General features: G+C 37.3%; 4 protein-coding genes across 4 annotated transcripts; 2 read left to right on the top strand and 2 right to left on the bottom strand.

Annotated features, from left to right (window-relative positions):
- Positions 1 to 8155: 8155 nt before the first annotated feature.
- LOC140239470 (uncharacterized) lies at positions 8156 to 158456 on the top strand. The gene is made up of 15 exons (XM_072319307.1): positions 8156 to 8281; positions 95124 to 95306; positions 123921 to 125768; positions 136261 to 136488; positions 137930 to 138022; positions 140668 to 140790; positions 141412 to 141627; positions 147672 to 147794; positions 149504 to 149612; positions 150183 to 150318; positions 152941 to 152989; positions 153528 to 153640; positions 156022 to 156168; positions 157565 to 157664; positions 158310 to 158456. The coding sequence occupies exons 1-15, from the start codon at positions 8234 to 8236 to the stop codon at positions 158454 to 158456; spliced, it is 3663 nt and encodes a 1220-aa protein (XP_072175408.1). The 5' UTR covers positions 8156 to 8233.
- A 7490-nt stretch (positions 158457 to 165946) lies between these two features.
- Positions 165947 to 173355, bottom strand: LOC140239480 (mitochondrial substrate carrier family protein ucpB-like). Its single transcript, XM_072319317.1, has 6 exons — positions 173272 to 173355; positions 170204 to 170363; positions 168699 to 168838; positions 167796 to 168001; positions 166868 to 167033; positions 165947 to 166152 (listed from the first exon to the last, which is right to left on the bottom strand). The coding sequence occupies exons 1-6, from the start codon at positions 173345 to 173347 to the stop codon at positions 165947 to 165949; spliced, it is 954 nt and encodes a 317-aa protein (XP_072175418.1). The 5' UTR covers positions 173348 to 173355.
- An 11080-nt stretch (positions 173356 to 184435) lies between these two features.
- On the bottom strand, positions 184436 to 199834 carry LOC140238107 (mitochondrial substrate carrier family protein ucpB-like). Its single transcript, XM_072318044.1, has 6 exons — positions 199822 to 199834; positions 196933 to 197092; positions 190449 to 190588; positions 188767 to 188972; positions 187499 to 187664; positions 184436 to 184623 (listed from the first exon to the last, which is right to left on the bottom strand). Exons 1-6 carry the CDS (start codon positions 199832 to 199834, stop codon positions 184436 to 184438), a joined length of 873 nt encoding a protein of 290 aa, XP_072174145.1.
- Positions 199835 to 217142: 17308 nt separating this feature from the next.
- Positions 217143 to 236518, top strand: LOC140246144 (aminoacylase-1-like). Its single transcript, XM_072325582.1, has 15 exons — positions 217143 to 217483; positions 218543 to 218607; positions 220333 to 220437; positions 221105 to 221176; positions 223038 to 223060; positions 224103 to 224179; positions 224894 to 224983; positions 227602 to 227658; positions 229736 to 229809; positions 232078 to 232127; positions 232534 to 232591; positions 233101 to 233181; positions 233670 to 233738; positions 234606 to 234682; positions 235354 to 236518. Exons 1-15 carry the CDS (start codon positions 217210 to 217212, stop codon positions 235565 to 235567), a joined length of 1386 nt encoding a protein of 461 aa, XP_072181683.1. The 5' UTR covers positions 217143 to 217209; the 3' UTR covers positions 235568 to 236518.
- The last annotated feature ends 6881 nt before the right edge of the window (positions 236519 to 243399 follow it).

Here is a 243399-nt window from a genome sequence, read left to right on the forward strand (position 1 = left end):
TTTATGGAAGAGATATCATTACAGCTTACTTATTATTATTATCATTATTATTATTATTATTCTACCCCCGCCACACATAGTGTGAAGGGGGTATATAGGAATCACCGCGATGTTGGTCGGGCGGGCGGTCTGTCGGTCGGTCTGTTGCAAAATCTTGCGTCGCGAACTCCTCCTACAGTTTTGAAGCAATTTAAATGAAACTTAGGGCAAATGATCATATTGAGGTGTAGATGTGCAAGACATGTTTTTTTGTGTTTGTCGGACAATGCGTTGCCATGGTAACCATAATTTTACCAAAACCTTGTGGATTGAATGGACAAAGCATTGCCATGGTAACCATAATTTTACCAAAACCTTGTGGATTGAATAACTTCCACATCATTCAAGCAATTAAGGTCAAATTTAGTATGTATGATGATCGGGAGGTGTAGTTATGCAAGACACCAATGTGTTAATATAAGAAAAATGTGTTGCCATGGTAACCACTCATTTTTGTATCAAATTGAACCATTTAATCCATGAAGGTTAAATTTGGTGTGTATGATGCTCTTTAAGTGTATTTTTGCAAAATGTCCTTTGTATTTGTATCGGACAATGCGTTGCCATGGTAACTGCATTTTTTTTTTTTTTTTTTTTTTTAATCCTGTGGAGTGAACTTCTTCCACAGTTTTCAAGCAATTGAAACCAAATTTGGTAGGCATTATGGCCCTGAGGTATAGATGTGGAACACATAATTTTTGTGTTTGTCACACACCGTTGCCATGGTAACCAAAATTTTACCAAAACCTTGCAGATCGAATAACTTTTCCATCATTCAAGCAATTAAAGTCAAATTTAGTATATATCATGATCTAGAAGTGTAGTTTTGCAAGACACCAATGTGTTAGTTTAAGGAAAATGTGTTGCCATGGTAACCACTCATTTTTGTATCAAAATAAACCATTCAAGCTATGAAGATCAAATTTGGTGTGTATGATGGTCTTTACGTGTAGTGATGCTGGGGGAAAGCATGTTTCCATTTGCTGTAAGTTTTATACTCAGTGTCAACTCTGTAATTGTACAGTAAACTAAAATTATTCTGTTTCCAATTCGACAAATGCACAAACTTGGTATTAACGTCATTGCCCTCATTACATCACATACTATGAAGCAACACTAGGGGCGGGGGTATTAATCACCTTCAGTGATAATTCTAGTTATTATTATTATCATTATTCTTATTGATATTATCATTATCATCATCGTTATAATCATTGTTATTATAATTATTATTATCATCATTATCATTATCATTACTGTAATTATCACAATATATATGCTATTTACTGGAATATTAGTAGATAATGTTACAGTTGTTCAATACAAGAATATGGGGAGTAGAATTTGTCCGACAAAATTGCTTATGATTCTCTGCAGAGTAAAAAAAGATGCTTAAAGAACTCTGTACGATGCTGAACTTTATTAACTGCCACAGTGTTATTATCAGGCATGATATATTATTACTAATTGTCAATATATACATTTTGCCATTATAGTATTACAGTCATTAGATATGATAGTTCAAAAGTTGCAGAATATGGAGTAGAATTTTGCTCTACAAAATTGGAGATGAATCACTGTTCTATTTGAAATGAACGCACAAAATCTCAGTTTTATGTGCAAATCTATTTCTGAAAAGAGTTGGCAAAGCTGTGCCAAGTACTCAATGAATGAAAATGAGAGCCCACTTAGTAAATGCTGGCAAATAATCAAATCATAATGAATCACACTGTGAAATTGGCAGGAGCTAATTTTGTATGTAGATGTTCTTTGAACTTACCCCCTTCCCCCACTCTTTCTCCCCCGCCCCCATTCTCAATCTCTGCATCCTATTGGGCAAGTTTTGCCTCGTTGCAAATACTTCCCATTGGAGATGACAGTGGCCTTGGTGGACAACATTTGTAGCATGGATTTATGCATTCCTTCCCTAGTCAGCACTGGCATTTTCCTTTAAAAAAAGAAGTAAATGAATAAAAATAGCAGGGTGTTCTCCTAATCCCTTGACCCTGTTACACATAGGTGACCTGTCCACCATGTTGAAGTTGAACTGCTGTCAAGAAAATTGCAAATTTAGGTGATCTGGCCTAGAAATAAGAATTTGTTATTTGATTATCTCCAGGACAAATTCAAGAGGTTAAAATGTTTTAAAATTTGGGACCTTTCTCTCTTTTTTTTTTTAAATCAAAGCATATCATTACAGCATTTTGAATGGTCAAATATACTGCATACTTTTAAAGCAGCTAAACTTAAAAACGAATCTATTGATATTATCCTCTTCCACTGGTCTACATAGTATTCTTATTATGTCCTTAGGATAAAAGTGAAATATATTACATTTTAAAGGTATATTGTGTTTGACCTGTCTTTTGTGATTGGGATAGAAGGAAGAGTAAAGTAGGATTTTTGCAAGGACCAACATGCTCTGAAGATGAATGCACAAAGTTAGTGTCCGGCAAAAATTGTTCCAAAAGTTTTAGATAAAATAAGTGCTTTACTTCGATCATTCAATAAAGTTGAACAGACAAAGAAGAGCTGACAAGATAAATGCTTAATAAATGGTGTTGTATACCTTATTTTTCTTCATATGAAGATTGAATTAAAGTGCAGGTTCTACTCAGTGAAATTAGAGAAATAATGTGCATGCTTGAAAGTTAGGAGACACTTGTTGTTTATTTGTTTGTTTGTATACTTTGTGTGGACTTGTGGATTGCCTTCCAGACAATGAGGCTATACCAGTGGTAAAATTGTTTAACCTGTTGAAGATGGTTTGATTTTGCTACAACACGCATTACCCATAGACGCTTGCCCGAGTATACTCGGGACTCATCCTCAACGGGTTAAAAATGGAGTTGCTGGTTAAGTGAACTAAGTTTCTTATTTGAACTAGCATACATTCATGAAAGTTGTCTTCCCTTTGGATGCTTACGGAATATTTGTATTATATTGGATGGCTATGAATGGGATACAGGGAATATTGCACGAGTTAGGGCCAACATTGCACGAATCGAAGATGAGTGCAATATTGGCCCTAACGAGTGCAAGATTCCCTGGTATTCCATGAATTAATGCCATCCAATATAATTATTATCGTCTACAATCAAGTAGAGCAAGCATAAAATGCAGAATAATACCGGGCTTCTACTCGTCTTTGAAGTTACTCAGTAACTCGGACCGGCAGTCACATCCCAGTGCTGAAAAGGGGAAGCCCCTAAAACTGTGTGGTGCAAGCTGTTTGCGCGCTTGTGAATTGTAACAAAATGACACGCACTAGGAGCAAGTGTTTGCGCACTCAACAAGCGCTCGCGCAACAGACAAGAATATGGTGTGATCTTGAACGGCCAGTAACAACAATACCCTGTGGGGAATTAATACGTTGGCCTATGCGTTTCGATTAATAAGCTCTGATATTGAATGGTAAAAATTGCGCGGACAACAATACGAATTTTTAATGCGTGGCTCAAACTTCCTATATAGATGATAATACCCTTTGCTGTACAGTTTGTTTGTTTGCTTGTTTGTTTGTTGCCCTGGACAACCAGAAATGATATTCTAAGATTGATGAACAGGCACCAGCCTTACAAAGATAAGCAGATTAATTACTAATGGAAACTCTGACTTGAGGACAGCCATATAATTGTCACTGCACAATGACGACCTGAACGACAGCATTTACCCAGAGTTTTGTGCAGATTCTCTGCCAATCGTGTCATTTGTGGCTTCGTTCAGTCTGAAAGGAATCCCTTACTGTTTGCAGTTTTACGTAATATTTGGTGTACTGTAGATGTACGGACAAGGCCGTGTGGCATGAAAACTTAACAACTGTCATCCTGATATCATGTAGGAGTAGCAAGGAAAAATTGGCACGTCTTAGTCATCGAGCAAACGCTCTGTTGAATGTGTGATGACTTATATCACGGGATAAAAATAATTCACAAATGTATTGTTAAGTTTCCATGGAAACCTAAAATCACCCTGGCACATTGATGACAGTGAACCCAATTGTTTCTGACAAAATGTTGCTACAAAAATAATCACATTTTTATAAAGTCCTGATATAAATTCCTCACAATTAAGTAATTTCTGTAGCTGGATGGCATACCAAAATTATTTTCAGTCTTTTCTCTTCTTCGGCTGGCCAGAACTCAAAGTGAATTCAAAATCATAAGAATTAAACACAGTCAGACTGTAGTCACATTTTCTGAGTTATGTAGGCTTGAACTAGAGATGCTCTTGAACATTTAGAATTGTAGGTTTAACTTAAGCATTTTCCAAAGTGAAATTTACAATTGTACACAAATACAGTGTACCATCAGCCCATGTTGATAGGAAATAGTTACTTATATTCACAACGCTTTTGTTGCAGTTCCTGGCATTCACATAAATGACATAATTTCCATTCAAAATAGGGTTTCAGTAAATGTTGACAAAGGAGGACCTTTCAGGATGAAGTAAACAAAATCATTGATTCAGATTTTCATTTGATATTGGATCAAAGAATTGTGAAGTTATCGTAGTATTAAAAAGTATTGTTTACTTTTTGGGGCAGTGATTTAAAAAATGGTCGAGTAATCACATTTGATGCATAAATATATGTGTAGGTCAGATGTATAACAAAACATCTTACCATATAAAAATTTCTCAATAAAGTCATAAAATATAAGGCACTGTTTTTCTCAATAAACCATAACTGTATAAACAATTTTATTATAACTTGTGTTCACTTTTTGTTTATGTAACAATACTTAACATTGAGTATATTGAGCCTTTAAAGTAACACCTACAAAGACAAAAAGACAAGTTGAGGAAACCTTGACTAAGAAGGATTGGGCATTATATCAGACTGGCATTGTTTAGATTAAAGCATTGTAGTGTTCAGGAAAAGTCATGTGACTCAGTTTCAGACTACAGCAAACCCCTGTATTATTATTAGTGTATAATAGTTTTAAGAATGGATTTTAGCCAAAGAAGAACTGATGTCACAGGAAGCCAAGCAAGTGGCTAGGCTGTTGCAACTTTTCTTTTTTTCCAAATGAGCAAAGTGTTTTGACCTCCTCAGTACATGTCTAGACCATTTTGGAAGTGCAGGAGTTTTACTTTCGTCCAAGGACCTGGTCAGTGTTCAGACTTGAACAATGGTTATTCACTCGTCATTGATTGACCGAAGGGAGTTTTCTCCAGTAAGTCCATACTGCAAAACTTTCATGATTTAAATCTTCTTTTTTTTTAAATGAGGTTGAATTTTTCGTCATTGTGTCTTGACAATCTGTGATGCCTTAATATTAATGATATCAATTATATATCAATATTGATGACTATCAGCTATGTGTATATATATATGTGTGTGTGTGTGTGTGTGTGTGTGTGTGTGTGTGTGAATTACTAGTGGACATTTAGCAGAATTCTCAATTACAGAAATGAATTCCTGTACATTTTGATGGGTTATCTATGTCAGATCTTAACATATTAAGTTGCATTATTCTCTGTGACCCACCTTATATACATTGCCACATATTGCACACAGTGCATTTGAAGTAAAAAATCTTCAGCATGGATCTACATTTCAATGCCAACTTGATATTAAAGAACAAGTCCACCTTCATATTCATGTGGATTGAGTGAATGCAGCAATATTAGTAGAACACATCAGTGAGAGTTTAAGGAAAATCGGACAATCCGTTGAAAAGTTATGAATTTTTGAAGTGTCTGCTCAGTAACTGCTGGATGAGAAGACTACTACAGCTGATGATGTCACACGCGTACAACAATATAAGGAAAATATAAAGAGAATTTCACAAAATATTACTTTTCGAAAAAAGTGCACATTTCCTCAACTTGTCACTTACGTATGTTAAGGGTGATATTATTCCCCCTGCCTTCTGAAAGAGGGAAGCCAAGCATTCTCTTATTATGTGAGAAAAGTGAAAATATGTTGAATTTTCTTTATATTTTCTTTATATCGTTGTACGCATGTGACATCATCAGCTGGAGTAGTCTTCTCATCCAGTAGTGACTGAGCAGAAACTTCAAAAATTCATAACTTTTCAACGGATTGTCCGATTTTCCTCAAACTCTCAGTGATGTGTTCTACTAATATTGCTGCATTAACTCAATTCACATGTCTGTGAAGGTGAACTTGTCCTTTAAGTCTAGTTATATGGACTAACCTTTATTTGGCTTTCTGAAAATATCTAAATTTCAGAATAAAGTTCACTCACTGTATGAGTGAGAACTAATTAAAACAAGGAAATGGAACACAGATATCATTTATCAGTGAGATTGATATATTCGAAATTTAGTGTGTGCGAATATAGTGTAAAAGTGGATATTTTTGCGTGAGGAATTTTTCACGCTCGGCCGGATAAGGTAAATTTTATATGTTTTTAATTCCACGGAATCGAAAAATAGAATAGTGCTATATATAACAAGCAAAAGATCTGTGTGCTGGCTGTTTTTTTCATGCTAGTTTTTAATCGTAGAAATGTGTGACAATTTCCACAATGCAAAAATATCCACTTACTGTATACGCCGAATATTTCGCGAGGTTTTTATTTTCACAAATTTCGTGAGTCAGGTGCTATTCACGAAATTAAAGACACGCGAAAATAATGACTCTGATCCCGATATGAATGTGACGCACACGTATACATTTCATTGTTCAGTACAGTACTCCACGGTCGCGAATTTAACCACTCGCGAAATCGTTGGGAAGTCCCGATTCACGAAAATTTAGACTCGCTAAATATATGGCGTATACAGTATACAGTAGCATCAATTTATGGAATCAACCAAGAAAGTGGTATGAGAATGAAAGGGCCTGTAGGGGAGAGCTTCTAGCTTTAAGACTTTGACAACTTAATTAGCTTATTGGGCAGGAGGGTGTCCTATTTCTCCAGTGCCTTTGTGGCATGCGTATTGCAGTTTCATGTGGCATTACTCATTCTGAACGAAAGAGATCATGCTTTGCTTCACAAAGCCATCAAAATCTAGAGGTGCAGACCCCGCAGCACGTTTTCCTCGCGTGTCCAATCAGGTACAGCTTATTTCGAAATTGATATCATTTCTGAATATTGAGCAAAAACTGTAGACGGGGTAAAGTGTGTGAAAGAAGCACGTTGAATACATTGTGTTCAACATGTCTGTACATACTGCCATCATTTTGTATATTGTGTGTAAATAGCCTTATCAAAGGAGACATCAGTGTTGAGGATGCTTTGTACCATATTCTTGATTTGTTGGATGTCTTACTCTCTGCTTGGGCTACACTTGTATTTTCATGGCAGTTTTGCTGTATAGCTGCCATTCTTTGTTACGCAGATTTTAAGGATAAACAATCAACCAAATCTTCACCGTTGTCTTTAATGGAACGATACTGAGAAGTTTGCAGTCTGTGGATTCCCTAGGACAGATGAGTAACTTTCTACTTGGATATGCTGAAGAGTTTTGTTTGCTGCATTGTGCACTTATAACACCCCTCCGCCTTGCACCTGAGAAGAAGAAAGGGAAGAAACAAAAGCAACAATATCCTCAGTGAAAATTATATCAAAGCAGATCGCAACTGTGTAGACACAGAGTTCTGCACATCAGCGAACAACAGTTGCTAAAGCAGGTGCTTTACAACACATCGGTCCTACTGACGCACATACTAGACAGAATGCCACATTTTTTGGTTATATACACTGTAAGTGCTAGGTAAAGAAGATGTATGTCTGAAGTGAAAGTTTTTCATGCTGAGTAGGCCTATTGTTATGTTGTTATGAAAGTCAGAGTTTGTGTGTGTGTGTGCGTGAGGGGGAACAATTAAAAAAAAAATATGAGCATCAGTTACGAAAACAGAAAATTTTTCAAATCTAAGAACTGATAAATATTGCCTCCTGTGTACAGAAATGCAATGCACACCATCGCTGAAGTTGGAAATCACAAACTTTTCTCCTTAAAGGGTTAATGTTTGTTTCTCATTTTTGTGATTGTGATTCTTGATGGCAGTATTTGTATGTGTGGTACATATGATTCATTTAGTAATTCATATTGAGTTTTCTGTAGAGTGATATATTTGTCTAAAGATCTCAGTTTCTTCTCCCCGTTTCTCTCACTCCCTCCGCCTCCTCAAATGAAGATGTCCGCCCAGCTTGATGAATCGGTGGTCCTTGACATCTTTCAAGATGACTACATTCCGGCTCCGACCTTTGATATCTCCATGGGTGACGATGATTTCAACTCTGCCCTCAGTTGCCTTGGACCAGAGGTAATTACCAACTCATTAAATCAGCTCTTGATCAAAAGATATCTTCTCATATTAAGTTTACATGTGACTAGATCATTGCTATGTTTGTCAAACCAGTATTGAGAACAGAGCCAAAAACTTATTACTCATAAAGCACAGTAATAAAATATGAGGCACTTTGGTTGAAGTAATGTTTAGGAGTATGTTCTTACAATATCCCATGCCCAGCCATGTGATGAGTAATGTGTAAAGTATTCTGCACCCAGAGAAGATTAGATGATAATATGATATGTTGAGCTACCCACCCGTCTAATCAAGTACTCACTTTACACATTTAAAGGCAAAGGCATCAAAGTGTAGCATTACATTGCATTGTTCATAATAAGATTGGAACATGAATGCTTTTTTTTTTTTTTTTTGGTGGTAACTTCCATGAGGAGGTATTTAAGTTGAGGAGGTGTATTGATGGATCAGTGTGAAAAATGAACATCAAATATTATTCAATGTGAATACACAATTTCATGTGACTACATGTGGCAGAGACTTGATTAATAGAATGTAATAGCATGGTGATTTCAGCCATATGCAGACAGGATAGATTCCCCATGCTTTCAAGCCTATTTTTCTTGGGTTTGAATATAATCATAAGATTCTCCCTGTCTTGTTCAACTTGTAAATGTACCCTTTTAGGCAAGTTTTAAAGAGTCTTGCATTTTAATCTGTGGGTTAGTGTCATGAAGGAATATAGCATTGTAAACAGCACTAACCAAATAAAAGTGATATCTAAAAATTAACCAGATATAAGCCCTCTTTTACAAATGAAATGTTGAATATTTGGAAGACATTAATGAGAGAATTTGGGTGTTCCTGACCAGATTTCAAGGACATTTCTGACAGGAACCAGAATTGAACCCAACTGAACCTAGAATTTCATTTTCTTCCATCAAGTTTTGTTTGCATTTCTTTTTTTTTTTTAATTCAGTATAATAAAGAACTGAGTGATGATTGGTATTATGCTATGGTTGAATACCTTTAAAGATGATCTCACATTTGAAACAGAACAGTAGACGAGTAATCCGTGCAACCTTTAAAGATCTAAGCTTTTGGTGTTACTTTTCAAAGTCACACCGACCCATTCTCGCGAGAAGAGAAACCTGAGCTAGAAAACGAAATGTGATGCTGATCTCGTTTTAATCCATGCAGTACAGTCATGCCCACAGGTCTTGAATGAAGATGACAGCATTCTCAATTCATTTGATACTGTTCAGTCTGTCAGTCCAGATTTGAGTATCATATTTTTCACTTTCAAATGCAGAAATAAAAAAAAAAAAATGCAGTTTTCGGTGTGCAGCTTATTTACATCAACAATAAACCGTGTTCTCATCTAAATGCACATGCTTTGCAAATACATGTATATTGCCCAAACATTTATTGCACTGCTTTAAAAAATTTTTTCATAAAGTAGACCAAAACATAGTACATTTCAGACAGAGCAAAGAAAATGTTATGCTTGATAACTGATAAAAAAAATTATAATTACCATATTCAAATCAGTCAAACTACAAAATGATCCTTTGTGATAGGATTGTGATTAATTTTTGTTCAGCCTCACCTTTCATAAGGTTGAACATGTGTACATTTCAAACAAATATGATTTTTTTAAGCACATATCTGGATTTAACATTTTAAACTAATAGTTTGAATTGATTTCTATTCTTTTGCTTTCATGATCCACTATATTTTATGACTTCATAGAATTGCTAGCAGAATTTTCCAAATCTGTGTGCAAGTGATATAAAGTAGAAAAAGCCTAGGTTTAGTGTTTGTTACATACACACATACTGTGCTGCACCTACATTAATGTGGCACCAGTATACTTTTGTGAAACAGCGAGAAACGGGCCAGTATAAACATTCTTATAAAAGATTCTTGATAAAAGTTTAATTTGCGACTGTGTGGCATGGTGATTAAATGTTGCAAAAACAAGTGTGAGAAGCTATTGAAGACTGGTGTGGGCACCATGTTATTAACTATTAACTGGCAACTAATAAAGTGCCAATATGGTGTCAATGTGTATGAAAGTGATGTTTTTATATTATGTTCACTGTAAAGAAAATGAGTCGTGATGCTGTGGTAAAGTGATTGTCTTAATCCATTTCTGTCCCACTGATGTAGCAACATGCTTTTAAAGGCTCTAGTAATCTGTCTGTTTTGATATGTTACATGACATCATAATTGATGCTTGAATGGTACTCTGTTCTGGGACACACCCCTCCCCCTCCTGTCCCTTCTACCAGGTACAGTACGAGGTTGTTCCTCACTTTGATCCTCTGTCATCGACGGAGGACGAGTTTAATGCTACCATACAGTGCCTCGGTCCCCAGGTAATCTTGACTCCGGCTATCTTGGGAATGACTTCATCATCGGTCACAAAAAAAAGAAAGAAAAGGAATGAAAAAGACAAAATGCCAAATACCATACAGCTGCTGTTGTAGGCTAGAAAATTGCGTTCATCTGTAGAATAGCCGCGCTCCATTTTTTTTCAAATAGCTTTTTGCGAGATCATGCATTTTTCCCTTTTTTTTTTTTCTTTTTTAATTGGCTGGTCAGAATGGATGCTTCATTGCCCCTTTCAAGACATGCTCCTGTAATGGCCCCCATACTCGCTCTGCTTGTAAACCATGAACATTGCTTTATAGAAGGTAAAGTTGGAAGTGTGGTATTAAATTACATTCTCCTTTTGTCCCTTAATCTTGTGAATAATTGCTCTGCCTGCAAATCAAGATTCTTGATCTTGTCTTGAATGACAGCTTCTCAGTTATGTACCTTGTTGCTAAATAACATTAAGTTGTGCTAGGACATGTGTTCTTACTGTATTCTGTTGATATACTTTCAAGAGTAAGTAGAAAAATTATCATGGCAATGCGACATCACATTACTTGCTTTACAAGTTCCTAATTTCAAAGAGAATTTGCCATAATTTACAAGCAAGTGTCATACATGGGTAGTAATCTGACTTTTCAATACTCATTGACAAAATACTAAAAATGTGATTATGCCTTCTCTTTTAAAGATATACTTGTCTTTAATTCTATTTTTTTTGTTTTTGTCAAAGAATGGTTCAATAGACCTGGTCCATTTGACATAATATTACTGTGAGAAATAACCATCTTGATTGTCATATATTTATTTGTGTGACTCTGTATATGTTTACCTTCACAAAATGATGTGTTCTCTTTATGATCAGCACTTAAAATTACTATGTAGTAACCAGAGAATAATCTGAAGAAGATTTGATCATAGAAGATACACCTGCTACTGGATTTGCATTCCAAGTAATTAGACAAATACAAAGGATAGACAAAAGAAAGATACATAGTGTATTTTTATATCATTATCATTATATTATTATCATTATCTTATAAATTTATATCATGTGTGTGTGTGCACTGCTGCATGTGTGTATTTGTAAATAAATATATTTCTTTTTTAATTGTTTGATTGTATGTGTGTGATAAAGGATATACACTGTACTTCATTTTGCCCGAATATGCCTATTTTGTATGAAAGTGTCAACTGGCAGGTTGAAGCCACTATCGTAAGAACATCCTTCCAGCCACGTGACCTCTTACCCATAATGCATCTCTACATCCTTTTGCAAAAGGAGAACCAGGAATGGGTGTGGGGGAATATCAAGTGTTGAGGGAATTTTTCCCACAAACCTGTCAGCTGGCATCTGGCCATTAACTCTGCTATTACTAATTATGATATGCTGATAACTTGGGGCTGTGGGGGTTAATCCTAGATCCTTAGTGTTAGAAATTGGTTTGCAGAATATTAGCAACAGTGCAGGCTCAAGTAGATAGGGCACTTTATAAGCCAAGAACTATGTGTCATTTCACAGTTGTGCAACCCATTACTATAAATGTAGATTTCTAATTACACACTATTCATTGTCAGGGGCATTGTATACAATCATGAATGAGTAATACAACAACAATAGCTATTGCAAAACAGTAATGATAACTGATGGTATTAATGGTAAAACTATCATTACCAACATCATCAGTATGTAATATAAGCTTCAGTAGTTGAATTATTCAATTAATTGAATGAGTTAAATTATTCACTAGTTGATAATTCAATTTGTGAAGCTGACATTACAAATGCTAATAGCACCGGGAATGATTTAAGTTGCTATCATTGTTGATATTTTCATCTTTATTCTTGCCATTGGTTGTAATTTTAAAAGTAATGATAGTAGTGCATTGTAACATTGGAGACAGTCATTGACATTGTCAGTAATGATAGACAAAATGTAATTCATTATCTTATCATGTTTCTTTGAGAACCTACAGGGAGATCTATGAATTTCTGATTCTTACAGCAGTTTTTTCCCCTTAAGAACCTACCAAACGGCAGGATCTGTATAGAGTTGTGATTGTTATAGCAAGGGCGTATATGTGACCATCATCAGAAGTTACATATCACATACTGCACACAATTGCATCTGACTGTATCTCTCCAAAAGGTTTATAAATAGCAATTCTTTGCTCAACTGTTCATGCTGCGATTGCCTATACCCCCAACAAGTCTGAGATTGTTGCCAATTTCTGTAATTCTGCAATTTCCGTCGCTGCCTGCAGAGTTAAGCCCCTGTATCAAATTGTTACAATGCTGTCAAAATCTGATATGGTGGGTTAAGTTAGGTTGGGAAGAGCTAAAAAGGCTGCAGAGAAAAAAAAAAGACAAGAAAAAGAATAGGACAAAAAAAAGTTTGAAACACAGATTAAGCCATTGCAGGGGCAGAGTTCATGATTAACAGCAGTTATCTTCCTTTGTGGGAAAAAAAAATCGACTCCCTGCAAATTGAATTAAATGTTTTACCTTTGCCACAGTAAGCACAATGTCTGCTAGAATGGTTTTATAGGTATTGCTGTACTTCATTACCTTTACCCAGCTTTAGTATTTTTAAATTCCATTTCAAAATGTTACTGTGTTTCTTAGCAAAAATCTCTTATGGATATTTAGTTTTAGCCTTGTGTGTAGATATGTAGTAATTACCTGACATTGTCAGTTGTTGTTTTTTTTATTCTCATTAGCTGGTGTAGGAATGTTTTTCAAAACATTTTGATAGTGATTATTCCATTCAGAGGGGCTTCACAGTCACATCAAAAAGCCATAAAAATGACATTAAAAAAGAAGTGCTCAATTTTGTTATAATTGTTTCTTAGTCCTGTAAGGTGAAATTTGCATGTGAATAATTTTGCTGACTGTTAGCACATACTGTAAAAGCTGTAATTTTCAGAAGGGTTTGATTTTTGTGAATATTTTGCAAATCACAGTTGGGCCACAAATTTAACAAAAAGCAAATTCATTGCCATGTACAGTAAAGTGGTGTACACTTAAGATAGCCTCAGTGTCAACATCTTTGCAAAAATATCTGTGACCTAATTTGCAAAAATGTCTGTACACGAAAATAACAGCTTTTACAGTAAGCAACAATAGTATGATTTTATATGTATGAAATATATAGTAAGATATTTGGATGCTTATGGCTTTGCATTAAAATTGCATTGTGCAAAATGCATGAAAGTTCCTCACTGAGAATATGATACGTAATTTGATATGTGAAACTTGATACTCAAGTCTCAAGACAAGTAGAATAGCTTGGTTTTCATTTGGCTCTTTTTCAACATCCAATAAAAACATTGTGTTCATGATAGCTGATATGTTTGATGCAACTGTAAAATACTGGACTAAACAGATACCGTTAACTTGTTGCAGCAACAAGAAGGATATAGCATATATCTCACATATTTGCTGAGATGTGCGCTACTTCTTTGAGGAGTAACGTCATGCTGATGAATGATATATCTCACACTGAGGTTGTCTCCCGACCACTGGCTTACGTGAGCTGGGGATGAAGTGTCGCAGGTTCTTGGCGCTGTAACCCACACTGGCAGACAGATAATCTGTGGGTGAAGCCATTGAGTAAAGCCAAAGATTACTTTGGGATTATAAGAATGAGAGATATTGGTTACAGCAAACTTCATGTGGGTGGGCATTCTGTTACCAAAAAAAAGAAGAAAGAAAAAGAGAAACATATAGAGAGTGAAAGAGAAGAAAGAGTAAGAGGTAGATAGAGAGAGAGAGAGAGAGAGAGAGAGAGAGAGAGAGAGAGAGAATAAAGTCATAGCTTCTTAAGGTCAGTGAGCCACAATCGGGTTTTTGATAAAATCATGTGGCCAAAAATTTAAGCACATGAATTCCTGATTCAGGAAACATGAACTTAGACTAGGGTTCAAGCCATGTCAGCAACAGGGTCATACACTTGATGCCTGTCATCGTATGGTTTGGGGGTTTTATTCTGAATATAAAGCTTGTTATGTATAGTTTTCTGCCATTTTTTTCCCCCTTTCCAATATATATTCTGTATCTCTGTTTCACAATACTTTATGTGGCAGGTATTCCTTGTGTTACAAAAGGATTCCCCTTCATAGCCTGCTTTACTTCTAACTTTGTTTAGCTGTAATCAAATCCATTCACCACTTATTTCAAGTCAGAAATTGTTGATCTACAGACTTATTCTGATTAGAGGTGGTAAAACTGTGTCATTGCAGATCCTTAACCTAATATGATCTTACCAATATATGTTTGTGGGTTCTAAATTCTTGAGACCTACATATACATATCCTGATCAGGCTTAGCTCAATTTAGCATGACAGAATGATCAAATTTCGACAGAAATTGTGAATCAAACATTATTGGCTTATTCACTCATAACAAATGTTGTCCAATATCACACAAATTTCTTGTTTGGTTTTGCTCATGATTTACACATTTTATGTGAAGCCAAGATTTTTTTTCTTGTGCAAATTCTTCCTTGATGCACCTGCAGAGTGTTTTCATTCATCAAAAGACAACGATTTACTTTAAAAAGACATAATAATCCACACACATAATTTCTCTGTAGCCACAAAAAAAAAACATGTTTCTACAGTGATTGGACCCAGTTTAGTAATAAGAATGTCCACTCCCATGAGAAATGAACCAATCACAATGAAAGGGGGTGTGTGATTCTCACGCCTCTCTCTTCTATTGCATCCGATCATTGTTTAACAGCATTACTCACGTTTAGACATAGAATCTGCCAAGAATGAAATTGTCAAAATGAGAGGGGAGAATGAGAAGTACATGTCCATGAGAGGCCCTTCTGTAATTCTTGTAGGTCACACATTTTTCAACATCTCCACCTAGCAATGTCATTCTTAGCTGATTCAATTGTTACAACACAATGCCAGAAAAACAAAGAAAACAAGAAAGCCACTCAATGTATTGTTTGTGGAATGATAGCACATATATGGTAGAAAGTATGTGTTTGATATATTTGTATATTGTGAGCGTATAAAGCATACTATTTACATCAACATAATGCTGGTGCTAACACTGATATATATGGCAGTTGGATTGCATCAGTCATTTCATGTCTAAGATGTAAAGACGTTGATTAATCCTTTTTTTTTGCCCATACACTTCAATTCAAGTTCTCACATTAACATTAATTAGCATTTGCTTCTAAAATTCTATGTGTCTGTCACTGTTCTTGTGTGCAGAAGTCATGCCTGGACAATATATTAGCTACTGGTCATTTGACAGAAAAATAATCATAGATTTGTCATAAAATTAACACCGTAGCAAATCTTAATTGGCATTTTCTCAACATTTTCACTTAGTGCATGACCACGGTAACAAAAATCTATAAAAAGTTGCATGGATCTGAAAAACAGAATGTTTTCCCAAAGCTTGCCTACGTTGCAGTCTCAGAATAATGTGGCACACAAGGGGTTTACTCCATCATGGATGCATAAAGAATAAAAAAAAAAGGAGGGGGAGGAAAGCAGCTACCAGCTTCATTGAGGGGCTCTAGCTCTCTTCTTCCCTGTCCCACCCTCACACAAACTACATCTCTCCCATTCTCTCTGTCTCAACTATCACTGCTGACCTATCTCCCTCTCCCTTCCGCCTTACCCGACCCGGGTCCTCTTTGACCTTCAAGGCGCGTCTGGACCGCATCCTGGTGTGGGCCTAATCTCGTCTCATCATCATAGGAGCACCGGAGATGCTGCTGTCAGTGGTGGTGGCATGGCACTCCGTTATCAGTGGCATAGTACTGATCGCACGGCGAAGTGGTAAATAGCATGTCCATCTGCGCAACGTGAGGGGGTGTCATCCGCTTGTCGTGACAAAGTGGGAAGCGAGCAAGCGATCTAGGTCACCTTCGGTGTTTGTGGGTACACAAAATATTTCTATCCCCTCAACCCTTCATCCTCTCTACCACACCCCCCCCCCCCCCATTCCACCATATCAAAGAATAATCCATATTCTACAATGGACAAGGTCTTGCAATCTATTTCCTTATATGGTGTCAAATTAATATTGAAAGGAATACTGTAAAAGTGGAAATTTTCGCGGTGCTGAAATTTTCGCGCAACCAGAAACTAGCGCGAAAATAAAAACACGCGAATATTTTTGCTTGCCATACGTTCCTGTGCGTGATGTCTTGATTCCGCGGAATTAAAAACACGCAAAACTCTTCTGACCCGGCCTAGCGCGAAAAATTAGTCCCGCGAAAATATCCACTTTTACAGTATCGTATAGCTTGTATAGCATACTTGTTAATGCTAGGAGAGTTATTCTTAGCTCTATTTTTGTTCTCAATTCACATTTATAGAGGGTTAGTATACAGATCTGTAGAAGGTCTGTAATTCTGGGTTAATATCCCTCAACAGGCTCCTCCTAATAGTAGTACAGTAGTGATCAACTAACTTGTAAGATAGTTTAAAGAGATGGTACGGTATCAATTGAGATGAGGCTTCAGGTTTCCAGTGTTTTTTTATGATGATTGTTTCTGGGATGTTTTTTTTTTAGATAATGAGAAACTGCTTAGGAAATATGCAAAAGCATATAATTCTACAAGAAATTCGAAGTTTATTTGATGAAAAATTGATTTTGAAATGGCTGAGATATGATATCCAAGACATTGTGATCCAAAGAAAAAAAAAAAAAAGTGTGACCAAACTTTCATTAGGATCACTATATTTTACTTTGTTTTTGGATATCTCAGCCATTTCAAAATTGATTTTCAGCAAATACGAGCTTTGAATTCCCTTTGGAATTGTATGCTCTTTAACATTTCGTATTCAAAACTGATTTCTAATTAGTGTGTCACAAAAAGTTAAAGCCTGAGTCCTTATCTCCCATCCCTTTCACAGGTGGCAATTCAGTAATCTTAATTGTAAAAATTGCATTTGTTTGCCCGGTTAAAAACCTTTCACACCTTGTTGTAAATAAAATGAAATGAAACAAAATGGAAGATATCTCAATCATATCATAATTTTTTGTTGATCTGAGCACATTGTGTATGAAAGAAGTGTTCATTTCAAGTTGATTGCTCTGTACTCAGTCCTAGCATTCTTTGCAATTCTTCAATCAAAGCCTGGTTAACCATAATAGTATGGCTATACTCAAAACTGTCATTGACTTGTATTACAGTGAAGTTGTCAATGGTATGCACCGAGTTCAGTGTGCTACAGACTTGCTGGATTGTCAATGCATATCGAGTTCTCATTCAATGTGTATTGAGATAGTTTCGCTAGTGAGCCCTCTTTAGTCGTATGTGCATACACTGCTGTATCACGTTTATGCATATAATGTGCCAGTCTGCACTGCTTCTCGGTTTGTGTGACAAAGAGGACGGTGACCATTTTGAAATGAACTAAATCTTGGGGTGACATCACAGTTTTGCAGATATTGCAAATTTAGAATCATATGTGCTGAGTGCTTTCTTTATTTTCAATAATGAATATTAAATCTTAATCTTAATGTTCATACATTATCAATTGTATTCATTACACGTAGATTCACATTTGTAATTCTTAAGTTCAGAATGCTGTGAAATAGCAGGTTAAAGTCATATCACACTCATTGTGCAGCAAAGATTAAGCAAAAAATTTGCAGTGAAGGAAACACTTTTGGTATATCCAGTAGCAAATCATAGAAGATGCAAAATACAAGCATGGCATTTCAGTTATATTCTTATGATCATGGAACTAACAATACATTTAGTTTGTTTTGTTTGATGTAAGGAGTGTAGCATGGAAAGGAGAATTTAGTTGAGTAAAAAAAAAATAATATTTATAATAATGATGATAAAGATAACAAAAATAATAACAATAACAACATCAATAATAATAATAATAATAATGATAATAATAATAATAATAATAATAATAATAATAATAAAAGTAATAATAATAATAATAATAATAATAATAATAATAATAATAATAATAATAATGATAATAATAATGATAATAATAATAATAATAATAATATGATATGAAATGAGGAATTGAGGGTAGAGTGAGTAGTTAAGAAAATAATGAACATTGAAAGGAATTGCAGTGAAACTAGAGCAAATTTTTAATGCTACACAAACAGGAAGAACAGAGAAAAGATATTCTTTCCTTGGCATAAATGCTTTAACATTACATGGCACAAAACATTGCTAGGATTGACTCAGTTTGAGAAAGATAAACCTACATCAGTGGTTGCATGAGTTAACATTCTCAAAGTCTACAACTGACAACACTTGAATAGTGCCATCTATTGACAGGAATGTGTGAATCTCTTGTTATCTTACATACGAGAGATTGGTTTACTACATGTACAGCACTCAGAATGGACACATACCTTTATAACAGATGGTGTTCCTGACAGCCAAGCAGAAGCTTCCCCGGTTTTTTCCTCACATGGCAAAAAATATGTGTGCAAACTTAATTCCATAAATCAACATTTATGTAGTACAAATAGGTATGGAATAGCTTATTCCTACTATTACTTATCTATTCATACATACACTAGATGACACAAAACAATGCTAGAATTGACTCAGTTTGAGAAATATAATCCTATGCCAGTGGTATGTGGAGTTTCCTGGGCAGTGTCTCAAATTGGCATCAAATACAGTGTACCTGTGTGCCACAATACTTTGAGAGTAAGTATCATAAGTCAAAAAAAAAAAACAACACACACACTCACAAGTGATTGCACACTTAATTTCTCATGTATTTCACTGAGGTGTTTGATTAATGTCAATACATATCATTGTAATTGCAATATTTATAGATTTAAGACTCCTCCCCCACCAATAATAGATAAATAGATGAATAAGTAAGTAAATAAATAAATAATCAAATAAGTAAATAAACATAATCAATCAATCAATCAATCAATCAATCAATCAATCAATCAATCAATCAATCAATCAATCAATCAATCAATCAATCAATCAATCAATCAATCAATCAATCAATCAATCAATCATTCAATCAATCAATCAATCAATCAATCAATCAATCAATCAAAAAACAGAAATAACCCCCCCCCAAAAAAAAAAAAAGAAATCAAATCAGGCATTGATATTTATTCTAGATTCAAGTATAAAATGGTTGTAGTAACAGAAACAAAAGTAAAGAACATGTTAATGCTCTTCGATTTTATAACAAATGGTAATTTGATTTTATTTACGCTATGAATGAAGGTTTTTAAAGTGCATTACTCTTGTGAACTGAGATGTTGAAAATATGTTATATGATGATATAGATTTCTACCGAAGCTCCCTAGAGGAACCGTTCTTGTTCACCATGCAATATCAAAGCATTCTCTTTAAAAAAAAAAAAAAAAAATCATCAAACAAAATTCAGATTTTTGTATTCAAAAGAGCTGGAGCTGTGTCAAGAGCAAAGTTTTTTTTCCCCTTGTCCCCATTCTTCTTTATGACAAATAATGAAATGGCAAATAATAGCAGGATAGTCCATTCCCTACTGGAACCTGGTGGCCTGCATATTAAGTCTATACACATTTCAGAATTCAGTATGTAAGGGATTAAGGGTGTCACTGGAGCAAAAGAGGAGTATCACTCTTATCAGTCCATTATTAAGTCCATTTCATGTCCTTAATACTCTTAAACCCCCCCCCCCCCCCCCCCGTATCAAAATCAAGCAATTAAAACCAGTGGCCTAACTATGAGTGCCTTTCTGCCTCCCAGTTAGTCATTGGAACAGGTGTTCTTAGTGTCCACATGATAATACCCCTCCTCTCAGCCCCCCCCCCCTCCCAACCCTACTTGACTGGACAGAATTGGTTTAGGGACAGCTCTACATCAGAGATAGGGAAAGTGGGAAAGTGCTCTAGAAATCCTGTCATAGAGTAATGTGAACTTTGTTGTATGTAGGGCGACTGAAGTTATCGCGAAACAGGCAATTTTCTAAGGGTTCGCCCTTCAAGAGACTGTGTGCTTTATTTATTTTTGAACTATTGTTGTGAGCTAAAAGGATACCCTCTGATTTAACATGGCTGTATGATGATCACTTCTTGGATCCATTCATGGTCATTTGCGCTAGGGTTAGCAAAAGCAACAGCTCAAAAATAACACATTATAAAAATATGATATTGGCCAGTTCTCAATAACCCAGTGCCAAACTTGAACTTCCTTTTCCGTCTTTTACAACGGAACTGCCCTTTTTGTTCTAACTGATGTCTTCATTTGCTGATATCTTGAAGATTGCTCACTTAAAGAACTACCATCATTATTGTGCCGTGAAAACATCTCAAAACCTCAAATTTTCTTCATTAAACTGTGATTATCCCTCTATGGAATATGCAGTGAATTGCAGTTGGATATAATAGTTTTGAAGGTTTGTGTGATTGCAAAGAAAGAAGCACTTCAAGATATAATCAGCCATGCCACGGTTGCCCAGGAGAAAGGTATGTATTGCTATATCATTATTGACTGGTTTTCTACAGTACTGATTCAATACTGATTTTTTATGTTTTTTTAAATGTACAAGTAATTCATGCATGGAGACATCATGTGGCATGCAGATTATTCACAAAATATGCTGCAGACACTAAGGTGGTTGTGTGACTTTAGATGAGCTGTGGCTGTAAGTGACGTGCCATGCTGTGGGTCTGATGCAGAGAGATGTGTGATTAGTATGTGGTATCTGCATTATAAATGAATCAATATGCTTCCCAGAATTAGGCATTCCACTTAATGGGGTAAGAAATGCTCTGCCAGACACTACCCACTTAAGTGGTGAGTATTGTACAACAATTTCCTTTGAATATTGATAGCATTATACAATATTTTTCTGTTTGTTCTAGATATTCCATTATACTATAGAGTGGTCTAATATCTTAATGGATGTACATATCAATATTATTGAAGGATGTATGTAAAAAATCATAATACAGGTGACTCCCGTCAATATCATTGAAGGATGTGTGTCAAAAATCCGGACTCCCGTCATTATAAAGTCATCCAGGGTCCCATTTCATAAAAAGTTGATATGATAGCAACTCTTGCTGGAATCGCAATTGCCATGGTAATGGCAAGAATGCAGCTTCTTGATTGGCTGTTGCTACTGGAAGTTGCCATTCCAGCAAGAGTTGCCATCCTAACATCTTCTATGAAATGGGGTCCAGATCTGCATTTTTCCTTTTGTTTTATCAAATTGTCATTACTGGTGAACAAATAAAGTGTATAAAGATATGTACATCATAATTTGGGGGACCTGAATTCTTACTCCAATGTAACATAATTTGATATAATGGGACCGCACTGTTATAAGGCAATTTCAAATGCCAAACATGTTTTTTGATGATGCTCATATCAATATACATGTATATCAACATATAATTATTTTTCTTTTTATGATTATGCTCTAGGGGTGATCTCATGTCTCAGATTATTGCTCTTTGCTAAACAGTAAGCATTATAACTTAGGATGTATCCCTTTTTTTATGTGATTGTAAGGCTATACTATAGCTGTGACTGCAAAACCATAAGTGCACAATTTGCATCTTCTTCATGTACATCATACATAATTTGTCATTGCAGAATGTCATCATGACAACTTTCATTAGACATCAAAGCCAATGCTAGATTTCTTTGATTTATCACGTAAAAGAAAGATCACTCAGTGCATTGATTCTTGATTGCTGTTTGTTTTTTGTTCTTTTTTTTTGCTGATGCAAACAGAAACATACCTATAGCCTTCAATTATCATGACTACATAGAATGTTTGTCTTTTCTTTATAATAATACTTGATAGATGCCACCCAGAGTTGGCATGTATTACAAAACAATTGTTTTGTCAGAGACACACAACTGCTAGATCACCATAGCAACAGGAGGCTGCCAGTCCTTTATGGGACGTGGTTACATCAAATACTGAATTGGGAAACATTCCCCAAGGTTGTTTGCATTTTATTGAGTGACTTGCTATATTGTAAAGGGAGTCTTTATAAGGCACCGAATGAGGGGGATTAGTTGACAACCTGAAGTCTACCTCTGCTATTGTTCACGCTAAATGACCAGGGCCCTGTTTCATAAAGCTATTTGTAAAGATACGAACAATTTACGAGCGACTGGTGATCAGTTCTTGCGTTGAATTATTGAAATTCTGATAAGTATAGCACATCAGAACTGATCACCAGTCGCTCATAAGTTGTTTGTAACTTTACGAACAGCTTTATGAAACAGGGCCCAGTAGTATAATAGTTATGACTGCACTGTTTATGCTCGAGTGCATCCTCACTAGTGCATCCTCACTAGTATGTGCATACACAAGTACCACATGCATTGATTGATGTCATGGATGTTCACAATTTGCTCTGGTGTATTTCACCAAAACTTACGCATATCATTAGAATCATTCTCATGTTACACATATTTCCTATTTTATCCCTTTTTGATACTTCAGTGCCCTGCAAAATGAGTGAAAATAATATGTATATATCTTTGTAGAAGACATTTTTGTATAGTATTTTTTTTTTTTTTGGTTTTCAAAGCTTACTATAACTTAAGAACACATGAGGCCTTGCTGTCTATAGAAAAGTTTGAAGTCAGTAGGCACATGTGTTCATAAAATCAGGGATTTAACAACAGTGGCATTGGTTTGTTGGCACTTAAATACTAAACTTAGTACTGTATCAGTGACTGGTGGTCTATTCTTGTCGCAGCTTGACACCTGGCCAAAATGGAATTCATCAGGCAGTCTGTTTCTTTCTTCTTGTAAACATCTTTTGAAAGTATCCCATATATATCTTATCCCAATTAATTGATTCAGAAGAAAAGAGAGTGCAGCAAATCTTTGGGAGCAGTTTGTTTTGTTGCAGTATCCATCCATGGGTGCATGCACACATTTTCATCTTTTGTACTGGAGAAAATGGATTATGGTGTAAATGAAACTTAGCAATCATTTAGATGTACATTTTATTTGTTGGTTATATACTTTGTTTCCCTCTTGCTAAGCAGCAGGATGTGATCAATTTGGAAATAGGATGAGTTCACAAGGCAGGTGGGGAGAGGGGGCAGTCAAGGGCTGAGATGATTTTAATTCTCGGCTTTAACCCGTTGAGGGCGATCGAGTCCCGAGTATACTCGGGCAGGTGTCTATGGGAAATGCGTGTTGTAGCAAAAATCAGTCCGTACTCAACTGGTTAATCTTCTAGTGCTCCCGAACAATTCTTACAGAGTCAATGTGACTAGGCTCATTTGCGCCCATACATTTTCTTTTCGTGAATGTTTGTTTGTTTGACTTTTTTTTAAATTTTATCATTTGGCATTAATATGCTGTATTGTTGGTTTGGCTCATTGATGTGTTAATGTGCCTTTCTTGTTTGCCAAGTGAGGAAGCTTGAACATGCATCATATTGGTAACTCACTGAAACTATCTTCAGCACCACCTTAACTCGTTGAGGACGAGTCCCGAGTATACTCGCGCAGGTGTCTATGGGAACTGCATGTTTTAGCAAAATCAAAATGTCCTCAACAGGTTAAGGATGAGAAGGTGAGAAGGCTACCGCCTCCATCTCACTTAGTGGGTATTTTCAGATCAAAATCTTCTTATATCATGAATCTATTTCTGACAATGCAGGTTATTATTCTTTCTGTACTCATTTCATTCCCATATCCACCCATCCCATAATGTGTGATTATTATATTTATTATGTGATTATCATATTTAAGCAATTTTTTTTTTTTCTGAATGACTGGCAACTGTGCACAGCAACTACCCAGCAGTGCGCAGCACCTTGCTGATTAATACTTCTCTTCAACTGAGGCAACTGCCGATTGTTGGAAGGGGCTGTTGGATTTGCAGACACATATGACTCCATATGATAGATATGTATACATATATCTAGTAGTACAAGTGTATATAATAGGCAAGGAAAAATTAAATAATGGCTAACTGCATTGAACCTGTCTGGAATGACCATATTTTGTATTTCCTGTGAATGGTCACAGTGGACAAGTTGAATTACATGTGAATAAAGTCAACCTTGCCTAAATCAAATCTATTTGGACTGAAGAAATAGCTTCAACTTAGAGAAAATTTGACTTACGAGGGATTCAAAGCAATAGAATGTAAAGAGAAGAGGACTTGAAAAGACCTTTGACTTTATAGGCGATTATTCAACTTATGCGAGGTCGACTTAAGCAAGGTTCACTGTACTTACAGTATAGAACCTCCACAATACTCTTCCCCATTCTCATACCCCACCCATACCAATATGCACATGTGTTCACACACGTAAAGGTAGACAACCTCAAAAACGTTGTAGCACAGGCTGCTGCTCCATCCAATTCTTGACCTGGCATGAGCGCAATAAGGGAGCATGACGAGCCAGGGTATCATGTCAGTGAACGGCAAGCGGTAATCCCCTACCGGGATATTAATATGACCATGATACATGCTGTGGTCAGTCGGTGAGTGTTGACCGGAAGTTCTCTAATCAAGAGACCAAGGGAGGATAAACCATAGGACTGAGTAATTATGCCTCATGAACAGAGCAGTCTCATACTATATTACATGTCCGCAGAGATTACACTCTTATCAGTGAAAACTTAAAGAAAATCTGACCATCAATGCAAAAGTCAGGAATTTTAAAAGTTTTGGTGTTGAAACTGCTGGATAAGGAGACTACTTGAGTTTATGACATATTATTTTGACTACAATATAAAGAAAATATAAAGAAAATTCAACATGCCTTCACTTCTTTAGCGTAATGAAAGAGCACTTCACTAACCGTTGTCAGAAAGCAGGGGGAATGATTACTACCCTTTATATGTTAGTATCAAGCTGATGGAATGTGTAATTTTCATGAAAATGAATTTTTGTGAAATTCTTATTTTCTTTAATATATTGTTGTCCACACATGACATCGTGAAGTCTAGTAGTCTCCTTATCCAGTCATTACAACACCAGAACTTCAAAAATTAATAACTGTTGCATCGATTGTCCGATTTTCCTCAAACTTTCACTGATCATGTGTTCTACTAATGTTGCTGCTTTCACTCAATTCACATTGCTCTTTGGGTTTTGGTTTCATTTAATGTTATTGGTATAGAGTGCCAATATGCAGTGTTTGCAACTCTAACCTGTAATAAATGTTTAGTCTGTCATATTATAGGCTCAAATATAATGATGGAAGTGCTATGTAAAGTCTGAAACTAGCATGAAAATACTCCCAATGCATGTTTATATGTTTGTGTTTGTTTTGTTGTTGTTGTTGTTGAATTGAGCAATTATTAATAGTAAATGCACATTGCAGGATTCTAAACTGTTTTGGAAACTTCAAGTATGACATGACAAACTATTTTAGGGACAATGTGTACAACATTGTGGTGCTATTTTCATATCTAGTCTTGATAACATTGTACTAATTGTTAAAAAAATGAGATATTTGGATTGCATTCAACCTTTTAACCACTCAATTAATGGGTCAACAGAGTCAATCTTGAGTTTTTCATATCTCCTGAAAGAGTTATTCTTCTATAGATTTGGTGTGGTTTTGATGTTTTTATTGCTGTTGGCATGTTCATCATGATCGTAAGAGTACCTTCTAGAAATATATGGCCTGAAATATCTTTTGTGTGTCTGTAGTGTTTGTATATGACTGTGAGATTTTATACCAGCATATCACTGCCTGGGATCTGTATTGTTTTGGCCACATTTCAGCATCATTATCTTCCAGTATGACAAATACAACCAAAGCTGGTAGCTAGCCAAGATTGGTTCCCATACCTCCTCCCCCCCCCCCTTTCCCTCTACCTCATATCTATACATTAGGGAGCTTTAGATTTTAGACGCGCGGACGTTCAAAGGAAAAAAACAAGTTCTGAGCGTGCGCAGTAGCGCGCGTAAAGTCAATCTATTTTTAGCTTGCGTCGCCTGAGTTTTTCACTACGCGTACTGGGCTATTTTCACGTCCGCACAGTTTGCGACGTAGAGAGCTTCTTCATGCACTGATCATATGGGGGCGCGATTTCATTTTTTATACGTTGCGTCCCAGCGTAATCTAAAGCTACTTTTCCACACGACGCAGGGAGAGGAGAACGTCCAGCGCAAGCGTCGGCTCAAACGTCCGTGCGTCAAAATCTAAAGCTCCCTATTGATCAACTGTGACGTACACAATCATGATAGTCTGATATCTGTACTTTGAAGACACCGAAAGAAGTTTCAAATACAATGCTCCCTTGATAATCAGGAGCCTCTTTAACAGGAACCCAGCTTAATTAAGTGCAAAATAATTCAGTGTTACTTTTTATGTGCTGTTTTCACAGTTTAATCAGAACCATAGACCACTTTACCAGGACATATTTTGACTGAAGCACTTTCATTGCCCATCATTAATGTCTAAAAATGATTAGTACATCTTCAGAAATAATCACAAGGATTTAATTTCCTGTAGCAGTTGCAGTTAACATTAACCCCTTAACGTTTGCAGTTGGGTAGTAGGAGATACAGCCTTTTCGTTCTCTGTGTCATGGTGGGTTTATACTTGTTGCCGTGGATATTGGTTGTTTTTAACAACTGTGTATGGTTTAGTGATGCCCACATACCGCGCTTCATGTTGTGTGATTTACATGGGTTATTACCAGTCCATCACTTAAGTGGGAGCTCAGCTTAAATGGAAGAAGACCCTCCTCATTAAGCGGGGACCACTGTATCATAATCATTCACAATGGCTGCAGCCTGTCACGTCCACCTGTCATCTCTGTTGAATCTATGGTGACAGCTAAAGGGGCAAAGTTTTCTCAAATGTGCTAGCCCTGGAATTCAGGTGGTAACCCACATAAGCCCTCCATAGGTATTCACTAATTGGAGGTGAAAGAGAGTGTACGTTGCAGGAAATATTGGGAACGGATGATTTCCAAGTGTTCATGAGACCAACCCCCCTATCCACTGTGATCAACTGTGTCTGTATTTGTGTTTCACAAAGTGTGTGTTTGTTTCACAAATTTTTTTTTTGTTTCACTAAGTTTGTTTCACAAAGTTTTTTTTTGTTTCACTATGTTTGTTTCACAATTCTTTTTTGAAATTTCAAATGATCATAGATATATCAGATGTGATGTACTATTTTGGAAAAATATAGTCTATAAAGTGTGCAAATTATACTGTTTTGCAAAGGGTACATAATCACAGTCTATATCAATACTCTTGAAATATTATGGTTCTGTTAACCTGTTGAGGACAGTTTGATTTTGCTACAACATGAATTTCCCATAGATGCTTGCCCGAGTATACTCGCGACTCGTTCTCAACGGGTTAAAAAGACATAAATTAAAGTAATGAAGTTTGCGTATTGTAATTGATTCATACTGTAGCTTTGGTGATTGTGTTGGCATAGTACTTTGTATATGATTTACTGAATGAGTTTAACATTTGGACAAACTGAAAGTGTTGCATTTTGAAAGAAAACACAATGTATCTTGTGCTACTGTATGGCATGAATACGTGTAAGATTCTCAGCTTGCCTCCTTCTAACTTACATTATATCGTCGTCTTTCGACGACCAAAAATAGAATTGCCTTGTTCATGAACAGCTCTCAATTAATGGGCTCAAAAGCCTAAATAATCATTATTGGGGAGTTCCTTGAAATTAATGGCACTTAATTTAGGTGCTATTTCCAGGACCGGTTGAAGAGCTGTGCTAAAATTGGAGTGTTCTGTCACTAGGCATTATAGTTTAACAGAGTGTCCTTTATTTAGTCAGGAATCAATGCATTATTCTTTTCTTTTCTTTTTTTTTTTTTTTCCAATTGAGCATGCTAAATGGAAACCAAATAATAAACTCTGAGCTCATGGTAATAATTCAACTTACTGTGATTGGTAATCTCAGGTTAAGAATCTGTTCACCAATTCCATGTATTGGTCTTTACATTATTTGTGGTTTTCAATGTTGCTGCTGTATATTATCTAAACATTTTCTTTGCCAGTATATCAGACACAGAATTTAGGGAAGAACTGAAAATTCCTCCATCATGTGAGTTTTGGTTACATTTGTTTTATGGGTTTTTTTTCTATGTAAGGTAACCATAGCAGCATGTGAGTAAGAATGAGATTTCCTTTTCTAACTTTAGATGCTACATAGACAGTGAGATGTAACAACATCTTTTCTTTTTCTTCTTTAATCCAGGGGTTAATCCTGCATCAAATTGTTTGTACTGATGATGCAATTTTATTCTTGACTAACTGATAACCAGGAGAAGCTGGTCAGTAAAGGGTAAAAGATTGCCTGGAAGATAGGTTGCCCAGGTGATGCAGGAAACCCACAACCATGATCTCCCCATCAAATCCTATCTAATCAATACTTTTCATGATGTCACATTTTCTGTAATTTGTTAATCATGTATCTCTTTCTCTGATCTCTCTTCCTCCCATGTTCTTTGTATTATGTGTCTTTATGCTTCCAGTTTTCTTCTTCTCATTTTGCCTTCTGATATCCCCCTTTAAAATCAGTTTCTTCATTTTCATCATCTCCTTACTCTGTCGGTCTGTGTCTCTTTTGTTTTCATGTATTCCATTATTTCCTTCATTTTTTTTTTCTTCATCTGCTTCAGTCGATCTATTCAACATTCTATCCGTCTTCCTCCTGGCCCTTTCTTTCTATGTCAAAATATATTTTTTTTTTTAGTCTACATATTCATTTCACCTTCTGCCTGTATTCTTCTTTTTTCTCCCTCACTCTTCCTTTCTCTCGTTCATATATCTTTCTGCCTGTTACCTTCTGCCTCTTCTCTATATCTACCCTCTTACTCTGTCTGTCCTGTCTGTCTGTCTGTTTGTCTGTCTGTCTATTTATCTATACCCCCCTCCCTCCACTTTCCCTTCTCTTCACTTCCCTTTCAAATCATTTGCTTGGATTTGTTTGGTCGCCGTGCACTCTTGTATAGCCTGTTTCCATCCAGCCATCTCCCAGTGGTTAACTATAGCAGAGCGTGCTTGAGTCATATCCTACAGTCGTCCTCATGCCGCCCATGCCGGCATGCGTCACGGCGCCCTCGTCAAGTACCCACAATGCCCCTGGTCCTTCCTCCTCGGCTCCCATCAGACACATGTTGACCCTTGTACTCTTCCAACAACTTGCCATCATTCCTAGACAGTCTGACTTGCATTGTGAGCTATTCATGTTACAATGAGTTTAAGTCCAGAAGAGCATTAATATGCTTCAAAGTTATAGAGAAATAAAATGACAACAACGTTTACACTCTTTTACATTTGTGTGAACAGATTATGACCTGGTGCCAGTACCCTGTTATTGAAACACGTCAGCGCAGGTTGATGATTAATCCAGGTAGTATGGTCATAATAATGAGAACCACATTTTCTGATTTCGTGTGAGACATTATAGAGACCAACCGCTGTAATTCATTCATTTCCAAACAAAGCACATAATATTTGATTGGAGTAAGAGGGGGTAACACTAAATGGAACATAGTAAAGTTACAGGGGCGGATCCAGGAATTCCGAAAAGGGGGGGGGGGGTTGGCAAAAATATTTCTGGCGCCGCTTCCGGGTTTCATTGGCTGACAAGCAAAAAAAAAAAAACCCAAACAAACAAACAAAACGAAACAAAAAACGCTTCAGCACGCAATTTTTCCATTCCTCATTCCACTTCCAGGATTCATCAGCTGACAAGCCCCCCCCCCCCCCCAAAAAAAAAAAAGGCTTCAGTGCAATTTTCTGCTGCCACTACAATTCGGCTGACAAAGATGGTTTCTTCAAAAATTAAAAAGAGCGCCCAGGTCCTTTTCATATTTTCTTTTTATTTATTTTGTTTTAAAAAAAAATGGGGGACATGTGCCGGGGGCTGGGCCGCCCCCCTCTGGGTCCTTTTATGAGTTACATGCTCTTTGCCATCCTGTCCTTTTTTTTTAAATGCAGCAATATACCTCAAAGAAAAACACAACATAAATATACATTTATATTGACCAGGAAAATGAATGGAAGCAGCAATTTGGTTTTATAAGCATTTGCGCAGTAGGAATAGCAGTATGTTCCCAATAACAACTTACATGTTATTCATAGATTGATGACTTAAGATTCCCTTTCCCTCATTGCCCATAGATTAGGAACAGGATCTTTGGCATATCTTTGAATCGAGATGTATGTCAATGATTTACTTTATATACTCAAATCATTCAGGAGGAAAAAAATAGGCAATAAAAGCAATACTGTGCCTTGTATTTTAAGGAGTGCAGTTCACAATACAGGATCCACAATTACAATCTTGAGTATCTATCCCAGTGTATAAGCATGTGATCCCACCTTTAGATATGTTTCAACAAGTTGCCAGTTGCAACTGATTGACAAATTGCCCTACATCGACGTAAATAAGCACTGAATTGATCAGTGTTTTAGTAGTAGCCATGATAAAAAATCATGGGCGTACATACTCGAGCAGGATTCGAACCTACGACCTCCTGATCACCGGACAGGCGTCATCTCCACTAGACCACCGAGCTTTCGCCCGACAGCAAGTGTTGGTTCTAATCCTTATAGCATGCAGCGGGTACTGCTTTGTTATTCAAATTCATGAAATTCTTCCGTCGAGATGTTTTCATTGCAACTGATTGACAAATTGCCCTACATCGACGTAAATAAGCACTGAATTGATCAGTGTTTTAGTAGTAGCCATGATAAAAAATCATGGGCGTACATACTCGAGCAGGATTCGAACCTACGACCTCCTGATCACCGGACAGGCGTCATCTCCACTAGACCACCGAGCTTTCGCCCGACAGCAAGTGTTGGTTCTAATCCTTATAGCATGCAGCGGGTACTGCTTTGTTATTCAAATTCATGAAATTCTTCCGTCGAGATGTTTTCATTGCAACTGATTGACAAATTGCCCTACATCGACGTAAATAAGCACTGAATTGATCAGTGTTTTAGTAGTAGCCATGATAAAAAATCATGGGCGTACATACTCGAGCAGGATTCGAACCTACGACCTCCTGATCACCGGACAGGCGTCATCTCCACTAGACCACCGAGCTTTCGCCCGACAGCAAGTGTTGGTTCTAATCCTTATAGCATGCAGCGGGTACTGCTTTGTTATTCAAATTCATGAAATTCTTCCGTCGAGATGTTTTCATTGCAACTGATTGACAAATTGCCCTACATCGACGTAAATAAGCACTGAATTGATCAGTGTTTTAGTAGTAGCCATGATAAAAAATCATGGGCGTACATACTCGAGCAGGTAATGACAAATTGCCCTACATCGACGTAAATAAGCACTGAATTGATCAGTGTTTTAGTAGTAGCCATGATAAAAAATCATGGGCGTACATACTCGAGTATGTACGCCCATGATTTTTTATCATGGCTACTACTAAAACACTGATCAATTCAGTGCTTATTTACGTCGATGTAGGGCAATTTGTCAATCAGTTGCAATGAAAACATCTCGACGGAAGAATTTCATGAATTTGAATAACAAAGCAGTACCCGCTGCATGCTATAAGGATTAGAACCAACACTTGCTGTCGGGCGAAAGCTCGGTGGTCTAGTGGAGATGACGCCTGTCCGGTGATCAGGAGGTCGTAGGTTCGAATCCTGCTCGAGTATGTACGCCCATGATTTTTTATCATGGCTACTACTAAAACACTGATCAATTCAGTGCTTATTTACGTCGATGTAGGGCAATTTGTCAATCAGTTGCAATGAAAAACATCTCGACGGAAGAATTTCATGAATTTGAATAACAAAGCAGTACCCGCTGCATGCTATAAGGATTAGAACCAACACTTGCTGTCGGGCGAAAGCTCGGTGGTCTAGTGGAGATGACGCCTGTCCGGTGATCAGGAGGTCGTAGGTTCGAATCCTGCTCGAGTATGTACGCCCATGATTTTTTATCATGGCTACTACTAAAACACTGATCAATTCAGTGCTTATTTACGTCGATGTAGGGCAATTTGTCAATCAGTTGCAATGAAAACATCTCGACGGAAGAATTTCATGAATTTGAATAAGTTGCCAGTTGTTTACTCTTTACATTAAGAAACTGAAGGAAATAAACAGAAGGAAAATTAAATTCGAGTCTCTGTTGAATGTGTCACATGAAGCACCTGTAACAAGTACTCTTTCTATTTTTTGGTTTATTATACAACATGTGACTTCAGTGCAAAATTTGGGTCAGAAGGAATACTGCCTGAATCCTCACTGAAAATGTCTTACAATGCCCCAAAACTTGAGTAAACCCTTAAATAGCCCATTTTTCCCCAAGCATCAAAGATGCCTGCCTAAGGGTGCAAAAGAAAGACACAGATCTGTGTCATTACACACCTGCCTGACACCTGTCTTATCCTTGCTCTGCTCCTGTTCTGTATCATCTATGACTGATAAGAGGTGCAAATAGGGTCGTACACCACTCTTAATCCTGTCTTAGACCCTTGATTGAATGACAAAAAAAAGTTAATGAGTCCTTTGTTCTGTGATAACAACCCATATCTGACTAAGAATTTTCGCTAAACTGTTTCCTATGTGGTGTTGTTCTGAATGGTCATGTTTCTATTTTGCTTACCTTAGAAGTGTTTGAGCTATAACAATAATGAAACTGCACATGTCTACTCTTTTTTTCCAGACAACTCTTTGGAAAACCAGCAATTAGTGACTGTAGTTCGGGCCAATAGGAAGTGTTGTTTTGTAGATCAGGTCATTATGCAAGCAGTCATTTATAGCAGCATAGGGCAACCTCTTCATGGGGCTGTATTTAGTTTGTAATTCCTCATGGAATGGAGGAATCCACATTGCATTTCAGCAGGGTAGAAGGAAGCCCTCTGTTGGCAGGTGAAGTGAAGGCTACCGTGTCGACGAAGATTTCCTGCACTGCATAATGTTTCAGTCGTGCATGAACAGGGATTTCCTTTTATATATCCTGTTGATATTTCGCATGGATCCTTGGATGTTATAAAAGTTGTACGTGTGAAACATATCTGCTCCATACATACTTATCATGAAGTCAAGGGAAGTTCAGATATTATAGTGAAAATCTGTGACTAAACAGCCCTCATCACCATTCAGACATACATTATTGACTATGTGACAGTTGGTTTAAGGACTTAAACCTGTTCTTTTCTAATAAAATAGTTCCTGTGAGGAGTCTTCTGCTTCAACATCCCCTCCCCCACCCCCCCCCCAAAAAAAAAGAGAAAAAAAAAAATCATTCTGGAAACACAATCATGTATAAAACTTATGACCAAACCATGTACATGTAACTTGATGTAGTGGAGGTGACCCAAATTGGGTTTCTTTTCCTTTTTCAATTTCTCTATCTGATTTAGTGGGTTTCCAGTGTGCAGTTCAATTTTGATTACCAGGTGCTATTCCATGGGAAGATTATCATGTACCTTAAAATCTTAATGTTACATAATGTGGCAGCTTGTCAGTGGTCATCAAGACCCAACAATCAACTCCCAGATTTTATTTTAGATAAACTCTTTTTTCTTAATTTCATTTTAGTGGATTCCAGCATTTTTTCTTTTTTCCTTTTTTTTTTTGTCTTGAAGAACACTAATAAATTGAAAAATTATGGAAGCATTGTGTGTAACACATTTTACTTGAAGCCTGTTGATAAAGTCATATTAGTTCACTGAAGTAACAAACTGTTTTGAAAGGTGATACTGTAAAACATGATATATTCGCGGCATAAATTTTTCACGAATTGGAGCCGACGGCCTTTTTTGCGGCATGATATTTTCGCGAACTGCCACTGGCATTCAATGCATATAGCGTAGACAAGGACTTTCGCATGCATTTTAATTTCGAGAATCTTGGCGCTCGTGAAATTCATGAAATTAAAATGTACGCGAACATTCCTTGTTTTACAGTATATAGTTTGATATATTATGTGAGCATACCTGTCTACTTGGAGGACAAATACAGGTGACTATCACATTGAGAATATTACATTAACTGGATATCAGCCTCAACAAAAAGAAATATGTAGAGAAGTATGGGTGTATCATCTATTCACACAAAGTTAAAAATGCACAAATATTTCTGTATACATTTATGAAGACAAACTGTGCAGGACTGTGTGTGTGTGTGTTTTGTTTTGTTTTTATTCCTTGGATGAGGGCAATTTTAATTTTTGAACCCATCCATGGCCACCATCTGTATAGATGCTATTAGCTTTGTACACTTGCAGCCTGCTACAGGTAATGAATGGGTTAAAAGGATCGTATAGTTTTGGTTGAGACTTAACTTCAGATTTTTGTCATTTTTTGGTGAGATAGTGAGAAACCTCTTATGAAATTTGAAAGAGCATGTAATTCCATGAGGATTTCAACGTTTATTTGATGAAAATTGATTTTGAAATGGCTGAGATATCCAAAACAGAGCGATCCTTATAAAGTGTGGGACCCACATTTTATTACGATAGTTTTGTTTCACTTTGTTTTTGGATGTTTCTGCTATTCCAAACCTGATTTTCATCAAATAAACTTTGAATTCCTCTTAAAATGGTATGCTCTGTACTATTTCATAAGTGTTTTCTTGGTATCTCGCAAAAAAGTTAAAGCCCAATTTTCATCTCAACCAATACTGTACCATCCCTTTAAGATGTCATTATACCCAATAGCTCTTGTTTCGATTCCTGAATTGTGACATAAGCCGGAGGTGTATGCTGATTGGATTGTAACAGAGGGTGTGGTCTGCTACTGTCATCATTGTTTGAATGACCTGTTGTCAAATCATACCTGTCATCTTTCTAACCTAAGGCATACTAGAGGTACCGAATAATTCTGACATTCTTTCTGTAGACAAGAAATGCAGGAGAATCAGATATAAATGGAAAACTGGATTAATGCTTGCCCATTGCAGTTAGTGTATGGATGTGATAAAAAACAACAACCAATGTTTGCTTTTGTTATCGTATACACAGAATATCTAGGCAATGCAGGGGATATAAAGCACTATGAAGCACTGTGCATGCACATTTTCCATTCTGTCATTAAGCTTATCATTGTGTCGCTGCCTCTGAATATACAATTCTCCTTACTGTGACATCACAAACTGTTGCAGTCTTCCTAATGAACGATAATGGCACGTGGATTAAACCGAAGTATCAAAGATTCCTAACTGTTGAAAGCATTGTCTGATCTTTCTCAAACTTTACTGATGTGTACTACTAATTGTATTTTGTGCATTTACCAAATTCATGTAAAGTTTGAGATAAATCCTTCTTTTATGAAATTACATTTATAGTGGCTCTTCCAGTCTATGATTTGATGGTAGTGGGAAGGTACGTGAATGTATATGATAAGAAATATAAAGGGGGTTCTAATATTCTGATTGATATGTATGTATGTTACTTGCATTTGGTTCCTTTTCTATAGTTTAGTGACTAGGGATGTCAAAGGGAGTGATGAAATCAACTCTGAATGGTTTTTATGTAATTCCTATTTTTTCTGTCCTTATTCTTCACTTTACTTTCTTGCTTTGAAATGTTTTGCTTGTATCAGCTAGTTGCTTCTTATTGTTATTTCACATCAAGATAAGATCTTGTAGATAGGTCAAATTTTTGTTTGTTCTTTTTTACCAAAATCAACATCTGCTTAATTCAGTGTGAGAAATTCATCAGAAAGTGATACCAGCAATAATGTTAAATGTTAACTTTACAAATTCACCAACCTACAACAACACAAATACCGAGTAGGCCATGTGTTTGTGTGCCTGTGTGTTTGTCTGTTTGTGTGTACTGGGTAAGTGTATAGCACATGGCCATATAAGGAGGTAATGATGAAATTCTGTAAAGCTACTTTTATACCATCTCTTAATCTGTTGAGAAGTTATCCAGTCATTAAATTGGCACCTCTGAATTTCACTGCTTATTTTATGCTGAAGGTACATAGATAGAACTGGACAAGTTCTTTAAATCTGTTGATCTAAAACTCGTAGAGAAAGTTCCAGGGATTTGCCAATTTCAGACAGCAACACGATATTTAATCTTCTGAAATTTGTCATCAAGTAAAGTATTGGTTGTATATTGGGGTATATTAGGAGGGTTTTAAAACTTCTGCAATTAACAAAAGCAATTATTTATGAACAACAAAGGGCTCTGATTATAGATCATTTTTCACTCTTCCTAATCAAACAATAACAGTCATATACATGTAGTAATAAAAATTTGGAAAGATACACCACCATACTACAGAAAGTAGTAGTGGGATTTAACAGGTTAAAGCAGGCACATTACAGATTTATGTAGAATAAACAGTTTGTGCCCTTCATACAGTATATTGGGATGTCTGTGTCTGCATGTGTGTACATTGTTGTAGTTGTTGTTTAGTGTACATTATTCCTTTTGTATTCTTTGTTCGCTTTCTCCATCTCTGTACTGGTGATGAGTTTGTTTGAACTGTGAGAATTGGGCTAAGTTTAACTCAATTAGAGACTCCAATGATAGATGCCCATAACAGATGTTCAGTGGCAGTCCGCTATAAACCAACACTGGTATTTGTTGCGCTCTGTTTCTCATGTGAGTGAATCATGTGTCTTCCAAGGGGAAATCAAATAATACCAGCTCCGATGATGTAGAGGATAGAGCTTCAAATCACCTGAAAATAGAGACAGAAAGCAAGATAATTGTCTTGATTGCTCATCACCAAAGGATGCTCTGACCCATTAAACTTGATCTCACTCAAATTGCATGGTGTGTATAGACAGTGTGTGCTGTGTATGACATTTTTGTTTGACTACAAAACTGTCTATAAAGGTCAGTAATTTTGAGTGTAATTCTGTGATGAGCACTCATAATATGTAAGGGCTCTCTACATGAAAATCACCAATGGATATTTGTTTTCTAATTCCTTACTACAGAGTGTCTTGAAGCTTAATATTATTTGGAAACTTCGCTTTTAAATCATAAGTCGTAAGGATCAAATGTATCTTTGCTTTCAACCAAGTAGAAATTGGCATTCTGGACTTCCATTAAACTTAATTCTACTACCACTGATGTACAAATTAAAGTGCCGAGGCATTCTGTGTTTTCTAATTGTTTAGGACAAAGGATATTTTCTTAAAACTTTGTTACTGTATAAAATACATCAAAACTTACGTTTTCAAAGGTCGAAGAAGAAAACCCCAAATTCATGATCTGAGGGTCTCCAAATTTCTTTATTAAATCTATGATGTAAAGTTTGTTTTATAAGCTAATCACAATGATTGCTTGTCACATTACATACGTAAACTCCTGTCACCTTTCTTAGTGGTAGCTATATAGAGACCAGGCATTACTACAGATCATAGTATGAGTGAAAGAAGGGGGCGAGGGTCTCACGAAAGTTCAAGCGATGGGTAGAGATATGTAGCGTCGACTGGTTGACGTCACTGTCGTGTGTTTTTTTTTTTTTTTTTTACGTACAGACAGCTTGATTGGACTGGGCCAAGTAACTTCTTGTTGTCTTGTTGTTGTTTTTTTGTAAGAATTAGCAGAAAGTGTTTCTATTTTCTACTCAATGCCATGGTCTGACACTGTGTGTCGTCACAACTACAAAAATAAGGCAAATTAATTTTCCCATTGCGTGACAAGTGGCTATTCATACTCGAGGCCATTTCCATGTGATGTTTTTCACAAAGGTATTGATGAATCAGATCCTCCTGTTTGTTTTGTGTGCTAGAAGTCGAGTGGACAGCTATTTTTTGACAGGTTGATGGACATTCTAGAGCTGAAAAAAAATGCCATTTTAGATGTTTCCTGTTTTAGTCTTGACCAATCATTGTTTTGATGATTTGGTCAGCTGAACTTGACTGAGCTTACCAATGTGAGGATAATGTACATTCGTGGTGTTTTCATTTTTGTTTGTTGTTGTTGTTGTTGTTTGTGAATTGGCAAGTCAATCAACAGTAATGCAACTAAAAACTTGTAGAAATATTGTGGAGTTTGTATTGTGGAATTATGCACTGCGTCATGTCTCAAATCACTGATTTTTCTTCTAAAAATGAATAGTACTTATTTGTCATTCCATCACTCTAGATCTTGATCACAAATTCAACCACTTGTGAAATTGTCTGGCAAGTCCAACCTCATTAGATATTATACTTTTGAAATACATGTATACAGTATGGTTGCTGCAACAAGCACAACTACTACTGCCACTCTTACAGTTAGATACAACTATTGCGAACATCACTTGTACTATTCCTTCCGTGTGCCCCTGATATCTGTACGTTTACTACTACTACTACTACTACTACTACTACTACTACTACTACTACTACTTCTACTACTTCTTATACTACTACTTCTACTACTACTACTACTACTACTACTACTACTACTTCTACAAGAGCAGTTACAACCACCTTAACCTGTTGAGGACGAGTCCCGAGTATACTCAAAATCAGCCTGCCCTCAAAGGGTTAATCGAATGTAGCTAATAGAACTAGTCCTCTCCTTGATATTATTTCTACTAACATTTCTACAGCTGCGACACTGTATTTATGGCTACTATAATCATGTACAACTAATTCTGATACTCCTGATCCTTCTTAGGGCCTTTTCAACCATGAATGACTGTATTGGTATGACATGATGTTTTTATTTCTTTATTTGAGAGAAGTTTTTCAAATTATGCAAAATTTTAAGCTTTCCCCAGTAATCGGTAATCCCCCTTTGACGTAGATCCCAGTTTTCTCTTCATACCGAGCATCAGGCCCAAAGTTTCCTGGATGCCTTTTCGGAATTGGGTTGACAGACTAAATGGATTGTGTCGTGAATGGAAGATTCCCGAAATAGCAGCTCCGACAGGAAAGCCACATTTGACGAGAATGATGGCTCATAGAGGCAACATGAATTAGACACTTGTGCGCTTACAACCCTTGTTTCAATAAACCCCTTGGTGGTTTTTGTCTTCACCTGTCATCAGCATGTAATCATGCTATGCTCTCTCTATTGGGAAAGGGGTTAATACCGTAAACTCCATCCATTTTTGGACCGGGGTGGAAGGGGGGGGGAGGGAGGGGGGCTTAAAGATGCCAAATATTTGAGCCCGGATAATGATTCATGACTCTTTTAATATTGAATGTCAAAACTGCTTGGTTAGATTATGACAGTAGCTGGAAGTATTTTGCTTGAATTTGCAGAATGTTGGTTATGGAGCAGATTCAAGAGTAAAATGCTGCCTTGTACTAGTAACGTGTAATGGATGATCAGTTATGATGGACCATAGTAAAGTCAAACTACCAGGTGCAAGGCCAACAACTTCATATTTATAAAGTACTGATATGGATGGATGTGTTAAGAGGGACAATATATTAGGGAGATGTGAGTAATTCGTATCAGTTGTGTATCAGTATTGACTACTGATACTATAAAAAGGTTTTGATCTGAAAAAAACCTTTTGACTAAAACATGGTTTTAATCTTATGAATTGAATTAACATCATGCATAAGAGAGAAACTGCAATGTTTCTATTGCAGTTGTGCAACACTATTCACAGGCTTGTGTTCAACCTATACGCTGAAGAATCATGCAAATTTAGACAGTTTCAGCAGAATCTAAAAAGTTGTCAACCTTTATGGCTGTGGTCTGTACTAGTTGGTATGGGCCAATCAAGAATGAATTGAAGACCATCCAAATTATGCAGATATAATTGTCTCGTTCCCTAATCAGTAAACCAAACTGCTAAGGTTATTCAAAGATAGACCATGGCAAGAATTGATTCTTTCGGAGGCAAGCAGAGCTGAGGATTTTCAAACAATCTGATTTCAAAGTATTACTATATAATATATAGCCTATATTATGCAAGCATGATATTCTACCATCTTTCTACTTGCAAGGCTGAGAAACTGAAAAGGAAAAAGAGCTCATTAAAGTGATTATATCTGATGTGTGCATTGAATTTCAAATCACTTGTACCCACTGTCTGATTGTAAAGCTGTGGTCAAGGGAAATTGCTGCCACCAATTGTTTCCTGTCATCGTAGTAGAGCGTAGAGCGCCATCTCTTGGCGAAAGCTCACTCTACCTTGCCAAGGAAGTGCTAGTTGCAATATTATGTGCTTGCACGTTGTTCAATTGTACACTTTGTCAATCATTGTTTGTTTAAATGATATACATGTAACAAGCTGCATGTTGCAGGTTATTATACATTGCATGAGATGTATCATAGATCACAAACAGAACAAAATGAAACACATTAGTATTTGACAGTTTTTTAACCCAGATAATCTTCTTCTCTTTTTTTTTTTGGAAAAATTAATCATGCATGAAACTATTTATGTATTGTCCATCTTCCTTGTCACAAAGCTGTAATGATTAACATTGCCTATCCTGCAAGGAATCATTACAGGAAATGGTATCTAAAGCAGTTCACTTGGGAACCTCAGTCCTAAAGAGGTCCATGGTATAAGGCCCTTACTTGAAGAAGTTTGCAATCCCTACAACCAGTGCCTGAAATAAAACATTTATATGGTATTCATCTAATGTCTACATCAATTTATTTGATTACCTATTAATCCACTCTTCAAATATGAATTCATACATTTATAGATTTCTATTTCATTTATTTCCAGATATGCCAAACAAACATATAAACACTTTGATACTTAACATGACAAAGCATAAAAAACAAAAACCACAGCCTGATAATTACCTTTTCTCTGCTGAAGACTAGTTTGATTTGATTTGATTTGATTTATTTCTGCTTAATTCCGTTACATCAGATATGATTGTGTACAAGTCATTCATGACAAACAGTATATGAACACATAGTTTTTAGTACAAAATAAAACAAATACAACCAGCTAAAGGGAACTTAAACAGAAGGGTCTCCAAATAAGCCGAGGCTTGACGGTATGGAGACCCTATACTTTAATAACTACTCTGGATAGAATAAGTTCCAAGTATACTCTGGCAGGTGTCTGTATGGGAAATGCAAGATCTAGCCAAATCAGCTCATCCTCAATAGGTTAAAGGTAGGGGATACCTTTTACAGACCTCCCAAAATGCAGCAAAACATTAAATATGAACCTCAGGGGACTTGTTTAGGCAACTGTTGAGAAATTTGGAAATCAACAGTTATCTACAATTTGAATAATGCACAAAACTCAACTACTCAGTAGTTCTGTGTGTCAGCCACACTTAAGCCTTTTTGTTGCAGTCTTCTGTATTTTTTTAATCTATAAACACAAATCTAAAAGTATAAGAGCTGATGTAATAACATATAGAGTGTGTGGCAAGAATGTATATAGAAATGTTTGTAAGTTTTGATGAACTTTTTTCACAAAATATACATGATGGACACACATGCAGTGCATGGGTCTGCAAAGGTAGCCTAGCAATGTACTGGAATTTACGGTGAGCCCCGAAAAAAATTCAATTCAAAATCTAACGGTCAATAAAACAACTAAATGTTACCTTCCACTTTCAATACTTTATGGGAGTTTCTAAAATGATACTCTCTTCAACATACCACTGTATTTATACAACTCTTCATTTGAGGCATGCAAATGGGATTTCCTACCTTTAAAAGGAAGGTATAAGGGCAGTGTAGGAATCATCAGTCATAACACAGGAGCCATTTAAATGTAGGGCAATTACTAATCCCACACAAAGCGCCCTCAATGTTTGCTAAAAGGCTACCCGATGGAAAGTACGTCCTCGCATGCGGATCATCCATTGACTTTCCTGAGATTAAGACAAACATGAAACGAGTCTGGGCCCGATCCAAACTTTTATCAGGGGAGACCCCGGCAAGCGGAAACTGTAAACACTGTATAAACAAATTCTCAGACGCTTGCCATCATATAATGTTGAATTCTTTGGGCAGGGTTAAAATGGCAGTAATCCCTTTAGCATTGGAAATCTGTGCTTTGGTTTTGGGCTGGATGAAATTGAAACCTCAATTGATTGACTCGGCATGAACCACCACACATCATATTATTCCCCATCACGCTCACAAGCCATGCGGATTTCAACCTTTACACTCATTGAGTTATTGAACAACCGCTCACGGAAGAGCTATGACAGAGGGAATGTCTTCAATTAGACTTTCTTTGTTTTTCTATTTTCTGCAAATTTTGAATATGATTATCTCCTGTATGCAATATTTGCTTGTCATATATAACATATGGCACATGGCCTAATTTTTAATTTTAGACAGTAAGCTCCTGTAATAGTCTGGCAATTGACTTAAACTGTCTCACTCTCTCTAAAGAAAATTGACAGGCGGATATCAGTCTTTTTTTTTTTTTTAAGGATCATGGTCATGAAAAGAGCATTTCTCTGTTTTTGTTCTTGTTCTGATTGAAGATGAAAATTACAGTTTTACCAATGTCACTCTGGATTCATTCCATTATTGGTCATGTGACGAGGTGTCTGAAGCAAAAAGTCACAAAAGGTCATCTCAAGCCAACTTGAGAAGAATGAGGAAGATATAACCACTACCTAGTATACACATCTTATGTCACTGGTGTCATCCAAACTCACCTCACTGTCATCTCATGCAGTCCGTAGTTGTCAAAAAAAAGGTTGATAGCCTTTTGTGGCAGTGACTGGCATGTTAAAATGTCAAAGTGAACTAAGAGTAATTGTATAAAAACTTCATGCACATAATTTTTTGCCTGCCCAGCAGAAGGGCCCTAAGGCTAGCAGGAAGTAAACTTGCTAGGGCCCTTCTGCTGGGCGAGTGATAATATTAAAACTTTCCTGAAGAGCATTATGCACATTCATGTACCCACTGCAGAGATAAAACTATGCTGTGTGATTATATATACGTGGTCGTTTCAACAGAAAGGATTGAGGAATAGCACTTTTGTTAGTTAATATTGCCTCAAGTGTGTGAGTGTTTTTTTCCATTACTGTAATTAATAGGACAGTAATGATATGTATACTCAGTTTGTTATAATCGTCCCATATTTGCAGTCACTTACTATCACTTGATTGTGCTCATATGCAATTGACATGGTTTTTGTGAACATGAAGAATATAAGTTCTTCTTCAGATTTCATTACACATGGCAAAATAGAAAATGAAAATGGTACATTTCATACAGTATGTCCCCCAAAAAACTACAATCAGATTTTCGCATTGATAATCTATCAATGATGTTCTAACTGTCTAAATGCTAGTTCAGGGTCTTAGAATAAAACATCTTAGCTTTATTTTGCAGAAAACCCCATTCAATGTGGTTAAGTCATTACAGAGAAATGGGGATTGTTGTAAAGCACAGGTCACGGGTCTGATTCTTCCAAATTTAGCTCTTGGATGCTCTTGGAACTGCATAATGTGTGAACACAATGGACAGAACTTTGATGGAAGGGAATCCTGACATGCTCTACAAAAGTCCTCATTTCTCTTTGACCATTGAAGTAAATGGGATGGGGTTTTCTGTAAGATGTGGGTAATAAGTTATAGTTTCATACCCTGAAATTGTATTTGGATTGAGTTTCTGTTTTTAAAGTTATCATTGCAAAGGTTCCCATTGTAATTTTTTTTTTTTTTGTGGACATAATACGGTACAACACTGGCATGACCCCTTGGTAAAGGCCGAGTACTGTGTCTCAGTTTGTCATTATGCCAGTATCTCTGGGTAAATGTTATGTCCCCTAGCAGGAAATTGCCCTAGGGTCAGTTAGAGGAGGGACCTCAATGTTCTTTTCCCCAGCCGGGCTGGGTGGGGTATGCAGTCATGTGCAGATAACCATGACTTTGGAGTAATCTGAGATCATTTTAGCGCCGGGAAGTTAGAGAATGAGGGAAAGAAAGAGAGAGAGAGAGAGAGAGATTTTGGATGAAAGTGATGAAAGCATATTCTATTGGTGTTGAGTCATAATTTCATATAATTTTTAACATGTCAAGGGAAGTGGTTGGTCTGTACAGAGTATATAATGCCAACTTCAAAGGCAGCGTAAGATATTTCAGTGCTAACAGTATGATTATGGCGCTTATCATTTATGTGGCAATTCTATCGGATGTTGAGTCATAATTTCATATAATTTTTACATGTCAAGGGAAGTGGTTGGTCCGTGCAGTAACACCATACTTCCAAGTCAGTGTGCGATGTTTTGGTGCTCACTGTAAAATTGATTATGGCTCTGATCATTTTTAATGTGGCAGTGCTAACTCACATCAGCTGATGCACTATTAATAAACACCTCTCCCATGGGGAAATACCCTTCGATGTACTTCGGGAAAACATTGTCATCTGACATATTTGAGAACTTGTGTAAGCAATTCTCCGATTGGTCGAGAAGCAATCGAACATGAGTTTGCAATTTTACCTTCTTTTTTTTTCAGCAGGGTCATGTGCATTCTTTGCGGCTTTTCTGTCTGCTGCTTCAGAGTGGTGAACCCTTTTCGGTGAACTATTAGGCTAAGAGGTAATTATGTAGGTTAAAACTTGAACAAAAGGAAGATGATTTTTAAATGACTGAAAACTTAGATGTTTTGATGGAAGGACTTCATGCATTATCTGACAGCAGTTGTAATTAGGAGAGAAAAAGATAGCTGATAGTTATTGAGTAAATGACGGTAAACGTAATGCTAGGGTAGGAAACATAAGACATTCAAACCTCACTCTGAGAAAGGGGTCTCCCCCTCACTGCACTCTCTCGCTGTTTTGCACAGAGAGCCTGCCCTCGTCAATGCCACCTGTCAATCTGTGGACAGTCTGGAAAACCACCGTTGGGCCCAACGCACGCTGCTACTGTGACATGACACAGTGGTGGCTGTTTCGCCCCTCTGTGGCGCCTTGTTACATGTGCTGTTACCCCTCACTCGATCCGTTGCAGCACGATCGAGTTACACTACTGAAGAAGCGCACTTTGAATGCCTACGGAAATACGCCTTGTGCTCATCTCTTCAATCGCTGACATTTTCCATGTGTTGGCTTATTTGGTCTTTTCTCTGTGATCATTCATTAAAAACCAAGGTCATTTATCTTCAGTCCGGCGGCTTCCTGAAGCAGGGAATTCCTGTCTTATGTCTCATCAGCCAGCATCATCAACTTCGGGAGGCACAATAGTAAGAAATCTGAATAGCTCCCCCTGTTTATGGTGCGTCGCTTGCAAAGTAATATGAAAACCACTCTGGAAGGAAAAACAAAAGAAAATCCACTTCTGAGAGACATCGTTGCCTAAGGCATGACTTCAGTACGGATTCTGACTGACTCCTTCATAGTGTCGTCATTGGAGACGGATTTTTAGGGGGTTTTCCCTATCTTTCTACTGTAATATTACTCAGCTAATGATTGTTTTCGGTCAGGTAGTATAACCCCCCCCCAAAAAAAAAAAAAAAAAAACTCTGTCTGACCTTCTTGCCAATACATAGGCCTATGTGTGTACTCAGTAGTCGACTGCCCTCATCACCACGGTGATTGGGAGTTTCACAATGCACACGTTGTTGCCAAAGTTGTACCCATCTCTCTGACTCATGCTAGGGAAGAACTCATTTTTTTTTCCCTTCTCTCTCTCTCTTTCACTTGTGCAATGAAGTCTCTGTAAACTCCCTGTTCCATGTGAGGATCAATGTTACATGAACTATTTGCCCCGTTTCCCTGGAGTTGGGTATGCGTTGGAGGGAAGTGAGATATCTAGTGTGCGGGCTCATATTTGGCACTGCTCTCACATTCAGGTGAATAACTTCATTTTCCGCCCCGCACACATACGCTTTGCCGTTGTGAAATGTTTTGCTGTTGCAAGTTTCTTTCGAGGGATTCCCCACCATAGAAAAAAAGCCGAGTCGACAATCACGACAAGATTATAAAGCAGGGTAACACCAGGCTGTGATACGAGGAACTCTTATTCATGTTTTGCGGAAGAGATATACGATGTTTCCGTCGGTAACAAAGGATCTGAAGGATGCACAGGTGAACATGCTTCACTGATTGGTTGATGGATTAATAACGGATTACCCCAAAAAACCTTCATATGTATATCTCACAGAACCAGGTGAACGTTGTTAGAATGATCCCGAAACTGGGACTCATGATAAGGGTAAGTACAAACTGCCTCTTTATGTTTTTGTGCTGTGAACCTTTCATTGTCTGGTGGACTGCTAATATCAATTCAAGTGATTTTTTGATAGACTCCATAAAAAAAAAAAAAAAACTTTAATTGCCATGTGCTACAGGTGTAACTAACCCGTTGAGGACGAGTCGCGAGTATACTCGGGCAGGTGTCTATGGAAAATGCGTGTTGTAGCAAAATCAAACCGTCTTCAACGGGTTAAGACTTTTCATATTAGTGAGATATGAACAGCAATATATGAAAGTAAAAAGAGTTTGACTGAGTTTGAAACCTGACCCATAACTTATTGATACTTTTTTTTTTTTAGGGGTGGGGGATTCAAAGGTACCATCCCCTGCTTGACAGAAGGGGCCCCAGCATGAAATTTCAACCTCGAAGTCAAATTTGATGCTTGACATAATTTGACAGAATTTTGAAAGGTGTTTCACGAGGGTGTAACCATCTTTTGTGTGATTTTTTCACAAGTAGGCCTCATGGCCCTTCTGCTGGGCAGGTGACAAACTATGTTCTTTGTTTTAGTTATGTGTAGTCATCTGTGCAACCTTTGAAACTTTGCCAGGATTTGCAAATTGTTGAAATTTACAAAGATTTGTCTTCATCTACATCATGATAAGATATTAACCAATTTGATATTGGTCTTGTTATACATTTTGTAGATGTAGCTGACATGTTGCAATTGCATTTTCTTTTAAAGCCCTTTTTTAAGGGAGAAATGGTTACCAAAAATTAGAAGTAAGATAATTTTGGCTCTATCTCTTGCCTGATTCTTGCCATCACGAGTCACATGCAGCACTCTCTAGATGCTTTTTTTTTTTTTTAAGATTTACTGGCAACTATGGTAAAATAGCTGTCTTCCCTATTTTTAGTAAAAAGTAAACACGAAGTGAGTGATAACAAAACCACAGTCTAAACCCAGATCACAACCACACCTCCATGATGTAAAGTGATGCTGTCTTTCTTTTTTACTTTTTTTTTTCCTGTTTGAGCTTTACTCATCAACTAGGTGGTGAAAATGGAAGGGAGGGCGGGGAAGACATGACAAAGTTGATCAGTCAAGAAATCTTTTTCTTTCTATTTCATTGGATTTTTGTGGGATTTCTCTCATGAAGATTATCAATGCCTGCCATCAAAATGCTGCTTACCCCCACTGAGGGTATTCTCCCCCCCCCCCCCTCCCCCACCCAAGCAAGTCAATCCTGAAGAGTGATTTAAATTTGACAAAGTTTTCAAGGGAATTGGAAGTCTAGACTTAAAATCAAACATACGAGGGTGTAGATGATCTGCATGAGAGGATGTTTTTGCCGAATATCATACCGGTTTCATTCATTTTTCTGTGACTGTACCAGTGATCCCCCGTAAATGACAGATATCTTCAAGGATAAAAGGGAGGAGGCAAGTTATGTCAGGAGAGAGAAAAAAAAAAATCAAGGCTTTATGCTGGTTAAGCCCCTGCTTGCCAGAGTATCTGTAACTTCATTGGAGCGAGGTAAAGCAAGGGTAATGCTTGGGGACGGAAGGGTTAATCTGTGGTCAAGTAGGTGGATCCACCGAAGAGGTGGATGACTGAGTCAAGGAGATCATCCCAGCCTGCCCACTTGGAGGGATCTCGGTGATGAAAGATGTCCAGGAACACTTGCGGAGGAGTTAAAGCAAGCCATCATCCCTGTAATCAAATAGTGCAAGTGTTGTGGTATTAATTTCTCCAGATACAATTGGAGTGATTGCTGATGGGCTCATTTTGTTTGTTTGTTTGTTTGTTTTTTACCTCTCTTCATCATCTTTTCTGTTCATCTAATGCATTCATTTTTTTTTTCTTGAGGGGATGGGTCTTTTTTTCCTGTTTTTTTAGTCATGACCCTATCTTTTTAATGGCTTATTCAGAACTTGTATACATCTATATTTAGTTGAGCTGAGTTTATTTAACCATTAAAAAAAAAACACATGCATAAATACAGCAAAAACAACAATGCATAATCATGATGAGTACATGGTCAGGACTCCAGAAGAAGCAAATCTGCTATGAAGTAAATGTCACATTCTGTTTTAAAACTTCAATCTGTATCATTTTGTTGAAATGTGCATTTTACTTCGGTACCTTTATAGACACAAATTTCACACAATGTATTGTTATAAATCATTATTTCAAGCAGTACAACAAGAATTTTGCCAGCAGCTTCCTTCTCAATTGCTAGCATGAACTGTATGTACAATTCATTTGGGCAATTGATAAATAATTGAATTGTGATCGAAAACCACAGCAATGGAATAAATATACATACCCCTTTTTGGGAGAAAGGGCAGTATTTTCAGTTAACAGTTCGATATTCCGAAGGTTTGTTAATCCAGAAGTAAAATAATATTCACGATTCTGAAGGTTTGAAAGTGTGCCCCTTCATCTCATTTTCAGATTAATGAACTTCATTTCACTGTGGGTTTAACAAATCTTCAGAATAACAAATCTTATTTCACTTTGAGATTCATAACCCTTTGATATAATGAACGTTTGATATAATGAACATTTTCTGATCAACAAACCTACAGAACAACAAACCTTACTTCATTTTCATATTAACAAACCATTGCAATAGCAAACTTTCAGAAAAAATGAAACAAATGTTTGGATTAATGAACTCTATTTCATTTTTGGATTAATGCTCATGTAGGTACAGGGAATTTGTGTGTGTTGGATAAACAAAGCTTCGTAATAGTGAACCTATTTCATTTTTTAATTAATGAACTATGGATTAACGAACATCACCCATATTTTGAAGAGTTGTTTTCATATTGTGTATATCTGTAAACTTGCAAAATTCCTGTGAAATAAAAGCATAGCAAAATGGATTGCATATGCAGTACTTAAATGTTAAATACAGAGTAGTTTTATCTTGTTTATATATCAGCATCAACTTGTGACATACAATCAAACTGCCTTTAATGTACCATCAATGAATAATCCACTTTGGAGTTCCACGTTTGTACCAACAGACATGCATGTTTTTAGAGTCAATGAGATAAGCATCTGCGATGTAACGATTATTCATGTAATTCTGATAAATGGTGTATGCCAGAACATCCACCTGACATCATTCGTGGTATTTGGCGATATCAACATTCAATGCAAAATAATCAAATGAATGCATTGTCCCCAAATGTTAATCGACTGACCCTTTGGGTCACTTTTCCATGCAAGTTCACTCTAATTTGTGTGAACGTTATTGATGAATTCCATAAATTGTTACATCAGGCAAGATGGTGCATTATGTAGTTTTAGATATGAGGAAAGTACAGCTGTACCTAACCAACTGAGAAAAAAAAAGAAAGGTAATTTTTACTAATGTGCACATGAGCTAACTCCAAACTTGCTTATATATAAGGAATTAATCACAAGGAATTGGCAATATACACACTTTAGAATGAAAGTGTTAAATGTACAGCTGTGGTGAATTCACACATAAAGACTACAGTGGTACTTTCTTGTGGCTCTGAGAAGCCAAATGCATCATTTCCGCCTCAAGTCATTACATAATCTAATTGAGGCTGGCTTCAGTGAATGTAGTTTACATTTACATTGAATGGAAACAGGTGCATCAACTTGTGAGTACATTGTTAACATTACTTTGCAATGTCAGTAGTAGGAAGTATGCTCCGATTAAGGTTTTGGAATGTGTGTACTCAGTTAATTATCTTCGTAGACATGTTGGAAATCATAACCACAAAGTGTAAAGTACGCATAGGAGTTGTGTTGTACATGCTTGAAGTGGGTTATGTTCGTTATGCTGACGGTTCATTAATCTGAAAATGAAATAGGGATTGTTATTCCGAAACACAAAAATTCCATGTACCTAGATCTTCATTAATCAGAAAATGCAAAAGAGTTCTTCAATCTGAACATTTGTTGTGCTGTTGCAAAGGTAATTTCATATTAATAAAATGAGATAAGGTTTGTTATTCTGAAGTTTTATTCATCCAAAAATGAAAATGTGTTCATTATTCTGAAGGTTCATAATTCTAAAAATGGAAAAGGGCTTAATATTCAAAAGGTTTTTTACTCCAATAATGAAGTGCAGTTTGTTAATCTGACATAAAAATAAGATACTTATGGATAAACCTTTGGAATGATGAACATAATATTTCTTTTTCAGAATAATGAATCTTGAGAGTATAGAACTTTTTCCTTTTTATTTTCAGATTGACAAACCTTGGGAATGACAAACTTTATTATTTCACTTTTGGAATTATGAACCTTTGGGAGGATAAACCTTTGGAATAATGAACTTTATCCGCTGGAACAACATCCAAATCTCCCTGCCATGGAAACTTTGTAGCATGATCTGCCCAGCTTTTCTGAAGGTACATTTTCATGAAGGTTTCCCATCAAAATAAACTTATTTTAAAGAGCTAAAAATCAAGAACTTCCTTTGGTGAAAAATTTTGTGCAAACTTCAGCAAACCACTGACTTCAAGTATTAGATGTTTTAAGTAAAAGGCACTGTGACGCTAGGCGAACAAGTACAGTCAGTGGTTACACCACAGACCGCATGTGCATTACAAATTACTGCCACTGGTTACTGTGGTATAAGCTAGAATGTAATTATTAGGTACTTAGATACCACCCACATGTATTTTTTCCCTTTTATTCCATTCAGTGTAAGGATATCTTGAACAAAAAAGTGAACATATAGCCCAGGCATGTCATTACAAAATGGAGTCAGCAGTCAGTAAACTTTTTGCCCATAGCAGGTGAACTCTGTGACAAATATTCTATTGGCAAGTAGCCAGTGAGAATGGAACAAGAATGGGGCCTGGAATACATGTCACAGGGTTTGTTTTCACTCTCACGCTCTCCGATATTCATCAGAAAGTCCCCCATTCTGAAGGGAAAAGTGAACTCTTCAGCAAGAAAAAATTTTTAGGGGAAAGTTTTGAAAGTTGCAAGGCAAAGACTAACAAAGCCTGGACATTATAGAATGCACAAGTAACCCTGAAAATTTGACCCACCAGAAATAAGATTGGAAGAGCCCATTAGGTTGTTGCCAAAATTAGGAAGACTGTTCCATGTAATTCACACTTGATTTTTTTTTTTTATGAATTATAAACAGCACATGAAAGAGATGCATCATGTAGGAAAATTAAAGCAATCTTTACATTCTGTGACAAGGAAAATGGCTCAATGTGTATTAGGAATTTGAATGTAGTCACTAGTGGTTCTGAAATCTTGATTGAACTTTCTTATAATTGTGCTTGCTTTTCTTTTTGTGCCACAGTGTAAACCCCTGTGTGCCACATTACTCTGAGACTGCAAAGCATGACAAGCATTTTGGGAAAACAATCTGTTTTTCAAAGCCATGTAACTTTTTTTGTTGTTGTTGAATAGAAACATTTATGCTGGATATGCTATCAGCAAAATTGTAGGGAACTTGAAAGCTTTGATGTGATGTAAATTTTATCGAAAACCAATGGCTACTTGTATTTTTTTCTTGCAAATGGCCTGTACATTCAACACAAATAGGTTTCTATGTGGTTGTGCATTTGAGCCATGAAGTTGGCAAGCCGTCGTCTGAGTCGGGCATTTGAATGTGGCACACAAAGAATCGTATATCTGCTAATTTATTTACTTAATCTGATTAATAATCAAAACAACTAAATTAGGCAAGCATTGCCGGTTAAGGATGGAGAAAAAGACCTCCAAAAAAAAAAAATTACATACACCAGTTAGGGTGATGATGAGTCTGTGTACATGTGAGAAGGGAAAAAAAAATCTTTGAAACAAAGAAAACAATCATCTTATTTCTGTATGAATATGGAGGATGACTTTTCCTACTAGTTTTTTTCCGAACAGTTAACTTTAATGGATTGAGACACATATGCTTTACAGGGTCTAAAATCGTGGCTGTAATGTGATTTGAAGGGAGTCAAACTTGTTACTTCACATATATTTAGACAGCTTTGTCAACTTGAGTAAGTTTTGTAATGTCATTTTATCTCATCCTGCTTATCCTTTGTGATTTTGTTGTTCTTCATCGTGTTTTGGCAAATTTTGTTTTAGTGATAAAGTATATTTAGCTACAATTGATAGGCTATTTGAGAGAATTTGAAAAAGTCTTCAGTCAAGAATGCGTGGGTGATTTTGGTCTCCAAATTAGTTTGCCAATTTGCATACCACCCCCTACATCCAGACAAGGAGGGGGGTCACTTTGTCACAAAACTTTATTTGGGTCTTCCCCATCCATCAGCTAGACACCCCCCTAGACCAAATTACCGCGTCAGCCTCGACTTAGGGAAGGAGTTTCCTGCTCCTTCTCTCACCGTGTGTGCCAACAGGATGCTACTGTCACATAAACTCACCCCCTGACCTTAAGGAAAAATTCAGTTACTGTCTCATCAAAGAAAGTTTTTTTGTTTTTTTTCTAGAGGGTTTGCAAAGACCTCGGCCCCTCGCTCATTCCCCACCACCCCACCACTCCTTTCTGGTACCAAAGAGGTCCCAAGAAATATTTGTCAGAGTTTTTAAAGGGGCATTCCAGACGATTTTCATAATTTCATATCATGTAGTACATTATCAAGAGCTCCATGTATAGATTTGTGGAATTTATTGTGGTTCTTGAGCAGAGAAGCCATATTTTGAAAAACCTTAAACAAATTACACTGAACAAGGATGATGGCATAGTAGGCTCACGTATTTCAGAAATGTGGCAGTGTAATTCCATTACAATACTGCTTGCTTGCGAGTTCACCTGTGTATAGTCTATGCATGCCTTTTTCTTTTGTACTGCTTCCATGAGCCCCAACTCATGCGTTTTTATGGTGACCCTGCCCTGTCATCATCCTTGTTCATTGCGATTTCTTATAAATTTCAAAAATATTCTTATTCTTCATCCCAATTATCATAAATTCTGAAACTTTGTCCTCAGTATAACTAATTTATAGTTGTTCAAATGTAAAAATCTGAAAATCATTCGGAGGTCTCCTTTAAGTCTAAGATTTCACAAGCATGTGTTCTGTCCTTCATGTCGCTTTATAAATTTTGAAATGTTTGTCAGAATGATAATTCTGAGACAACCAGATCCTTATGTGTCTGCGTGTCGATGACGAAGTTTATTTATGTCACTTTTGTGAATCCCAGCAGTGACAGAGAAGTACAGTTGAATATGGGGTGGGTATGTTTTTGCTTGTTCTGTTTTGTTTTTTCTGGGGGTGTTCCCAAAAGGATACAATATCGTGACAGCTAAAACATTGCTTTGACATCTGTGGTACATGTTGTTTTTTCCTGTGTGTTAATGGATTCCATACTATACATGATAGTTATAAATGTCATTAAAGGATTTATGCAGTGACAATAAAGTGCTGTTTTCTGTTTCAAGATGTAGAAATGTTTTATTTTCTTAGTTCCAAGCCAGGGAAATACAAAGCAAGATGCAGTTTGGTGATGAAGCATTACGATGCCATCAACCTCACAAATATTGCTCTTCATTTGATACACTCTAGTTCTACTTTTGGTGGATGAAATATTCCTATTGTGGCATGAAAACATTACTGTAGTTTTGTTTTTGCAAGTTTTTGCTATGCTCTAATTATTTTATATGTGAAATTTAATCTCTCTTTGTGCTGAATGAGGCAGGGAGTTGAACCAAACCTGTTTTCTCTATCCAATCACTATGTTATGAATATCAGTATACTGTAATGACGTACAAATGCATTAAAGGCATTAATCATTAAGCATCAAGTTAATATCTGCTCTCCTTTCTTTGTAGTCCTTTACATATCACAGGCTCGCCTCATCATAACCCCTTTTTGAGTCCCAGGAACATTGAATTTAACTGTTGGTGGCCATCTATATTCTGCTTGCCTCCCCCCCCCCCAAAAAAAAAAAAAAACAAAAACAAAACAAAAAACAACAGCAACAACAAACAAACAAACAAAACAAAACAAAATTCTGGAATCATCTTCCAGCAAAGTTATTTCACCCAGATAAGTTATTTCACCCAAATATCATCAGTTCACCCAAATATCATCAGCTGAGAACTAAAAGGATGCTATCCCATTCTAAGATTTGAGCGTAGGCCCTAAATAAAAACGGACAATTAATTTTCATAAAATAAATAGTTTAATCAAAAGTGGGAAATTTCAAAAGCATTGTTCCAAATTTAGGGTAAAATACCACTGCCATGGTTTTCATTTTTAACACTTTACTGAAATGAAAATAATTTGAAATTGACACCATGATGTAGAGGAGATCAAGCTCTTCCACGCGATACCAATAACTCAATACCAGCCAAAATTGTGATAAAGCCCTTCTGGTTCTTAATAGACAATAGACAATATTCCACAATTTCAAGAAGCTCCTGAAAAAGCACCTGTTTCAGAAAGTGTAGCCATTGCCTTTAGTTCTGTAATTGTATGTCACTCACATCTTGGTGAGTTAGTAATGAAGTTTAACATCAGCTTTGAGCAGGTCTATCATCCTGGAGAAGGATACGATTAGGATTTGTTCTGTGGCAAAAGAGATGCAAAACAATCACGTAGCACCTTCCCAGGGCAGGGAAACCTGTACTGTAATCCCCCTCTGGTTTTGTCAGCTCAGCGACTCATTATATTCCTTCCTACTGGTGTGCAAAATGGGCGGGGCTCGCCTCTCAGGTTGAGATTTCGTGACAGAGTGTCCTTTGGAAATTCTGGATTCCTTGTGCATGACATGGACTGCCAAAACATGTCATTACTAGAGTGCATAAGAAGCGCAATATGAGCCATCATTTTAGTTTTGAAATCACTTTAAGAGATATATTACCCCCCTCCCACCCCCCCCCCCAAAAAAAATGAACAAGTCATGTGACCATTGCAATTGGAATATTGGTTAAATTTCCCTCTCAAGACCAAAAGCTTCCAATGTGGTATGAATTTTAAGACTTAATTAAAAAATGTACAAGAAACACAGGAAGAAATGGAACCAACAGTTATTATCAATTACATTAGTAAATGTAATAATGTCAAATAATGTCAATTATAATATTGGTAATTATACATAGATTTTACAAGATTAGCATTTAAGTTTCAATAAGGCCACAACCCAGGGACGTAGTGTCATAGAGACAATGGGTCAGAGTTTGGAGTGTCATGTAATACACACTTCAAAAACCAAAAACTCCAAATTTCAAAACATAAATTCTAGATCAAATATGACTTTTTTTTTTGCAGATATAATGGAAACAATATTACCAGTTGATATTCTGACCTTTAGTGATTATAAATAAATTTTTGATGAATTTTATCTCAGTGAACAATATACTCAACAGTTTGTATTGTGCTACCGTCTTCTTTAATAGCAAAATTAAAGAATGTGGATGTGTAATAAAGAGGCAGTAAATTAATATTAAAGGGACTGTACAGTTCTGGTTCAGGTGAGGATTTAGCTTTTAACGTTTTGTGAGATATTTAGAAACCACTCTATGGGATGTCAAAGAGAATGCAATTCTACGGGGAATCAAAAGTTTATTTGATTAAAATTGGTTTTGAAATGGCCGAGATATCCAAAAACAAGGTGAAACAAAGAGATCCTAATAAAAGGCGTGGCCTGTCGCCGTTTGTTATTATCACTTTTTTTGATATCTCAGCCATTTGAAAACCGATTTTCATCAAATAATCGTTGAATCCTTCTTAAAATTACATGCTCTTTCGTATTTCATAAGAGGTTTCTCATAAATTAATATTTGTGAGATACAACCCTGCTTTTAAAGAAAACATGAATAAATAAATAACTGATAAATTGTGTCACTTAGGAATGTTATAAACCTGAATCCCCACCTCAACCAGTACTGTACAGTCTTTTTAATCTCTTTGCATTCCATCTAGCTACAAGAAAAAAGCTGCAACCATCCAAGTCTTGAAACCTTGGAAGTTTTAAAGAGAGGAACAGGGAAAAGTGTTCACCATTGTCAGCCATGCTTGCCTTTTATAGTTGTTGTTATTTGTATTTGTTCTCTAAAAATCCCTCATGTTCACGTTCACAATCACGTTCAGGGAAAGGACATGAAGTCACCGAGTTGTGGCTTTGGGGACTTTGCATAACATTTAGGAGGTGTTAGACTAATGCTGTCAATGTAGAGTTGTGTTGTTATCCAGAAAATCCTTTGATATTACCGCTACCCAGTCATCCACAGGTGGTGTGTGTGCGTGGGGGGGGGGGGGGGAACTCGTATGATTTTATTGGGTTTTTGGTACTTGCAAGTTATGTACCATGCTGACAGGAACTGCTGTACATTAAGATGTCATGGTCGTTGGTGTTAGCGGGACTCTAATAGTCTGCTTCTGGAGCTGACTCTTGTAAGATTTCATTAAGAACTCAAATGCCATGACTTTTACAGCAAGCTCTTTGTCTGAACAAGTGGTGTGTCAGTGCACTTTAGAAACATCTTGGGCATGAAATCAAAGCATGATTACAATCTATAGATTATAATTACATAATGGAAAGATTAGGAAGTTTAAACTTTCATAGTTATCTTTATTAAGGTTCAATTTTTCATGAAACTTGAAGCTTGAAAATGACGTGGAGTGGCACTAATAGTTTCAAAAGTTGCATTAAATGCAAGGAATGATGCAAATGTCATGCAAATAGGTGGGTACCTTGTTCACACATGTGTGTGCCATGCCTTTAATGAGCAGGTGTATTCTAATCCCACCTTTCCCTCTTCTTTAATATCTGGCTAGCAGTGTCGAAGAGAAGAATAGGGCGTAGCTCCAATACACAGCCTGGTTAAGGTTTGTTCTATTAGGGGGCTTATCTTCAGAAAGGTGTGCCACCAATTTGAGTTCGTACCTGTTTGATGGATGACCAATGTATCCCCCAAAAAAGAATGAAGTGACAAAGATATCAAAGATTATTTTGAAGTATGACTGTCTGTCACAGGATATGGAGTATAAAATGATATCAGCATCATTTCCTTTAGATTTACTTCGGGTAGGAATCAGCTTTTGTGGTCAGATGGCTTGACAACGCTTGTCCACTGACGCTGGCCTTTGTCCAGGGTTCTCATTCATACCATTCTTAATGAGAATTAGGGGCCAGCCAGAGAGAAATTTCCTGTCGGGGTATTATAGTAGATTCGCTTATGATATCTATCTACATAGAGAGTGATGAAGGGTATGCAAAAATTGTCACTACCTGTGGGCAAAGACAGTGTTTGATGCTAGAACTGTTTTCTACTGTAAATTCAGTTGTCAGACAATGTTATGAAGACAGTTAAATCTCATTGTGTGTCAGGCTTTAACATATCATTTTCATACCAAATGATGTACAAGTTTTCTCTAGAAATGGTATTATGATGTGAAACAAATGAAGATCTTTTTAACAGGAATGATTACAGCAAATGAGAGTTACATAAGATATACCTGTATGCTCACTTCAAACCCACATATTTCAATGCCTTTCTGCATTCAGCAAAAGCTGTCAGATCTGTTTTCTTACGCAAAATGTTTACAGAGGAAAATTGTACTTTTTTAATCAAATGAATTATCAGAAGATCAGACAATACAATTGGCATTCGTAGCTCAATACTCCCAGAAATATTTGTTACTTTATGTATTGCACACTTTACTAGGTAATGAAGAGCCATATCAGTCCTTTTTTGTAGTTTATATGAATTGTAAGTAATTAATATGGCTTTCTGTCAAACTTTTTTTTTCCCCTGTAAACCTTAAACTGTGAAGATAGTGTTGTTACCAGTAGATTAAAAAAAAAAAAAAAGTCAAATGTGCCCTGTTGCTCTATGACAAGCCTGAGGGGTCAACATCTTTCTGTAACTTTCCTCGATCTTGTCATCCTTGTCGTGTTGGTGATGTAACAGGTCAGGAAGTTCTTGTAATTCAAATATCAATGACCGCAGACCAAGGACTACGTAGGAACTAAGGTCTGTAGGAGAGGCAGAGGGATCAGCATGCAGTGAGGACAGATGCATCAAGCAGTTGGCATAATAAGCTAGCTTCTAAAACTTGTAACTTGTAGCTTTGGGAAGAAAGAGAATGATTGTGAGATCATTATCAGTGATGTGAACTAGAGAGAGATGGGGGGGGGGGGAGGAGGAGATGGGGAAAGGCGAGATTAGGTTCGGACAGAGGAAGGTGACTTTTGGATCGAGAGTGAGAGCGAAACGATGACTTTAAGGGAAGGATGAAGCTTAAACTTTGATGAGATGACCGCATGATGTAAGATGCAATCTTTACATGAATTTATACAAACAGGAGAAAGATTTTTTCCTTACTTTTAAAAAGGCTTATTGATGAATCCACGCAGCAAGAAGAGAGCTTAAGTGCTGAATGTTTGTTGTTGTTATACTGAGAGTAAAGAGCTTTATAGGTCTTTAGTTTCATTTTCCTTCTGTGAATCATCTTCATTACTAGTATTCTCTGCCAAATCAAAACCCTTCGTAACTCTTTACAATAGGTTGTCTTATCATTTAGATGCAAAACTTACCTCTTTTGCTTGCTATGTACAGCTAGCTTTCAATGTGAGCAGATATGAGAGTGATGTCACTGCTAATCTATGAAGTATCAAGGACCCGAAGGAGATCTCAAGCAGAACTGTTCCAAGTCAATTTTGCTTGCATGGAACAAAGATGGGCTGATAATGAGGATGACACATTTCTGGGGCAAAAGTTGATGTTGTCGGTTTTTGGGGTGGGTTTTTTTTTTTTTTTCTTGCTCTATCTGTTTTTGTTTTGTTTTTTGTTTTTGTTTTATTTTGTGTTCTTTTTTTTTTCTTTATGGGGGAGATCACAAGCTCTTTTCTTTATGGGGGAGATCACAAGCTCCCCTTTTGTAGGCCAGGTACAGCGAGGAAAGAGGGAGGAGGAAGATAAGGAATGGGAGCAAGGATGTGGAGGAAGAGGGGCTAATTGATGGAACATGGTTTGGTGAAGAGAGCGCAGGCAGTGCTGAATTGTGAACCTGTCAGGTGGTTTGCTGGGACCAAAGACAGTGCAGGGGGAGAGGGTGTCTTATGGAGATAGAGAAAATATGTTCCAAAACTTTGTAATTCTACAAAATACCAGCATAGATGGGTCAGTAAGAAGGGAAGTTAAAAAAAGAGCATATCAACATCAATAGTAACTCTACACAAGCAATGTTTCAATGTGATAATTTCTTCCTAGAAATATATAAGTATAAAAAGAACACTCCCATTACAACAAAAAGGATAATAATGACATTTCATTACAAGAAAATAAAGATTTTGGTCCTAAAATCATTATCAGTAAGGACAGTGGTGCAAAATTCCCTTCACTTATAAGAGTACAAGAGAAAGATTAATAGTTTTTTATAGATGGACAGATACATGTGTATATATGGAATGCTTGAGTAATTATGTAGTGTTGTATACTTAGTGTGATGTAAAGCATCAGGCATATTTAAGCCAGTGGCTACAGTGCATGTGCAGATCATGCATAATATCAAAGAAAGAACCAATGTGAGCACTGCGGTGACCTTCACATGCGAGCAAAAAAGGTCTTTTACAAATTCTGAATGAATGCCTGTCTTCAAACAAACTTTTGTGTTTGCATGCAGTGACACATGTCAATGTCACAGTATAGAGGTACCAAAACACATTCACATCTAGATGAGACAACTTTAAAATACCTCCCAGAAAGCATATCAAAAAAAAATTAAAATCTCCTCGTATGCTGGATGAAAAGGAAATTAGGAGACTAGGTGAGTTTTATGTAGTCCTGAAAGAATAATTTTGTAATCTCCATAAATGAGTTTTCAACACTTGAAAATTTGATTACAAACAAACACACACACACACACACTGACAGATTTCATGATTCACAGGATGCCATCGATGATGTGAATGTAGTGGTGTGGGAAAATGGTACTGAATGACTTCGTTAATGCAAAATAGGATGTTGCTGTATGCTATAGGTGTAGAAGTATGTTTTACATGCCACATTCACAAGTAAATTCCGGATGGCCAAATTGTTTCCAAGGACAGGAATATCATGCATGGATTGCCTTTTCCGCCATCTGACCCAGTTTCCAGTGAACTCTTTGTGGATTCTGCTTCCTCCATGCATTGAAATGTGCAGCATACTGCAGTCCTTTATAGAGGGTGTAATGTATCAGGGCAATCACCCCTCCCCCCCCCCCCCCCCTGCTAAATACTGGTTAGTCATAAGGTTAGAGTAAAGATTAGGGGTTAGGGTTAGAGTTTGGGTTAGGGTTAGGATTAGGTTCAGGATTAGGATTAGGGTTAGGGTCAGGGGAAGGGTCTGGGGTAATATTCCAGGGGGTAATTGCCATAGAATCATGGTGTATAATTATGACCAGCACTGCAGATTGTGTCCGATATGGACAATCACTCTCATAAAGAAACTTCAAGAATGTAAGAATTTGCTGTAGTGTTAGAAATTCATGCATGTAAATTGTGGATTTTTTATCCTCTCATCCATTTATGTACCCAAGCACATAACACTAACTTGTCATGCTCTTTCATGGGCATGCAGTTGATCCATCCAACCTTGACCTAGTTGTAAAACATAGGTTAGCCAGCCCACTGGGTAGGAACAGTTCGCCTCAGTCTGTAAAACAGGAAGGCAGGGTGTACGTAAGCACTTGCCGATTGCTTGGGGCGAGTGAAAATCAAAGTCGGGCAAGTGTTTTGAAACAGTGAGAATAAATGCTTGCCCGAATCAAGCAAGCAAAAATTTTTGAAACCACCTTTACTTTCCAACACTTACGTGAAGAAGTCCCAATGCAATGCAACACCAACATTTGATCGAACCAAGTTTGTTACTCCGATGTGAACCAACATGTGCTGTTTATTCACATGATTGTGTTTTATCAAGCCCTTGACTTACAGGTGATTTTTTTCTGTATATCATTTTCTTATCTTTGGACTTTCTTTTCGGGCAAGTAAAATTCATGTTCGGGCAAGTGTTTTGCAATAATGTTAAAATCTGCCAGCCTGACTGGGCAAGTGAAGAGATACAGTGTTAGTTAGTTTCCAGACATATCTGCTAATAAAACATCTAAGGGCATACCAATTAGCAAACATAGCACTGTAAGGGTTAAAGGGTGTGTACAGTTCTGGTCGAGGTGAGGATTTAGCTTTCAACGTTTTGCGAGATATTCAGAAACTACTCTATGAGATGTCAAAGAGCATGCAATTCTAAGGGGTATCAAAAGTTTATTTCATGAAAATCGGTTTTCAAATGGCTGAGATATCCAAAAACAAGGTAAAACAAAGAGATCCTTATAAAAGGCATGGCCTGTTGCCTTTTATTATTATCACTTTTTTGGATATCTCAGCCATTTAAAACCAATTTTCATCAAATAAATGTTGAATCCTTGAAATTACATGCTCTTTCCTATTTCATAAGAGGTTTCTCATTATTTCACTTAGGAATGTTGAAAACATGAATCCCTACCTCAACCAGTACTGTACAGTCCCTTTAAGGAGAAATGGAGATGGCATGGAAATGAACTAGAATAGTGTACAAGATTGAAGCCTCCAGCCTGTAAGAGGGGCTAAGTAAGAATGTAAAGGATTTTGAGACTTTTATGGCTTCTTGTAAATATACTTGTTTTGCTAATATATAGGAGAAAATTTGAGTTTATTTCTGCCCTTTTGTCCAGATGCATAATACACATGAGTAGTGATATAAAACATAATAATTAGATACTGTAAAATCAGAAACACAGAATTAAACTTTCAAGAATTGGAGGTAACATCATTTTTCATGGGATTGAAACTTTCACAAATTACCACTGGGATTAGATGTAATGTGTAGACAAAAACTTGTTATTTGCATTTTACTTCAAGGAATCTTGACTCCTCGTGAAAATTGCTAGTTTCATGCACATGAAAATTTATGGTTTTACAGTGCAGGAGAGGATGTAATAAATCATTGTTTTGAAATTCAGGTGCAATATTTCAAGCTCTAAACCACTAGTGAGGCAATCTTGATGACATTGCCATTTACAGTCCATCACAGACATTTCCTATCAACCTTCACTGAGGATTAGGCAGTCTGTTTACAAGAACTATCCTCTTTTGGTGTGGCTCTAAGATGGGTAGGAAATTGAAAAACTAGATCACAACACCCACAATGACATCAGCATGTATAAACTTTGTCAGACACGCCTAATACACCTGTGTGAAGATGAGTTTTGGATGTCATGCTTGGAGATAATCCTGTCTGAGTGTGAGTCTCTGGCCACAAACATTAATTAGGTCAGTCTCTCCTTTTCTCATTTTTTTTTCTTTCTCTCTTCTTCTGTATCTCCCTCTTATCTCTTTCCCTCTCATCTCTCCCCCTCTCTCTCCCTCTCTTTATATTCTTATCTTCTCTTTCCCTCTCATCTCTCTCTCTCTCTCTCTCTTATCTTCTCTTTCCCTCCATCTCTCTCCCTCTCTTTCTATCTCTGTCAATATGTGACCCGCTACAACAAAAGGATCCTAAAGTTGCTGACGGGCGAGCCAAGCATGGCCCAGAAAAATTGCTATTTTCTGGCCTTTCCTTTGATCATTTAGCTTCGAAATTTTGGCAGATGATAGAAGATACATTAGACTACAAAATTATGTAAAAACAGAAATCCAAACGTTTTGACAGATTTAGGATCCTTTTGTTGTAGCGAGTCACATATATTCTCTTTACACAGTGTAAAGCTCTTGTTACATTAGTTTTTTTTTTTCAATTTTAATTTCAATTCAATTTTGCAACTTTTTTTCAAGAATATTCAATGTACAAACTATTGTCCAACAGTGACATCTGACAGATACTTTTGTAGCATAAGATTTTGTACAAAAAATTGAGTTTTACAAACAATTTCAATTAATCATTTAGGTACAAAAAATACAGTAAATTGTTGCATTTTTCTCTGTCATGATACATCCCATGCTTGATAAGATGGCTTTAAAGAGAAGAGAAGGACAGATAACGGGAGATATATGTTGTTTAAAGAGAAGAGAAGGACAGATAACGGAAGATATATAGTGTTTAAAGTGAAGAGAAGGACAGATAACGGGAGATATGTATTGTTTATAGAGAAGAGAAGGACAGATAACGGAAGATATATTATATTGTTTAAAGAGAGGAGATGGATAGACAGAAAGAGAGAACAGGTTTTTTTGTCTATCCATCTCCTCTCTTTAAACAATATAATATATCTCCCGTTATCTGTCCTTCTCTTCTCTTTAAACTATAAATATCTCCCATTATCTGTCCTTCTCTTCTCTTTAAACAATATATATCTCCTTGTTATCTCTTCCTCCTTTCTCTCTCTCCTTATCTATCCCTTCTCCCTCCTCCCTCTCTTCCTCATATCTCTCCCTCTCTCTCTCTCTCTCTGTATGTTTTCTTTACAAGACAGCATTATATCTCATGCTATCTTTCCCTCCCTCTCCATCTATATATCCATTCCTTCTCTCTCTATCTCTCTCCCCTTTTTACCTCATCTTTCTTTTTGTCCATCTCTTTTCTTTGTCTATCATATATTAACTCTGTCTGTCTATGTCTTCATTCGCCATGTGTCTGTTATGGTGCATTTTTTACGCATCCTCATTGTATCGGATTACGTCTAGGCATGACTCAAGCATGACTTCACAGCTGCCGTCAATGCCTGGTGGCTCCAAAAGGATAGAGGGCTCACTTTTGTTACTACTGAGTGTTCTTAATCAGATATGATACAGAGTGTAGTTCTGGAGACCACATCCTATTTTTGATTGTCAGTATCGATGACATGATGACGAACCACAACTAGACATCGTCGTATAAGGGCTGAAATAATCTTATAATTAAATGTTTCTTGAAACTGTTCAACTCATTCTGACTGTAAGCATATGTTATTTTTTGGGGGGGTTTGTATTTTTGCTTTTGCAGCCACTGTAATCATCACTTATGATTATCATGATGATTATCTCTAATTATCTTTGATCCTTATTTTCATTGTATCATTATAATCTTCATCTTCATTGTCTTTATTATCTTCATTATCAGCACTATTCAAAGTGAGCAAAAATGGAAAAGATTATTGAGTAAGTGCTCTCACGTAGCCTTTGCGATAAGAAATTTTGTATGCCAAGAAACAGTGTGGGAAAAGAAAATGAACATCTGGTCAATGCCAGGCTTTCCCTCTTGTCTATGAATAGAGATTAACCTGTCTTGTTGGGGCAAACTTGTGTTGCGGTATATAATTAGGCATGCAGGTTACGGAAGTGAAAGAGGTCATATCCATTTCCCCAACCCCCCCCCCTTTTTTTTGTTTTTTTCTTTCACACACCATTTCAATCACTCAATCCAGAATGGGGTTAAGCGTGACTCAAGCGTGACATCACAATCCCGAAAATTAGCCGTTCAGTCTGCAAGGTCAACCTTCCACCCCAACCCACCCCTCCCGCATTGGTGATGGCAGTCACTAGAGTGCTGTAGGATGCGGAGTTGAGCAAGATGCAGAAGCATAGATAGATGCTGTCATATTTGAGATATTTGGCACATCGTAACCTGGAATGCTGTCATACCCTTGGGTAACGGCTTTGTTGCGCACCAGATTGTATTCTTACAATGTACAGTTAGACACCGCTATCATGGTAGCCAAATTCAACCAATTGGCGATGATGACCCCTTTGACAATTTATCCATGTTATGATGTGTTGAACATAATTACAATGATAACAGTACATTTATGTTTTTTTTTCTCTAAATTTAGTTATACTCCAGACAGTAATTGAGAAAGAGATGGTTTTAATGATTACTTATTTTCATCTGTGAACTGATTTTAACACATTGCGCAGTGGTACTGATGCGATGACCACTGCTGCTGAGCTGCCCATGCATACACTGCCTGTACTGGCACTACAGCAGGTAGAGCACTAGCTTTATACTTTTTTTTTTGCATCATAATCAGAGAGAGAGAGAAATAAGTAATATTAAATGATGAGATTTATTGGCATCCTTCACTTTGCCTTTCACGCCCTTGCCACATGGGTTTCAGAGCCTCATTTGTTATCTATTGAAGTACTGTCTCTACCTCTAGATCTGATTATTACCTTCAACAAGAAAGGTATGTTTTCTTTGGCATTTGTTTGTCTGTGTACAAAATAACTCAAAAAGTTGTGAACGGATTTGAACGAAACTTACACAAAAATGATAATGACATAAGGAACAGGTGATTAAATTTTGGTACTTATCTGGGATTTTTTAATGAATTTTTGAAGGATTTTTTAATCTTTTGGCAGACAGGGTCAATGAACTTGGGAGTTTAAACTGTGCGTATTTGAGGTTTACATACGTGCTGTAAAGTGCGTGCTTTGCTCAGGAGAGGTGCTGCGTAGCTGGAAGCTGATAATGTAAACATAAGACTTCTATATTGGGAAATTGGACAATTTTCAACATGCATGTATGGGTGGAAATGAGCTGCTTAGTGGAGGTCTGCACTCTTCTCATGACATATGAAGAGACAGAAAAGTATGTACTTAGAAATCTCATAAATTATTGCCTCTAAAATTTACATTCAATGACCTGCCCAAAGGATATTAACTGATTTAATAGCAGATGGTATATGATAAAGGTGGAAGGTTCATTTTATTAGGAGCTGAAGGGATACCCATTCATTTGTTCCAGCGATGTATAGATGGCATATTGATATATTGATATCAAATCTGCAGTAACTCTGTCCCTAGGTACCGAAATGTGCAAAAAGCAAGGGAGGATGTACAACTCAACACTTCGTTTAATCGCTGCACTAACTTTACTCCCATTGCAACTGTCACAGGAGCAAATATCATGGAACCCCTTCTCACACAGCAAGTTTTGCCAACTTGCACGCATTGAAACACACAAATCAGTTCTTCTGACAGTGGGCTGTAGGAAGTGCATATTTGGCAGACGGGATATTCAGTGTTTTAGTAGCCGGTTATATGGCATGTACTGTTGAGCACATCAAGGCCAAAACCGGCACATTTGTCTGGACTGGAGACTGTGTTACGTACGTGACTTGATGTCTGTCAAAGCCCTTGTTTTCACTCTTTTACAACACTTCTTGCCAGACATAGGATTTTTTTTTTTTTAAAGAAGGAGAGGAACATACAGTCAACCTCAGAGCTCAAGATTGTGTAGCAAATTTGACCTCAGTTAGAAATGCCTGTGGCTGTATCATTATAAAAGTATCAGGTCATGTCTTTTGAGTGTATGTTGCAGTCTATAAGTATGCTACCTCTCCATGACAATCTATCTATTCATACTCTATGTTCTGGATGGCCATAAGACTATTTTGGGTGTCAAAAGCAAACATCAGGTCGAATACCTTCAATAAGAACTAAGAGAGATGCATGTGAGAAGCAAGAATATTTTTATATAGATCTCAAAGGAGAGAATAAAGATATTAACATAGTTTGTTTGGTGCTGTTAAGGCTTGTAAATTGACTGTTTTCTCTTCAGCTCAAAAAAGGTGCCCCAAAACAAAAGAGTATAGACAAACAGAAAGTGAGGTAAAATAAGTGATACTGTTTTACAGAGACATATAACTAAGATATGATATATCTTCTCTTCTCGTCTTGCAACTTCAAAGTCCACCACATGTTCAAATCTGTGAGTCAAGATTAGGATATCCACCTCCATTCAGAGAGGCATAACAATACAACTATTGCAGTAAATGTTTTGTATAGAAAGCATGGCATGTAGAGAGGTGCCTGTGTGAAGTGAGGTTAGTCGTGATACAGACACTAGAGGGACTCCTCACGATATCACACTCTGCGTCACATTGAGGTTAGTGACATCCACATCTATGAGTCACAGATATAAATAAGAAGTGTATTCAGAGATAGACTGGTGGAGAATAGATGGATAGATTGGGAGATATATAGGTATAGGTAGATAGATGGATAGATATGTAGATAGTATAGAAAGCATGGTATGCAGAGAGGTGCCTATGTGAAGTGAGGTTAGTCTTGACACGGACACTAGAGGGACTCCTCATGATATCACACTCTGCCTCACATTGAGGTTAGTGACATCCACATCTATGAGTCACAGGTATAAATAAGAAATATTCAGAGATAGACTGAGTGGAGATAGATAGAAAGATTGGGAGATATATAGATAGGTTGATAGATGGATAGATATATAGATAGTATACAGGGGTTGATCCAGGAATTCTGTAGAGGGGGGGGGCGTGACTAATTTCTGGTGTCACTTCCGGGTTTCATTTATTTTTTTTCTTTTTATTTCTTTTGTTTTTAACGAAAAATAAAGGGGGGCGTGCGCCGGTTGCACCCCCCTCTGGATCCGCCACTGGTATAGAAAGCATGGCATTCAGAGAGGTGCCTGTGTGAAGTGAGGTTGGCCATGACACGGACACTAGAGGGACTCCTCACGATATCACACCCTGCCTCACATTGAGGTTAGTGACATCTATGCCTGTGAGTCATAGGTATGAATAAAAAGTATTCAGAGATAGACTGAGTGGAGGTTAGATGGATTGATAGGTTAGGGGATAGATATATAGACTGGGAACTAGATAGATGGATAGATTGGGGGATAGATGGACAAATAGATTGGGAAATAGATTGCTAGAAAAACAGAATGGGGATTAGATGGATATGTAGATTGGGAAATAGAGAGATGGATAGGAAAATAGATTGTGGATTAGATGGATAGATTTGGAAGTAGATGGATGGATAGATGGATTGGGAGTCAAATAGATTAAGAAATAGATGGATTAGTATGTTAGGATAGATGGATAGATAGATTGAAAGTAAATAGATTGATTGATTGATTTGGGGATAGATAGATAGATACAGAGGTGTAGATAGATAGATAGATAGAAAGATAGATAGATAGATAGATAGGGAGATAAACTAATAGATAAATAGATTTGGGATTAGATGGATATGTTGGGAGATGGATAGATTGGGGGGATATGTATAGGAAACAGTGATAGATGCGCAAAGTAAGAGGAATCTGATCTTGATATACTCATTTGTAAAAATCATGCTAAAAGACAATAGTTCTGCTTGCTTACACACATTTTATGTTTTGAGTTAATGCACAGTGCAGTTCCACAGTCAAGTCCCTCAGATTTCATTGTGTCCAGCATGGAATACCGCCTTGAAGACTAGTTTGAGTATACTGGGACAGGTGTCTATGGGAAATGTGTGTTACAGCAAAATCAGCTCATCCTCAATGGGTTGAAATAGCACTGTACAGTTGAACCTCTATTATCCGGCCTCCCTTTATCCGGATCTCTCTATTATCCGGATGCAATCTCGCCGTGATTTTTTGGTTTTTTTTTTTTAATAATTACGGGAAGAAAGGGGGATTCCCAACTCCTTGAGAACTCCTACCCAAACACACATGAATTACATATTACTTCCAATATGATTAACATACATTGCATCAAATTTCCTTTCAAAGTGCTTACCTTCAGACATTTCAACATCCCGAAACATCCCCAAATGTAACAATGAAAAGGTTGCATTATACATATTACTACATGTGGCACTACAATGGGCTACATCAGTACATGTGTATGTATATGTACATGTATAAAGCATTGAGTCTCCAGTATCCGGTCAAATCCCTTATCCGGATGAGCTCCGGTCCCGACTTGTCCGGATACGAGAGGTTCAACTGTATTTGTTTTGTTTACTTTTTTGGTACTTCAGCACGAGTTACATGATATATACAGAAGTTTAACCAAATACAACTTTATCATTTTCATAGGTAACTGCCAGCCAAATAAAGTCACCCAGCTATTTGTTTTTTAGGCTTAATCAGTCTCCTATTTTATAAAGACACCTACAGCAACAAGTTTGTTGTCACAAGAGCGTGAGGAAATAAAGTGTTCAAAACCAGCGTGATTGTCTAATTAGAGGCAATCTCCAGAATCAGCATCATCATCACGTACAGTCTAGAAAGGGGAAATATGTAGATCAGTGAATAAGTGAAAAGACGGCTGCATCAGTTCCTTTACCTATGCTATGTTAGAATGTGCAAAAAATGCCAACAACCAACTTACAGCAGAAGATGAGTTGGGGGAGGGGGGTGCTTCAATCTTGGAAAACCACAACTGAATCTGAGTAAAGGGATTATCGATGTATCCCATTGTGAAGAAAGCAATTCACGTCACCCCTTGGCTGCTCTGCCCACCTGTTCCTATCCCAAGGGTCGAATGCTGCAAAGTCATTCCAAAGGCGCTGTTGCTACCAGTCATCTGCAGGCATCCAAGAGTACACTCGATCCCCAGGAACTACTAATGGTCACACTGGCCCATTTGGTGTTTGCCGCTTCAAGAGATTACCCGGTACCCTAGACAACCACCGTCCTTGCTCTAGTTTCACCCATTAATCCATAAACTACCAGAGGTCTTGAGGTTTTAAGTCTTATTTTTTATGGGTTTTTTTTTTTTGGGGGGGGGGAGGGGGAAGGGGGTTTTGCTGTTAGGAATCAATGTCCATATCTTTCATAAATGAAAGAAAGAATGCTTCTTCTCACGTGCAAAGGGATACAACAGCCAGTAACCACTTCCATATGACCCAACAGCTGACTGTTTGGAGAATGGCATGATCTGTGGCTGTAACAAAAGTAATTGCTTTCTATTTGATATTAACCTTTTCTGTGCTTGGGACTTTGTACAGTGTGTATAGTGCTACGGGGTTTTCCTTTTAACAATCAGCACTAAACGCACACAAAGGGTTAATCACAAGCAAACAGATTTTAGGCCTTTATGTATATCCTTCTTGAATATTGTGTTTTTTCTCAATTTCAAAATAGTTTAACTTCGGATGTATGCTTGATTTATTTATTGTTTTTATCATGTAACGAAGAATATCATCCATGGCAAGAATTCAGAGGCACAATATCTTTCTACTCTATCTTTTAAAGGCATAATTTACCATTTGCAGATGAAACAAAAACCTAGCATTAGTGCTTCAAAATAGTTCTAAAATATGAGTTAGGGATAGAAACAACCACTGTAAAAATTTGAATTCCTATGATCGATGTTAAGTTTGTTAAATACACAAAATGTGAACAATAGTTATAATAAGAATGTTTCCAGACTAAACCGTCTACAGTTACGGTTTATTGAGAAAAACACTGATATCTCCTTATATTTTAGGCTTTATTGCGAAAATTTTATTTGATAGGATGTTTTGTGATGCAACAGACCTACACATATGCATAAAATGTGATATCTTGAACATTTTTGAAATCACTGCTCCCAAAGGTAAACTGGACCTTTAAGCCATTGAGGACAGACATGCATTTCCCATAGATACTTGTCCGAGTATACTTGGGACTCGTCCTCAATGGGGTAATACCTCATTCAATTTTAATCATCCAGTCATGCATTTGTTGAAATTTGTTACCCTGATGGTCCATGCAATGTTAGGTTTTTGTTTTGTATTCTTTACTAAAGATATCAGGTGGTAACATGTTTGTTATGATCATTGCAAAGTTTTTTGAAGAAAATATGAAAGTAGGAAAATTTTTGGAATAAAATCATTAAAATCTCAACCACTATCAGATCATTTCTATAAGGTCTACAGTTGTCTCACATGTATCAAACAAAATAGTTGTATGCTACAGAACTCTTTACAGTAAGTGTTCATGTTCTGTCGCAAAACTTGACACTAGAGACTGGTAATTGCCTTGCCTGTAATGTTTCAAACAAGAGAGGGCAGTATTTAAAGCTGGGCTATAGTTGGAAGCCAGCAGACTGTGTAAAGACACAATAACTCATCACCAGTCCACGATTTCCTTCCTATGTCCACTTAATTCTGCAGTGCCGGTAATTTCCTCTTTGTAATTTAATTGATACTGGCAACATTTCCATCCATTGTGAGCAACAATCCCTCAGGGTAATTCTCACAGGATATTTCAATCGTGACCCCATTGTAGTAGTACCGGTCCTGCACAAGGAAAGATATGACACGGTGTGTATCTTTCCAAATTCAGCACCATGATTAATTTCTTTGATAATGTCTCCCAGCACATTGCTGAAATATCTATTTAATGTATACCCTTGAGATGGGGTAGACAAATATATTACTCATTCGACTTCAATTATATTTTCGTAGGAGCATTAAATTTCTAAATGAACACTTTTTATGTGGATGATTATCAGACTCCTGAGCATGATATCATTATGGATATATTTCAGTCCGATCACTTTCTTCCTTAAAGGTAGGGAATCCCATTTGCATGCCTTAAATGAAGAGTTGTATAAACACAGTGGTATGTTGAAGAGAGTATCATTTTAGAAACTTCCATAAAGTATTGAAAGTGGAATTAAAGGTAACATTTAGTACATTTTTATTGACCGTTAGATTTTGAATTGAATTTTTTTCGGGGCTCACCGTAAATTCCAGTACATTACTAGGCTACCTTTGCAGACCCATGCACTGCATGTGTGTCCATCATGTATATTTTGTGAATAAAGTTCATCAAAACTTACAAACATTACATTCTTGCCACACACTCGATATGATATTACATCAGCTCTTATACTTTTAGATTTGTGTTTATAAATAAATAGTACAGAAGACTGCAACAAAAAGACTTAAGTGTGGCTGACACACAGAACTACTGAGTAGTTGAGTTTTGTGCATTATTCAAATTGTAGATAACTGTTGACTTCCAAATTTGTAAGCAGTGGCCTAAACAAGTCCCCTGAGGTTCATATCTAATGTTTTGCTGCATTTTGGGAGTTCTGTAAAAGGTATCCCCTACCTTTAATGCAGATACTGCATACAAAACATAATGATTCATGCCAGAATTGATCAGGGAATCACTTTATAATGAAAGCAGAGAGATGTTTTCCTTTGCCACACTTTTTCTCACTTGTCTCATAAAAGCTTGCACATCCTTTCTATTGTCTAATGATACCTTAATATCTGCATCTTGTCATCTCATACCTTATATATATTACTTCTCATATGTAGTCTATGTCCAGTTGTTCAAATGATGTTGATTACACCTGAAATGGTGAGAGTACATGAATAGTAATGTACTTTAAGTGATTTGTACAATACAAAAGTATTGTAACTATCTGATTAAATTGCAAAATATGTAAAAATGAAAGAAAGAAATGAGATGACATAAATGCTACTCCGTTAATGATGATAACAACCCATCAAATGAAATAACTCCACTAATTGAGTGTTTGGTGATGATACCTTGAACTGGTGCTTTGATGAAAAACCAGAGACCAATCCGACCTGGCAGCAAAATCTGCCATTACTGAGGTGTCCCGTGCAGGCACGCATATGTGAATGCATGATATATATATATATTGCGACTGGCTCGCATTTGCCAAAATACATATCATGCATTCAGCACACACATGTGCACTTGCGACACCATAGTAATGGCAAATTTTCTGGGAGCACAGATCGGTCTGTACTCTCTGACAAGATTGTTGTCTTTTTACAAACTTTGATTGAAAAAAGGAACAAATGCAACCTCAAAAACGTGCGAAGGAAATTGATTCCTACAGATGCAAGTAAGAAGAAATGATCTGTAACTCAGTCTTTCTGTCTGTCTGTCTGTCTATCTATTTCTCTCTCTTTCTCTCTCTACTAGTGTAGGTCTTTTATTAGGTCCCTGTCAATATGGGCCATGTGAAATCATTTAGAAATAATGAAAGCCTAGTGTTAACGATGATGTTAACGTGCAGATCAGCACTGGTCTAGACGCTCAGTATTTGCTTTGGAGAGGAGAAGGAAATGGTACTAATCAGCTGATATCACATTCCCATCAATGGGGACATGCCAGCACCAATTTCCTGAGGTGATGACGTGCAACGTTAATCACTGCTAGGAAAGATTCTGTCATTTGCTGTGGAATCTGGACAAAATCCGCAAAATTTGAGGAGAGAAGCATGAAGGGGCAGAGTTTGAGTTTTGGGAGGGGAGGGGGTGGGGGTCACAGCTTGGAAGAGAGAGAGGAAAAAGTGGAATCTGTGTTTAGAAACCATGGATGTCATTGCATGAATGAGTCAGAGACATGTTTTTCAAGGAGTACTTTGGTAGCCCTTAGAGCCTTCAAACTATGACATTCATAAATTCCATTACTTTAAGGCAAGATACTTTCGTGGGCATAAATTTTTTTTGTGAATTGCCAGTGGCATTAAATGCATATAGATATGTGCATTGTAATTTTGCAAATATTGGCTCTCGTGAAATTCATGAAATAAAAATGCTCGGGAACATTTCTGGTTTTACAGTACTTGGCAGGTGTTCATAATTTCAGGGGGAAATATTACATCCATTACCATATCTTTCTTTAATTGCCTTGCCTAGCTATGGCATTGGAAAGCAAGATTGTGTACAAGAACAATACAATTCTGGCTTGAATTCTTTTGAATGCTGGTGATAATTAAATAGATTATAGTCAGAGTAATTAATGATCAGGATTGTTGTTGATACATTAAAAAAATCCCCTATTTTCATTAAGCTTAAAAGTGATGTCAAATTTGATCAGATAGGTTGTGATTATTTTTATGTCATTTGTCAAATTTGTAGGTAAAGGCTTATGAAAGAACAATCCAATAACTTCCTTTAATGCCTCAAAATGCTGGCATTAGTCAGTCTGTTTATATAGAATGATACATTTTTTTTTATTATAAGAGTGTGTGATTGCAAATTTGATTAGATTTGTGAAATTAAGTTCATTTATCAGTATGACTTCTCTAATTTAGAAAAACAATGTCATATTTTGAAGTTTGTTCCCTCTTGCAAATTGATAAACAATCATGTTGGAGGTGGGCTGTGTGTTTTTACAAATTGCATTAACAAGGTTTGCGCAGCCTCTATCCAAATTCCAGCATTATACACTACAGAATGATGCACACCTAATTAGGGTTTATGAAATGATAGCGTGTACACCATTTTTATCTTTTGTGACCACCCTTTGAAGGGTGCAGTGAAATTATGCCACTATACCTTTACCAAAAACTATTTAACATCTATTTTACAAACTAGATTCCTGGAGAACACAGATTGTTAGGCAGCAATTTGCTATGGAATAAAAGTGATGTGGTTTGTGTGAGACAGCAATGTAATGTATCATGGAATCACTGTTCCTTACTTCTTCTGATGGAGGGTAAGAGGGAGACGGGATCGGGGGGAGCCCTCCATCATGGAGATCCCCCAAAACTGGTTGGAATCATTGTCACATGTTGACACTGACACCCTTCCTTTTAATGCCCTCTGACAATGACGAGGAGAAAGTGCCGAGCTCTCGCCGCTTCATTCCCGACACAGTAGCCACCCCCTTGCTCTCTATTTGTCACGTTCGCCTTTCTTGCTATCTATAGTGGCTGTAGGCCCACGGAGCCAGCATGACTCACACGGAGATAACAGATAACATTTAGAGAGACCCAGGGTGAAGAAATTGGCATACCATTAGAAAAGAGAAGGAGAAAAAGAAAGGAAAAAAATCAAACTTGGAACATACCCATGGACCTTCTTTTTAAATTCTTTGTATGATACCTTCCTGCTCGGGCTAGCAACGGATGTTGAATGATGTACAAGGCTATTTTTGAGGTAGTGAGTAGTGCGCTGTGAGCTCATGTTCGCGGTGACATGCTCTCCTGGTCCACAGATTCGTGAAATGATTTGTAAATGAAAAAGGAGACAAAAATCAGCAGTTCATTTCGACTATTTGCTTTATGCTGAAGTAACTTCAGATTACAGTCACCGATTACTCTCAAAGAGCAATTACTAAACTGTTGAGAACATTTTGTAAAGTTATGACATGAATGACTTTTGTATATGGTATGATGAAGAGATAAGTCTATTCATAATGCAACTGACTAACAAATTGCCCTACATCGACGTAAATAAGCACTGAATTGATCAGTGTTTTAGTAGTAGCCATGATAAAAAAAAAAGTCATGGGCGTACAAACTTGAGCAAGATTCAATTCTATTCATAATGTTTAGTATTTTATCATAAGATGATTACATTAAAGATGGATGGGAAAATTTTTAGTGAGAGTGGTAAGGAGATATGTATATAAATTTCTGTCTGTGACTCTCACAATAAAGTTCAAAATTCTCTCTCCCCTGCTTTTCCCCAGTGAAAGTCTTCAAATAAATCAAGTCCCATTGTTTCAAATAATGAGTCACTCCACAAGGAAACCTTTCAGAGACAGTTACCCCCTCCCCCACGTCCACCCACCAGGGGCAATGGTCTCTGTAGAGAAAGAATGAAGAAAAGCTTGTGTGAGATGAGTGGTTCGAGATACCATATCCAAGCTATAATGGTTGTCAAGGTAACAAGGAGTCTTTGACTTACTGGCATAATATAGAGCAGACTCGAATGAGTTGAGCACCTTGCCAGTGCGATATTGGGGTGAATATATGTGTATCATTACATGGAAAGAGATGACAGAGCATTATTACAAAAGACTCCATATCACCCCCCCCCCCCACACACACACACACACACACCCATACATTAAAGGGATGATACATACAATGTAGTATTGGTTGAGGTGAGGATTCAGCTCTTAACTTTTTGCAAGATACTTGGAAACCACTTTATGATATGTTAAAAAGCATGCAACTTTAAGAGGAACTCAAAGTTTACTTGATGAAAATCGGTTTTGAAATGGCCGAGATATCCAAAAACATAGTAAAACAAAGCAATCCTAATAAAAAGTGGGACCTATTTTTAGGATCGCTTTGTTTTGGATATCTCAGTCATTTCAAAACAGATTTTCATCTAATAAAACTTTGAATTCCTCTTAGAATTCTATGCTCTTTAACATTTCATAAGGGGTTTCTCATTATCTGAAACCTGAAGCCCTATCTCAACAAAAACTGTACCACCCTTTTAAACCCATGCCCTTTGTTATTAAACTATATTCATCATGGATATCAATCTTTGATTGGCAGATTTGAACAAGATATTTTGTTTAAACAGCTATTTTGTATTCATATAGGAGGAATGCAAGTTTTTGTACGATCTGAAACTGCAGTACTTATTCCTTTTCATGCCATTTTTTTTTCTGATGTATTGCTGTACATGATCACTGACATTTCTCAAAATCATTTTCTCTGTGAGATTAATTTCCAATGATACTCAAGGTTATTAAATCCTCCAATAACACCCAAAACAAGTCTAGGAGTGTATATTGATATGTTGCAGTCAATATGTTAAGGGACAGTACGACAGTTGATTAAATATTACACAAGACCATGCTGTCCGAGCTTTTGTTGTTACTTTTGTTCAGTGTTAGTAAGACAGAAATTGGCATCATTCAAGAATGCTGGTGATTTTTTTTTCCTTTTCATATTGCTCCAGTAAGAGATTAAAAAAGTAAGTGATTGCCTAATATATTTGAACTGATAGTATTGAAGAAGCTGTTTAAATGACAACAGTATTTACTGTAAGATAGATGACTTTCATATTGTAGAGAAATAGCCTGCTCCTTTATATCATCATCTACCTTGAAAGCTTTGGTCAAAAGTTTCTCTTGACAGTGTAAATGAATTTCTTGAAATATTTGAAATGTAAACAAAAAAAGAGCAAAAGAATTAACCAACTTTGTTGGAAAGTTTGAAATCAAATGTGAGTTTCCTTCTTGTGACTTTTGATATTAAGCAGCACAGCGTGGAGGTGATTTGACAGACGGGCGTCATTTGCCCATCCTTTTTAACCTTGATCCAGACAACCTAGGTGAAAGGGGGATGTTACGATGGGGATAGAGAAAGATCATGCCCTTCTGAATATCACTGCGGTAGGCTATAATTAGAGTGGGGGCATATTCTCACCTTCCTTATGCATTGCTAAAGAACCTAAGGTCATCCTTACAGTGTGCCCTCCCCCCCCCCCCTAGATTCGTAACCACTAAGGGGATGTTACTGCTTGTGGTAGTTGTGCTGTGCTATTTGATACGCTCTGCACGTAATAAGTAAGTCTTGATCTTGAGCATAAATTATAATTTCCTGTTGTATCCATCCTGAATGTTTAAAGGGGAAATATATTAATGAATCATGATGTGAAAAATAAATACATTCCTATGATTGTGGGGATGCAAGGGTGACGGGAAATCTTTCATAAGTTTGTACTCTTGCAGCTAATTGAGATCGTGCTACTAGAAAGTGATCACGTACTGTTTTCTTCATAAGCATACATGTAGAACATTATTAGAATATCATTTGACAGTTATCTGTAAAATCTTATATTTTTTTTTTTCTCAAACACTACTCTCTGAATATGAACAGTATACATGCTAATATGAACTGTGCATGAAGCCTCTCAGTCTGACTATTAATCTTCCTGTCTGTAGAAGTTGGTCACATGCCAGTTATGTTATCGTAATACTCCCCTGTACTTTCATAATGTAGCCTCAGTACACAAATGCTAGATTGATCTGATGCTGTTTTCTTCTGCCTTCTTTCATGTATGCTGTCAGATTGCATTCTGGTCATATTTCTATGACTATTTCGGTACGTCTCACTAGCCGTGGTCACACTATGCAAAACTTGCACATGTAGTTTCACCAGTTAGGGCAACGTGACCGCAAACTTCTCAAGAAGTTAACAGCGAAACCTCCCTCAAAACTTCCTGCATATACTTGGAAAGTTTCTCACTCTCACAAAAGTTTTGTGAAGTGTGACTGTGCACGGCTGAAACTTTGAAAAGTTCGTCATGTGATTAGATCCATTAAATGTTGTTTGCGGACATTGTGCATTCTTTTTCACGCTGTTGCATATTTGCATCTTTTATATACAAAGGCCGCATGGTTTTTGCCATGTGGAGCATACGTATTAGAAATTAAAACCATGGGCAGTTTCACATCACTGAAACTATGCATGGTTTTGTTTCGTTGGTAGTGTGACTGCATGCTTAACCCGTTGAGGACGGACTGATTTTGCTACAACACGCATTTCCCATAGACACCTGCCCGAGTATACTCGGGACTCGTCCTCAACGGGTTTTAAACTTCTGGAAGTTATTGGGAAGCCTCTATACTGCGTCACATTGTTTCTGTGTATTTCTTTTTTCAGTATATCTCACCTTTTTCTCTTCGATCATCTCTCTCTTCCTCACTCATCCCTTTCTCTGTTTCCATGCCACTTTATATTTCTCTATCTTTGCTTCCTCTTCCCCCCCCCCCCTTCTCTTTCTCCCCTAGCTATTTCCCCTATACAAGCATGAACAACATACTGTTTCTGGCCATTTTGTCTGCTAATAATTGTTTAATGTGATTCTAAGCAAGCTCTTCAATGAGTTCCAAAGTAATGACCAACATATGAAGAGTTTGTTCGCAAAAACCGCTAAGTCCATATTTGCCAAATGGAGATATGTGAGATTAAAGGTCATGAAAAATAAAGAAAATAATAAGAAAATATTTGCTTCTTTTGACCATAACTTCAAAAATGTACCTTTATATGTAGTGACCAATATATCAATTAAAAGGTATTATTTTGTACTTTATGACAGAGACCGTACTTCAAAATCTTCAAAAATGGACTTATCGGTTTTTGCGAACAAGCTCTCCATATGCTACCATTAGTACCAAGGTGCTTGCCAGAGCGTCAATGTGGGCAGACCTTGTATTCTTTAAGCCCGCTGCATACTATATGAGTCATGACTATACAACTTACAGACTTTGGATTTGAAATAAACAAGCATGTTTATTCTGAGGCTATAGTGATTTACTTTGGATCCAAAGTCTGTCAGTCGTATAGTCGCAAGCTGTATAGTTTGCGGCAGGCTTTAGGATAAAACAGGGCTGATTGTCATCTCCTATTCCTTATTACATAATGGGCTTACACCTTCAGATTGGAGAGAGCAGGCTGTTGGGTGGAAAACAAAAAGTGATGATGACTCATTATATGTTTGTCTAGGCAAACATATAATGAAACCTTAATGGTAAGATGGTCAGCATCTGTTGTATCAGTTATGAAAGATTCTGTAGCAGCAATAACAACATAAAGATGGAAATTTCTAATCAAATGTGGAAAGTTTTCATCAAATACTAAGTTGTGTGTAGCAGTGAGTCAAGATAAAGTGATGCCAAGGCTAGAAGATTGTCCTGTGTGTCAAGCGTTGTTAGGTACACATTCCTGTTTTGCTAAAAAAAAGAAAAAACTTAACATAAAGATATGTTTACAAAGGTGGAAACACCTGACTGTTCATGACAGTACTTTGTTCACACAAAATGTTATATTTATTTCAGGTGTGAATAGGTTAAGATTGCTTGGATTTTAATAGGCTTTTAAACATCTATAGCTTGTAAATAGACTTTAGTGGATGAATGCAATATAGACATTGTGACTGACTGAAGGGTTTCTGGTAAGGAATGCAGATAAGGAAATTTATATTGTTCAGTAAATAAGGTTTTGCTGGTGTACAGGATATCATCTTTTTTTAAGTTTTCTTGGAATGATCCTTTAATATCTTAACCCGTTGAGGACGGACTGATTTTGCTACAACACGCATTTCCCATAGAACCCTGCCCGAGTATACTCGGGACTCGTCCTCAACGGGTTAAAGACTTCATGCTGCACATTTCTAACAAATTCTCCTTGTTCTATCAATTTTTGCATAGAGCATGTACCAGATAGACGAGAGCAAATACTAAGATTTAGCAAATTGTCTTCAGGAAAGAAGATAATGAAATGAGTTGGAATATTTCCTGCCTCTTGGAGGGGAGTTTGCCTCAGAACTCTCATATTGTTCCTACACACAGCTAGCAGCTTATGTTTTGGTTACGGGGGAAAGGGGGGAGTGGGGGCCGGGTGGAGCACAATGGGAATGGGATGGATCAGAACAATCAGGGAAAGACCTGGGGCTAGAATGTAGTAACTCCGGCAGCCATCTCCTTTCCTGTGAACATCCTCTCATTATAATAGATATGATGAAAAGCCCTTTATCCTGGGATATGACACATCCTTAGTATGTAGAAATGGTTTCCTCTTAGATCCTATCCATGTACATCTGCCATAGCCTTTCTTTCTCTTCTCTCTGCTCCATCACCCTTGTGCAACTTGTATAATGATATTCATTATTCATATATTTGTTTGCAATTTACATTTCCAAGATTTCAGTTTTTATCATGACACGTTGGTCTTATCCTCACTCCCCCCCCCCCCCCCCCCCACACTCATCAGGGAATAATTTTTCCTGGTATCCCATAGCAATTTGCTATGCGTTTTAGTATGACTTGCTATATAAAATGCCATTTGCTTAGCAATTTCATTACATACATTTGTACACCATTTTGTTCAAAATGTGTGTCCATCCAGTAAAATTGCTATTCAATTTCGAGCAGAGAAATTATTCCCTTAGAGTCGATAATGTTGCAGCCTGAATTCTTATTTTGTTGTAACCGGAATTTCGTTATAACCATGTTTGTTATAACAGGAGTGCACTGTATTACTCATGCGTGTTCACATATATCTAAAATCAGCCTTTTTGAAGTTTTACCAATTTCTCTGTCCTATGATTTTCCTCACAGTGTCGTATTGTGTATCTCCGTCTTTCTCAATATATAAATGATATATCACTCTCTCTCACTTTCTTTTCTTTCCTGAAGAGATAGTAGCACCCCAGTCCCAGCCTCCCTGACACTCTGCATGGCATTAGGGAGAGCCCCACTTCTCACTCACATCAGAAGAGAGTCCTCAGTATTAGAACTCACTTCTCTCCCCCTTCCCCTCTCGCTCTTTTCTTCCTTTCTCTCTCTCTTTCCGTTCTCTCAGACCTAGCCCGTGGAGCATTGTTCCACACATGAGTAACCAATCAGGGCTGGCTTTTCTCTGTATGTATCTTCTCTATCCCTGTCTCTCACTCACACACACACACACACACACACACACACTCTCTCTCTCTCAATCTCTGTTCCTCTGTCGCCCTCTATATCTCCCTCCCTCGCCCTGATGCGTCGGTCGGGTTTTAGGGGACTAGATGTGTGGATGGATGCCTATTACTTAGCAGTTTGTGGTCTCACCTGCTGCTCATATGGAGCAAATGTGATTTACCATGTGGGAAAGGAGGAGTTTTATGTTTGCGTTCGTGGAAAGTCGTTACTGCTGTGGCAATAGGCGCATTCTCATATGACTGTATATGCATTTTTGCAACATTTGTGGGAGCCGCATGATTGAATCCTGTTGAGGAATTTCTTAAGTGTTCGCTTGGGTGCCAATGCGGCGACATGGTCCTTAGGACGCGTTTTTCGTGGGAGAGGCGGGAAAGGACCAGTCGACGATGCAAGGTATGGAGGAAGATGTGTATGAGAGGGGCTCTCATAGGCACGGGGGTGTTCTCTGTAGCGCAAGAAGATATTACGTTTCAGGACAGCAAGGCCATTTGGGATTCTATATCGCAATCAGTCATCATCGGATTGTTATTGAGTACGGTATGATGTCTCACAGTGGCTGGAATACTAGGCCATAACAGAGAAGTAATCTCTGCTGCTCTACTGAAGACTACTAGAGCATTCACCCACTTCAGAAATTATCATTTTTGAAAGCTTTGTGCATCTAATTTTTCCTGAACTGTACTATTGTTGTAGTGCATACAACTTCTACTAGCCATTGAAACCATTGGGCAATATTTTTTAATCATTGTGTGTGTGTGTGTATGTGTGTGTGTGCATTTGTTTGTATTATGAGCGAAGAAGTTTTGAAAGGATTGCTTCAGCAAATTCTTGGTATATTTATACATGAATAGAGAAATTTAACATTCATGTATACCTTTAATGCATTTAGTTGCTTTGATAAAACGGTTGTATGTGCTAAATGTGCAAAGTGTGAACATATTCTGATTGTCTTTTTGGTAATGAAAACAACAAATTTACCTGCGTCTTAATATAATTGCCCCAAATAATATTACAATAAGTCATGCATGTGTGTGCACTTCTTAGAAATATTTGAACACTGAAATATGTACACATCGATACTAATTCAGCAGAATGTCATTATAGATTCACTGTCACACGAGAAGGCATAATGTGTGTTTGTCTTTAACCTCTACCACTGGGTACTAGTTCCTAGTCAATCCTAAATGATGAGACATTTTATGAGAACAGCCACTATGCTGCCAAACCCTGGGAAAGAAAAACAACAACAAAAGTTTAGCAATGTAACATGTCACATTCTACCCCATTGACACTTTGCATTGTGGGATTGCGAGTGGAATGACAGATACATTGTGGTTTTAACCCACCATCATCTCAATAATTGAAAGTTAAGTGATGTCACCACCTTGGCAAAACCACACCTCTCCCTCACGACCACCTACCCTGGTGTATTGCTTGTAATAATTCACAACTCAAGTCTATGTGTATTAAAGTGCATCTCAGTGCATGTGTGTGTGTCTGTGTGTGTGTGTGTGTGTGTGTGTATTGAAATCTTCATGTTTTGCAGTGTGGACATTTTTTTTTTTAATGAATATCGTGCTTGACTGACCATCGACCAAAAATGATGATCACTGCCTAAATATTTGGTAACATATTTATTCTTTTGCAAAAATGTGTTCAAGAGCGAAGTACTAAATGAGTAAGGTTTATTGAATATTGGCTCAAGACACACACAAACCATGTACTGTAAAAGTGGAAATTTCACGGTGTTGAAATTTTCGTGCTTTTCGTGTAACCACAAACAAGCCTGAAAATAAAAGAACACAAATATTTTTGCTTGCCATATGTTCCAGTAGTGTGTATCTTGATTCTGTGGAATTAAAGACATGCGAAACTCTACTTACCCGGCCGAGCGCGAAAAATCAGTCGCACGAATATATATCCACTTTTACAGTTGTCAGAAGTTTTACTCTTACAGATCTATAGAATTGTGTCTAGTTTATTATGTGGTTGTGTATTTGTGTGTGACTTAATGTACGACATATGTTAACACCTGCTAGTTTTTGAACACACACAAATTGATGATGCACTTTTGGACGCTTAACTCGTTTTTTGTGAGGTAGCACCATTGTATTTAGACACTGGTCACCACAGACAGCTGATTAACATATCCAAGATGCTGTTTAATGTTAAAACAGAAAGTGAAAATGAAAATCATTTGGAATTGGTGAAATTTAATGGAGGTAAAAGTTCAGTAGTGAGTCAATGATATCAAGGTTCATATAGAATATGTGACCTTTGCTTTTTCCATGATGTTAAGGTCATATAGAATATGTGACCTTTGCCTTTTGAGCTTCAAAATGTGAAAACTTTACTATTATTGTGGAAAAGACCTTAAATTGGTTGTGTGTGCTTTTGTGCATGTTTGTGTATATGTGATTGGTCTATACCCCACACAGTAGGCCTATACAGGAAATTCATTGGAATTCAGGCAAACAGTACATAGGCAATTCATTGGAATTCAAGCAGGCAGTATATAGGAATTTCATTGGAATTCAAGCAGAAGCATCTGTTTAATGCATTTTCATATGATATGTATTTTGTTGTTTTTTTTTTTCTGTTAATCATAATAGTTGTTGGATATTGGTGTTTACAAGATTCTTAATCATTTACAGCAATCACTTGCTTCCCATCATTAGAACCAGGTATACCATGATTAAATCTTTAGACAAGGTTTAACAGTAGCTGTGGCCAATGACCACCAGAAATAGATGTCGGGGCACCATTATTTTAAAAATTGATACGTTTTCGTAGCCATATCGAACAACCTAATAATCTATGAGTATGTGCAATGCTTTTATGTGTTTTCTCATCCAGAAAATGGGAAACTTATTTGTAGCTCAGTGCTTGATAAAGTTTTGCAACACATTTTAGCTAGGTGCCTTGACAAAGGTTGCCAAATCGGCACTAGTCTTTGTGGCCAAACTCAGTCTGTTTTACAGTCAAATTTAACCAGACTATCTTTTGTCATCAGCCAAAGTTCATGGTCAGATTTTATCTATCTAAAAATAGAAATAGGTATACCCCTGTGTTAAATGTAATCACTCCATAAATATATGGTGTCATTAGAAATCATGTTTTTGCCTTGATTCAATATTGAATAATATGTTAGACATACAGTATTGAAGTACCTGATGTTTGAAGCCATCCACTATACCTTTCAATGCTTGCATAATTATCACCGGTTATGATTAATTTAATGTTTTATATTATTTGATTTTTTAGTTTCTTTCTTTCTTACTTTTAAGTCACACTTCATGGTATTTGAAACAATTTTCATGCTTCCCAGTGTTTCCATATTTTTCATGGTTTATTGTATTATTTTGATTTATCAAATGATTTTCAGATGGTTTTCTTTATTTTTTTTTTTCAGTCCACCCAATCCTGCTGTCACTGTCATGGCATCAAAATATAAAATTTGATGATTTTAGTTAACTGGCCACTGAAAAAAAGGGAAAAAGTTTAGTGTGGAGAAGTGCTTTAGGGAAATGCTAAATGATGGAAGCAAAGGGTTATTTTGTTTATTTAGCCATGACACTATAATTTACCTATTTTGTTGTTCTTGACTGATGACTTCTTGCTTTGGATTTCAAATTACTGTGAAGTATTAAAAAAAAAATCGCTCATCAGAACTGAGAGTGCCATGTAGTAAACATATGGAGAATTGTAATATCTTGAGCATTAAAGGGTTAAAGATCTGACTTTGACTGTACCAGAGTGATATCTTTAGGCACCTGTCAAGGACAGGTGCCTGCTATACACAGAAGGTTTATTTTCGACCATCTTTGCATATTAACACAACACTCCCCCAACTATATGGTGAAGTTGAGATGTAAACCTAGACTATTTCTAGAAACCCAATTACCCGTTACTCAGCTATAGGAAGATCTAACTGCTTAAACAGCTGTCTACATTGGGATCAAAAATATAGAGCTTAAAATTAGACCTTCTTTTCCCTTTTATTCAGTAAAGCATTAGGCCTGCTTTACATGATATGCATTGCATGTCATCTGAACTCTGGTGTTCAGTAACAATGTTATAAATGTTTACAAGGTGGTTCTGTGTATAGAAAGGACATTTTCAGACTGTTGATGATGCACTAGTTCAATGTACATTACCCAAAAGTGAAACAGAATGCTGTTCTAAGAGACACTTTTTTTTTATATCTTACTGATACAATATTATGTTACTCTTTTGGTTTCTATGCAAACAAACATGATACTTAAAGAGATGATAATTTTTGGTTAGTGCTGAAAAAGAATTTCTGATGCAAGCACAATTGATTTTTTTTTAATTGCTTTTGTTTGAAGAAGACTGGAATATGCTGAATTGCAATAGTGACTACCTGTTCCCCTCTAGGGCATAAATCATATTTTCATCCTTTATACTTCTTCTGGAAAAAGTATTTTGAAAGTTGAAAAGTTTAAATCTTTATGTGCCAAGACACTTGGCACAAAGGTTTGACTTGCCAAACTTTTTCATCAACATTCAGTAACCCCTCCAAACTTAAGTGTTAAAGGTAGGGAATCCCATTTGTATGCCTTAAATGAAGAGTTGTGTAAACACAGTGGTATGTTGAAGAGAGTATCATTTTAGAAACTCCCATAAAGTATTGCAAGTGGAAGGTAACATTAGGCGTGTCTTCATCAGCCCGAAGTTTCAAGATAGCGCGCTATCTTGCGGTTACCAAACTAGTCCGATGTCAAAATAGCGCGCTATCTGTGTAGTGAAGACGCAGATAGCGCGCTATTTGATCGGGAAAATTTCCCCCAAAATCTTGGTCTAGTTCGTCAACTAGAGCGCTAATTCGTGAAATAGCGCGCTATCTTGGGTGCGTCTCCATCAGCCCGAAATTTTCTCGATCCCTCCACGCTTCTGGTTAGCCAGCTGGCAATGGAAAGCGCATGTACAAGCAGCTAGTGATTGTGTATAGTACATTACACGCACGGTGTATTCAAGGATCACATGTGTGTACTATAGGCCTACTGTTGTTGTCATCTTTAAAACCAGGGAGGTTATTTCTCTCACCTCCCTATTAAAACTCAGTGCCGTGCATGGTAGCTGTTTTTTTTTATTTTTATTTTTGTAAACTTCTTCTTCTGGTCCACTCTATTCATACCTTAGCTGAAGATTCTTGCAGATTGTGTGCATTTTGGATTTGTTTAAACATTGCAATTCGTTAATTTCATATAAGATGCCTCACTGGACAGAAGAAACAGTAGCATTATTAATATCCCTTTGGAGAGAATTTGCTGTACTGCTCACCTCCCTGGTTGTAGAATCGTACATACGGTGATATAGGAGATTTTGAGCGGGGAAATCCACTTTCGAACCGCGAGCCAGGCAGAGTAATATTGCAAAGTGCGCATGCGTCAATTTTCGGACTAATTTCCCGAAGCAGGCTGTTCGAGCTGATGAAGACGCACATTCGCTGTATCGGGCTATTTTCTAAGACCGCAAAATGTCCCGCTAGTTTGAACTTCGGGCTGATGAAGACACGCCTATTTAGTACATTTTTATTGACTGTTAGATTTTGAATTGAATTTTTTTCGGGGCTCACCGTAAATTCCAGTACATTACTAGGCTACCTTTGCAGACCCATGCGCTGCATGTGTGTCCATCATGTATATTTTGTGAATAAAGTTCATCAAAACTTACAAACATTTCTATAAACATTCTTGCCACACACTCTATATGTTATTACATCAGCTCTTATACTTTTAGATTTGTGTTTATAGATAAAAAATACAAAAGACTGCAACAAAAAGGCTTAAGTGTGGCTGACACACAGAACTACTGAGTAGTTGAGTTTTGTGCATTTTTCAAATTGTAGATAACTGTTGACTGCCAAATTTCTAAGCAGTGACCTAAACAAGTCCCCTGAGGTTCATATTTAATGTTTTGCTGCATTTTGGGAGTTCTGTAAAAGGTATCCCCTACCTTTAAGGTAGCAAGCCCACTCAGGCATAACAATGTGCCTCAGTCTATATGGGAAGGTTATGCTGACACAGATGGGATCAGGGGATTAGGTAATCTCTATCAATTTTTTACAATTATTTTTCAGAAATTTGTGCCCATTGGCAAACAAAGTACAGGAAGGATTGTGGAGAATCTCCCTCCATATGTGACTGCATTTAATTACTGCCAAAGATCTATATGCAGAAATGATTTGTTGTATGACATTAATACAGCATTAATTCTGTAATTTTTGTTTTCATCGTAAATCAGACCACCAATTCATTCGGATTGTGCTGAACAAATGTGTTTTGGTTCGAGGACCTCTTGCACTGTGGTAGAAGGGTACTATGTGTATACAGCGATTGGGAATACGATAGTCGACTCACTTACAGCCATATTGTTGCGTGTTTCTAGATAAAAACCGCTCTCTCTTTCTCCTGCTGACACATAACATAGGGGAAATCATTGAGCCTAGCATGTATCTACCTAGGTGAGCTGGGGCCTGCTGGGGGACAGCACACCTGAACCCCGAGGGGTAAATTTGCTGGTTGCTCTCCTACGGGGATTACCTGTGAGACCCAATTTCCACCGATGATGGGAGATTTAGGCATAATCATGTGTCCTCATTCTGGCAAATGGGAACAATTATGACGAATCAAACACATCCAGAATTCATTTAATGGGGAAATCCGTAGTAGATGTCGCATACTACAACAGACAGTCAAGCTAGGTCATGTTGTGGGCTAGGTTAGATGTGGCATTAGTCATATTGCTTTAGGGCAATACATGTGTAGTCTTGACAGAATGGAATTTTATGTTTTGTTTTGGTTTTTTGTGTGTATTATTTGGGTGAGAACATGTCATGTGTGCAGACATCCAATTACATAATAATGATATTCATAAAAATGTTTGATCTGGTTTATTGTTATAAAAGTTATGTCTGGATTTTAAAAAAAAAATCAATAACAACAATAGAAACAAACTAAGTATAAAGTTTGTTTGTTTGTTTTTTGTCTCTCACTCACATGTTCTGCATATTCAAAGTTATGCCCACAGCAGTGTAACATAAATCTATATACCCAATTCAAAAATAGAAATAACCCAATCCATTATGATGAAGAATGGGACAGTAGGCTTTAAGTGTGATGCACCTAACTAGGTTAATCCTTGTAAATACAGCTTCTTCAGTGTAGTACTGCTTGCGTGGAATCCAGCAAAATCACAAGGAATTTGTTTCACTTCCACCCAGAATGCTGAGTTGTAGGAGTCAATCTCTCGTGGGCATCTCACCCATTGATAAACCTCCCTTTTCTCAAATGTTATGAAACATGTCTTCAATTTCCTCATGTGCACTTTAAAAAAAAAAAGGATCTTTGAATATTAAAAAAAATAATTTCATACTTTTGTCAAAGATTATATTTTACGAGTACTAAGAGCCTCCAACTCAAACTTGTGTTAATGGTTTTAAAGGAGTCTTGTAATGAAACATAACAATTTTAAACAGAAAAAACTGCAGCGTATGCCAGGTCAGAACAGAATCAACCACTTATAGGATTAAAGGCAGACAAAATGGAAAAATTAAAACCATCTGAAATAAAGAAGTAAAAATTATGATTATAAAGTGAGGATAGAGTGAAGATGATAAAGAAGCAAAGTATATGAATTATGAATGAACATTTATGTGAAAAATTAAGAAAATAGCTGTAAACTAATTATCAACAACAATGTTGGCATAATCATACATCTATTCTAAATGAAAACCACTTCTACTCAAGCAAAGCAACATCATTGTAGAAAGGAGAAGTATATCAGGGGAAGAAATTTAATCAAATTGCATAACTGTATGATTCACAAACAGCTGCAAATCGATAAACTGCAGTAACAATGGAAATCATATATAATTTTTTTTTTATTGAAAATGCAACAAATTTAACAAATGTCAACTTTCAGATCTTCACATTCCATATACACTTTTAAGCCAGGTTTCACATGATATATAACTTTGCCCCTGATGGAGTAGAATCAAACCACTGCAGTATTGTCTATGGAGTGACGTCAACATTGATCATCAAGTAAGCAAAACCAAACTTTAATATTCAGTTTCTGATCATCGACACCAAGTCACGTTGAGTATGTCTGTGGAATGACAATACCCCCGGGCTAATGTTTTAGGATGAACAGGTGCAAAACCTGCTCAGTATGAGAAGTTTTTAAAGTGAAACTCTGCTCCATGTTCAGAACCTGGTTGACTTTGAGAAAAAAAATAAAAATCAAACCAACAAAGTAGAAAAGTTTAATCATTATCACATAACATATCAAAGTTATTGAATTTTAACAGTAATAGTGACTGTGTCATGCATACTTGTGAGATTAGATTTTTGATGAGTACCAAAGTGATGATATCAATAGTCCTCTGTTACAGCTTAGTGCTGGTTCTAAACAAGATGTTTGAACCAGACTCAGGCATTGTTAGTAACCATTGTTCACAGATATTCAGGCTACATGAGATTGTTAAGAACCAGTTTCCTTGGTGATGAATTGCTATGATGTCACACTTTGGTACTCTTTATCATTGCCTTACAATTCTTCCTTTGGTTTTTGATATATGAAAGGGATTGTATAGTTTTGGTTGAGATGGGGGATTCAGATTTTAACTTTTTTGTGAAAAGTTATAAACCATTTATGAAACATTAAAGAGCATGCTATTCTAAGAGGAATTCAGAGTTTATTTATTTGAAAAATCAAGCCACAATTTAGTGGCTTCAGTTTATTTGAAAAATAAACCCACAATCTCATCTTTCCATATCATCCATGCATGAAATATTACAATGGGAAATTTTGTAATCTTGTCAAATTCGTCACGTACAAATTATGATGTTTAAAGTTTTGAATAATTTAACACCCAGTTATTTGCAAGAAAATATATCATATATTGATAAACCCTATCATTTTTGATAAAATAATCTTCCTTTACCAAAACCTCGAACAGATAGTTGTAAACGCACATTTTTTTATAGAGGTATAAAGTTGCATAATAGTCTCCCTTTTTGTATTCGCAACTGCCCAACAATTGTTATATTTAAGTGATCATTGTTAGATAATTAGAATGAATAAGACTCATTGGTGTTTTTTTTTTGTTCATGAATAATTCAAAGATTTTTATGTATGATGTTTGCTAAAAGATGAGTCCCACCTTTTCAGTAGGACCTCTTTGTTTTACTTTGTTTTTTGATATCTCAGCCATTTCAAAACCAAATTTTCATCCAATAATCTTTCAATTCCTCTTTGAATAATATGCTCTTTAATATTTCATGTAGTAGTTTCTAACTTTCTTGCAGAACGGTTAAATCTGAATCCCTCATCTTATCCAAAACTATACAATCTCTTTAATATCCTACAAACTATAAACTACAACCCCCTCCCCCTGAAAACTTATTGCGCAACAAGAATTTGAAGCAAAGTATGTAATTCATTCATTGTTATTTACTTGACAGCAACAACAAAAAAGGAATTAAGTGATGCGAGAAGAAGTCTGGGGCAATGACATCATTACCCTATCTCAATTAGTGCATGTGATTGCTACCGCAATCAATGCAGCATACACTTCCACACTGTGTTACTGCACTGGTAATGTGTAAAATATGGATGAAACTAATAAATTATCATCATATTGATTATTTGATTCTACATTCTATATTAAAGTCAACCTAAACAACAACTAGAGTTTAACTTTTAATATAAGAATGCAGCATACACTGCCACACTGTGTAACCACACACTAACTCCGTAGCCAAACTTTCACCTTCCCTGTGGCATCCAACGACAGAGAAACTTCTGATAATAATTGATGATTGTGCATGTCAGCTGTACCAAATTCCACGTATACATTCTGTCGGCTTGGCAACCATAAAAGCCATAAGTGCTCTCAATAGATCCAAGGAGGACAGTCAACTTGATCTTATCAGCTCAGTGGTCAGTTGCGGTCACTTTTATGGTCTAATGGAGACAAAAGTGACATTCAACCCCCCACCCCCTCCCCAAACAGATTTGCTGCTATACCTTATTTCCTCCAGTCTCGCCAAACTTGACGAGAGGTGTCGGACGAAGACAGGGATGAGATGAGGACGGGGGAAGCCAGACCCAGACCCAGACAAATTTTACGGGCTTCCCGCTCACGGCTGGATTTACACCTTGGGTCCTGTTGTGACTCAGAGTGATTCCACTCTGCGGGATGACCTGCCCCCCTATGTTACGCTCTAAAGATTCACATGTAGGACTCTGCAAGGTGGTCTTTATTCTCAGGATTTCAATGTGTCACAGACATTCTGTCCCCTCAGTTATTTTCTCTTGCTTCAATTGCCTTTGTTGTTTGGAAGAGGTATCCCACAGCACAGCCAGAAATATACCTCAACAGTATGATTATTCCACAATCCAAATATTCTTTTTTTCTCTCTCTCATTTGTGTACGTGTGATACTGACTAAACTTTGTGAAAGGAATTGCTCTCTTCCAGTGAAATTTTCTCTCAAAGTCAAAAGTGAAATTCTCATTCCCTTTTCCGTTTTTTCTAAACAAATTTACATCATGTGGAAAAGCACTAAAAGGCAATAGCAGTTATTTTGAAAGTATCAAAATTATGCTAAATGAGAAAAACTTTAAAATACTGGATGATCATGCATGATCTGTTATTGAACACTGACCTATTACATTAGTTGATAGATGTCTTCAGAAACAACCAGAAAGTGTATTTTGATGGTAGCATTGACTGGTTCTGACATAGATTTCTACTGGCTGCTTGTGAGATATTGCAACCCCCTCAGTTTTGAGCATGGTACACTGAGTTTTCATAAGCAATGGGTGCAAGGAAGAGTTTATGGAAAGTCTAATTATGAGCAGATAAATGCCAAATTTAGCTCTGTTTATCTGAAATTACACATCCAATCATGATACCAAAGTTCTTTTTCATTAATAGTTGTTGTTTTCTTTGAAGGATTTTATTTTTTAGACAGTTTGAGATAAAATTATGAGCAGTGAGTGATTCTAACATCCCTTGGGTATAGATTGATGATTGGGTATTTATATCTTGTTTGTTTCAGTCTTTAGATAGGTTTGACCTTTGCTAATTGTCTAGATTAGTGGTAAACATTTTGTGGCAGCTTCTCCTAAGATTAGCTTGCATATTTTCAGCGTTTCTGACAGATTTATGATCATGGTCCTGCTCTAATTTCTCCTGGATTGGCAGCAAAACTGCAATTATGTGGACATGGATACAGTACATAGGATAGTGCTGCTTTATGATGAATTAACTAAGAACATTAGGGAGAATTCAAGGGGGATTTCTTTTCTCTCTCTGTATTAGCAATTACTTCATTTCATTGTTGTCTCTGTTGAGACATAGTAGCCAACAATGTTTCTGTGGTGGGGCAAGGGATTGTCAAGATGAGATTAATGAGTTGATTAATGGTTTAAAATGCTCCATTGTGTCATGTCTTGCTAGTTCTTCTCTTTTGACCAAAGAGCTTTGGACTGGGCTTGTAGCCAGGCACAATGTTGGAGGGGGAGGGTAGGGGGAGAGGGAGGGATTGGTCGGCATGGCGACGAAATAGATGCATACACGCAAGATTCTTTCTCATCGATACCTTCCGCCCTGTCCGGAGGGGGGATTGGATTTCCTAAAAATAGGATCATAACTTGAATTTCCTGGGGAGTTAATTCTAATGAAGTGCGGAGAGATTTGGACAAGGGAGTCGTCACACAGTTTGCTATGGGCAGCAGAATGTGCGTATGACCAAAAAACAATGTATAGGCTAACATTGTATGAATGCATCGCAAGACGCTTCAGGGCAAATATACACGGGTGTGTTTATGTTTTGGGTGTGCATATGTGTATATAGTCTGCAAAGAGTAGATAGTTGCTAGGGCCTGCCTGCCGCTCACTTGTGTGCATGTATGCATGCATGACATTTTAAACGATCCATATCTCTGACCATGCTGCCTTGTCTCCAGTCTTCAGTAAGGAAATTCAAGATCTTTACAGCACAATGGCTAGAGTCTGTCCCCAAAGATCTACTGCCAACATACCAGTCCTTCCGTTACAAGTTCCTTCCCCCGTCTCTTTGTTCCCCCATATTAAAACAAGTTTTAAAGGTCAGGTATCCAAATCTCTTTTTACTTCGCCACATGGTACTCTGTGTTGTGCTAAAATATGTCATTCCATCTCTGCTTATATTGCATCTATTGTTGGCTTCCTGATTTCAGGAAGGGTTTTGTTTCTGCACTTTTAGTGAATTATGATTTATATTTCATAACGTTTTATAATGTAAAGTTAACTACAAAAGGAGACAGACATAGTAAGATACAGCAACAACAGACAATAACACAAAACAAAATATATAAGTAGACTTGAGCTGATATTGAATTGTGAAGAAACAGAGATATTGGTAATAACAGCTATAGAAACAGTTAACTGCATCCCCTGTAGAATGATATGCACTGGTCACCATCATCACAGAAAAATACCTCAGCTTGGTAAATGAATCCATGTGAATGTATCCTTAAATAAAAATGTTTGATCAATTTTGAATGAAAATAAGACATACGCATTAGCAGGAAGCATAAGCTGTTATCTGTATATGATGTGAAAATAGCTGCCTAACCCATTTGGGATGGGCTGATTTGGCTATAACACATATTTCCCATTTACACCAGCCCAAGTATACTCGGGACTAGTCTTCAGTGGGTGGAATCTTACATTCAGCAGACTTGACTTCTTGCAAGGGAGTGACTGAGATGCATTTTTAAACTTGACAAGATGTCAGTGTTGGTTATACTAGCATGCAAGACCATAATATATACTTCATACTTCCTCTTAAGCCATGAAAGACAACCCTATTTGTGATGAATTTTGCAAAACCTGCACTATAAAACACTCATATGGGTCAAGCTTGTGTGATCTAGACTGTCTATTTAGCATGCCCCCCAAAAAAGCAAAAATTTGCAATAAAGACATCGGTATCAAATGGATGATGTCTCAATGCATAGCAAAGTTTTTTAAACAGCTTTATGTTCTAGATTACTTTTTGTTTTATGCAATTTTTTTCCTGGAATGAAAAAGCACTTAATATACCTCAGATCTATGACACAGGAGAAATTCTATTGTCCTATTACATATGTCATAATGAAGTTGAGAGAATGTGTAGTTTTCATTGAAAAATGAACATTTTTAATTTTTTTTTTAATATTGTTCCACTGCTGTGACATCACCCTTAGCCTTTTGATCTAGCAGTGATGACATGTGGATTTAGCCAAAAATTACAGAGTTGATAGTTTTTTAATGGATTCTTGTATTTTCCTGTAACTTCACTGATGCATTCTTTTCATATTCCTGCATTACATGAAATTGCTTACTGTAAAACCAGATATTTTTGAGTGCATTTTAATTCTTGCGAATTTCATGTGTGCCAAGATTTTGAAATTAAAATGCAAGCAAAAGTGCTTATCTACACTACATGCATTGAATGCCAGTGGTTATTCACAAAAATCTCTTGCTTTACAATACTTATTTTGGGTAAACTTCCCTTTCATACATCATTGACAAGAATATAAATCTTAATAGATTTGTTAATGCATCCCTCTTCCTCTACCTTCACCAGGAGCTGAAGGCTACAGCACAGGCCTTACAGGAAGCTATCAACAAGCTCCAGCATGAATACAAGCGTCTCAGCCAGATCACCATCGGGTCCGCCGACGATGAGGACCAGGACCCAAACAAGCTCTCCACCTCCGAGCAGAAGCTGGTCCGGCTCTGTTCCAGGAACAGACGCTGTCTGTCCAGAGTGAGTTGCCCAACTCTCTTTCTCAACTCTTTGAAATTCCCCCTCCCCCTTTTTTTTTTTTTGGACTTGGAGTGCCGATTGATACAGAAAACCCCCAGCAATGTACATAATCCTTGCCTTAGGAAGGGTCTAGAAGTTTATGAATCTATCTTTTCAGAAGAAGATTCAATGAAATGTATGTTTGTATTTCTTTTCTTTTTCAGATTTCTTTTCTATCTATTTTCATCTCCCAGTTTGGCAGGAGATTCTGATATCGTATCTCTTCATGGAGATGGCTTGATGCAGAGAAACTGTTCGCCACTTTTGCTAATAAAATCATTATGGCAAATCAGCTACATTCTTATCTGAAAGTAAATGAAAGTACTACTTGAGAAATAAATTTGTTTATGTCTACACACGAACTTGAATTATATCATATCTTTCAGATGGTGGAGACCATCATAAATAAGTAATTTGCTTAACTGGGATGATGGAATTTGGGGGATATGGTGTATTACTGCTCTTTTCATTTAACTAAAGGAACAAAACACACAGACGCAGAATACAGAATAACAGCCGATTGCTGAGCAAGTTTCCTTTTTATTACCGTGTTGAAATAAAATGAAAATGAAAAGACACACACAGACAGACACATGAATAATATTTTGAGTTCTTTCACTCAATTCTAATCCTGTTGGGAATTTTCACCACTTTAGGGATAAAGATTTACACACAGACACACATGCACAACACCTGGTATGTATATTACTTAAATCATCATTACTAAGTGTTTCAGTAGGTTATGAAATCATATCTCTTCTGGTAGAACTATGCTTTCAGGAATGTCCTTGAATTAATTTTTATTTGCATTATTTGAAATTCGTGCCAATGGTATGATGAATGAGGTCATATTCTGTTTGACATCAGATTTGATATTGCTATCACCTAGTGTCCATAAATACTAAAACCTCTTCTACATGAGAAGAGTGTACCTTGCAAGGATATGTTTTTCTTTTAAGTTTATCATTTTTGCTACAATTATTGTTGCATTGATAAGGTGTAGGGAAATGACAGTGACAGTTTTTTTATCTACTGGCATCATTTCTCTTATCTTTATTACCATTATTTTATGGACACCATTTTAATTATATACATTATGATTACAGCCCATGTTGTCACAGACAATGGCTACAGACTTTCCACATTGTGCGAGTTATTTTCTTATGATATTCCTGATGTAAATGTAATTTAATTGATATTTGAAGATCATATAAAAGCGTCTCAATCTATGCATCTGTGCTTGCATGAAGCCTTTTATACAGTTGCTTGCTTTAAAATCTTATGTGCAGTTTTGTGGGGAACTAAGGAAAAGTTCCGTTATTAGGCATTAAAAGAGGAGGCAATTACTTTAGACCCACTGCATTTTACCGCTATAACTTAACCTGATTCCCCAATTTTGAAGTGTCCAATGACCGACAGGAGTGAAGAAAAAAAAGTTTAAAAAGTATGCAACAGATATTGGGTTAGAGTATGTGATCTGAGATGTGTCTGAGCCGGAAATACAGGGGAGAGGGGTTGCCATGGAAACCATGAATTACCCACTTCCTTTCCCTTTTTTTGAGTTCCATTTACAGCTTGCTAGGCCTGGAGATCGAGCAGCCCCTGTGAATCTGACAACAGCAAAAAAATAAAAATCCAGCCTAAAAAGATAAAAAGAATAAAGTGTCAGGTTTAATGCTTGGAACACAAGATTCTAACAAGGAGTATTCCCGTAAGATCTCTGGAATGAAAATGAATGGCTATATGTTCTTCATAATTATATGTGATGAAGACATTGATATACAACTGTATTTTAAGCTGTTATTATTGCAAGGGTTTAATTTTTGTGACTTTTGCGAATCACAGTTGGACTGTGAATTTAACAACAAGCGAAAATGTCATGCGCTAGGCTAATAGCAAACTTACAATAGCATTGGTGTCAATTCACAAAAACAACATCTTGCGAAAATGTCTGTCACCTCCTCATTCGCGAAAATATATGTATGCGAAAATATCAGCTTATACGTACAGTAATGGCATCGTTTAATAGCGTATTACATGTACATATCAAGCTATTGCATGCTATTCCAGGAATTAGGAGCTTTGTTAGTTTTCGTTTGTTCTGTGAATTATGTGTATATTATGTGTTCTCAGAACTAATATTATAGCTGCATTGGTCATGAACTTTAATATCAAGCTAACATTGCATACTTATATCCCAATGTCAAACAAAGAATGTCAAAGTCTGATAGAAATAATGACAAGCAAAAGCATGTCAACATGTTTGAGAATTCAGGTGTTGTATTGTGGAAATGACCCTTTTGAGAATATTTGAGTAGCTCTAAAAACTTTTAAGAAATTTCCCAAAGATTATAATTCATCAGATCTTCTTTTGAATAATGTGATACAAACTTTAACTTGGTCTAATTTGCACATTGTGATCTTGTAATGTAGTGTAATTCAGCTCATAGGCACACACCTATTTGCCTCAATCTCAGCCTTAAAAAAAAAATCAAAATGAAAATCAGCAATTTTGCTGGCCAGAAGTTTAAGAGTTCATCCAGGGGTCTGTCACATTTTTGTTGTTATTTTTGTTTTCTTTTCTCATAAGGTGTTGTATTTCACACTCATTTCCTTCTGGTGCATTATTGTAGCAACAACATGTAGGCTGATATTCTTTAAAACTCAAGAATCATGTAAAATAACAGGCTCATGTCGGGGGGGGGGGGAGCATGTAATCAACTTTAGGAGGGTCTATAGACAAACGGATAATATTCAGGCACTAAGGACAGGGATATTTTGTCTTTAGTAAATTACCATAATCACACTTGGCGTAGAGCTGTGTATCTGGCAATGCGTCACTGATTGAACACCAGAGCTTAATCAGGGTCACATGTTTCATCATCATATATAAATAGCCATGGTGACTAATACGCCTATGTATAAGTTTTCACTCAAAAATATCTGCTCCAGCAACACTTACACTCCATGATGGATGATTTTCATGAGATGATTACCAGCAGATGTCAATTGCACGTGTTCTAACAGCGTGATACATCAGCTCTGTAAGAACTAAATCCTAAAAGAGAAAATATCAATTAACCATGAAAATTCCCAATTATTTTTCCCATTCTTATCAATTAACCCTTTGAAGACAGACTGATTTTGCTACAAGATGCATTTCCCATAGACATCAGCCCATGTATACTTGGGACTAGTTAATTTGAAAGGTTTGGATTTAGGTGTTTTCTGAGTTCCTCATTCCTTCATTCTTTGGACAAGTTTGCTATATTGTATGTTGTGATATTGAGGATTTAAGCATTCTCATGAACCCTTGTGTGAGTTGTACCTTATTTTTGTGACTTTGCTTTGTTGGTAAGCAGTAAATTGCTCATTTTATTATTGTAAGGAGATATTTACACTGTCTTAATCATTGTGTTTGTAGCATAGTATCTATGAATGTTGGTACATACTGTAATAAGCATAATCGTAAAACACCTCAAGCTGGCTGTAGTCATGTTATCCCTGTAGCAATATTGTAGAATGTATGAATGATGGTCCTCACTAGTGAATATACCCTGCTGTTTTTTAACTCTTTATGTGCCACGTTCGCACGTCCGGCTCAGTCGACGGGGTGCCAACTTCGCATATTCTGCTCAACAAACAAAGCTGCCAAAACTGATCGATAAATCACTAATCCCGTGGTACAATCAAAGCGTTTCTCGCGCTTTTGTTCCTCTAACATACGGCTTGCATTCTATGTGGTGATTGACTATCAAGCGGTGTTCCCAACTACATTTGCGTGTACATTCTAAGTTTCTGTCACTATTTTATGTACAAAAGTCATGTCTTTACAGTAATGTAGCAACTGGTAATTAAAAAAAAAATGAAAATATAATTGTTATACATTGTATATGGAAGCAAAGTTTGGCATTCCTCTTTAACTTTGCTCACTATTATGTCCAGCTTAACAGAAATTTGTAGAAGTTATACAAATTGGAAAAACAAAATTCTTTCTCAAAGCATGACTACCTTCTTGTCTCAGAATAACGTGGCACACAGGGGGTTTCCACCATGGCACATAAAGAGTTAATCTGGAGGGAAAAGAGGGATACATGTATGTAAATTATATCAAATTAGTACTCCCTTGTTGTCACTCTCTCTTTCTCTTCCCCTCTCTCTCTCTCTCTCTCTCTCTCTCTCTCTCTCTCTCTTTGTTTCTCCCTCTCTTTATCTCTTTCTCTTTTTCTTCTCCACTCCTACCTTCCCTCCCATCTGCTCCCATCCACTTAAAACCCTGGATGATTGATTAAACAACTTCCTGATTCAGATATAGATAGAGGGTACATTAATGTTTTCTTTATCCCAAAAAGAACTTGTGTCATAGTTCACTGGATCCATGTATGATTAAGCATTATATACTATTTTTATTTCTATTCTTTTTATATTTTTCTTTTTTTTTTCACATTAGGGCACAAGGGCATATTATTTGTTCCCTCTTTGTTGTCCCAAAATACTATGAAGCATAGTCAGAAACGGTACTATGCATCATCATATATGGTAGTGTGGTTAGTTAAAGATGGACTATTGATCTGCCTCGTAAAGTAAAGAGATTTGGTGGTAACTATACTATCTATTTTCATATTGAGTATTAGTTTGCTGGGTTTTTTTTCTTTTACGTTTTATAGTATTACAAAGAACATGACTGTCTTTTTTTTGGGGGGGGGGGGGGAGTAAGGGAAGACAGGGAGAAAACCGGAAGAAATGAGTGATAATAAAGTGTGGAAATACAGTGTATTATGTCATTCTTTATGAAAGGAAAGCTAAAGTTGTCATCTCCTTTGTAAAAGCTTATTAGATTTTCATCTCAATCCATGTCTGAAGATCAAAGCACACACACTCACACACATTATGAATATTGTTTTTACCTCATTGAGCAAATTTGTAAGTCAAAAGCATTAACAAAGAGTGAAGTATGATTATTTTCAGCTATTTGAAACAGAAACATAGAAACACATACAGATATACACTGTATTTATTATTCTATCTATTCAAGAGATGAAGATTGTTGTTTGTTTTTGTCAGATGTTGTGCTTGTCAGCACAGAAGCAAGAGCCCCAAATATTCTTACAAATTGCTGTGAATAGGTCAAGACAGCCCTCATCTTGGCAATCCACTCTAATCAGCGGCAACAAAATGAGACATTACAATTCACACAAAAGTTGCAAAGTCAGCAGTTACAGAGTCTTTATCTTGCTTGGGCAGGTGTTTACGCTGTCCTGTTCTTTCACTTTTCAGCCAGAGCAATGCAAAATAGGGATAAGAAAAAAACAGAAGAAAGTTCTCACGGCAGGTGAGAATTGGGGAAGATTTCTCGTGGGAATGATTGGGGTTTAATGTCAGAACAGCTGACTGGAAGTGAATTGCACCTTTTGAACAGGTAAACCGGCGGTGATCTTAATGATACGTCATGTGTCTACCCAAGAGAGCCATTTTATGGGGATCGAAGGAGGGGATTCAAAGAGCTAAACTAATTTAGCAGTATTGAAGACCACAGAGCAACTGACATTTTGAGTGTATGCCATATTATGATGCTGAGATGCTAGAACTGTTCTTAGTATGGACTACAGAGGGAGCACACATGTGAACTTTCATTGCAGCTAAGAAAAATAATTCTACCTATACGCATGTGTTAAGAATACAAAATAAAACAGTATAGTATAAAAGACACAAGAGATTCAATATTTTTCATGTTTCATATGTGAGTAGACCAACTTATTTCATGTCAGTTCTAAAATTTGCAAGGGATTTGTACAGCTAGAACTCCACTCAGGGATATGTAAGATAGACATTGGTTTTGTTTTCTGAATCTGGGCCAAAACAGATATAGTTCCCCTTGATTTTAAAGAAAGTATGTCCAGCCTCCAAATTAGGTGTATTTTGTAGAGAGATTCACCATCATGACTTTTTTTGTAATGTGATCATTTCAAATTCTATTCACTTTTATTTAAGCTTGTCAATCAAACAAACCACATAAAAGATAGATAAGAAAACAGGAAATCTTTGATATACAAAAGAAATGGTCAATTTTGTTTGCCCACTTAAAGTTTAGATAGTTGATTAAAATGCATGAATCGATATCAAACACTTGTACTATTTTTGAATTATATTTGAGTAGATTACTGATATTGATGATTAAATGTTGTAAGTGCGAACAAGAAGTGACAATCAGTCTGAAAACAAAATAAGCCCCAGATGAATGTTAAAGAAAAAGTATTGCATGGCTTATTGCTAAGCAGACTTTCAGCATATGGGAATGATATGCTGTAAGGTGTGTGGAAATGATGTTGTGTTTCATGACAAGCAAAAGTGGTCATTTTTAAACACCTTTTTTAGCAGATTAAACACAACAAAAATTGGCTGTTGTGCAGTGTTAAGAGGTTTAGAATCATGCTCGTCAAATTTAGATTATATTTAAGTTTTTGTGGAAGGATTGTGCTGTAGATAATAATGAGTTGCTAAGCCAGAAAGTTAAGTGCCTGCATTACAAATCAACAAAGAGAGGGGGGAATATTCACCAACAAGTCTAAGGTATATTGCATTGTCAGTATTTTTTTTTTAATATGTAAAACAAGTACTTCATCACATATTACCCACACAAAATATATATATTTCTGAAGGCTGGTCCTTGACATCAGTGGCGAAGTTGCAACCCTTTGTTCATCGTCATGACAACAAGGATTTGTCTTCTCTGTTAGAAGATGTGTTTGCTTGCTCAGAAAGGCTTCTAGATCCAGGTCCATGTGGACACTCAATCACATAGGTAATTTCAAAGTTAAATAGCGCCACCATGTGGTTGCATATTGCCATGTGCTATTAGTCATGCCGACAGCGAATGCAAAGGCAGCTGCTAGCTGTGACTGAATTTGTTCAGCCTCATCCAACAGTGTAATCAGCTTGTCTCATCTCATGTGCAGATTGGAATCAGACAAAAAAACTTGAATTTGCCTGCCAATAACTATGACTTTGGAGTCTGAAGAGAGTCTGAAGTAGTTGTCATGTTTTGATCTTATCCTACAGATTATCTGTGAATGAATGTTCAGGCAAAGGGAATTGAACTGATAGTGTGGCTTATATCCTCCAATTAGTAATAATTACTTGATGACTGTCATGTACTCCTTTTAGAAAAACCTTTAGAATGATTGCCAAAAACAAGAAATGCTTAGATACACATGCCATAAAATCATTTTAAGTCATCAGGTGACATACAATAAGAATTGTAATCAAATATATCATACCAGTATTTAAATGAGAGAATAAAACATTATATACTTATTCAAACAAGAAGCAACATTCCTCTCAAACCCACAGACACCAGTAGAAATCATATAAAGTTTGATTATCAAACCAATGGTTTTGTCTGCAAATCAGCCACTGTAACATTGGCTGCGCAATTTAAAAGCATTTTTCATAGTAGCTAAAATTAAAAGCATAACCCATTGAGGACGAGTCCTGAGTATACTTGGGCAGGTGTCAATGTGTGTTGTAGCAAAATCAGTCTGTCCTCAATGGGTTAATATCAATTCAGTCATTTGCATATTTTTCACTTATATGATATGGCATGGTTATTGATAATTCAGTGTCCAACAATAAGGTCAAATTTTAGCAAAGGATTACTTTCAACAGAAAAGGTTTCTGTCATATTGATAACATTTTGCTGCTGTACTATAAACCCTCTGCATGCCACATTACTTTCTTGTCTAATAGGTATGTTTTAGAAATCTGTGCACATTTGATTCATTGACACAGAAGGGGGTTAAATAGACTCACGTGCCTGCCGTCTCAGGGAGCATGGACCCGTAACTTGGGCAAGCACGTGCTTTCTCCTCACGTTCCGCTAGGTTAGGACTTCTTGACGATTTCCTTGCCATAACCACCCTCCCCCTTCCATCTCTCCATCTTCCCCATCTTCCTCCACCTCCACCCATCCTTCCCACCCCACCCTCCTACCCACCCTGCCCTTCCACCCATTCTACCATTCTTCCCCACCCTACCTCCCACAATACTAAACACACACTCAGATACTTCATCTATACCCTTCCTCACAGACTGTCAGACTCTAACCCAAACACTCCTGATTCAATTTCAGTCATTTCCTCCTTGTCTCTGTCTCTCTTCATCTTAAGACTTCTCCACACAGGTAGACAAGATATTATAAAGATTGAAAATATGTCCATAGGGAATCTTTAAACCTCCCAAATCCAGGAAGTGGTATTATTCATATTGATATGTTTTCTTCTTCATTTTTTTCCCCTTTCATGAGGGGCTGGATCTCAATTGCAAAAAGCAAGCTCAGTTGTTACTTGGATTCAGCTGCTAGCATGTCTACCCTCTGTCTGGTCAAACGAAGGCATTTATTTCCTTTACAATGATTTGAGAGGACAGGGGCACAAACTGTAGATATAGGTGTAATATGTCATGAGAGATATCCCAAGTGACACATGTAGAAGCTGTTTTCTCTCTTTTGGTAGGGTTTTATACTGCCTACCTTGCCTCAATTTCTGTGTTTCAATTCCTACTATGTAATTGAGTAAGCTCTGTTCTATTCATTGAACTTCAAAGTCAAACCAGCCCAATTTGTAGCATTTACAGAGATTAATGTTTCATTACAGGTACATGTAAGTGTGTTTGCTCAGGATGACTCCACTCTTTCTGGTTACATTAGGAAATAATGCCCACAAATACAGTGGGTTTACATGAAGAAAAGACTTATATTTCCTGTGTTACATGTAAATGTGTTTGCAAGAATGTCATAACTCATTTCTGAAGGAAGCATATTTAGGAAATCTTAGAAATCACCTTAGATGATATCTATTTTGAACTAATTGGGAATATAATGACATGTTTGACACTGACTCAATGAAATATTATCTGGAAGATGTCACTTTCCATGATGACATTTTCCATAAAAGATCACTATTTGTGAAATGATGTCACAAAGCAATTGTGACATCATCTCACGCTTTGTAAGATCACGTTAGAATCCCTCCACACAACATTTCATCTACTACGTGACTTCTTGCCTCAGTTTTTTCTTTCTACTGTTTATTTTTCTTTATCCAAAAATATAAAAGAAGTATACTCTGCCTAACAGTAGAGTTTTTGATTTATTAAAACTATTCCCCTCAGTGCCTCCAATAGTCATATTATTGAGTCACCTCAGCCCATAGTTTTATCTAGAAAACTCCCAAGGCAAATTATATTTGTATAATATCAATAATAAGGAAAGGAATAACAGACTACAGGGAAATATAATTGTGTGTGTATGTCAAGCACTCATTGCTTATGTTAGAAATAATCATTACTTTGGAATTGTATGGATTGGGGAAAAAGAATTTGGATGTCTTAGTGCGTACGATCAATCTTGCATTAAAGTGACTTTGCCTGTAAGAGGGTACATGTAATCGTTCTACATATCCTTTAAGATGATACCTAAGTAACCTTACTTGGATTTCTCTTCTGCGCTTTTCCGATGACCCTGGATTGTCTACGTGACGTGACGTCACCGTTCGTATGCCCGCAGCCACCCCAGGTGACGTGGGACTTCAAAATTCTGTCCTGCCCCCTCTTCTAGGGGCCCATTTTCCTGTCTCTCCCCCTCCCCCATCCCCCCACCCTCCTGTATGCCTACTTCCTGACTCTTGTACACCCCTTCCGTGAGTCGGGGTATCTCTTTGTGCCTCTGTGTAGGTGTAGTGCCCTATCTCTTTTGCTCATGGGCAGAATTTGAGAAGAATTAAAAGGAAAGCAGAGCATAGCTTGTGGATTTACTGTTCTTATTAGTATCTGAGTCATAACACACTTAATCTAGGTCATTCAAAAAGAAAATTCACCCTTTATTTTTTTTTGTGTTTTTTTTTTCTTTTTGTTGTTATTGCTGTGGCCCTGAAAAACAATATAATGAAATGTGTGCTTTGATCTCAAACATAAAAATCAAGTGTTCAATATAAAGCACTCTTAAAGGACAAGTTCACCTTCATAGACATGTGGGTTGAGTGAATGCAGCAATATTAGTAGAACACATCAGTGAGAGTTTGAGGAAAATCGGACAATCCATCCAAAAGTTTGAAATTTTTGAAGTTTCTGCTCAGTCACTGCTGGATGAGAAGACTACTATACCCCTGTGATGTCAAATGTGTACAACGATATAAAGAAAGAATAAAGAAAATTCAACATATTTCCATTTTTCTCCCATAACAAAAGAATACTCGACTTCTCTCTTTCAGAAGGCAGGGGGAATAATATTACCCTAACATGCGTCAGTAACAAGTCGAAGAAATGTGCACTGTATTCAAAAAGTAAAATTTTGTGAAATTCTCTTTTTAATTTATTTATATTGTTGTACGCATGTGACAACATACACTGTAGTAGTCTTCTCATCCAGCAGTGGCTGAGCAGATATTTTAAAAATTCATAACTTTTGAACAGATTATCCGATTTCCCCCAAACTTTCACTGATGTGTCTTGCTAATATTGTTGCATTTACTCAGTCCACATGTATATGAAGGTGGATTTGTCCTTTATGAATATCCTGCACTAGCAATATGTTAATATAAAATTTTTTGGTGTATATTGTATGAAAGGAAGGACCTGTATACCACAATACTCCTGACGATTTGTCTGCAGTGTACAAGGAAGGGAAGAACAATCTTCTCAGTGATTTTTTTTTCTTCTTCTTCTATTAAACCAATCTGGCAGAACAAATTGTTGTGTCGGCGGGCTTTTGTCGGGGAGATCCCAGACTTGCGGTGCAGATGATGCTAAGTGAGAGTGGCAAGAAGAGGATGCAGGGGAGAGGGAAGAACAGGGGGGTCCCATCATCACATGGGGGGCTAAGAGGGTGGAGTAGGGGGAAGGGTGGGGGATAGGGAGAGGGGTGGGGGAGTGTCCTTTCCTGGCCTTGCATTTCTATTGTGTGCAGTCAACTGCAGATATGAATGTTTCATTCAAGTCATGTTCATTATCATGTTTTGCATTTAATACTTGCTGTGGAGGAAGACGATCTTTGAACTTGTATCTGCAAAAGAGAGTAACTTTTTTTTTGTTTGGAGGGGGGTTGTTTGTTTTTTGTTTTGCTTACTGTAAATATTGACTTTTCATTTTCTTGCAATTGTTTGGTTCGTCATTATGAACAAATATGTATGCAGAAAAAGATGGTCATCTAGTAGTCTTGTAGTTTATGTGATACTAAAATCAAAAAGTGGTTCTTGCACATGTGGCAGATTCTCACCACAATGTTGTGCACCTCAAGTAATAATATGAAAGCTTACAGTGAAGTGATAAGTAGTTCATAGACTTTTTTCAATACTCATAGGGGAATGTACAGAAAATTAGAAAAATAAAGAGCAGTTAATGCAAGTTGAGCTAAGCCAAGATATAGGACCAAGCTCACCAAAAGAGAGAGAGAAAAAGAAGAAGAAGAAAATGTCATGATAGACAGAATAATACTAACAGCTATAGAGTTTTATGCGCTGTTGCTGTGGACTTTTGGAATCATCCTTGCCTTAGTAATGTTTTATTTCATATCTGAGTTGGATATCATGTATCATTATATTTTGTTATATATCATGCATTTTTCATTCAGAAATATGAAAATTGAAATTGAAACTGCAATCTTCTGAGTTCTGAGTATCCCCCTCTTCCCCCACCCTGGAACAAAATGCAAAAATATCACAAATAATATATTGCAAAACGATTGTACGAGTGTTCTTTTTCATCTTCTGTACCAAGTGTCATTTTTCAATTCAAAAACTTTCCCTATGTCTCTATGTACGTTATCCAAAAAGTGATGTAAATGTGTAATGTATCAGCAAGGGGGAAATACGTCAGACATTTGTATGAAGTCAACACTGACTCACCCCATGACATCATACCGAGTCACAGAGAAACAGCTCTTTGCGGTTTTCTGAGTCCTTTCCCTTTTTTAACATTATAGTGCTATTCATTCCCTTAGAGCAATGGGCTGACAAATTTGCAAAAAGATAGTCACTTTTCAGTATACAAGAAGTTCATCGTGTGTCACCACCATCATCATCTTTATTAGTGTATCTTCCACATCTCTGTTCCCTTGTCTGTAATAGAAGTATAAATGGCCATATGTTTGTCAACAGCAAGATATTTTAATGTAAACAAAAACTATTTTCAATAAAACAAATAAAAATTGATATAAGTTTGTCAACAACCAAATATTTCAAAGAAAAACATTATTTTAAGTCTAATAGAGCTGTCAAGAACAGATTTCCTACAAACTGGTGATACTATCACCATAAAGTAAACCATATGCAGATCAGCCAAGTTTGAGCTGATTTGATGCTAAATGACTCTTGATGGAAAGGGAAATGTTTTGATCCCGTAGCGCCGAGAACATCTCAAAATGAGGGCACTACTGCTGATGACAGGCATGATACAAATATTGTGGTGTCCTCTTGTATTTCAGATGGTGGATGTATATGGAGAAGAGGTACCCAGCGAGGGGGCTATTTGGGTTGTTTGTGCGGAGCGCTGTTGTTGCAACCACTCCTCCCAAACTCGGAGAGATTGCAATGACAGATGAGCGATGCTTCAGGAGGAAGTTTTCATGATAGCCGACAGAGGCCAGTTGGTCTGAAGGGGCCGGGAGAGGGCTAAAATTAGGGGGAACCGCATGAGAGGGGGGCAAAGGTATTGCTGGCTTGCACTCGATCCCGTGCCATCAAAACATTAAACTCTCCTTACGTGTCTTATCTCAAATAGTTTAGGTATGTTATAGCGTGTTCACCACCATGTCATTTTTTAGGCCCCAACCTAATTGTCATTATGAAGTAAGCATGTGTTGTTAGCTTTAAGCTTTGTCTCTTTGAAGGTTTGGGTAGCACACACTATGCTTGATCTTGTCAAAGGGGAATACCACAAGGAAGTTTCAGAAGGCTTTGTGAGGGGAAAGGGAGGGGTATAGTAGGGAAGTGGGTTCGAAATTGATAGGGATGTGGCAGGCTAAAAGCTCTTATGAAACGTTTTCTAGTGTGCGAACTATGTATGGGCATGTTTGAAATTATGCATAATTTTGTCAGCCACAAAATCAGGTCATTTTGATCTAGGTATTTGATTACCTGAGTTTATTGTGGTTTGCAGTTGCCAGAAGAGTCTATTAGAAATGTATTAAAAGTTTAGGAAATGGGAAATGTGATTGGCAGATACGCATGTACATGACCCCTTGCCCATAGTCTTGCAACTAATCAAAGGGATGTGCACTATTTTGTGAGGGGGGTACCTTTTGAAAGAGGTTGATTATAACCTCGTATGTTAATTAGTCCTGCTACTGTCAGAGTGAACTTGTACAAGGGAATCAGAGTGAGTCAAAGGAGAATTCCAGGCTGAGGAAGACTTTTGTTTGTCTGTTTTTGCTTTAAAAACACATGGCAATAAAGTATCTATCACATGACTTTAATTTCTGTGAAGAGAATAAAAAATAATTTGCAATGATGACAGAGTTGATCGGGTATACAAATTCTGTGTGTGACTCTCATATGTTTATGCATTGCAGTGATATGTGTATGTTCAATAACTATTGCTTCTAAATCATGCTATCCATAGAATTAAACCTGCATAAGGAATCATTTCCTTTAGGATGCTTTATGCATAGAATGGCTAAAGAACTACAATGGTGTAGGCAAACATCTCCAATTGAAATTATGGTATAACATTATAGTGGAATTGTATGACATGATTGCCAATGATATTTTTTTTCAAAAGTCTTCTCTGAAGAACTTACTAAAGTGGAAAGAGTGCCTTCCCTGTGGGAACTAGCGACCACTTGCCGCCAAGGGATTTGAACCATATAGGCCGCAAGATTGGGAGGCCCATTCTCTTTTACACTGACACCTGAACAGCTCTTCAACAAAGAGGATGTAACTGGGTTGCCTCTTGATAATCCTGAGGTCAGCTTGACCCGACTCAAGTTAATTTTCTGACAGACAGAAGTCATGGGAAAAAGTGCAGAGGATATGGAAGTGGGGCCCCAGATGTATCGCTAGGCTAGGGCAGACAGACCACGAAAAGAAAGAGATGGCTTTCACCACAGGGTGCATGCACTAAGGGCCATATACATTGTATCGGGTCACTGCCATCTGGACACTTCGGATCCCCCCCCCCCCCCCAAGTGGAGGCAAAAGTCATGTGAGCACTCTATTTTGAAAATAGTTGTGTGTGGGCGTAAGTGCTTGGGTGTGTACCTATGTGTATGTGTGGGAGTATGGATGTCTTGGCGCCTATTTAGAAGTGACTCCTTCACATGGGTTGAATTGTTATATGGCTGGAGTGAGTTTTGAAGTGCATATATAGGTAAAAGAAAAAATAAATGTACATACACACAGATATGAGTAGATTCATGGAAAATTCCGCAGTGACAATAAGACACTTGCTAAAGCTCTTATTATGTCATCATTAACACTCTTGCTGATCAATGGATGGAAAAGGGTGTGTCAACCACTCCTTGCCTAATCAAAGATTACCAGGGTGGTGTAATGTGAGATAATCGCATCCCGCATAGGGGGTCCAATGGATGTCACAGAGGGCGATTAGGGCAGCCCGGTTCTAACGAAAAGAGGAAGTGATTTGCTATGGCCAGGAAGAGCCCCTTCTCTGATTGGTCGATTCTCCTTCTGCCATCGGTTGGCCAGGCATCGCACTCCTACGAACAGGGGAAGTGACTCCTTTAACGAACACGCCAACCTTCATTAATAGTATCCTGCTTTAAATGTAGTTCCTCATCGGACTTTCCCCCTTTTTTCCCTTCCTCCAGCCTGGACACTGCCTTTGTTAGTATTAACAAGTGATATAAATTCAAGGGCAATTTGGCTTTACCCAAAAAGCAGTGATTGTTCAGTTAAAATCTCTCATTGTTGAGATTTAATCTTTTGAATTTCTTTAGACTTTGTTGCATTGGATCAGTGGAATATTTGTTATCATTAAAATAGAATTCATCATGACTTCAGATCTTTTCCCACAACAACCAGTAATTGTTTTGTACTGTAACTATGTATAAGGCAGTTTGGCAGGGCAAGAAGGCACACAAAGAGAATGCGTTAGGCTGTGCCATCCTTGATAGGGTGCTGAAATTAGCAGGTGATGCTCGTTTCATTAATTGGACCAATTTGTTGAAGGCCACTCACATCGGGTCACAGAAACCTATCACTGAATCTAATTTCCTTTGAAGTTCAAAGAATTGGCAAACATCCAGTGTTATACATCTCCCTCCAAACCCCCCCCCCTCAAATCTCTCATCCACTTCTGATGTTAACAGAGCAGCGGGTGTCAGTGGAATGAATGAAGAACTAAACACTGTTGTAGGATAGGTTTTAGGATCAGTATCATGAAAATGGTCTATGAGTGAAAATACTCTTGTGTTTTGATGGGGTTGATGGTAAAGGGGGTAATGAGTGAGGGGCTGAGAACCAGCTTTAGGGAGTTGGGAAAGGGGGGGGGGACAGATGGTCTATGTTTAGGAAGATGCAGCACAGTTTTCTCTGTCTGTTTGGTACTTCAGGAATTTGGGGAAACACAAGGAGACATATGGAAGCGCAAGGAGAGGAAATTTTGTCTTTCTAAAAAATTGGATTAGGAGTGACAGGATGGGGAATTAGAGGGATTGGGGTGCCACTGTGTAAGGTGGAGTGTGTGTGTGTGTGGGGGGGGGGGGGGGTAATGTCCATAAATGAAAGAGGAAGAAAAATGGCTCAATAGCCAAACATCATCAGACACAGTTCAAAGCTTAAAGAGATAGTTAAGTATTGGGTGAGATGAGGATTGGGCTTTTAACTTTTAACTTTTTGCGAGATACCAAGAAACCACGTGACTATGAAATAGTACAGAGCATACCGTTCTAAGAGGATTTCAAAGTTTATTTGATGAAAATCAGTTTTGGAATGGCTGAAACATCCAAAAACAAAGTGAAACAAAGCATTCGTAATGAAAATGGGTCCTACCTTTTATTAGGATCACTCTATTTTGGATATATCAGCCATTTCAAAACCAATTTTCATCAAATAGACTTTGAATTCCTCTTTGAATCGTCTGTATTCTAATATTTCATATGCGGTATCTCATTATCTTGCAAAAAAGAATAAAAAAATCTGAATCCCATCTCAACCAAAACTGTATCATCCCTTTAAACTTAAAGGGTCTCACATTATTGGGATGCTGGACAGGCAAACTTTCTTGATGGCAACAGCACCATTGCAAGTCATGTTGTAGTCACTGTCATCCCTCCAAAGCTACTATTGGACCGTGGGGACGACAGCAGATTATGCTGTAGGTCTTTACGAGCAGACCAGATGCGCGAAAATTTGCCTGCAGGTCTTTGTCTTGTGGTTTGAGCAGTAATGCCTGTCAGTTTATTATATTTCACAATCTTATGCGCATGACTCAGGGGAATCAGAGATTACATGGACCAGAAAAATTTGTCATGTCCACACAGCTAGCCCCTTTTAGAGTTAAAAGAAAGTATGCATCTAATTCCATTAGAGTCAAGCAGCTTTTCTGTTTCCTCTGACTGTGGTTTAAAGCTTGTGTCCACTAGAACTGTGCTACATTAACTAAAATGAAACATACACCTGTTCTGTAGTTCCTGTGTTTGTCTTTTTGTAATACTGTAAAACCAAAAACACTTGTGGCATGACACTTGAGCAGAAACCCTTTTTCAAGGCATGAAGCTCTCACAAATTGCCTATGGCATTCAATGCATCTTGTAGAAAAAACTATCACTTGTAATTTACTTTTGCAAATCTTGGATTCAAGCAAAATTTGCAACAATTTCAGGTACATTTATTTATTTATATGTACACATATTTTACAGTATGTGTCCATGTTTGTATTTGTTCATTTGGGGCAAACTAGGTATGACTTTTGTCATAAGTCTGAAGGATGTTTTGAGAGACTAGAAATTATATCAAATATTAACATTGAGGTTTTGTCTTATCACACACATACACACATAATATGCACAAAGAGTGCTATGCTATGCACTTGAAACTTTTTTTTTCAATTCTTATATCAAGTAATACCCTTTTTCCACATCATCAACCAGTGCTATGTCAAACAGATAGGTACATTGACAAGATGAGTGGATATAAAAGTACTGTTACCTATTCTTGACTTCTCTTTTATATGCCAGTTACTCATTGTTTAGTATGTGTATAACCATACTCACAAACACAAAAACACTCCCAAGTAATTCTTATTAGATGCCCCCACCCCAGTGTAGGGGTGCAAGCACACGACGGGTCACTATGTGGTTGGTTGCAGACGTCACTGTCGGCGCTAGCACGCAAGTTTACGCACACACTTTAACTCGCACGACTCACTTCCCCACAAACGCGAGGCATGAACTGCACACCACACGTATGAAGCCTTATCAGCACCCCCTGAGTGTACACAGAGCCGACTAGCTCATTCGCAAATGAGAGGTTGAAAGAGTCGATTCACGCGCGGGGCCTCTGAAAAGAGGATCACCACTTGCTGACATTTTTGACTCAAGAATTGTCATCGCCTGATTGAAGTCACTGGATTTAAGAGAGAGAATATCTTTTTTCCCAAGCATTTGACAACACTTTTTTTTTTTCAGGAGGGAGTTAATTGTTCTTATTGTTGTTTTTGTGCCATTCATGGAAGTTTTGTGCGCTACAGTCATATCGTCTCAGGATTTCTCCGATGAGACCATCTCCGCTCATTCTCACATGAGTGGATTCCGTTTCATTTGATAGCCGCCAATCATATCTTGGCATCTTGGCATTGGACCGCCAGCTCCCTGCCCCCCCCCCCCCCCCCTTACCAACCAGTCTTGTGACACTGTGATTGGATCATTTGATATAATCTCGGAGCCCATCATGGTTTACCTGGATACTTACTTGCCACCATCTCAGGGATATGTCAAGGTATGCAGCACATTTCCCACTTTTGAGCGATAATCTCCCATTTTAATGTCAGAAAATCAATTTAAGATCAGTGCATACTTAATGCTGCTAGTCAAAAGTTCAAATACTAGGCTGGATTTTCATTGAATAGGAAATAAATAAACAAATGAAAGTTCGGTCAGACTTGTTACTGGATTTCATCCTCGGATAGAAAGTAACAAACAAAACAAGAAAGAGCAGATGGCCACTGAATTTTTCATTCTCATGTCATAATTCATGTGAAGACAAACTTAAGTAAAACAAAATGTTAACCCATTACCTATGGGGTTTTGTGTCAAGTCTTTCTCAAAGTTTGTCGTGATTTTAGAATATCATGTGGAATATGTTAACCCTCAGTATGCTTTGAGTGCCGATAAGCACAGAAAACCCCCTAGTGTTGTACATACTGTCCAAAGTCCTCAGCACAGAAAAGGTTAATAAGTGGTCATTATCAAATTTCAAACATCATTAGGTAGTAAAGTATAATTAATGTTCATACATTGTGCGAGGTTTGTCATATACAGCATTATCTGACATATATCTGACAGCATTGTCTAACAAATATCTGTATTTCATAATTCCCCTAATCTGATTTATCACGGAACCTGCGGCTGTACAAGCTTGCTTTTAAGGAGGTCCCATCATATTTCTCACCTTATGACCATAGTTCAACTCTATTGTATACAGACCTTTGTGTTTTTACTGAGACAAACTGTTGTACATTCCGGTGAAGTTATATCTAATGTTATGTCTTGTACAACTTTTGCATTGTAAAATTACATTTTTTTTCTGTGCTATTTGTGAGAAATATGAAAATAAATTGAAATTGAAATATATATATTCTTTTTTTACCGTAGTTGTCGAAAAAAAAGAGATGCTTACAAATTCTTTCATCTTGCCATCAATGGATACATCTTACCGGGTTACAGTATGTGGTGAACCTTTTCATTTTCTTATAGCTGAAAATGTTTTCTATATCGTTTCAAGCAAGCAGTATCATGCCCAGTGCATCTTTTGTCTGCATGAAATGCAATTTCCTATCCTTTTCTTGCCCTTGAACTTCTTTTGTCTCTTAATCCCATGTGCACATGTCTGTGTCAGAGCTTTTTGCTGTACTCAGCAAAGAACAAGAAACATACTGAATGTGCTAAATAGAATTGCTAATGTGCAATATTGTCTTCATTCCATATTTACTGCAAGATAAAATGGAGACTGTCAATTACAAATTTTCCTGACATGCCACTGAGATTGTAGGTTATCCTGTACAGTCCCAAACCAGTACTTGGTCCGGATTGTATCGGCCAACTGCAACAGTCAAAAACCAGATGCAGATTTTCTCTGACAATTCTACAGTTTGTATGTGAAATTATCACATGTGGGAATCGATGTACTGAAAGGACAATATTTCCTGTGAGCTTTCCAATTTCTACCGCATCATTTGGATACAGCTAGATGAAGACAGGCCTCATTCATGAGGACTAGGCATGAAGAGAGCTGTGTAACTTCTCTTGACAGGCAATTATGAAATTGATGTTCATTGACTATTTCCTTTCAAAAGTGGGGCATACACATGTGTTTCATATGACCCTTTGCAGATATTTCAATTGATGAGGTCATACTGTATAGTTCCTCCCCCCCCCCCCTGTTTTTGCTGTTGTTTGATAGGGTAGTTTTTCAAACTATTACAGTGAAATGAGAATAATGGGAGGAGTGATATGTAGGTAAAGAGTCAGAATCAGACTAACAGAAATATTTGTTCCTATTTCATTCATTAATTGTATCCTAATGAGTATCTTGTGGAGTTTAGGAAATTATTCATCACAAAGTCCATTCCAATTTGTTTTTAAAGTATTGTTAATGAATTAAATGAATAATTTCCGTCTGGCCGAAAGGACTTATTTTCTGTCATTCTCTCGTAAATATCGAATCGTATTTATTTACGAGTTTGCTACGGTTGCCACAGAAACACCCCAATCTATTTTATGGCAAGCCTGTTTCCTCAAGTGAAATGAATGATTGACATGTGTGTCTCGGCGTCAAACAGTGACCTCCCAGCGAAGTGACGCACGCATCCATGGCTTTGACTCCACTTCCCGTCGGTGAAAGATGCTTATTATTCACCAAATTAAGGTTGGTGTAGGGAGCAGCCATAACTAAAAGAAAAAAAAAGAAAAATAAGCAAGGGCGACCATATAAAATGAGAGTATCGCAATGGGTCTTTTTTTTTTCACAGCGGGTAAAGATAATTGTTTGATGATGGCTTGCTGATGTCTTCCCCTATCACTCGTCGTACAAGACTCGAACGGAACTAAGAACGAAAAGTGACAAATAGCTACACCATTTACCCTGCCCCAACGTTGTAAATGAACAACAGCAGATATGTACTGATGCAGTCAATTTACTGTCTGCATCTGGTTGAAATAAGGTAATGGGGGAAAAAAGAGAGCAAGTGTGATGGAGCTCCCAGACGATACAGAGTCAAATTTGATCCAGTGGCAGTTGGTGTATGACACATTACTTATTCATGATTTGTTGCCACTAAATCTCAAGATTGCTGCTGGATTACGGACCAGAGAGGCACAAATGTAATTGAAAATGCTGTACCGAGTGTAGACATAAGTCACATCGTACAGTCATATGTCTTTGTAAGCACTGTTTAATTCTAATTAATGTGAGTGTATTTTGATGCCACATATTAATACACAGATTTTTTAGTCCTAGAAGCCATTTAATTAGTGTTCTTTTATGATATTTTAATCCAGTCAGGTATCATGCCATTCAGAACAAAAAAAGAAAAAGAAATGCCAGCAACTCAAAGACATTTCTTATGGCACCTCATTTGACAAACATGCATATATTCCTGGTCAAAGAATGCAAGTTTTAATACATCATCATATGGATTTATAGAAGTCAGTATGATCACTGCAATTTGAACCCACAACCCTTTGATTTAAGAGCAAAGTGCCCAAACCAATAAACCGTCTTTTACCTGCTGAAAGAAGCAGTAGTGCGTGGTGTATGTCTAAACTCTTATTTTCCACCCAGAAGACCTGTTTGTATTCAATGTTCATGGCATTTCTATGGTGTGGTTCTAGGAAAAGTAATGCAAAAATGAATTTGTGTCCTGACTGATAGGTAGATTGCCAAAAGAGCACTTTAGATCTACTGTTGATCTAAAAATTAAAATACTTGAGATGATTATCCCATCATGGAATGTCTGGTACTTGAAAATGATTGTTTTAGGAATTTGTTTGTTTATTTTTTTGTTTGTATATTTTTGTTAGTTTGTTTTTTGTTTGTTTGTTTGTTTGTTGTTTTTGTTTGTTTGTTTGTTTGGGGGAGGGATTGTCATAGCCTATTTAGCACAGTATCAATGTATGAATGTTACAATAAATGTAGGCCCCCTATTTCTGAAACTATAGTTTAAATGATACTGGAAGAAGGCCATGCAGTGCAAGAAGGTTGGAATCAGTCAATGACAGATATCTCAATGATAAATCCCTTGATCCTTGTCCAACCAATTTTTCAACCATCATACCTCTCCTAGATACGCAAAAAGCCTAAGGGGAGCCCTTGAATTGTAGAGCACAAATCCCTGTTGATCCCTATGGTTGATACCCATCACAGATTCTAGCTGTTTCCTACAAGGAGATTCTTTCTGTAGGCTAGTATTCTCCTTATATTCTAGCTCTCATATTCTAAGCTTTCCCAGTATTCAAGTGAGGTGGAAAGCTAAATGACATATGGGATCATCATGGATCAAAACGGACAGCACTGTGGGGAAATGTCTATGTAAGATGGCTTATCGAGTTTTAAGTTCTATGGACGTCAAACTTTGCTCTCATATCCACCCAGGGTGAGCTAAATATAGCACTAGCAGGACTCCACCTATGGGGCCAGGATAGGGGAGTCTTGCTGGACAAAAAACAAAACAAAACAGAAACTCCTTGTATAATGCTAGCTGAAGTAGAAAGGTAGGCCTTAGCCCGTTGAGGACGAGTCGCGAGTATGCTTGGGCAGATGTCTATGGAAAATGCGTGTTGTAGCAAAATCAGTCTCTCTTGCATCATCAAAGGCTGTCCTCTGATTTTTTTTTTTTGTTTTTGGAAAAGCAAGAGGATGTGATCTCTTTCAGTATTACTTAGGCTAATGAAATAGTCATGGTATTCAATAAATATTTTCTTTTATCATGCACTTTTTTTTGAGCATCAAGAGAAATCATTAACCAAGCTTTGTACTTTGTATTGCAGTTTATGCACACCAATGTATGAAATCAAAAATACCTGCAACCGAATTTTCAACTCTTGATCCAAATGTTCATTCATCCATCAGTTCTTGCAGCCTCCAATCCATCTAAATCATGTCTTTGAAGGGACAGCGGAAGAGTTGTCACGCAAGCATCGCTTTCAGAAGCCATTATTTGCCCTGGGAGATATATTGCTGACTCTTATCAAGGAAAATGTGTGTTAGATTTTATATAGAGCATGATTGAAAAAAAAATAGTCTTTTTAAGACTATTATAATCGCTTGACAAAAATGTGACTGTTATGTTGCTACATGGAAGCATTAATAGGTCACTCTGTCCAGCACTAATCTGTAATATCTCAAAAGGTGAGTACTCATTACATGTGGTCCTACAATAGATCATCTAAACAGTGTTTTAAGTGGCAACAAGAATCAACAGTTGAATCAGCTTCACATTGAAATTGATAGGCATGATAATCTAACCCTGACAGTGAGTACACATCAGTTTGATTTTTAGGAAACATACTGCTTGTATGAATACTAAAAGGATGCACTGGCAAAGTTCTAAAAGCACACTGATAGTGCTTTCATGATACAATGTTTCTAGTACGGTTCAAATACGATCTTCAGATTACGTTAGATTACAATACAGATTATTCTAAACTACTGTATAAGTGGATATTTTCGCGCGACTAATTTTTCGCGCTTGGCCGGGTAAGAAGAGTTTCGCATGTTTTTAATTTCGCGGAATCAAGACATCACGCGCAGGTTACCCATATAGAAAGCAAAAATATTTGCGTGCTTTTATTTTCGCGCTAGTTTGTTGATGCGCAAAATGCGCGAAAATTTCAACACCCCGAAAATTTCCACTTTTACAGTAGTATAAAGAATGAGCAAGAGAATATGACCTTAACAATTTGCTTATCTATGTATATTTGAAAGTTTGTATTTTTTGCACAGTTTAATGAATGTATACGATTATTTTTGTTAACATAGTTTTTCTCAAGCTTGAACAGCGTAATACTCAAAGCTGTAATGATCACAAATCATTTGTGAATAGACACCGATATCCTTTTTCATGAGGGGGCCTCTACAGAAACCAAACTGTCCACATAGAATCCCAAAGTTTTTGAGCGGAAGATGACATGCCAACAAAAGCGTTGTTTTGTCGAGCAAAGTTGTGGCTCTGTTTATGGCCTGTTGTCATGAACAGGTCTCGGTGACTCATTTTTTTTTTCGGCAAACTGGGAATGATTTAGTCTGAAATCATGCAGACAACCATAACAGGGGGTTCATGCCCATGCCCAAGGTCAGTGGGGGGGGGGAATTTTAGTCATGTGACCTGCTGTCCTTCCCTTGACCATGTCCTTGCATACCTGCAGCATGATCCATTACATAAGGAGCCAGCATCAAGGCTTACCTTTCCTTGTCTGGCCATGTCCTACTCATCTATCCACATCTCTCTTTTCCTGACCCCTGTGAAGCGATGACTGCAGGGGATGGGGGGGGGGGGGTTAGGAGTCATGCTGCGGACATAAACAGGAAGTCCTTGGTATCAATTCGTGTCTGCTGCCGTCCAATCAGGGTCCAGCGCTTCCCTGCTTAACCCTGTTCTTGTCATGTTCCTCCTCCTCCTCCTCCTCCTCCTCCGAGGACCCTGGCAAGAGGAGGTGGGGGTCAAGAACCAGGGGATGTAATGTGAGGGTGATGTTCCTTGCCTCTTAACCCCCCCCCCCCCCTTTTACCCCACCAAGACCCAGAAGCCACAGTCTTGTGGTTCAGTGCTGTATCTCTATATTTCCAATTTTCACTGATCTTTGTTGGTATTTCTTAACCTGTTGAAGACTAGTCCTGAGTATCCATGGGAAACATGCTTTATAAGAAAACCGGCTCTTCTTAAATTGCTTAAAGTACTGTAACATTATTATCAATATTATGAAACTTCTCATACATTTCAAATCTCCTTGCTGTGTCTGATTAACAACTGCTAAAGTGCGAAATAATGAGATGGCACGCTACATCAGCTCATTTTTTATATTTGTATAAATCTCCACAGAATCAGAAAGAAATTGAAGAAAATGTATCAAATGGTGAAAGAACCAGGAACTTTATTCTTCTACAATATGTTGTGAATACATGCTGGAAATATAAGAATCTGTGATAAAAACAACATTAAGAGGATTTGGGTAATTCTTGCAACTGAAACAAATAATTACATAGCAACAAAGAGCTAAAATGCCACAGAATTTTATTGAGGTAATATGAAACACCAAGACTGAATATTGAAAATTACAATAAAAAGGTGCAGCACCAAAGAGATGTCACAAAAATGTTGGTTTTCTTTTTTGTGATGTAATGGGTTAGAGCATTGAAAATTCCTGCAGGCCCAAAAAGCAAAGTTAGAATATGGATTAAGTTGCACCAGAAATATCCATGACGTATTGTGACTTGTTTGCTGTATTTGTGGAAGAGGAGCGGGTCACTGTTTTGATAGGTGAATGTCTTTCAGTGCAAAACAAAAATATGAGTATTCAAGTGTGCATAATTCCATCCCAGCCCATACCCCCCCCCCTTTCGCTCATCCAAGCCCCTCAAGGAATTAAAAGGGTAGTGGAGACTGCTCGCTGGAGAAAACATCTAGTGTCATTGGCCTCTTTGCATCCTGATTCATCTTTCCTCCTGAAATATAATGTGTGTCGAGATGATAAAGTGTCCTAGGGGGCCTTCACATAACTTCTTAGAATCCTCTATCAATGTTTACTCAGGGGCCATAAATTGTTGACTGGGGAATAAAGGAAGGAAGGAAGGAATCTGGTTTTATACGGTGATGAACTTGCATGATATTTTCAAGGTAATGTCTGAAGCTTGAGGGTAAGAATTACAAAATTTGTGTGTGATTTCATAATCAGTGTGGCATTCTTAACGACCTCTAAGATTCTGTGTACAGTTTGCTGGAAGTAGGAAAGAAAACATGCAAAAGCATCATAATTTCAAGTTGATGAGAATGTTACGTGTAAAATCTCATGTAGCTGATATCAAGCCTCTCAAACAGGTGGTGTCTATAAAACAGTTGACATAAAAACCATCCTACATGTACATTATGTTATTGTGCATAGAAAGCTGTGAAGAGACTAAAGTGTTACTTGAGTCAGTTCCCCTTTCAGCCAGTAAGACAGTTGTTATGGTGCTCATACGTGACATGACATGCGCCCACAACCTCTGCCGCTCATGGCTTGAATTATGTCTCGGTGTGTGTTTGATTTTCACATGGCTGTTTTGACCTTCGTCTTAGAGCAAGTGGTAGAAATTTCATGTCTGTCTGATCCGTCTCGAACTTATCAAAGTAAGATGTGGCCTTTACGTGGCATTTTATTCTACTTTTTCTTTCTGTGTGAGGTGTGGGGGTGTGAGCTCTATGTCACGTTATTCCATTACTGTATACAATACCTTCAAGATTTTGAAATGTTCGTAAACTTTGCATAGGACCCATGAGGTTTCCCCATGAGGAAGGGATTAACGCTTTGTGTGCTGTGAATGTCATTTGAAACAGGAAACCATGTAGCATTGTACACACTGTCCAAAGTCCATGGAAGAGAAGGGTTATAGACCTATGTTTATGGGGGCGGATTGTCTAATGCTGATCTTCAGTTCTTTGACTTTTTCTGTCCTTTTGAGATATCTGTCCTTTTGAGATATCTGTTAATTACAAAAAAGGGGGAATGTAGGCAGCCTTTTGGTGTGAATGTAAGTATACCTACAACACATTGTGGATGATTTTAACCCGTTGAAGAAGAGTCCCAAGAATACTTGGGCAGGTGTCTATGGGAAATGTGTGTTATAGCAAAATCAGTCCATCCTCAACGGGTTAAAAGAGGAGACTTTTTATGTAAACTGTCTTCTTTTTTTTTTTGGAGGGGGGAGGCTAGACTGGTGATTGGTGAGGCGAGGCATTAGGAAGGATAAGGGAGAATGTGATCGTGACTACTCATACATCGCGAGTTGCTGTCAGGCCTGTCTACAATACCTCACTGAGAGCATGGCAAGCTTTTTAACCTCTATCAAGAGTAAAGGGAAGCGAGGTGTCTGGCGGGTTTTCCTGCTCAAAGAAAGAAAAAAATGTCACTGCCTTGTACAAAGCATCTTAACCTTTCCCCCAGTCTAGTCCCCAGCACACCCAGGCTGGAGTTTGCAATCAGTGCATGTGATCATTAAAAAAAATTTTTTTTAAATCACCCCATCTCCGAGGGGTTAAAGAAACTTGCCAATGTCAAGGGTGTTAAAGAGATGAAACATATGTGTTGTTTTTTTGACATGCAAGAGGACTGATTATCACCAACATGGGCATTCTGCATCTCTGTAACTGATTTGCACTCAGGACATTGAATATTGTTAAATATAAATGCTGATGAATAGAGTCTGCATGAAAATAAAGGATTAAAGTCACTCTTGTTTATAGTGGAGGCATAGCATTTGTGGAAATTAAAGTGTTCACTGGGCAGTTACGAGATGTGGTTTCAAGCTATAACCCATTGAAGACGGGCTGATTATGCTGCAACGCATTTCCAATAGACACTTGCCTGAGTTTAGTCGGGACTCGTCCTCAGCGGGTTAACTTTTGAGAGAGCTGTGGCTGACATGGCATGAAGTGACAGTATGTAGTGTCTAATCATTACTGTCAGGTTTTGTATTGACAGTTATGCCGCAGTCATGTCCATTCCTGGTATATTGTGGAATGAAAATCCTGTGGTACTCTGGAATTTGGTCCTGATACTTTAACTCTGTGAGGAACTCCTGTCTCTCTGTCACCAGGTCTTGCTTTCATCCAAAGCAACGAACTTTAAGAGAGATAAGATGGAAGATTGATGGAGGGCACTGAGTCGGAACTCGTCACGTTCCCCATATCTCTCATCGGCAGCCATTTTAGATCCTCTTCCAAGCAATTGACTTCCCTGCCATGAGCAGTTGATCATGTTTTTGTGTCTGGATCGTGCACTGGCAAGGAAAGACCTAGAGGGAGAGAATACGAGATTGCGGGGTCAGAATGTGACCGATTCTCATGCAATACAGGAAATCAGTTGTGTCGCAAGTGCCTTCCATATAGCATTAGCTCTATTCCTGTATTGCGTGTCTAATTCAGGGACACTTCTTGCTATGTGGTCACAGCCGACTCTTTGACTTTTGATGTCTGACTTCACCCCTTGCAATCGACAATTTTTTTTTGTCTCTCTCTATCACTTTGTTAAACAGTGAGATGCTGCCAATTTGCAGCTTAAGACCTTTCTAAAGAATGAAGTGATGACTTAAGAGATTTTGTACTTTGTTATATAATACTTGGTCTTTTATATTTGCATGGATTAATAAAAAAAGAAAATTGGAGTATTTCCAGTTCTGAATATGATTGTTTACACTTGATCTTGTCCCGATGCAAGTCCTCGTTTTAGACTTAACCATCCAACATAATTCCTAAAGTCTGTGTCATTAGATTAAGTTGTCATAGTTGTTGTAATGCTGCATCCATCTATTTCCATACAGGGGTTTCATTATTGATCTGCAGACAGAAGTTACCTGTCTTCAATCATAACATGTCTTAGGGTGCATTTGAGTGATATGTTCTCCTAAAGTGTACTGTACAGTACCATACCTATGCTAGAGGAGCCCTCAAATAGCTCCAAAAGTGTAGGCCTAACTTACAGTACTGTACAGTGCCAAAAATTGACCACTTCCCGATGTGCCGCAAAAAAAAAAAAAAAACTATACCCATACCGTACCATGCCACAGAGTGCTCGACAACAAATTGGTCCAAAAGCATACTGTACCAGAAACTGGTATGAGAAAAAGTGTGCATGATACATACTACATCATAAATCCAAAGAATTGATTCTCTTTGTTCGGGTCACCTGTATGTAGCATAGGCACGTTAGGTGCATGACCCTACTGCTCCAAAACATGTAACCCCTCTGACAAGTAAAAAAAAATAACTCATGAGGTATGCTTTCTCCACAGAGTGCTCGAATGCTCCCAATCTGGCATGGTATGATTGATTTGGTTCGGATCACTTCTGGGCGATGGAACGCAACCCTATTGTCACTGATTCACAACTGAAATTTAGTATATTCATATGTACTTCTGATATCTATCATAGCTGTAACATAGGAAAATAAGCACTGGGGACGTTTTCTGCTGTTTCATTCACATGATGTCAAATGATAAGAAGACTAATATGGTGATTACACACAAAAGTACTCAAACTTTTGTTTTTGTTGCCTCATGTGGTGCAGTACGGGAAAATATAACAGTATTCATATGGAGTCAGATACAGTGGTTTTCTAGCTCTTACATTTCTTTTCTCACCTTTCCTTTGCAGCTGATGGCTGTGGAATGGGATGCTGACAAGAAATCAGAGTCCAGTTCCATCGTGTCTTCGGAGCTGAGCTCAGAGGACATCTCACCCTCATCAGACCCACTGGATTCTGATGAGTCTGGAGACTCCACCGGCAATGGACACAGCAGGAGGGACTACTCCACTGCCAGGGACTTTAGCCTCCGGGACTCCGGTAATGGAGACTCCGGGGACTCAGGAATTTACCGACGAGACTCGGACAGGTCTCACAAATTGGACACCTCTAACTGTGGTGACTTGGACACCATCAACGAAGAGGACCTGTCAGCAATTGTGAGGCCAAAGACCATTGTCACTGACCTTGAGACTTGCAAGGACTTTGTGCAGAGCTTGGCCGAGCAAGTGCAGGCCATGCAGGAGGCGCTGAAAAAGAGCAAGGATGACTTGTTGGAAGAAGAGGAAGAGGATGAGGATGATGATATTGTGGATAGGGAAGAGGAGGATGTTGTCAGGGTGAAACAGAGCATTGAGGCACACAGCAATGAGGATGTGTTCAAGCGGGAGGAGATTTCGCCAAGGCCTGAAGTCAGGCTGAGCCACGAAAAGAGGGATCTGCAGGAGATCACCGAAGGAGTCTGCGAGGGTGAGTCCATGTCTGTCAGAGAGCGTGTCATGCAGATTGACAGGGCTACGCTCGGACGGGAACACTCACTAGCATCCTACAGGGGGCGCTCCTCGCCCATTGAACGGGATTCCTACACCAGTCGGGAGTCACACTTTAGTCTGACCAGTCACGAGTCACACAGCAGCCATCTTTCAAGAGGTAGTCAGGAGTCACACCAAAGTCTGAAATCTTCCCTTGACTCTCATGCCTCCTTTGGTCACCATGAACTGCACGGAAACTTTGACCTGCCTGGCATGCGGGAGTCCTACAGTAGTCATGGGTCCAATAGAAGTTACGATTCCAAGGGCAGTCTCATGAACGGAGATTACAGTCCCCGCTTAAAGCGAATTTCAAATGACAGTCAAGGTAGGGAGCGATCACAGGGCAGTCCTAGTCCGCCACCATCAAAATTCACCAACGGGCCATTGAGGTTGAGCAATCCTGTAAATAATGTGCAAAAGATACCCAATGGGCCGAGCCAGACCAGTACGAATGGTGCCCCAAGCAAGCCCCGACCCCCTGCCAGACAGAACATTCCTCCTGCCAAACCTGTCCCCCCTGCCAGGCCCAACGGCACTGGTAAGCTCAATGGAGGGACCTTGCCCAATGGCATTGTCAAGTCCGCCATGCCTGCCACACCCGAGGGGCTGGCAAACCCCAGTGCACCTTGCAGTCCCAGCAACCACATAGTGGATGATGGGGGATACGAGACACCCATACAGTGCAAACCAACACCTCCAGCGAGGAGTGTCGTTCAAACCCCACGCTCCACCCACATCCAAGCGGACTATGAAGAGGTCATCCAGTTACCTGGAAATGTCTGTGACAGCCAGGGTCACGGACTCTGTGTGAGGACCACAAAAAAGGATGACTACATTCATGTGTCGTCGACGTACGAGGTCACCGATATCCAGGCATCGGGGAACCAGCCCAGTCGCAATGACAGCGACAAGAGCACCAGCAGCTTACTGCAGAGGAACATTGCAGAGGAGGGGGCCATCTATGAGTTTCCCCCTGACAATGAAGATGACCTCTTGGAAACGGAATCACCTGTGGAGGAAGTGCCTCCCAAGGAGTGTTCGTTTGAGGAGCACACTCCACCAGAGCCTGTCATATACAAGTATGATGGACCTGAGGTCTTTGGGGACAATATCAGGACGGAAATTGTGAGGTTTGAGGAGCGTGATGCAATCAAGAAGTGGGATCCGGTGAGTGTACATGAATGTCAAGGAATATTTCTGTATTTTGTTACAAATGTTTGTTTCCTTTCCCACACTGTCTCTTAGTAATCAGATCTCACTTCTCTTTTTTGATAAAGTTGATGTTACCGTATTTTTGGATATTTATGGTCCTTTATCCCATCTCACTTTGCTAGAATGTTTCCATACATCTACGATATGCTTTATTCATATCCTTGTTAAAGCTTTAGTTTTCTTTGAATCTCATGCAAGAACTTCTGAAAATCTTATCCCTTCTTGGAACTTAATCACCTCTGGAGGCAGTGCACCCATTTCCTTTATTTACATGGTTTAGTTGTGTGTGCATCATCATTTTTATGTCACACATCACCCCTTACAATGCAACTAGTCCATAATGCAATGAAATAGCAAGTGAAGGCCTTGCATAATGTTGGGTGAATTTCCATATTAGGTGAATCAAATTCTCTGTGCATCCATCCAGTTTGTGTACATGTATCTGAAAATCCACTAGGTTACATGCAGTCTGGGTATGAAGCCAACACGCACCTCAGTTGAAGAGTTCATTTCAATGTTATGACGTCAAACACAAACCCAACTCTGGCAGGGATGGCGTATCTCTCATTTTCCAAACATGAAAGCCACCCATATGTGAACTCCAGTTTGCCAGGGTCGATCATGGGGTGAGATAAAGTGATGAAGTAGTGTTTACCCACATGTACATTTTCAATTTATCTCTCTTTTCCATTTGGACATGCGGGACCTGGGATTTACCCACCTGAGGGACAACGTGAAGTTGTCAGAGTTCTGGTTCTCATTACGGAGCTGGAATTTGTCCCACACTTAGACCCAGTCGTAGAGGTTGTAGAGTTCATGTTCATGGGTTACAGTGCACATAAACTGTGTTCAGACTGACATACTACTTCATGCCCGAGATTATTCTTGTGGAAAATTTTAATGCCTCTTGTCACCAGTTTATATAAAATGCTTTTTTTTAAATGTCTATGGCCACGTTTCTACAAGAGTAAAACAACAGTGCTTTCCTGGTACTTCTGAGTAAACAATGTTCAATGAAGAGAATGTAAATTCTTGTAATTACCATGTAAAGCTTGAATTCTTTGTATCAGGACTTAACTATAAGAAAATTGGAAGAATGTAAATCGGGATACTGTTCGGAGAGGGAAACTTTTGCATTCAAGACATTTGATACTTTTGGCAGTGGAATATGTCAAACTTTTCTAGAGTTTTCACGAGGAGAAAGAATTCATCATCTCCATCAATCAGTTTTGAGACCTTGATGCTAAATCTGAATCTAAATCTGAAGGCAGTGGCAGCTCTACATTACAGTCCTTTTATAGAGGGCGGCATCAATCAGCAGTGCAATTTTCGGCCGCAGCGAACGCGTAATGAGGTAGCAAGGGGAGCACATGATGAAACCAGGACGGTTGAGGAAGTGCGACACACCCATAGTGGGAATAAACAAAGTTGGGGAAAGTTCCTGAGCAAAGTCTCCTGCTCCTATAGACTCATGCCTTGTAGATCTGCTTCAGTTACACAATCAATTTGTCCACATTTTGAGATCTTTTAGTGCAGTAATATGCACTTTGTGCACTACTATGCCATTATTAGGGTTTTTTTCTTCTGCTTGTTTATTATCAGGTTGTTCTTTGTGTAATTTTTGTCTTCATAATTCATTCTTATTTATTAGACACCACAAGGTAAAGAAATCAATGAGTTTATAAGAACCTCACTTAAATTTCACTAAGATATACTCCCTTGAGGTGTCAGAATAGCATGTTTCAAACTTTTTTGCTAAACTACACCAAGTAGCATTAAGAACGTGAAATGCTATCACCTGTGGTATTCCTTCTATATTTGCCTGACACCAGAAACTTGATCATATTATTTTTGCCAATGTTCCTTAAGTTGGCAAGGTGTTCTGCTCTTCCCATATTACCCAAAGATCAATCATACCTTAATCCGCACCACCTGGTGAATTCTGTCTGAAAGGAGTAAGGGTTGCTATGTCAGTCGCTGCGTGCCTTGCGTGCGTCAGTCGCAGGGGATTTGGATGTACTTCCTCTTGACTCTTCCCCCTTGGATGTTAATCCCGTTGCATGCATGGCATAAAAAGTTTTGCACCTCACCCTCATATGTCCATGTCCTGGGTGCGATGCTTCCAGGGGCCTCCTTGATGTGATGAGGCATGGATTAGATCATTTGAGGAGTACTTGGTCTTACACACTCATTTTAAAGGGAAACATAAAACTTTTCCCCCCAATTTTTGTGTGATTTCAATGAAACTGTTCTGTTTGTTTTACATTAATCTGTTAGAAAGAGTCAACTTTCCTATGAAATGGAGCTTCAAGAAGAGTTTTACACCAGTGAAAATCAAAAAAATAAATAAATAATAATAATTGCATGTGTAAAGAAATGTGCCCTGAGATCAAAATAACTCTTTTGCATGACTTTCCAAATTTGATATTAATGAAATGTCATTTCATCATAAATTTAAACAATTTCAGTCTCATTAAAGACTTAGGTCCATCTATTGAAAAAAAAATCCAAAACAAAACAGCAACTTCATATGATTTTTACTTGATGTTATGGTGAATAAGGCATGATCAAAGAAAGGCAGCTGTAATATGTAGAGCATAGGTATAAACTTATCTTGAGTCAGCTGTCAAAGTAGGCTCTGTGTCTGCCACAAACACATAAGAAATAATGATGAAGGAAGGAACACAACTGGTGCCAGCTGTTGATCTATAGTCAAGAAAAGCAAAGCTTTGTCTGACCACCACAGGCATGCTACATAGAAACTCAGATATCAATTTAACCATTTGATTGTCCAAGCAAATGGTACAAATCCGTCAGAAATATGGTATGGTTTTCCTGTGCAAATTTACCCCTTCCTCTATCCATTTCTGGTTGGGGGATGGGAATATCTTGATATAGGCAGTGTTTCAGATTCTTACTCTATTAGAGATGAGGCATGTAGGGAAGGACCCCTTACTCTCTCATTAACACATTTTAACCTAAATTTAAGTAATTGCCATTGGGGGTCTACTTTTGTGGGGGGGGGGGGGGATGGGATATTATACCTTTTGTGCTTGTTAAATAACTAAGCAAATAGATAGATTAGATTAGATTAGATTAGATAGATAGATAGATAGATAGACAGATATATAGATAGATAAATAGACAGACAGATAGATAGATAGATAGATATGTACTTAGATGTATATTGAACAGTTCGTTTATAGTTTTGACTATGAAAGATGCCTTGGATATGATTTGGATATGATGATGGTTATTCTTTACTTTTTTGCCTTTTGAAAATGTGTTATGTGCTGTTTTCTAAAATACATGTGAAGAGTTCGTTCGCAAAAACCGATAAGTCCATTTTCGAAGATTTTGAAGAACGGTCTCTGTTATAAAGTACAAAATAATACCTTTTAAATGATATATTGGTCACTACATATAAAGGTACATTTTTGAAGTTATGGTCAAAAGAAGCAAAAATTTCCTTTTTATTCTCTTTATTTTCCTTGACCTTTAATCGCAAATATCTCCATTTGGCAAATATGGACTTATCGGTTTTTGCGAACAAACTCTTCATATACAAATAAAAGGTCTGATTAATATGAAAAAGATATAGCAGCTGCCTGTCAAGTGTGCAGCTCTTTGCAGGACTCATTCTGCACTGAGTGTCTGTGCCAAGCTGTGAGTAAGCTCCCAATTAGATATGAAGTGAATTAAGCAGTATTTTTTATTTTCAAAGCTATACTTGTTTACCGCAAACACTGACTCTGTCCTTAATCACTTGATTCACAGTTAGGGTTTAGGAACAAGATTAGGAAGTTTGGGTACCTCCCATTGACGTATGTGATTTGGAGTTGATGATAAAGCAGAAATGTTGTGGGCACACCACTAATTATCTGCAATCGGGAATGATTGCTCACTTGGTAATTACATGCACCATATGTTTAGTTGCATATGTTAACACAAATTACAGAACAGACCTTCTGGTGTGGGCCATCTTGGCAATTGCTCAAAATCATCAAATTACTGATTTGAAGAACAAGTGTTTTGGAAAAAAAAAAATGTACATGTTTTGGACAAGACTTTATCCTATCCTTTCTTGAGACAAATACCTTGTGGTTGTTGTCATTCTGTTAAATTGTGTTTTTTTTCTTATAAATTACTAATGAATGGCTTAAATGGGAAATACAAATCAGCAACCAAAATGGAAATGCAAACACTTAAGAACTTGTAGTATACTTTGTACTTTTAATGATTGTGAATAACCTTGAAACATTTTGTTCTATTTTTTCACACAATTACTCTATAAAATCATGCAGCATATATTTAGCACATCTAATTTTCCATGAATCTGGACTTCCCGACAATTTCGCGAGTGGTTCAATTTGCAATCTTGGAGTACAGTACTGGACTTATAAATGTATGGGTGAGCACTTATTCATGTTGGGATCAGAGTTAATATTTTCAGAGTTAATCACATGATTTTGAATTTGTGAACAGTCCCAGCTTGCAAAATTCATGAAATTCTTCTGGCTTTTGATTTGCTGCTTGCTACCACTGCTGCAGTTGCAATGCTATAGAAAATAACAACTTTTGATGGGCGTGTTGCACTAATGGAGCTCTTGCATACTGTTCTTTCCAGGAAATAAGGCAACTTTTCAACCCTGCCCATGGTAGGAAACACATAATTATCCTGTGTGACGTGCCCATCCTGACGAGTGTGTCAAAATTGCGCAACATTGTGTTATTAATGTCCATCCCAATGTCAACATTATTAAAGATACATCGGTCCTTCTGAAGAGGGCCGTTGTCTCAATTGCTTGTAATTGCTCTTTAGTTCCGGTGGTTGCCTTAGGGGACTGAAGAACAGTAAGACACATCAACAATTTGATAAACTTTTTCCTTCTCTGTCATATTTTTCAATACTTCATAAATCTTAGCAATAGGCATACAGGGAATACATCATATGAGGGCCATAGAGGCATGAAAGTAATGATAAAGATGACAATGAAAAAAAAATATATAATGCTAATTGTATTGATAACACTTGTTTTAAAGATGATAATGAATATGATGATAATATTGATAGTGATAATGATAATGATAACAATAATAAATCTAAAGAGCTTGATAAAATATTTTGTGTGAATACTTCATGCTATATAAACTCACAGATTAGAAAGCTCTGTCCAACTTTTATTCCTCTTTATCCATTCATTATTTGTTGTTGTTTTGGGCTGTTCCTCAGAGGGTGAATGTTGAATGAAATTGAATGAGTTTGAATTTCTGTCAACTAATGAGATGTCATACTTGTAATGTTACATGTATGTCTCATCGGACTAACATCTGCTATGGGTTAATTTGGGCACAAACAGAATGTTAGAAGTACGAGATGTATATGGTAGCCTTCAATGACACAAGATTGTTGAGTGTTTGGCTTTCAAATATAAAGAACAGCACACACAAAGTTTACCCATACAATTCCAACATTTATGTCAACTGCAAGTTCTAAAATTTGCAACTTGGACGCAAATATTTGTAGGCTTGAAAACTATTTAATATCAGGATTAAATGATACACAGTGTTGTCTATTATTAATCAGCAGGAAGGAAGAAGCTGTTAGGAGTGCACACATTGGTCCACGCCGTTGGATAGTGGCCAGTTTTATCTCTGATTAAAAAGCTCGATATTGGTGCAATTTTGAAATTTTGCCAGCAGGGGTGGTGCTATTAGATTGCCATTTGCGGAAAACTCATCACGAATGACGATAGTACAGACAAAGGGTGGGAGATTAGATTGAATACTCATACAACAAAGCAACACACAGAAGTGTTAGGGGGCAGAGATATTAAAGGGAACGAATGCAAAAATAAGGAAAGCAATAACAATAAGGTGAAAGTCGTCAAGCGTAACACCTGGAATTACTCCCATGTGTCAGAGTGTCAGCGTATTTGTTTGTCTTAATTTACATCATAACAGATGTGTCAAGGGTGCTAGCCATTGCAATTTCCTTTCAATGAAGTTGTTCATTGTCAGGTTTATCCCAGGGACAGGATCGGTCAGAAGCCAACTTTTGCACTCCATGATCCCCAACATCTAGTGATCACAGACACAATATCAAAAATGTTTTGTTGCAAATACATTTACAATATTCAAAACTTGTTGTTAAGGGAAGCAAATTGTGGAAGGCACAAAAAGTGTAATATCGTAATTCTGCTAACGGTAGCAAAAAACACTGTATATATTGTCTTGTTTTACAAACTCTTTTGGGTAGTTTGCAGTTTGTAGGTTGTGAAGTGTCATATGTGATTGTGGGTTATATTTTGTTTATCTGCATTCATTCATCAGAATTCTACATGGAAAGGGTGGTTCATATTATGTTGCTTTATCAGTGATTCAAGAACACATTCTTCATAAAGACATGTTAACTCATACTATTGTTTGAACACATTAGAGATACCAAATGTAATCAAGCTACAGTCAGTATCCTGGACACCAGGGGACCGTTGCATGAAAATTGTCAGCCCTGACAAGTTGTCTGTCTCTGACAATCACCATAGTAACAGTCATTTGCCAGAGCTTCTCAACCAATCAAACCATGGATTTTACTGAAAGATGACAACTTTGTCAGGGCCGACAACTTTCATGAAACGATGCCCTGTTCATTCCTTTCCTAAAAGCATCCTGTAACCACTCATTGAAAAACAAAAACAAAAAAGGGGGGACAGGGGAAGGGGAAGGAATTTAGTGGTTGCCATAGCTACCAAGGAGAGAAAGCAGGTGCCGGCACAGTTGGCCAGACACCACCAATTTCAATATCTGTATCGGTAGGCAGAGGAGCAATTCGTCCTGGTGGGGGAAGTGGGTAGTTTGATCCAATTACCATGTCAGAGCGAGTTCTGGTCAATGGACATGAGACACAGACAGGTTTCTGCTTCAGTCCATGTATAGCAGGAACAGGGTCGAATTGGATCATTTCCACATTTTTTTCTCTCCCTTTTCCTTTGTTCAATATACCTCCTATATCAGTTCCATTTTCTTTTTTCTTTGTTCAATATGCCTCCTACACATGTAGATATGAAAGCATAAACTATGTTTCCCTGAAATTGAAGTCATGAGGAACCTGTTGTTACTTTTAGGCTCATGTCTGCAGTTTATGAGCCAAGAAGAAATGATTATGGGTGTTTGAGAAGAATATGAGACTTTGACATATACCAGCACTTAAGTTCATAATGCATCTGTCCTATTCTTTTAATCTCTTCTTCTGTCTCTATCTGTCTATCTTAAATATATTTATCTGTCTGTCTGTCTATCTATCTATCCTCCTATCTATCTATCTATCTATCTACAATTGTGATATATGCTTTATTAATTTAAAACAGCATATTAGAATGAGATTCAAAGAAAGAATGCAGGAAGTTCATAGATTGTCTTTAAAGGATAAATGAAATGGGGATATCTCATTTTTACCCAATTCTAGGTAGCAACTGGGAATTTTATCCCATAGATATGCTCCTGCTAACCCGTGTGTGTAAATGTTATTTTCAAGTTGCATTAAACACACAAGGGTATGTTGGCTAAACTGTACAAACAACACTGCTGGAGAGTTAGAAATTATTTGCTTGTCTCAGATTTACTATGTGGGGTGGCTTCACTCTTTAGATTCTTCATGAGGTGCTCGACAGGATGAGAGTTATTAATTGTGGAGGCTGTTGAAGGTGAGGAAGGCCCGTTCACACTGTCTGGAAATCACGATTATGACTGAAGCATCAGACTGGCAGTCAAATTGTACTTATTAGCTATTAAAAGAGAGGGAACTCCATTCTGTATCCAAGATGACACTTTAATGAAGGAGGAGTTATGTCAAACAAAGTGAACAGTTAAAGTTTCATTAGAACTGGACATGAGAGAAGGGGATGGGATTACAAAGTTTTGCCAGCTTGAGTAAAGCACCAATATTATGATCACAGAATGATTTAAAAGTGATGATGATGATGTCACTGCCTCCAATACTATCCCACTAGTCTGTACATAAGAAATGTCATAAACATCATACTATAAAAACCAACTTACATAGTTTTATGTCATTGTGATTGATATACATGTACTATGAAAGTTTAGCGTGAAATGTGCAAAAATTTCCACTTTTACCGTAAATATGTCATGAATCCATGTGAAGCTTTTAATGTCATACCTGTCTTTTGTTTTGGTTGATTTTGCTCTTTGGACATGTCATTGATGCCACCTAAAACACATAAAATGGAGGTTCTCTTAAAATAACCATTTGTTTATGTTCTGTGTCTCTTTTTTGCTTAATTTTGTGGGGGGGGGGGGGTTGGTTTGTTTGTGTGTGTTTTTTTATGTAGTTGTCCTTCAGAATAGTACCACTTTATGCATGTGCGTCTCCAACCTAGGAAAAGATTCTGATTAAACAAGGTGGAAGAGACTTACGTGTGGTTTCTCCTCATTGTGCACTCTCTTGTCTTACCAGTCGGTCCTAGAATGACTGAAGCACTTTATAAGGATGAATCATTTATTTAAAAAAGCCCCTTCCTTTCCAAAGCCCCCCCCCCCCCCCCCAAAAAAAAAAAAAGTGTGGGTAATGTCACAAACCGCGAGCACTTCCTAATTAAGAATAATTTTTGAGTGTCACTGTGTGTGGTTGGCATACCCGCAATGTTGTCATACACAAGTGATGCGTGTATACATAGCATGCCACAGCTGAAAATCTCTCTGTGTGTTAGAAGTCGGTGACATTTTGTACGCTGTTGACGGTCGTTACTTTACATAAAAGTCATATGTTCTCGTAGAAGTACATCCAAATTTTGACATTGTGTGATGAAATGTATCAAGTAAGGCTGCATTGTTGCATTGTGGGAAATTATCACTGCTTTGAATGATCTACAATAAAGAGTGGTTTGATATCATTCATAGATCATTCTAAATCTTTATGTAAAAAAGTGTCAATGTGGCAAAAGTAATTCCATTCCAAATGATGAACAGCCAGGTGAAATTTAGGTAACACTGCAAGATAAATGCATAAAATGAGAACTGCTTCTACAAACACACACCTCCTCTGTGTTGAAAGTTTCTGTACAGTCCATTGTGCTTTCAATAGCTGTTGACAATTTGATCTTGTCAATAGCCATTTATTCTGTACAGACCTTAATTCTCCAGTATGCGTGCTGTGGAGCCCTGAACAGACAATTGGAATTTGGATGCAGAATATCTCAAATCACTTGCATAATTTGCAAGTTTGGTATCACAAAAAAAAAAAAAAAAAAAGGCCTGGCTGTGCATGAACGAGCTTGCGATTAATTGCAACTCCATTGAGTACAGGGCCCTAGTCACGCACTTCCTGCCGTAGTGTTCAAAGGGTTATGATGTCATGGTACATTATTAGGTGTGACATCAATCTATGGGGTCTACTCACAGGTGTGACATGGTACAGTTTATAACCACCCTGTGGGTGTACCATCCCCAACATATGCCCCATTTTTGTGCTGCTACCTGTTACATAAACCTTGTCGGGTTTACCACAATCTCTATTATTAGGCTGTGAGTTAATATTCTTACGAGTACACCTAATGAAAGTTTCCATTTTTTTATTTTTAGTTGGCAAGTTCTTGGTAACAGGTGGAAAATAACTGGCATAACCTATGCTGTGAATAAGACTCTTAATGAGGATTTTGCTGCTATGTCTGTTCCGATGGAATAGATTGATTTTCTGTTTCCTTTTTTGTTTTCCCTTTTTGAATGGAGAAGAGATGAAATATAAGTTGTAGATATTCCAGAAACATTTATGAAAATTCTTCACTTTGTAATAATAGTCATTACCTCTATCACACTAATTATTATATGATGAATAGCTAGGGCCTGTCATTGATCTGTTACAAAATATATTTTGGTATGTTACTTATTGTAGAATAATGGTTAATGATACTTGATACATACATTTGTATGTATAGAATATATTACATATTACTTTTTTCTTTCTTTGGTTCTAATTAATTATTTTGGGCTCCAAAATGAAGCATCAAAGCCTGGTACCATCAGACATGTGATTGGCATGGTAGTGAATGACCATTGGTACACTTTATACTTTATGATATAATGCATATTATAGTTTGCTATAAAGTAGCTATACTCTACACCTGCAGCTGCCAATAGAATTGTTTCATCAATAGTAAGATAATATTTATTTTCAAAATGAAAATTGTTTTTTTTTTATTTGATTTTCTGTTACAGCCAAAATAGTTTTTGTTCACAATTTTGTTTTTCCTGTGCATTACTATGTTTCTGTTTTGTTGTTTTAAAACATTGGCAGCCCTGAAAATAGAAAGCAGCTCTATAAATTGGCTCCTACAAAGCAAGAATTACATGCCCCTACATATCACATCACAAAATACCAAAGTTGTAAATGTTGTTTCTGTTCCTGTTTTATTTTACTCTCTGTGCACAGGTTCCCCTCTTGAGGGAGCTCTATTCCAACGTGCAGAGGCACAAAGACCAGACGACGGGCAACCGGTACTCTCGGAACGAGTCGAGCCCACGGTCCAACCGGGCAGGCGAGATCAGCATGGAGGGGTACATGGAGAAGCTGCCCATGGGGCGGAGGAGGGCATCCCTCATCAAGAAATGGAAGAAGCGGTACTTCAGGGCCAAGGCAGGCAACCTCTTCTACTACGAGGTGGGTGCCCCGAAGACCTGCTAATTTTCCTACTCACTAACTCGCCCACTTAACCCCTAAGGATGGACTGATTTTGCTACAGCACACTTTTCCCATAGACACTTGCCGAGTAAACTCGGGACTCGTCCTCAGCGGGTATACTTTATTTTGTGCCTCTGTGAAGAATGTGTAGCAATCTTTAGGATGTTAACCATTAGATTATAGTGATTCTAATGAAATTAGCATTGAGAATTAAGGGTTTCTGGGAAAAACACTGAACTAGGACTTTCTATACCTCAGTCGTTAGAGCACCGGGCTATCAATTATCTGGAGGTCTCAGGTTTAAATCCTGATGGAATCCCATTTTCTCTGCTCATTTTTCCACCAAAAAAATAATAAATGTGACATTTTGAAAAGTGTAAAACACAATAGAATATCATCATAGTATCTAAGGAGACATTGTGTGCACATTACAGTTTGGTTCATTTAATGACTTACTTTTGAGTCCCTGCTAGATGAAATTCAAAGCTAATCTCAACAACAACATACATGATAATGTAAAATTTAGAAGCATCTGAGGTAAAAAAAAAAAAATGACACATACAGAGAGTGATAGAAATTTTTATCATTAGATGGATGTGGATGTATGCACACATTCATGAATAATAGAAAAACCTCATAGAGAGATAAACAGAAAGTGTGCATACCACAGAGATGATCAAAGAGAACACCAGACAAATAGAAAGAAGAGCTTTCACATCTCGTTCTAGGGGTATCCTTTAACCAATCTCAACTGTCATCACAGAATGATCGGTTTAGAACTTTGAAGATTTAGGACCTCGGCAAATCTTGAGAGCCTATCTCTCTCATGTCCTTGAGAGGAGCCTATAATTCCTCAAATGGTGTCCTTCGAACCAGATATCTCTGATTTAATGATGATCTTGGTTAATACTGCAGTGACTTTTCTAGTATCGTAACTGATAGGTGTATGAGCATTTATCTTGACGCAAAGTTATATCATCATGTTCAGTGTTTGTATTCAATTCATTGTTACCATGGAAACGACATATTGCTTTGAGCTCCCGCCAGCCTCTGATAGTGTCTGATATGTTCCTCATCAGTCTGTAATGTGTGTGTGCATGAGTGCATGTGTGTGTGTGTCTTGCCTTTCTCTCTCTTTCTCACTCACACACACACACACACACTCACACACATTAGGTTACTGTGGAAACATGTTATTAACCACCTCTACAGCCCCTTGATGGTGTGAGTGGTGTATTTGTGTATGTGTATGTGTGTGCGTTATAAAGCATTGTTGTGTGCCTTCTTGTCTTAATGGATGCTTTCCTCCAAGCATGAATCATGTCAGCCAGTTCACACACACAAGAAAAGAACTAGAGTTTGTCTTTGTTTTAAAGTGTTGATTATCATATTGTTTCTTGAATTTTTCTTGATGCATTAGGATCACAAGGCCAAGAAATCACTGGGATACATCCATCTGATCGGTGGCAAAGTCACAGAGATTAGTAATAAAGTCTTGGAAGTCACAGATATGGTGAGTAGAGTCATCAAGAGTGATGAAATTCCCCATAGTTCCCCAAAACATGACCCTTTGTCAGTCATTACACTTAAATGTGAAAGAGCAACACAATGATGAACCTATAACCCTTGTAACAGTCTTGACAGCCTTGCATTTTATTCATTGTATGGGAACTTTGTCTGTCATTAACAAAAAAAAATAATGATTATCTAATTCTCACATGGGCACGATAGAGATGGAAGCCACATTCATTCGACATTTAGGACCAAAGTTATTGGTCAGTTTAACCTTGAGATTAACCATGAAGGCTCAAAACAGGAGAAGGATAATATATTAGGTATATGATCTCTAAATAGCAAACGTGGACAAATTTGCTCGAAGGGTTCACAGAAATTTGAATCACGATTATAAGACACTTACTATGCCAACACCTAGTAACAGGCCAGTCAGTAGTGGTCAGTGCTGCAATCACTGCTTTTGGTTGCTTGAAGTATTGAGATATATGGGACTCTGATTTCAGTAGGTAGAACACTCTACTGGTTGGACACCCTTTTTAGTTGGTGGGACATTTCTTTTCTTTTTGTTCAGTTAGTGGGGTACACTTCTTAATTGTTAGGATACTCTTTCAATCAGGGGTTAAGAGAGTCATCTGTAACTGGATCAGAAAGTTTTGTAAGCTCTGGCAAGATTCACAGTCTCTGACGCTTTGAGTATTTGAAGCACTCTGATGCATTATCAGCAGCAACTGGGTTTCTGTCACCATTGGTGCACCTGCCACACAAAAAGATGGCTGCCCTGGACCTTGAGTTAAGGTATGACATAACTATTAAAGGCCCCTATCCATTAAGGAAATGATTGCAAGAAGGCAAAACAGCAGCTACAGAAAGGAAAACAAATCTTACTTGGAATGCACTGCGATGTTCAGTATGGAAGTGGCTGCGACTGGCTCATTAGTTGTTGTTTTTTGTTGGTAATGGAAATTTTATTTGGCAGATGGAGATAATTAGGTGCCAGTAACCTCTGAATTGGCTTAAAAAAACAAGAACAACAACAACATCTGACCACATTTGAGTATATGGCAATGTAATGAATGCTACTTGGTATTCAGTAATTCTTCAGAAAGACTCACACTGTATGTGATACATTACACACGTATAAACTCCATATGATCATCCATCACACAGCATTTCACATCAATGCTAGATTTACCTGACTGTTAGGAGCAGTTTATATGTGGTAATGTTTCATAGTATAACAGTTGCTTACCGCTTCCTATGAAAATCACAAAATGAACCATATTTGTGGTCATGATCTCTCTAAACACTTGTACAAACACTCAGTCAGTGTCTCGCTATTGCCTTTATAATTTCATAAATGAGAATGCAAGATTCAAGAGAGGTATAAAGTGTTTGCATATTCTCTTAGGCTAAAATAATGCTTGTGTATCATAGAGTGATTCAACACTTTTATAAGGTTCTTTTTTGGCTTGTTTGTCTGTTTGTTTTTTAGATCTCATGCCTTATGTAAGATAAACATACAGCTGATACGTACATTGTACATCCACCTGTCGCAACACCAATTCACAAATGCTGCTTCATGTCGAGCCAAGATGTTTGTCTTCCATTTCCAATCAAAGGTCACATTAGCACACACACACACACACACACACACAAACAAACAAACAAACAAACAGACAAACAAACAGACAAGCATACTAAGAGTGACACATAACTGAAAATTCATCCCCCTCCACACTCTGCCAACTCACCCCAAATGTTACCCACTCATGTCTCAACACCCCGCTGGTCCACACCTGTCACATTAATAACTCTTAGTCAGTGGTGGGGGTTACATCTCGGCCTAACTGAGACTTCCTTGCACCCACTATAAGTCACACTAGGGGAACATCTTTACCCCTCCTTGACCACACTCCTCCGGTAACCCTTTCCAAACCAGATGTTGACAACCCCCATCAACATTGTACACGACCAAGCAGGTTTATGTAGGCAAAGGGTTGTTACTCTAGATCAATCCACTCTTTATTCAGTCACCTTAAACCACCATTAAGTGGTTAGTGAATGAAAAAAAAGGACATTCTTTTGCATGACACTATACTTGTTCATGCTTGTGACTAAAAATAAGAATAAATAATTAAAAAAAGAAATAGGACTATCTTCAAGCCAATGACTCCAATCATGATGCGTCTGAAACGTAATCTCACCAGATACACGATGAAATGAAGCTTCGTTTCATAGCTTTGGTTTCCAAAAGCCATTACAGAATAGGTCTGTTGTAATGGCTGGTCTGTGAACATAGAATGCTGACTTACTAATACAAAATTTTTGAAATGCATTAATTGATCAGGATTTCAAAGCCTTCAAATGACATCTGTATGTTAAGCTGATATGATATTACAGATTCCCAATTTAATGAATTGGCTGGATTTGACTGACACAACTTCGAAGTAATTAACTAGTGTGCTTAGAAATGGTGTGTTTGCTGGTATCTGCTGTGTGTATCAAAATTTGTTTGCGTATGATTATTAAGAATGAACAAATTAACCTCATGATGATTCAAAATGTGTTGAAAGTTTGCTGAATCTATCTGCATTTCAATTTGCCAATGTAAAAGAAGGTCTGTCTGTGATTCCTGTCTTCTAGAGAGGGAGAGTACTTCTTCTGAGGTGTAGCAGCAAAATGGAGTTTGAGGACTGGAAGAACATCTTGACAGCTGAGACAGGGGCATTCGTTCCCAAGTCTACCATGGCCCCTCCCATTTCCAAGGTATACCATCTTGAGTAGATAGGAACACACACACATACTGTGTCAGCTGTTCTTGTTTTATTTGTTTTTCTATTTGTCCTCTTCATATTGTTGCCACTGTGCCATACTCCAGCCATCCCATCTATTTCTGGTGTTTTCTCTGTCTTTTTCCCTCTTTTCCTTTCTCCACATCACTGTCTTGGTGTGAACAAACTCTTGATAGTTTCATTTTGTGAATACTTTGAGAAAATATGAAAAGTTCATTTAGTTTATATAATTTATATATACATATATATATATATTTGTATATATCTTCAAATGTCTGGTGGGTGCAGTGTATGTGTGTATTATATACAATCTACTTGAAATTAGAAATATTAGAACTATTAAAACTATTAGAAATATTTAGCAATCTTTTCTTGTAAAATTCATGAATACATCACAGCATTGGATATAAAAGTCCTCAACAGGTAAAGACTTGTAACTTTGATGCACTCATATCTACACCTGCATAATTGCAGTAAATGCTAAGGTCAATGTTTGTGGAACAGCTGGATCTGGATGAAATCATCAGAGAACCTTGAAAGCTTTCGACTCAGTCATAATGAAACGCATTTGTTTTCATCATTTTTTTATCATCAGAGAGTGATTGTGGTGGACCTGGGTGGATCCTCCATCAGGGCGGGGGTGCTGTCCGAGTCAGAGACCCCCTACCCTCAGGTCTTCTTCCCCTGCGTAGCTGCTACCCAGGGCAGGAGTAAGGATAAGATGGCATATGGGTTCGACGCCCTGGCTCCTGACTGTCGGTCAAGCTCCAAGATGCACTTTCCCTTCAGAAAACAGGCAAAGTTAGAACAGGTGAGTTGAAGACTTGAAACTCATCCTCGATACGCACCATTCAGTTACAGGTTGCATCTACCTCATAGGTTGCATCACATGTAGTCTCATAAGCCATTGAGGATGGGCTGATTTTGCTACAACACACATTTCCCATATACACTTGCCTGAGTATACTTGGGACTCGTCCTCAACGGGTTAAGTGACCAATCAAAATGCAAAAACTTAGATCCATGGAAACTCTGTGCTTTTGTTTGTTTGTTTGTTTGTTTGCTTTTATTTCTGCATTCAATCAAATGCAATTTGAATGCAAACTTCAAAAAGTACAAAGACAAAGAATAACAAGTGCAGTGAAATAAATCGATAACAGTACATAAATAGATTCACATAGGTGATTGCATTGAGCAGTGTTGATACACAGAAACGTGAAATAAAATATACAGTATTTTTCAGTAAACAACAGAGATAATTGAATGCAGGAGACCACCATCATAAGCGATTAAACTTGAAATGGATGGAGGCCTCATAAAATGACTATCCAACGACATAACTCTCTTGGAGGAAGGTGATCAGGTGAGTGCAGTGCAGTTGCAGGTGAGAGTGCAAGATGCAGTTGAAGGAAGAAAATAGAGATTGACAATAAGATGACAATCTATACTATAAGTATTTGTTAGCTCAATTGGTTTGGAGAATATAATTGTATCAAATATCGTTTAAGTGAAGCTTTCAAAGAATAAATACTTGAACAAGACTTTATATTATCCGGGAGATTATTCCAAATATCCGGACCCGAATATCTTATAGATTTATGTGTCACTAATAATTTGGGATTCAAAAGGTGGAAATTTCTACATATACGAGTAGGGTACGAATGGACAGAAGTATTGAACCTAAACATGTTATCAAACGATGATGGAAGTTGATGATGTATATATTTGAACATAATTACTGCTACTTGAATAATATTCAAATCAAAAACCTTCAATGTTTTAAGCTCATGAAATAAAGAATCAGTATGAGCCAGAAAATGCGATCCTGTACAAATACATATAACTTTCTTTTGTAATTTAAATATAGAATTTATTTTGGTAGAGCCGCAAGTACCCCATACAACATTGCAATAACTTATATATGGGAGAATTAAGGAATTATATAATAGAAATAAAGTTGAACGAGGAAGAAAGAACTTCAGCTTGGAAATTATCCCTATATTTCTAGAAATACACGTTGTAACATGATGTAAATGCTCATTCCAAGTCAAACTTTCATCTATATATACTCCTAGAAATTTTGAATTCATTTTCTTTTCTAATGGGATATCATCAATGTTAATATGTATCAACGTATCTTCATTATGAGAATGAAGTTTGAAATGAATGAAATGAGTCTTTTTTATATTCAAAGAAAGTTTATTAGACTTAAACCAATTTGATACTTTACTAATTTCAATATTTAGAGTGTCATTTAAAATCTTAAGATCTTTATGAGAATAAAATATATTCGTATCGTCAGCAAATAGAACAAAAGAGAGAAGAGAGGATGTATTTATAATATCATTAACATAAAGAAGGAATAATAATGGGCCTAGAATTGAGCCTTGAGGAACACCACATTTAATTAAAAGGGGGTCAGATTCACAACCATTAAAAATAACATATTGTCTTCTATTAGTTAGATAATCTTTAAGCCATAAATGTGCTTGTCCTCGAATACCATAATGACTAAGTTTCGTGAGTAAAATAGAATGATCAAGAGTATCGAATGCTTTACTCAAATCACAAAATATACCTGCAACATGTTCTTTGTTTGCAAAAGCACTCGTAATTTTGTCATAAATTTGTGTTAGTGCTAAATCAGTTGAATAATTTTTTCTGAAACCATATTGATTGGGAATAAGTAAATCATACTTATTAATAAATTTAAGAAGTCTATTATAAACAATTTTTTCTAAGATTTTGGATATACTAGGCAATAAAGAAATAGGACGATAATTGCTAATTTCATGAGGATCATCTTTTTTATGTACAGGATTAACTTTCGCTATTTTCAGCAGATCAGGGAAAATACCTTGTGATAAAGAAAGATTAAATATATAACTTAACGGTTCTGCGAGTGGATAAACTATTTCTTTCAATAACATCATACTTATTTTATCAGAGCCACAAGATTTAGAGCTATTTAAAGATTTAGTGATACTAATGATTTCACTGGGACTTGTTGGATTAAGATAAATAGTCTGTTACGATTGTGTGATGCTTTTACTTTGAGATCTTACCCATTTCCTAAAACCAGTAAACTACTTAACAAAGAAAGCAATGATTTGTTTTTCTATTGTGTGGGATTTTCAACCTTCTTTTATTTCCTTTGCTTCTTTGCATAGTCATTATCCAAGAATACCACAGCAATTAATTGTGTAGTCTGAATAATGAGAGTGGGTGTTAATGACACAAAACGTTAAAACTGTGACCTTTCATATAGGCCTAGCATTGCTGGCAATAAGACCTTGACTTGAGTGCCAAGGAATAAATTAATGTCTATACCCATGACTTCCTCCCTTCCTCTGCCCTTGATTAAGAGGTGTGCAAATACAGTGACAGGTGAGTAAGGGGGGAAAGTCTGGCACATTGAACCCCCAGAGTTTGCACTTTGGGTGTTGAGGGACCAGAGGGGCGGAGTGCTGGTACACCTATAGGGTCAGCAGAGGAATTTAATAGGTTCAAGGGACTCTTGGCAGAAGAGCCACGTCTGGTTATTTTTGGTCACGATGGGTGGGGAGAGGAGGAAGAGGGACTGTTTCGTAGAAAACTGGACGGTTTCAGAGAGGCTCGGTATGACACATCCTTATGAAGTTTCGTTCTTGTTAGATTGTGTTTGTGCATGTTTTCTTTACAATTGAGAAAGGATAAAGAGTCTTTTTATTGTTGTTGTTGTGTTTAAGCATATCATTGCTACAGTTAGCAGGTGGAACTGATGTTTGAGTTTGTATGTGAGGGGAGGGGAGGGGAGAAAAAAAGGGGCACACACTTTAAAGGCCAACAGCCTTTATACAGCCTATGGCTTTTGATGTGCGGCAAGGGGGATGGTGTGTATATTGCATATTATCACACATTATTGTCTTACAAGCAGATTCTAAACCTACATCTAGATTTCATAATGTACCTGTATGTAGCATTAAAGGCATCTGAAAGACATCTTCATCTTGCATTTCCTTTCAGAATTACCTCCAAGTAATACATGTAGGTCTTGTTACATGAGGTACAATCCAAGTGAAACAGATTGATCCAGCCAATTATTAATTGTGTAAAAGTGTTAAACTTTGGTATGGATAATAGTTTTGGTTAACTTTAATAATCCACTTTGCCCATGAGCCAAACTTCTGGAAATTGTAGACAAATTGTGAGGAAGCTTTAAGTTTCAACCAATATTGTTTAGATTCGAAAGTGAAAATCTTTAATTTCATTCTATTTGAATACCCATGTTTGTCATATATGAGTGTGTATATTTCAAAATAAAAGGCAAAATATTCAACTGTCATTAAGCTCATTACAATACAGGATCATTGGGTCATATTTTGCAATCAAATATTAGATGATTGTTGGTAATCATTTTCCATTGTGACCACATCTAACCCTGTGTCATCCCCAAGATGTTCAAGATGACACTTTAAAGATATTGCCAATATGTTAGAATTACACATTTTTTTTTCTTTCTCAGTATATCTTTACACCCTACCCATATAAAATCAATCTACACTTGAGCCCAGGCAAGCATTCTTCATCATAGAACATCCACACTGCATGATTAGTGTTCCTACATTGTATGTGTATGCACAGAGTCTCAAATAGAAAAGCATGTGTTCATGATGGTGAGGATTTGCAGAGCCTCAGCTTGTTCGGGCTCGGTCGTTGGTCTCTCTGCGAGGATGGATCACATTTGATGGAATCCTTTAATCGTGGGGTGGAGGGGCTTAATCGACCAGACAGGATATGAATCAAGTACCCGGAGTTGGGTTTGTGGTCTTGTGGGGCTTAATAGATTTCTTATCCTGGAAAAGAAGACCAAAGAAGAAAAAAAATGCAGAATGTGCTAGCTTGCCCTGTGGGAAATTCCAAAATAGACACCTCATCTCCGTTCATGTTGAGAAAAAAAAAAGTAGTTACTGTTAGAAGACTGTTTAAGCACCCAACAGGTTATATTACATATTAGACACAAGTGACTTTTTTCCATCTGAAATATTTCACCAAAATCTCATGAGATGTATTTCTGCTCTTTGCAAAAGCTTATTGATTATGTAATTTGCAGTCATTAGATATTTTCAGTCTTTGCTTTGCTCCATTAAATTGTGATTGCAGATAGCGACGAAACAGGAGAAGTCCCCATAAAAGCAATTTCTCACATGATTCATTCACATGTCACACCCAAGTTTGTATCAAAAGTCAGATCAACACTCTCTGTACTTTGATATATGTAAAAGTGTTTGAAATTGTGTACTTGTAATTCCTGTAACTAGAAGAGTTAGGAGAAGATAACATGAAACATTACAAAATCAATAATTTCCATAGATCTCCATACAGGGAGTGTTATGACTTCTAGAAGACAACAAAGATGAATATCAGAAATATTGAGGAAGATATAGGCCTATGTGTACCACTATCTACTTTGTATAGTATTTCTGTACTTAGCAGTAATTGAAATAGAACACAGCATACAAGTGTACATACAAATGTATAATGAAAATATACACCTATCTGTGCACTTTGAAATTCAAATATAAAAATGACAGCATATGAAATTGCTGAAATTTATCCTGTACAATATCTGGAAAATGTGGGAATGAGTATTCCTTTTATCATGTGACAAAGAAGTATTCACTCTTAGTCAGATATCTGTTGAGCAGGGATATTGCTGTTTTATTCCATTCAAGTTTTAAGACATAGAATATTCTGCATTAATCAGAGGGAAAAAAAGTATGAAGCCCACACTGTGGGCTCAGGGCTCCATCGATGCGTCACATGACAATGGGGACGGTGGCTGTTGGTTTATTTTTTGTTTTCATTTGTTATGTTTTTGAAAGGATTCGACAGTGGATGTGAAATTTATCATTCCCAGCTGAAGGTGGAATTTGACATGATTGTAGGCAGTATGCGTCATAGAGGTGACACGTCACAGACAAGGAGATATATTGCACAACTCCTGAACATGTGTAAATGTCATTTTCAGTACATCCATCTCATTCCTGCTTTGTTAGAAACAAACAAACAAAAACAAAAACAAAATACAATATGGTTTCTAGCAGGCTCTAAATAGTTCTCATACATGGATCCCTTTAAAAAAAAAAAAAAAAGAGAAAAAAAATGCTCTCTCTTATAGTTTACCACTTCATATATGATTGTGCAAAGTGTCTGTATGTGTATGTGTGTTGTTTATTGAACAGTATCGAGCGAGAAAGGTGGACAATCATGCACACTTGCACTCACACATCCTTACAACAGAAAGAAAGAAAATGACCTAAACTCTGGAAGTAGCCACAATTAGTTTGCTTTGAAAATGATGACACTATAGCATGTAGTATCAAAAACACGTAGTCATTAAATGAGGCAGTTTTGTGCAGCAAACTAGTGCACTAGAGTACACTATGCTGCATTTGATGAACATAATCCTTTTCTTGTCTGATATGTTTGACAAAATTTGAGAATATTGTCTGCAAGATGAATACATTCCTGGTTTATGCAATATATTTTCATACTACCTTCCAGGCAACATTGTAAAAGTGCTGCATAATGCTGGCTACATCTGTCATTAGTCTTTACGTCATCTTTGGATTACAATTTTAATCAGTAATGTGTCATTGTGACTTTATGCCTGTAAATACAATACTTAGAAGGTGAGTAGTAGGCTACCAATGTGTTTGCTACGACATGCCTCAAAATTCCAGTGAAGCATTGCCAATGAAGACTATTGCTTTTAAATGATGATGATTCAGCTTTGTTTTGATGAGTTACCATAAATATCATCAACATTCCACAAATAAATATCTGTATGAACATTTTGCATTCCTCACACAGTTCAAGCTGAATATGGCGGTCACAGAAGGGCTACTGGAGACAGCTTTTTCAGAGCTCTGCGTGGATCCAATCGCCTACACGCTGCTGGTCATCGTCCCGTTCAACATGGCTCCCAAGATGACGGTGAGTGGCAGCTAGACCTCTTTGCCTCATCAAATCTCACTCATCACATTTTCATTCAGGATGCTGCTATTTTGATTTTTTTTTAAAGAAGCTTCTACTCTCCTGTAGATTAATGGGAAAAAAGCAATTGATTTTGATTAATAAGTCCATAACAGAACCTTTACTGTTTCTGATAGACTGATGGCCCAATGACATTTCATTTTTATTTTGTTGCAGTTGGCCATGTTCATTTGTGAGAATGAGCAGTTCAACCACTACCTCATGCACCTTTTTGGATGTTTGTGTACTTTGTTTGTTTGTTTGTTTGTTTGTTTGTTTGTTTGTTGTTTTGTTTCAACCATCCTGGCAACACTAACAAAAATCTGTATCTGAAAGGCTACAGTTTAGGGTAAAAAAAAGAAATGCTTGAAAATATCTTGCCATACGTACTTCTCCTGTTTCAAGAGCATATACGAAAAATTAGATCATCCATGTTTTGGCAGCTACTGTACCTTTTATTTACCTACGTGCATTCTTGCACAGTCTTCTTTAAATCCCACATGTACTATGTCGTTTCATAGAGGCAGACAGATAGGAAAAAAAAAAGATAGGAGTGAAATTACGGGATCAGATTTTGCATAATATCAGCTCCCCTCTTCGAGTCTGAAATATGATGAAATAAGAGCCATCAAGGCAATGCAAGAGTTTGAAACTCAATATCCCAGCATTCCAAGGGAGGTGATCGAGACAAACTCTCCAAGTGAAACAAAAAAAAAAAAAAAAAATCAAGAGAGGCAAGCAGAATTTTTGCCCAAACCATTCTTGTCAGGAATGATTATCCGAGTCATCAGCTCCGAATCCAACAATTCTCTCTTTGTGTGCGGACACTCGTCAGCGGCAGGAGCCGATGGGCTCCCCAACATGTGGGCCTGGTTATATCATTATCGTCATTTCCTGTTATGCGTTTTTCTCTGCGATTGCCGGGGATAACAGGTATCATCATCGCTCTGTGAAAGCAGAAGAGCGATGCAATCAATACTGATGTTTTGTGCCATCGTCTGTTTCAGGGGGGTAATCCACCACACCAAAAAGGGAGGAAAACTAAAACCCCAAAAATGAAATATTTCATCATGCATGTACCTGTTTGTTAGCAATATACTTATTCTCATAAAGAATGTTTGCCTATTTCACATGAATGACTTTCCATTTCTGGACATTGATATTAGATTAACTTTTAAAGAATTCTTTTTTGTTTTCCCTGCATTTCCTTGTTATGTAGTGTATGTGATGCTTTCATGAACTGTCTTACCTCTTCAAACTTGATATGTAATTTGGTGCCCGATAAAAGAAAATCATGGTCAGGCTGAAGAATGTTACTGAGTGAGAGTAAACACAATATCTTAAGCCTTTACATCTTGTCAACTTTGTAGTCCTTTCTTTTACATGATTGCCATCCTCTATTTTTTTTTTTTATGTTTTATCTCCCTGTTTGTGCTTTTGTGCTTTTATATGTAATGTATTGATCTTCTCAGGTGCTGCATGAATATATTTTTTTTTTTTTGCTTTACATTGAAATGTCTGTAGAAACCTGCAGCCATCATTTGCTCTAAACTTATGCATTGAACTATTTGCTGGTACTAATTATCCGTGAAGGATTGAACCAAATGATGGTATTTCTCTTTTTCTGATACCTGACCCATTTCTGCTTCCCCTTTGTAATCCCCTCCCAGGAGAAGCTGGTAGAGATGATCTTTGACAGGTTCAACGTGGAGGGCATCCTGGTCCAGGAGCAGGCCCTGATGGCGCTCTACTCGTACAAGGCTACCTCAGGCATTGTGGGTAAGGTCGCATACATGGTGTCTTTTTGACAGACTTAACCATTTGTTGTCGTTTTTTCCATGGGTCTCTGTGGGATTCATTTTGGTCCTGTTGGATATGTTGGTTATTCTGTGTGTCTTGTTGGATCTGTTGGTAAAAGCTGGGTCTGATCAGGGAGGTGAACCCTGGTCTGATATATGTCTGTTTGTGTTGGACTTGCTGGGATCTGATGGTTGCAATTTTTTTCTGATGGAATTCTATTAACCTTTGTTAAGTTTCTCTATGATCCCAACACTACAAACAGAAACCAAAAGATTACCAAAAGAAACCAATAAACACCATTAGAAATGAACAGAGTGGTTGTCTTGGTTTCTTTTATTTCTATGGGATTTTTACTGGTCCTGTAAATAGCATCACTGCACCATGTACAATGTATTTGTATTTTGCTTGGTATTTAATGCTGAGGGCTTTAAGATGCTTACAGGTAACGAAGCTAGCCACTGAAATTGCTGTATTATGGGGAAAAAAGTTCAGAAATATATATAAAACTGTAAAATGTTTCATTTTTTTTTGCGTTGTTTCTTGATGTAGTGAACATTGGAGAGAGGGTGGACATCGTACCAATTGTGGATGGCTACATTGTGGAAAAGGGGGTGTGCAGGTTACCGTTTGGAGGGAGGCAGATCACTGAACATCTCACACGGCTCCTCACAGAGACTGGACACAGGTAGGTGGAATCAGTGTCTCGTATTCGATCATTCAAATGAAGCTGAAGGTGAAAGTTCAGGCTCATCTGTCATTCAAAATTATATATAGAACATTGATGCCAAATGTGTAGCTTAATAGATCTTATCATCTGTAGCTAGTGGAAAAAGAAAATGATGATGGAAAAAAAGTTGCTCTCGATGAAAGTGTCATGTTCAATGAAATCAGATTTTTTTTCTTTTTTTGACGACTATAACCAAAGGCAGTGAAGTCCAAGTGTCATATGTTTTGCATGTTGTCGCAGCCAACAAGACTATTGAGTTTATTATTGCACAGCACCACACCTTATCACTGCTGTTACATTAGTAGCGACAGCGTGCCAGCAGCAAGGGGTACATACAAACTCTCAAAGCCGAAATGCGCGGGTCATAAATGTTTCCTCAGCAGATGTCTGGGGATGGAGATAGGTTTCTTTGTGAAAACTTGTTGCCACGGTAACAAACCCGCAGCACTGAGACCCGGTGAGGCCTGTTATCACCGGAGTGTGCTAGGGTCTATTGTCTGCCGGTACGGATGGAGGACTTTTGGCAGACGACGAGTTAAGGTGTGAGCAAAGGAGGATGTGCAATTACTTTTTCTCAGTACAACTCTCCCTTTCTCTCTCATCTCTAAAACTGCTTTCTCCCCGCATCAGATGAAGAAACGAGAAATTAGAGCAGATGTGACTAACCAATCACTCTCGCTTCGATAGGAATCTGTGATACGGGGCTCGAACTTGAGCGAGGGGAAGTGGAATTTTCCTCCTGATGTCGCGGCGTCTAGAAAAACCGTTTCATGTGAAGCCTCGAGTTTGCATGTCCTTTTATTGCCCTGCCACTGTGTATCTAGCTGCCTGGGTAGGACTTGCCTCCTTCTTGCTTCCCTCGGAGCATAATCTTCTGAAAACACACTTACGTGCACCTGGGGCTGATTTTTGTGCAGGAGGAGGAGGCAGTTCTTGATAAGTTAATGTCTGTCTGATCAATCGGCAGGATTTGAACATTCAAGACTTACAAAATGTGATGTTCCCCTCGACATTGCAGTTCGTGTAAAGCCTTGACTTCCGACATGTTTCCTTGCTGCAGGTCTGATGTAAAACTAAATTTGTGCTCTCACCACACCTCCATGTGAGGGCAGTTTTTGTGATGCAAGCTGAAGGCTTCTTCTCAAAAATACACAGGACTTTTTCAGCTCTTAAGTAATAACAACTCTTCATTTAGCTGAAGATTAAAGAAACTCGTACAAACAGTAGTTTCCACGGTAAATCTCATCTGTATTGGAGATATAGTATTGACTAATACCTCTCTTAGGGAACCCATCTTTGGAACAGTTTCTTACAGACAAGACAAATGCGGGGGAACAAGTAAATAAGCAGGGCGCAGCTTGCAGATCGAGTTTTCTATTTTGAGCCTAAATCAGAGTCAAGTGCTCATTGGGCTGATGGAGTAATCATAATTGAATTTCATGAGGGCATGAGTCTTGTCTGATCTTGGTAAAGTTTCTTCTGGAGGTTAGCGATTGTGACACTTCCTCCCCGCCCCTCGATATACCATTCCCTCCCCCCTCCCCCCCCCCCCCACACACACACACACATAGACTCCTTTCACAGTAGGGCTCAACATTCAACAATCCCACAGGACCTAGAGAGGAGCTCTGAAGACGAGAGAATGATGTGATTGGAAAAAACAAAACAAAACAAAAACAAAAACGATCAAGTCTAAAAAAAAAAAGAAGAGGTGGGGTCATGATGGAGCACCCTCATGGGTCACATTTAATTCATTCCTGGATCTGATGCACCCAGTATCAAATTTGTCAGTCTTTGCCATGATGGATCGAATCTTGGAGTCGATCGTTTCACAGAGTTGATGTGGAAGTTTTCCTCTGTTCTTCCAGTCAAGGACATCTCAATTGGAACGCCACCAAAGATGATCAACAGAGAAAGAGAATGAAAACAGAAAACTAGTCAATCATAAGTGAAACCATGTGGTATATAGGAAAAGGTTTGGGCCCATAGCTGTCAGAGAATTAGCTGTAGAATGGCAAGAGAATATGTTACTAATCGCAACACGTGGATTGCACATGATGCTTGGAGGTCGGATAAGATCGGGGGCACAAATGCGACCTCGATATCAAATGTCAGTGGTACGCGGGGCTCAATCATTTCGTTGATAACCGAGGCCTGTCGCCCGCAGCTGGTTCGTAGATTCACCCTTTCCTGGAGAAAATTAGATGATTCTGAACACTTTCGCTCCATGTTTCATCACATTCTAATGTGTTGTAAGGTGTCTCGCCATATCCTGACATCTGTTGCACTCAATCTAGTCATGCATCACTAAGTACACAGTATAAAGCAATTTCACATTTCCTGTCCATTGAACATGTAATTGCTTAAATGTATGCCAGCGTGAATTCTTCGTGCAGCGAAATCACATTCACTTGGTTTATTTCTTGTTGTGCTGCATATCGTATGAAGTACTAAAAATTTTCCATCAAGGTCTGGAAATTGAAAAAAAGAAAAAGAAAATAAAGCGTGAATTGAAAATTGAACAGAATAAATCGTCATTCTGTCATAAATTTCCCATTTCTTGTTATTCTTCCCTCTCAGGTTATTTTCAGAAGTTGAAAAGTACATCGGCAGGTTGCTGAAAGAAAAGGTAAGATGTAGATTTTTGGCATTTTTTTTGTTTTCATTTGTCTGTTTTGCTTTTAATCAATGTATCACCCATGGAATTTGAAAGTTGCATTATTTGAGAATGGTCATAGATAGATATTTGCATTCTATAACAGACTGAGATGTATGACCAGCATGTCAAGTAAAGGGTCATGATCAACAAAATGTATTTCAGTTTCATCATGCTAATCACTCTGTTTATATCATGAATGATTTTCATTTACTGGATTATATATATATATATCTCTCTCTCTGTCTGTCTTTTCTTTCAAAGGCAGCATTTGACTATAAATCATAGAATATAAATGATATGTTTTTTTTTATATTCAATGCATTTGCAACAGATATTCAAGTAATTCCGGGAATGCTTGCACATGTTGTCATTGCTCTCCCCCCCCCCCCCATTCAAATGTCATCCATATCATACCTTTTATATACCTGTTCTTGTTATAATGGCATTTCATCAAATAATGTAAACTTTACAGTAGTTTTCATCATCTTTTTTCTTTTTTTTTTTCCAGGCCTGCTTCGTAGCACAGGACTACCACGCAGAGCTCAAGTTCTGTTCCTTGGACCCAGAGCTGTGCAGTACCTACATCGACCTTGAGAAATATGACGTACCAGATGGAACTGGGTGAGTTCTAGGTCATAATATGCACAGAGAACTTGTGGCTTATTTATTACGTCTCCACTTTCATGGATGTTTTAATGTAAGAGTAGGCATACGTGTGTTGATATTTCTTCAACGCATCTTATATCTCGTGACGTAGAAAACACGTAGAAACGTAGAAACGTAGAAACACTCATCCATGACTATATACTCGAGCTTAGTTTCTTATTAGGCCTATAATCGGTTACCATTCTTGTGTTGATTTGATTCTGCCATACAGAACACATAGAGCAAGTTGCAAATACACATGCAGAAAAAAAAGATAGAAATGATGTAAATACACGGAGCTTTCAAAAATTACAGGCATGCAGGTGAGAATGGCTTTATATAATATCAATAATAACAATGTCCTTGCCACTTTTTGGCTTGCATTATCTGTTTTCTAACTTTATGAGTTTCTGCGACAGATAAGAAAATACATCTGGGCATGTCTATCTCTTCTTATTATCTTTATGACTGTTCAATTTCCTTATTCCAAATGAGAATGGGATGTGTAAAGGGTGTCCATATTCTTCATAGGAACTTGCACATTTCATGTATAGGATCTGCCATATGTTAAAACAAGAATACAGCTTGAAAACAAGAATACATGCTTGTCACAAGTGTAGACAGTGATATCACAAAGTAGGTAGGAGGAATTCAAAATAGCTTCTCAACTGACTCAACAGTTGTTGTTTTTTTTTTCCTCCACTCAAAATGATAAAAAAACAACAACAAAAAGCACCTCTCTCATTAAGGGGCAATGATAGATTTCTCCATGATATCCCCCATTAGTGGTTGGCAGCGATTCTCGGTGGTTAGGTTTAATTAGATCTAACGGATGCTGTTGAGTCAGACTTAGCGGTTCAACCAGTCTTTTTTTCAACCAGTCTACTCTGCAGTAGAATGTTTGGGAAATTTTTTGACAAGTTTTGTGGTGCAAAGTTTTTCTACTGCTCCCTGTAGCTAGAAGTTGGAGTGTGATTACAATCATTACCACTCAAATGAAACAAGCACGCACATGTCAAATGCCAAGTGTTGTGTAGTCAAACCAGAATAATAATACTTCGGTTTATCTATCAATTCATTTCGCTCATATTTGTCAACATATTAAAGAAAGAACATTATATAAACACATAACTATAATACATTTAAGGTGTCAAAATTTACTTGCATCTTGGTATAGAAAAATAATTATATTTCATAGCACAAATAGCTGCATTAAAACTACAATATTATCAGTGTTTGAAAACAGAAAAACTTAAATTTCAGTCAAAATGTAAAGTTGAATTGAACTGAATTGAAATGAATTTATTTCCACATCATGGGGTGGAGCACCCTGATCAGCAAAGGTGGTTTACATAGGGTTCCACAATATCAGAACTTTCAATACAACCTTAAGACTAGTTTGAGTGTGTACGATTTAGACAAACCAAATCCTTTCCCAGAGATAAAGTATTCAATTAGTAATGTGACACTTGATATATGAGAGGTATCATAATTTGTGTTGTAAAGCCTGAATATCTTAGACTATCAGTTAGAGAACTGGAACCGCATGTGGCAAGACAAATTAAAGGCCACATTTTCTTAGCTGAATCATCTTGTGCTTTGTTGTAAATGACAATAACAAACTTCTTTGTTTCAAAGAATCCTCCCATTGTCGCAGTCAGAAATCATATCTATCTGACATGATGCTAGCCTGGCTTGATGCCATGTTCGTTTGCAATTTCTTGGAGAAGAGAAGAATAAGGGTGGCAAAACATTCCGGCAATGGGGAGGTGGGGGGGGGGGGGAAAGTATTGGCACATGTTTGTAAGGGTGTCTCCAGAGAATTTTGGAGAGGAAGAGGATATTTTCTGGGGAGAGGAATGGCTATGTAACTTGATGAGGGACAGGAAGTGATTAAAGAATGCTGGAAGAGGAGAAAAGGCAAAGATTAACAGACTGAATGATGACTTTATTCCGATGACAAATGTGCCATATTTCATTTCATTAAACACACAATGCTTCAAGCCCACCTGCAATATCTTTTTGTAAGAGTATGAAGATAGCTTCTCGTTCAAGTTTGAGTATTTGGTCTAATTGTTGGCGATGCATCATAAGATTTTCAATGAGAGTGTTGTTCAAGTGGTCACAACAGAAACTTTCACCATGGATAAAATGTACCCAACTAAATTTGACAAGATGGTATGTCAAATTCCAGTTTTGTTGGTTTGTTGTTGTTTTTTTTATGCAACAAGTTTGTTTGTTTTTAATGCAAAAAAGTCAAGAAACATTTGACACATTTCAGGGATTTTTAGTGATTAAGTGCAGATTTATAAGCTCATCTGTTTCACTTTGCTTTTACAACTCTATTTTTTCTACAGAACTATCAAGTTGGACTACTCCCGGTTCCGGTGCACAGAGGGCCTGTTCCACCCCGAGGTGTGGGGCAAAGATCACCCCGGTCTCCATACACTGGTCTACAATGCCATCCAGGCATGCAACATTGAGCAGAGGAAAGCCATGGCAAAGTGAGATATAGAACACACTCTCTCTTTCAACATCTATATGTTTCTCTCACAATCTCTCCCTTTCCTTCAATACTTCTATCTGTCCATCTATCTCACTATCTATCTATCTATCTATCTATCTATCTATCTATCTATCTATCATTCTCTTCTCCCTCTATCTCTCTATCTATCTATCTATCTATATATCTATCATCTATTTGATATATTTATTATATGTTTATTTATCTGTCTATCTTTTATTCATATCTTTCCAGCCATCTGTTTATCTAACTAGACAATCCACAAATTTACATCTATTTAACCCCAAAACCGCACTCGCGCATCATTCTATCAGACACTCCGGCCCTGACACTTGGAATTCCCTTCCCACCGAAATTAAAAACATGACCACTATGTATTCATTTAAGAAGGCTGTAAAACTTCACCTCCTTAAGCAGTATTCCCCAGGATAACATTCTAATTCCTTTATTGTATTATACTCAAATGTATATGAAAATGTACGTGGTACATGATGCATGTATGTGTGCATACATATATCGATTTATTTATCTGTCCATATTATAAATATGAATATATATGTATGTATAGGATAGGTACATCATGTATATTATATGAGCATGTATATGTATGTGTACGATGTGCCTTACCATTACTGCGTACATAAAATAAGCACGATATATTTCATTCCATATCAGATAACAATATGTATAGGATACTTTGTATTTATACATTATTATTTTCATAGTGTATATTTGGTCATTACTCCGGCAAAGGCAACTGAACGTGTAAACTTTAATATCATTATCATATTGTATTTATCATCATTACTATTATTGTAAAGTAGTTGGAGTGGTACACATACACTCTGTAACTTCCCCTCTTCCCCCTACCCTTCCCTATTTCTCTCTTTCTCTATTCCCTATTCTATATAGAGTAGGTAAGCATATATAGTCTCCATACCGTCAAGCCTCGTTTGGAGACCGTTCTGTTTAAGTTCCATAAGCTGTTTGTATTTGTCTTGTATAATTGTACTAAAAACTATGTGTCGATATACTGTTTGTCATAAATGACATGTACATAATCATATTTGATGTAACGGAATTAAGCAGAAATAAATCAAATCAAATCAAATCAAATCTTTTTGTCTTGTAATTCATTCATCTCTATCTTTTTCCTAACATGAAGTTGCATGTACAGTATATATTACATTTATGTCAGTCTTTGTATGTGTTTGGATTTTCTTTTTTACATGACCACAAAAGAAGTACTTAATGCTTATAACCAAACTACAAGATGGCTGCAAGTTCCCGTGGAAGGAGGTTTTAAGAGATTTTGTAAGATTAACTGTAAGCATACCTACATACTGAACAAACTTGTACTGCTCTTGTGTTCTTAGGAGCATCTACCTGTGTGGAGGCACTACCCTGCTACCAGGCATTGCTGAAAGGCTAAGAACAGAGCTGACAAAGATGCTGCCAAAGAGTACAGTTGTGAAGGTAAGAAAGATAAATAGGAAAGATGTTAGCCTTCTCAAACTTATAAATATTTCTTTTCTTCCTTTTTTCAAGCTATTTTTTTTTTTAGTTGTTGCTGAATTTTGTTTTTTAGATGTATCATCAAATGCCAGTAGTTATGATTTTTGCTTTTCTTTTCAGCAGTGGAATATCTTATGCCCTTATTGCTAATATTAAATTTTGTTTTTCTGTTTCCTGGTAAGAATGCATGCTTTGATTTTTTTTTTTTTTTTTTTGGGGGGGGGGTAATTTTGTCAGCTAATTAGATAGCTGGGAAATCAGTCATTCTATCATTCTTTCCTTACATTGTGATTATATGTTTAGCAGGTATGTTGAGATTAGGAATTCAATTGTACAGCAAAAGCTCAGATAGATCCCAAATGTATTAAAATTCTCATATGGTATACACTATATTAGAGAATGTTATCTTTATGTCATGAAATGATATACTACTTTTGGTCAGTAGAATTTTTGATGAAATGTGAATGAGGGTTTACATTTTAAAAACATGTCAAAGTACCAACTGTATATCTCTGTCTCTCTCTTTCTATCTATCTGTCATCTATCTATTCATCTACCTATTCTTCAATCTCTTATACTCTCTCCATTGCGATTCCCCCAATCCAGGTGCATGCGGCACCAGAACGCTACCATGCGGCCTACAACGGAGCCAACGTGCTGGCCCCACTGACGGCCTTCGACAACATGTGCATCACTAAGGAGGAGTGGAGGCAACTGGGGCCCACCAGCCTCACCAAGTGGACCACGTCATAGAGACAGGTGCGAGCCTAGACCCCCTCTCACTGACCCCTCCACTACCACCATGAAAATGGGCACTGCTGTTCCCCCGTTCCCTGGCCTCACCACCATCATGAAATGGGCACTGCTGTTCCCCCGTTCCCTGGCCCCACCACCATCATGAAATGGGCACTGCTTTTGAACACCTGAAGCCGAACCGGATGCCATCCTACCTACTGCTCAGAGATGCCGGCAACCTCCAAAACATGGATCAGAGCCTAGATGGATGCAAGACAGAGGAGCAGTCCAGCCTCGGTCAGTGGACTGTTTGAACTGTGACAGTGGATTTTTCATTTCAAACTTTGAAGACTGTATGTATGCCTGGACAATTTTTGCCGCATACCGAGTTGTAGTTTGTAGTGAGTTCTTCAGGGTTGCTGTGGAGGGCCATGATGTTTGTAGAATGAAGCTGACATTATATAAGCAGTCAGTCTTCCTGCCAACATCATGCATATACTAGCTGTTGCCATGGCACTGACAGGCTGGCAGTGTGATCTGCTCTTTCACACTGATGGATATAGCCATTTTTGTAACATGGTGTCTCATATGTACTTTGATACCATGCTTTTTACCGTGAGTTGTTTCAAGCAGGAATAATGGATATTATAACAATTTTAATTGTTCCATATTTTAGTAACAACTGACTGATATTAATACCTAAATACCAGCAACACAGGTATATTGAATTGCAATGAATGAGTCGGAAAGTTGATGAAAGCAACAATAATAATTAAAAAACAGCATAAAAACTCAAGGACTACATGAAGGCTATCTGCAACTAAACACTCTCCTGGAGATATTGTAAGATGTTCTTGTACAGCTTTCAAGAACTGAATTTCTCACAGGAAAAAAAAAATGAAATTTTACATGCAATATTTGAAAAGGAAAATGTTGCCAAAGCCTACTGCAAAAGCACACAGTCGCATAGTATATTACTGAATGAAGTATTAGAGTAGCCCCCACCCCCCTCCCATTATTCGTTTGATGTGGACGTGACTGGGCATGATTGAATTAATATGTGGACATGCAGACACTTATTACAAATATACTTCAGTTTCATATTTGCTGCTTAAATAGTATCTATAGTTGCTTGAAAACTGTACATCAATATAAAGCCATCTTAAATATATAGAGTGCGGGTCTATGTAGTTTGTTCTATAATTGTGACTTCACAATTTTTAAGTGATAACTTTTAGAAATTCTTTTTTTTCTGTTAAGATTTCACTTTCTCCTGGAATGTTGAAATGTAATTAACACATTTGCATAGATACTTGCTAGTAGCATTTATGAGCCTTAAACATTTGAATGTGTTAATGATCATGTAATTCAGGTCTGAAATTCAGACGTCTTAAAAAAACGCACACACACAGATGTTCCATTTCTTTAGCTCTTAGATAGATTGAGGGCATAATTAATAGAAATGAGATGCGTAGTATGGCTTTGCGTAGAAAGAGTCAATGAAAACTTCAGCTGCAAAAGATGCGAAGATTTGAGACAATGGTGCATGGATGAGGTTGATGGCCTGGAAAGCCATTAAAAAAATAAGAGAAGCTTTAATGTCTGTGTTGAATAAAGCCATGTGGAGATGTAACATGTAGAGTGGGTATGTGTCATATTTCTTCCCAGTCTTTAGGTGTTATTATTTTATAGGATATATCTATAGAGCATTGTATTCATTTTATCAAAGAATGAAGAGAAAATAGTGCATTCCACACTAAGGAAAAAAGTTTACTGTCTCTTCTTGTATAGCTAATATTGGATTGCATCATACTTTGTCAACACGGCCACATTTTGAGAGCGCGTTTGATTAATTTTACTCTTTTTTATATGCTGTATATTTCTGTACAAATCAGGCACAAGAAAAACTAAAGACTGTATAGGGAGAGAATTATATGGTGCATATTCTATTTTGTATACAAAGTTGTTGCATTGTACATATCCGTGTAAATATATTATGAATTTGCAGGTTATATAGCTTCTTTACAGAGCAGCGTAGAACTGGATAGATTTCTAGCAAAGTTTTTAACTGGAGACTAATTTTGAGAAAGTTCATGTCTCCTTTGATGCTTTACAAATTTATGTGAAGACATTTTCCCCAAACAATTATCTGAATTTGTGTACCTTTCAAGGGCAAAGCCAGTGCCTAATTCTGTCATCGATAATAACTTAAGTCTTTTACACTCACTATGATTTGTTCTGTACATAAATAGTCTTTTGTTTCAACCAAAATGGCATTAGTTCTCCTCAAATTTCAACCCCTTTTTAATGGTGTCATGAAAGAATTTATACATAAAAACAGTGGTGGAAAAAAGAATCTGTGATCTTAAGTTTTCCTTAAATGGGTATCTCTTGAATGAAAGTGTTCAACACGAATTAGTCTGTAATTGATATACAGCTGATGAGCTTTAGCTTTAATAATATATTATCTCTCTCTATATATATTTGCTGTCAGAAAGAGTGATATCAATGAAATTTCATGCTTGAAAAAAAAAAAGAGATACTTCTGAACTCTCTAGGTTATGATGAAAAAGCAAATTACTGATTTGTTTAAGTGGGTGTACTTTGTAGTGGAGTAATAGCAAATTTCAAATGTACTTTATTTTTTTCAAAATTGTAATCTATGTGCATTGAAAATGCTTGTCCCTTTGTATGAGCACCAGTGTAAGCTGTAAATGGGATTTGTTTATTTGAAATGTTCTAGTCTTTTTTCTTTAGGTTGAGAATAGTCACTTTGACATGTATCAGTGGTGTGTAATCGTTATGTGCAGAGGTATTAAGTTTTGTAATGTAACACGTCATGTAATGCAAGGTGACCACTTCGGTAGAGCTGTGATACAGTGTGTGTTCATTTCTTACAAACTAAAAATAATATCATAGTTTTGTTTCATTTTTTGAATCACTTCAGCCTGTGCGCATTGTAGTATTCATCTTTCTTTTGTTTCTCTCTTTCTTTTTGTCACAGACACATGTACATGCACTTTTATAGCATCTTTTGTTTGTTTATGTTTGTTTTACCCTTGGCAAGCTGCATTGTATTCAAGGCGACATCTGAGATGATAATCTTGCCAAGTGTTTGAAAGTATCTTGCTTATTGCTGATACATTCACATTATATTTCAGCATGTCTTTGATTTTGCAACACTACAGTAGGTCTTTTCAAAGACGGAAATGTATCATTGTATGTTTATTATCATTATAGCCATATATGCAAGTATCTAATCAACCTATTCACAGCCTTCTGTTCTTCATTTTCCTGTATGATTTCAGACAAGTAGAATCATTCATCATCTTTTCTTTTAGTGCATTTTACTTGACTAACATTGTTTTTCCACTTTCAAAACTGTAATCATCAATGGAATACATCTTTTAGCTTTTTGAATACCTACATTTGTAAAACCAAATTTGCCTTAAAGCTGGACTTTTGTGTATCTATTTCATATAGTCACCTGTAATATATTTGTAATTCATCACACTGGATTCTCCTACCTGAGAAAAAGCAATACAAAAACCCTGTAATCAAGAATATGAGATGTGTTTGATATAACATGACATTACACCATGCCATTGTTGCATACTGTATTGGTATTTATAGTAAAAAGAACAAAAATACATGATTGGTAAATGATAAAAAGGGTTGACATTTTGTGTGTTTTGGCGTCTTGTTCTCACAAAATACAGTTATGTAATGATATACACCTGTACCATTTGTTTCTTGCTACTGGGCTTTGATTATCAAAATAGTAAGAATTCAAAAGAAGTTTAAATCAAGTGGAATGGTTTGTTAATGTGTGTGCATGGTTGTGTGTATAAAGGGAAAAGGAGAGCAGGGAGTGATCCGAATGAGATGTGTTGATTTACCAGTCTGCTTTGGAAACATGCTGGAATGGTATGCCTTGTGGAAAGCACAGGTGGTTTGATAGAAAAGTATGTTCATGAACACAATCAGAATTCTCACTGGGAATTACACATGATACACATAATTCTTTGTTTTGTTTTTGTTTGTGTTTTTTTTTTTTTGGGGGGGGGGTCCAACATGCTCACAAAGAATGTGTCTCGTCACAGCACATATTCAGTGTGTTGACTGGCAGTCAAAAAAAAATAAATTTATTACTGACCATAATTACATATTATTTGTTGTAAAATCCATTCATCTTTCTTCAGTTTTCAACATTCTTTGCAATTCATCATAACTATTGCACATGCAATCATCATTTCTCCTGGATAATTTCAAGATCATTTGTGAACAGAAAATGTTCCATTAAAACAACAATTAAAAAAAAATACAAAAATACACCAAAAATCCAGACAAATCTGTTAGTATATGAAAAAAGGAAATTGAAATAGATGTGGCTTGTAAATTTACTTTTGTTCACTAGCCTGACATATCTAGAAACATGGTGATTTGACATTGGTCTTCACCTCCGATTAGATACCTTTCATCTTTCCATATCTGCTAGGTAGAAGTGGATTAACAAATTCATGCTCGTACACTATAGCTCCCAAGGAATATTGCTTTAATTTTGACCGTCCACTTACACAATCAGCCTAAATGTCCTTGAAACTATCTGTGAATGGCTTGAATTCTATGTACCCTTGGTATTGGGGTGTTTGTTTGTTTTTTATCCTATGAAATCTGACCATAAGTATAAAACTTGTCAAGAACTCAAAACTTCACATATTTGCATGACACTTTATAACATATCCTCCATGAACAATGAGGCATATACACTTTAACCCGTTGAGGACAGACTGATTTTGCTACAACACTCATTTCCCATAGACACCTGCCCGAGTATACTTTGGACTCATCCTCAACGGGTTAATATATCTCATGACATAATGCCATTTTGTCAATCGTTTGACAAATCAATGTGCATTCTATAATCATATCTTTTTGTCCCCGCCGAACGAGTTCGAGCAGGGGACTATGAAACGGGCTCCGTACGTGTGTGTGTCCGTGTGTCTGTCCGTCCGTCCGTGTGTCCGTGCGTCCGTGTGCAATCAAAATGTTCAATTTGCTACTTCTCTGTCATTTATGAGCCAATTTTGATTCTGTTTGCTTTATATGACAGCACTACATGGGAGCTTTGAAACTTCTACACAGAATTTCAGTTGTGACCTTTGACCTTGACCTTTGACCTATATTGTACATTTTGCTTCAAAATGCTACTCCTTCGCCATTTCTAACCCGATTTCAATTCCGTTTGCTTTATGTGATGGCACTAGGTGAGGGCTTCAAAACTTCTACACAGAATTTTGACCTTTGACTTCTTTGACCTTTGACCTTGATTTTTGACCTACATTGTACATTGGGTACAAAATGCTACTCGTTCGCCATTTCTAACCCGATTTCGATTCCGTTTGCTTTATGTGATGGCACTAGGTGAGGGCTTCAAAACTTCTACACATAATTTTGACCTTTGACTTCTTTGACCTTTGACCTTGATTTTTGACCTATATTGTACATTTTGCTACAAAATGCTACTCCTTCGCCATTTCTAACCCGATTTCGATTCCGTTTGCTTTATGTGATGGCACTAGGTGAGGGCTTCAAAACTTCTACACAGAATTTTGACCTTTGACTTCTTTGACCTTTGACCTTGATTTTTGACCTATATTGTACATTGGCTACAAAATGCTACTCCTTTTCCATTTCTAACCCGATTTCGATTCCGTTTTCTTTATGTGATGGCACTAGGTGAGGGCTTCAAAACTTCTACACAGAATTTTGACCTTTGACTTCTTTGACCTTTGACCTTGATTTTTTACCGATATTGTACATTTTGCTACTAAATGCTACTTCCGGCGAGGACATATTTAACGCACCGCGTAATTTCTACTTTTCCTTGTTCATTTTTCAATCCAATTGAAAAAAAAAATGTTCAGTGGCAAGATTGGTAGTTCAGAATACAGAGATCACAATGTCAAAACACTGTTGACTATAAAAGAAGTCACTATGGACACAAGTACAGAAAAACATAAATAGTTTACATAAGAAATCCTCACATATTTGTGCTGGTATTTGTGCAAAACAACTTGAGAGAGATTTGCTACCCATGTCTGCCATGTTGTTTGTTTGTTTGTCTGTCTGTCTGTCTGTCTGTTTGTTTGTTACATGGCCCTAAGGAATACTTGCAATCACTGTATTTTGGAATAAAGTCTGGTAAAATTTGCTGATGCACTAGCAATCAACAGTCAAACAAAATGGTGGCCAAAAGAGCGGAAGCAGTCATAAACTTTCATAATTTCCCAGAGATCACTGCGGATACCCTGTACTTTATTGAAGTGCATGTATAATTTCAAATCTGCCCTGAACTTCAAAAGTGCAATTGTACTTGATATAATTATCTCTGAATCATAATACTCTGACATACCATGAGGTAGTACTATTAATCTGTGTTTATCTATGGCAGTCATAGAAGTCTTTCTTTCTTTCTTTCTTTCTTTCTTTTTTTTTTTTTGTAGTACTTCAACCTAAAAGATGATTTACGCTACTCTGTGGGAGTGGTAGATTTTCTTTCTTTTTAATGGTGATGTGCCTTCAGAAACTTGCTGTGATGCTAACTCCACTACAATAATTACTACCATGCAAACTTGCAGTAATCCTACACCCTGGTTGGCTGTTGCTACAGTAGAATTTATCATTGTATTGAAAATGTTGTTTTACATGCTCTTAAATGTGTATGATGCAGTGCATGAAAGTCATATGGGAAAGGGGACAAGATACAAAAAAGAATAACAGGGAAAGTCTACATTTTAATCCAGCCATTAATGGACCATAGTGTTTGCATTTTTCCAACCATCTCAGATGACAATGCATTACCACCCCCTCAAACTAATAGAATTTCCCATCACATAAAGGGAAATAAAACCCAAATATTATGTATAGATTGAGTGAATGTAGAAATATCAGTAGAACACATCAGTGAAATTTGAGAACAAACAGTCGATCCATTCAAAAGTTATGATTTTTAAAAAGTTTCATTGCAGCCATCTCTGGATGAGAAGACTACAACAGTTTGTGATGTCACTGCATGACAATGACATAAAGAGAATTCCACAAAACTGAATATTTTACAAAAAGTACACATTCTCTCCTGCTAATACTGACATATGTTGATAGAAATAAAATTCCCTGTTTTCTGCAAAGATACTAAGTAAAGTGCATATAAAAAGGTATCAATTCCTGGAAACAATAACAATATAAAGACAAGGGATATTCCCTCTAAAACACACTGCAGCAAAATGGAAGACATACCATAATCTTTTAATCAAACATTTCATGTCATTAACATGGTAACACCATGCATTCAATAGAGTAAGTCATCAATATACCACAGTCACTACATTCAGCAGAAGGTTTCATTGCAAATAAGAAAAAAACATGCAAATACCACACAGGTGCATTTAAAATGCATAGACAGTAAGAAATCACTTTCAGGAGGTAGTAAAAAATGTGACTGCACTTCATATGGGTTCGATGCCAGCCAGTTCCCTAAGCTTCTCAAAGACAATGAAAGACACGGTGGTGTGGGGGCCGAGGCGTAGCCAGTTTGAGAAGAATCCCTTGTAGAGTCCGTAGAGGCCCTCGGCACGCAACGTTTTCAGTAGACAGTCTAGTGATCCACGGTACAAGCATTCATGTTTGAGAGTGCCATGGGTGGACTGCACAACTGAAAAAAGGAATATCAAATATGTAAAGTTGAAAACTCACTTTACTACGGTTTTCATTCACTTTTCTATTGCCATAATAATGATTATTAAACCTCACATGCACACACTTTCCAACACACATGCCAAACAGAACAAATTGTTTATTTGTCAGATTTAATCATCTTCCAGCAAGTAATCCTGCAGTAAAAGTTTTGCCATCCAACCTTCTTGGATATTTAACACCATTTTAAAAGAAGCCGTTGACATCAACATCTACATCATGTATTTAAAATGTTGCAGCACTCCATGGCATTGCTACATACAGAGTATATCTATGTGTTATGATACTGAATGTAACTGTACAATGTATATGTTTCCTTTTGATTTTGTTTTTGATATGAAATATTCGTTAATAAAATTTTAAACAAAGATAATGCAAACACAATATGTCGTATGATTTCCAGAGAGTAATATTTTGTGGACAAAACCTTGTGATAGATAGGGCATTTGATGATTTCCAAGATATATCACTCACAAATACAAATAGGTATATCATAAATAATAGATACAAAATAAAACTGTTTGTTTGAAACAGATATCAGATACAGGCAAGGACAGCCCCTACTTTCTTCCCATTTTATCACCATACCATGACTAATAGAATAGTTGGGTTGCTGTGTATTTCCCATATAATCCACATTAACTCAGTCTGAGCTGGGTAAGCCATAAGATTACCTCTGATTTTCTGATTCATGACTCTCGTCTTGATGACGTCGACCGGTGAGGTGGTAAACGCCGTCATAAATCCTGACGCCATAGAGGAGACAAGGTGGAGCTTCATACCTTCCGCCATCCAGCCGTGGTTGAGAATGGTATGCTTAGTGTGGTCATAGGTTGGGATCTATTCAGGAATTATTGAGGAAAGATTCACAAATCCAAAAATCAACATAAAATATGCATCATAAATTCCACTCCACCATTCACAGAGCACAGTATGTGTGCACAAAAATTCTGTCACTTATCACAAGAATCACATAAACCAGCCCAAAATACTTATTGTTTGTGCATAGATGCATTACCAAAATATAAGCCAGAATGTTTTGGTTCAGTTTGGTGTGTTTACCCCCTCCCCCCCCCCCCCCCCCACACACACACTTAAAAAAAAGTATACACAGCATATTTAACAGTGTTTCTAATTTTGTGAATGTTGTGTATCAACTAAAAATCTGCAAAATTAACAACTTGCACAAATATTGTCAGCTGTAACACAAATGCCCTGTATACTGTATCCAAGGTAATGATACTTCTTTCTCATCCTATATGTCATAGTAGTGAAACCAGCATGTACAGTGTATCTTTTCACCCATATGCATACCAGGAAGTTTACCCTCACTCTTGTACAACAACAATGGGGAAGGGATGATCTTAAAAACAAGACACATTGTATTTACATCATCGCTGTAAATTAATTTCTGATAAGCAATATTGATATCTGTCTATGAGAGATATTACTGTGTTTACGAAATTAGTCATCATGTCTGATTTATGAAACTTTATTAAGAAAATAAACATAATAAGCCATAAAAGAAAGAAAAAAAGACATATTCAACATTCAACCACAAATTCCAATCATGTGAGAGGAAACAAAAATCACACACATTACCTGAGCTGCTGTTAGAATCATGGCCCTCTGAACAGTTGGAACAGTCCCCCTGTAGAGTCCCAAAACACCCTCCGTCTTGGCAATTTGAGAGAATGCATGTAAGAACCCGCGGTAGCGTGGGGCCTGACCTGGAGCTAGAACACCTTCCCCTTGAATTCTGATGCGAATTATGTCCGTTGGAGTTGTAATCCAACTACTGAGTCCACCTAGACAGTAAAGGAGTGATGAAATCCCCACAGAACAGTTCATTTTTATTTTCATCATTCAAACAACTTCTTAGAAAAACAGAAAGTCATCTATGACTAAAAATAAATTGGTTTAATGCATTAATCATAGATCAATGACAATTGTAACTATGTAGACTTAGTTTACAAAATTTATGAAAATTGTTGGAAAATTACAATTTTGTCAAATGTCTGCATAAAAAGTGATTTCAGTACTCCTTCAATTCAAAGTTTTCTTCTTCATTAGAATTTTTGACCATCATTTAGATGACTTTCTCACAATAAACAATTCTCACTATATATTGGAAGTGATTGTATTGGTTTAAAATTCAATATTCTTATTCTGATTTCATATTATCATCCCGGCTTTTGCACAGATAACTTGAACTACATGGTCCTATCAACTTTGTTATCATATATTATGCAACTTGAACAATTTATTTTGAAACATATAGAATGCATTTCCTGTTTCTGTACAGTTTGATGGTAAAAGAACCATCTGGAGTCATATTTCAGAAACAACATTGATTATTTCACTGTGCATGCAATATTTCATATGTTCTTGTCTTCAAACATATCTGTGAGGGAAGTAATACACACATGGGAAACCTAGTACATGTATTTCATGTCTCATACACAGATCACATTGATGTATGCCTGTCTCAGAGGGCGCTATCACCTGAAGTTGCTCCTGCAGCCAGTTTAAGGTGCAGAGGAGTCCTGGCTGGATCAGTGGCACCATAAAGCCTCTTCAGGGGTTCATAGCCACCCACACGCAAGGCGCTGTAGATTCCATCTCGTATCAAGGAGGGCGTCAACCTAGGGATGATGAAATAGTATTGTGATCATAATGACTGACATAGGGAGTGCAGTGCAGCAGTCCTTAGCAATAGGGGACTTCAAGAGGGAAGATAAAAGAGGAATATTGCAGGAAATGTTCATCAAATAGTCCACAAACTGGTATATTGAGATTCTTAGATTCTTGATTGAGATTTCCTGAGGGGCACAAACTTCAAGCTGCATATAAAGGTCAAACCCTACATAAATCTTGATGAGCATTCAGATTTCAAATATTCAACACATCCATATTTCTGACAATATCATAGAAAAGCAATCCAACAAACTTGAATGAAGTTGCACCCAACAACTCTGCCATCATTGGGGTACAAGCAAACATAACACAGGGGTTTGTTTTGCTTTGTTTTATTTTTCGTTTGGTTTACAACTAACCCCTATAAACCCTTTGGCATACATACATGAAAGATATCACGGCAATACATGTTGGACACCTGTACATTTCCAATTCATTTTCATAATCCTTATTTATATTTGAATATTTACAGGACATTGGATCCATGCTTGCGGTTAACTTATTGAATTACAATTATTATTCAGAATTCAGTCATTTTCTTGGCAGTTTCCTTTCACTTTTTTCACAAAACATACATTGACTTTCCTCATAAGTCAAAAGTAACAATTAGAATGTACCTTAAAAGTTACAATTATTATTCAGAAGTCATTAGCTCCTTACTAATTTCCTTTTGATTTTTCACAAAGCACATGACACTATAGTGTTCTTCCTCAACCAAAAGCAAGAAAATGTATCTTACAGTACAAGTAATTCTAATGATCAGATATCCCGTATGGAGAAAGCTTCCAAATCCTGCATGGGGTTTAATATCAGGGGTGGATCCAGGAATTCTGTAAGGGGGGGGGGGGGCACAACTAATATCATCTTTTCTTTTTATGTCTTTTGCTTTCAACAAAAAATAAAGGGAGCCCCCCCCCCCCCCCCCCCCTTCCCCGGATCCACCACTGAATATCATGTGTATGTGAGTAGAGACAATTCAACCATAATAATCACTTAGTTCCACTATAAGTGTACCTGTTACCTTGACCAAAAAGTCCTGGACAAAGGGAGATAATGGATGTCCATAGATAATGAAGAGGACACCACACATGTGATAAGGTGATAAAGAATCTGGCTATACAAGACAATGTATTTCATCCCCAGTGCTCAGTCTATGAGGGACTTACAAGATCAAGCTATCAGTCCTGTTGGTTGCTTGCTTTTTAGCACTCAATCTATTGCTTCCTCAGCCACCTCCTAAACAAGGGGAAAAGCAAAAACTACACTAGACTCAATTGTGTATAGAAGGTTGTCATGTTATTACCTTCCCTCACCCTTTATAAAGTCCTCTGACTCCCTCATCTTTGGCAATGGTGACCAGTCCATGGAGGAGACCCTTGTAGTACCGCTGTCTGAGTGCTGATAAGGCCTTCTTGCTCTCCAGTTCACCTTCCAGCTGTATGCGAACTTTGGTGACCTCCACTGGATTGGTCACTACACAAGGCAAATATAAAGAGATGTACAAGTGGGTATATTAAGAAAATAATAGAGAGAGATATAGCTCTAGACACGAATGAAAAGGTGACCAAGCAATGACTTTTTTTTTTATTGTGGGTACAATATAACTACATTCCATGGGAAATATCTGAATAGATAGGATCACACCATCACTCTTTAAACTCTAACTCCAATGATTTTGATATTCATATCATGATGTTTTTGTTCCAAGAGAGCATTTACCATGATTGTTGTACATCACAATTTAACAACAGTTATCTTTTATCTTTTATCACAATAAAACAATATAGTCATCATTTTATTCTCAACCATGGCATTTTACTATTTTTTTTTCATTTTTAAATTCATAGTCATTCTCATATAACCTTAAAAACATCATTGATTTTATGGGATCTACAACCAGTAAGCTTTTTTTTTTATGCCAAATCATTTTCTTATTCCCTAATGGTAAAGCCAAAAATTTCTACATCAAAGACTTGTTTTGCATTGTGTTTATGCTCAGTTAACAACAGTATGCAGTTGTGTTTATTCACCATCTTGATGTTATCTTCTTTGGGAAAATATGAAAATAAATTGCACGGCATAAAAATGTGAAATCAGGTTCAAAGAGAAAAGCATCCACTCTTCATGACTGATGAGGACAGCCATAATAACCAGCCACTAAAACCAGATAATGTACACAGGAAGGCTAGACCTTTCCTGGTAGTTTCCCATGAACCTAACCAACAACAACTGATAAGATAATAAATAACACTATATACCACCAGTAGGTGTTCTGTGGTGTAATTCCTGTTTTTTTTTTATTAAACAAATGACTGCACACTTGAATAAACTACATATAGAGTACACACAAACTGATAGGGTTGGTTTGTCTCTAGAGCTAGTTTTCTATATCAAATGATAAGTGTATCACAATAGTTAATACATATATACACAGCTTCCATTTTAGTCTTAGCACTCCTATAGACCCTTTTTTTTCAATCAAATGTTTACTTTTTAGAAGTAAAATGAATAAATATTATGACAAGTTTTGTTCTGGATTGGTACCAAGACTTTACATTTTCATGTAAAATCAAAACAGTGAAAAATATCACCTGTGATCCCTCACATCTATCCCACTGAAGTTGATTTCTATCCTTCTGGTTTATGTCTGTTTTATAATTACAATAATTAGTGTACTTCTGACCATACACGAGTAATGAAAGTATAAGAGGTTTCTAGGACGAACACTGCACTAGAGCTTTCTGCTATCTCATTCAGTAAGAGTGCCAGTCGCTAGCATTCCAGACGTCTCAGGTTTGAATTCTGATTGTTGTCCATTTTCTTTGCTCAATGTTAATTTATTACTATATATATATATTTATATATATATATATATATATAGTATGCATATATAATTTTTTAAAATAATATATGCAAAGAAACTGACCAGAAATAAATAAATAATAAGATATGAAGAGTTTCATTGCAAAATAAGCTAAGTGCCATTTTCACACATTTGAAAGTTGAAGTTCATCATCAGATAATTTTCTAAATCATTTTTTAGCAGCTTTAATCACAAATATCTCAACTTAACAAGAATGGGGTTAAATTTTGCAATATATATATATATATATATATATATATATATTCATATATTAGTTTAAATAAAAGAATCTATTTATTTTTATCAACATGAGAAAATTCGATTGAAGCTGCAAAAAATATACAAAACAATGAATACACGTGATAATTTCAATACTGCAAAAAAGGAATACTTTTGTAATAAGTGCAGTGCCACTGAAAAGATTTTTTTTCTACTTGATAAAGACCTTAGTAAAAAAAAATGAAACAAAATATTGTGTTTATCTGCTTTTATATTCAAACTCATATACACTATATCATGCCATTACCACACCTAGACAAACTAGAGGTTCACAAAATATCCAGTGATTTGACCATGGCCTCAACTTTGTCCTCTCAGCATATCACAACAAAGTTGTAAAACCTGTTAATCAGTAACCCGTTTGTGTAGCATGGCCTGTAGCCCCCTCCGCCCCCCCCCCCCCACACACACACATTTGTTTAAAAAAGACAGATAGAATGAAGGGGGACACACACACACACACACACACACACACACAATCATGTTGACTCCACTATAATGAGGGTATATGACAGTATTAAAAAAGGCAAGTATCTATGAAAACAGACACTTAAAAGATTTTAGATGTGCAGGTTTGCCCTTCCCCCTCCCCCCCCCCCAAAAAAAAAAATCATATATATATATATACATACATATATATTATATACAATAATATATATATATATATATATATACAATAAGATATATATATATATATATATATATATATATATATATATTATATAATGATATATATGTATATATATATATATATATATATATATATATATATATATATATATATGCATGTGTATATATTTCATACATTTGACATATCTTTATACAACTCTTTTTTATATATCATGTGGACTTTTCCATAGGGCACTCAAGTAAAAATGATGACTCTAGCAATGGTTCCAACCCATAGAGATCTAATGGCCCCATTTAAATCCCTCTACTCTGGAGCCTGGTTCTGGCAAAGGGAGAAAACAGCAAAAGTTGATAATGACATTAATAAGAATGGCGTGTGGCAGATAACACCCATGCAACTTCCACTCAGCTCGTTAGTGTGAAAAAATCACCTAAAAACCATGATTTCATGAAAGGGATTAAGGAATTTGAAGTGACGTTAATAAGCATTATGAGAGAAAAAGCACCGCCGTAAAATCACTCTGAGCTATAGGCCTACTGAACTGCACTGAAACATAATCCCATACACAGTGTTCTATTCGCTATATGATATTTAATATTGTGCCTTACCAAATGATGCGCACATATTCGCAACCCCTGCTGCCGAATATCGCAGCGCCGACTGGCCGCGGCCGGAGTCGGGCATGGTTGCTATGTTGTAATGGGACGTGTCCTGATCGCCGATGATCCCGCCGTGTTTTGACGGTGGTGATCAGCTATACTGTGTATTATGAGCTAGCCGTCAAGCAGTAGAAGATGGGTATGAATACATCACATGATGATGCAAAAAGCACCTGCGAATTAATGTATTAAAGGTCTAAATCTTGCTACCATCTCGCACACTGTGCGAGGCAACGTACTGAACAGTCTCCGAACGGCGCGTTCACTACAGCATAGATCTCAGAGCAGACTGCTTATACACAGCTGTAAAGTCATTTTATTTGTCACAACCTGCACTACTGACCTCGGGCGCAACTGACTGATAGGCAAATCACGTCGGCGATAGAACACAAAGCGTGATGTCATGTGGTGCTCAATCATGTTTACCTCCCGAACAGCTCCCTTCAAACCGAGCGCCGACGTATCGCGACCCGGTCACCGATCGTAACTCGTGTTCAGCACTGTAAAACAAAAATAGTGATTGTATTCTGTCAAAATCAAAGTATGCAAATAATACAGCCGTGAATGTCTAGCTTGTTCAGACAGTAGGAAAGATAAGAAAGATTAAAATGTCACAAATATACTTGCTACCAGCTAGGCTGCACAGATCATTTCTGTATCCAGTGGCGTATCTAGGGGGGGCAAGGGGGGCACGTGCCCCGGGCGCCACTCCTTGGGGGCGCAAAAAAAAAAACGAAGAAGAAAAAACACGAAAAAAAAAACGAAGAAGAAGAAGAAAAAAAGAAAAGAAGAAGAAAAAAGAAAGAAAAGAAGAAGAAGAAGGAAAAAAAAAAGAAAGAGGGGGGGAGGGAGAATGGTGGGGGGGGGACAGAAAACCAAATCAAACAAGGTAAAAACTAAACATGATGATGACGCGGACAAAATGACAATGTTTATTGTGTTCACACAAAAATTCCATGTTCTGTGAGCTGAAATACAAAAATTTTCGGCTCGCTCGCTGCGCTCGCTCGCCAAAATCTATATAAAAAAGAAGGTAAGAACAAAACATGATGATGACAGTGTCTATTGTGTTCACACATGTAATTTTATATTTAGCAAGCAAAATGTCTCACGGAGGAGCGGCTGCAATTTCTTTCGTTCTGAAGCGACCGCCAATTGGATCAAAAGAAGGCGCCAACGAATTCGAACATACGGGGGGGGGGGGTGGCGCAAAAAAACCCCGAATCAAACAAGATAATAACAAGACGTAATGATGACGGGGAAATATACAAATTTCGGCTCACTCGCTCGTACTAATTTAGAGTATTTTTTCAAGTCCTCGGTTTGTTGGTATAAATCGTTATCTATAAGGCCGTCACTATATCTTGATTAGAATTATAAGACTTAATAAGCAAAAAATGACAAGAGTTTCATGATTTTGTAAGCTGAAATTCAGAAATTTTCGGCTCGCTCGCTGCGCTCGCTCGCCAAAATTTGTATAAAAAAGACAAGAAGATAAGAACAAAACGTGACGATGACAAAATGATAATGTCTATTGTGTTCACTCATGTCATTTTATATTTAGCAGGAAAAATGTTACACGGAGCAGCGACTGCAATTTCATTCTTTCTGAAGCGATCGCCGATTTTATCAAAAGAGGACGCCAACGGTTTCGAACATACAGGGGAGGGGGCGCAAAAAAAAAATCAAAAAAGATAAGAAAAAAAAACGTAATAATGACGCAGAAATATACAAATTTCGGCTCACTCGCTCGTACTAATTCAGAGTATTTTTTCAAGTCCTCACTTTGTTGGTATAAATTGTTATCAATAAGGTCGTCACTATAATTGTGAGATTTAATAAACAAAAAATGACAAGAATTCCATGTTTTGTAAGTTGAAATACAAAAATTTTCGGCTCGCTCGCTGCGCTCGCTCGCCAAAATTTATATAACAAAAGATAAGAACAATACGTGATGATGACGAGGACATATACAAATTTCAGCTCACTCGCGCGTACTAATTTAGAGTATTTTTTAAAGTCCTCACTTTTTTGGTATAAATCGTTATCTATAAGGCCGTCACTATATCTTGATTAAAATTGTAAGATTTGGTAAGCAAAAAATGACAAGAATTCCATGTTTTGTAAGCTGAAATACAAAAATTTTCGGCTCGCTCGCTGCGCTCGCTCGCCAAAATCTATCAAAATTCATTACATTTAGATAACCCTCAAAAGATCCCTTTTAAGTGCTTGAAAAAAGCATCATGTGGACTATGTTTAAAGTCCCTACCGGGATGGGGTTGGGGTTGAACACTTTTTCAGAAATTAGGGGCGCAATTTTCGTGCTTGCCCCGGGCGCCGTTTTCCCTAGATACGCCACTGTCTGTATCTCTCCTGCATAATAGGTTTGAAAGTGGCCTGTCTAAACTTCGTATATAATTCTTCCCAAGACCACGAGCGACTATTATTATTGGCATATGCACCTACTTGACATAGTATGAGTAGGGAGTAGCAGCTCCTAGGAGAGATACCTCCGTGATTCTAGCAAAGAGTTGCTGGGGACGATGTGCATCCACGAAGGTAATAATGTGGGTATTTATTGTATACAACTGTACGTGTAACACAACAGCGAACTTGGAACTGTCATGTAGCTCCCGTGTAACTATCTCTCAGTTTGCTGGAGAACGGAATACAAGACATTTTCTCTCCCAAAAACTCTCCCCAAAACTCCCACATGCAGTCCATCTGACCATGGAGCTACTCTTTGGTAGCTTCATGATCTGACATAATGCTCGACCAACTCTCCCACTTTCAGATCTTCCACTTCTCAAAACATCCCGCTCTCCCGCTTGAGTGTGAGTTTCTCCATCCCTCCATAGCTGTGGGTCGGCCCGCCATTAAGACGAATTTTCTTCTGCTTGAAATTTAGCTTTCTCCCGCCCAACTTTAATTATATGTCATAAAACAAAATAAGGCCAAAATAGGACCACATAGAGAGCGTCTATAAACCTACAGATGCGGTACCCTTAAACTATATAAGGGGACCCTGGACCAAAAATCTCATTGCCCATGCTAGCGCGATCAGTCTCCATCCCTTGCAGTTTGGTATATAGGGGTCCAGACGGGAGAATCATCCTCCAAGCTTTGTTTGGGGTTGAAGTCTCTGCTCCCAAGCCTATGTGATAGCTCCCAAGAAAATGGTCGAGCCACCATCAGTAATATTCTTTCACTTTCCGAAAACCGCGAGCTATATAATCCTTTCCGCCCTTATCAAATTTATAGCATGCACAGTGCCATTATACGCATTCCAGAAATGGAAACGTGACTTCAATTTTTTGCATAATGGAAGCCGCTAATCAACCTTGTGATGTCGTCACGTGCTCATTGTTTGTAAACCAACCCTCCAGGTGGGACGAGCAGAGTAGGCCTATCTCTGCCTCCTATTAAATAAATAGATTAAGAGTACAACAATTAAGTGTCATTTTTTACATCAAATAGGATGGCTGTTTTTAGGCCCATTAATTTTATCTGATCATGTGCTAACCTTCTCGATATCCCTCTCCATTTACTGTATATAGCTGCTATTAATTTCAGACATTGATTGGCGCTGGATTTTCAAAGGAAGCCTAAATACCATTCAGAATGTCCATTGTGTTATATCGTGGGGAAGGCAACGTTGGTATAACAATTAACGTAAGACTACGGTAATGGCAAAATAATGTGGCCTATCTTAGTGAGTAATGTAAAAGTTTGCTAATTTCATTCTTTCATTCATTCATTCATTCATTCATTCATTCATTCATTCATTCATTCATTCATTCATTCATCCATACATTCATTCATCCATTTATTCATTTTCTATTTTCAACAGAAACATATTTTCTTTTACAATTGAATGGTATATAAATTACATTACAAAGTGAAATTAACGAAATTGATAAATTTGCGAAATACTGCATTGCTTTCACCATTTCTTATTCATTTTATATACAGAAATGACAAAAATCATATATTTCACCTGTATAGATATTAAACTTGTCTTAAAACCACCCAAAATAAAAAAAAAAGAACAAAATAACGTTAACTCTGATATATCCTGGTATGGGAACATGCTTTTACTTGTGTTACCTAAAAATAACATTTTTTCCGAATTTCATGACATAGATGAAAAATTGTGAGGGTATGACATCATCAACTCTCTCATTTGAATATTCATAAGGAATAAGGACTGGTCAAGAAATGTTTTCTGAAAAAAAAAAGAATGTGAAATTTCAAAATGTCACGTCTTCCTTATTTCTTATCCGATTTTTGTCATTTTTGTATCATTCTGTAGGGAATATTACTTATTTCTTTTGAAGTCTACTTATTTTTTGGGATAGACTTCTTCTTTAATTGTTGACACTCCGACAGTAGCTTGCTCCGGTCGTATTTTCTTCAAGGACTTATTAGGGTTAGGGTTACTAGGGTTGTGATAGGGGGTCAGGTTTAGTTTGATGTGAGGATTAGGATTAGGGTTAGGGTAAATGTTTGTGAGTAGAATTCATGTTTGGCTTAGCGTGCAAATATTTCATGGGAGCAATTGTCGCAGGAGCAAATGTCATGGAACCTCTTACCACGATTGCTCCACGATTAAAGACCACGATTTCAATCGTGAAAATCGTGATAGCATGGAAACGCAGCATTACCGACTCTGCTTTCTCTCACTTACTTCGTTTTCGGAAATGCATTGGGAATGCAAACTATATACATTGTATAGACTAGTTCTAAAAGGGAGAGAACTGCTAAATCAATCCCTCTATACAACTGTGTAATGTCTGCATTCTCCGTATAGCAGGCCCTATTCATTCTCCATAACATATTATATAACTGTCTCCACTATGTATACGCCTCACTTCTGACGAAGGGCAGTTAATCTGCCCGACACGTCATGGACCTAGAATATCCTAGTTATCGAGTTGGCCAAGTGACGTAGTATGTGTGTTCTGAAAGAAAAGAAAATATTCGGGGGAAAAAAAAAAACAGTATAGGGAGCAATTAGTAATTTCATGAATTGTGCTGGATCTGTTAAAATGTCTTTTTTAATTGTGCCGGAAGAGGAATTCGAAAAGAGAAACATTTCCTTTGGGTGATTAGAATTCGGGTTAGGGTCAAGATTCGGTTTCAGGATTAGGATTGCGGTTAGGTCAGGGAAAGGGTCATAGGTCCAGGGTTATATATTGTCCTATACCAATCCTAATAATTTCCCTTCTACCTTTTCTTTCTTTCTTTCTTTCTTTCTTTTTCTTCCACGCGATTTGTCTACAGAGCATTCAAAACAACTTATTCACTGTATAGCACGTCTAGTAAGAACAGAAAATCATTAATTTGTCAATACGATATAACTGCTCATTTGTTAGTTTGCTTGTTTGTTTGTTTCAGTTTGTTTTGTTTTGTTTTGTTTTTGTTTTTTTCTTTGTCCAGTTTGCTTCTAGAGTACCCGGTATACAAAGAGAATACCGAGATAATAGATGCAGGTTGTGTGCTTTACGCATTTTCGTTGGTTACGAAGTATAGATCGTATACGACAGGTTTGCTTGTCCGTGTTTGTTTGTTTGTTTGTTTGTTTGTTTGTTTGTTTGTTTGTTTGTTTGTCCCATTTCCACCTACGACGTGCAGGCTTTGTGAAAGGGCGAAACATAAAAAATGTTTCCACTTATCACTGACACTATGTAATTCAGGCACTTAAAATAATTGCATCAGTATCTTAGTTCACAAATCTTATGAAGCATACATAATCTACGCAAGCGAAGGTGCGAATAAAGTTTTGACTATTTTTTTTTCTTTTTTCTCTTTTCCTTGCTCTATCCCTCTCTATTTCACAATCAGCATTCACTTTCTCTTTGCTTCTCTCTCTCTCTCTCTCTCTACAATGCATTTATGTACATAATTATGCCTATTGTTACGGTATCGCTTGATTCAACACTAAATCACTCAGTGTATCACTCAGTGCATTTTCATCGCTCGAGTAAAAAGAAAACCCCAAAAATAACAGACAAACATGAAATGAAACACTGAAACGAATTTCAGTAAAATATGTGTTACCATATACAAGTGTAATTGAGTTATCCATGATTCAGTTTGCTATTGAATAAAAAGATACATATATATTTTTTAAACATATAAAATGTATGTTTAAATGTGAAACATACAAACATTGATAAGAATGAATGGAGAAAAAGGTAGTAAACTAAAAGAGGACTATGTACCTATGAAAAACTGACCTTGTCTCTGATGAATACATGTACATACAGTATTTCAAACTACATTGTATACAATTTCAAACTGAACAGTCTTGGAGAATTCTAGCACATGGTTCCTGACTGGTAATTGTCAAAATGTGAATAAGTTCATTAACTGTCTTAGTTCAAGTCACATTCAATTCATAAAAAGGCAGAGTCCATGTAAAACAAGCCTACATTGTAAAGAATCCAAATACAAGTGTACTGTAATTTTGATGGATATTATAGCAGGGGCGGATCCAGAAATTCCGTAAAGAGGGGGCGTGTTTACAAAATTAAAGGGGGGCGCACGCACCCCTCCCCCCATTTTTTTCTTTTTATTTCTTTTGTTTCAACAAAAAATAAAGGGGGGCGTGCGCCGGTTGCGGTCCTCCCTGGATCCGCCCCTGTTATAGTCTAATTCAATTGCTGCCATAACACTGATACACACTGCCATAACAATGACAATTCTGTGGAAGATAAAGCAGCCAATATCAGCATGTAAAACTCATTCAAATGGAGGACAAGCCTAAAGAAATTAAAAACAAGATTTGCCATTCATATGGGAATCTTTATTACTAATTACAAAACCCTCTCCCCCTCCCCTCGAGTACATTACAATATAAATTTATTGCACATACCCTTGATGATGTTCAAGACATACTAACTTCTCAGAGATAAAATCCTAGGAGCATTGTGATTCTTAAAGACTTGTAAATGACTGCTCCTTAATCTGTTGAGGATCAACTTATATTGCTATAGCACGCATTTCCTATACACACCTGCCCGAGTATACTAATAGACCAGTTCGTAATTCCACTTTGCGCATGAGCAGAAAAAGGTCATTTGTACCAACAGGCATTTTGGTTTGTAAATTCACTAAGATAAGCATCTGTGATGCGATGATTATTCATGTGATCCTTATCTAAATGGTGCTTGCCAGCACATCCACCTGACAGCAAGAATGGTATTTTGCAATATAAAAGGAGATAGGCTGTTATTGCATTCAATACAAAACAGTGAAATGGATGCCTGCCAAAGTGTCAACTGATAGAGTATCATGTGACCACCTGATCTCAACGCAAGTTCATTCTTTGTTTGAACATGAATTCCATAAATTGTTACGTCGGGCAAGCTTATGCATTTTGCCGCTTTGAAAACGAGTGAAATGCCTAACCAACTGAGGAAAAAGAAAGGTCATTTGTACCGATGTGTACATGAGCTGATTACGAAATGATTACGAATGTGTAATCACAGCCTCAACAGGACCCAGCAAGAATGTATGTACCTGAGACTGGTAAAATATGGGTTAACACAGTGGCAATCACACAGCATTTGTCACAATTTGTGCATCACATGTGTCTGGTGTGGATATGAAAGACATGTATCAGAAAATATGCAACTACAGAAACTTATTAAATATCAATACAAACTTAATCATGGTCAGGGCACAAATATTTCAGAATGTACTGTCCAGATATTAACACTCAGCTCTTGAGTCTCGAATGTAACAGTCACTATACAAATTGATTCTTATTTTTTAAAGAGCATAATTCAGCATGAATACAAATGGACAATTGGCTACACTGCAGGCTGATCACATCTTACATTATGGCCTCCCTCTTACTCCTAAGCATTTGTATTGTAGGCAACAACAACAAAAAATACATATTCACTTTATAAACCCATCATTTGCCTCATACATGTTCATAACATTCACTCAAATACATGTCATAAGACTAATTTGGCAATATCTATTACAATTCGAAATACAGGGTAAGACATTTAATATTTGTTTTTAAGAATTCCTAGAGGCATGTCCAAGGGCAGAAATTACTGCAGAATCAGGTAGATTCTTATCCAGACATGATGAGATTAAAGCTTCCCACAGAATCAGGCAAGGCTTAGTAGCTCTGCTAAATCAGAGACTCCAACTCTCCCGTTTTCGACGGGGGATCTCCCGCCGAAAACCCATTTTTGCAAAATCTCCCGTTCTCCCGTTTGAGATTTAATTTCTCCCGCCCTGGCTCTTTGTCTCCCGTTGGAGAGGATTTCTTACATATTTCTATCGTATGTTGAAATAATAAGCCTTAGATAGCACCAGAGAGCATCTAGAACCCTGGGAATTTCGCGCTTCGCACACATCAACTTTGAGTCTCCCGTTTGCTAGGGGTTTCAGGCGGGAGAATCTCCAGATCAGAAGGTACTTTGGGTTGGAGTCTCTGCTAAATGGTTTACTTATTCATAGGATCATATTTCTTTGTCCCTTTCTCCCCCTTCTCTGGACAAATTACAAACTTTTGGTTTGAAAGAGAGAGAGAGAGAGAGAAAAGAAAAAGAAAAAGAAAAGAAAACTATTTCATCCAATCTATTGCTTTACCTGGGATCAGCGTAGGCATACATTGTATATCAATGGTTTGGCTTCAACATGCATTTCAGAATGTTTGAGTTACCCGCCTACCAGTCAGCCTATCCACAGCCTACTGTATGATATAGTGTGTAATAAATTCAGCCAATACAAAGAGTTGATGGGCATAAAAGGGGCAACTAGGTACAATACACATGTTGTACTCTAAGCTACCAATGTGGCAAGGAGTTCAATTATGTCTCAAATAGTTGATAAAGTTTCTCGACATTTGGTAAAACCTTCACGACTGATAAAGTGCTCAGTAAATCAAACTTTACCAGTACTAATAGAAAATAAATATATGGAACGGTTTCCACGTTATACCATATTTCATCAACAGGTTTACGCGGAAATACTTCAGGGAACATATAAATGTGTGAGGTATCAAAGCATTACAGACACTACTCACATAAAAGATATAAAATGTCTTCATTTCTAAACATGAAAACAACCCTTGCTTGCTTTACAAAATTTATAACAAATCTGCACATTGTAAAATTCACAAATATGGTGAACACAGAGAAAATCTAGGTGTTTTATGTTACAATGTGATGGTCTAAAAATAATTCTGGAATTTAATAACACCATGTATTATGACATATTAATGTGTGCTTTTATCAATGACTGAAGTATGAAGTTAAGTTTGACCCTGAGAGATAGCAAGACAAAGTGTAAAGTGTGTTTCCAGTCATTCACATTTTTTTTTTTCTGACAGTGGCAAACCATCTCCACTGCAAAATTTGCAATTGATATTCGCAATGGACTGCTATTCAACTTTCTTGCAGCACCCCCTAATACATGTACTTTGAGAAAACCTCATTGGATGGAATGCTCTTGCTCTGAACACTTTGATAATTTATGATTTACTCACGCCTGTTTGTTAGATTTCTTTATGTGACTTTGCCTGATAAATACTAGTATATGAAGTATAATCATAATTCTATCACAGACAAAATTAAACATTTGACAGCACATTTCTCTTTTCATTCACTCATGACTTGACACTGTGTAACATGTTTATACAGAGAAGAATATGAAGGTATACAACATTTTGCAAATAGTGTAAGAATGTCTACTGGTACATGTCAAAACAGAATAATGAATCATCACATATAAAAATATTTGGACTTTGTTTAGTATTTTACAGAGATATAAAGACACACACTAAAGATGTACAATTCATGAATATACACTTTAAAATATGAAACACACACTTGTATTCATCACAGGGATAAAATTTGTGCTTTGATATATTGTGAATTTGAGGTACGTGTAGTAAAATACCAGTACATACATAATGTTATCATCAACATCCAGTATACCCTGCAATAGTAAAGAAAAAATAAAATCTTTTCTAAGTTTCATATATGAAGTTCATGATATTTGCATTTGCTGAAAATGGGTATAAATCAAAGAAAGACGCATGCATCAAAACCTTATAAAACCAATGCCATAATGTACCATGACATCAAAACTTGAAGTGTATACATGTAACTGCATGCATGGTACATTCTGAACACGGCCATCATTACACTGGTGGTATTAAAGTTGAAGTATTTCCTGATAAGTTGCAAATAACAATGAATCAAAACTTGACAGTTTGATGGAGCAGGCTTAGAGGAATTGCTTTGTTGGAAAGAATACCTCTTAAAGAGATGCACTTTATACAAACAGAATAACATTACAAATACACTGTATCATATCTTTACACATGCAATTCAGCATCAGAGTCCAATCATTCATCTGCTATATTTTGACACTGGAAATATAAAAAAATGGCAAATTTTTATTATCATCAATAATGCATCCAACACACAAAGAGGTTGGAGTCACTAATTATAAACTAATGATTTTGAAATATGCAATACACAATGCAACCATCATTACCAAGAGGGGCAAATTCATATATGGACCTTATCTAGCCTTTTTGGTTGATGGAGGGGCAAAGATTTACATTTGATGCTCAAAATACGGCTGTTAAAACAATAATCTATATAACTGCATGGAATACATGAGTAGGCTTGCAATTTAACTACTTTGACAGTCGGACTTGGAATGAAAGATTTACCCTGCACTACAGAAAATTCAGCTTCTATTAGTCTGCTGATAAAAGCATAGCAGTAAAAAAAAAAAAAAGAAAATACTAAAAGAGGCACATGTTGTTAATACGCACATTGAATATTACATATTTGCATAACTTGAAACCTCAATTCACAATTTTGTTCCAAGAATCTGGAACCATTCAGACTGACTTTTTAAACATCAATTCCTGAGATACCATAAAGGAGTTTGTGCAATGATCCACCCGAACACCAAGGGTTTGAAACAAAATGACAAAAATACACGGGAATCTTTGTCCTTTTATTCACACCAACCCATCCCAAGTAAAACTTTTAGGCCACAGATACTTAGAAAATATAGAAGAATTATAACAAATAATGCCGTTTGAGGTAGCAAGTCATCATACACATCAGAGAGGATTGATGCCAGCAAGGCGCCTGAGCTGTTCGAACAGGATGAAACTGATGATGGTGTGGGGGCCGATCCGGAGCCAGTTGGGGAAGAAGCCCTTGTAGAGTCCATAAATCCCCTCACAGCGCACAGTCTTCACGAAGCAATCCAGGGTTCCCTTGTACACAAGCTGGTCAGATTTAACACCTGGATTAGATTATTTCATAAAAGAAGGTACATACTGGTTTAAAGTGCGAAAAAAAAAATCAGGTTACAATCACCAAACAGGTTGTTCATTACACATGACATTCTTGTATCTATTCAATCTATTCTTTAATCTTCATGGACATAGAAGCTAGAGTCAATTTTGATCTCATACACAATAGTTACAGCACATACAATCAACTGTTTTGTTGTATTTTGCAAGAACTCTCATCCTACATCAAATTCCTTCTGAATACAGCTCCTGATGTGTTTGAAAGAAAAGTGTTCTATTTTCACTATTTAAAATTATCGCTGTTTCTAGAACAAAAGATGTTTTCCTTTTTTCCTTGAAAATGTCCAGTCATCTGCCAGTCAGTTGTGAACCTGAGCACAACATTATGAGTTAATTTACTGTGATACTACACCCATTGGCTAATGTAATCATCATAAATGTTATCTACATATGGCTGATATCTGTTCAAGGAGCCAACTCCCCATCTAAACTAGAAATGTCGCTATGGCGACTGGTATGCCTCCGCCATAATGCATGATTTTCCCAATAGGTCTAGATAGTACATGTGGACACTGTGTGATTACATTTTCACAAAATTGGCAAAATATTGGAATGACAAGTTTGTCACAAATGTGTTGAATGTTCACCTTCCTTGACGTAGGTTTAATTGGATGAATAGGAGAGCATGTATCTAGGGATTTAAGGACTTTAACTTGACTTTGAACCATTCATACATTTAGGCATTGAGTAATTTTCAAGGTACAGGTGTGGAGAAAAAGTGCAATTTCTGAATTGAATAGTAAATTGTTACCATTTTCATCTGGCCCTTGACCCTAAAATTCATGAGATAATTACTTTCAGGTAGAACATGCATAATATGTACTAAGTTTCAAGGTAACTTGAGCCACTTCTGAGATATGGAGGAAAAAGTTAGTTCAGCACTTTCAATTGATCTTTGACCTTTTGACCTTTGAGGCAAAAAAAGAAAAAAAAAAAACTTTCCAGAGAATTTCTATTAGGTTACACATGCATACACCAAGTGTAAAAAAATAACCCTGCTGGCATTGCATAAATATGAGGGTAATAGTAAAATTTTGAAGTCTTGCACTTGACCTTTGACCCCTGACCTTTGACCCCATGAACCCTACATTCTCTAGATAATCAGTCAGTACATGTATATACTATACGTTCCATGAAGATACCTTGAACAATTTTCCAAGGTGCAGAGAAAAAAAAGAAGTTTTAATATTTCTACTTGACCTTTTGACCTTTGACCTTTGACCTCATGACCCAAACTTTCACCAGAGAATCTTAATTGGGTAATACATATATACACTAAGTTCCAAGAAAATATCTTCAGGCATTCAATAGATATGGTGGAAATAGTGAAATTTTATGTATTTGACCCTGACCTTTTGACCTTTGACCTCATGACCCAAACTTTCACCAGAGAATCTTAATTGGGTAATACATGTATACACTAAGTTTGAAGAAAATATCTTCAGGCATTCAATAGATATGGTGGAAATAGTGAAATTTTATGTATTTGACCCTGACCTTTTGACCTTTGACCTCATGACCCAAACTTTCACCAGAGAATCTTAATTGGGTAATACATGATTACACCAAGTTTCAAGAAAATATCTTCAGGCATTCAATAGATATGGTGGAAATAGTGAAATTTTATGTATTTGACCTTGACCTTTTGACCTTTGACCTTGAGCATGTGCACCCAAAAGTTGATAGGCACAACTTCACCCCCTAATACACATACATGCCAAGTTTCATTAGGATACCTCAACAGGTTTCGATAGTTACCTTGTCCACAAAATTCATTACGGACGGACGGAAGGACGGACGGACGGACGGACGGACGGACAACCCGAAAACATAATGCCTCCGGCACCACTTCGTGGCGGAGGCATAAAAATCAATTCATCAATCACAAAAAAATAGCAGGCTGCATCTGTATTGCTCAATCTTAAAGGTCCTGTTTACCTTTGGGAACAGTGATTTAAAAAATGTGCCAGATATCACATTTATGCATATGTGTAGGTCTATTGTATCACAAAACATCCTACCATATAAATTTTTCGCAATAAAGCCTAAAATATAAGGAGATATCACCATTTTTCTCATTGAACCATAACTGTAGACGGTTTAGTCAGGCAACATATTTATTATAACTATTGTTCACATTTTGCGTATTTAACAATACGTAACATTGATTATACCGAATCAATTTTTTTACTCACATATATGGAACTATTTCAAAGCGCTAATGCTGGGTTTTTGTTTCATCTGCAAATGGTAAATTATTCCTTTAACACATATCATGAGAGAATAGCTCTAACTTAATGTTTTGAAATTGAATCTATGATTTCAATTACAAATCCCTTGGTATTAGACTCAGGCTCATTCTTGGATATGGAATTACATTTCCATATGAATTGGCATTGTGCTTTACATACAAAATGGAACAATCAGCATGGTAATTAAACATTAACAGTATCGCTACAAAAAGAAAGTATAAAGTACATTAAGTATTGCTACATAAAGAAAGTGATATTAGTTTTGCCTATTAACACAGACTCAAGAATGAGAAGGAGAGAGTTATTCTAAACAAATGTAAAGTGTGGTAAGTGTGGGGAATGCTACAGCTGTAATGGATGCTGTATCTTTACCATGACACTCTTTTTTTCTTTTCTTTTTCTCATGAACTGCTGGTAAAACATTCTCATACATTTAAGCACTAGGCCCTTATGATTTCTATCCTTGTCACTGCTTTGAGATGACAGCTGGAGATCTTCTCTGTTGCTTTACACACCTGAACAGTAACAAAGTAAAGTCTGGGAACAAACTAACCTTTGACCTTTTGATTCATAACTCTAGTTTTGATGACATCTACTGGTGATGTTGCCAGGGCAGCCACAAACCCAGCCACCATGGAGGAGAATATATGGAGCTTAAGACCTTCTTGCATCCACCCCAGGTTGAGCAGGGTGTGCTTAGTGTGGTCATATGTTGGAACCTGTGGACGGAATGAGATTGAAAAGTGTGTTTGTTTCACTGTTGCTGGCTGGTGTGGATCTGACTCTATCATAAGCACAGAAACTGAAATTAAATAAACATACTTTTTGAACAAAAAATGTGAAAATCAAATATCCATTGACAGTGTTAGGAAAAAATACTTGTGTAACTTCTAAATGTACATACCAACAGCAAAGACAACTTGTTGCTAAAAGAGCAATCATAAAATCCTTAAAAGTGAAAAGAATGCCTATTAAATGAATAAAATATATTCCCCTTGGATAAAATTGACTTCTTTTAATAGAATAAACAAAAATTGCAATATCACAGCTCATCATAGAGTGCATACTAATAGAACATTTAACATCTCCTTCTATTGCAGCCAATATGGATGCAAAGACGTGAACAAAAAACATAAAACAAGTGATAAACAAATTATTAGTGTGTATTTCACCAATATCTACACAGACAATTTGTCCTAGTAAAACGACTCTTCTTTTGATATATCATGTAAAATTTTATGAAGAATACAGCCACTCAGATGGATTCCTCTAGCAGATCATTAAATGTCTATCAGGCACTACAATGTCACACGGACAAGAGGGATAACTGATTAACACCTAGGCATCCTCTTTTGCAGATTAAAGGGACTGTACAGTACTGGTTGAGGTGGGGATTCATGTTTTGAGCATTCCTAAGTGAGATAATGAGAAACCTCTTATATGAAATATGAAAGAGCATGTAATTTTAAGAAGGATTCAACGTTTATTTGATGAAAATTGGTTTTCAAATGGTTGAGATATTCAAAAGAGTGATAATAATAAAATGCGACAGGCCACGCCTTTTATTAGGATCTCTTTGTTTCACCTTGTTTTTGGATATCTCAGCCATTTCAAAACAGATTTCCATCAAATTAACTTTTGATACCCCTAAGAATTGCATGCTCTTTGACATCTCATAGAGTGGTTTCTGAATATCTCGCAAAACGTTAAAGGCTAAATCATCACCTCAACCAGAACTGTACACACCCTTTAAACAAGAGTTTCAGTTACAACATGGCAAGTGCCAATATGCTTGTATAATCATTTGTTGACAGTGCACACCTGAGCTCCTGTTAGAATCATGGCCCTCTGAACAGTTGGAACAGTCCCCCTGTAGAGTCCCAACACACCCTCCGTCTTGGCAATGTCAGTGAATGCATGGAAGAAGCCTCGGTAGCGTGGGGCCTGGCCTGGCGTGAGTTTCCCCTCCCCCTGCAGTCTGACCCGAATGAGATCCGTCGGAGTGGCAATTGTGCTACCAATTGCACCTTGAAACGATTGTCACAAAATGGGCAAAAATTTGGAATATGATGCATATTAATGGTGTCAAATCTGATGGAGCCAGCGATATCATATCAGTGTCACATGGAAAGACACATTGAAACAATCCAGGTCTTCTTTCACACCAAAGCATTTGGTAAGTTTGTGGTCACTAAAAAACAGTTTGGCACACATTCAGACACATTTGGGTTCATGAAGACCAACATAACTTAAATATTACAGACATATGTTGAGAGATACATGTATATTCACCAAAAACTTTCCTAAATGGAAATGGAAATGACACTTTGCTTTCACCTTTTGATACAAATATCACACCAATAGCTCAATCATCTTTTCAATGTACACATTGTACAAGCGATCTCTTTGATTAAACTATACTGTTGTACACGTTGGATATCTTTTTCTGTAAATTTGTGTAAAACATGAAGTAAAAATTTGAATTGATGTATACTTTCTGGCAATCTTTTTGTTTGACAGCAGCTTGAATGGGGAACACATAAAATTCTTAACCCTTGCAGATGGATTGATTTTCCTGTAATACGCATTTCCCATTCACCCCAGCCCGAGAATACTCAGGATTAGTCTTCAACAGGTTAACATAAGCATAACCTGGGTTCCATTTCACAAAATATGTTAGGATAGCAAGTCCTGCTAGAATAACAACTTCCTGTAGCAACAGCCAGTCAGGAAGCTGGATTCTTGTCATTACCATGCCATTTGCCACTCGAGCTAGGGACGTAGTAGAGTTGCTATCATAGAAACTTTTTATTATGGGGCGATGGACTCTCTGACTTACAAACACTGCCCCTTCACTGAAAGCCCAGTCTGGTAATAAAGTGCCCAGTAGACATAGGAAGATTGCTGCTGATAATCACTTTTAGGAGTTTGGTTTTATTCTGTTCTTGAGCATTACAATGGTGTGAAAAAGGACTTCAGAGACAAACTTTCTACACTATTTATAAATTATGCATGACAAGAATCATTTTTCTATGCAGAATAAGACAAGACTAGACAAAATATGGGGAAGATGTTGGGCTAGGGAAGCCATGATTTACTAGTACATGTAATACTAAAACGAAGTACAATGTATGGTGATACAGTCAACCTTGCCTATGTCAAATCTATCTGGACTGAAGAAATAGCTTCGGCTTAGAATAAAATTCGACTTATAAGAGACTAAAATCAATAGAATATAAAAGAGAAGAGGACTTGAAAAGACCTTCAACTTAGGCAATTATTTGACTTATGTAAGGTCGACTCACATTTTAAGCAAGGTTGACTGTATATGTTGTGAAGCCTGATTAAAATTGAGTATGCCGAGGTGTGAAACAAGACTTACATAGCTACTTACATTCTTCATGGACACTTTTACTCCTAACTGATTATAGGGAGAAAGGAAAGATGCAAGTATATTTGTGACAAGTTAGGAGTAAGTTATAGGTCCAACAGTGAAAGCATACCAGATGTTGCTCCAGCAGCCAGCTTCTTGTAGAGGGGAGTGTGGGCTGGATCGGTAGCACCAAAGAGGACCTTGATGGGTTCATAGGCACCTAATCTAATGGTGCTGTACACTGCCTCTCTGATGAGGGAAGGGGTAACCCTGAATTGAAATAAAACAAACATAAATATCACCATACTACACATCTTTGAGGGTGCAATTGTAGGGTGAAACACGAGATACACCAAAGAAGGATACATAAAACAAAGGGGGAAAAAATAACCAAATATAATGAGTATAGTTAAACCACATCAATTATATGGAGAGAGACAAAAAAAAAAAAGTACAAGCCCTTACATTACAGTCAAATCAGTTTTGCATCAAAACTTTGCTTGATGCAAAATCCTGACCTTTTTGGTACTAAAGCCCCATCCCTGAAAACAACCATGATAAGTAAGCTCGGTGTACCATGGACTTACCAGCAGTTGTTGAAAGTGTCCAAACCATTTTCTACATAACAGTACGGTACCTAGCTCACAAAACTTGAGCAGATACCCTTGATGACGTCATGGCACTATGTTTTAGCCCAAGCTCTTCAAGCAATTTTTTTTTTTGGGGGGGGGGGTGGGGGGGGATTTTGTGCTTTATTCATTCATATCCATACCATTCCTCTATTCTTCATACTTTCAGGGGGAAAGAGTGGCATCTCTGGAATCCTTAGTGATTATACAGCTGGTTACATGTAGCAGCTGCATTACACACAACCTGTTAAATGTGTGTCACCATTGATCATTTCAAAATACAGGGTGGCTAACATTTACACACCAAAGTCATGAACATTTCCAAGGGAACTGAAGGAGATAGTTGTCCGTTACATAAATTTCAATACAGGCAAACATAAATTCCAAACCAGGGCAACTTCTATGTGAAACCCTGGCTCAAAACCCACAAAAAGTAGGCCACAATGAATGACTGAAATAAGAGAGAGTTGGGAGGTGCTGTTTCATAGAAAAGGGAGAAAATAGGACTTAAAGATTGGGGTCACTGAACCATGCTGTGTAGAAGCATCAAAGAAAATCACAGTGAAGGTGAAAGCAGCGCCTGTCCCAGAAAACACAGGACGACAAAAACTGCTTATATCTTAAGATTGGGTTGGTTTACGTGCCAAAATTTCACAGTAGGAACAGAAGAGATTTTTCTCCCAGGTAAGACAAATCAACTAAATTTGAGTCTGTCAACCCAAATGATTACTATTTTGGTCCATTACAGAGAATTCTAATCTGCGACTTATGTGGGCTTTGAGCTGTGTGGTCACATATTTTCTTGTCAAGAAACAAAGAGGAGTGAATTCATTTAGGGAGCCTCCTAGTACAGTTCTCAAATGCTAATAACCCCTCTATGCACAGCAATTATCTACATGAAGCAACCCTTGCATTTGGATGGGGGTTTTTTTTCTATGAAACTTTTTTTTTTTGGAGGGGGGAGGAGTCGAGTATTCACCTGAGCAACCTTCTAGTCAGGCTTTTTTTCCTTTCTTTTTAAAAGATACATTTGCACTTTCATCCCCTGATGCGTCAGTATAGGGTTTGTTTTCTTTTGAATTGTTTTGTTTTGGGAGAGAGAGTGGATTTCATAATCACAATACACAAGCTTTTTTTTTCTGTTATTACTTGCTTTTGGAAGTTCACAATTAGTAGGCTTGCTAAGGGCGAAAAAAGGGGTGATCGCTGCATTTTATAGTACAAATGTCCTATTTGGCACACATGTTCCTCTGTACAATTGGAATTTTTTCATCTAAAGAGACAATCTGTATTTATGCAAATAAGCCTTAATTTGCATAATTTATGCAAAAATACATATAAAATTATTTAAAAATATATGTACATCTAGTGGAAATACCTAATTTGGTAGAAGTCTTCTATAGAGGATGAGTGGAAACAATTCCTGCAAAAATTGATTTCATACCTATGTAAATAAACATAAAATTTGCATAATTACGCAAGTTATTGTGCAAAAATCTGCATTTTTGAATGAATATCTAAACTATTAAGCACTGGATCTTGTAGTACAAAGTTTGGACCTGGGATGGATGTTCCTTGGGTCAAAAGTAAATGATTCATCTGAAGAGACAAACTGTCTCTATGCATGCAGACAACCTGTTATTTGCATAATATGCATATCAATACCTACACATCTAATAGATAATCAGAACAAACAAAAAGCCTTAATGAAGCCATAATGAAACTCCTCTTAAATCTCATCCTAGATAGATATAACCCGTTAGAAAGACTTTATGAAACAAAATGAGAAAAGAATTTGAATAATTGAACCATCGTTACCAGCTAATTTGCATAATTAATAAAGAAAGTAAAGTCACATATTATTGTTAAAGTTTTTCTTACAGTCTAAGAACTGCATTTTATGATGAAAACTATGGAAGTAGTATGCATTTCCTTTAGTCAAAAAGAAATGGTTTGTAATATCAAAACACTATTTGTCTATGCAAATACCACCCAATTAGCATATTGTGCATATTAATACCCGAATGTACCAGAAGCCAATGGTCAAGGTCGACTTAAGAAATTGTATCAGTTTACGCGATAACTCAAGACTGGATTATGCAAATTTCACCAAACCTGGTCCAAAGGTGACGTATGATGGGGCAAGTGATTAAGCAGTTTTTAAGTGAAATCGGCAAGAGGTCAAAGGTCAAAAAGTTCAAGGTCAATGCTAAAATTTCATTATTTTCCCCATATCTATGCAATGTCTGAAGGTACTTTCTTCAAACTTAGTGACTGAATACAATGTACTATCAAAATAAGATTCTCCAGAGAGTTTCAGGTCAAGAGGTCAAAGGTCAAAGTTCAGGTGAAAATGTTAAAATTTCACTTTTTTTCTCTGTATCTCGCAAGTGGTTCAAGGTGTCTTCATGGAACTTGGTGCTGACAAGGATTTTGTAGGGAATTTAGGGGTCATTTGTCAAAGGTCAGGGGTCAAAGATCAAGGTAAATTGGGCCCTCAAAATTTCACTATTTCCCTCATGTTTTTGCAATGCTTGTAGGATTTTTGAAACTTAATATATACATGTATTACCTAATGGATATTCTCTGGGAAATTTCCTGCCAAAATGTCAAAGCGCTGATGAAAGTGCTGTATTTCACTTTTTCTTTCATATCTTGAATGTGAATCAAGGTATCATGAAACTTAGTAAGTACACATTTGCGATGTTCTCCCTGACAGTGATACCTTTGTTGATTATCGAAAAAATGTTAAGCCCTCCCCTCTCAAGTGTTTTTGTTTCTTCTTGATATTTAGTAGGAAAGGACATGGAATTCAGTGACATAGTATAGTCATCACCATCATTAACTGTTTAATGTATGGGTCGCATGAAAGTTAATTTTGATGCACACATGTAACCTCTGACATTCTTACCTTTGACATTTTTACCTGTGTATTTCTTTTAATTTAACCTCTGACATTTTTACACTAAACCTGTTAACATAATTATTTTTTTGAAAAAGCTTCAAGATCATGTAGGTCATGATCATCTATACAGGTATTCAAGGGCGCCGGAAGCGGGGGGGGGGGGGGGGGGGGGGCAGGGGTGGCACTTGCCCCCCCCCCCAAAAAAAAAAACAAAAAAACAAAAACAAAAACAAAATGTTGGGGGGGGGGGGGCAAAACGAGTTTTTGACACCCCAAAGTGCCCCCTGTAACAAATAATTAATCACTGATTTAAAGACCAGAATGAACAATAAAGGCATATATTTCTTGTCTAAATGTTGTAATTTCATAACTGAAAATGCAAAAATGCGAAAATAATACACTAACAACATACATTATTGTATTGATATATCTATACACTAATAGTAACTTATGAGTAAATTTAGTGTATAGATGGTAGCCTCGTGTCCTCGAGTGTGCCCCTGAAACATACCTTTATAGTAAACCTTACATTTTTCATTTTCTTCTTTGCTTTCTAGTAGTATAAGAATATTTTTTATTGTTCGAACGATGCGATCACGTTTAAGCTTTTAATGAGTACATTTCAGATAAATTGAAAAGTGAAAGTGGCTCGCTCTATAAAAGCGACTTTTTAGTTATACTCTGTTTTTACAAAAAGTCCCTACCGTGGGAGGGGGTATCCCCCTCCCACACCCTCCCCCGCTCGGTCGCTTCGCTCCCTCGACGAGGATCTCACACCATCACATAATATACCCCCGTATGTTAAGATCATGGTCCTTCCACTCGGAACTGATTTTTTTCAATATGTTAATTCCCTAGAAATTTGCTTTTAAATGTTCTATAAAGGCGACTTTTATACTCTGTTTTTACAAGAAGTCCCTACCGTGGGAGGGGGTATTCCCCCTCCCACACCCTCCCCCCGCTCGGTCGCTTCGCTCCCTCGCCGAGGATCTCGCACCATCACATTATTAATGTACTCCCGTATGTTATGATCATAGTCCTTCCAACTGATTTTTTCAATATGTTAATTCCCTAGAAATTTGCTTTAAATTCTCTATAAACGCGACTTTTATACTCTGTTTTTACAAAAAGTCCCCACCGTGGGAGGGGGTATCCCCCTCCCACACCCTTCCCTCGCCGAGGATCTCACACCATCACATTATTATGTACTCCCGTATGTAATGATCACAGTCCTTCGCACTGATTATTTTCACTATGTTTAATTCCTTAGAAATTTGGTCTATAAACGCGACTTTTGTACCCTGTTTTACAAAAGCTCCCTACAGTGGGGGAGGGGGGGGGGGTAATCCCCCTTTCCACCCCCCCCCCCTCACTCGCTTCGCTCACGCGCCGAGGATCTCACATCGTCACAATGTGCCCCCGCTGAGATTTTGCTCCCCCCCCCCAAAAAAAAAAAAAAAAACAAAAAAAACAAAAAAAAAAAAAAACAGAAGTGTTCCGGCGCGCTTGCAGGTATTAGCTGATATGTGGTGGAATATAACATTCTTTGGACCGCCAGGGAGTTACATTATTTCGAGGGAAAACAATCACAACCAGGGAGAATATGACATTTACGATTCTCGTAAACAGTAGCCTGTGACGATCTGTTGACAAATCACATCCTAGTAATTGTAAAAGCCATCGAATATACTCTTTTATGGCTATGAATAATATTATGTTATTTCTGCTTTGATTTATGGTGGAAATTGACTGATTTTAAGACAGAGACTGAGATTATTTGACTTAAAGTATAACATCTCCTATATATTGTTCAGATGACAATTTTTGCATATTATTGCCTTATCAAAATGTTATTGTGTATAAATTTCCTAACATAGTTTCCATGCCATAGCAGCTCAAAGTATACTGAGTTAACATTTTTTTTTTCCAGAAACAGACTTTGCTTCTAACTCAAACTTGTAAGTTCTTAATGTGTGCAGATACCCTTGCATCCACATAATTTGCACAAGTTTATAATCAGTTTGATGTAAAAAGCCTCTTATTCGCTTGATTGCCTACAAAATACAATGGAAATCAGAATTCACACTTTCACTATAGTAGTATATTTTGTAATGATTTTCTAACCATGACCTCAGTTGTGTACTGTTTGCAAGGGAAAAACAGTCCTTTTGTAAGCAATATTGTTTCGATTTGCATCTGTTCATAATTATGTAGGCCCTACTCTTAGATTTGCATAATCATAATTATTTAAAGAGTGTCACTATCGATTGCTATTTTTCCCACCCTGCAAAGCATTTATGCAATGAGGGAAAATTGATAGCAAAAATTATTTCAAAGATCAATATGTTTCGAAATTTCACGTCTGGTGTACTTATTTACATAATTTATGCATAAAATGCCTAAGTTAATTAAATAATATGGAAACAATTTAAGCAACTGAAAAGTGTTGTTGTGAGAATATTGTCTTATTCTATTAGCTTTTGGATGTTAAGTTCAAAGCGATTTAAGACATGTCACATTAAGGCTTTTTGTTTGTTCTGATTATCTATAGATGTGTAGGTATTGATATGCATATTATGCAAATAACAGGTTGTTTGCGTAGAGACAGTTTGTCTCTTCAGATGAATCATTTACTTTTGACCCAAGGAACATCCATCCCAGGTTCAAACTTTGTACTACAAGATCCAGTGCTTAATAGTTTAGAAATTCTCTCAAAAATGCAGATTTTTGCGCAATAACTTGCATATTTATGTAAATTTTATGTTTATTTACATAGGTATGAAATCAATTTTTGCAGGAATTGTTTTCACTTACTCTATAGAATAATTCTAACAAATTAGGTATTTCTGCTGGATGCACATATATTTTTAAATAATTTTTAATGTATTTTTGCATAAATTATGCAAATTAAGGCTTATTTGCATAGATACAGATTGTCTCTTTAGATGAAAATTTTTCAATTGCCCTAGGGAACATCTGTACCAAGTAGGACATTTGTACTATAAAATGCAGCGTTTACCCCCTTAGCAAGTCTACTAAATGTTTCTCGAGAGGACTGTGATAATGAAATTGCTTCTTACCCTTTATAAAGTCCTTTTATTCCCTCATCCCTGGCTATCGTCACCATTCCTGGCAGAATTCCCTTGTAGTAGCGCTGCTGGAAGGCCGCTTTGGCATTCTGCGGTTTTAGCTCTCCCTCAAGTTGCATTCGAATTTTCGTTACATCGATTGGATTGGTTGCTGTAAAGATGTAAACAAATAAGCATGAGATGTGGTAGCATAACGGCTAAATAATTTTTTTTAAATTCCTTTTTCCTTACATAGATTTCCTACGGCATCTACATTTTCTCTTTGAAGGGTATAATAAATGCAACATATATTTTTGTCAACTTTTATTAAATCAAGACAACAGAATTTCTGTTGGTCTCAGTGCTAGGAGAATGATAGACTTTCAGCCCAACCAGACACCGTACGAAGCGACTTGGTACAGCGACAGGGCTGTGTATAGTTACCTAATCCCATGTTTATTTGGTCTGACAGTGACACTTGTCTCATGTAGTATGTGCTTAAAATAAATCTGATCTGTTTATGTCAACAATAAAAAAAAAGAATGAATGCCATACAGGGGTACTTCTCAGATAAAAGTCACAAGAACATGTTTATACTCCTAGATTTTATGATCTGGGGCAGATCCAGGAATTCCGTAAAGAGGGGGCGCTTTTACAAAATTAAAGGGGGGCACACACCCCCCCCCCATTTTTTTATTTCTTTTGTTTTAGCAAAAAAAATAAAGGGGGGGCGCGCGCTCGATCCCCCTGGATACGCCACTGATGATGGTGTATTAATTCAAGCAACCATGAGAAATCAATCATGTATGCTTTCAGTCCAAATATTTGGTAGCAACAGTAGTAAAAATGGTTCAGAAATACAGTCATCTGCAGCCTGATGGCTGAATTGCAGAATTTTATAAATGCACATAGACACATAAACAAACTTAAAATAAAATATAAAATCATATCATTATCATACCAATCAAAACACACACACACACACATAAATTAACAATTAACTTCAAAACAAATCAGTTATAAAATTTTATTTGTAAATATTACAGGCAAGTTAAGCATTATTAACTATTTAGCATCTCCAACAGCTGCACAAAATTTGATTGACAAACGGCGAAGCGAACGGTAGGTGTGCATTTCTACATGATTACCCAGCCTTCCGCTCAGATAGACCATCATCCATGGACCTGTCTAGGTCCATGGATAAACCAATCAAGGGAGTGTGAGTTCTACAGGCCTACTATTAATACAAGCGGATACTTGACACGCACAGCGTCATTGCACTGACTGGATGGCCTATATTGCCTTGACCACACAATTTGACCACCAGCGTACATTGATTGGTCATTGTACATAAGGCGGGTGAACCACACAAGACGCAGCATAAAAAAGAACAGCGCCTAGCTTCATTTTTCTCTTACCAAAGGCGCCACACATGCAAGAAATTCCCCCAAATGCAAATCGCAACGCATCCTCTTTCCGATTGTGCATTTTGTTTGGATTGTAACAGCAGTCCCGGTACGGTGCGGTGGCAGACCTTCCAGGGTTCAGCAGCGTAGAGTTGTAGATGTTCCTGTACTTGAAGTGTATATTTTAGGGCACGATGTAAAATCTCTTCCGCAGTCCGCTAGCAGTGTATGGGGCGCCAAGTGTTCGCTTGAAAATTCCGTCCAAATAGACACGAAATTATTAAAAATACAGAAATCATACACTGAAATCCATTCCGTTACAAAATGAAATTGTACAGACAATTTCGTAACGAAACAATTTCATTTTGTAACGAAATCTGGTTTAATTACAAAATTAGGAAGACAGTTATCCATTTTGTTACAAAATGAAACAACAAAAATTATTTTGTAAACAAAATCTCATTTTGTTACAAAAAAGACTTGTGCTTTTTCATTTTGTGCACCGAACTAAAACATAGTGGAATGCGTGTCCCTATTCCCAACATACACGAGACCGTGCAGCCAAATTAACGTGTTGCGTCGCCATCTTGTTAGGGCAATTTTTCCTTATATGGAGTGCACGCTTAGGCGCGGTCAGACTGGGCCACTGGTACGCGCGCAAGCAGGAGTACGCCGTCCAGTGGCTAGTGATTATGACGTAACAATGCACGTTTGTACATGACAATGGTCTTGCGCTTCGGAGACACAGCCCGCATTCCATATAAGGAAAAATTGACCTAACAAAATGGCGGTGGTAGCAAGTTTTTGGTGGCTGCGTATTTCCTGGGTGAACACGCATTCCACTATGTTTTAGTTCGGTGATTTTGTGACAGAATGACATGGCAAATATAATTTCGTAACAGAATCTTATTTTGTTCCAAAAAAAAAAAAAAATTTCAAGCGAACTTGGCGCCCCATAGTAGTGCGCGTGCCGCTCCGCGATTACTAACTTCTACAAAAAACGTTGAAGAATTTGTCTAGATTTTGTAAGATAATTATGTTGAAGTTTGGCTAGAATCATTTTTAGTAGTGCCAAAACTGTGAGGTGTGCAAGTTGGCACAGTGTGCTCTATTTGCTGTTAAATCTTGCCGATATTATATTACATGTATTTATGTGTTGTGACTGCCAAAGATTTAATTTTCTTTTATTGTGTGTTTTATACTCATTGTATTTCTTCCATGCCCCGGGAGGGGCCGTTTTAAGAAATAAAATTCATTGTCATTGTCATTGTCATTGTCATTGTCATTGTCATTGTCATTGTCATTGTCACCTCTACCTACCTTGCAATAGCCTTTAAACAAGGCGACTCGCTCTGCGTGCCCCCGTATAGCGCGTTTACCCCACAAACCTGTTGGCCGGCGAGTGGAGCTCCACTCGCCGGCCAACGTACAGGTTTGTGGGGTAAACGCGCTATACGGGGGCACGCAGAGCGAGTCGCCTTGTTTAAAGGCTAACCTTGCAACGGCATCATGATGGGCCACCAGCAGGGAGAGTGGATCGTGATGCAGGCAGAATCATTGAGTTCAGTAAAAAATGATTAGTTTGATAGCGGCAGCCCTCCCAAGGGGAGCTGTGCAATCTGCTGTTGACCAAATTTGTAATATTTTTTTTTTTTTATTAAATCGGCCGGTTAAAAACGAAAAGATACACCACCACCACCACCACCACAACAACAACAACAACAATAAACAACAACAAAAACAATTGTCCGTTTCATGAAAGTTGTCAGCGCTGACAAGTTGTCAGTCTCTGACAATCACCATAGTAACAGTCAGTGACCAGAGCATCTCAGCCAATCAAAACCAAGGATTTTGCTGAAATTGTCAGAGACTGACAACTTGTCAGCGCTGACTAAATCGATGAACCCCTCCCCTCCCCCCAGGATGTGATCGTCATAATTATGACAGAATAGCTTCGGCTCCTCCCACGCACGGATCATAATATATCATAATTCCTCTCCTGATGAGATTCATCTTCCACAGGACTGGTTGCCATCTTCTCCCAAAAGTTTTCCTAAGACGTGTCATCTTACCTGTTCAGTATGAAATGATAATAGTTGACAGATAAAAGGAAAAGGTTTAGAATGGAACCCTAATTTTTTAGCCTTTATTGGCAAGATATTGAGACTACGGATTGTCTTCTACACAGTTTTGAATGAATCACCTCGCGATCTGCTATGATTATCTGTTTTTAGTTTGTCTGGGTTTTATATAAAACGATATTTCTTTCTGTTCTTCTGAAATGTTTTTGTCCCACTTCTTCCAGCACGTGTGAAAGGCCACCCCTTTAACAATAAACAGTGTTACCCTTGTCTGCTCATGTCATATTTTTGCATTTTCCCCCTTCCCCTTGCGGTTTCCTGTTAAGCATACTGCGTAACTATCGATTATAGTTTCCAATAATTTGATAGTATGTGATATATTTCACAATGATAAATCATATTGCTATAATAATTATGTCATGATTGATCTTGTTATATAGCTGACGCGACCGGACTATCATTGCTAATAATTTCAATGAATAAACGATTATGTTACTTTTGAATATATGCATTTGAAGAGTTTGTTCGCAAAAACCGATAAGTCCATATTTGCCAAATGGAGATATTTGCGATTAAGGTCAAGAAAAATAAAGAGAATGATAAGAAAATTTTTGCTTCTTTTGACCATAACTTCAAAAATGTACCTTTATAATGTAGTGACCAATATATCATTTAAAAGGTACAGTCAAACCTGTCTATAGCGGCCACCCAAGGGATACGGAAAAAGTGGCCGTTATAGACAGGTGGCCGCTATAGACAGGTAATCCAACTTTGTGTGCATTGCCTACATGTACATGTATCATCGTTGTATATACATGTACATTTATGTGTGTACGTACGCACACGTGTGTATCATGCATAGAACAATGCCGGTGTTTATGAACTTGTTGCACAGTACACTAGATGTAGCATGTGCACAGTCATGAATTAGTGCATTATTGTGACTGAATAAATGATGAATGCAACGGTGGCGATCACTGAATGTTGCCCAGAAATGACTGGCACGGCTATAAAAAGCAGAAAAACACCCTGAATTATCAGCTCGGCTACGGCTCCATCGGGTTTTTGGCCGCTATAGACAGGTTAAAATCTACCGCGGGAAACAAAATTTGTGGCCGCTGGCCGCGTTAGACAGGTGGCCGCTATACACAGGGTCTTTAACATGGCTTTTCTCTCGGGGGGATTTTTCAGTGGCCGCTATAGAGAGGTGGCCGCTAAGGCAGGTTTGACTGTATTATTTTGTACTTTATGACAGAGACCGTACTTTAAAATCTTCAAAAATGGACTTCTCGGTTTTTGCGAACAAACTCTTCATTTTATTCAGAATACAATAAAAAAAATCAGAGGAATGAAAGAATGAGGATGATCCCATCATAAAATTGGTTAGAGAGTAAGCAAATTTTGATATTGACACTGCATAATGATGCTATGTCTTCTTCTTCTTCTTCTTCTTCTTCTTCTTCTTCTGGTTAAGTCTGCTTCCTTCAATAAGTTGAAGAGATTCTTGCGGACTGTGTTATTTACATTATAATATAGTTTATTTACAGTTTATTTTTGTCTATGTAGGCCTACTGCAGGACTAAAAGGATTTATGCAGTGGCGGATCCAGGCGGGGTGCACAGGTCGCCCCCCTTTATTGTTGTTTTTTTTTTTTAACAAAAGGGGAAAAAAAAGAAAAAATCGTGGAGGGGGCGAGTGCGCCCCTTTAGTTTTGTAAAGGCGCCTCCCCTTTACGGAATTCCTGGATCCGCCCCTGTTATAGTTTGTGTGTGTGTGTGTGTGTGTGTGTGTGTGCGTGTGTGTGTGTGTGTGTGTGTGTGTGTGTGGTAATGTGGGTGAAAAGACTTTTTTGTGAAGAAAAGAATATGACCTGGAAAAAGTATTTTCAATATGTTTTTAGGTCAGTTGGTGGCATTTCAATTTTTCAGTGTAATTTTGAAACAAATAAACTTTCTTTGAAAGTTCCGAAATTTTACAAAGAGATTTTACAAGTGTGGAAAGATTTGGGAAGTTTGAGAGATTTGGAAGAGGGGCATATGAATCAAATAGTATTCAATAATAGATTTTTTTTATTGAAAGATAAAATTATATACAATGAAAAGCTTTTTAGGAAAAATGTTTATAGATAATGTCATTATTTTGATGGAAAAGGTATACGGCCGATTATTCATTTTCAAAAGGCAGGGTTATGTAGTGAGGAAATTTAATATGTTTGGAGGATTTGTGATGTAATTTTGAAAAGTGGACGGTTTAGTTTATCCTGAATGGGTCAGTACTAAACCTTTTCAAGTGTATGATATTTGGTTAAAATTACATGGAAAAGAAATTAGGATTGGTGACAAACCGTCGAGAAAGATTTACACGCATTTTTAAAACTGATTTACAGCATTATATACATTGGAAGTACGAGATCAACAGAGTAATTTTGTCTTCTCCCCAAAAGTAACCCAAGATATTTTTCTCCGACCCAGAGTCACAACTCTCATCCCAAAGCTTAGGGAATTTCAGTTTAAACTTCTTCATGGTGCACTTTACACAAAAGTTAATCTGTTGAGATTTGGGTTTGTTTCGGATGATCTCTGTTCTTTCTGCAAAAAGAGCACTGAGATATATTCACATTTATTTTGGGAGTGTATTAAAGAGCAGGATTTGTGGCAAATTATTATTCAGAAATCTAATTTAGAAGAACTAGGAAATATGAATTGGGAAGTTGTTTATACAGGTATATCCGGAAACTCGTTAAAAATCAAAGGATGGAATACAATTATATTGATTAAAAATATTTTATATTTAGCGAGATCAGAAGGGGAGGTACCAAATTTTAATGATGTTATGACGTATTTTAGGACGTGCAAAGAAGAAGAAAATAAGATAGCGAGTAAAAGAGGAACAGTTGGAATGCATTTGTCAAAGTGGGAATATGAGGTGTACCGAGGATGATAATCCTATGTGATTATGGATCTTTTTCTGTTTTGAATTTTGCCGTACATGACAATTGTATCTGCGAGTTATCGTTATATTGTTGTCGGGTTTTTTTTTTTCTTTTCTTTTCTTTCTTTTCTTCTTCATCTCTATTACTTCTACCATTTCCACATCACTTCCACATTATGATTAGGAAGTATTTTATTGTATGAGAAACAAAATGGCAATCTACACGGCAGAGTTATTCAAGTGTGAATAAAACCTGAAACCTGAGGGCTGAAGGCATGGGGGGGGGGGTGGGATGCATGTTGGCGTTGTGTGGGGATGTGTGTGTGCATGTGTGTATGTTTTCTCGCAAATGGCCTCGTTTGTTTTGTTCTTTTTTTTTTCTTTAGAGATGTAGTGAAATATGCCCCGTTTTGTGTTTTAAGCAATTTTTAATTATCTATTATGTTCCCGTTTTGCGGGCTTTTTGCGAGAATATGTGTTTTGAAAAAAAAAAGCGGATTTCGTTTCCTTGGTTAAAAGAGTTACAATGTAAGTTTGACATCAGTTTGCACAATGTTGGTGTTACTGCATTTTGTCCTTAAGTGTGATTGACGTTATTGTGTACAATGTTTTGTGTATAATGCAGTTTGTCTTTGTATAGATGTTTTGTTTTGTTTCTGTGAACGTTTTTGTTCTATGATGTAAAATTGAACGAAATTCGAATAAAGAATTATCAAAAAAAAAGTGTGTGTGTGTGTATCGCAGCCTGCATTGTCGTGAAGCCTTCTAAGACATTTCGTCGCTGAATCCACGAACCGGCACACGCGCACCGCCGGTGCGCGAAGTACATTTCGAGTAAATCGCATTTAAAGATTTCTGTTTTTTCAAACTATCAGTAAGATATGTTAATGGAATTGCTATTCAATAAATTTCACTGTGACGTATGAGAAGAATCTGCTCTTTCTTGCTATACATAAAAATACTCCCAGTGTTGTAAAATTTGCACACAGTAAGGCTATAAAGCTGTGTGTCGTTTTGTGAAAACTCCAGACTAGGTCCAAAAAAATCCACGAACCGGCACACAGCGCTTAGTGTCGCGCAGAGCGTTCAGGATTCTCCGCAAAATAAATCCACGAACCGGCACACAGCGCTTAGTGTCGCACATGGCGTTCAGGATTCTCCGCAAAATAAATCCACGAACCGGCACACTGCGCTTGTGCCGCACATAGCGTTCAGGATTCTCGGCAAAATAAATTGATTACCGCTCGTTATTCCGAAGGTTCTTTAGTCCGAAGGTTCATTAATTCGAAAATGAAATAAGGTTCGTTATTCCGAAGGTTCGTTATTCCGAAAATGAAACAAAACTAGATATTCCGAAGGTTCGTAACGGACCCTATGCCCTATCATTTCGGATTAAAACCTTCGAAATGACGAACCCTATTTCATTTTCGGATGAACGAGCCTTCGGAATAGAGAACCCTATTTCATTTTCGGATTAACGAACCTTCGGAATAACGCCGCAAATGCTCGGATTATTGAACCCTACTTCATTTTTGGATTAATGATTGTCTAGTTATAGGGAATTTGTGTGTTTCGGATTAACGAACCTTCGAAATAACGAACCTTCTGGATAACGAACCTTCGGAATTACGGACCTTCGGAATAACGAACCTTCGGAATGGCAAACCTTCGGAATAACGAACAGAACCCAATAAAATCACGAAACGGCACATGGCCTTCAAATTTATTTCTGGTTAAGGTTATTTCACTAAGAAAATTGATATTTCAATTAGCTCTTCTAGTATAATACTAGCACTGTGCTCTTGGGATTGTTAATCTAATATCCGTGGATAAAAGTATTGTAGAATAGTAATTATGTTGTTCTTTTTTAGATCATGGAGCTTCATGTTTAGATCTTTACTTCTTTTTTCTTCTTTTTCATTACGTATTCTCAATATTCATTTAAACAGAAAGGCAGCCTTTTATATTTCATGATCTTCATGCACTTGCTTGCTTACGAAAATGAACAAATTCCCGACTCATTTTAGTAGGTATGCAGACGTACATTAACATCCAATTAGAATTCACACAAATTCCTCGTACTCCCCTCTTCTCTCCATCACTCCTTCTCTTTCAATCATCATCATCATCATCATCATCATCCTCTACACTTGTCTTCTTCGAGAAATAATGACATTTTCAAACTCTCTCAAGTCCTGTATTATATTCAATCATTCATTAAAGGAAGAAATACACATTCCTTTTTTCAACAAATGACATTTATTTTTATTAGATTATATTCAACATTTAATTCGTGCACATCTGCAAAGAAAAACGAAATGTAGGAAAAATAATCGTTTGAATATTTACATTCATTACTATAATTATATTGTATTGTTTTCAAGTATCATAAGTTGTACATTTCATTAAACGGATTTCCACATTTCATTTTCAGCCAATTAAAAGTTCATTACTATGGTATTCCGTAACGACAAATATATAAGCAAAACTGCTGCAAAATAAGAAGCTGTTAAAATGAGATTTGTGTATTATCTCGAGGATGGACAGTAGTTCATTCAATCATAATTTAAATAACTATATTTCTCGTAATGAAAGAAATCTTAACGTTATTAACATATATGTTTTAATGAACAAGGAACCCATATCACAATGAAATAGAAATATATTACATTGTACCTTTACATAATATTCCTTTACCTTTATAAAATAAAATATTGCTTAGTATTTCTTATATCCATTTCTGACCAAAAAATGAAGGAATTTTTTTCTTATCATCAAATTAAATACTAGTCATCTCTACTTTTTCGGAACCGATTATAAAACTCATTGTTCGCTTTCAGCTCTCTGGCCGAAAGAAATGTCATGTTTGTTCATTCCAAATCGGCATAATATCAATCTCGTTTCTTACTCCAAAATCAGTTACTGGATATTCCATATACACGAATTAATGATAAGTTTTACTTCTTAAACTTTGCTGTTGTTTTAGTATGATTTATTTTGATTGCAGGAATAAAGTCTAACCTCTTCAAAGTAAACATTTCTTTAAACACTACAAAGATATCGTTAAACACTTTACAAAGTTATCTACACAAGTAATGTTCTTTAAAAAAAGATTTCATACAGATGAATATCTACCTGATATTTTCACTATAGATTTACTCGGAACTAATCAGTTTTGATATCTTTTCGAGTATCACACTTTCCACATTCAGAATCGTTAACGCAATCAAATTTTACATGTTTTTACATTTCTGTGGTTCTTTACGTCACAAATATTTCTGTATATAATTTCTGCACATGTTTCTGTGAATAATATTGACACCATGAAACTAGGTGACTGTGTTTTTTTTTTTTTCTGTTACTCTACCTGTTTACAATTACACTGCTAACATATCAGACCTACATTTTCTCATTTTTCCTTTAAAAAATGAAATCCACAACAATATTCAATATAAAAAGGTAATGATGGCCATGCTATAAGTCCTGATGTGGACACAGACTGCAAGTGAGAATATGGCTGTGTACTGCAGTACAAGTATCATCCAATTAAACATTATCTGTCAAAGTTTATTAATCATTCTCGAAGCGAAATGAGAGCAAACAGAGAAAATGTAGGCATCCAATTGCTTATAACCCTCTTGCAGTCTCCTAATACCTTTCTAGCTCGCACAACTTGACTTGAAGCTTAGTCCTGATTTAATTTACATCTGCTGTGGGTATCCGAGGTGCTGGGGTAGGCATGATAAAAAAAAAAAAAAATACTGAGAATCGTTAATGGGGTTGGCCTAATGGCGGCCTGGCTAAAGGAGGCAAAATGAATAGTATGATAGGTGAGCTGGTTCAAAAACAATGTAAAAGAAAATACATTTTATATGGCTTTTGATACCTATAAAGTTTTTGTTGTGAAAAGCACTGTTAAGCCAAAGAGAATGGAAGCATATTACAGTGGAAATTGAGGAAGGCATCATTGTGACAAAGCTGTGTGGAGAGACCCATGGATTGATTGTTATCACGATTAATGCCAGTGAATAAAGTGACAGTGTAAGATACAGTACTTAGGATTAATGTCCCTTAATGTCCCCTTGATTCTTTCACATACAATATTTGGAAAATGTGCGACTCCATCGATAAACACATAGCAGTACGTTCAGTTCATTGTTTCTTCATTTGACATGTTGATTTCATCATTAATTAGTTTGTGGATTGTCAGTCAAACAGATACAGAGATAACAAGCTATCCCAAACTCTGCTGCAAGACTAGTGTTCAAATTAAAAAAAAAACAACAACAACATATTAACACAAATTTAAGTGGTTCTACGAAGCTTCCACTGGCTTCAAGTCAAAATTCATATTCAGTACAAAATGTTGATATTAACTTTTGAATACACACTACAGTGCACTCCCGTTATAACGAACACGGTTATAACGAAATTCCGGTTACAACGAAATAACATTTAGGGCCGCAACATTATCGACTCTATGTATTTTTATTGTTTATTCATTCGGTTATAACGAAATTTCGTTATAACGAAAGAAAACTGCCGGTCCCGAGGACTTCGTTATAACGGGAGTCCACTGTATTTGAGAGAACTACTTTAAATAGGAGACACACCAGAGAGAAACCTTTGTTCGAAAGGCAGGGACTTATTTGTTATGCTGAATAAAAAAGCAACAACATACATACTTGCTTGTCATGTCTCTACCATATGGAATAATCTACCCCAGAATTTGAAATAATTTACAAATGTTAACAAACCTAAGTCTGCCTTGGGAATGCCTTCATTACAGTCTAAACATGAACCAAGGTATTATTGTTATTTGCAATTGTATGTTTTTGTGTAATCATTTTAATCCTTGAGCACATACGGACATAACACAGAATGTTCTATGTGCTATACATAAGCACTGTTGATTATTGTTATTATTACTTTTATTATCATTTATATTATTATTATTGATATTATCATTATAACCATCACTATTATTATTATAATTAGTAGTAGCAGTATCATTATTATTATTATTATTGCTATTATTAAAATGATGCCATATTTTATAATCACACTACCCACCCCTTCCCCCCCCCTTTCTGCACACACACAACCCAAAGTCATTAAATACGACATTACGCAGAATATCAAGATAATGTTCTGCCAGAACCTGACTGCCCATTCATCAGGCACACACATTGTGAAAAGTTCGCTGTCTGGAGCAACTCTGTGATTGTAGTGAAATATTGCTATGATCTCCTTCCATAATGATCCCTGGCTTGGACTTTGGTGCAGATGTTCAGCTCAGCCAACCTAGTCATTTGAAGCTATTCCTGGTTTCTCTTGGCTTTCTCCACTTCGACATATCCAGTAGACAGTTGTCATCAGCTTCTCTCCCTATGCAAAGATGAACGATTGTTTTTCAAAGACAATGTTACTTCTATATATTGCAGAGGGGAATGATGATAATTATTTGAGAAGACAGTCATAACATACTACTTAAACAATTTTCCACATCTGTAAAACTATATTTGATTTGCCTGAGAAAAGTATTATACAATAGTGTTCCTTCATATCAACACTTTGGTAGTGCTTTGCTCAAAAGTGCTAATGCAATTCTGTTGAATTATAAGTTTGAATCAATGTGATAATGTACATAACAAGACTATACTAGGATAACTTCTAATTGTCCAATGACACTGGATATTCTGAGTTATATCTATGACAAAATAAAACCGAATACTACATGAATAGGTGTTGCACTGATTGCCGTTTATATCTTGCTCACCTTTAGCTCAGTGCACAATGTAACCTTTGAGTGCAGTAAGAAGAGGATGCTAAGCCAGACGAAATGGTGAATGAACACATTGTTGACTAGAATCAGGAGCGGAACTGAAGTAAAGAATAAGACAAAGAATAAAGAAAGCAGAACATCACAAGTGAAAATCAGTGACACAGTCAACCCCATGTATTAAGCAAAGTCTCAGATTCTTACAACATTTGACTTCTGAGTGTAGAAAGCAAAAAAAAAAACAAAACACCCAACATTAATATGAATGAAGCTTTAAATGCATATTGAGACCTTTCATTTTCATCGTCTTTGCCAAGTATTTGTCATACAGTATGTACCATTGACTTTTGCAAAGTTGATGGCATCTCATATCAGCACAGAGAGCTGCTCATTCCCCATCTCCATTGTCCCCCCCCCCCAAAAAAAAAAAAAAAACGAAAAAAAAAAACACACACACACATAGCAAAAAAAAAAACCAAAAAAAAAACAAAAAAAAACAAAACAAAACAAAACAACTACAGTTATAACAGTAATGAAAGATAAATGACACTGAAGAAATGCATATTGGTACCATATCAAGATCAGATTGAGAGACAGCATTGCCTTTATACCAAAATGCAGCATGACTGCAGGTAATTAGATGTCAAAATGTCGGATTCCATGTTATGTCAGTGCTTCACGTCCATCTAAACTACAAAATACAGATGTAATTTTAACAAAAAGAGTAAGATACACAATCATTTCATTATGTGAAAAGTCAAATTATTAGTCGCATTCCTGCATCCTGTACTAGCAAACACTGGTTTGTCTAAATCCTTGTCAGATAGTAATGTAACTTACGGTTGTTGTTCAAGCTTGTGATGATGGTAGAAATCTACAGGAATGTGGTTCGGAGTAAAATTTTGTAAAGTACCCCATCATCGAAGAACATCACTCATTTCAGTCCAATCTGCAAGTTGTTGAGTTGTCCACACAAATGCCTCAATATCTGTTTGGAATGGAAGATGAATGCAAGATGTCAGTCACATGAAACTCCATCACTACTAACAATTCTGTAAGATCATTAATATGAGCCGCAAATTTGCAAAACATCACCCTGCCCCCTTCCCCACCTCCTTTTCAGGTCTACATTATAATGGCTTATTAGAATCTGAAGTTTGAGAACATCACTCTGGTCTAATATTATAATTTGCACAGTTCTGAATCTTCATAGCCCCCCCCCCCCCCAAAAAAAAAAGAACACAAAAAACAACAACAACAACAACAACAACTGTGTTTCAAAGAACTACAGATTGTAGAAAATCAAAGCAAGCAAAACCACAAACTAAGGCAAAATTACTTGCCAGGCACATGCTTTTAATGTTTACTTTTAGGCCTATAGCATGATAGAACAATTTGTGAATTCAGGTACTGAGCATTAACGAACCTTATTTTTGCTCTTAACACCTCAATTTAGACAATGAGGTGGGAGGAGGACCTTCCTCAATTACATTTTAGTATAAGTAGCTTGAAATCATTTCTTTTCCATTGAGACTTCAAGGGTAGTCAGCGAAATAACATCACAGTATTACCTGCACATGCGGTATTCACGAGCACTATTAATAATTGTACACTGTAACACAGTTAGAGTCTAACTACTAGTATCTCAATTAGATCTAGAAGAACTGTAACGTTAGATACTTCCTGGAAGGTTCAGAGGATCTATAAGAGAGCTAAATTAGCTGGGAAGATGTAGGCCGTAGCATTACAAACTTGAGCTCGTATTACAGGCAACAATAGAATTGTTCAATATATCACCATTTTAGTGCGTTACAGACTCGATGCAAATGTGAGACGAGTTCATTTGACTCTACTAGTTCGAACCGCTTTCCCTATTCTTTACTTACACCGAACAATAGCTGTGGGACTGCAAACGTACAGTACGAAGCTAGGACAGAGCCAAACTAAGTCATTGTGACCTGTTAGTGTACACATTTACACTCTTTTTATATTCTAATTCCTTATTCACAAATCTACATTCAATAAAGTGACAATTCGAATAATTTAAGTGTCAATACAGAGCTATATGTAACTTTACCGATTTCATCTGTCTCTTTTCCGTTGCTCAGGGCGCAGCCATTTTGGACGAGCGCGTACGAGGACGTTTGACAGATCAGTGATTTTTGATGAAGTCCGGCGTGTACGCACGCGATAGTGCCACTTCGTGAAAATCTAGACGGACCGGTCGGAGTTTTCACGAAGTGGCACAGTCGTTATTATTACGTAATTACTCGAGATTGAGGTTCAAAAATTTGTCAGGTTGTAGAACTCGGTATATACTATCATAATATGCAAAAATCTCAAAATCGAAAATTTACCCGATTTTGGCCGGTTGTGCCGGTTCGTGGATTCAGCGACGATTTGTAAGAGGTCAATAATAGTTGAATCAAGAAACTGGAAAACAATCTCACTGTTGCGCCGTTTCGCCAATTATCAATAGTTTCTTGATTCAACTAATTATTGATCTTGTACTTCGACTGGATGAATGAGAAGAATTTACATCAGTCTATTTGTAAGAGGGTTCAGATGAAAATTACAGATTTCAGGACTGTAGAATGACCGAAGCGGTTCTCGAGGTCCCAAGCGTCGGCTTGGTGGATGTTTAGTAAAACCGGGTTGGCCAAAGCTGGGTAAGTGGGTATTGAGAATCAAGCGGTTCAGCGCCCTCTTTTGACGACAGACTTACTTAGTAGCTCTGTCCAGGTCTGGTCAGTGGATTGTGAGTCAGTGAACCAGAGATTTTTTTTTTTTTTTTTTCAGACGCTTTGATGATGGTAACATATGAGACATGAATCAGGAAGGCAAATATAATGAATATGATAATAACACTGCTCTGACAGAGGGCTCTATAAGCATTATTACGGCGCGTTTTTAGGTAGGGTGGCACATCCAATTACCGGACGCTTTCTTTCGTGGCTTTGAATTCCGTACTCAGAGGATGAAATTTGGGCTAAAAATGACATCACTTATTCACAGACTCCTGGAAATTACGAATTCAGCCAACTGATGTCAATTGTTCACTCCAGTTTTTAGAAAATATGTTTCAAACATAACCCTCTACAAAAGTTGTCTTTTTGCGCGGTGCAAAATCGCATTGTATTACCGGACACGATTTTCGCAATGAAATAATCAACATCTTTCGCACCTAATCCTTGCACAAGAATCACAATTTATCCCACAAATCATCGTACACATTATCACTGAGCGGATGACAAAGAAAAAATTGGCAAATGAGGCTAAAATTTCGTATTTTACGGTAAAATGTCTGTCTTGAACATTTCAAACAGTTCACAGAGTAAAACCTTGTGAAAAAAATCGACAACTGGTTAGACTCTACTTCTAGTTTACATGCTTTGTCTATGGGAGCTGCACGCGTGGGTGATGAGTTGCGGGCCCCTTAGCGCACAACTATTCCGCATCGTTCGCGTTTGAGGACGATAGCTACAAATTTCCGATATCGATCAGTGAACTTTTGGTTCTATTGGAATCTTCAGCATTTTTCCTGTAAGTGAGTGGGATTTTATAGAATTTCAGTCGCGAAATGTGATTCAAACATGCATAAATATTAGCTATCTCGAGGTGCGGGTCACTCAACTATAAATTTGAGGTAAAATGTGAATTTTTTCGTGTTTTTACATTTTTATGTGGCGTTTTTTGCGATTTCGGTCCACACAAATTTCTGTGAGGCTAATCTACGAAGTCTCGCGCGTACAGAATGTCATTAGTACGCAAAAATGTGCGCGTCCGGTAATACCATGCGTCCGGTAATACCATGCTTGCCCCTATATTAAAGGGGCATTCTGTGTTTATTGGTTCCATGACATTTGCTCCTGTGACAATAATATTGCTCCCATGAAAATATCTGCATCGTCTGTCCCCCTGACTTCAAATATTTATGTTGTATTAATAGTGTCTCTTGAGAATACCTTGGAAGAGTTAAAGAAACTGATGATCTGGGCCAGTTTGTTTACTGTCTGCAAATAAGATGGTCTAACTCTTATAATGTTGCGTTTTCATAAAAGCCGGTTTGTAATTATTTCAGCGTACTTTGATTTGACTGAAAGTTTGTATCCCGAGATTGATTTTAAGATGCTTCTTTTATGGATATTTTCCAAAATCCCACTATAGACCATCATGTAGGCCTACACATCAACGTTGGCACACATAGTAATTGTATATGCCTTTTTTTTTTTTTTTTTTAAATCTCATGAATTGTTAACCGCCTTTGCAAAAAGATATGCAATGTTTCAATGATCATTGTGAAATCCAGACATTCTGGCTTTCGTGTTAGGAATGTCATTGTTTCCAACTCTATCACACTGCATTATGTGTGTTTCATGTGACTGGTAATGTCTGGCTATACAAACATCGTATGTACCCAGAGAATACAGGAAAGGGACACACACAAAGAGCTAGGTTGTTGATCAGCCTCCATGATCAACCCAAGACATTCTGGCTTCCGTGTTAGGAATGTCATTGTTCCCAACTCTATCACACCGCATTATGTGTGTTGCATGTGACTGGTAATGTGTGACTATGTCAACAACGTATACGTACCATGACAGAGATACACGAAGAGGGATGAGAGGAAACCAAGTATCAAACATGAAGCCATTGAGTGAATGCAACCAAGTATATCTTCCTTACTCAAGTCGAGTACGATATTCTCACCAACGCATCATCAGACACACACGCATAATATAAATTATGTGCATTGTGAGTATGCAATGGTGTATTTTGAAGGCTGAATCAATGCAACTGTAGCACCATTCGAACAGGTGCATTTAGGGTGCAACCATGCACCTTTATAAAAGATGTCAATCGTCGGTTGAGAATGATAAGGGCGTTAAGTTGCCACAAAACCCACAGTGTTCGAGACAACTTAAAGCCCTTCTCATTCTCAACAGACGCTTTATAGGACCACTTTGTTTTCGGATAGCTCAGCCATTTCAAAACCAATTTTCATCAATTAATAAACCTTGAATTGCTCTTAGAATCGTATTCTTTATAAATATTTCATCGAGTGGTTTCTAATTATCACACAAAAAAAGTTAAAACCTGAATCCCCATCTCACCCAGAACTTGACTATACCATCCCTTTCAGCAAGATATTATACACAGGGGCCGAGGAGCCATAACCGCAAAATTTATGGCTCGTGAAAAAAAAAAAGAGAAAAAAAAAATCGGGAAAAATGTCAACACCCATGAATTTCACTTTCCAAAGATTAAGCCCTCAGATACCGCAGCCCCCCCCCCCACGCACACACACTGAAAAACGTTACACAGACACTGATTCATTTTTGTATACTATGAAGATGAAGAGAATTTTGATTTGATTTGATCTGATTTTTTCTCTGCACTTTAACTTCTTCAACCCATGTGTTCACTTCTCACTCTTTGGTTTAATGTCCCTCCTCCCCTCCCCCCCCCCCCCCCCGAAAAAAAGAAACACACACACACACACACACACACACACACAATTAATGCAGACACACAATAACAGACCGGTTCTATATAATGTATTCAGATTTTATGCATGCTTTGTTCACAAAAGTTGCTATTGACAACCACAAACTTGTCGGAGGCTTGCCCGACCTTGCAACAATTAAACGAATTCCTGCCTATGGAACGTAAGCCAGCATCTCACCAACGGAGACGTCTCCGCGACGTCTCCAACTTATCAGTCGCAGCAGTCGCGGAGACGTCTCCAACATAAAAATGTCTTGCGGTCTCACCAAGGAGACGTCTCTGAGACGAGTTATGGCAGGTGCCAAAATTTTCAAGTATGAGGGAGCCGTTGCAGGATCACCTGACTTGATCTAGGCAGGATGTCAGCACGCAGACAGGTCACGTGGTTTTTAAAGTAGGTCAAACAGCGTCAAATAGAGTCGCGGAGACGTCGCGGAGACGTCTCCGCGACCACTCACCAGTTTTTCTGGTCTCCAGCAGGTCTCGGCGACGTCTCTGAGACGTCTCTGAGACATCGCGGAGACGTCGCGGAGACGTCTCAGCAGTCGCTGATATGATTAGTCTCCGCGACGTCTCCGCGACTGATGGAGACGTCTCGGAGACGTCGCGGAGACTTCGCGAAAAATCGAACATGTTTAAATTTCTTGCGACTAACTGGCGACTAATCGGAGACTCTGTAATTTTCAGGAGACGTCTCTGCAACTAGCGAAATCTAGAGTCGCGAACTAGTCGCGAACTAGTTTCAAGCCCGGTGAGTGAACGAAATGTTTTGTATGCTGATGGAAAAGAAAAAACCCGTTTAATTCTATTTGATGATACTTGCTTAAATACAAATTTGGATAATTTCTGACCAATCAATGTATTACTTTCCATCAAGAACCTATGCTATGAGTAAGATTAAAAGTCTTTGATTTTGTTATTTTCATTGTTAATTTGGTATTGATCTGTTGTATTCTGTGTATTTGTATACAAGTGGACAAATGAAATTAAACCGCCGCACTGAAATATTAATGACATGATGTGGAAATGCTTCAGATCAACCAACTGTTCTCACGTGAATATGATTATCATCATACTCTGAAAAATCAAGCTCTGAAAACATAATTATCTATTTTTAAATCCAATCTTTAGCTCTGCACAGCCTGATGTATATATGCGTAGCCCTATATGCATACGATATGCATGTATTTATGAGTACTTTCAGTATTTGAATTGTGTACATGCCTGTTTTACTTATCGTGATATGCCATTGAAATGATGAATCTAAGGTTGATCAAAATGTTGGAGTTTTTTTTTTTCATTTTACAATTTTCTGTGAAACAATCCATTATTTAATTTTTGTAATTTTGTAAGCGCTCTGAGCTTAGTGGGAAGAGCGAACTTTATTGTATTGTATTATATACTTTACAGGATACATGACTGTATGATTATTCTAGTTATAATAAAGACAAAGCCTAATTTGCAGGCGGTTCATTTTATTATGGGAAATTCATTTTCCTTGGATCGTCTTTCCCGAGAGGCACGGCGCATGCCTATTGGAAAGACCAAAACTTTACTGGCGCCGACGGGAAAGGCGTGTACAAGAGTAGGCAGGTGTTTCCCCCAACCTACACTTTATATCCTGTGATCATTTGTTGTTTAGGTATTAACTTTGAAATTAAATAAAAGTTAGTTAATTATAGATAAGATATCGTAGCGAAGTTTCTTTTTAGTCAGAGTGAGATACTCGGAGAGCAAAGACCTCCGCCAAGTAACTCATTTCGATCCACCCATACACGCAATGCTGCGCTGCTGAAAAACGCCCAATTTCCCAACGATACGCGCAGTTTGGACTCCCAAGTTCATTTGCCCTATTTGCCAACTTAAAAAAAAAAAAACTTCAAAAATTCATGGAAATTTCTACATTACTTCCAAAATATAATCATCTGCTGTTCTTTGTGTCATCACCAACGCCGACAAAAACATATTTGACGTCCTTGGCGGATGTGTGGTAAATGTATGTTTTGATTTGGTTTGTTTTGTTTTGTTTGTTTGTTTGTTTTCTTTTTTTTTAAAAGGAAATTGCTTACCCGGCAGAGCTCAATTAAAATATAGATACTATAACAAGAGGTTGGATAACAACGACATGAGCGTGCTCTGTGCTGGGAGATGCTTGGGCTTCGGTTCTCTTCCCAGGGCCCTCGCCGCCCCCGCCCCGCCCCCTCATCAAGGGTCTTTGCATACGGACTACACTATGGAATGCGAAAAAAAAGGGCAATCTTATTATGGAACGCGCACTGTATAATACATGTACAACAGCGACTCTTCGTCCACAGACCACACCGGTCAGCCAGTCGCACTCAAAGAGATTTTTCTCCTCCCCACTGGGGAAAATCTCTTTGGTCGCACTCCATGACTCGCTCGCCGCGCGCGCGCGCTATCCACCCGGAGTACCCATGGCCAAACATTACACAGTCCTGTCTGCTGATGTATATAATGTGCACATCACTTGTATGTAGATCGTTGATCGAATCGAGGGTACTGAATTCGAGATTTCGGCTGAGATAAAAAGATGTGTCCTTTCAGCTCTAGGAAGTGAAGCATGATTCGAACTCTACGTTCGTCCTCCACAAATCCACTGGTGACATTTCGAAACCGCTATTTCAACTCAGCTGTGTACACGTCCAGACATAGTTTTATACTACCACAGCTTCAGCGGAGATCTCTCAAGGTTTCATCGAGCTTAGCTGTAAAATCAACCACGACGATGTCAACAGATTCTAAGCGTGCGAAACTCGAGCTCGAGGACCCAGCAGTGACTAATTTCAGAGAGTACCTCCGAATTAATACCGTAACTGAATCAAATCCCGACTATGGTAAGATTCCATGGCATAGGCATACTTGTGAATGACATATAGGCCTACTGTGAGTCTGTTAGTGTATCTATTTGTCAAGCGTAGTCTAAGAATGTACAAGTCAGAAGACCAGTAGCAGTACCTTAATTGTCCTTGGTCAAATGGTATGATTGTTGTAAATTTAGGTCCTTTCATTCAATTAACACGTAAAATGGTCTAACGTCAGTGCTAGGGTAAGGCTACCCCCCCCCCCCTTTCCGGGCGCTCCATTGCACAGTTGTTAATTAAATTAGAGTCTACCCACTGTATTTAATTAGTTTAATTAAGTTTACCTGAATTACCTACGATGATGCTCAGTATTGGCAGCAAGTTGAAGATTTGTAGAGGGCCATTCAAAGGATTCAATCCTGAGCCTGAGGATTTCAGTGTGATGCATCCTCGAGATGGTCAATTAATACAGTCTGGATTAAATTTGTTAATGACGAAATGCATACTTGCCAACATTTTCATTTGAGAAAGCGGTAGAATCCAGGATACCTTAACTATAACGTTACACAGCAGCGTATTAACAGCGTCTGGTCGGGCTAAGGATACCTATGCGAGCAGCGCTAGCTTGAATGCTAATGTCCAAGTAATGAAATCTTTCAAAAGCGGTAGTCAATGCGGTAGAGTTGGCAAGTATGGAAATGGAATGTTATGTTTCTGTTTGTTTCCAGTGATCATTTAGCTTTAATTGATCGAAGCAATAAAAGAGACAATAGGCCGAAGGTGTTGGTTGAGATAGGGAGTCAGATTTTACAGTTCTGCCAAGTCGTATTGGCACAGTTCATTACAGAATCAGCTGATATACACAGTGTAGGCCTACATTTACTGTCATCATATATGTATACAGAAACACAACATGACTAATCTACTTGTAGATCTAGATGCATTTGAACACACCAGAAATGAGAGTGGGAGTATGTATGGTAGTGAAATGACTTGAGGATGTTTTACAGGTGATATTGATTATTGAACAGAATCTTATGTAAAAAAGTTTGTGTGTGATGTCATATTTTGGCACTTTCTTTTTCTTTTCAGCTGGAGTTGTCACTTTTCTGAAGCGCATGGCTAAGGAGCTTGGCCTCCCAATACGATGCATAGAGGTACGTGGTCAAAGTAGTGGGTGAATTGTCCCTTTGCAAAAATCATATTGCAACATGAATGTTGATATTTCAACCAATAGTGCAGGAAGCTCCTCAGGTGAAAGAAAACTGTGTTGGATAGCAGTCAATGGCAAGGCTTTAAATAAATTGATGGACTTTCTTGTAAACCTAGTGGATATAAAGGTCCAATATGACAACTTGATTTGTAGTGGGTACACTATTCTATGTTAAGTGGGTATCTCACTGCCTTGGAGACTTGGTGGCAACTTAGTGGTGATTTGAGTCTTGCTGGTTACAGAGATGCCTCTGCGATGTCTCCTGGAGACTACCCTGGTCCCCAGAGAGTCGAGAGGGAATCAAACAGGTTCACTCTTTTTTTTGTAGACTTTTTCCAGTCTCCAGCTGGTCTTGGAGACGTCTCCACAACATCTCCATGACATCTCCTCAGTTGTGGCCAAGTCGTTGAGACTAATTTTGTTTTGGAGATGTCTGTGTAACCTTGTGGGGACCCATGGCAACTTCCCGGTGACAATGTGGAGATGCTAGACATTACTGCGACTGAGAAGATGTTTTGGAGATGTTGCGGCAACATCCCCGTGACTTGCAGATGAATAGAAAAGTTGTCCCCTTGTTTTGTGACATGTCAGATGTTGCCCAGGAGTTGCCTTCTTGTTGAGAGCGCAAGCCTTTTTTTTTTTGTCTTTCTTACAAGTTGTGGCCACTAATTGCAGTTGCGGCAACATCTCCTCCAGTGAGACCCTTTAGGTTTTTGTCTGTCTGTCCTTAATGGAATAAATTCCTGTTGAAACAGTGACAGCGTGATACCAACTTAAGCTGAATGGACCAAATGTTACATTGTCCTGATGAATGGAAATTACAAGTTGAGTTTTAAAATATTTTCTCTTGATAATTTCCAAGCACTGTCCCTGCAGGCGCGTCAGGGTGAGAGACCTGCTGGGAGTGAGGCTTCCGATTTCCCAAAGTGAGCGCGCAGACTGCCGGGGAGCGCGTGCACACAAGCAGAGCAGTGCATGTGCACAGAGCCAGTGGTGGGCGCTGGCATGAACACGAGCAGAGCAGTGTGGATAGCTGCAAAGCCACTGTAAACTTGCCCTGGTGAGCTTGCTACCTAGCCGGGGCCAGCGGCGCTTGTAGCCGGCCTAGTGCGCACCGTGCGTTGCCACAATTTTTTTTTTTTTTTTTTTTTTTTGGTCTTCTTTTTTTGGGGGGAGAGGCTTAAGAAAGTGCTTGTGGGTAGGGTGAGATTGATGTGTATGTTCCTACTCAAACATTGAAACACATGTATGTTCAGGGTATTGCAAATCTAGAATAATCAGAGGGAAGAATAAGAAATGCTTTTTCTGTTAGATTCATGGTAAGAAAATTTAGTGATGCTTTATTTGCAAGCAAATGAAAGATTTTTGTGACTTTGCATGATTATGTTATTTCATCATGCACAGACTGTATACCAATCAGACTGATAACTTTTTTTTCAAACATAAAATGGAAGAATTCTGTGAATTGTTAACTTTATGAATATTCAGAGATTTCATTGAAATACATTTAAATTTACTGCTCTTCATTAATTTAGGGTGTCTACTGTAGTCAACTAAAATATGGAGTAAAGTTTCTTTATAATGTCCAGAGTATCCATCTCCCAAGAGTTTTGTAATGCTTTGTAATTCAAACTTTCCTTGTGTTCCCTGATTTCTCTTTGCCAATCAGGTCCATCCAGGCAAGCCGATTGTGGTTATTACATGGGAAGGCACGGACCCTTCGCTGAAAAGTGTCATCCTCAACTCACACTACGATGTTGTGCCCGTGTTTCCGGTGAGGGGGAAAACAAAGCTATACAAGACAAAACATGAGCAAAACAAAATTAATTGATAGACTGGTTTGCCAATATACCTAAATTTATGGACATTTTATGTAAGGACATATTAATGGGCTGTTTTATTCACTTCCTCCTTCTGATTATGTTTAAATACTTAGTTGTATGCATTTATAGTTGTTGCTTTGTAGGGCAAACTCAAAGCTAGTGTTCTGGTGGTCAGTAACAATGTCTTCTGCGTAGTTATGTGCTGCATACTGCAAGTCAACCAATCTTTTGATTATTTGGGCTTAGGTATTTTTCCAGAAATGATGCCATTATTGACCCTTTTGGGGGTAGGGTACGGGTCATAACAATTTTCTTCTTGGTAATTTAGTCAAAAGTTAGGAGAAATCTTGAAAGGCATGCTTGTGATGGTGTCTCTAGAAGATTATTGTTGAAGATGGAGTAAAGGTCATCGTGATGAGGACTACAAACAGTTTCTCAGTGTGACCAACCACACTACTTTCATTAGATAGTGTGTAGGCTATAGAATATGAAAGTACCAAAATCACTTTTAGTTACTTTACTTGGCTGCCATGGAGATGAGTTGGCAATGTGTTTGTTGATCAATTCTGTTTGCACAAGAAGGGCATGTCTAACAGGATGTTACATTTTGAATGCCAGGAACACTGGGTATGCGATCCTTTTGAAGCTAAGAAAATGGAGAACGGAGACATTTATGCGAGAGGAGCCCAGGTAAATTCCTTACTCAATTTATATTTGATATCCTGTTCATTCTACGTCCGCGTCTAAGCTTTTTATGCTCACTTTTCTTTTTCTTTTGCAATGAAAAGCTGTGTATTTTATATTGAACACTTATTCTCTCAAGATTTCAAAGTCATTTTCAAAGGGATGAAATATAACTGGGATAGAGCTATTACGTGGAGTGGAACATGGTTAAGTGCAGTTGGTGTATTTATGCTGAGCTTCCTTTTCTTTCTTTGTTCTTTTTGTGTGCTTTGCTGCATTCCTTGTAACAGATTTCAAAAGATAAATGGCTCAGAGATGTTTCCATTACTCAGTTGTTTTGGGTGTCCTTGTGAAAAGCAAGTAATAACAATTAGAGAGAGATATGAAACTCTGTTGTGCTTTTTAGCTTTTAGCTCACCTGAGCCAAAGGCTCAAGTGAGCTATTGCGATCGCCCTTCGTCCGGCGTCCGTCGTGCGTCGTGCGTCGTCCGTCGTGCGTAAACTTTTTACATTTTCATCTTCTTCTTGAAAACCCCAAGACCGATTTTCATCAAACTTGGCAGGTAGCATCCCTAGGGGGTTAGGAACTCAATTTGTTAAAATGGGCACCATGCCCCACCCAGGGGACCCCCAGGGGGGCCCAAACCCCCCAAAATTAAGGAATCTGTAAAAATCTTCTTCTCAAGAACCAGAAGTGATAGAGCTAAGTTAATACTATGAGTTAGTACATTGATGACTGTAGTTTCAAGTTTGTTCATGGCAGAATCAGGGGTGCCCCCCTTGGGACCCAGGGGAGGGGGGTGGGGAGGGGTCCTAATGGGGTCTAGGGCAATTACCCCCTGGGCAATTACACCGGACCCTTCCCCTGTCCCTAATACTAATCCTAATCCTGAAACTAATTCTAACCATAACCCAAACTCCTAACACTAAACCCAACCAGTATTTAGCCGCGGGGTAATTGCCCTCTGGGGGTAATTGCCCGGATACGGTCCTAATGGGGCCTAAATTATACATTTTCATCTTCTTCTCGAGAACCCCATGACCAATTTTCACCAAACTTGGCAGGTAGCATCCCTAGGGGGTTAGGATCTCAATTTGTTAAAATGGGCACCATGCCCCACCCAGGGGCACCAGGGGGGGCCAAACCCCCCAAAATGAAGGAATCTTTAAAAATCTTCTCTAGAATCAGAAGTTATAGAGCTAAGATAATACTATGAGTGAGTACATTAATGACTGTAGTTTCAGGTTTGTTCATAGCAAATCCAGGGGTGCCCCTCTTGGGGGCAGGGGGGGGGGGGGGGGGTTGGGAAGGTCCAAATGGGGGCCTGAATTGTACATTTTCATCTTCTTCCTGAAAACCTCATGATGGATTTTTGTCAAACTTGGCAGGTAGCATCCCTAGGGGGTCAGTATCTCAATTTATCAAAATGGGCACCATGCCCCACCCAGAGGGCCCCAGGGGGCCCCCAATCCCCCCAAATTAAGGAATCTTAAAAAATTTCGGCCCTTATTGTACATTTTCATCTTCTACTTGAGAATGCCTGGTCAAATTTTAGTAGAGCTGTGAAAAATTTAGATTAGTGACTGCGTGAAAGGTGAACTTGCGATACTCAGGTGAGCGCTAGACCCGCGGGTCTCTTGTTTTTTTTTTTAAATGGCACGTTGGTGTATGTTATAATGGAAGCAGTGGAGTAGAGTCATTGTCATTCTCAGAAATGAACAAAGAAGTGAAAGATATTGGTTGACATTATATACAGTGTGCTGATTATGACTTTTATTATTTGTTTGTTTGTTCATTGTTTTTGCAGAACACTTCCCAACAGTCATCTATTATCTATAATGTGCATTTTGCTTGTTGTATTTGCAGGATATGAAATGCGTTGGAATTCAGTAAGTATCAATGTTTTATACAGTGCACTCCCGTTATAACGAACACGGTTATAACGAAATTTCGTTATAACGAAGTAAATCTTCTGGTCCCAAAATAATCACCATAAAAGTCTATGGTAAAAGATTCGCTTATAACGAACACGGTTATAGCGAAATTTCCGTTATAACGAAGTCTTTTCCGAGCGCCATAGACAAAGAAAAACAAAAGAAATGTGCTCCGTTATAACGAAATGCGAATTGCTTTCGAAAATTCGTAGCGGAACAAGCATTTATACATAGCTTCTCTGCATGGGTGAACGCTTCACACCACTGTGTGTTCGCTCTTTGTGTCACGCACAGTTTCTGAGAGGAACTTGCATTTATTATTGTGATACAGTTATCCCATCACATTTCACATAGCTTTCCAGTGTATGATGAGTATTCAGCAAACATAATATGATATATATACGTGGTTTTCTTGTTTTCGTTGTTCGGTTATAACGAAATTTTGTTATAACGAAAGAAAACTGCCGGTCCCGAGCATTTCGTTATAACGGGAGTGCACTGTACAGCTACACATTATTCAAGTTCTCTCAAAGTCAATGATAATACATCCTTGAAAACATGCTGTTTTACACTTCATGTACAGATATAACAGGATACTGTACTTGGATTAGGGCCAAAGCCTCGCACCTTTCCTGAAAGAGTGCATTACATTTTAATGATTTCCTAACCTTTCCATGAACACCCAAGTATTGTATTATCAGATGGAAATAAAAGCTGTTTATTATTTGCTGTACAATGTATTTTCAGTTATGCCTCTGCAGATGATACCTCTCTTTGACATTCAAAGAGATTTTCTAGGTTGATTTATAACACACTCCATTTCATACATGGATGCAAAATAAGGCCCATCTCTTTTTCTTTGTTTCGTAAGAGATTTTGCTGAACCCTGACTCATATAGGAAGTAAGCCTTGCAAAGTGTAATTAGAAGCTAAAGATGTGATAGGCTTTGCCCAAGATGGTACCACTGAATTCTGATGCATGTTGTCTTCCTGCCAGATACATCGAAGCCATCCGGCGAATGATCGCAAATGGTGTGCGGTTGAAGCGAACGATTCACATCACCTTTGTTCCAGGTAAGAGCTGATGGGCTAGAATCTATGCATAATAAACTGAAAACATTGACCTACATCCTTCACTGCATAAGGTCCTGCTGATTTCTGTTTTGGGGGTTTTTTGGGTTTTTTCTTTTTTTTGCACCTAAGCCGAATGGCTCAATTAATCTCTAACTGTTTATCACAATTGTACATCCCCAATCAGAGGCATAACATTTAAAAAATTGAAAACCCAAACTTGCTGAGATGCTAGCATCGCCCCTTCCGAAAGTTCCAGTAAATGGTGCTTTATACACCCCCTCCCTCTCTCCCTCCCCCCCCCCCAAAAAAAAGAAAAGAAAAGAAAGAAAGATAGAAAGGAAGCCAGTAGCAACAATTTCATAATCTATATTTTGATCTCAGGATGTAGGTGAAATATCTGATATTATTCTTAATATCTGTGGTTGATTCCATATTACCCTATTACCACACACACACACACACACACACACGACACACCTCCAGTTGAAGCACCTCTCACAGAGCCTTTTGGAGGACGATGAACATCTACCAAGTACCAATACCATACACACACAAACACACACACGCACACAATCTTATGGAGTGTAAGGTCCGTACAGTAGTTTGGCCTTGTCTGTAAATGATCATTGTCGCATTTTATTTTTCCTTGCAAATGTGTGCGTTTTCAGATTTGTATATTTTAGTTTGATATTTGTGTGTCTTTTGTCTTTGCAGATGAGGAGACTGGTGGTATACAGGGGATGAAGGCTTTCGTGGAGACACCGGAGTTTAAGGCGCTGAATGTTGGCTTCGGGCTGGACGAAGGTCTGTTCAATCCACCTGTTAGACCAATAATATGGAAAACCTTCATCAGTTATTGATATACACCACAACAAACGAATCTGAGCTTCACTCATCCATTGTATTTGATCCGCTAGCTTTTATCCACTATTGTGGCCTTCTCAAGCCAAATTATTATTGTCTTACCTTTGTCACCTGTCTGTAAAACAGTGTGTTAATGAGGCATTCTCTTGTAACAAATACTGCAAATTGTGTGATGTAATATGTTGACTTGATTCAAAGGGTGAGGGAGACATTGGTTTTTTTATACTGTTTATATCTTTGTCGTGTTTAAGGGTACTGCTTGGCAAACACAGTTTTGCTGTATGACAGATACACCACTCAGACCTATTTTCAAGTTTTGAAAAAAAAAAGAAGAAAAATCCTACCAACACCATAAAAGTACAGCCATTGTACAATCTTTGTCGAGTGGATGCTCTGTAACGATGCATCACTGAATGCAGTGGCTGTAACGTACAGCGATTTATCGCTGGCCCCTGCATACATGTATACTCATTTGTAACCACCCAGCGTACAAGTGTGATAAGGTAGCCAATTCGTGCATACCTTTACATGCCATTGTGCTGCTGATGCATCGTTTTTATTGACACAGTGGACCTGATAATTTAGATGCAGTAGGCATTAAATGAATGAATGTTTTTGAAATGCACAAACAGACAAAACTCGCCCACAGAATACAAGTAAATAAAGATATAAATTTAACAAATGCCATTAATCTAATTTTCTTCGTTTTCTTTGTAAAAAGTTTAGCTATGATACAGATATTTCATTTGCATGTGTTTTAGAAGTGAAAACCGTTACAAAACAAACATCTTCTCTAGTCTGGCAGTCCTTTTTAACATTGAGTTTATCTTTCAACTTTGATAGTTTAAAGCATGATAAGGCATGAGTATTTCAGAGTGATAGTCATCAAAGTGCAAGATTTTATTGTTAAACACAAAATGTCAATCATTATTGGACTGTATTTTATCAAACTCATGTGGATGATGAGTATAACGGAATGATTTACTTATATTTGGAATGTATCCATCTAACTTTACATGTGTGTGATCATTGTGGGAAATGGAATTTAATAATGACAGAGGCAGGGTCAAAGGTTTCAATTGAATGCCCTAACTGCTACTGTGTATGCAATAAGCCAAGAATCATATTCATGTCCAGGTGACTAAGGCTATGTTTTCGTTACCATTTGTTTGTTTGTAGTTTATAGTTTGTTTGTCCGTGTGCAAAATAACTCAAAAAGCAGTGAACGGATTTGGATGAAACTTACAGGAAAGGTTGAGAATGACACATGTAACAAATGATTAAATTTTGGTAGTGATCCGATAATTTTGGGGGAATTTATGAAAGATTTTTTATATTTTGACAGGTAGGGTCAATGAACTTATGAGTTCAAGCTGCGCATTTTTGAGGTTTTCAATCGCTCACTAAAGTGCGTGCTCTAGTTTCTGCTAGGGTTAGCTGAGAGTTTATGATGTAACAAAGATGTCTATATTGGGAAATCGGGCGATTTTTCGGCATGTATACCTATGGGTGGAAATCACTGATCTTTATAGAAGAGCCCAAAGAGCTTTTCCCCAGTGGTGGAGAGGAAAAAAATCTCTTTGGGAAGAGCAAGATCATTGGTGGAAAGTAGCTGCTTGGTGGATGTCTGCGCTCTCAGAGTGCCTTTTTACCATTGTTTATCTGCACTGCTAGGACTTGCCAATCCAACGGAGAAATACACACTTTACCATGGCGAGCGAGCAACATGGTGTAAGTAGGTTGAACCAGGTTAGCAAACCCATGAAAGGACGGTATTTACATATGCAGCATGGCTAGCTTAGTTATATATTTCTTTTTTCAGATGCGGGACACTAAAAACCTTGTGCTTCTATCAATCCTCTACTTTGCTTCTAGCTTGCCTCTAGCCTCTCTGAATGCATGCCTCACACAGATATTTGTCATATTTCACACAAATATAGGTATTTGTCATTTCTTGAATATATATATATATATATATATCAAGTGTCAAATCGGAACCAGCATATGGTACTGAACATGCTGATATTTTCCTGTACAGATATTTTCGCAAATGAAGTTGAGTGGATGTTTTATAAGTTGTTAATTGCGTGCTTTGTGGTCATGTCATTATCATGATGATAACAAAACAAAAAACAAAGCAAAACAAAAATAAGACAAATTCACAAACTTTCAGAAGAAAATGTAACTTCTCAATAAACTTTTGTTGAGATGTTGCTTGAAATAAGATCAAATCTGTCAACAAAAAAAACAAAAAAAAAGTTAAAGTATTCCAAGAATTTGAGCAGGGACCTCATTTAATATGTCTGTTGTATTGGAGCTCTACTGTTAATATTCACTTGATACTCCCAAACTCGGTGTGCAGGCCTGGGCTGTGCATCTTGGGCAAATTTTTTGTTCTCATTTTTGTCAAAATTCACAAAAATAAAATCACTGTGAAAATGTCAGTGTGTACAGTATACTGGCACTCTTGCATGTCTCTTGTTTTTCACCAGATAGTTAATTTTGTTTTCAATGCCAGATGTTACTCATACTTTTCACACATACTTTCATACTCTTAGGACTTGCCAACCCCACTGAAAAGTTCACCCTGTATTATGGAGAGAGGGCCATTTGGTGTAAGTAGTCTATAGCAGAGGTGGTCATAACTCAGAGATCCAGACTTTGCATGATCATATGTGTTGAAGGGCTGGCCTTATAGTGATTGCTTGATTTATACATCTTTTACATCATTTATTTCAAATTATATAATGCCAGAAGAGATCCTTGACATTTGATTGGTTGTTTGACATTGATTATTCGGCCCATTTCACTATGACATCATCATCCGTGCAATTGTGGCTCCATTTACCGTGCAATTTTGGATCCATACAATTTGCTCCATTGCACGCTCGCTGAGAACCAGGCACACTGCGTGTGTTAAACGCGCTTGCGTTTGCAGTGTGTGTATGTATGCGACAGCGTGCTAGCGTAAAAGCGCTCAGTGAGCACTACACTCGCGATCTCAGTGTCTCTCTTGTTTCTAAATTAATAAAACATCAAATGACAAGGATCTATTTTAGGCGTTATATAAAACAAATAATAAATGTTTTTCATTCGTGCAATGGACAGAATATTTCATTCGGTGAAAGATGAAATTGATCTATTCAACGAGGCGCAGCCGAGTTGAATGGATCATTTCATCTTTCACCTCATGAAATATTCTGCCCATTGCACTCATAAACATTCATTATTTGTATACTGTATCTTTCCAAGTCGTGACATTGCGAGGATTTTATGATCTTTTCTATCCTTCAAGACACAGGATGTCAATTTCTTCACTAAACTAACACTGCATGCCTTCTTTGTTAGACAAGCAAGGAAAATGCATCTCATCCCTCACTTCTTCCTTTATCTAGATTTTAAGTGTCCAAAGTGCATTCTTTTAGATAATTTGCGCAACATACATTCATATGTCATTAGCTGTCATTATCATCTGATTATTATTTTATTTTTATTTCTAATAATTTATTTTTGCTCATATCAATTGAATTTCATCACAGATATCATCCAGGTATGCATGATTTTTATTGTGGATTTAGATGACTTGAGTTGTAACAGGTAGAATCTTAAAGCCCGTATTAGAATATGACTTCAATATTTGATATCAAAGTTCAGAACATTAAAGGCATAATTTACCATTTGCAGATGAAACAAAAACCCAGCATTAGTGCTTCCAAATAGTCCTAAAATGTGAGTTAGAGATGGAAACAACCAATGTAAAGATTTGAACCAGTATAATCAATGTTAAGTATTGTTGAATATACAAAATGTGAACAATAGTTATTATAAGAATGTTTCCGAACTAAACCGTCTACAGTTATGGTTTAATGAGAAAATTAGTGATATCTCCCTATATTTTAGGTTTTATTGCAAAAAATTTATATGGTAGGATGTTTTGTGATACAAGTGACCCACACATATGTATCAAAGGTGATATCTTGAACATTTTTAAAATCACTGCTCCCAAAGGTAAACAGGACCTTTGAGGCTGATGATGAAATAATTATTTGAGCAGATAGGTGAAGAGAGTTCCCCATAAGAATCTTTTCAGCTCACTTGAGCCAGGGGACAGAGTAAGCTGTGCAATCTGTTTTTATTTTTCTCTTCATCGGGAATTATGTGCCATCTGTTAAACTTGTTACACTTTTATTATATCTTTGGTTTTTTTTTTTTTTTTTTTTCTCTTTAACTTATAGTCTGATGTGAGCAAACTTGGCAGGATTCATTCCCAGGTGTTTGGAATACAAAGTTGTTCAAATGATTCAGAAGACCCCCATAGGGGTCGCATGGGGAGAAAGAGGCTTAAAAGTATATCGATTTTGAAAGATTTAACAAACATCTGTTCAAAAAAGCAATAGCAATGACCTTATCAGGCACACAAAAAAAGGAAACATATGCAATACTTATAATTGAATAATTCTACATGTATTTGTCAAGCATGTGCAAGTGTTTGAAGTGTCCTCTGTATAAAATTTAAACTGCCATGTCATGTTTAATGCTAGATTGAGTCTTGAAATGAATCCCCCTTGTGGAAACTTTAGAGATTTTGCACTGGAGTTACAGGTCGATACTGCGCATTGGCAATTTATATGTCAGTGGAATATTAATGAAAAACCTTCCCCTCTCTCCTCCCCCCCACACCCCATCAACTAGGGGTTGAAGTGACCTGTACAGGGAAGCCTGGCCATGGATCTCAATTCATTGAAGATACAGCTGGGGAGAAGCTGGTGAGTTGCTGTTCAGCTTCAATTGCCCTCACAATCTATCTGCTTCCATGTTGTATAGTAGGTGTCCAACACATCGACACTGTACTGTGACACCCATCTATTCATCGCATTGTGTGTAAAGAACGAACTTTCACATATAAATGAGACTACGCGCAGTGGGTTTACATTCTTCACTGGGGATTTGAAGATGCCCAAATATTAGTGAAAAACCCAATAATCAAGATCAACGGCAAAACAATGATACCACAGATTATAAACACACATTGGAAAAGCATTACATGCATTTCACACATATTGTCAATAGAGGGTAGGTGTGTTAGGTTTCAAATTTACGGCGCAACTGAGTGCGTCAAAATAACAACCCAAACATTTGAAGCAGTTATCTTTGAGCATGTACCGCAAATCACATTTTTAATGCACACTTGTGAATTCAGAGTATTTTCTTTACATGTGAGTAATATTTCAGGCAAATTGTGAGATATTTTAAGTATCTATTGATAGAAAAACAATAAGGTGTTGATGTGTTGGACACCCAACTATATTTGTTACAAATGTAAAGGTTCTTGATATCATCAGTTGAGAACTAGAAGGACGCTATCGCATTCTAAGATTTTAGTGTTAATAAAAATGAAACGAATTTTCATGAAATTGTGTATTTGATAAAAAGCAATACTCCAAATATAGAGGGAAATGGAGCCCTTCTGGATTTCATTTTTAGCATTTTACTGAAAATGGATATAATTTGAATTGACGCCATAATGTAGAGGAGATTGAGCCCTACAACATGATAACAATTAGTCAGGTGCCCTGCAAAATTGCAATAAAGCCCTTCTGGTTCTCAGCAGACAATATATTAGTGAGCTTTAGATCTGCAACACTATATCCTATGACACTGCTATTAGGCAAACAAATGTTTTTCTGTGCATGCAAGAGAAAGCTGTTCCCATTTTTTAACGTGGGAGGAGACATGTCATAACTATTAGCATTGCGGATGCAAGTAAAGCTCACTTTCGTTATTCACTTATGGGGAACATTAGAATAATATGGACTGGCCGTACAGGGGATACAACATTCATTTCCTGAACTGGAATCATATTGCCCAAATCAGAGACAAGGCATTCACAGAGGGAAGACGAATACTGTACGTGCCATTTATTTAGTGAGTCTAATTTTTCGTGAATAGGAACTTCCCAACAATTTCGCGAGTGGTTAAATTTGCGATTGTGAAGTACAGAACCAATCGAACAGAAAAGTGTATATTATGTGCATGTCACATTCGTGTCGGGATCAGTAATTTTTGTGTGTTTTTAAATCCGCACATACATAGTACCTGACTCGCGAAATTTGTGAAAATAAAAACCTCACAAAATATTCAGCATATACAGTAGACTATAGGGCAACTTGCTATTACTGGATGCATGGGGAGTCATCTCTTGCTATTAAGTCTGCAAACTCTTCTGTGCATAATAGCATGTATACAGATTTATCCAATTTATTGCCTGCTATTTTACGTGCAAAATCCTACTGACTTCCTTCAGCGGACATAAGCCATTTTGCAGCCCGCAAATTTGTCTGCTCGTCAAAGCAGAGCACTAAGATATATAAATCACATTGCCCAGATGACGATGTTGTTAACAGTAAATTATAGCGACAGGCATACCCATCCAAATTGTTGTTGTCTCTATGTCGTTCTTATCTTATACCACTGTATGTCATATCTGGCACTAAAGTTCTGACCAATCTGCCTCCAAGTTGAGCCATTGAGAATGATAATGTGTGCAACGTATGCTAGCCTCGGCTGTAGCTAGAACAGGCAGACTAGTAGTGTTTGTTCATATATTGCTACATGTGTATATCTTGTTGCACTTTGGAGTTGTCTATTGTGCTGCAACCAAGTGGTCATAAAAATTCCAAACATGTTTCCCCTCATGTGAAGACAAAGGTACAGTCAACCTTGCTTAAGTCAACCTCACGCAAGTCGAATAATCACCTATAAAGTCGAAGGTCTTTTCAGGTCCTCTTCTCTTTACATTCTATTAGTTTTAATCCCTCATAAGTCAAATTTTCTCTTAAGTCAAAGCTATTTCTTCAGTCCAAATACTGTAATAGGCAAAGGCGACTATACCTTTACCACCCTCTATGGTATGGTATTGATTCATCATTACTGCAGTTTCTAATATGGTGTAGTTGTCCCCATTTGTTACAGTAAGTAAAAGAATCCATATCAATACCAACTTAACATTTATGTATATCCTGTTATTATTCTAGCAAAAAGTCATCACTGCATTCTTAAACTACAGAGAGGAGGAAAAAGCCAGGTAACATATTTTATTCTCATTTATCTTTCATACCTACCTAAATACTGCAAATCCTTTAGATGAAAATGGCAAATCTGTGATTTCTCATAACGATTTTTCTTCTGGTTTTGTATGAGTATAAAGGTCAGCAGTGTTCCTGACTGGCCACTTTGCCACTGCAGTATATATCATAATTCTATGTGTCCAGTTCATAGAAAGTCACTTGAATTACTTTGAATATGAAAATGTGAAGAAGAAGAAGGAGAAAAAAACCACCACCATAAACAAATGCAGTATGGGAATACTATTGCAGTAGACAACCCGCAGTAATCATGCATCTTACCAACCACTCATTTTGACTGTTGTAGCTGACAAAGAAGATGATAGTAACAGCTAGTCTCTATCTGCTGCAATCTTTTCTTCACAGAGCCAAGAAATGTAGGATGCTTGGGGAGGTGAACACCTTGAATTTGAACAAGATATGGGTAAGCCAATCAATCTTGAATCAATCATGAGAAAGTGTCAACTGAGAATTTGCTCTATTAGGAGACTTGCTTTGACTTATAGCCTGAAAATCAGTTCAGCTGATGAATTAAATTTTAGTGATATTCAAGGCAGCTTATATCACACTGTAATGAATGGTTTGAAACTCGGGTTATATGTTGTCCAAGAACATTGTACTTTTGTCTAAGTACATTTTGCTATTTGTGTGTTCATAGAATTAGGATATCACAGACACAATACTTTAATATTTCTAGGAAGCCTTTAAACGTCACTTTGCGAGTCATTTGGGGGAGTATTATCCATAGTGGCCAAAATGAGCAGAGATATTTGATGACCACATGAAATTCTGGGGATTGTGAGAAAAGGTAAATGACAGTTTCTTAGTGAAACATGTCATACAAAGAATGGGCAGGAAACCTAAGCCATTGTGTATTTATGTTTATATTTTACTATTGCATATCCCTTTTTTTTTTTCTTCAATGTCCACCAGGGAGGAGTGGCACACAATGTTGTGCCAAGTGAACTGTTTGCATTCTTTGATTTACGGGTCTCTCCGTTCACTACCCCAGAGGCAAGTAGTATCCTTCTTTTATCCTCCTCTCTTCTTCTTTGTTTTTGCCTTAAAACACACACACACACACACACACACACACAAACAATAAGAACATTCAAACTTTAATGTCAGCTGTTGTATGAGGTTAGTCTGTGAAAGCTTTGTACAGCTTTGTAAGTTTATTTCATACTGTTGGTGATATAGCTGTAAAATGCAGATGCGAATTTCTCAAATATTTTATGATTTTATCTTCCCGCCAAGAAAACAAAAGATTCAAGAATACGCTTCCAACGGTTTCACTCAGTTGATAAGCACCAAGGTGTATGGCCTAAGTTAAAGTGAAATTTAATCATAAAGGGAGTGTTAAGAAGGATCTTTATTCATACCAATATCAAATATGCAAGTGACATTGTAATGTGCAATGTTTGGAGCTGGTCACTTTATAGATTCCAGCAGCAATTTCCTCATGTTAACCATGTCAACAAAATGGTTGTTTTAATCCACAGGACATGATAAAGAAATTGGATGAAATGGTCGAATCGGCTGGACCAGGTGTTTCTTATGAGCTCTTAAGGGTAAGTAGACACTGAAGCAGCGGAAGAGAAATCCATGTCATTCTGCGCTCACCCCACCCTGCTTATGCAGACACACATTCACAAACACAGACAGTCTGTCTTCCTTTAGGAATGCTCTTGATTCAGTCGTAAATTTTCATACAGGTACTCATAGTTCATATTGAAGTGTTTGTTTGACCTGAAGGAAGATAATCACCTCAGATGATTGTTGGTATTTTGTTGTATTGATATTGATTTTAGAGTATGTTTAGTCTTTGTTTCGTTGTGTGTTTTTTTTTTAATATTCATATCACCTCTATGTTTGATTTGATTTTGTTTCGTTCTGTATCTTTGATTTGTTCTGTTTATGTCAAATACTTTGTTCACGGCCTCTCTGAAAAACAGCCTCTTGGCTGATTGAGGGCTTTTAACCCCATGATTAAACAAAATAAACAAACAAACACCCACACCCAACAAACACATGCACAAACACAGTACAGCATTGAAGTGGATCAATCATAATTACTGAGAATTGGTTCTACTATTAAAAACGTGCTGTGTATGTGCCCTCAGGTTTTTATGTTTCAACCATGAAGGTTGTCAAGGGCATTTTTGTGCCTGAGTTGACATTAGAGCTAGTCAGAACACATACAACCATAGGCATGTTCAGCTAAACTTTGCAACAAATTATGGAATCTTGGAATCTTCTTTTACTTCAGGGTTTTTTGCTCTGTATCAGTTATAATATACAATAATATTCTTAAGAACGTAAAGTGACACATGAAAGATTTTGAGTGAAATTAGGTAGGTAGGTTTGATGCTTAGATTGTAATCTCTTATATAATTTGTAATGAAATGTAATGACGTACTGTTTTCCAACCATTACAGAAAGGAGTCTGCTACACTACACCACTGGATGATGGGAACGCCTGGTGGCAGGCATTCAAGAAGGCCTGTGATGAGGAGTGAGCTTAATAAAACCCTCCTTACCTTTTCTGTACATATGTGTGTATCTACATGTGTGTATATGTTTCAAAAGATCAGTTGAAACAAAAGCTGTCTAGAATTGTTCTTCTCTGAATATTTGTACATATGCCTGTGTCAGTTATTGGCTATCTTTGACAAGAGCAAGTGTGAAAATTCTGTTTTTCATGCTTTTTCCTTTTATTCTGTTGTGCAGACCAATGCAAAACACATCTTTGCAACCAGTTTATTCACAAGAAAGAAGTTCTATCAGTCATTGCCCATTTGAATAAAGTATTATTCAAATGTAAGGATGCACCTTGAATGAAACCCCTTACATTGCAATTGTTCATTCTATTTTATATTCTATACAGCAGCTAGTCTTTGTATACATTGAATTCTAATCTGTAAAAAGAATTCATCTTCCAGCTGTTAATAAGGATTGTGTGAGAATGCATGCACCTTTCATAATCATCAGGTCTAGTGTGGCTTTTAGTACTTTACAAAATGCTTTCTCATCACTGTCTTTCCCTTTTTTTCTTACGGATATGCGCAGAGCTTACTGTTAATTGAGATATTATGTATAGGGAGGACTATGATTTTTTCGAGTTGTAAAAAAAAAGTTACAAGTATATTTTCAGTGATGTTTTCCTACGTTTATTCCAACTCCCAGGAAAGTTGAGTTGCAGACTGAGATCTTTCCTGCTGGAACAGACAGCAGGTTCATCAGAGAAAAGGGCATCCCCTGCCTGGGTTTCTCCCCGATGAACCACACGGAGATCCTCCTGCACGACCACAACGAGCGGCTCAACGAGAACGTCTTCCTCCGCGGCATCTCTATTTACGAGAGCATCATCCCCGCTGTTGCCAATGTGGCGGATGCGTAGACTAGTACTCAGGGCTGCGGCGGCGCTATCTTCCGACACGCAGCTTGAAAATACTTAATCAGATTGCTGAGCTGGTGTGTTGAGGCACTTGTAATGCATTGATATCTTGGGTGCAATCAGGATTTTTCAAACTGTTGAAGGGGACAAACATATCATCAGAAGGCACACCTATCATGTGCGACATAATGGTTCAGTACACAGCAGTGAAAACTTTTGGGTAAAATCACCCATCTAGGTGTGATATGTATGTTCGAGCTTATGAGCGCAAGTATACATGTAGAAACTGTATTAGAGTATTAAAGCATTAATTGGTTTCTCATTTTGCCTTAGAAAGTTGGCTCTACATGATATATGACACTGGTATATTTCATGCCTCTATATCCAGAAGCAATAATCTGATGATATTGATTGTTCAAGAAACTGCTCTGTGCCTTTAAGTAGTGTGTTACCACAAGAAAGGGATGTCATTGAAAGTGCCTGCTCATACGTGTGATCTGAATGACCGCAACAATGAAGCATTGAGACCCGACGTAGTCATGGGTAAGTGATTTCCATGGCAACAGTTTTTCGCAGTACTGTGATAATACTTCCTCACAAATTTGCCACATTTCTTTGATTTTTTTTTATATGATCTGTTATTCACTGTGATGCAAAGATCTAGAGTTTAAAGGTCACCAAATCCTCGATGTGATTCACCGCCCGCAGAATTATCATTAAGCAAGAACTGGATTGTACAATCAGGCTACACTGCAGAACTTTATCTCTGTAGGCACCTGCTCTGATGTTTACACATAGTTCTGAAGAAGAGGCAAGGAGTAAATTCAAGTGAAATACCATTCTCATTGTTCAAGTTGACTTTTAGTAGAGTTATACCAATCAAAGAGAATGGTGGAAGAATGATTGAAATGGGACATAAATAAGGTGTTGACTTTTTGAATTGACATATTTTTTTTTTAAAAACAAAATATTGACCTTGATTGCAACCACACAAGAAATTAGACAAAGCGGGAATTCTGGCATCATCACTTCACAACTTTCTATTTGATGTGTACATCAAAGTATCAAAGTCTTTACTTTAACCCGTTGAGGACAAGTTCCGAGAATACTCGGGCAGTTGTCTATGGGAAAAGCGTGTAATAGCACGTGGCTCATTATTTACCTTGAAACCTAGTACATATTTTTGCATAATCTGCCTGACAGTGATTCTCTATTTTTCTCTTGTTTTCTCAATTTCATCCCTGCAAGTAAAGTTCTGAAGGAGAAATTTGGTGGAAATTTGTGTGCAGGTCATTGGAATACTTTACCAGGCGATGATGTAACCTCATCTAACTTCTGGATGTGGGTACAACCAGTAACACTTTCATAAATACATGTGAATCTTAAACCACATAACTTTCATTTTTGTCCAATTCTGGTGAAAGAAATACCATTGTGGGAATTTCTTTTCTTTCTTGCTTATTTTACTCTTTGTATCAAAGTCAAGTTGTATTTTCAGTGATGTTGCACATTACAACTCTTTTGAAGTCAAGTTTCACTTTTGGTCCTGTGAACCCTTCAATCACTTGCAGCATGGCATGATAACAGAAAGCGTCATATTATGTCCGTTTTTGTGAAATACCCTAAAACCTCAACTCATGCCTCATTTTTTCCTTCCCTTAATGATATTTGATAAGTTACAATGAAATATGATTTCAGAGGGTTTCGTTCTGAGTGGTGCACTATGCAGGGGAATCTCATCGCAGCATGCTGCTTTGGACTGCTGATATATCCTGTGCTGTATCAGGTATCTCAATATAAGAGGGTTAAAAACAAAATAGTATGAAAGGAATTGGGACAAATTTACCTCGTCATATCAGGTGGTATCTGGCTGCATCTGACCTTGTTATAATAAGGTTCTACTGTGCTTACAGGTGTACAATATTTTGCTCTTACAGATGCTCTTGCAGAGTATTTGTAGTAGCCGATGTAGCCAGCTGTTAAAGATCTACGAATTAAGTTGTGTGACAGCTTTATCATGTACTTATAAACTAACTCGCCAGTTGAGTGGCATATCTTGATATATCTGCTTTATTAAATGTTCATGTTTTTATACATTTCCAACATACAGTGTACACAGTCATTTTAGCTTGAGATGATACCTCCAACGTAGTGCTCTTTTGTATACTCCAGAAAATGTTTCTTTTTTTTGGGGGGGGGGGGGGGTGGGGAGGGGGACATAAGAAAGATGATGAAGACACCATAAGAGATAACCGATCATGTTGGAATATTAGATTCAAAGGCCTTTTGTGGGTTGCAGTGATACAATAAGTCTGTAGAGTACCTACGTGATGATGTTACAGTCTTATGTTATAGCTTGGGTTGGAACCCTGTGCGTGCATGAGGTTGTTTACAACCAGTTACCATGGCAATGAATGACTATGACATTAAACTTTGGTTCTCTACTTATGTGATAGTCTTGCATTGAATCATCATGCTGAGAACAGAATGACAGGAGACTTAACATCACTTGTCAGGGTAACCTCAACTGCAGCCATACCTTAATGAATATGAACAAAGCGTGTTATTTTCCTGTCTGTACACAGAGTTCACACATATTATGACTTTGGCATCTGATGTATCTGTGTGAGTATCCATGCACATTTTTTTTTTCTCTTTCTAAATGTCAGGAGACTTACTCTTTGGAACATGTGCACAAAGGTTATATTTGCAAGAGATACATTGTCATCTTTATGGGACCTATGTGATGGCAAACTTTATTATTTTTGTTTAAATGCTGAACTTTTATTGATAGCTCATTGTCATGTGGTGTGTGAGGAAATTGTATTGTTGTATGTGCTATGTCAACAGCTTGTTTATAGTGACTGTATCTTATCTACTCTCAAAGTTATGTTAAGGAAAGTAAACTTTACGAACAAAAAAAAAATGAAAAGACAAACAGTTACATCTAGAGCAAATGCATGAAGGGGTTATGATATTTGCAAAATTTCAATTTACAATGTACTTGTGAGTTCACCACAATATACAGTACAGTGTATTAATTCTTTATACAGTGGAATCTCGTAATACACAGCATCAGAACAGCAAAGTAGTGTTATTATAGGAAGTTATTTTCTTGCCACAAAGGTCTAGATGTTTTTTAGTATTTCATTGTCATTGTTTTTCAAGCTGTGATATAGGGAGAGTCCGCTGTATTAATGAAATCTCTACAAAAATGGCATGCATATTTGAGCTCGAATGTGCAAGGCTGGCAAATACAACTAAGGTCAACCTTATTGTTCTCTTATCGTGCCGGACAAAGGGAAATATCAGGCACACACAAAAAAAAAAACTTTCTCTATTGTGCTTATTTTGTATGAACCCCCCCCCCCCCCCCTTCCAGAAAAAAAAAAGAGGAATAATTTATATTAGTCATATACCACATTGGTAAATCAATACCTGTACTTGAATATTCATAGCAGTTTGTGATGAGCCTTAGATTATGAAATTACTTTTGATGATCAACACTGTGATATCTTACATTTGAAATGTTGATTCTGTTTGTTTTTTTCTTACTTTCATATTGGGATGCCTGGCATCTATGGATTAAAATTCAGCATCATGTACAAGTACTTCACCACGTTTCCAGCATGTGAACATGAAGCATGTTTTTTTTTGGGAAAAAAAAAATATATACATATATATATATATATATATATATATATATATATATATATATATATATATATATATATATATATATATATTATTTATATATATATATATATATATATATATATATATATATATATATATATATATATATATATATATATATATATATATATAATATATGCGTTTCATTTGAAGGAGTGAGAGAGAATGAAAGGAAAGATGGAGAAGGATAAGGAAGAGGGGGAAATGTGAGTTTGAAAGACAGTTGAACAAGGCAGGTTGAGGATTACCAACAAGGAAATGGATTGGGAAAAAATGGAAAAGCAAGAGAGTTTACAGTTGAATTGCATTTTCTGACACACACACTGGAATGTCACAATAGGATGTTTTGAGCTGCAATCTTCATCATTGAGTAAACTTTAACATAAGTCTTTAAGTATGTGTCCAAAAAAAAAAAAGCAAAGGTTGAATGCTCAGAAACTATTGTCAACCTTGCTCAAGTGGACCTCGCACAAGTTGGTTAGTTACCAAAGCCAAAGGTCTTTTCAAGTCTTCGTCGCTTTATATTCTATCGGTTTTAATTCCTCATAAGTTAAATTTTCTACAAGTCAAAGCTGTTTCTTCAGTTCAAATAGATTTGACTTTGGCAAGGTTGACTGTCTCATATAATCTGGTGCAAGACTAAGGAGGAAAAAGAGAGAAAAATGATGTGGGAAGTTTCAGGCCACAATTTCAGTGGATGTGTGTGCTTGTGTGTTTGCGCTTGGATGTATTTCTTTGCGCTTGGATGTATTGTAGTAAATGTGTGAATTCATGTACAAAAAGTGACAGGTATCTACATACTGTACCTGCATGTTTGTCTGTCTGTGTGTTTGACAGTGTATCTATTAATTGCTATTAGCACATGTGATGCAGTGCATTGATAACCAGTGAACCGTCTCATTTGGCAGAGGAGGTGAAAGGGAATTAATACACCAGAAATATAGGCCTACCAAGAGGGATGAGTACGATGACTGTAAACATAATTTGGAGATTTGTTACAGATGTGAACTGCATGATATTAATACATTTACTTCATAATCCAAGTTCTGGATGAAGATTCTTAGCTGTCATAAACTTATGATGTTTGGATCCATGTTGTTTAGAGTATATGAGTAGAAGTGGTCTGGCAATTCCCGCGGCCCTCAAATATTACCAAACAGCCCCAAATTAATACAAAACTAAAGAAATAAAGAACAGGGCATCGTTTATCCAAAGATATAGTCGATTATAGATTCCCTTTCTACATAGGCTGCTATACACTTATCATAGAAATTGATAATTTATAACTCTTCATAAAACAGGGCCCTGATCCCACTGCTGTGTAGCAGACTTTGTTGTAATCAGGATGTATGTATATGATTGCATCAGGCAGAAGTTTAACACACGATGTTAGTCAACATACAGTGTAAGAATTAAAGCCAAACAGTCTGGTCAAGGCAGTCATGTACATGTAAATTGAAACACTTGTGGTCTATAGAGTAATTTCATGTGGTCATGAAGGCCTTGCTGTTATAATAGGATTGGTACCCTTGCATTGTCTGTATTAGTATTACACCCCTTCCCCCCCCCCCCCCCATATACCGGAAGAGTTCAAGTTTCCGTCCAACATTAAATTACACAAGGCAAGTGTCAAAATGTGTCTCGCCCATCGCGTAGAAGAAATGAATGTTTTTCTAAATTCCTTAAGTTCATTGACCCCGCCTATGACCTTTGACCTTATGGTGACCTTCCACTTCCCAAGGGACATTCACCAGCCAAGTTTGGTCACAAACGGGACATAGGGATCAAAAGTTATGAGCCATAACAAAACGCGCCGTAAAAACATCGAGTTGTTTGTTGACCCCTGTCTGTGACCTTTGACCTTGTGGTGACCTTCAACTCCCCAAGGGACATCTATCCAAGTTTGGTAGCAAACGCACGTACATAGACATCAAAAGTTATGAGTCATAATCAAAACGCGCCATAAAAACTTAACATTGGGCCCTAAAAGTTCGTTGACCCCTGTCTGTGACCTTTGATCTTGTGGTGACCTTCAACTCCCCAAGGGACATCTACCATCCAAGTTTGGTAACAAACGGACATATGGGTAATTCTTCACTAAGTGCCTACTTTTGAATTTCTGGATAGCCGAAAATAATTATTGGATTTTTGACGTGCTCATTCCTTTTTGATAAGCACAAACATCTCTACTAATGGGAAAATGGGTTAAGCACGATCTTTATAAGGATTAATTTACTTTTCCCGCCCATTTTCCGCCATTGTTCACTGCGTTGTGTCATATCCGTCACGTTTCAGAAGAATAAGTCAAAACACAAGAATTAGATAATTGAAATTTATACTTTTTGGCTTCATTATATCAATCTAAAAAAAAAAAAAAAAAAAAAAAAAAAAACTTCTTGAAACCCTTCAAGAATTATTATTATTCACCTTCCTTGAGCTAGGTTGAATTGGATGAATAGGAGAGCATGTATTTAGGGATTTAAGGACTTTAACTTGACTTTGACCCTTTCATAAGTTTATGCATTGAGTAATTTTCAAGGTATGGAGAAAAAGTGCAATTTGTTATTTCTATATTGAATAGTAAATTGTTACCATTTTCATCTGGCCCCTGACCCTAGAATTCATAAGAGAATCACTGTCAGGCAGATTATGCAAAAATATGTACTAGGTTTCAAGGTAACTAATGAGCCACTTCCGAGATATGGAGGAAGAAGTAAGTTCAGCACTTTCACTTGATCTTTGACCTTTTGACTTTTGACCTTTTTGGCAAAAAAAAAGAAAGAAAAAAGACAACTTCCCAGAGAATCTCTATTGGGTTATACATGCATACACCAAGTTAAGAAAAAATCCTGCTGGCATTACATAAATATGAGGGAAATAGTAAAATTTTGAAGTGTTGACCTTGACTTTCTTGACCCCTGACCTTTGACCCCATTTACCCCAAATTCCCTAGATAATCACTTCCAGTCAGTACATACTATGTTCCATGAAGATACCTTGAACAATTTCCAAGATACGGAGAAAAAAGTGAAAATTTAACATTCTTACTTGACCTTTTGACATTTGACCTCACGAACCCCAAACTTTCACCAGAGAATCTTAATTGGGTAATATATGTATACACTAAGATTCAAGAAAATATCTTCAGGCATTGCATAGATATGGGGGAAATAGTGAAATTCTAAGCATTTGACCTTGACCTTTTGACCTTTGATCTTGATCATGTGCATCCAAAAGTTGATAGACACAACTTCACGCCCAAATACACATACATGCCAAGTTTCATTAGGATACCTCAAAAGGTTTTTTTAGTTACGCTGTCCACAAAATTCATCACGGACGGACGGAAGGACGGACAACCCGAAAACAATGAATGCCTGCGGCACCACTTCGTGGTGGAGGCATAAAAATGAACAGATATACGCACCTATTTTCAAGGTTGAAACTTGAAAGCATTTTTATGCAATTAGAATTAAGTTTTCTGATCTACATTAGAGCTAAATCTATTCAAGATCGAATCTGAATAAAAGATTTTAAAAACTAACTACACATCCAAAATTATGATAGAAAGTCAGGTCAGGGAGGTTGATTCCACCTCCCTGGTCAGATTCGCCATACCTTTTGTGTACTATGGTCATATCCGTCACGTTGGATTTCCACTACATGTATTTCGTGACGGAAATGACCGTGACGGATATGACGTACAGTATAAGCTCTCAATCCATCATGGTCTCGTCCTGGGGAGGCCCCTGCTATGGCACGATTGTTTCCATGTAGGGGTACATTCATCAACGCTTGTCAGCGCCGACAACTGTCGGCGCTGACCAATTTAAGCAAAATCCTTGGTTTTGATTGGCTGAGATGCTCTGGTCACTGACTGTTACTATGGTGATTTAAGTTGTCAGCGCCGACAAACGTTGATGAAACACCCCAGACGCTGTTAATACGCTGTGTCGCGCTACGTACGTACAGGCAGCGACTGGGCTGTGTATAGTTAATAGCAATAGAATCTATAGCCTTCATCATACACACATACGAAATAAAAAATTATTACACGAATTAAGTGAAATCCACGCCGTTCCGATATGACGGTTAATACAGGTACGCACCTAGGCCTACCATCTGCACGATCATGCTTT

Source organism: Diadema setosum, chromosome 2 (assembly GCF_964275005.1).
Source record: "Diadema setosum chromosome 2, eeDiaSeto1, whole genome shotgun sequence".
Classification (NCBI taxonomy): Eukaryota; Metazoa; Echinodermata; class Echinoidea; order Diadematoida; family Diadematidae; genus Diadema; species Diadema setosum.

Bases quoted from the DNA above. Each gene is read 5' to 3' on its own strand.
- LOC140239470 (XM_072319307.1), top strand. From the start codon at position 8,234: ATGGGTGACGATGATTTCAACTCTGCCCTCAGTTGCCTTGGACCAGAG. The intron at 150,319-152,940 runs GTAGGTGGAATC...CTTCCCTCTCAG, and splicing joins CTCACAGAGACTGGACACAG to GTTATTTTCAGAAGTTGAAA. The intron at 153,641-156,021 runs GTGAGTTCTAGG...TTTTTTCTACAG, and splicing joins GACGTACCAGATGGAACTGG to AACTATCAAGTTGGACTACT.
- LOC140239480 (XM_072319317.1), bottom strand. From the start codon at position 173,347: ATGCCCGACTCCGGCCGCGGCCAGTCGGCGCTGCGATATTCGGCAGCA. The intron at 168,002-168,698 runs GTGATAGCGCCC...TTTACTGTCTAG, and splicing joins GGCTGCAGGAGCAACTTCAG to GTGGACTCAGTAGTTGGATT. The intron at 166,153-166,867 runs GTAATCTTATGG...TCCTTTTTTCAG, and splicing joins CATGAATCAGAAAATCAGAG to TTGTGCAGTCCACCCATGGC.
- LOC140238107 (XM_072318044.1), bottom strand. The intron at 190,589-196,932 runs GTAAGAAGCAAT...ATTTCAATTCAG, and splicing joins ATAAAAGGACTTTATAAAGG to GGTTACCCCTTCCCTCATCA. The intron at 184,624-187,498 runs GTTAGTTTGTTC...AATCTAATCCAG, and splicing joins TATGAATCAAAAGGTCAAAG to GTGTTAAATCTGACCAGCTT.
- LOC140246144 (XM_072325582.1), top strand. From the start codon at position 217,210: ATGATTCGAACTCTACGTTCGTCCTCCACAAATCCACTGGTGACATTT. The intron at 221,177-223,037 runs GTAAATTCCTTA...TTGTATTTGCAG, and splicing joins TTTATGCGAGAGGAGCCCAG to GATATGAAATGCGTTGGAAT. The intron at 229,810-232,077 runs GTGAGTTGCTGT...TTATTATTCTAG, and splicing joins ATACAGCTGGGGAGAAGCTG to CAAAAAGTCATCACTGCATT.